Consider the following 288,358-nt stretch of genomic DNA (forward strand, 5'->3'; position numbering starts at 1 on the left):
AACATAGTAAAAGCCATATACAGCAAACCAGTGGCTAACATTAAACTAAATGGAGAGAAACTTGAAACAATCCCACTAAAATCAGGGACTAGACAAGGCTGCCCCTCTCTCCCTACTTATTCAATATAGTTCTTGAAGTTCTAGCCAGAGCAATCAGACAACAAAAAGGAGGTCAAGGGGATACAGATCGGAAAAGAAGAAGTCAAAATATCACTATTTGCAGATGATATGATAGTATATTTAAGTGATCCCAAAAGTTCCACCAGAGAACTACTAAAGCTGATAAACAACTTCAGCAAAGTGGCTGGGTATAAAATTAACTCAAATAAATTCAGTAGCCTTCCTCTACACAAAAGAGAAACAAGCCGAGAAAGAAATTAGGGAAACAACACCCTTCATAATAGACCCAAATAATATAAAAGTACCTCGTGTGACTTTAACCAAGCAAGTAAAAGATTTGTACAACAAGAACTTCAAGACTCTGAAGAAAGAAATTGAAGAAGACCTCAGAAGATGGAAAGATCTCCCATGCTCATGGATTGGCAGGATTAATATAGTAAAAATGGCCATTTTACCAAAAGCGATCTACAGATTCAATGCAATCCCCATCAAAATACCAATCCAATTCTTCAAAGAGTTAGACAGAACAATTTGCAAATTCATCTGGAATAACAAAAAACCCAGGATAGCTAAAACTATCCTCAACAGTAAAAAAGGACTTCAGGGGAATCACTATCCCTGAACTCAAGCAGTATTACAGAGCAATAGTGATAAAACTGCATGGTATTGGTACAGAGACAGACAGATAGACCAATGGAATAGAATTGAAGACCCAGAAATGAACCCACACACCTATGGTCACTTGATTTTTGACAAAGGAGCCAAAACCATCCAATGGAAAAAAGATAGCATTTTCAGCAAATGGTGCTGGTTCAACTGGAGGTCAACATGTAGAAGAATGCAGATCGATCCATGCTTATCACCCTGTACAAAGCTTAAGTCCAAGTGGATCAAGGACCTCCACATCAAACCAGACACACTCAAACTAATAGAAGAAAAACTAGGGAAGCATCTGGAACACATGGGCACTGGAAAAAATTTCCTGAACAAAACACCAATGGCTTATGCTCTAAGATCAAGAATCGACAAATGGGATCTCATAAAACTGCAAAGCTTCTGTAAGGCAAAGGACACTGTGGTTAGGACAAAACGGCAACCAACCGATTGGGAAAAGATCTTTACCAATCCTACAACAGATAGAGGCCTTATATCCAAAATATACAAAGAACTCAAAAAGTTAAACTTGAGGGAGACAAATAACCCTATTAAAAAAATGGGGTTCAGAGCTAAACAAAGAATTCACAGCTGAGGAATGCCGAATGGCTGAGAAACACCTAAAGAAATGTTCAACATCTTTAGTCATCAGGGAAATGCAAATCAAAACAACCCTGAGATTTCACCTCACACCAGTGAGAATGGCTAAGATCAAAAACTCAGGTGACAGCAAATGCTGGCGAGGATGTGGAGAAAGAGGAACACTCCTCCATTGTTGGTGGGATTGCAGACTGGTACAACCATTCTGGAAATCAGTCTGGAGGTTCCTCAGAAAATTGGACATTGAACTGCCTGAGGATCCAGCTATACCTCTCTTGGGCATATACCCAAAAAGATGCCCCAACATATAAAAAAGACACGTGCTCCACTATGTTCATCGCAGCCTTATTTATAATAGCCAGAAGCTGGAAAGAACCCAGATGCCCTTCAACAGAGGAATGGATACAGAAAATGTGGTACATCTACACAATGGAATATTACTCAGCTATAAAAAACAACGAATTTATGAAATTCGTAGGCAAATGGTTGGAACTGGAAAATATCATCCTGAGTGAGCTAACCCAATCACAGAAAGACATACATGGTATGCACTCACTGATAAGTGGCTATTAGCCCAAATGCTTGAATTACCCTAGATGCATAGAACAAATGAAACTCAAGATGGATGATCAAAATGTGAAGGCTTCACTCCTTCTTTAAAAGGGGAACAAGAATACCCTTGGCAGGGAAGAGAGAGGCAAAGATTAAAACAGAGACTGAAGGAACACCCATTCAGAGCCTGCCCCACATGTGGCCCATACATATAGAGCCACCCAATTAGACAAGATGGATGAAGCAAAGAAGTGCAGACCGACAGGAGCCGGATGTAGATTGATCCTGAGAGACACAGCCAGAATACAGCAAATACAGAGGCGAATGCCAGCAGCAAACCACTGAACTGAGAACGGGACCCCCGTTGAAGGAATCAGAGAAAGAACTGGAAGAGCTTGAAGGGGCTTGAGACCCCATATGTACAACAATGCCAAGCAACCAGAGCTTCCAGGGACTAAGCCACTACCTAAAGACTATACATGGACTGACCCTGGACTCTGACCTCATAGGTAGCAATGAATATCCTAGTAAGAGCACCAGTGGAAGGAAGCCCTGGGTCCCTAAGACTGAACCCCCAGTGAACTAGACTGTCAGGGGGGGGGCGGCAAGGGGGGGAGGAGTGGGAGGGAAACATCAATAAGGAAGGGGAGGGGAGAAGGGGATGTTTGCCCAGAAACCGGGAAAGGGAATAACACTCGAAATGTACATAAGAAATACTCAAGTTAATAAAAAAAAAAAAAAAGAATTCACAGCTGAGGAATGCCGAATGGCTGAGAAACAACTAAAGAAATGTTCAACATCTTTAGTCATAAGGGAAATGCAAAACAAAACAACCCTGAGATTTCACCTCACACCTGTGAGAATGGCTAACATCAAAAACTCAGGTGACAGCAAATGCTGGCGAAGATGTGGAGAAAGAGGAACACTCCTCCATTGTTGGTGGGATTGCAGACTGGTACAAGCATTCTGGAAATCAGTCTGGAGGTTCCTCAGAAAATTGGACATTGAACTACCTGAGGACCCAGCTATACCTCTCTTAGGCATATACCCAAAAGATGCTCCAACATAGAACAAAGACACGTGCTCCACTATATTCATAGCAGCCTTATTTATAATAGCCAGAAGCTGGAAAGAACCCAGATGCCCTTCAATAGAGGAATGGATTCAAAGAATGTGGTACATCTACACAACTGAGTACCACTCAGCTATCAAAAACAATGACCTCATGAAATTCATAGGCAAATGTATTGAACTTGAAAATATCATCCTGAGTGAGGTAACCCAATCACAGAACAAAGCACATGGTATGCACTCACTGATAAGTGGATATTAGCCCAAAGGCTCAAATTACCCAAGATACAATCCACAGACCACAGGAAGCTCAAGAAGAAGGATGACCAAAGTGCAGATACTTCACTCCTTTTTAAAGGGGGAACAAAAATATTCATAGGAAGGTATATGGAGGCAAAGTTTAGAGCAGAGACTGAAGGAACGGCCATTCAGAGCCTGCCTGACATGTGGCCCATACATATACAGTCACCAAAACTAGATAAGATTGATGAAGCTAAGAAGTGCATGCTGATAGGAACAGGGTATAGATGTCTCCTAGGATACACAGCCATAGCATGACAAGTACAAAGGTGAATGCTAGCCGCAAACCATTGAACCCCATTGGAGTAATTAGAGAAAGGATTGAAAGAGCTGAAGGGGCTTGCAACCCCATAAGAACAATAATACCAACCAACCAAAGTTCCCAGGGACTAAACCACTACCGAAAGACTATACATGGACTGACCCATGGCTCCAATTGCATATGTAGTAGAGAATGGCCTTGTTGGGCACCAAAGGAAGGAGAAGCCCTTGGTCCTGCCAATGTTGGACCCCTAGGGCAACAGATCATCAGCCTGCATGCCCCTCTGAAGACCCCACTGTCTGAGGGTCTCCCAGGAGATCTGTTGCAGCCAGGGCCACAGGTCTCCTAGGAGATCCGCAGCAACTTAGGGACATGGGAGCCAGGCTCCAGGCAGAGACACCCAAGCCAGTTAACAGCAAGATAACCAGATGATGAGATTGCAATTGCAAGACCATAAGCAACAGAAGCCAAAATACTTTGCCACCATCAGAACCCAACTCTCCTACCACAGCAAGCCCAATACCCAAACACACCTGAAAACCATTATGCTGACCTCAAATCCTATCTCATGGAAAATAGAGTTCTTTAAGAGGTATATAAATAATTCAGTGAAAGAAATAAAAGGAAACACAGCTAACCAGGGAGAAATCCCTAAAGAGGAAACAAATAAATCCCTTAAAGAAATACAGGAAAACACAATAAAACAGGTGAAGGAATTGAAAAAGACTGTCCAAGACCTAAAAAATTGAAGTAGAAACAATAAAGAAATTACAAATGGAGGCAACCCTGGACATGGAAAACCTAGGGAAGAGATCAGGAGTAACACATGTAAGCATCACCAACAGAACACAAGAGATAGAAGAGAGAATCTCCGGTGTAGAAGATGCCACAGAAGGTTTTGAAATAACAGTCAAAGAAAATACAAAGTGCAAAAAGCTCCTAACCCAAAACATCCAGGAAATCCAGGACACAGTGAGAAGACCCCACAGGAAGACCAGAAGTCTCAACTAACCTGGACCCCTAGGGTCTCTCAGACACTGAGCCACCAACCAGGCAGCATACGCAAGTTGGTCCCTTGCCCCCGATGTATACAGCAAAATACCGCCTGATCTGGCCACAGTGAGAAAAGACACACCTAACCCTAGAGAAACCTGAGGCCACAGGGAATGGGGAGACCTCCAGGGTGCAGGGTGGGAACATTCTCTTGGAGACAGGGGACAGGGGAGATCATTCCATCTTCTGATATCTTCCTCAATTTTTCTCTTCATAGATTGAAGTTATTGTTACACAGGTCTTTCACTTGCTTGGTTAATGTTACACAACATATTTTATATTATTTATGGTTATCGTAAAGGGTCTTGTTTCCCTGAATTCTTTCTTAGCCTATATATTGTTTGTGTAAAGGAGGGCTCCTGGTTTTTGTTGTAGTTGTTGTTTTGTTTTGTTTTTGGTTCGAGATGATTTGGTATCTGGAAACTTTGCTGAAGGTGTTTTTCAGCTGTAAGAGTTCTCTGGTAAAATTTATGAATACTATAATATCGTTTGTGAATAGCAATACTTTGACTTCTTCCTTCCTAATTTGTATTCCCTTGGTCTCCTTTACTTGTCTTACTGCTTTAACTAGAACTTCAAATATTATATTGAACAGATATGAAGAGAGGAGCAGCCTTGGTATGACTCTAATTTTAGTGGAATTGCTTTGAGTTTCTCTCCAGTTAATTTAATGTTGATTGTTGACTTGCTGTATGTTGTGTGTTTAGATATACACCTTGTATCCCTGATCACTAAAACATGAAGGAGTGTTACATTCTGTCAAAGGTTTTGTAGCATCTAATATATGATCATGTGTAGTTTTTTCATTCAATTTGTTTATATGGTAGGTTACATCAATGGATTTTCATATATTGAACTCTCCCTGGGATAAAACCTACTTGATCAAGGTGAATATATTTTTGAAATGCTCCTAGATTCAGTTACTGAGTATTTTTGGATCAATGTTCATAAGAAGAAATGGTCTGAGATTTACCTTCTTTATTGAATGTGTGTGTGGTTTAGGTTTAATACTATTCAGCTATTAAAAAACAAGACATCATGAATTTTGCAGGCAAATGGATAGAACTTGAGAGTATCATCCTGAGTGTGCTAACCCAGTCTCAAAAGGACACGGATGGAATATACTCGTGAGTGAATATTAGCTGTAAAACACAGGTACCATGTTACACTCCACAGACCCAAAAAAGCTAAACAAGAATGAAGGCTCAAGGGTTGGGGATTTAGCTCAGTGGTAGAGCGCTTGCCTAGCAAGCGCAAGGCCCTGGGTTCGGTCCCAGCTCCGAAAAAAAAAAAAGAATGAAGGCTCAAGCACGAAAGCTTGACTCTCATTTAGAAGACAGAATACAATAGTTCTAAAAGGCAAATGGAAGAAGGAAACTGGAAGGGAGAAAGGGGGGATGGGGATGGGAGTGGGGGATTCAGGATCAGGTGTGGGGAAAGACAGGAGAGATGGATAGATGGCCATGAAATGAATGGAAATCAACTGACTGGGGTGAGGAGGTGGGAGCATCTCCATAATGAGGCAGAAACCTAGGATAAGGGAAGTGCCCAAAAATCAAGGGGATGACCTTATCTGTGGCTCACTACATCAGGGATATGGAACCTGAAGAGGCTACCTCCTGTAGCCAGACAGGAACCCCAGTGGAGCAATAGAAACACCCACCTACCCACAAAATTTTCAACCCCAAATTTATCCTGTCAACAAGAAATGCAGGCATGGGATGGAGCAGAGACTGAGGGAATGGCCAACTAATAACAGGTCCAACCCATCCCATGGGCAAGCACCAATCCCTAACACTATTATGATACTCTGCTATGCTTGCAGACAAGAGCATGTTGTCCTCCAAGAAGCTCCACACAGTAACTGACTCAGACAGATACAGACACCAACAGCCAAACAGCTAGTTTAGCTAAGGGTTTGTCTATTTTTTTATTTTCTCAAAAGTCCAGCTCTGGATTTCATTGATTCTTTGGATCGTTCTCTTTGTTTCTAATTTACTGATTTCAGCCTTGAGTTTGCCTTTTTCCTGTCTTCTACTCCTCTTGGGTGTGTTTGCTTTTTCTTTCTTTTTTTGTTCTTGAGGTTTCAGGTATGATATCTCTCCAATTTCTTTATGAGGTTTATGGACTTTCCTCTTAGCACTGCTTTCATTGTGTCCCATGAGTTTGGTTGTGTGGTACCTCCATTTTCATTGAATTCTAGAAAGTTTTTAACTTCTTTATTTCTTCCCTGATCTGGTGCTCACTGAGTAGAGGATTGTTCAATGTCCATTAATGTGTAGGCTTTCTGTTGTTTCTGTTGTTGTTGAAGTACAGATATAATCCATGATGGTCTGATGAGATAAAAGGAGTTATTTCAATTTTCTTGTATCTGTTGAGACTTGCTTTGTGACTAACTATATGATCAATTTTGAAGAAATATCTGTGAGGTGCTGGGAAGGTATATTCTCTTTTGTTTGGTGAAATGTTATAAAGATATCTGTTAGATCCTCTTGATGCACTACCTAAGTTTTATTATTTCTCTATTTAGCTTCTCATTGGTGAGAGTGGGGTATTGAAGTCTCCCATTATTGATGTGTCTGGTTCAATGTGCAATTTAAGCTTTAGTAAAGTTTTTTTACAAATATGGTTACCCTTGCATATTGGGCATATATTTTCAGAATTGAGATGTCATCTTGATGGATATTTCCTTTGATGAGCATAAAGAACATTTCCCTATCTCTTTTGATTAATTTTGGTTAAAAGTCTATTTTATTAGATATTAGATTGTCTACTTCCGCTTGCTTCTTGTGTCCATGTGCTTGGCAAAGCTTTTTTCCAGCCCTTTACTCTGAGGTAATGTTTATCTTTGTGGCTGTGGTGTGTTTCTTGTATGCTGTCGAATAATGGGAGGTCCTGTTTTCATGTCTATTGTTAGCCTGTGTCATTTTATTGAGAATTGTCTATTGTTATTGAGATATTAATGACCAGTGATTGTTATTTCCTGCCATTTGGTGGTGGTGGTGGTGGTGGTGGTGGTGCTGGTGGTGGTGGTGCTGGTGGTGCTGGTGGTGGTTGGGTGTGTGTGTGTGTGTGTGTGTCCCTTCTTTTGATGTTGGGGGGGGGTAAATTCTAAGGATGGAAATTTCCATTGTAGATGTACAAGACAAACCATTCTTAAGGGCAGACCCCATGCCCAAGAGTTGATGGCCTACATAAAATTGTTATCTTTGGAAGTTCTTTGTCTCATAATGTTTTGAGTTATGTTTTATTTTTAACCTTACGTGTCCTTTGCATATATACTATGGTTTTGTGTTTTATGGGATTCCTATGTATATGAATATATGTGATCCTGCATCTATATGTGTTTCTTCTGTTTTTTATTTGGCTCTTATTTGATTGTTTTGTGCGTTTGTGTTCATTTTATACTAATTTTATTATTATTATTTTTAGATGCCTGTTTGTCTTCTAAGGACAGAAATGATATGTATTCAGATGAAAGAGAGGTTGGAAGGATCTCAGAGGAAACAGGAGAGAGAAAACCATAATCAGAATATACCATGAAAAAAATCCATTTTCAATAAGGAGAAAAAAGAGATTTCTGAGCCTGAAGACATTGGGTGGATCCACTCATCAACCCATCTGTCTGTCACTACTGTAGTGATTGAGAACTAAAGTTGCAGTGTGCTTTTGGTATCCTCTAGCAGGGTACTCAACACTCAAGATCTTGAGGGTACAAAGATAAGTCATCCTCCTGTGCAGGTCTCAGGGCTTGGCTACTTCCCATATTCCAAACAAGCATAAAGATACATCCAACCAGAACATCAGTCATGCAAGGGGGTACAATCTGAGAGCCTTGGGAAAAAGAACATGCCCAGCCCACACCCTGCAGAGACAAGGGTGGTACACAAAGATGAAAATGAACTAACGTACAAACAGCTGTAGTGAATACCAGACACTTGCCCAGTACTCCACTACACCATAAAGAGAGGAAAGACAGTTTAACTGATCAGGAGTTTAACTGACAGCCCCATGCATATAATGAGAAATTCACCTCAAAGCTTCATCCTTTTTGATAAATTTCTTTTTCTTTTGTTTTTTTAAATTTTTATTAGTTATGTTTCTTTACTTACATTTCAAATGTTATTTCTCTTCCAGGTTTCCTATCCATAAGCTCCCATCCCCTCCCCCTCCCCCATACAGGTATTCCCCCCATACATCCCCCTTACTGCCCCACCCATATTCCCCTGCACTGGGTTTTGTTTTGTTTTTTGTTTGTAACAGTGATGCATTTATTTTGTGTGTGTATGTGTCAGTATGTATGTGTAGGGACACAAGTAATGAGGTCAAGGACAACTTGCCATGAAAAAAAAATACTCTAATCATAAAAACATGTCCAACAGAACAAACCACTGGGTGATCTCTAGAAAAAGGCAGTATACGTAAATTACTAGTTAGCCACCTCTGACTTAGAGGCTATTGTGGTCAACTTGTCTCAAATCAGAACAGCTGATAGGGAGCCTCACCTAAAGTGTTCTGATTGCCAGGCTGATTCAGGGCCACCCCTGCTGATGGTGTGTGGCACCTTCTGGTAGCAGCCCAGATGAAACAAGTGTCGCAGAAGACAGATAATCTCATCTTTGTGTTGCTTTGGCCTCCCGTCATGCCACTGAGCTAATATGTCCTGGTCGCTGATGGTGATAAATGGTGATAATTCCTTCACTGCCATCAGACCAGCACTTCCACATTTTCGTTGTTGACAAAGAACCACCACTGATCTTTAGAAACCTGTCAGGGTTTGGGCACAGATTGGAATCCTGAAGCAACCAGCCTAGTGGACTGAATGACTTCCAGGTACTCAGCTGCCCTGTTGAGTGACAGCTTCTATGGGAACTCTCCCAACTGCTGAGGCACTGGCCTCAAAACCAAGCAGCTACCAGGTTCTCAGGCTCTCAGGTGTGACAATGTCGCTATTTTACTGTGAATGACAATAAATTCTTACATATCCTCTTTCCTTTCCATTGGTTCTGTTCCTCCAGTGAATCCTTACTAATACAGCTAGCTGTAGGGAGTGACTGGTTTAAAGAATAAGCGTACACTGATGAGTTTCGTATTGCTGTGGCATCTGAGTTCCCTCCACGATGGACTGAATATAGCTCTCTGCCCTGTGTACAGAAGGGGTATGGAGGAGCGAGGTTACAGGTGGAATACGAGCTGAACTCCAGATGACTCGAAGGAAACATTTCCTACTCCAAACACACTTCTTAATTAGCTCTTCCAATAGCATCGTACTAATTGGCTAATTTGGGAATGCTATGAGACCCTGTGTGCTTTAAAGAAAATCTGTTTGTTGATGTATTTATTTCCAACTGAGACTGTCTTATTGCTGGCAGGACAGATATTATTAAAACAGAATCACCTGCTTATTTTAGCCAGTTTTTTTTTTTTAATGAACATACATGAGATGGCTTATCCCCAGGGCTTCAGGGCAAAGTATTAGCATTTTGAGTGATGGGAAATTGCCACTTAGCTAGGAAATAAATGAGCTTTAAATAGATCCCATTATTTTTTACAGGTTTATTACTGTAAATGTTTCATCAGAGAAAAAAATGCCCTTCTAGTTTATGATTGGAGCGTTAACCTCTCGCTAGCCCGGCTCTTCATGCCTGCCACTGTGGATTTTCATGACTGATTATTACATAAAATGAAAGTACCCTTAACTGTCCCACATAACATTTCTAGCAAGTTTCCCATATTGTTAGTATGTTATAAAAAGAATTCATTGTTAGCCAGTGGTTTCTTGGAGGTTCTGTCAGTTTGATGAATTTTACTATTAACAAGGCTGTCCCAAGTGCTATAAAACATTACTTCAAAGCATTCAGGAAAATTGATGCAGAAGGATTGTGAGTTCAAGGCCAGCCTGGTCTGCATAATGAATTCCAGGCCAGCCCCAGCTACATGGGACTCTGTGCAAAAGAAAGAAAGGAAGGAAGGAAGGAAGGAAGGAAGGAAGGAAGGAAGGAAGGAAGGAAGGAAGGAAGTTCCCCTGTACATAGGGGGACTCTGTGCATAGTAAATAAAGTTCCCCTGTACTTTATTTTAAATGTTCATTCTCACATTAATTACTACCAATAAATAATTAACTTTCATGGATCACTCTGAATTTTTTTGTGTGTGACGTGAAGGGGTCTCCTTCCTCTGGGTTAAGCATTCTCTTTTTGACAGAAAGTAAATTGAGCTGACTGCATCCATTCGGTACAGTCAACTAAGGTTCATAGATAAGTTAGGAAATGCTAGGGTGCCCTCTACTGTTAGAAATAGAGAAACACTTCTCTCCTCTTTAGCCTTCCATTCAGAGAATTCTTCCAAAAAAGAATTGTAGATAATTAATAAGTAATCACATAGACATGCATAAGAAGGGGAAGAGGGAGAGACAGGGACCGGCAGGGAAGGAAGGAGGAAACGAGGAACAATAGGGATCTACAGTAAATCTACCTATGGACCAAATGTTTAGGGTTAGAGTTAATTTTCATATTCAGCTAGTCTAGAAACGTATTTGTGGGTGAGGGATTGTATATTACATGACAAAATATGTATATGTACTTTTTCTAAAGTCACATTTTCTCATAATTTCAATACAATATGAATTATTGGTCTAGATATGTTTCTCCCTATCCTCCATCCTCCTCTGACCCTTTTTCTCCTGGCATCCCTCTCCCCCTCTGCATCTCTCTCCCTCTTTCCACTCTCTCCTCTCCCCCCTCCCTGCACCGCTTTCTACCACTTCTCCCCCCACATTTTCTCTACCTCTCTCCATCTCTCTGCTTTCCCTGTCTTTTCTTCTCTCCCTTTCATTCCCTCCCTCTCTCTTCCTTCCCTGTCCTCTTTGTCTCTGTCTTCTCTTCTCTTTCTTTCTCTCTCTCTCTCTCTCTCTCTCTCTCTCTCTCTCTCTCTCTCTCTCTCTCTCAATATGAGCATCCATTAGACTCCATAAATTTATCTTCAATAATCCTTATCTCCATGTTCTTCTGTCATGCACACTTGTCATGCCCAAAATGCTGTGATAACCAGCCACTATTCGAACTCCAGAAACTCATGTGCAAATGCCATGGGCTTTTGTCAAATGACTTTCTTTTTAGTGTCACTGGAACTGTCCAAACCACTGGCCTACCATTTCACTTGATATCACTGGTGTCACTTTACTTACAAAGTTCTTCCTTACACACCTTTGTTCCCTGGAAGATCACTCCAGCAGTGCCCTTTGTGTGAACTCGACTCGTTTGTCCCCTCTTTTTCACCATCTGCATACAAAATGTCCCTAACAAGATCACTTCTCCAAATCTAACATGTGCATGGTGGCTTGGGTCTGTAACGCCAGCACTTGAAAGGCAGATGCTGGCATAATGGGAATTTACGTTATTTATGGCTATACAGCAGTTCAAGGTCAGACTGGGCTGCTCTGTCTCAAAAAAAAAAAAAAGAAAGAAGAAATAAACAATAAAAAATCCAAAATTGAGTGACCATCCACATGATCACATACAGGAGAGGTCTAGCATTCTGGTTTGTTTTCTTGAGCAAAATGCTACCTACTGAGACACGCACTTCTTCCTCATGCCCCCTTACTCTCATTTTTACCTTCTCTCAGATGGTAAGTGTGTTGGTTCTGATGCCATCTGCCTTCTCCATCTCTTTCCATTCAACCCAGTGTCTTTTCCCATCCTCAGACTCTTTCTGTGACTCCTGTATTACGACTTCTTTCTCTCTGGCCTTCAGAGTCCTTCCCACACCAAGCCGACTCTAACACTTCTAGATAACACATGGAAGTCATTGTCTTCCTTCTTTAAAGCCTGTTGAAGAGTTTATTCTGTGCTTACTTTCACTAAGAGGCAAAATTATCTTTCATTAGCCCATTTGCTTGAAACAGTGGCTACCTCTGCAGGTGTTAGAGCCCTTGTCAAGGTTGCCAGAGACAACTATCTATACTGTCAGATTTCATCTTTGCTTGTCCACATGACATTTCCCTGCTTCTCAACTCTTCGCTTGGCTAAGGACTCACTAAATGTCTCCTGGCACTACTATAAATTCCTAAATGAAAAAGTTTCCCAGTGTACACACAGAAGAACAGAGGTGGGTTAACTTTTCCACCTACATGAATGGCATTCTTTACTTTTCCAGTCCTCTAAAGGTATTACTGTTTAATCAGAATGTTTCCCCCAATTTCCTCACACTTTTTGAGAAGGCTCAATGTTACAGATAATGGGCTAAGTCTAATTTATATTATGTCCTCCGGAAAATTCTACTATCGAGAGCAGAGGATCACTTACAGCTAGTTATAGAAAATGTAGAATGATTACTATCTTATAAAGGTACATGAGGATCTGAATTCACAGAAAAAGCATGTGATTTTCCTCTAGAAATACAATGGCAAAATTAGATTTTGAACTACTACGTAAGAAAGGAATAGAGGGACTTGAGAGATGAGTCACAACTCACTGTAACTCCAGTTCCAGGGGATCCAATGTCCTCTTCTGGCCTAAGTGGGTATTGAATGAGTGTACTACACAGGCATGCATCTAAGCAAAACACTAATGCACATAAAATAAATAATAAATGCCTTTAAAACAGGTGGAGGCAGAGAGCTCATAAGTTCAGGCCAGCCCTGGCTGCATGATGAATTCAGGGTCAGCCTGAGCTGCCTGACACTCTATCTCAAAAAGTTAGTTTTTAAAGATAAATATGTAAACTCAATCAACCAAGCTCCAACTCTAGCCCTGTTTGTCTTTTGTTTAAATCTTTTAAAATATTATTAATTAGGGGTAGTGAGAGGTCTCAGAGAGTAAAGACATTACATGCAAAGACTGGTGACTTGAGTTCAATCTTTAAGACCAACAATGATGGAAAGAGAGAAATGACTCCAACAAGTTCAACAAGTTGTCCCCTGACCTCTACAGACAAGTACATGTACACACACACACACACACTAAATTGAATAAAAAGTTTAAGTACCTCCTTAAGAAATAAATAAAATGACACCCGAGGATCCCGGCCCACAGCAGCTCTCTGCTCCCAAAACCCGTGGGAGAGAGACCTCACCGCCTGGTCAGGTGGGCACTCCTGAGGCTGCAGAGCGGAAGAGACCACCAACACTGCCCACCCCTGCCCACATCCCTGGCCCAAGAGGAAACTGTATAAGGCCTCTGGGCTCCCGTGGGAGAGGGCCCAGGAGAGGCAGGAGCCCTGCCTGAGACACCGCCGGAACCTGAAGGAAACAGACCGGATAAGCAGTTCTCTGCACCCAAATCCCGTGGGAGGGAGAGCTAAACCTTCAGAGAGGCAGACACGCCTGCGAAACCAGAAGAGACTGCTCTCTGCACACATTACTGATTCCAGAGGAAAACACCGGAGGCCATCTGGAACCCTGGTGCACGGAGGCTCCCGGAAGAGGCGGCGCAGATCTTCCCGGTTGCTGCCACCACAGAGAACCTGTGGGCAGCACCCCCCAAGCGAACTTGAGCCTCGGGACCACAGGTAAGACCAACTTTTGTGCTGCGAGTGACCTGCCTGGTGAACTCAAGACACAGGCCCACAGGAACAGCTGAAGACCTGTAGAGGGCAAAACTACACACGAAAGCAGAACACTCTGTCCCCATAACTGGCTGAAAGAAAACAGGAAAAACAGGTCTACAGCACTCCTGACACACAGGCTTATAGGACAGTCTAGCCACTGTCAGAAATAGCAGAACAAAGTAACAATAGAGATAATCTGATGGCGAGAGGCAAGCGAGGAACACAAGCAACAGAAACCAAGACTACATGGCATCATCGGAGCCCAATTCTCCCACCAAAACAAGCATGGAATATCCAAACACACCAGAAAAGCAAGATCTAGATTCAAAATCATATTTGATCATGATGCTGAGGACTTCAAGAAAGACATGAAGAACTCCCTTAGAGAACAAGTAGAAGCCTACAGAGAGGAATGTAAAAATCCCTGAAAGAATTCCAGGAAACACAATCAAACAGTTGAAGGAATTAAAAATGGAAATAGAAGCAATCAAGAAAGAACACATGGAAATAACCCTGGATATAGAAAACCAAAAGAAGAGACAAGGAGCTGTAGATACAAGCTTTACCAACAGAATACAAGAGATGGAAGAGAGAATCTCAGGAGCAGAAGATTCCATAGAAATCATTGACTCAACTGTCAAAGATAATGCAAAGCGGAAAAAGCTACTGGTCCAAAAAAACATACAGGGAAATCCAGGACTCAATGAGAAGATCAAACCTAAGGATAATAGGTATAGAAGAGAGTGAAGACTCCCAGCTCAAAGGACCAGTAAATATCTTCAACAAAAATCATAGAAGAAAACTTCCTAACCTAAAAAGAGATACCCATAGGCATACAAGAAGCCTACAGAACTCCAAATAGATTGGACCAGAAAAGAAACACCTCCCGTCACATAATAGTCAAAACACTAAACGCACAAAATAAAGAAAGAATATTAAAAGCAGTAAGGGAAAAGGTCAAGTAACATATAAAGGCAGACCTATCAGAATCACCAGACTTCTCGCCCAGAAACTATGAAGGCCAGAAGATCCTGGACTGATGTCATACAGACCCTAAGAGAACACAAATGCCAGCCCAGGCTACTGTATCCTGCAAACTCTCAATTAACATAGATGGAGAAACCAAGATATTCCATGACAAAACCAAATTTACACAATATCTTTCTACAAATCCAGCACTACAAAGGATAATAAATGGTAAAGCCCAACATAAGGAGGCAAGCTATACCCTAGAAGAGGCAAGAAACTAATCGTCTTGGCAACAAAACAAAGAGAAGAAAAGCACACAAACACAACCTCACATCCAAATATGAATATAACAGGGAAGCAATAATCACTATTCTTAATATCTCTCAACATCAATGGCCTCAACTCCCCAATAAAAAGACATAGATTAACAAACTGGATACATAGAACGAGGACCCTGCATTCTGCTGCCTACAGGAAACACACCTCAGAGACAAAGACAGACACTACCTCAGAGTGAAAGGCTGGGAAACAACTTTCCAAGCAAATGGTCGGAAGAAGCAAGCTGGAGTAGCCATTCTAATATCAAAAAAATCAATTTTCAACTAAAAGTCATCAAAAAAGATAAGGAAGGACACTTTATATTCATCAAAGGAAAAATCCACCAAGATGAACTCTCAATCCTAAATATCTATGCCCCAAATACAAGGGCACCTACATACGTAAAAGAAACCTTACTAAAGCTCAAAACACACATTGCACCTCACACAATAATAGTAGGAGATTTCAACACCCCACTCTCATCAATGGACAGATCATGGAAACAGAAATTAAACAGAGACGTAGACAGACTAAAAGAAGTCATGAGCCAAATGGACTTAACGGATATTTATAGAACGTTCTACCCTAAAGCAAAAGGATATACCTTCTTCTCAGCTCCTCATGGTACTTTCTCCAAAACTGACCATATAATTGGTCAAAAAACGGGCCTCAACAGGTACAGAAAGATAGAAATAATCCCATGTGTGCTATCGGGCCACCACGGCCTAAAGCTGGTCTTCAATAACAATAAGGGAAGAATGCCCACATATACGTGGAAATTGAACAATGCTCTACTCAATGATAACCTGGTCAAGGAAGAAATAAAGAAAGAAATTAAAAACTTTTTAGAATTTAATGAAAATGAAGGTACAACATACCCAAACTTATGGGACACGATGAAAGCTGTGCTAAGAGGAAAACTCATAGCGCTGAGTGCCTGCAGAAAGAAACAGGAAAGAGCATATGTCAGCAGCTTGACAGCACACCTAAAAGCTCTAGAACAAAAAGAAGCATATACACCCAGGAGGAGTAGAAGGCAGGAAATAATCAAACTCAGAGCTGAAATCAACCAAGTAGAAACAAAAAGGACCATAGAAGAATCAACAGAACCAAAAAGTTGGTTCTTTGAGAAAATCAACAAGATAGATAAACCCTAGCCAGACTAACGAGAGGACACAGAGAGTGTGTCCAAATTAACAAAAATCAGAAATGAAAAGGGAGACATAACTACAGATTCAGAGGAAATTCAAAAAATCATCAGATCTTACTATAAAAGCCTAGATTCAACAAAACTTGAAAATCTGCAGGAAATGGATAACTTCCTAGACAGATACCAGGTACTGAAGTTAAATCAGGAACAGATAAACCAGTTAAACAACCCCATAACTCCTAAGGAAATAGAAGCAGTCATTAAAGGTCTCCCAACCAAAAAGAGCCCAGGTCCAGACGGGTTTAGTGCAGAATTCTATCAGACTTTCATAGAAGACCTCATACCAATATTATCCAAACTATTCCACAAAATTGAAACAGATGGAGCACTACCGAATTCCTTCTATGAAGCCACAATTACTCTTATACCTAAAAACCACACAAAGACCCAACAAAGAAAGAGAACTTCAGACCAATTTCCTTATGAACATCGACGCATAAAAATACTCAACAAAATTCTGGCAAACCGAATCAAGAGCACATCAAAACAATCATCCACCATGATCAAGTAGGCTTCATCCCAGGCATGCAGGGATGGTTTAATATAATGGAAAACCATCAACGTGATCCATTATATAAACAAACTGAAAGAACAAAACCACATGATCATTTCATTAGATGCTGAGAAAGCATTTGACAAAATTCAACACCCCTTCATGATAAAAGTCCTGGAAAGAATAGGAATTCAAGGCCCATACCTAAACATAGTAAAAGCTATATACAGCAAACCAGTTGCTAACATTAAACTAAATGGAGAGAAACTTGAAGCAATCCCACTAAAATCAGGGACTAGACAACGCTGCCCACTCTCTCCCTACTTATTCAATATAGTTCTGGAAGTTCTAGCCAGAGCAATCAGACAACAAAAGGAGGTCAAGGGGATACAGATCGGAAAAGAAGAAGTCAAAATATCACTATTTGCAGATGATATGATAGTATATTTAAGTGATCCCAAAAGTTCCACCAGAGAACTACTAAAGCTGATAAACGACTTCAGCAAAGTGGCTGGGTATAAAATTAACTCAAATAAATCAGTAGCCTTCCTCTACACAAAAGAGAAACAAGCTGAGAAAGAAATTGGGGAAGCGACACCCTTCATAATAGACCCAAATAATATAAAGTACCTCGGTGTGACTTTAACCAAGCAAGTAAAAGATCTGTACAATAAGAACTTCAAGACACTGAAGAAAGAAATTGAAGAAGACCTCAGAAGGTGGAAAGATCTCCCATGCTCATGGATTGGCAGGATTAATATAGTAAAAATGGCCATTTTACCAAAAGCGATCTACAGATTCAATGCAATCCCCATCAAAATACCAATCCAATTCTTCAAAGAGTTAGACAGAACAATTTGCAAATTCATCTGGAATAACAAAAAACCCAGGATAGCTAAAACTATCCTCAACAATAAAAGGACTTCAGGGGGAATCACTATCCCTGAACTCAAGCAGTATTACAGAGCAATAGTGATAAAAACTGCATGGTATTGGTACAGAGACAGACAGATAGACCAATGGAACAGAACTGAAGACCCAGAAATGAACCCACACACCTATGTTCACTTGATTTTTGACAAAGGAGCCAAATCCATCCAATGGAAAAAAAAGATAGCATTTTCAGCAAATGGTGCTGGTTCAACTGGAGGTCAACATGTAGAAGAATGCAGATCGATCCATGCTTATCACCCTGTACAAAGCTTAAGTCCAAGTGGATCAAGGACCTCCACATCAAACCAGACACACTCAAACTAATAGAAGAAAACTAGGAAGCATCTGGAACACATGGGCACTGGAAAAATTTCCTGAACAAAATACCAATGGCTTATGCTCTAAGATCAAGAATCGACAAATGGGATCTCATAAAACTGCAAAGCTTCTGTAAGGCAAAGGACACTGTTGTTAGGACAAAACGGCAACCAACAGATTGGGAAAGATCTTTACCAATCCTACAACAGATAGAGGCCTTATATCCAAAATATACAAAGAACTCAAAAAGTTAGACCAAGAGGGGAGACAAATAACCCTATTAAAAAATGGGGTTCAGAGCTAAACAAAGAATTCACAGCTGAGGAATGCCGAATGGCTGAGAAACACCTAAAGAAATGTTCAACATCTTTAGTCATCAGGGAAATGCAAATCAAAACAACCCTGAGATTTCACCTCACACCAGTGAGAATGGCTAAGATCAAAAACTCAGGTGACAGCAAATGCTGGCGAGGATGTGGAGAAAGAGGAACACTCCTCCATTGTTGGTGGGATTGCAGACTGGTACAACCATTCTGGAAATCAGTCTGGAGGTTCCTCAGAAATTGGACATTGAACTGCCTGAGGATCCAGCTATACCTCTCTTGGGCATATACCCAAAAGATGCCCCAACATATAAAAAAAAGACACGTGCTCCACTATGTTCATCGCAGCCTTATTTATATAGCCAGAAGCTGGAAAGAACCCAGATGCCCTTCAACAGAGGAATGGATACAGAAAATGTGGTACATCTACACAATGGAATATTACTCAGCTATCAAAAACAACGACTTTATGAAATTAAGTGAGGCAAATGGTTGGAACTGGAAAATATCATCCTGAGTGAGCTAACCCAATCACAGAAAGACATACATGGTATGCACTCATTGATAAGTGGCTATTAGCCCAAATGCCTGAATTACCCTAGATGCCTAGAACAAATGAAACTCAAGACGGATGATCAAAATGTGAATGCTTCACTCCTTCTTTAAAAGGGGAACAAGAATACCCTTGGCAGGGAAGAGAGAGGCAAAGATTAAAACAGAGACTGAAGGGACACCCATTCAGAGCCTGCCCCACATGTGGCCCATATATATACAGCCACCCAATTAGATAAGATGGATGAAGCAAAGAAGTGCAGAAGTGTAGATCGCTCCTGAGAGACACAGCCAGAATACAGCAAATACAGAGGCGAATGTCAGCAGCAAACCACTGAACTGAGAATAGGACCCCGTTGAAGGAATCAGAGAAAGAACTGGAAGAGCTTGAAGGGGCTCGAGACCCCATATGTACAACAATGCCAAGCAACCAGAGCTTCCAGGGACTAAGCCACTACCTAAAAGACTATACATGGACTGACCCTGGACTCTGACCTCATAGGTAGCAATGAATATCCTAGTAAGAGCACCAGTGGAAGAGGAAGCCCTGGGTCCTGCTAAGACTGAACCCCCAGTGAACTAGACAGTTGGGGGAGGGCGGCAATAGGGGGAGGGTGGGGAGGGGAACACCCATAAGGAAGGGGAGGGAGGAGGGGGATGTTTGCCCGGAAACCGGGAAAGGGAATAACACTCGAAATGTATATAAGAAATATTCAAGTTAATAATAATAAAAAAAATAAAATAAAATAAATAAAAAAAATAAAAAATAAAAAAAAGAAATAAATAAAATAAAAAGTTGATTTTAAGACCTAAAACAAGTTGAGCAGAAAAGCAGTGAGAATTGTCAAATTTATCTAAGTCCACAATAAATGCCTGCTAATAAAATAAGACTGGTAGGGATGAAGACAAGCCAAAGAGTAGGGGCTAGTTAGCATGGAGGACAAAATGTTATCTACAAGTCGATGATCCCTTTATAGAGCTAAAACAATGCTGGGTACTTAACACACCTCTCCACACTCATCTAAACAAACTCACAAATTGACTAAATCCTCAGTTCTCCCCATTTTGAAAGGTCACAGCTTTTAAGGTTAAATGTCTTTACGAGGTCATAAACCCAGGGAATAGCAGAGTCATTACTCATACCCAGTGCTCCCAGTTTGCTCCCAGGAGGGGTCTGATTGGTGAACCAAAATCATTAATGTTCTGCTGTTAAAATAAGTGAAGACTAAGCAACAGCCTACAGAATGAGAAAAGTTATTTATTAACTAAAACTCTGATAAATATATAAAGCATCTAAATAACTCAAAAAACTTAACACCAAAATAACAACAACAACAAAAAACCAAAAAGCCGATCCAATGAAAATAGGCTATGAACTTTTAAACAGAGTATTCTCAAAGGGGGAAATGCTTCTGTATACTTAGCCAGCAAGGAAAGGCAAATCAAAACTACTTTGATATTACATGCTATTAAGTCAGGCTGACCAAGATAAATAAAACAAGTGATAGCTCATGCCGATGAGGATGTGAATAAGGAAAAGACTCTTCCATTGCTGGTGGGAGTGCAAACTTATACAGCCACTATGGAAGTCAGTGGTGCAGTTCCTCAGAAAGTTGAGAATAAATGCACCCTAAAATCCAGCTGTACCCTCTTGGGTCTATATCCAAAGGATGATCCATCCGCTACAGAGTGACTTGATCAACGATTTCTATTGTTACTCTATTTACAGTAAATAACATGAATTTGGAAGCAACCTAGATGTCTATCAATGGATGAAGGGATAAAGAAACATGGTTCTTCATGCACTGGAATACTACTTAGCAGTTAATAAAAGAAATCCTGAATATTGTGGGTAAAAAAAAAAAAAAATAAGTGAAGCATGGAGTTGGCAGAATTGCCATGCTGGAGACTATGATTGGCTGCAATTAAAATCAAGAAATCAGCACCATGTATCAGAATAAATACAGTTTGGAAAGGGTGTGCCATTGCAGCAAATAGCAGGGAAATAACTAAATGATGAGTTAGAAACCATGGGAGGCATGAAACTTGATTGAAATTGTAGTTTTCTCTTCTTTATTAATTCAAAGGCAAAAGGCATGAGTGGCAAGGTGTTCATATTCTGTTTGAAAAAAAAAAATCCAAGTTCCCATCACTCTGTACCTTGTCACAGCCTAAGTACGTGTGCAGTCAGAACAGGGTCTCATCAGTACTCCAAGAGTACACTCATTTCCATCAGGCCATTGACTCTTTGCCAAGCCCTGGTCAAAGGTGACCACAGCCCATGTTAGCTGGAGTCACAAGTCAAAGACTGCTTCTTCAAGCTTGCATCTGCAAACATAAGACATCAGCAAAGAGCAAAGATATTGATCTTAACTAAAGATAAATTAGAAATTCTCAATGTATAGGACATAAATAAAGACAACCCAGGGAGGCATGGAGAGATTTCTGGTCAGACTTCTACCAGGCACCAACAACAAACAGGTCTTAGACAGAAAGAAGGGGCTGCCGATGTGATGGCTGAGGAAAATTCCATTTTGTTCTAGGCACCCATTCTGAATTCCTAAAAGACAAGCTCCTAGCAACTTTGACTCCTCGCCTGCTCCCCAAAATTGTAAAACAGTTATGAAATGATTAACCGCTCGCTCTAGTTTCTGTGAACTCTATTTATGGCTATGTGTAGGGGAAGTGAAGCAACTCCACACATAGCTGTAAATTCTACAGGAATAGTAATTGTTAACCTGCGTTTTAAAGTCTGTCCCCTTGCAGCTGGGTCCTCGTTCCAAATCCAGCCATGGGAACTAAGGACAGCTGTAGCTTAAATCTAAAAAAAAACAAAACAGCTAATTATAATCACAGTGAGTCTTTGTCTTCCCCAGTGAATTTGAACTCTGTAGTACCAGGTACAACTTAACCATAAATTCTAGTTAAAACACTAGGTACACCCTAGTCTGGCAGTTTAACACCAGCTCATTATAGGTTGTCAAGACTTAGTCAGACTCATGGGAGCCTGGCAAGGAAGCATCCTCGTGAGACTGAGGCAGGAGGATCATGAGTTTGAGGCCAGTCCAAGCTACATAAAAAGACAGTCAAGAAATCAGGAAGATGTATGGCACACACGTGCAATTTCAAGAGGACTAAAGCAGGAGAATTAGGAGTTCAAGGTCAACCTCACTACTCAACAAGTTCAAGGCCAGCCTGGACTATATAAAATCAGTTCTCCATAAAGGAAAGGACAGGAGGAAAGAAGAAGAGGGTGAAGGAGGAAGAAAGGGAAGAAGAAAAGAGAAAGGAAATGAGGGAAGGGAATCGGGAAAGGGGATGTGAAGGATTTGCTTCACTTCACACTGTTTTGTTGAGACAGCATGTCTATTCAGCCCAAGTTGACCTTGAACTCAGTCTTCCTGTTTCAGTCTCTCTCTCTCTCTCTCTCTCTCTCTCTCTCTCTCTCTCTCTCTCTCTCTCTCTCTCAAAAAATATTTATTTATTTATTTATTTTATATATTTGAGTGCTTTATCTGTATATACAACTGCATAGTAGAAGAGGGCATCAGATTCCATTACAAATGGTTATGAGCCATCACGTGGTTGCTGGGAATTTAACTCAGGACCTCTGGATGAGTAGCCAGTGTTCTTAACCACTAAGTTATCTCTCTAGTCCACCTGTTTCAGTCTCTTAATGCTGAAACCAGAGGTCCAAGCAAGCGCATTCAGAAATAATAATTTAAAATGTATTATTGTGTGTGCGCATAGTAGGATGCCACATATGTCATGGCCCACATATGTAGATCAGAGGACAAGCTTGTGGAGTGAGTTCTCTTCTTTCAACTTTACATGGGTTCCAGAAATCAAACTCAAGTCTCTAGCTCTGTATGTCTAAAAGCTTTAACCACTGAGGTATTATGCCAGCCCTGATAACATTTTAATGAAAAGAATAAAGGAAGTTGAATATGGTAGTTCATGCTGGTAATCTCAGCACCCCAGAGGCTAAGAAAGAGAATTCCTCTCAGGTCAAGGCCAACCCTGGGGTACATGGTGAGTTCCAAGTTAGCCTAGGCTACAGAATAAGACCTTGCCTTGAAGCAGGTAGGACAGGAAGGAAGGAAGGGAGGAAGGGAGAGGAGGAGGGGGAGAGAGAAAGAGAGATGGGGAAAGGGAAAGATCACACATACATGTAAATGCATGTAGAAGCCAGGAGTCAACTCGGCTGCTGCTCCCCAGGTGCTGTCTACTCTATGTTGAGGCAGAGCCACTTTCCGGACCACAGCTTACTGATCAGGTTGGCCCCAGGGTCCTCCCGTCCCCCACTCTCTGGTACTAGGTTTTCAAACTCACACCACAATATTGGCTGCGCTGTCTTTTCAGCCACAAGATTTTGTCTTTATGGTTTTTAACCATAATCTAGTAGATATACATGACAAAAAGTACACTTTTTTATCACCTGGGACGAATTATAATTCAAAATAACTGAGTAAGAAATTGCTAAATAATTGTTATTAGTCAATAACAAACTTAATGAAAAATAACAAATTGTTTTGTACAGCTAAAATATACAGAGGTAGAGCTAGCTACTAAAAGTGAGATAGGGGATTTAAAATGGCTTTGCCATCCAGAGGACAATTTTTGTGGTCCTCAGAATACATAAATTCTGCTTCCTCTCTGTCCAGCTTCTACTCTCCTTATGATGGGAAGATCTACTTGCAGCCATAGGCTAGCGATTCAATTATTTTCTCAACAACCTGACAGAATTTCCGGTATTAAAATCTATGCTCATTTTGAGCTGAAGAAGGACAGCAATGCACATGCTAAGAAACACCACAAGTCTAGAATGCACACAAAAATCTATGGGCCACTAAAATGCTCAGAGCAGGAGAAAAGTCCTCCCAGGGAAGAGCACACCAATTGTTTATCCAACACCAGTTAATAATCCCTGAAAACACACATTATTCAGACTGAACAGGTTATATTTAAAAATATTCAGGGGCTGGGGATTTAGCTCAGTGGTAGAGCGCTTACCTAGGAAGCGCAAGGCCCTGGGTTCGGTCCCCAGCTCCAAAAAAAAGAACCAAAAAATATATATATATATTCATATGTTCATGTAATAAGTAATGGGAAAGAGGTCATAAATTTGAAAGGCAGCAGGGAAGAAAGGGAAGAATGAAATAATGTAATTATATTATAATCTGACAAATAATTTGAAATATGTAGATACACTTCTAAGTTGTATCTTTTAAGGTAGGATGACACATGCCCGTTATCTAACTCTTGAGGCCACACCTTCGGATAAAAGCCTGTATAAGATCAAGGAAGAAGGAAGCCTTTGCTCTTTGCCTGCTCACCTTGCTAGCAAGTCCTTTCCTTTCCTGGCACTACAACCTAATTCCTCAGGATTCTTGGACTTTCTGCTCATAGCCAGTCGCTGTCGGGTTAGCTGGAGTGCAGTCATTCCAGTAAATCCTCCTTCTGTATATAGGGATAGATTTACTCTGTAAGTTGTTGCTCTAGAGAACTCTGACGAATATATCAGGGTCTTCCCAATTTTGGAACTTCCACGGTGAGAGTTAGGGTTGTGGTCTTGTGGCCATTGGCAATCTAGGTGTACAAAAGGTCCTGGCTTAGCACCTTAAGAGGAAGGGAGGAAATGAGGGAGGGAGGGAGGGAGGGAGGGAGGGAGGGAGGGAGGGGAAAGTGGGGAAGAGATCCTGTACCATTCTCCTGTTTTTCTTTGTATTGAGAGGCAAAGCACAATACAGGCAACTTGCTCTGACACGCGTGTGGCCTGGTGAATGGACAGCTGAGGAACAGACGCACAAGCAGCTGTATAAGTGGTCTGATAAATTTTTAACACCTGGTGCAGGGCTGAAGGCGATAGATCTTGGTGTTTTACTTAATAGAATGATCTTACCACAGCTCAAAACAAGCTACCAATGAATGCAATCCTGGAGAGAGACTCACTCTTGACCTCTGTGGACTGTGAAGGGCAGATTCCAGCACACCACTGTGTACTGCTGGGTACTACAACTTATATGTGTTTTCTGTGGTTCTTAAATTTCTCCAAAATATTTTTTTTTCTGTTTTACTTTTTGAAACAGGATCTCACTTGGTAGCCTAGATTTGGCCAGGAAGTTACTTATGTAGCCCAGGGTGGTCTTGAATTAACAGCATTCAGAATCCATCTACAGGCAGGAAGCAGAGAGAGGTGAAAAAATTTTAAGAAGATAACATGCTAGTGGCCATTGTGCAATTGTGGATGTACTTAAATGTGTGGAATTCTTAGGCCTGCCAAACATTGTTAACGTTCATCATCACTCTAAGCTGTGACCACTGAGAGGCAGAAGGCTCTTACAGCACTTTTTAAGTCCTTAGAGGTTTTCAAATTCACAAGGAGATGAAGTCGTATACACGGGCACAGGAGTTATGCCAAAGTGACAGCCAAGTTCCAACATAACAGAAAACCAGGATATTTTACATGAATATAAATTTAATCTCTTTTGCTTAAATGTGTAAGTTCCCAAAAATATCACATGGCCGTTTTACACTTAAAGAGGTCTGCATGCAGTTCATCTAGGACATTCCTGATGGTTTCAACACAAACTTCTCCTCGATGATGTTTTTGTGAAGCAAGATTCCATACGTTTTCGAATTCTTCTTCAGTAAGCTTGACTCCAATGTTAGTTAATATATCTGAAATCTAGAAACAATGAATTTAAGTCCAGACCAAGATTTAGGTTTTAAATTTTGTATTTTAAATTTTAAGTTCATAAAGTAAAATATGTATTTTAAAAAACTTTTTAACATTTACTATGACAGTCACTGGTCCTCCCCAAAAGTACATGTGTTCACGTAGCATATGTTTCTACACGATATAGAATGAACAGATATCAAAATTGTACTCTTCAGGCATCGTGGGAGTGCATTCCTGTGGCTTCCACACTGGGGAGGCTGGCGTTTAAAGCCAGCCTGGGCTCCATAGTAAATCTGAGATAATCCTGTGCTCACTCTTACTTTTTATTTTTATTTTTAAAAACAAAACGAAGGAGTGAAGGTGATCGCTGCCAAGACCTTAATTTGATTCCCTAATCCCAGATAATGGAAGGAAAGAACCAACTCCCACAAGTTTTCTTCTGACATCCACACATACTCAGCCATTCAAGCATACAAAATACATAGGCACATATATACATACATACATACATACATACATACATACATACATACATATTTTTAAAATCTAACTCCCAAAATGAAAATTAAGTAAATTTAAGTGAAGAGAAGCAGGTGGACATGGTCACTGTGCTTCTCATCACAGCACTGGGGAGGCAGAGGCAGGAAGATGCTCTTGAGTTGAAAGTCTACCTGACGTACATAGTGAAGGGGGCAGAGAAGTAGATAATATACACTGGAAAGAAAAGAATAAGAAACCTTCACAACACGTTACAACCAAACAATATCGTGCATCCAGAATCCTATATTCCAGGACTCCTATACAAGCTATAACTCTGAGAAGTCAAAAATGATAGTCATGGGCTGGGGCTAAGGCTAGGGCTGGGGCTCAGCTCTTGCCTCCCATGCGCAAACCCTGGATCTGAGCCCCAGCACCACAAGTACCAGGCACATACCTGTGCTCAGGAGGCGGAGGCAGGAGGATCAGAAGTTCAAAAGCAGCCTCAGCTATGCAGCTGATTTGGAGGCTGGCCTGAACCACACAAGATGATGATAAAATTAACGATGATGATTAATGATGATGGCTGATAACATGGATCAGTCTAGAAGCAATATTTAATTTCCGAACTCAGGAAGAGGAATCAGGAGGATCATGATTTCAAGTCCAGCCTGGGCTACCTAGCAAAGCTCAGTCTCAAAACAAAACAAACCAATAAAACACTAGTTAAGTGTGTTTGTTCAGGCCTGCAATCCCAGTGCTTTGGGAAGCTGAGACAGGAAAAACACCGAACGCTGGGCCATCTGGGCTACACAGTGAGTGCCAGGCCAGAGCAGGGCAACCTGTGAAATGCCATCTTGGGAAACAAAGCACAGTAGCAAAAGTGGTCAGGATAATAATGATGATCTTTGGCAAGTCCAAAGTTTGAGGCAATCTCTGTACCTCTTCCTTGGACCTGGTTTTGAAGAAGTCTCTCTCGAATACACCTTTCTGCGAGAAGATGGAGGGGTGCAGCAAGGCGTAGGCATTGCCTTCTTCACCGTAGTTATTCATGTCACTGACTCGACGAATACGGGGAGCGGGGATGTCAGAGCGAATGGTTGGAACACCGTAGATGGGGTAACCTAGGTCATCGATGAGGGAAAAAAAGACACTCTGAAACCCAGCTGTAGCACAGTAGCCACCAGTCACAGATGACCACTGACCTCTTGAAATATAGCTAGCCTGAACACCAATGTGCTTAAGCTAAGATCCAAAGACTGTATAAAAAGGAGTGGAGACAGCACTGCAGGGTGCACCTTGGGTCTAAGGACACGGGCGGCTGGGGCAAGAGAATAATAATTGAACACAGAAGTCCAAGTAGAGCTTGGGAAAGCATTCAACATTCTCATCCATGAGAGTCTCGGTTCTATTAATATAGGATTACATTTTTACGTGGGCCATCATCAAGAGGTCAAACTTACCTTTGAGACCTCAGAGTGCTTACAATACACAGTTAAACTTAAAAGTCCAAGACCTTGAGAAACTTAGAGTCTAATGCAGAGAGTGGCTAGGAACCTGCAAGGACACACAATGAACAGTGCACTTCTGGGTGTGCAGATCGTTTAACTGGACAAGGAGTGAGGCATGCTTACATATAGAAGGAACAGCTCCAACAACAGCGTTGATCTCAGAAGAAGTTGTCTTATACTGGTCAGAAACTTTGTCGCTTGGTCTCAGGATTGTCCGGACAATCTCTTCTGAACTTCCTGGTTCTTTGGGGACAATGTCTTCAGGATTTACCAGAAGACTCGGATCAGTTTCTCCCAGGATACTAGTCTCAGTAACATTTTCACAGTCTATTTTTTTACCTTTAAGAAAAACCCGAAAGAGGAGACAAGAAGATACAGCAAGATGTCAGTTCTCGGTGTCTGATGTCCTGTAACAAGCTGGCTTATTTGGCTCAGCAGGGAAAGGCACTTGCCACTTTGCCACCAAGCCTGACAAACCTAGATTAGAGCCCTGGGTCCTACATGGTAGAAGGAATGAACTGACCCCCTCAAGATGTCCACTGCCCTTCACATGTGCACTATGATATGTGCAGCCCCATATATGTATACATACACACACTAATAACAACAATAGTAGTAATAATAACAACGAACTTCCTTTGTAGCCTTTTCCTAACAGTGGAACTGAGCATTCATGAAGCAGATCCCCAACGCCAATACTCCCTCCGCTGTGGAACAGTGAGTTCAGGACAATGTCAGGTGTAATCCCAATATGGCCTTGCATCACTTTTCTGCTACTCTGTTTTCTTTACAGCATAAAAACCTTTCCAGTCTGAGAACCAAGAACAGAGAACCTTTTTTTTTTCTTTCAGTGCCACAGTAGAACCCAGAACCTCATGGAAGCTACGTAAGTGCTCCACCACTGAACTTTTTCCTCCATTCTCCCTTTCCCTCGAGCTTAGCCCCCTGTTTGGCTTGAACTATACCAATTTCCCTAAGATGAGCCCTAGGTGGCAATGAAAGACATACTTGGAAGAGAAATTCCACACACTAGCTGGGGAGGTGGCTCAGTGGGTAACGGTACTTGCCACCAAGCCTGACAGCATGCTGGGAAGATAAACTGTTGTATGTTGTCCTCTATCTCCTTGTATGTACTGTGACACACATTGGGAGCATATGCATGTGTGCATGCACACACACACACACGTGCACACAGGCACACACACATTCACACATGCACAGACACACATTCACACATGCACACACATACATACACATATTCACACACGTACATGCACATTCACACATGTACACATATACACATGCACACACACACACAATAAATGTTATAAGAAATTATTTTTTAGATTTATGTATTTTGTTTGTATGGGGTTTTTGAGGTTTGGGGGTTGGTGTTTTGGGGGCTTGTCATTGTTTTTTGTTTGTTTAGTTGTTTTGTTTAGTTTTGGGGTTTTTGCCTGTGTATGTGTGTGGACATCAGGTGTGTGACTGTTGCTGTCAGAAACCAGAAGAAGCATCAGATCCCCCAGAACTGTAGTTACTGATGGTTGTGAGCCACCATGTGGATACTGGGAATCCTGGGTCCTCTGCATGAGCAACAATTGCTCTATACCACCAAACAATCTTTCCAACTGCCATGTAAAAAAAAAAGGTAAAAAGATACCCCGGACATTTATTTGGACTGGGAAGGCAGAGCGTACCCCATCCAGAGAAGAGATTAAAAACATATTGTGAGCTGCTCCACCCCGACCCCACCTCACCACTTCTCTAAGTAACTTCCTACAAGTTAGTGTGCAAAGAAAAGCCCAGGGCTATGGGGGGCTCAGCGGAAGTATGTGTGGTTAGCATCTGGGACCAAGCCCTTCGCCAAAGGATGAGAAAAACATGCGGTAGAACTGAATCTGCAGAGTGATTTTATGAGCACTTAAGGAAGCTAAAACTTCCCTTCAACGCACTAGCTATCCACAGACACCACTAGAGGGCACTGTGATTTTCCACAGCCGTGGAAGAAGCATCAGATTCCCCGGAACTGTAGTTACTGATGGTTGTGAGCCACCATGTGGATACTGGGAATCCTTCTTTCCCAAAGAAGAACTTTAGGAAATGCATGCAGGGGTTGTAAAGGAACTGTTGTTCCCCCTGAATCTACAGTTATGTGCGGCTCCCTTGCCTTGGAAGGTACAGAGCCGCTACCCAGACACCCTGATGTGTGTGTGAGAGAGCGAGAGAGCGAGAGAGCGAGAGAGCAAGAGAGCGAGAGAGCGAGAGAGGAGAGCGAGAGAGGCGAGAGCGAGAGGGAGGGAGGAGCGGGAGGGAGGGAGGGAGGGAGGGAGGAGGGAAGGAGGAGGGAGAGAGACAGAGACAGAGACAAAGAGGGAGGGAGGGGAGAGACAGAGACAGAGAGACAGAGAGACATATACACAAACCTAATCGCAGAAAACTGGTTTGAAAAGTTGTTGGCCATAAAACTGAAAGGTGATCTTACAGTACTTTCCCCTGTCCCCCAGAAGCCAACTGTGAGACAAAATGTGGTATATAAAAATGAGGGCATGGTGATACAGACCTATAATCCCAGCACTAGGGCAGCTGAGGCAAGGGGTGGTAAACTCTAAAACAGCCTGGAATAAATTACCTAGGAAGCGCAAGGCCCTGGGTTCGGTCCCCAGCTCCGAAAAAAAGAACCAAAAAAAAAAAAAAAATGAGGGCATGGTGATACAGACCTATAATCCCAGCACTAGGGCAGCTGAGGCAAGGGGTGGTAAACTCTAAAACAGCCTGGAATAAATTACAACAGACTTTGACTCAAAAACAAAACCAGAAAACCAGAAAAAAAAAAAAAAAGGAGGGAGGGAGGGAGGGAAATAAGGAAGAACACCCCTCCGGTTACCACCTTAAATTTGTGCACTAAAATCTAGAAAATAAAATCCTCAAGAATTCTACTGACAGCCGAGGAAGGGCAGACGGGAGGTTCCTGATGTTCAGTGCCAACCTTGGCTACATGGGTAGTTTATATCTCAATTGTCTCCTACCACCCTCCCATGCCCACCCCAGGAAACTCTACTGATAACATGACACTCCAGGTGACACTGGCTGTAAGCCCACTGCACTGTGAGGCTGACACAGGAGTGCTGTGAGTCCAGGGTTAAGTCTGCACAACAAAGACAGACCCTGTCTCAAACAAAAGGGGGGAGGGGGAGGGGAAGGAAGGGGGGAAGGAAGGGAGGGAGGGAGGGAGGGAGGGGGGAGGGGGGAGGGGAGGGAGGGGGGGGGGGAGGAGGGGAGGGGGGGAGGGGGGGGGGGAGGAAGGGAGGGAGGGAGGGGGGGAGGGAGGGGGAGGGGGGGGGGGGGGGAGGGAGGGAGGAAGGAAGGGAGGAAGGGAGGAAGGATAGACGGATCAAATACCAGGGATACGTTGGACATTGTGGAGCCTTCATGTAATCCACACTGAGGAGCCCAACAGGAGGATCCAGCCTGGACCACTGAGTGCACGCATCCCTGACTCCAAAATCAAGAGACTAGACCTAAGAGTACATGTGTATAATCCAAAATGAAGCAAGGAATTGCAATGTTAATAATGGTTGTTATGGTAATAATGAGAAGATAAAAAATAAAAAAATAAAGGAACTGTTTTTAGAACTGCTTGGTTTGAAAGCAATCCTTTCCATTCTGTTAAATACCATCACTCGTACCAAGAAAGTTGGCTCCTACTTATAATCCTAGCACTGGAGGACCAGAGTTAAGAGGGTTGCCACATGTAGGACCAGCCTGGGCTACACAGTGGGACTTTGTCTAAAATTTAAATTAAATTAAAAAGTAAAGGGCCAGGGAGATGCATAAGCCATCAGGTAAAGGTCTTGCCTCCAGGCCTGACAACCATATTCTCTCCCTAGGACCCGCATGAGAAAAAGAGGCAACTCCCACAAGTTAGCCACTGACACACACACACACACACACACACACACACACACACACAAATACAACACAAATATAACGGAAAACATCAAGAAGGAAACAAAAAAGAAAAGAAAAAATGTTGCCCCTCTGTTTCTGAGAGGGTGGAAACAACTTTGTTTGGTGAGGTGTTGGCAGTGAGAAAGTGTCCCATAGCATTCTCCATGGCTAAAAAGAATGGTGCCCCATATAGAAAGGGTCCACTCTCCATAAAAGGCAAAGTGGGGAGGGGGGTCGCTTTGACCTTACAGAATGACAGGCCAACCCAGGAATAAAAGTGAAAATAGTTACTTCTAGAGGAGAGACACTCTTTAAAGTTAATTCTGGTAATCAGGTGCTGAAATGGAAGCCAAGGCAGTACTGTTATTTACCAGACAAATCATAACCTTCAAAGTAACTCTCGAGCACCTCCTAGCCTCGGCTGATAAAACCGTACATTGGAAAAATAAATCTGCAATCATCTAGAAAAGCAAGGGAAAGCAAACTTGTTCCCGAGACAACAACATTCATAAGAAAGGAAATAGAGTTAGAAAGCTTTTGAGGGATGGTATTGAGAAAATTACCTCTACTGCTTTTAAAATACCTGAAAGAACCTAAATTTCAGAGTGAAGGAAGGTTTAGGGGATCAGAACACGTATGGGAGTTAGGCAGAACTGAAGATAGAGTTGTAGAAAACCACAAAAGAATCTGTTCATTCCAGAGAAATCTGAAGACTAAATTGTTGTTTGGTTTTGTTTATTTTAAGCTAGGATCTTAGGTAGCCCAGGCTAACCTGTAGCAGAGGCTGACAAGCTTCTAATCCTCTTGTGTCTTATATCCCAAATGGTGGGGATATAGGTGTATAACCAGGCTAGGCAATTCTTTGCTTTTTTGTTTGTTGTGACAGGTTTCCAGTGTATACCTGACTGGCTAGGAATTCACCATCCTATCAGACAGGTCTCAAACTCACAGCTACCTTCCTTCCTTCCTTCCGCTTCCCAAGTGCTAAGGTCACAGGCACCCAGCAACACAATAGTTCTAAAAGCTACATTAAACAATAAAAATGGTGCACTGATGGTTATTTTGGACACAGGTTGGGCAGAACTATGCCCTTGGGCCTCTTCTACTCCTCTGATAGCTCGATGCTTAATATAAACTGATGTGACAATATTAAAAGTCGGAACAAAGAAGCAGAAAGAAACTCCCTCCCTTGGGCCTTGTGGCAGCTGATCACAAAGGCTGTGGATCACTAGTGCTGTCTGTCCAGGCCAAACCTGACTCTCGGTAAAATGCTATAGATCTGAGCACTGACTGCAACGTAGCCATTACAGAATCTCTAAGGGACAGAGAGGCTTTACAGCGCTCTGTCCATGTCATAGATCAAAGCAAGGGATGTGGTTCTGATTACCAATGATAAATCTCTGAATAGATGGTGACGCTCTTGACCTCTACAAGACCATCTCAGAAAAATGTAAAAATAAGTCAGAGCTAATATAATAGAAACAAGAAATAAGATGCTGGAGAGATGTTCAGCAGTTAATGGTACTTTTGCACATTCAGAGGATCCAGGTTCAAAACCAAGCACCTACATGGAAGCTTACCACCATCTGTAACTCCAGTCCCAGGGGAGTCTCCAAGGTCACCAGGCAAGTAAATGACGCACATACATACATGCAGGCAAAACACTTATACATAAAACAAGTATGAAAAGAATGTGTAAGCCAAAAACAAAAATTAGCTGGGTTTGCCTATATTCCCAAAACTTGAGAGGCTGAGGCAGAAAGATTGCTGTTTGTTCAAGACCAGCAAGCTAAACTGTCCTTTAAGAAAAAACAAAAAACACAACCACCAAAAACACAAGGGCCTGGAGAGACGGCTCAGTGGTTAAGAGTTTGTTCACTCTTACAGAGGACTTCCCTTTCTTCCCATCACCACATCAGAAGACTCATCTGCCTGTAACTCCAGATCCAGAGGACTCGACGCCCTCTTAGGAGCTCCTCAAGCACTTTGAACACATACCTACATGAAGAAACACACATATATACATAATTTTAAATAAAAGTGAATTTTAAAAATCTCAAATTTATACAAGAAGAAGAAAGGACGAGGGGAGGGAGGTGAGACAGATAAGCATAGTCACATGTGTACAATTCCAGCACTCAGGAGGAAGCAGCAGAAAAATCAGGAGTTTTGAGTTGCCTGAGCTACATAGAATGTTTGGGACACAAATGGGCTACCAGAGACCTTGCCTCAAAAGACATAGACAGGGCAGAAGAAAAAGAAAAATGCAGAAAATAGAAAATATAAAAGAAATACTTCTGACCCAGGTCTCCAACTGCATATGTAGCAGAGAACAGCCTTGTTGGGGCAGCAGTGGAAGGGGAAACCCTTGGTCCTGACAAGGTTGGACCCTCAGTGCAGGGGAATATGAGGCAGGGCAATAAGGGGGATGTATAGGAGGAACACCCATACGGGGAGGGGGAAGGGAGGGAAGGGGGGCTTATGGACAGGAAACCAGGAAGGGGAATAACCTTTGAAATATAAGCAAAGAAATATATAATAAAAAATTAAAAAAAGAAAAAAGGAAAAAAAAAAAGAACACTGACTGCTCTTCAAGTGGACCTGGGTTTGAGTCCCAGGATCCACATGGTGGTTTATAAACATCTGCATCTACACTTCCAAGAGATCCAAAACCCTCTTCTGATATCCATGGGCACTGCACAAAGTGGTACCAAACATACATGCAGAAATAAAACCCCACATACATAAAACTAAATAAAAATCTCAAAAAAAATTAAAAAATAATAAATAAAAGAAATACTTTCAAATATTTGGTGGAAAAAAAAAAGATCGATTCTATTCATAAGCCAAGCACACCAGAACATACCTATAACTTCCTATACCCAGAAGGCTGAATTCTAGGCCAACAGGAACAATAGGGGGAGACCCTGTTACAAAACATAAATCAATAATCAAGAAATGGGGGAGACTGAGGCTCTGCCAGAGCTCTACTGATACAGATGAGGATGCTTGCAGCCAACCATTGGACTGAACAAGGAAATCCCAATGGAGGAGTTAGAGAAAAGACTGGAGGAGCTGAAGGGGTTTGCAACACCATAGGAAGAACAATATCAACCAAACAGACCCGGCAAGGGCTCCCAGGGACTAAACCACCAAGCACTGAGTACACACGGAGGGACCCATGGCTCCATCCACATATGTAGCAGGGATGGCATTGTCCAGCATCAATAGGAGGAAAGGCCCTTGGTCCTGTGAAGCCTGGTTTCCCCAGTGTAGGTTAATGCCAGGGTGTTGAGGTTGGAGTGGGTGGGTGGGGATGGGAGCATCCTCATAGACGCAGGTGGAGGAGGGAGGAGGTATGGGGGAGGGGGAAAGAAGATAACATTGAAAAGTAAATACATAAAATATCCAAGAAAAATAAAATTAAAAAAGAGAAGTGGGAGAGAAGAGATATACACCTCTAATCCATGCACTTGGGAGCCAAAGACAGATCATTGAGAATTCATGAACTGGCCGGTTTTAAATTTGAGTTGCAAACCAACCAGGGCTACATTTAAAAAACCTTATCTCTTATTTTTAGTGATACAGGAAGATAACATATAAATATGGAGAAAATAAAACTTTAATCAAAGGTAGGGATCACCAGGCCTGAGAGCATAGATAGACCTGTAATTCCAGGTACTCAGGCTGAATCAGGAAGATTGCAAATTCAAGATCTGCCTGAGTTACTTAGCAAATCTAGGCAAGTTAGTGAGACTCTCTCAAAACAAAACGTAAAAAGGACTTTTTGCTTTCTGGCCAGGTGCTTGCGGCTGCACTGTGGGGTGGCCCGCAGCTTGGGCTGAAGCGAAGCGGGCCTCCTACCGCCTGCAGCAGGAGTGGACATGAGCCGGGTGAGGGAGATGAAGACTCTCTTCCTGAATACTGAGTACCTGATGCCCTTTCTCCTCAATCAGAGTGGTTCCCTTCTCTACTACTTGCCGTTGGCATCAACAGATCTGACTTTAGCTGTGCCTATCTGTAACTCTGGCCATCGTCTTCACACTGATTGTTGGGAAAGTCCTTGGAGAAGATATTGGTGGAAAAGAAGCCGTGGCTGGCATGGTGCTCACCGTCACAGGGAGCACAAGCTCGGTGATCAAGACCCAGGGCCAACCCCGAACCTTCAGCTCCGCTGAGCTCAGCCGACGCTAGGCACTGAGGTTGCTGGCACAGTTTGCTTCTCTCATCTCAGATCACTTCTACCTCAGGGGTCACAGTAAGAAGTACACCGTCCAAAGTGCCTTCCCATGATAGCCAAGGCTCCACAGAAACCCCGCCTCAAAAAGCCAGACAAAGGACAGCGCTGGGGAGGTTCTGTAACCTTCAGTGGGTTCCACTGTTGAGATTTAGCACTGGAGCCAGGCATGGCGGACCACGCCTGTAATCCCAGCACTCAGGAGGCAGAGGCAGGTGAATCTCTGTGAGTTTGAGGCTAGCCTGGTCTATAGAGCGAGTTCCAGGACAGCTAGGGCTACACAGTGAAACCCTGTCTTGAAAAATCAAAAAGAAAAACAAAACATTAGATGGATTTCACACTGGAGCCTTTACAGCCACCCTCAGCTGCCTCTGCCCCCGAAGCCATCTGGCTTCCTGCTGCCACCTCAGGCAGCTGTTACCCGGCCTCCATTACCTGACCTGCTCTAGACTGTCAGCATCCACACAGCGCCTCCTACATGGAAAGCGCTGGCAGCAGTCTCAACCAGGAATGTCTGGGAGCCTCCACAGCTCTGATTGGGAAGAGGGGCTACATCAGAATGTCAGGTGGAAGAAAACCAAGCTGGCGCTGGGTTAAATGCTCAACCGCCAGTCCCTCAAGTAAGTAGACAGCCGTGGCTGAGCAGCGCCTAGCTGTAGCAAAAACCTGGCCAGTAGCAGCTTTCAATAAATCTACAGCAAACAACAACAATAAAAGAAAAAAAAAGTTAAAAGGAGAAAGTTAAGACTGTAATGTTGGCCACACAGTGGTGGCACCCATCTTTAATCCCAGCACTCAAGAGACAGAGGCAGACAGATCTCTGTGAGTTTGAGAACAGCCTGGTCTTCAGAGCTCTAGGGTAACAAGGCTACACAAAGAAACCCTATCTTTAAAAACCAAACAAACAGGGGGTTGAGGACTTAGCTCAGTGGTAGAGTGCTTGCCTAGCAAGCACAAGGCCCTGGGTTCGGTCCCCAGCTCTGGAAAAATAAATAAGTAAATACATACATACATACATACATACATACAAACAAACAAACAAAAGACTATAACATTTTATTTTTGTGGGAATTTCGGTGTTGTAGTGACCTGGTTTGGGGACATTTTTTGAGACATGGTCTCTATATAGCTCAGACCAGCCTCAAACTCATAATCCCCCTGCTTCTGCTTCCTCAGTGTTGGAAAAACAGTTGTGTTCCACCACACTTAATTTTTTGTGCAAAAAAATATTTATTTTTACTTTATTGTATATTTCTACATGTATATCTGTGTGTCACGTGCATGCCTGACCCCTGTGTATACCGGGAAAGGGTGTCTGTCAGATGCCCTAGAACTGGTGTTACAAACAGCTGTAAGCCTGTAAGTGCTGGAAATTGAACTCAGCTCTTCTAAAAGAGCATCCAGTGTTCTTAACCGCTGAACCGTCTCTCCAGCTCCTACATAAAAACTTACAAATCAAATATTCTTAATTTCTTGAACATGGAGACGTGACTACGGTGAGGTTTTCAAACCCCTTTATGAGGAGCTATTGTGTTTTGAGATTCTAGGTAATACTTTTAATTTTTAAACACATAGTCCCAATATCAAATGACACAAGACCATACATTGAAAAGTAAACCTCTGGTTGGGAAAGGAGGGGTTAGTGGGAATAAGAGGGTGAATGAAAGGGTAATAGGCATACACCATTAATACATTATTATCATGTATGATGTCACAATGAAACCCATTACTGTGCATAATTAATACATGCTAATTTTAAAACTTTTTTTATAAAGTAAGTTTCCTCTGCAGCCAGAAGGAAGCCAATCAGGTTCCCCTCCTCATACCTCCAATGTAGAATGGCTGCAAACAGCAACATTTTGGGGAATACATACAGCCTATTGTTTATGTGAACCCTAGGGTGCCTTCAAGACAGTTTTCTGGAGGATAGTCATCCCTGGTACCCTACTGTCTCCAATCTAGGCTCAAGAAAGGAATGTGGGGAAGCTTTAGGAAGCCCCAGGGCACAGTGGCCCTGGTTCTGACTACCCAGGCACCATTTCTCTCTTTCTAAGTTAAGAATAAGAAGCGTGTGACTGAAGCCCTGTTCAGGGTCATGTCAACATTCTCTGGTCACCAGAACATCCCCATTGAAAGAAGTGGGCTTTTGCCAAGTTTAATGCAGGTGAATTTGCAGACACACCAGCTGAGGAGGGATCTCCAAGGCGGAGGCATCAAATCTTTCCCGTCGCTGTCTCTGGACACGTGGCTAGCCTACACTCAGGACGGCTGCTTAATGATGCACCCCAACAATCGTGTTCACTAACAAAGCTTACACATAACTAAAGGGGGAACTCTCACCCTAAGTGCGATCGAATTCGTTCCTTCCATTCCACACACATCCTCTGCATAAGCAAAACTGTATACAGTCTGTCCAGTTCCCTTTACGTTGCTGTGATAAATATCATGACCAGAAGCAACTTGAAGGGGAAAAGTGTTCATTTGGCTTACTCCGGGTCTCAGGTCACCACTGAGGGAAGTTGGGCCTGAACTGAACTGAAGCCGAAATGAAACCGATACTATGGAGGAACATTGTTTCCCATTTTCTCTCCCTCAGGCTGTCTTTTCAACAAAAGACTTACTTTTATTTTTACTGTGTGTATGTGTGTGGGGCTGCATGGGTTTAGTGCATCGCATTCATGCAGGACCTGTGCAGGCAGGAGGCAGTGAATTCCCTGGAACTAGAGTTCCACGGAGCTGTTAGCCACTGATGTGAACGCTGGGACTTGAACCCAGCTCCTCTGTGAGAGCAGTAAACATGCTTCATCACTGAACCATCTCTCCAGCCCCTCATACAGGCCAGACCCACCTATCTAGGGATGGTGCTGCCCACAGTGGACTGGGTCCTCTTCCAGGAATCCTCATTCAAGGCAATCTCTCACAGAATCTGATCTGGACAATCCCCCAGGTAAGATTCCCTCAGATGACCCTGGGCTATGTTGAATTGACTGTCGAAACTAACCAGGACACATGATATTAAAGTTGGTTGAGAGCCTAAAAACTATGAAATATAAAAATCTACTTAAGAATGCAGCGAGCTGTCAAGAATTAAATACCTTTAATGACGACCCTCTTCTCATACTCGGTGAGAGGTATTCTGTCTTTCCAGGTAAGGAAATTGGCAAATTCCAGGTAGTTAATCAGGCCATCATGATCCACATCACAGTAGTCAAAGAGATGGTCCAGGAGCATCTTGTCCAGATGCAGGTTGGCCTGGACACAAGCTTCATGCAGTTCTGCTCTGTCAATTACCCCATCTCCCTTCTGTCAACCAGGAAGCAAAGGTAAGATGAGTGTAGACTCTGATAAAAATGGAAATAAACAGCTCTAGCGAATGCACTCAGCAAATTCCCCCATCCACCGAGAGGAATCAAATACCATGTACGTAAAGCAAGAGTCAATATCATAGACGCGCTTGATAGTTTGTGACCCTGGTATAAGCAGAATACAATACATTCAGTTCCTTTTCCTTGTTGGTCCTGGAGACTGAATCCAGGCACTTGCACATACTAAACATGTGTGAGCTGTGCTCCCAACCCCCACTTATTTTAGTCCCCTTTTTTTTCCCTCTATTTTATTCATTCATTCATGCATGCATTCATGCGTTCATTCATTTTGGTATTTGATTGTTGTTTTGAGGCAATGTCTCATGTAGTCCAAGTCAGCTCGAGATCAGCTACCTAACTGAGAATGGCCCTGAATTGTGGTCCTTATACCTCTACCTCCCAAGTGCTGGGATGGAGGCTTGTTCTCAAACACCCTGCTTTAAATCATACCTGTGAAACCACACCGTTTACACTGAGACCTAGCCAGCATAGTCACAAAACATGCTTGGCATTTCAGTTGAGCAATGTTGTGCGTGTCTGACAAGCTCATTACCATGTTTCATGCTGACAGAGTTTTTAACACCTTCTGTGTGTGTCTCACCGGGGCAATGAATGATCCTCTACATCATTGCTCAATAATGAAGAAAAATAGAGTAAGATTACAAAGCAAAGTGTAGGGAGGCGTGGTTTTGTTGGCTACCACTCCCACTCACAAGAGCGAGAAACCACCGACCCCTCAAGTCTAGTCCCATTGCGACAGTGTTAAGATTCATTCTTCCAAAGAAGGAAGTCCCCCACCGTGCCCCCACCCCCCGTCTCCTTTCACATAATAGTTAAAGGCAGATGTTCCTAGACTAAGTGTTATTGAAGGGAAATTGATGAGAGAGTAAAGAGAAATTTGGCTGGAGTGGGGGGGGAAGGGCAGAGAATTTGTGCCTTTTAAGGAAGATAGTTATTAGCTAGGACATCTTAACCACTCAGCCCCTGGTGCTTCCCTTTAAGCCAGCCTTAGACGCATTCAGAGATGATGCTTAGGACTTGCAGATTTTATTTTGTTCCTCTGCTCCTGATGGTGGGTTGGTGCTTTGGGCAGTGAATTCTAGATACTCTAGGTAAGCACTGGACTTGGGATATAGATCCAGAGGAGAGTGCTTGCCTGAGTGTGGGAGGCCCTGACTTCTATCTCACAAACTAAAAAAATAAAAAAGAAAAGAAAAGGAGAAAAATGAATATACAATTATGTTGTCCCCTTAGGGGGATTTAGGGGAGAGAATCTGTCAGGAGAAACTACTTATGAATGAATCATTGAGTATTACTGGGGCTATAGCTGGCCAGAATTGACTTTGCAATGCCACTGAAGGTAAACCCCTGCAGGAATGGCCCAATGAGACAGACCCGGTGAACTGCAAATAAATTAGCATGGCCCTGGGGAAGTTCCCTATGCCTGCTAATGTTAACATATATTGCCTTGACAATGGAGTTATAAATTGCATGGATTAATATGAACTCCTTTATAAAACGACTCTACAGCAAGCCCAAGTTGACCAAAAATCATGAACCTGATACCAAGCCAGAAAAACAGTATGGAAGCTATGACAGAATCACAAAGTCCAGAAAGCTGAATGGATGCTGTCAATAACGACAACCTTTCTGCCTAATACCAGGCTTGTCTCCACTGAAATCACAGGCCCTTTGTCTTCTTTAAACTCCAAATAATCATCATGCCACTCAAAGCTCAAGGAAAGCTGACCATGGGGTCGGGGGCTGTCGGAGAACATGACTTAGAATTGGCTTCATGAATTACAGGGACAATAGTAGCTAACAGCCAAAATCACCAGCTGCAACTGTGAGTCCCTCTGAGCTCTTATCTTTCCTACCCCAGTGCTGTGCTATGTGTATTTAATGGCTGGCTCTCCGGCAGGTGTAGTATAAAGAAGTCCTGATTTCATTTTTTAAGGAGAATGGCTGTTTTGTCCATTTGCTATTGTTTACGTCTTGGTTTTCTAGACAGGGTCTCACCCAAGCTAGCCTCTAACATGAATCTTCCTGTCTCTCTCTGGCTCCCAAATGTTGGGGCTTAGGCACCAGGGTTGCAAACTTGCTAGTTTGCTCTCTCAAGCCAGCTGGAACATAATGCTGCCATTCAAATTAACTGTTAACATCTTCAGATTCTAAGTTCCCTAAAGAGAAAGTCTGCACATTATCCAAAAGGATGCTTAATGGCAATAGGCAATCAATGAATAATAGAATCAATCTTATAAGCCAAGAATATCCACAGTTTGCCTCGCTCAGCCTGCTTTCTTATAGAACCCAGGACCACCAGCCCAGACATGGTACCACCCACAATGGGATGGGCCCTCCCAGATCAATTGCTAACTAAGAAAATGTCCTTTATCTTATGGAGGTATTTTCTCAATTGAGGTTCCCATCTTTGAGACAATTCTAGCTTGTGTCGAGTTGAAATAAGACTAGCCAGTACAGTAGATCCTGCTACTCATGTTCATGAGCTTTTTAGAATTGACTGAAACAGAGCTGGAGTGTAGTTTTTTGGCTAAACACTTGTCTAGGAGGTATGATATCTGAGTTTCATCCCAATACTACCATAAAAACATTAATTACAACACATTTGAGTCAAGTGTAGTAGTACATGCTTGTAATTTCAACTTGGGAAGCAGAAGTAGAAGGCTCATAATCCAAGGGCAAGCTGCGTTACATGTAACCCCATGTAAAGAAGTCTGTACATGGTTGGGGTGCAGAGGCTGTCCGTCTACCTCCATTTTTATCTCTGTCTCTGTCTCTATCTTTCTCTGTGTGTGTGTATGTAAGTTGTTTAATGTGTTTATTCCAGCTTCCGTATTTTCATATTGAAAATCATCTTGAAATTAACTACGGTTACCCAGTAGTTTCATTAAAAACAAAACCATCGAGTATATTTCCTCCTTTTTAATTTAATTTTAATTTTGTGTGTGTGTCCATGTGGGGGAAGCTTCGTGTCGGTGCAGGTGCTCAGTGAGCCAAGAAGACAGCATCAATTGACTCCCTGGGGCTGGAGGGACAAGTAATTGTGAGCCACCTATTGCAGGTCCTGGAAAGTGAAGTCAGGTCTTCTATAAGACCACAGAGCCACCTTTCCAGTCCCACTTACATTTTCTTTTCTTCCCCTCCCCCTGCCTTTTTTGTTTGTTCTTCGGTTTGTTTGAGACACAGTCTAAGTTGCCCTAGCTATCCTAGAACTTACTGTATAGACCAGTCTGACCTCACACTCACCTGAGATCTGCCTGTGCCTGCCTACTCAGTGCTGGGATTAAAGGTGTGCGCTGCTACATTAACTCACTTAGACCAACATTTTTTAATGCTTTTTGAGGGAAAGTGCAACTGAGTAGAGGCTTATTGATATCTGTTGTTGTATATGTGGTTGTCCCAACTTCCTTATGGAGGATCAAGGACAAAGACAAAACAGAGGTTTGCTAGACAACCCTAAACATCCCTCAAAACCTTTATTCTCCTGCCTCAGCCGTGGAATACTACAATTAAAGTCTAATACGTATGCCTGGAATTAACACAAACTTAAGTGATATGCTTTTTTGATAATGAGAAGAGTTTTACTCATTAGCACACACGTACACAATTCCCAGGCCTAAAACTAAAGCAGCTGTTCCTAAATAACTTAGTGAGTAATGGATATTTTAAATTAATTTTTAAAATGAAAAAGGTGAGGTGTAACTTTTCAAACATCATGCCCAGCACAGGATTGAAGGTGGGAATATTCCTTTATTCTCATTTTAAAATTACTCTGCTCATTTTTTTCTCTCTGCCTCTCACATAAAGACTGTGATTTCTGGGATAAAGGTGGATGGAGCTCAGTAGTAGAGCCTAGTACTGAGACGGGTGGGAAGAAGGGGGAGAGAGAAGGAGGGGTAGAAGGAGAGAGAGGAATAGGGGCAGATGCAAGGCAGATATGTTGCCACCTGCTTAGGAGGTAAGAAGACTCAGGATTCAAGGTCAATATGAGAGATGCAATGAAGCTCTCTCTCTCTCTCTCTCTCTCTCTCTCTCTCTCTCTCTCATATACATACACACACACAATTTGTATCTTATAGCTTGACAAGATCTATGTACTTAGGAAATTACTTATTATATTAAGTATCTGGAGAAGAGAAGATTAATGCACAACTAAGATTTTTCAAGGTTTTCCAAAAGCCTTTAAGGTTTGCTTTGGTTTTTTTTTTTTCCCTTGATACAAATCTTAGTTTGACCTTATTCATATCTCAGAATACTATGCTGTGCCATGGTTTGTATTCATGCTGTCCTAGATTCTAGATTCTGTAATTAACTTCTTTTTATGTCAATAATGTATACAAATACTCTTTAAATTTTTGCTTATTGCGGTTGGGGATTTAGCTCAGTGGTTAGAGCGCTTGCCTAGGAAGCGCAAGGCCCTGGGTTCGGTCCCCAGTTCCGAAAAAAAAAAGAACCAAAAAAATTTTTGCTTATTTAATTTTGAATAAAAGCTAAATTCATAATTTAAAATGATGGTGATTCTCTGTATCAGCACACATCCTGAGCTTGTATTGATATTAAACTCATTCTGAAATGGTTGGTAGGTCCATCAAAGGAGCTCTGTGGCAAAAGTACTTTCATGTCAGACCTAATACCTAAGTTCGATCCCTGGATCCTACAAGAGCACATCAAAACAATCATCCATCATGATCAAGTAGGCTTCATCCCAGGCATGCAGGGATGGTTTAATATACGGAAAACCATCAACGTAATCCACTATATAAACAAACTGAAAGATAAAAACCACATGATCATTTCACTAGATGCTGAGAAAGCATTTGACAAAATTCAACACCCCTTCATGATAAAAGTCCTGGAAGGAACAGGAATTCAAGGCCCATACCTAAACATAGTAAAAGCAATATACAGCAAACCAGTAGCTAACATTAAACTAAATGGAGAGAAACTTGAAGCAATCCCACTAAAATCAGGGACTAGACAAGGCCTCTCTCCCTACTTATTCAATATAGTTCTTGAAGTTCTAGCCAGAGCAATCAGACAACAAAAGGAGATCAAAGGGATAAAGATTGGAAAAGAAGAAGTCAAAATATCACTATTTGCAAATGATATGATAGTATATTTAAGTGATCCCAAAAGTTCCACCAGAGAACTAGTAAAGCTGATAAACACCTTCAGCAAAGTGGCTGGGCATAAAATTAACTCAAATAAATCAGTAGCCTTCCTCTACACAAAAGAGAAACAAGCTGAAAAAGAAATTAGGGAAACAACACCCTTCATAATAGACCCAAATAATATAAAATTCGGTGTGACTTTAACCAAGCAAGTGAAAGATCTGTATGATAAGAACTTCAAGACTCTGAAGGAAGAAATTAAAGAAGACCTCAGAAGATGGAAAGATCTCCCATGCTCATGGATTGGCAGGATTAATATAGTAAAAATGGCCATTTTACCAAAAGCGTCTACAGATTCAATGCAATCCCCATCAAAATACCAATCCAATTATTCAGAGAGTTAGACAGAACAATTTCCAAATTCATCTGGGTTAACAAAAAACCCAGGATAGCTAAAACTATCCTCAACAATAAAAGGACTTCTGGGGGAATCATTATCCCTGAACTCAAGCAGTATTACAGAGCAAAAGTGATAAAAACTGCATGGTATTGGTACAGAGACAGACAGATAGACAGACAGTGATAGAATTGAAGACCCAGAAATGAACCCACACACCTATGATCACTTGATTTTTGACAAAGGAGCCAAAACCATCCAATGGAAAAAAAGATAGCATTTTCAGCAAATGTGCTAGTTCAACTGGAGGTCAGCATGTAGAAGAATGCAAATCGATCCATGCTTATCACCCTGTACAAAGCTTAAGTCCAAGTGGATCAAGGACCTCCACATCAAACCAGATACACTCAAACTAATAGAAGAAAAAGTGGGGAAGCATTTCCAACACATGGGCACTGGAGAAAATTTCCTGAACAAAACACCAATGGCTTATGCTCTAAGATCAAGAATCAACAAATGGGATCTCATAAAACTGCAAAGCTTCTGTAAGGCAAAGGACACTGTGGTTAGGACAAAATGGCAACCAACAGATTGGGAAAAGATCTTTACCAATCCTACAACTGATAGAGGGCTTATATCCAAAATACACAAAGAACTCAAAAAGTTAGACTGCAAGGAGACAAATAACCCTATTAAAAAATGGGGTTCAGAGCTAAACAAAGAATTCACAGCTGAGGAATGCCGAATGGCTGAGAAACACCTAAAGAAATGTTCAACATCGTTAGTCATAAGGGAAATGCAAATCAAAACAACCCTGAGATTTCACCTCACACCAGTGAGAATGGCTAAGATCAAAAACTCAGGTGACAGCAAATGCTGGCGAAGATGTGGAGAAAGAGGAACACTCCTCCATTGTTGGTGGAATTGCAGACTGGTACAAGCATTCTGGAAATCAGTCTGGAGGTTCCTCAGAAAATTGGACATTGAACTACCTGAGGACCCAGCCATACCTCTCTTAGGCATATACCTAAAAGATTCCCCAACATATAACAACAACACGTGCTCCACTATGTTCATAGCAGCCTTATTTATAATAGCCAGAAGCTGGAAAGAACCCAGATGCCCTTCAACAGAGATGGATACAGAAAATGTGGTACATCTACACAATGGAATATTACTCAGCTATCAAAAACAATGACTTTATGAAATTCATAGGCAAATGGATGGAACTGGAAAATATCATCCTGAGTGAGGTAACCCAATCACAGAAAAATACACATGGTATGCACTCATTGATAAGTGGCTATTAGCCCAAATTCTCGAATTACCCTAGATGCACAGAACACATGAAACTCAAGAAGGATGACCAAAATGCGAATGCTTCACTCCTTCTTTAAAAGGGGAACAAGAATACCCTTGGGAGGGAATAGGGAGGCAAAGTTTAAAACAGAGGCAGAAGGAACACCCATTCAGAGCCTGCCCCACATGTGGCCCATACATATACAGCCACCAAACTAGATAAGATGGATGAAGCAAAGAAGTGCAGGCTGATGGGAACTGGATGTAGATCTCTCCTGAGAGACACAGCCAGAATACAGCAAATACATAGGTGAATGCCATCATTAAACCACTGAACTGAGAATGGGACCCCCATTGAAGGAATCAGAGAAAGGACTCGAAGAGCTTGAAGGGGCTTGAGACCCCATGTGAACAACAATGCCAACCAACCAGAGCATCCAGGGACCAAGCCACTACCCAAAGACTATACATGGACTGACCCTGGACTCCAACCTCATAGGTAGCAATGAATAGCCTAGTAAGAGCACCAGTGGAAGGGGAAGCCCTTGGTCCTGCCAAGACTGAAGCCCCAGTGAACATGATTGTTGGGGGGAGGGCGGTAATGGGGGAAGGATGGGGAGGGGAACACCCATAGGGAAGGGGAGGGGGAGGGGCTAGGGGGGTGTTGGCCGGGAAACCGGGAAAGGGAATAACAATCGAAATGTAAATAAGAAATACTCAAGTTAATAAAGATGGGAAAAAAAAGAGAAACACCCAAGTTAATAAAGATGGAAAAAAAAAGAGAAATATCCAAGTTAATAAAGATGAAATATATATATATGTATATATATATATATGACAAAGAAAAAAAGAATAATCATCTTTTTAAATCTACTTTAGATGGTTTCTAAACTGCCTAGAAAACCATGTACAATGAGATACAAATGGGAGTAGAGGAAAATCAAAGCAAAGTAACAATGGGAAAAATTCAAGTGCTCACAAAATCGACTGTGAAATTACTCAATGGGTTCTGAGCTTCCTGAAAAGGAGGGCAGAAAAATGCACATTCGAGGAACTGGGGGTGCAGCTCAAAGGACATCATATACTTAGCATGTATAAACCCTTGGGTTCAATCCCCAGCACCAAAACTAAATGAATAAATTACATTTACAGTAGTTTAAAAATTAATTGATCTTGGCCTATAGATACAACTCATTGGCATAGTGTTTAAATGGTACGTACAAACCAGTGGCTAAATTCCAAGAACCAAGATATGGTGGCCAGGTCTTTAATCCTGACATTTTGGAGGAAGAAGCAAAGGATAGAAAGTTCATTCCTATTATGTGCTACACCAGGGCCTGAGGGCCTGCCTAGACTACAAAAGACCCTATCTCAAAATAAATAGATAAATAAATAAATACATACATACATACATACATACATACATACATACATACATACATACCAACTGATCCTGCATCTTTTGGATGGATACTAGCCCCTGCTCTCCAAGGCAATAGCATTCTATGAGTGAGTTGGACGCACACTGAAGGTACAATGTGAAAACACCAAAACTTGGTTTTGAGAATGTCCACCGTTCCCCAGAGATCCACAGAGATCCACAAAGATCCACAGAGATCCACGTATCCTTGCTCTCAGAACAGAGATTTACTCCGTTCTGCTTATGTGTAGTCATTGACCATGCTTTAAACCTGGAAGTCATGGCTGTGTTTCAAGTGAACATCTCTTTAAAGGACAAGTAAAGAGTTGCATGGAACCCGCAGTTTGCTGACCCACCACCCCCATCTGCGCCAGTCTGCTGAGGTTTGTCTGTGCATCAGAACCCCTCATTCTGTGAGACTACTGGCCTTGTCATAGTGCCTGAAAGCCATCAGCAAAGTGTCAAAGTGCTGGTGATTAAATTTCTTCAAGTGGTGGCGAGCAGCCGCAACCAGGGCTCTCTGGCGGTCCTTCCCACGGAGATATTCATCTGGCCCTCTGTAATGGATGAGATCACCAACTCCTATTGAAGAAAAGGAGGAATCTTGTATGTGAATGTAAACTATGGCCATGGAGTTTTAAGAGAGAAACAGAGGCAGAGAGGGACCAAGGCAGAGAGACCTAGCAGCCTCTAGGAATGAACAAACAAGACAGTTATGTCTAGTGCTGGCACTTCTCCCATGTAGCCCATGAGGTCTCATGTAGCCCAGGCTGGCCTCGTTGAACTCATAGCAATCCTTTCAGTCTCCTAAATGCTGGGATTACCATTGTGCACAACATGCTCACTCGCTGTGATATTATACAAAGTATGTCTTCGTGTAAAAAGGAGCATAAAGCAATGGACTCTTGGAAGTTACTGTAGCTGCTTGAATTCTAATGCTTGTGACCCCCACATTAGTATGCACAAAGTTTCCACCTCCACTTAATTCTGATTGGTAAATAAGGATGTGGCAGACAATACCAAGGGAGAAGAGAGAGGAGGGGTTTTAGGTTTCCCAGGCTTGGGACCTCTAGGAAGGATGAGGGGGAGGTCAGCCATGCCTTAGGAGAGTGTGGAGAGAGGAAAGAGGGATGCCATGCCTGAGGTATGCACAGGGGAGAGAAGCAGAGCCACCATGTAAGGGGGCCAAGAGGACGAGGCCCAGAGTGCTGCTCGACTGGGTCTAGAGCAGCCAAGATGGAACACAGAATTAGTAAGTAGTAAATTGGAATTGTCTGTGGGAGTTAGATTCTAACAACATGGAGGATAGGCAGCTGCCCAGCTGCCTAAGACGTGCTAAAATATAAAGGCTGTGTGTCTTTCATACACATGAGGAAGCAACCTCATGTCAGGATTCATTAAAAAGTAATACAACACGCTACTGTTTCTGATTTGTTTGTTTGTTTGTTTGTTTGTTCATTTGTTTATATGAGGGTAGAATTACATACACAGGTGTGCACACATGTGCACATCCATGTAACTGCGTGCGAGTGGCTGGAGAACTTCGGGTGTCTTCCTCTATTATTTTCCATCTCTTGCCTCAAGCCAAGGTCTTTCAGGGTGCAGGCAGCTCACATTATCAAGACAGCTGTCAGTAAACTACGACCTACTGATCCCTGAGCCCTAATGCTGGAGTTACAAACATGGACATGGCTGTCTATACAGGGGCTAGGGATTCAAACTCAGATCCTCAGGCTTACACAGCAAGTATTCGTACTACGGAGCCATCGTCCCACCACCATGGCTCTGGTCATGAAAAAAAAATCTACTTGGCATTATGAACCATGCATGTAATCCCAGTACTCACAAGGCTGAGTGAGGAAGATCACTAGGCTACATACTGAGTTTCAAGCTAGCCTGAATTCTATAAGACCCTATCTCAAGAGGAAAGAAAGAAAATCGATCCAGTGCAATCCGGTAAACTAATTAATATATTTGTTCCCTTTCGAAGTATGTCACTTGCTTTATGTTTACGTTGCTGAGGACTCCACCCAGTCACAAGCTTGCTGAGCGTGCTCTACACTCAGCTCTGCTCCAACCCTTTCTATTCTATATTATTTATAAAACAAAGACGGTCTTAGCCAAGTGCGAAGCCCACACCTACCTTGTCCTGGGTAATGTTTTGTTAATTTGACACAAGCTAAAGGTATTTGTAAGAGGAAAAATCCTGAGAACTTGTCTCCCTAGACTGACCTGAAGGCAAGTCTGTGGGACATTCTGTGAGAGGGCCCAGCCCACTGCAGGTGGTGCCATCTCTGGGTGGGTGGCTTTGTGCTGTGTAAGAAAGCAGGCTGAGCAAACCTTGGGGAGTGAGGCAGTAAGAAATATTCCTCTGTGGGCTCTGCTTCCAGGTTCTTGACCTGAGTTCCTGCCCTGGCTTTCCTCAGCAGTTGAGCTTTCCACAGCAAAAATTGGTTGTTTTTGGTCCTCGTGTTTATCATAGCAATAGAAAGCAAACTAATATCAAACTAATATATATCCAAGGCTAGCCTGGGCTAAGCAATGAAGCTGAACCAAAAAAAAAAAAAAAGCTCAGCATGTTGGCACAGTCTGTAATCCCAGTATGTGGATGGTGGTGGCAGGAGAGTTATAAGTTCAAGACCTGTCTTAGGGATATAGCAAGTTGTAGGTCATCCATGAGAAACTTTTTGTTTGTTTGTAATTAAAACATGAGCTAGAACAGTTATACAAGTCCTCTGCTACCTATGGCTGGATTGATGACTTGCTAGCTGGCTGATGAGAGCAGCTCTTAATTATGTGGTTATATCTCTCTCTCTCTCTCTCTCTCTCTCTCTCTCTCTCTCTCTGTGTGTGTGTGTGTGTGTGTGTGTGGTGTGTGTGTGTGTGTGTGTCTGTGTATCTCATTTTTGAAACAAGATGTCTCTGGTATAAGAATGTAGGTCCTTTGTTTACATTGTGCAAAGCCCTGGATTCAATTCCCAGCACTGTAAAAAACAAATGATAATCAAAAACATTTTTTTTAAACATGGTCTTTCACTCGAACGAACACTGAGATGGGTCAGGCTTGAAGCAATCATCCTGTCTCAGTCTCTCAAATGCTGGGATCACAGAATGAACCACCACGTCTAAGTAGGATACATTAGAGTTTAAATGTTTAAATCTGCGTCCCATAGGTAAACAAATATGTTGCTGTGCATGGTGCTCCCTCCCTGTAATCCTGGATTGGGAGGTCTAGATAAGACACAGCAAATCAGAAACCAGCCTGATATACTGCCTCAAAAGCAAACAATAAAATATTTTCTGATTCTGTACACTTGTTATGTGGCCTTAAAAAAATCTGTATTTTTCTTATTTATGTTTAACTAATATTTAATTTAATATTAAAACATTTAACTATTTTCTTATTTTAATATTTTACATACAAAATATAATTAATATTTTATATAACATCATATATTAGCATAATTATATAAATATATAGTTTAATGTATAGTGTTGCTGTATTAATAATATTATTATATAAATATGTAATATTTATATGTATATTTATATCTATTCCCAGTACCTACATCAGATGGCTCACAACCCTCTGTAACTCATTTCTCTGACCTCCAGGAACACATGTGTATAGGCGCCTTGTGCACAAAGCATAAGGACTCACACAGGCTCTCAAGTGTACCATAGCACTCATGGGAAGGCCAAAGAACAACTCTTGGGAGTTGACTCGCTCCTTCCTCTATATGGGTCCCAGGTACCAAACTCAGGTTTTCAAGTTTGACACTGAGCCATCTTGCTAGCCCAGATTTTGCATCTTTAGAAAGCACCAAGAATCTGTCATATCATGACATAAGTATTGTATTCAAATTAAATTAAAAGCTGCCTTAGCTCACTGAGATAATAAGTTTATATTTATTTTCTAAGTAAAAGTCAACTTAACGTATTAATTATAAAGCCTTCAAACTGTATTAGTTCAAACATAATATGAAAAGAATTCTTATATACCATTAATGCTATAAAGCTTTAATCTTTAACATCTGAAGCTTCAAGGGGCTGGACACGTAGCTTGGTGATACAGTGCTGTGCCTAGAATACACAAGGCCCAAGGTTCATCTTCAGCACGACAGAAAAAAATGCATATATAGATGTGTACACGTGTATCTATATCCATGGTGAAGGTAAGAGCACAACCTTCTAGAGATGTTTTTCAACAGAAATGAGACTATGTTTCCAGGGGCAGCAAGCTGGACAGTAACAAGAGCCCAGCACCTGCCTCTCTTTAGGGGGGATGGGGAGTTGGGGGTTAATTCATATGTTCCAATACAGGCTAAAGCATTGTGGGTAACAGAAAAAGAGATTCTGGTCTAAGAAAGTCACTCCTTTAATGGGGTTGGGTTTATTTGTCAAGAAAGAAATTCACATATTTACCATATTCTTCAGGCTGGAGGCAAGCTCCAAATGTGTGCCCTGGGGGAACATTCATAGTTTCAGCAATGCTATAGGAGAAAGCAAACTCTAGTTAAAGTCCTGACCACCCAAAGCTCAAAGTTGTTTGCCTTAGGTGCTTAGCAACCCACAGACTTTCCTATAGACACACTGGGAAAACCAAAGGTAAGGCATTACAAGAGCCTGGTGTCCATTTGTATTAACAGCAGCTGAAGGTTTTCCTTGCAGACCACAAGAGAGAGAGGTGGGGGGGAGAATTCAAAGCAAAAAGAGGCAAAATAATTTTTCTGATATCCCAGAAATAAAGCTTTGTGAGGGTGCTCCCCCAGGAAGCAAGGTGGGAGGGAGATGGGATGGGGGTGGGAGGGAAATGGGATAGGGGTTTTCAGAGGGGAAACCAGGAAGGGGGATAACATTTGAAATATAAATAAATAAAATAACCAAGAAAAAGAAAAAAAATATACAGAATTCTCTCCTGCCCCTTCTCCAGATGCATATAAGTCACTGATTTCCTGGAAGTCTGAATGCTATAGGCCATGAGAGTACTCCGCTGATGAACTATATAATTATTATTTTCATGTTCAATAAAAACAATTTGGTAAGACACAAACCAACATTTGGTTTTTTCAGTGTAACCCTCAATTCAATAACATAGCTAAGGGTGTGACCTTGAGCTCCTGACCGTCCTACTTCTACTTCCCAGGACTAAGATCACAGGTGCCTGCCACCAAGCCTACCCTGATGGCCCAGATGGAAGCGAGAGACGGCAAGGCCTCAAGCTCAAACTCACGGGTCTAAAACTCTTCCAAGTCTGTGTTGAAATTTTTCTTCAAAATCATCAGCTCTTTTGGATACAATTTTTGCTCCTCTTTCCCTAAAAAAAATGAGAAATAAACAGGTATTACTGTCATTATTTATTATTTAAATGCCATTGGCTGCAAAATATAAACACAATGAAAAGGATCGTGGTATCTCGGCACCCTCAGTAAACAAGTCTCAAAAGATATTCCATATTTAATACTTCACATATTGATGTTTCTATCACATGCTTTGTAATAAAAATTCTTTTGGTTGTTAATATAGCATGGTCTGTGTATAAAGTGGGGTGTGACCAATTCGAGGTATGGTTGAGCAGAACAGTTTTATTGTAAATATGAGGAAGAGTAGAGCCAGAGGCAACTGGAAGAGCCCACAGCAGGGAGAGAAGGTAGAGGACTAAGTGTGAACCACAGACTAAACCAGTCTATGGGAGGAGAAAGGGAAAGAAGAGAGTTCAGGCTAAGGAGACCAAGAGAGAGGAGGCCAAGAGAGCACATGGTCGAAATGGCAAGGTTGTACAGTAATCGAAAGTTGGGTTAAGGGAAGCCCATGGGCTGCAGAGGTTTACAGTGGGGTCTTCGTGAGAAGATCTAAAAGGAGCAAAAGGTGTTGAGTGTGCCTAGAGGCCTGAAGACTCTGCTATGATAACAGGCACCTCAGTCAGACACTCGTCCAGTCTGGAGACACAGCTCAGGGGACAAACACTTGCCTGGAATGCATTAGACTCATTTCAGTTCTCAGCCTAAGAAAAGAGGAAGGGAGCGCAAGCAAAAGAAAACACTTTGCCAATATGAATAAAAAAAACATAAAAATATTTTCAGACAGGACAGAAAGATGAGGAATGTGGAACATATGTTGTGGGGAAGGGTACTCGCCACTCCACAGTCTGGTTGTGAAGTCTTTCCCTGGCTAAGAATGGAGTATTCCAGCACAATTTAGCAGCATGTGCTGTGAATCTTGACTACATAGCATCCAAGTTCCTTTTATATAGAGATGTCTCAAATAAGAATGTTAAAGTAATAGGAAACCACACTCAAGGTCTAACAGTATGCAGTCTTACTCCTCTCTCACTTAGACTGTTGAAAAGAGATAAGCCAATCTTAAGGCCTTTCTCCTATACCAGTTTAAACGGCTTATTTCAAAGAATGTCACTAAGAAAACTATAAATGTTTACATGAAAATATGTCTAGGGAGCAAGCTCACCACAAGATTTCTGCACATATCACACACACACTATGTACATGAGTAAATGTTTAAACAAAACCACAGTTTTCTTCCTTGAACACTCTTTGTAACCTTGCTTTTACTTTATCCGCTGTTGTCCTACTCATTGTTCCCCCACGATCCCATGATCTCTCTTACTGGAGGAAAAGGGAGAGAGATAAACAGTCCCTTAGTTAGCAACCCTTCCAGGTAGAACTTCAGAATCTACCAAAGTCACATATACAAATATTAAGACACATAGTCAAGATTCTTTCCTGAGAAGGCCATGCCCTCACCTGGATGTACTGACCTTCCTTTTTTTCCTGTGAGCCTCTTTTTCTACTAACTCATGTTTATATTTATGATAAAGTATCTTCTTAGGGGCTACAGAGTTAGCCCAAAGGTTAAAAACATGAGGATCTGGCTTCAAATTCTCAACTCCCAAACAAGAAAAAGCTTGGTCTGATCATGAGTGCCTTTCATGAACATTGGGCAAGGGGTGGAGAGATAGGTCCTATGAGCTCCCTCTGGACAGCTAGTCCGCCAAAAATAATGGTGACTTTCTATTTCAGTGAAAGATGCTGTCTCCAAGGACTAAGGTGGAGACTGAGAGAGGACAATACCTGAAAATGTCCTCCTCTGACCTCCACATGTACCTGGATAGCCTTACACACCTACACTACTTCTGAGCAGGCACACACACACACACACACACACACCCCACATTCCACAGACAACACACATAAATACCACAATTTTTTTTAAATGTTTTAATCTCTTGTAATAAACTCAAAATCTGCTTCTCACACCTAGTTATACTGAAATTCTTTTCTATGCCAAGGTCAAGAACACCAGCTCCACTCAGAAAAGAACCCATTAGGCTGTGTCTGCAAATATCCCTCCCGTTCTCAACATGCGTATGCCCTTGTATCTCAATTAAAGAATCACTATTAAGGAGCCAACCCACACAATGTTTACAATTATGGAAAGCAGGGCTGGAGAGATGGTACTGTCGGTAAGAGCACTTGTTGCTTTTACAGAAGACCCAAATTCAGTTCTCAGATAGAGATTTTTAAGAGAGTCCCCAGGCCTATGCAGGAGTAGGAATAGCTGCTGCAGTCAATCTGCCAGGTTCTAGCCTACATGACGTTAGGCAAATAACTGGCTTCAAAGTCTTCATCTGTGAACTTAACTACTCCTACCCCATGATGTCCAAGATAGGATTGAATTAATAATATAGAGAATTTTTTTGAGACTTTTCCTTTGTGGCTAAGACTGTTGTTATTTTCGAAACAACACTAGCAGAAGAGTAGGTGTGGGGCAAGTGGACTATGCCACTAGACAGAACAGAAGAACTGGTAAGGTTACACAGGCTCACATCCGAGAGATCACAGGATTGAGAATAGCAGGCATGGGGCCAAATCCCTGCCAAACTACCTAACCATGACCCCACACTGAGAGGACATAACAATTGGTCATATACCAATAAAAAAGCTAGACTTGCCAGCGCGTCTGGATTTTTTTTTTTTTTTTTTTTTTTACGGAGCTGGGAACAGAACCCAGGGCCTTGCGCCTGTAGGCAAGCGCTCTACCCTGAGCTAAATCCCCAACCCAGCGTCTGGATTTTATCTGCTCCAGGAGCTAACCCTGTACCATACCTCTCAGTAACCAGATCCACAAGGAGAGAGCTGGTCTCCTAAGAGTGTTGACACACCTGAGAGCACAGATGAGACCACAACCTCTGCTAAAATACCTAGTCTAAGAGGTAGCCCAGATGACCACCCAGATCCCGCAGTACACAGGAGCAAGGAGCAGTCTGGGTCAGGAAACCTCCAGTTTCCTCCTGCACTCAGAGATGGCCCTGTGCCACAAGTCTCTATACCAAGATACCACCAAGAGAGAGCTGGCCTCCCAAGAGTGCTGAAACACCTGAGGGCACAGATGAGACCACCATTTCTACTCCAAGGAACCCACCCAGAGACCTTAGGACACAAGAACTGACAAGCAATCTGGGACAGGATCCATCCAGTTTACTTCTGTGCCACAGTGCTCAGTACCCAAATCCTCCCAGGAGAGAGCTGGTCTCCCAGGAGTGTTGACACACCAAACATCATAGTTCACAGGGTCATAGGAGGGATCAGCTACAACCAGAAACAGCAAGACCAGCTAACACCAGAGATAACCAGATGGCAAGAGGCAAGTGCAAGAACCTAAGCAACAGAAACCAAGGCCACTTAGCACCATCGGAACCCAGTTCTCCCACCAGAGCAAGTACTGTATACCCCAACACACTGGAAAAGCAAGATTCCCAATTAAAATCACACCTTATGATGATGTTAGAGGACTTTAAGAAGGACATAAATAACTCCCTTAAAGAAATATAGAACACAGGTAGAAGCCCTTAAAACAGAAAACACAAAAATCTCTTAAAGAATTATAAGAAACGCAAACAAACAAGTGAAGGAATTGAACAAAATCATCCAGGATCTAAAAATGGAAATAGAAACAATAAAGAATTCACAAAGAAAGACAACTGGGAGATAGAAAACCTAGGAAAGAGATCAGGACTTACAGAAACAAGCATTATCAAAAGAATACAAGAGATAGAAGAGAGAATCTCAGGGGCAGAAGATACCATAGAACGAATTGACACAACAATCACAGAAAGTGCAAAATGCAAAAAGATCCTAAACCAAAGCATCCAGGAAATCCAGGACACACTGAGAAGATCAAACCTGAGGATGATAAGAACAGAAGAGAGTGAAGATTCCCAACTTAAAGGGACAACGACTATCTTCAACATAATTATAGAAGAAAACTTCCCTAACCTAAAGAAAGAAGAAGCCTACAGAACTCCAAACATATTGGATCAGAAAAGAAATTCTCCTGTCACATAATAGTCATAACTCCAAATGCACAAAATGAAGAAAGAATATTAAAAATAATAAGGGGAAAAGGTCAAGTAACAGATAAAGGCAGACCTATAAGAATTACACCAGACTTCTGTGAAAGCCAAAAGATCCTTAGCAGATGTCATACAGGCCCTGAAAGAAGCAAATGCCACCCAGGTACTATATACAGCAAAACACTTAATTACCGCAGATGGAGAAACCAAGTTACTTCATCCCAAAACCAAATTTACACAATATCTTTCCACAAACACAACCCTACAAAGGATAATAGAAAACTCCAACATAAGGAGGGAAACTACATCCTAGAAAAAGCAAGAAAGTAATGTTTTTTCAACTAACCCAAAAGAAGATAGTCACACAAACATAATTTCACTTGTAACAGCAAAAATAATAGAAAACAACAATCATTGGTCCCTAATATCTCTCAATATCAATGTACTCAATTCCCCAATAAAAAGACCTAGACTAATAGATTGGATACATAAACAGGATCCAACATTTTGCAGCATACAGGAAACACACCTCAAGAACAAATTCAGACACTTATGCAGAGTAAAAGTCTGGGAAAAAAATTTGCAAGCAAAGGGTTCCAAGAAATGAGCTGGAGTAGCCATTCTAATACTGAATAAAATCAACTTTCAACCAAAAATTATCAGAAAAGATGAGGAAGGACACTTCATACTCATCACAGGAAAAATCCACCAAGATGAATTCTCAAATCTGAATATCTATATTCCAAATGCAATGGCACTCACATTCAAAAAAGAAACTTTACTAAATCTCAAAGCACACATTACACCTCACAAAATAATAGTGGGAAACATCAAAACCCACTTTTATCAATGGACAGATGGTGGGCAGAAACTAAAAAGAGACACAGTGAAACTAAGAGAAATTGGGAACCAAATGTATTTAACAGATATCTATAGAACATTTAATCCTAAAACTAAAGAATTTACCTTCTTTTCAGCACCTCATGGTACTTTCTCCAAAATGGACCACATAACCAGTCACAAAACAGACCATAACAGATACAAGAAGATTGAAATAATCCCATACATCCTATCAGATCACCACAGACTAAGGCTGGTCTTCAATAACAACAAAAATAACAGAAAGCCCACATACACATGGAAGCTGAACAATGCTCTACTCAATGATAACCTGGTCAAGGAAGAAATAAAGAAAGAAATTAAAGACTTCTTAGAATTTAATGAAAATGAAAGCACAGCATACCCAAACTTATGGGACACAATGAAAGCAGTGCTAAGAGGAAAACTCATAGCTCTGAGTGCCTCCAAACAGAAATTGAAAAAGCATACATTAGCAGTTTGACAACACACCTAAAAGCTCTAGAACAAAAAGAAGCAAATACACCTAAAAGGGGTAAACAGCAGGAAATACTCAAGCTCAGGGCTGAAATCAAGCAGGTAGAAACAAAACAACTGGGGTTGGGGATTTAGCTCAGTGGTAGAGCACTTGCCTAGAAAGCGCAAGGCCCTGGGTTCGGTCCCCAGCTCCAAAATAAAGAAAAAAGAAAAAAAAAAGAAAAAAGAAAAAGAAACAAAACAACTATACAAAGAACCAACAAACCAGGAGCTGTTTGTCTATCAACAAGACAGATAAATCCTTAGGCAAACAAAATGACACAGAGACAGAATCTAAATTAACAAAATCAGAAGTGAAAATGGAGATATAACAACAGAAACTGAGGAAATTCAAAAAATCATCAGATGCTACTAACAAAAGCCTATATTCAACATAACTGGAAAATCTAGATGAAATAGACAATTTTCTAGACAGGTACCAAAGTTAAATCAGGATCAGATAAACCATCCAAACAGTCCCATAATTCCTAAAGAAATAGAAGCAGTCATTAAAAGTTTGCCAACCAACAAAAGCCCAGGAAGAGACGGGTTTGGTGCAGAATTTTATCAGACCTTCAGAGAAGACCTCATACCAATACTGTCCAAACTATTCCACAAACTAGAAACAGAAGGAAGTCCTTCTGTGAAGCCACAATTACGCTTATACCTACACCACACAAAGACCCAACGAAGGAGAACTTCAGACTAATTTTCTTTATGAATATCGATGCAAAACTACTCAAAAAATTCTCAAAACCCAAATCTAAGAACACCTCAAAACAATCATCCATCATGATCAAATAGGCTTCATCCCTGGGATGCAGGGATGGTTCAATCTGTGAATATCCATCAATGTAATCTACTATATAAACAAACTCAAAGAAAAAAAAAACACGTGATCATCTCATTAGATGCCGAGTAAGCATTTGACAAAATTCAACACCCCCTCATAGTAAAAGTCTTGGAAAGATCTGGAATTCAAGACCCATACCTAACCACAGTAAAAGCAGCATACAACAAACCAGTAGCCAACATCAAACTAAATGGAGAGAAACTTGAAGCAATCCCACTAAAATCAGGGACTAAACAAGACTGCACACTCTCTTCCTACTTATTCAATATAGTACTTTAAGTCCTAGCCAGAGCAGTCAGAAAACAAAAGGTCAAAGGGATACAAATTCGAAAAGAAGAAGACAAAACATCACTATTTGCAGATGATATGATAGTATACTTAAGTAACCCCAAAAATTCCACCACAGAACTCCTAAACCTGATGAACAATTTCAGCAAAGTGGCTGGATATAAAATTAACTCAAACAAATCAGTAGCATTCCTCTACTCAAAAGATAAACAGGCTGAGGAAGAAATTCGGAAAATGACACCCTTCACAATAGTCACAAATAATATAAAATACACCATTATACTCGATGTAACTCTAACCAAGTAAGTGAAATATCTGAATGACAAGAACTTCAAGTCTCTGAAGAAAGAAATTGAAGATCTCAGAAGATGGAAAGATCTCCCATGCTCATGGATTGGCAGGATTAATATAGTAAAAATGGCCATATTGCCAAAATCAATCTATAGATTCAATGCAATCCAGATCAAAATTCCAACTCAATTCTTCATAGAGTTAGAAAGAGCAATTTGCAAATTCATTTGGAATAACAAAAAATCCAGGTTAGTGAAAACTATCCTCAACAATAAAAGAACTTCTGGGGGAATCACTATCCCTGACCTCGAGCTGTATTACAAAACAATAGTGATAAAAAACTGTATGGTATTGGTAAAGAGACAGTCAGGTAGATCAATAGAATAGAATTGAAGACCCAGAAATGAACCCTCACACCTATGCTCACTTGTTTTGACAAAGGAGTTAAAACCATTCAATGGAAAAAAGACAGCATTTTCAACAAATGATGCTGGTTATGGAGGGTCAGCTTAGAAGAATGCAGATCTATCCATTCTTTCACCATGTACAAAAAGGAGATTAAAACCAGATTCAATGGAAAAAAGAACAGCAGTTTTTCTAAACAAAATTGAAATGGTAAAACAAATGGTTAAGACAAAGGACTTCTGGAAAAATAGCAACCAACAGATTTGGAAAAGATCTTTACCAATACTAAACACTAGAGGGCTAATATCCATGTATATTTGAATGGAATAAAATAACCCTATTAAAAAAATTGCTGAAACTGTCACCAACCATTCTGAAAATTAGTCATCAGAAATGCAAATCAAAACAATTGAGTTTCTCACACCAGTCAGAATTAGACATAGGTACTACCTGAGGATCCACATTGACTGGATTGCAAATGGCACGACCACCTCTATTGGTTTCTGAGTAAATTAGACATAGTACTACCTGAGGATCCAGCTATACCACCTCTAGGCATATACCCATAAGATGTTCCAACATACAACAAGGACACATGCTCCATTATATTCATAGCAGCCTTATTTACAATAGCCAGAAGCTGGAAAGAACCCAGATGCCCTTCAACAGAGGAATGGATACAGAAAATGTGGTATATCTACACAATGGAGTACTACTCAGCTATCAAAAATAATCACTTCATGAAATTCATAGGCAAATGGATTGAAGTAGAAAATATCATCCTATGTGAAGTAACCCAATCACAGAAAAGCACACATGGTATGCACTCACTGATAAGTGGATATTAGCCCAAAAGCTGGGAATAATCAAGATACAATTCATAGAGCACATGAAGCTCAAGAAGAAGGAAGACCAAAGTGTGGATGCTTCACTTCTTCTTAAAAAGGGGAACAAAAATATTCACAGGAGGAGATATGGAGACAAAGTTTAGAGCAGAGACTGAAGGAACGGCCATTCAGAGCCTGTCCCACCTGGTGATCCAGCCCATATACAAACAGCCACCAAACCCAGACAATATTGCTGAAGCCAAGAATTTCATGCTGGCAGGAGCCTGATATAGTTGTCTCCTGAAAGGCTCTGCCAGAGCCTGACAAATATAGAGGCAAATGCTCACAGACAACCATTCAACTGAGAACACAGTCCTCAATGGAGGAGTTAGAGAAAGGACTGAAGTAGCTAAAGGGGTTTGCAATCCCATAAGAAAACCAACAATATCAACCAACCAGACCCCTAGAGCTCCCAGGGACTAAACCACCATCCCAAGAGTACACAGGGTTGGACCTATGGCTCCAGCTGCATATGTAGCAGAGGACAGCCTCGTCAGGGATCAAATGGAGGAGAGGCCCTTGGTCCTGTCAACCTCAATGCCCCAATGTAAGGGAATGTCAGGGCAGGGAGGTGGGAAGGAATAAGTGGGTGAGTGGGGAACACCCTCATAGAGGGAGAAGAGGAGATGGGATAGTGAGTTGCTGGAGGGGAAACTGGGAAAGGGGATAACATTTGAAATGTAAATTTTAAAAATACCCAATAAAAGAAAAAAGTTAAAAACAAACAAACAAACAAAAAACCTGGAGTTCTCCATACCTATGAGTTATCTAGATAGGCGACAATGAGCTTTCTTTCTTGTGTATTCTTTCCGGCAAAAAGGTATTTAATCCCAGTTTCACCCTGAGTGCGGTGTATGCATTCACATTTGCCATCAAGTAAAACAGTTTGGACATCATCTCCTTTATCAAGGATGGCTATGGGGCTGTGGGGTCGGGGAAGGACTTTCTTGTAATGAGCTGAGCCTAAGGGAAGCCTGGAGAAGGTCTTCCCTCTTTCAGCCCCTCCTTACTCTCCAGTCTCTTGGAAACAGACTGGACTCTGCGCCTGTCCTGTTCTCAGCCTTCCCCTTCTTCCTGGCAAGTAGACACCCTGAGCACCCTCCACCAATTTTCACTCCCAGCGGCAGGCTAGCGGCACCTGGATACACAGGAGACTGGGAACCACAGCTTCTGTCTCAGACCCTGCTGTTTCTCACTTGGGGAAACACAGACTCGGACCTCTGTTACCGACTGTGTTTTGCCTCCCCAGAGCAGCTTGCCGGCAGTGATTGGGCACCCCAGCAATGAAGCAGACAAGTAGGCGGTTGGATGCCAATGGAAGTGCAAGTGGTTTAGGGCTACGGAAACCGAGAAAGTCTCGTGCTCAGTGTAAAGCCAGGTCTTCCGTGACACACAGGAAAGCCATACTGCCACTGTGTGGATGCTACAAGTTACCACAACTTCAGACAATGGCAATGTGTTCTCTCACAGCTCTCTAGGCAGCTGTGGAACTAGGGAGCAGAGGATGGCACCCTCACATTTTCTCCAAAGGAGAAACCATTTCTTGCTCCCCCACCCCCACCCCCGTGCCTGTTGGTGGCTGCTGGCATTGCTGGGTATCCGTGGTTAGAGCAGCCTCTCTCCATCCTCTGCCTACATCCATCTTTGGAACATCTTCTCTTCTGCATGCCTTTCTGCGTCAGCGGCCAGCCTCCCTCTGAACATCTTCTTCATCTTCTTCTTTTCTTTCCTCCTCCTCCTCCTCCTCCTCCTCCTCCTCCTCCTCTCCTCCTCCTCCCCCTCATGATCATCGCAAATCATCACGATCATCATGATCATCAGATCATCATCATGATTATCCAGTCTCTTTCCTTCAACTCATCTTCCTTTTCCTTCTTCTTCCTTCCTCTTCCCCTTTCCTCCTTTTTTTCTTATTCATCATGATCATCATCTACTACAATGGAAATGATTATCCTTACTTGGCAGCCCTCTGGTCTCTTTCCTTCCATCTCATCTTCCTGTATTTTCTGGTATTTTCTATGGGATTCCAACAGAGACTTCTTCTTGGACCTCTGGTTCTGCTTGCCCCAGACTACAACCTTCCTCCTCCTTTTTTGCTTATTCTTTATTTTTTTGGATGGGAAAGCCTCATGATTAACTAACCTTTTGTTTGTCAACTTAGCTCGGTGAATGCAGAATCTACTACAATGGAAACTGCTGCTGCGCGGGACACCCCCTGCTCTGAAGAACCCCTCGCGCCCTAGACCGACGCCATTTTTTTATCCATGGTTTATTTGGAGGAACGCTAGAAAGAACCTATTGATATACCTTAAATCTGGACCAACCTTCTAATGGTGGCAGCCCATATAAAAGGACATGGATGAAGGAAACTGCCTTTTTATCCAAATGGGAGAGATAAAAATTTCTCCCTTACAAACGGTGCTTGCTTGCAAGTTTAGCAAGATCATCTGAAACCTCCACCTGCACAAACTGGATGAACTTGCTGCTTGTAAAGGGCCTTCACTGGTATGGGCAAAAACCAATTTTTGCTAATGCCTCAGAATGGATTCCAACAGAGACTGAAGGTCCATTCAAAGACAACTATAAAAGAGTGACTCTCCAGGATTGGCTGTGAGAGCTTTGAAGAGAGGCTCTGGAGATGGCATCCAGGACACCCAAGGACAGGACTATGAGAGATTTGGTTGGGGTTGCATCTAGTTTTGGTAATATGATTTATGGACAACTGTCTGATAAAGAGGATCTCAGCTACTTTTTTCACCAATAAAGCACAATACAGGCATTGTTTGCCCACCCAGACTATAACCTATAAGCGTTGTTTCTAGAACAATCTATTAACTTGGACCCAAATATCAGAATTTCTATAGAGAACCTCCAACATTCAAAGGTTATGTTTTGTTTATTTTGTGTCAACTTTGACATAAGACCTAGAGTTATTGATGTCCCCTTGTATGTGGGGTAGGAGTGTTCCATCTTAAAAAAAATGTTTTCCATAAGATCAGGTTGTAGACAAGCCTGTAGAGCACGTTCTTAATTAGTGATTTATTGCGGCAGGCCAAACCCATTGTAAGTGGTACAATCCTAGGCTGGTGGCTCTATAAAGCAGGCTGAGGGCTGGAGGTGGCTAGTTAAGAAAGCAGGCTCTTGGCAAACCAGATGGTGGCTCAAAATCAGCATCTCAAAGCAGCTACACTTACTCATATAAGTAAAAATTAATAAAAAAAATATTTAAAAAAAAAAGAAAAGAAAAGAAAGCAGGCTGAGCAAGCCAGAGGGAGAAAACAGGAAGCAGCACTTCTCTACGGAGTCTCCACAAGCTCCTGCCTCCAGGTTTCTATCCAGTTTGAATTCCTGGGCCTTCCTCAATGGACTGTGGCTCTGGGTTTGTAAACCAAATAAACCTTTCCTCCTCAATTAGCTTTTAGTCATGGTATTGCATAGCAACAATAATACCACTAGATAGGACAAAAAAATTTGATACCAGAAGTGGAGTATTGTTGTGAAATACCTGACCATGTAGGGTATTTGGAGGTTGGGAGACGGGGAGTTGGTACTTTGGGCTAGAAAGATCACTGAGTGTTCAAACATTGATTTGTTCTGCTGGCAGTTTGGAATATAAAAATGTTAAGAGCAATGCAGATGATGCTTGTGATGTTTTTAGAGGGAAAATTAAGAGTCCTTAAATAGCTCTATCAGGATCATTTGCCATTTTAAGTTAAGAATCTGTGGTTCTCATTAGCTGAGACTGAAGAATAAGCTATGATTAACAAGGTACCAGAACCACTGAAGTAAAACCTTTACTTTGCCAGGACTATTGATGCTGGTCAGCTGAAGCTGAAAAGTTTGTGGGAACTAGGAAACGACCATCGCTGTGGCGAAATCTTCTGGGAAATGCTTCCTAGAGTCAACACATAGAATCTGGGCTCCAGAGGCAGCCAAGGTTGGACCTTACGATGGCAGCCAAACTTTGTTATGTATAAGAGTCTCCCAGGTATTATTTATAGGGATGTCATTAGATTGGTTTGCAGGATGTAGTCTGGGTGGGCAAACAATGCCTGTATTGTGCTTGGAAAACTGAGAATCAGACAGTTGTCCAGCAATCCCAATCCGGTCCTGGAGTCCTGGAGGAATCCTGGAGAGATGCTGTCCTTCAGTCTCTGTTGGAATCCATAGAGATTGGTTTTAATACCAGTGAAGGAATGCAGCAGCAAGAGTAGATGATCTTGCTAGCAAGAGTGAGGGCAAGCAGGCAAAAATCAGTTTCCTTCATCCATGTCCTTTAAGATGGGCTGCCACCAGGAGTGGTACTGGTTTTGAAGGCATGACAGGGTCATGGGGAGCAACTGAGGCTTTGCTTTGTGAGAGGATGGGAGAGGCCATTGTGAAGGTTATGGGGAAGTTTAAGGCCCTGTACCATGAAGAGAGCCCAAGAAAAGCTACTGGTGTATGTGAAGCCCAGTCACCACAGAAAACCCCAGCATGCTGAGATGCCAGTGCCAAGGGACAACCACCAAGCAGCTATGGACAGGAGTCAGCCAGAGCTGAGGAGACGAACCGTATATGATGCAGAGGGTGGATCTGGAGCAGGAGCCTGAGGCCCTTGAAGAAGCCCAGAAGAGCATATATGAATCCCAAATGCTGGACACATACATGGTTTATATGGTTGAGTTTGGTTTTATTTTGACCCAATTGTGATTGTGCCCTGCTTCTTCCCTCTTGAAATAAGAAAGTATGCATTTATTTATGTTTGTTTGTTTGTTTGTTTGTTTATTTAGATATGAACCCAAAGTTGATGGGAGACTTTTGATTTTAGAATAGACATTTTAGAGCAGGACAGTGTTGGGGTAGAGATGCTGAAAGCTTTTTAAGACTGTAGCAATTCCCTAAGCCTTGTTTGAGTAAAACCAGCATTTTTTTGTTTTTTAAGTCTATTTCTTCTTTTTCACACAGCACAGGTTTGTAAATTGTTTTATATTATTGATATTTATATTAATATGAGATCTTGAGAGATGAAGGAAAGGGAAAGGTTGTGACCAATACTGATGGGTGAGTCAGGCAGTGATGCATTTGGTTTGTGATCTCAGTGCTTCTTCCTAAACCCTTTTTTTCAAGCCTTCCCTTTACCCAATCCAAACCTTTCTTAATCCAACAAGAGATTTCAAGTTTTTCTGAGGATAAGAAAGGGCCCTCTCCCATTCAGGACTCTTCTTGGTCTCTGGCTCCAGGAGGCCTCTCTTCCCCTGCTTTGGCACTATAACCCAGACTGGCATGCCTTGCCTGACCTCCCAAAAGGGCCCCTCACAAATCGACTTTGGATTTTTTTAAGTGTTTGAGTTTTTAAGACTTTTTCAGGTTTGTAAATTGTTTTATATTGTGATGTTTATATTAATATGAGATCTTGGAGATGAACAAGGGAAAGGTTGTGGCTTCACAGTGATGTGTTTGTGTCTCAAGTTAACAAGAGATCAAGGAGGATAAGAAACTCTCCATTTAGGAGGAGGAGGCTCACACTATAACCCAGACTGGCATGCCAACTCACTACCATCTTTCCGCCTCAGGCTTGAGTACCTGGTTGACAGATAAAAGCCATCACACACAGACCACCTCTGAACTTCTAAGGATACGTATTAGCAGGGCCTATGTGTGTGTGTGTGTGTGTGTGTGTGTGTGTGTGTGTGTGTGTGTGTGTGTTACTCTCAATCAAACTCAGGGCCTTTGGCATTAATTCATGTGTTGGCTTAGAATAAAAAATAACATAGTAAGTGAAAAACTAAGGACCCCATTGGGGTCCCCATTGGAGAGTTAGAGAAAAAGGATTGAAGGAACTGAAGGGGTTTACAACCCCACAAGAACAACAATACCAACCAACCAGAGCTCCCAGGGATTAAACTACCATCCAAAGAGCACACATAGACAGACCCATGGCTCCAGCTGCATATGTAGCAGAGGATGGCTTTGTTGGGCACCAATGGGAGGAGAAGCCCTTGGTCCTGCTAAGGCTGGACCCCCCAGTGCAGGGGAATGTCAGGGCGGGGAGATGGGAAGGAGTAGGTGGTTGGGGAGGGGGAACACCCTCCTAGAAGAAGGAGGGGTAGGATAGGGAGTGTATGGATGGGAAACCAGGAAAGATGATCATTTGAAATGTAAATAAATTTTAAAATATATCCAATAAAAAATGAAAATTCTAAGGAAGAAGCTATATACAGAATGAAGAAATAAGAAAGTCCAATTTTCCCCAGAACTCAGGCTTCTAAGAGAAGCATGAGTTAAGAGCCCAGCCTAAGCTACTCAGCAAGTTTGAGGCCAGTTAGACAGTATATAAACACATCTCATATACACCCACACAACATACACCCTCACACACACACTCTCTCTCTCACACACATACACACTCAAAAGAAAAGGTCAAAATCTGCAAACATTAAGGGCAAAGGCTCAAGATGCCCAAGTAAATTATTAGATCTCAATGCCAATCCTGGCACGGTGGCTCAGACCTATAACCCCAGCACTTGAGAGACAGCCAGGAGGTTGGCCGCAGGTTGTGGCTAGCCTGGGATATATAGTGTCTTCTGGGCCAGCGAGGTTAACATGCAAAGAGCCATGTCTATAAAGTCACAGAAGCTGGAGAGACAGCCATTGCAAAGGACCTGACTTGAATTCCTCATGCCCACGGGTGGCTCACTTGTAACTCTTGCTCTAGGAGAAGATGATGTTTCAGCCTGTTAGGTGTACCTACGTTCACATGTGCACACACACACTTAAGAATGAAAATAAAATCTAAAGCAACGACAAAAAGTAAATAAAGTCCAACACTGGGAGGCTGAGGCAAGAAGATGGACACAAATTCTTGGCTACTATAGGCTTCAGAGTAAAACCCTGTCACCTAAATAAATAAATAATAAATAATTTTAAAAAACACCAAGTCATGAAGTAACTTCAGAACAGCATAAACCTTTGGGGTAAACAGAGAGAATGTGTGCTGGAAATGAAGACATTGCATGATCTATTTTTTCTATTATCGTTATGTTATATATCGTGCCGACATATTTAGTATCTCTTAAAAATAAACTTTAAATAGGTAGCTCCTTAAGTTCAAATGCTAAATCTCTAAGACTTACTTCTGAACCAGGTACAATCACACTTACATTTGTAGTTCATGGAGCCAATGTAAAGTTTTAGCCATGGTGCGCCCATCATTACAGTGAGGTGTTGGGACTCCATACAAGTTAAACCTATGGAAACTTGCTGGGTTATACTTTCGGTTCTTTGCTTCTCCTGTGGGTAGTAGGAGCAGGGAATAAGACTTCTGAGTTAAGCCATACACAGAAAAAAAAATCTTTATTTTAAAGAGAGCACACTGTTTTCTCGTTGGCACAGGATTTGTGGGACAAGACTGGAATGTACCCATACAGGCAGCTGTGCAGACTCGGCTGCAGGTAACAAAGGTCTCACCCGCACATGCTGGGACACCACGGAATGTTACATACAGAGCTCTTTGTGTTCGTGTTTGTAAGATGTGGCAGCTTATGTCTTTAATCTCAGTACAGAGGAAGCCGAGAAGAGGATGGTGAATTCCAGGCCTACCTGAACCACATAGTGAGATCAAGTCTCAGAAAGAAAAAAAACAAACAAACCTGGAAAACTCAAGCAAACAAACAAACAAAAAAACCATAGACACCACCCAAAACTGGTAAGATTAATAAATGAATTCAGGGAAGCTGAAGGATATGAAAATCAATATACAAAAATAACCAGGGAGGGGGCAATCTGTGACTACCAGAGCCGACAGAATGACTGCCACATGAGGCAAGGAGATCTGGTTCAAAACGCCTCGTTAGTCAGGGTTGGTAAAAAACATCTACAGTCTGATGCTGGGCAGTTTATTGTAGGCATATTTAAGTATAGTATAATTTAGGAAAAAGTTTCTCGGTTTTCTTCAGAAACTTATATTCCAAATGCTAGAAAACTTAGAAGAAATGGGGAAGTAGCATTATTTGCAGATAATATGATTTTATAAATAAGATACCCTAAAATCTCTACCAGGAACCTTTTTCAGATGATAAAAACTTTTGACAAAGTAGTAAAATACAAAAGTAACATAAAAAACCAGTACCCTTCCTATTTACCAAGGACAGACTGAGAAAGAAATATAGAAAACAACACTTTACACACATACACACACACGCACACCTTGCTCTAAGTAAAAAAGTAAAAGACATATAATAAAAACTTTAAGATATTAAGGAAAGAAATTGAAGACATTAAAGGATGGAAAGATCTCATGCTCAGATCAGTAGAGTTTATATAGTGATACAGCAATCTTACCAAAAGCAATGTACAGATTCAATGCAACGCCCGTCAAAACTTTAACACAATTCTCCATGGATCTTGAAAGAACAATTTTCAGCTTCATATGGAAACACACACACACACACACACACACATGGAAACACACACACACACACACATGAAAGAAAAGGATATCTAAAACAACCCTTAATAATAAAAGAACTACACAGGGTATACCACCAATCTCAAGTTGTACTATAAAGCTATAGTAATGAAAATTAGCATGGTACTTGTATGAAAACAGACATGTTGGTCAATGGAATGGAATTGAAGACCCAAATACAATCCCATATACATGTGGATACCTGATATTTGATAAAGAAGCCAGAATACGCACAAGAAAAATGACAGCATCTTCAACAAATAATGCTGGGCAAACAATAGAAAAGACGTTCTGAAACAGAACACCAATAGCACAGGCACTAAAAACAACAATTAATAAACAGGACCTCGTGAAATTGGGAACCTTCTCTATGGCAAAGGGCAGTAGCATTCAAACAAAGGAACAGGGGGCTGGAGAGATGGCTCAGTGGTTAAGAGCACTGACTGCTCTTCCAGAGGTCCTGAGTTCAATTCCCAGCAACCACATGGTGGCTCACAACCATCTGTAATGGGATCCGATGCCCTCTTCTGGGGTGTCTGAAGACAGTGACAGTGACATATATAAAAAATAAATAAATTTTAAAAAAAAAAAAGAAGCAGGCTATACAATAGAAAAAGATAAGTGCAACATCAGATAATGGGTCAATAGCTAAAATACATAAAGAACTAAAAAAAAAAACTGGACATCAAGGAAGCAACCCAATTAAAAAATTGAACTACAGAAGCACAACATCCATCAAAGATGAAACATGTCAATAAACAAAGAGACGTCCAATAACCTTAGCCATCAGGGAAATACAAATCAAAACAACTTTGAAATTCCATCTTATACCAGTCAAATGTCCAAGATCAATAAAACAAATGATAACTTATGCAGGGTTGTCATTTGTGAGGTAAAGGGTGGGGGAAGGGGAACATTCAGCTGTTGTTGATGGGAGTGCAAACTTGTACAGCCATTATGGAAATCAATGTGGTAATTCCTTAGGAGGCAGGAAATAGATTCACCCGTAGATCCAGTGATGCAACTCTTGGGCATTATACCCAAGGGACTCTATATCCTACTACAAAGACATTTGCTTGTCTACGTTCAGTGCTGCTCAATTCATAATGCCCAGAAACTGGAAACAATCTAGATGTCCATCAGTGGATGAATGGATACATGTGATTCATGTATACAATGGAATATTACCAAGCAGTTAAAAATATGAAATCATGACATTCTTCAATACGTTGGTGGAGTTAGAGAAAAGACCCAAAAAGACAAATATGGCATGTAGTCACTTTTTATAGATTTAGATGTTAAGTCTTCAGTAATCAAGTTACTGTCCACATAATCACTGAGGTATAGTATAAACTAAGAAATTGAGGGAGAAAAGGATTTTCCAAGGACATGGAAATAGAATATATACTTATAGGTAGATAAGAAGAGATCTAAATGGGTGAATTAAATGGAGGCACTGAGAAAAGGGGTAAGAAAAGAACAACTGACATTAAAGAGATATTTGAGGGGTCATATAAAAATCTAACACAGTAGAAGCTTCTTAAAATACATACAATATATGAAAGAAATATAAATGATATCACCAGTTAGAGTCCCAATTAGACATCCCTTGTCACCAAATGAAACCCTCAATTCCAGTGATGGGTTACATCTATTGTGTTGTTGCCCAAAGGGACCCTCAAAGAAACCCCCAAACAACCCATGCTATTGCCAAGGTTATTGGTTGCTTTCCACAAACTGACAGTAATGCCCAGTTTCTGAAGTCAACATATACACAACTCAGAACACGGAGAAATGGAGCTGGTGGTTACCAAGAGCCTTTAGCCCTTCTAGCCAGTATTCACGGTACTAGAAGGCACTCTGCACGCTGCCAAAAAACAAAGGCAAACAGGTGTTGTGGTAAATATTTTAAAAATCTGAACTTTTTAACCCACGCTAGCGCCAGCTAAGGCCACATGGCACTGTGGGGTATCCGTATCTCATCGGCAGCCAGTTCCAGCTTGTCACTGCTCCACACTGGCCCCCTGGTACTCTCTAACCCGGGTGGTCGCTCCCTGGTGTTAGTTCTGGCACCGTGGGGCCATAAAGAACTAACAATAATTCATCCCAGAGACTCCACATTGCCCCCAAGTATTCTCTGACCTAGGCGGTCCACGAGCCGTTCCAGCATGGCACCGTGCTACGCTGCTCCCTAGAGTTAGATCTGGCACCAGAGGGCCATATAACCTAAAATCGGGGCTCTAAAAGTCCAGCAGCAGCTGGCCTATCAGAGCTCCTGGTCACAGACTCTGCCCACATTCCCAGCAACCGCTCCCTGGTAAAGTATAAATTCCCAACTATCCGGTAAAATCAAGACTCAGTAATCTGTAACTTAGCGATCAGATTTATATGTTAAATCCTCAGTCCCCAATACATTCACACAATAAACTCCCAGGCAATTGATAAAGATATTAACCGCCCACCTAGATAAGACAAATTTACCTATAGAAGTCCATCCCCTAAGAAATACGTATAACTACCCATGGCCATTTAAGACCACCCGGATCTGGGTCGTCCTTCTCCATCTCCATCTTGATTCTCTCACTTTCCCTTCTCTCTCGCCTTACCAAAATTTCGCCCACACCTTACTGTTTTACTGTCCAATCATGGCCTTGACCTAATTTGTGCCAGCCCTCACCTAAATATAGACATCAACCTACAAACAGAAACTGAGCTACAAACCCTGAGAGTGACAGTGCTGCCTTGCACGCACAATACCCTGTGCAACAGTAGCAGAATACTTGTGGTAGGAACCCACCAGCACCTGAGCGGATGAAAGGCCACTCTGTGAGGTAGAACCCAGGCCTGACACTGAACGAGTGGCCGAGAACATGAGGCTGGGTAGGTCATTGGCCTAAGAGGAAACCAAGCAATAAAACAGCTCCTGGTGACATTGTGCCATAACCATAGACGGGTATCTCACTCAGCCATTATCAGGCTTCCTCTTCAGGAAATGGGCACTCATATATGGAGACCCACAAATGGGCGATATTCAGAGAGTGAGACTTTGGAACACAGGCCTAAATGGGATGTGTTCCGCAAACCCTTCTCCTCAGGGCTTGGTGATCTACATGGAAGAGGAGGCTGAAAGATCATAAGAGTCTGCAGGGATGGATGACACCAAGGCACAACAGGACTGACGGACATGTGAACTCATAGAGACTGGGATAGCATGCACAAAGCCTGCACAGGTTCAAGCCAGATCCGTCCCAGGACAAAGAGGTGGAGGTGGACATGAGTTCTCATCCCTAACCAAGAAATTACCTCCAATTGACAACCATTTGCAAAGGGAAAAAATGGCCTTCTCCAGTGGAGTCTTACTGGATATATAGACCACACTCAAAAGCAGGCCCAGTTGAAGATTGGCCAAATGAAACGAAATGAACTCATTGTGTTTTTGTAGACCCTTTATCTATCTTACATTAGCTTGCTTGAGTATTTTTTATCTTAGTGTCTTTTGCTTGAATATTATGTTTTACAATTTTCTGTTTTTATGGGGTGTGTGTGTGTGTGTATGTGTGTGTATGCATTTCTTTTGCTTATTTTTTATTATTTTCTTTTATTCTGGATTTTGGTTTTTGTATTTGCCTGTTTTCTAAATATGTAGATAAAGAAGGCATCGTGTTTGATGGATGAGGTAGTAAGGATGATCTGAGGGAAGGGAAATTGTGATCAGAATACACTGTATGAAAAAAATTACTTTCAACAAAAATTAATGAAAAACCTGATATAGATACTAATATGGAAAATATTACAAAATATCAAGAGACAAAACAAATCAAGTGGGAGTATATAGAAATATTTATACATCTCTATTGTACACTAAAGTACATACATGAACCAGGCATGGTGGTATACACCATACATCTCAGTATTTGGGAGGCCGAGGCAAGAGAATTCGATGCCAACTATAAAGTGAGTTTGGAGCTGACCTGAACCAGATGGTAGCCTCTGTCTCAAAACAGAAAAAGAAAAAAAGGAAGAAAAGGGAATTTTTTCCTTACTAGAATACTGTGAGAAATCCTTCTCAATACTATTTATTTCTATATAGTTTGTATTTATTCAAGAAGTATCTGTCATTTCAGCAGTGGTTAAGTAAGTGCATTTTAAAGACTTTACAGATCCTGTTGCCACTGAACATTGTCCCTGGCATACTATTTAAAGCAATGCATTTTGAGCTTCATCTGCTTCCTTGCTTGCCTGCCTGTTTATTATTGAGACATGGTCTTACCATGTAGCTCTGACTGCCCTGGAACTCACTATGTTTTGAACTCTAAGTTCCTCCTGCTTCTGCCACCCAATTGCTAATTGCTAGGATTAATATGCTTCTCCTGTTATTATTAAACATATATAACAATCACTAAGTAATAGCACACCTCTTTGGAGCAGATCTCTGCAGATCTACAAAGATGTACTGTCTTGTATTGATGCTATATAGACAAATAGTCATCTATTTAAGTCTTCTTCTTCTTCTTAAGTCTTAATGATGATCCTACAAAAATTCCTAAAATTACATCAGTGATCATTGAGCACTTTTATAGTGGGACTGCTATCAAGTCTTTTTCTGATAGTCAAATCTGCAGTGAGAACTCTGCCAGTCTCCCAAGTGTCACCAGTTAATTGCTCTTAGATAGGTAACCAGACTTTCTCCTACTCAGAGCACATTCCAAGAGATTGTAAAACAAATAACCAAAGGTCATAAAAAGGGGACTAACGATTTATTATAGGAGCTAGGACAGAAGATAAAATATTGATTGGGTTCATCTATACAAAACTTCACTAATAACAGTTATGGTTTTAAACCTTCAGTGAACCTGTGGAGCTGAGACAAGTCCCTGGATGAGCTCTCAGGACAAGTGAGATGAATGTTTAGCCAGATTACTTCTAGTGGATATGCATGTAAACATTCTCTATTGTAAACTTCTATTTCAATTTATGGTTTGATTTTTGTGTGTGAACTTAGAACTTTTTAACATGATCATGTATTCTGAAAAGAGGTATGAGTACCACTGAGCTAGAATTTTTTTCCTTTTCTCCCAGGACCCTATAAACACTATTTTCTAGGGTCCCTCTTTCTTCCTGCGACTTCTGACTAGCAGGCTGAAAGTTAGAGCCCAGCAGTTCCTGCTGAGATAGTACAAAAGCTGTTTACCTAATCCTTTGCTGTTTTAGGAAGAGGTGCTAAGTGCCAGAGACTGCAGTTTCTGGCCTCAGAAGAACACAGAAGACAGGTCAGCTACAGTAGCAAGGTAACTTAGACTTAGATAAGTAAACTTTTTATCATACAGCAACCCTAAATATCTTGTAATACAAAGTCTTACCCCCGTATCTCATAAGACCAAGTCTGCGGATGCTCTCGCCGCTCTGCTGCCTCAAGAAGAAATGACAAAAAAGACCCCTCATGGGACTGGCCCCTGGCCATCACGGGAAGCTTATTTTTATTAAGTTTAATTATGTATCTATGTGGGAGTAAGGGCACGTGAAGGCAGGTGGCCCTGGATGTCAGATAAGGGAAGGATCCCCTTGGGACTAGAGTTACAAGTGGTTGTGAACTAACGATGTGGGTGATGGGAACCAAACTCTGGCCTTCAAGAGCAGTGCACACTTTCAACCCCTGAGCCATTGCCCTAGTAGCTTAACTAACGAGTCTTAAATGTTAACCATAAAGGGTCAGATTCTATTTCTCTAAACCTAGATGCTTCAGTGAAATTCAATGGATGAAAGCTAGAAAAATGTTCAGCTTACCAACTGTGATTATCTTGAGCTAATGATGTTACACGGTAACATTTGCTTTTTCTTCATTTTTAATATCCAAATTCTCTACAATGAGTTTATGCCTCAGCACCAAGAAAGAAACAAAGAAACAAAGAAAAAAGAAAGAAAGGAAGAAAGAAAGAAAGAGAGAGAGAGAGAGAAAGAAAATGTAGATAGTGTAATGTTCAAAAGGCTATGAACCTTCCATAAAAATCAGCAAGTAAAGACAATTTTAGCCTCATCATTGTCCATTAGAGCTGTTCTTTCCCACCTCCGACAGGAGAGGTTAATTGTGGGAGAAAGGACAAAGGGGCGATGAAGAAGAAGGAGGAAAGTGAGCCATTAGAGTTGTGTAGGGCGCATGTGATGCATGTGTATGATGTGTGTGCATGTATATGTGCATGTATTCCTGCATGTGGGTGTGCTGTGTCAGCATGCATGTGAAGGTCACAGGATACCCTTGGGTGGCATGTTGGTCTTCTCCTTCTACCTTGTTAAAACAGGGTTTTTTTGATATTTTCTGCCAACGCATAGCTAGGCTCTCTGGCCAGTTCTTTCAGGAACTCTCCGAACTGGAATTACAGACACATAATACGCTACCCAGCTTTATGTGGGTTCTGAAGATGTAAACAATTCCTCATTCTTGTGCAACAAGCACTTTACCCACTAAACATTGTGTTCAGCCCTATTCTAAATAGTTTTTAAGCATTCACCAATTCACATGGGCGCTCGCACGCACACACAAACACAGACACATCTAGTGATGGTCGTCTTTTGTTGTTGCTGTTTTGCTATAGGTTCTTGCTATTCTGAAACATGGTCTTCTGTAGCCAAGAGTAGCCTGGAACTCCTAGTATCCTCCTGCATAAGTCATCATGCCCAGCTCCAAAGTAAACATTCTGACAAAACCAGGTATAGTGGCACATTCCTATAATCACCTCACTTGAGAGCTGGGGACAGGAATGTCAGGTCAAGGTAGCCTTCAGCTACACACTAAATTTTAGACAGAATGTTATTTTCATAAAAACTGTGGGAGTGCAGAAAGTATAAAGGAAGGCAGGTCAGGGAAGCAGAGGGAGAAAGATAAGGAAGGAGTTATAAGGAGAAGAAGTCACGGGCATGAGAAGGTTACTCTGTTCAAGTGACCAAGGACAGCAGCAGTTGGAGACAGAGGTAGAGACTATCCATCCTTGGAAACACATTAAGGAGTGTAGAAACCAGCAGAGATTAGATGAGAAAGAAGAGAATGGCAGATTCCAGACAAGGCTTTCTTAAGACCCAAATCAGAATCTAATCATTTCGTTAGTCTATCAAGACTACATTCACATATTTTTCATTCAGATGTATTTTACAGCACTATAAAATTTAAGTTGATCCTTAAAATCATTCTAGTCCTGCAGTGCCATTAGACAAGACCTCTTAGTAGCTGATAGTAGTTGTTATAAGCACCAAACTAAGCATATTTGCATGTACTCGACTCTCACAAGGTCACCGTGCTACTCAAGAACTAAGACGGGTTAATGATCAGACATGTAAACTACTCAAGGTCTAAGACAGGAAATAAGTGAACTAAAATTTGATCCTAACCTGTGTAATATATAATTCTACACACTTGGCTAGGATTGGTGTTGCGTACTTCCAGTCCTAGCTAGGTGGGGGTTTGAGAAGGAAGAATTACTTAAGTCTAAGAGTTCAAGAGCATCCTAGGCAATGAAGATTCTTACACGTGGTAAGGGGTAGTGCTGACATTCTAGTAAGTATAGTAATCTCTAAAGCTAAAAGCCACTAAATAAAATAAGGCCACATAACATTTCCTCTTTCTCAGCTGACATACTTTATTATTGTTGTGCCTGTTGAGTTGGGAAGTGTACCACAGTGCACATGCAGAGGGCAGAAAACAACTTTCCATCTTCTGCTCTCTCAACAGTGTCATGTGGGTTCTGGCGATTAAACTCTGGTCATCGGTATTTTGTTTGTTTTGCTTCATTTTGTTTTATGTAGGTTTGGGGGATTAAATGCTGGTAGTCAGGTTTGCGTGGTAAACTAACTCCCTTACCCAATGAATCATCTCACTATGATTTTTCATTTTAATAATACATATATGTCTGCATTTATTTTATTGTTGTTCTTGTGGTCTTGAGGCAAGATCTCACTCTGGCTAAGAAGGAACTAGAATTTGTTCTGTAGGAGAGAGTGGCCTCAAACTTCTGGCACACTCCTCCTACCTCAGCCTCCCACCTCAGCTCCTGAATGCTGAGACTATAGCAATGAGTCGATATACTCAACTATTTCTTTTCATTCATTTATTTATGTATTTATGTATTTGTTCATTTACATATTTTTGAGGCAGGGTCTCACTACATAGCTCAGGGTGGCCTAGAACTCACAGAGATTCGTTTTCCTTGGCCTCCAGAGTGCTGGGATTAGAGGCCTGTGCACTTGCTTGCTTGCTTGTTAGCTCGCCTCCATTCTTCTTTTTAAATATACAGCTTCGGTGTGTACACCATGCTAACCTCAAACCCACAATCTTCCTTCCACCTCCTGAGAGCTGGGACTACAATCACCTACTATCATGCCTAACTAGTTCTCTATTTTAAGAATTCGATGCATCTGTCTATGTGTTCTCCTACAATACTGGCAAATTGCCATGTATGGATCAACTGCATCATCCATGAGGTGTCCAACTTCATGAACATTATGCTCTGTGCTTTTCTTGACAAATTTGAGGATCTCATATCCTCAGCCCCACTTTATACTGAGCAAGACTTACCTGCAAAATAATCATTGTGAGAGATAGTGTACAAATCATGTCCTTCCTGTCCTTCTTTAAACACATCTTCGAAGGATTTTGATGGATTCACAACGTCACGAACAGACAGCTCTGAAGAAGAATCAACAAGATCAATATTAAGGGCTCCTGGCTATTTATTGTTTATATAAACTACAGCCAATGAAAAGTTTGGTATGATGGGTTCATAAGCTACACAGAATGCCTAGAAGATCACATAGCCAATATAAACAAATATCTATCAGCAAAAACAAGACAAGCTAGACATGGTGAAGGGAGAAAGACCAGGACTTCAAAGCCGGCCTGGGTGACCATAATGAATTTGAGGCCAGCCTAGGCTACATGTGAACCTACCCTAAAAGAGGGGCAGGGAGGGAGAGGAGAGAAGAGGAGAAGAGAAGGGAGAGGGGAAGAGAGAAGAGGAAGAGGAGGAGGGGAAGGAGAGAGAGAGAGAAGGGAGATAAATAAATAGCAGAGGGGGTTGGGGATTTAGCTCATTGGTAGAGCGCTGGCCTAGCAAGCGCAAGGCCCTGGGTTCAGTCCCCAGCTCCTAAAAAAATAAAATTAAATAAATAAATAAATAAATAAATAAATAAATAAATAAATAGCAAAATAAACCCACAGTAAATCCCAGGAAGTTTTCTCTCAGACGGTTCCAATGGAGGTAATAATGGCCTGTTTTGCTTTCTGGATTCAATGAAACAAACAGAAACAATATTTCTTTTGATATGTGAATCATTATGTCCATTGATATAGAGAGTAAGTATCAGAAAGTAACCTAAAAAGAAAGAAAAAATGACAATGATGGAAGGAAGGAAGGAAGGAAGGAAGGAAGGAAGGAAGGAAGGGAGAGAGGGAGGGAGGAACATAAGAAGAAAGGAAGAGAGATTCCACTATGATACCATCCTTTTACTTTTACATGGAGAACTTCAGCCCCCTCATCCCCCCCCACCGTGTGTGTGTGTGTGTGTGTGTGTGTGTGTGTGTGTGTGTTTGTGTTTGTATCACTCTCCAAGTACCATATCAAGATACAGACTAAGTAGAAAAAAATTAGAGGCTCAAATAAAAGGGGAAAACTGAAAGCAAAAATAAATGCAAGTTAGGAGGCAGAGAGGACCAGCTAGAAGGAGAGCATGGCCCAAGCAGACAACAGACCACGTGTGAAGACTATGTTCATCTTTCATAGTTAACAATCCTTCACACCACCAACAGAAAATCTACCAATGACAGATTTAATCCAAGTTCATAAGACATATTTCCCCACACCTTCCTGCCCTTTATTTTTATTACCTCTGATAGTCGGTGTCCCTAATGTTGTGTTGATCACATCCATTCCTTTAGGCAATCCTGGTGTTTGATCATGAGATTTTCCCAATGGTGCTCGTTGATGGCTAAAGTATATAGATTCTTTTTTGTCTTTAACTTTCTGTTGAAACGTGGTAATGGGCTGTGGGTTTATCAATGAGCTCATCTAAAGAAATTATACAATGTCCATGTATCAAAACAAGTATATGTAAAGAAACTAAAATTCTAATGAGAGGAAAATACAAAGTTATATTTTCCCATCATCATCAACTTTGCTCATCTTCTAATGTGCGGTCAAAATCAGTAAGGAAAAATTTAACAAAGCGGACGCAGAGCTTTCAGCTAGAACTGTATCCCAGCTCCTGGGGGACTGAAGCCGCAGCCAGGCATAGACCACAGAGAGCGTGCAAGACCGGATGGAGAGTGGAATGCTCATAAGGCTGTAAGTGCAAGCCACAAAGCCAGGGGGAAAGGCCTAGAGATACAGTTCAGCAATAGAGCATTTGCCTAACAGATACAGGACCACGGGTTCTATCCCCAGCATCAAGTAAGTAGATAAATAGGTAGGTAGGTCGACATACATACCCTACCTACCTACATAAATACATACATATATACATACACATACATACATACACACACAGATACATAGATACATAGGTAGATACACACACACTCACACACATATACACACAGACACAGAGATAAACGAAACTTTCCTACAGTGGTGCCGAAAGGCTTATGGAAGCAGTTTCCAGGTTATTGATGCACATACTCAAGAGCAGCAAGGACGGCAAGCACAGAACACAAATCACTTCCACCAACTCTCTCAAACGTACGCGATCCAGACTGGACTTAAGGACACCGTACTGTAATCCCAGCACCTTTTAGGAATCAGAGGCAGGTGGGTTGAGGCCAACCTGGACTACAGAATAAAAATTTTGAATAACAAAAGATTAAAATGATAGAAAGCAATGGGCATGGTGCCACATGCCTTTAATCCCAGAACTTTGGAGGCAGGGGCAGGTGGATCTGAGTTCAAGGCAAATTCCTGGTCTATAAAGCAAGTTCCAGGATAGCCATGGCCTCAAACAAAAAACAACAAAAACAAAAATAACAAAAAAGGGGGGGAGCAGGGGAGAGATAGACAGGAAGAAAAAAAAATAGATAGATACTGGGCATGGAACATTGTCTCAAAAACAAAAAAAAAGACCTGAGACATGAATCAGCTAGTAAAGGTACTGAGACATGAGCCTGCCAGTGTAACTTTAATCCCAGAACCCACGTAAAAAGGAGAGAATCAGCTCTACAAAGTTGTCCTGAGTCCCTACATGCACGCCTACACGTATATCACACACACACACACACACACACACACACACACACACACCCTCTCTGTAGGGCCTTAGGGCAAGAGGAGCAGCCCTGTTCTCTTAATGGCTGATACGGTATGACATTTGTCTGTACTGGGAAAGTGGGATGGCACAGTCTCATTCCATCGAAGAGCAGTGAAATCTGGGGCTTGAACGGCTGCTTCCTTCCCACTCTTAGTTACTTCCTTCACACACTCGAGCCATTGCTTAAGGCTACTGTTTTTAGAAGCCAGAGTGAGGAAAGACACCCAGGGGAATTACGAATTTCACTTACACCTTCATTTGTGCGACTTTCTAACTTGGTATACTAAAGGCTACTAGAGGAAGAAAAAGAAAGGTTTACCGTTACTAAACCTTTAGGTCTCATCCCATGTGTCAAATAAGGTGCGATTTGGGGATCATTTGCTCTGCCATAAAATATTCTTTCTGCTCCAGCAGGTGGATATCTGAAGTTGAAATACTTCTTTGCCTCTGGGGGAGTCATAAGCTGGGAAAAGTGAGACATGAAAAGAGAAACATGAAGCTCGAGTTTCAACATATCAGTTCGGCTTCCCTAGGCAGCGGAGGCTTCCTGCATCCGAAAACTAGGACACACCCTCTAAAATGTGTTTACTAACAGATATAAAATGCTTTAAATATTATAGTTTGAGAGGCTGACGAGATGGCTCAGGACCTAAGAGCACTTGTTGCTCTTGCAAGAGGACCCAGGTTCAGTTCCAGCACCCACACGTTGGCTCATAACTCTGTAACTCAAGTTGGGGGGGGGTGATGATTCGTTCTGACCTCTGTGGGTATCAGGTATGCACCTGGTACACAGTCATAATTACAAGCAAAGCACTCATACACGTAAAATAACAATTAATTTTAAAAACACTTTTAAGACTATAATTTAAGGGCTAGAGAAATGAGATGTGTCAGTGCCTAAGAGCACTGAACTGACTGCTCTTCCAGGGGTCCTGAGTTCAAATCCCAGCAACCACATGGTGGCTCACAGCCATCTGTAATGGGATCCGATGCCCTCTTCTGGTGCGTCTGAAGACAGCTACAGTGTACTCATATGGACTAAATAAATAAATCTTTAAAAAGAAAAAAGACTATAATTTAGGAGACTGGCAAAAGCTAGGTGGTTACAGGAGCACTTGCTTCTTTTCCAGGGGCCCTGAGTTAGGTTCTCTGCCCCCGCACCGGTGGCTCACATTTAACCACCTATCACTCTAGCTCCAAAGTCCCATGCCCTTTCCTGACCTCCATGGATACCCACAGTCGTGTGGCATATAGTCAAACAGACATCCCCACCCCACCACCAGAAAACATACAGGTTGTACAAACCTCCCATAATTCCTACTGAAATACATTGAATCCTAGAATTTTTGGTAAACTAAAAGATATGTATATTTTAATTTTCATTTTCTTGGACAAAATCAATAGACATCACAAAAAATATAGTAAAGGTTCAAAACTGACATTACATGTATGCACTCTTTTATGGGGAAAGCTGCGAGTCCAGTCTCCTACCACTCATATTTAACGGACAAACAGAAAGGCTGGGAAGTGCTCACCCTGGGAAGCTTTTCAGTCAAACAATTTGCAACTCTGTATCCAACCGGCTTAACTTTTCCGGCCTTGAAGGGAAAAGACATTGATCATTTCAGAGCGAAGAAAGCATTGTTAAAGAATGGAATGTGGTTCAAATGCTACAAATGCTACTAAAATAAAATAAAGGAACAATTGAATATATAGTAAACAAATAGCAGAAAGACACCCAGTAGTTCTGTGACATTACGAAATGCTTACTTGTTGGAAACACTGTTTCTTTTTCTGGTTTGCTTGGGTCTGGAACTGGCTTTGTAGGACAGGATAGCCTTGAACTCCTAATCCTTCCTGCCACCTACCTAGTGCTGAGATTACAGGGGTGTGCAATGTCAACAGGCCTTTTTTTTTCTGTTTTCTGACAGGATTTCACTCAAATTTATGGCAATCCTCCTGCCTCTGCCACTTTAGTGCTGGGATTACAAGCATTAACAAGACTGGCCACAAACAATCCTAACGTTTTTCACTGTTTTACTATTTCATTTCCAAATATATGAAATACATCTCTGTGTTTCAAACAAATTTGGTTTTTTTTTAAGATACAGACATTCTTATGGAGCCCAAGTTGGTCCCTAAATCACACTACCAGCGTCAGCCTCTATAATGAACAAACTCTCACAGAAACCCAGAAAATATGCTTATCCTTACTAGCATATCACTTGGAGCCCAGCTCCTAGAGAGAATGATTCCAATAGTACTCGGCTTTGCCCACTTACTTGTACCTTGGGTTTTACCTGTCCTTCCCTTGCTCATAGCAAAGCTAGAAAGAATGTACTCCCAGAAACACAACACATATCTATCCCCTTTATCTATTTCAAAGTGGCTGATATTTCTATGATGTGCACATTTAAAAATTTCTATAATGCGCACTTTTAAAAATTGAAAGAATTGGGAACTAAGTATGATGGATCATTCCTATAGTCCCAGACTCCAGAGTCTGAGACAGGGGAATTCCCAAGAGTTCAAGGCCAGCAGGAGTTACAACAGCAAAATCTTGTTCAAAACAAATAAAGAGATCAGGGACTTAGAGACATAGCTCAGTTGGTAGAGAGTTAGTCAGACATGTGCGAAGTCCTGGGTTTGAGTACCAGCGCTGCACAAGCCAGGCAAGGTGGTACACACCGGCAATGTCAGCAGGGAAAGGTAGGAGAACTAGATAAAATCATCTTCAGCTACACAGAAAGTCCAAGACTAGCCCGAGAGTCATAAGACCCTGTCTAAAAAAAAAAAAAAAACCTTGTTGTTGTTGTAAAAATGCAAAACATAAAAAAAGTAATGTTGTCTTTTACCTCACTAGGTCTGGCACCGCGGTGCACCAAGATATCTGTTGGATATCTTAATTCTCAGTCAGCAAAGCGTCTCACCGCCTCTGCTCCATCCCATACCACACTGCCAAAGGCCTCTCTCTGAGCCTAGCAGCAATCTCTCTACCTATCCAGTTCCTGAGGCAGGTTTCCATGCCAGAAACACACATCCCAACTCCGTGGTGGCCCAGACTCCACACTCCATTACATTTGCATTTGTAGTAAAATGTTTGATTACTAAATGAACGAAAAAAATTTTAATGTTGAAATAACCGTGTATAGCATGAAATTTTGTAGAAAACTCACAGAAGGATGGAGAACTCTGCTCTCTATTGGCTTTATCAGCCATGTTTTAAACACTGCTAACTGTTTATTGCTTCACTTCACTTTCTTTCGTTTTTGAGACACTTTCTCATTCTATATCCAGGCTAGCTCAAATTTGTGGCAACAATCCTCCTGCCTCAGCCTCCTGAAAGCAGGGATCACAGGCAAGAGCCACCCTATCTGAAGAGGTTCGAATAGGTTTGGCCCCCAGAGATTCATGTATTTTAATGTTTGTCCCACAGTGAATGACATTACCAGGAAGCATGGCCTGTTTGGAGTAGGTACAACCTTGTTGGAGTAGGTGTGACCTTGTTGGAGGAAATATGTCACTGTAGGGATGAGCCTTGGGGTTTCTTATGCTCAAGCTCTTCTGGCTGCCTTATGATCAACGTGCAGAACTCTCAGCTCCTCCAGTGCCATGTCTGCTTGCACACTGCCAAGCTTTCTTCCATGACGACAATGGACTGAACCTCTGACACTGCAAGCCCCAATTAACATTTTTATAAGATTTGCCTTTGTCACGGTGTCTCTTTACAGCAATGAAACCCTAAGACATCACCCAACCAGTCACGGTCTCCTTGACACTCTCTTCGCTCCACTCCAAGAAGCTAAGGCAGAAAGCTCACCAATTTGAAGTTATCGTGAGCTACAGAGAGAGGAAGAGAGGGATAGAAGGGCAAGGGAGAGAGAGAGAGAGAGAGAGAGAGAGAGAGAGAGAGAGAGAGAGAGAGAGAGAGAGAGAGAAAGATGCTTACATGGTACCTCATAACTATAATCTTGACAACTGGGAAGGCTGAAGCAGGAGCATCACTGTGAGTTCCAGGCAAGTCCCAGGCTAGCCTTCACTTCAGTGTAAGATGAGACTCTGCTTCAAAAAAACATTAAAAAGTAAAAGTAACATAGAAAAAGAAAGGAAGGAAGGATAAATTGTGTCGGAAGAGTGGGAGGTGGCAGAAGTAGACATTTTAGAACCATGCTCTTTGGAGGCTGTCTTTGCTATGGTTTTGTTGCTTCGGTGAAACAGCATGACCAAAAAACAAGTTGCAGAGTTTATTTCCATTTATACTTCCTTATTGCTGATCATTATCCAAGAAATCAGGACAGGAACTCAAACAGGTCAGGAACATGGAGGCAGGAGCTGAAGGAGAGGCCATGGGTTGGGCCCTCTGCCATCAATCACTATCTAAGAAAACGCCTTACAGCTGCATCTTTAAATTGAGGTTCCCCCCTGTCAGATAATTGTAGCTTGTGTCAATTGGGCATAGTCAGCACAGAAGCCAACGGCCAGAATACATGTGTTTGAGACCAGATCAGAAGCCGTAAACCACAGAACTAATCCAGAAATAAGAACAGGCACACCCAAGAGGAGAAGCAGTGGCTGGGGTAATCTGCTGGCAAACCAGAAAGCAGAGTGGTTCAAGGCAGTTCAAAAGGACAAACGCAGAACCAAGGGGAACAAAAGTCCATTGCACCCAGACAAAACTCTGCAGGATTCATATATGCTCCTTGGTAGAGTTTTATCTTTGAACTTAAGCACAGAATGCCTCAGGGTCCCTGAAGCAAAAGAGATTTAAGGCTGAAACAGGAGGATTGGAGTTCAAGATCATCCTGGACTATATAGAAGCCTGTCTCAAACATAAACAATAAAAATCCTCTTAATTGGGTGGTTGTAGCACATACCTTTAGTCCCAGAACTCAGGAGGTAGAGGCAAGCAAATCTTTGAATTCAAGGCTACCCTGGTCCAGGACAGGCAAAGCTACACGGAAAAACTTCGTCTTGAAAATAAAAAAAAAAAATCTCTTCACTGAACAATCCTAGTCCCATCTAGCTCTGAGTTCTGACGACCCTAGTTCAAGAGGATGGAGAGTTCAAGGCCAGCCTGAGATACATAAACAGATCTTGTCTCAAAAGAAACAAAGTTGTTGAGGTCGGACCCCCCTGGTATAATAGTAGCCATTTTGCTCCATAGGTGCCCTATTTCCTATTGTTGCTGTAATATGGCCACCAGTCATTGGTGCAGAGAAATAACTTGACTGAGTTCGGGGTCATGCTGACCACACACCTGTTGTGCTCTGTATGTTAGGAGGAGATTTGTTAATCTTAAGGAATTCCACAACTATAAGCTTCATGCAGAAGCCGTCAAATTGGACGTTAATATGAACTATTATGTCTAAAGTGGCGTGAGTCAGGGCTGACCACTGGGCAGCACTCTCAGTGCTTGCATATGAGCTCATTGTGGGCTTTGTGGTTTTAGCCTTTATAAGAAAAATGTTCGGGGTTGTAGCCTTAGCCCCCCAAATTCTGAGCAACAGCTTAGATCGATCGGTCTTAGGTGTGTGTTCACATAAACCATCCCTGTCTAACTGAGATCAGTGTTTGGGTAGTTTGTGGGGGGTGACTCCTGGACCCCAACAAAGCAATTTCTTCTTTGGGGTGCAGCATGTGTGAGGGCAGTCTGGGTTCTATAGCACAATACCTCGTCTCAAAAACACAAATGAAGCAGGAACAGTTTTGGTTATCCTGTGGTTTATTTACTGTACCCAAAAATCACTGAGGAGTGGAAGCAGCAGGACTATGGTGGTTTCAATACACTCGGCCCAGGAAGACGCACTATCTGGAGGTGTGGCCTTACTGGAGTAGATGTGGCCCTGTTTGAGGAAGTGTGTCACTGAGGGTGTGGGCTTTAAGACCTCGACCTAGCTGCCTGGAAGTCAGTCTTCTCCTGACTGCCTTTGGATAGAGACAGGAGAAGCTCAGCTCCTGCTGTACCACACTTGCCATGCATCCACCTTGATGATAATAGACTGAGTTTCTGAACCTGTAAGCCACCCCCAATTAAATGTTGTCCTTATAAGAGTTGCCTTGGTCATGATCTCTGTGCACAGCAGTAAAACCCTAACTAAGGCAGATGGCTAGAATGCAAACCTTCATTGCATGCCAAGCAGTCAGTCTTCCACTGATTTGTAGACTGACACCTTCCTTTTATTTTTGGTTTGGTTGTTTTGGTTTTGGTTTCTGAGCAGGGTCTCACCTGATAGCCCAAGTTAGCATGGGATTCATGACAATCTCTCTGTCTTGCCCACCCAAGTGCTTGACCCCAACCCCAACCCCAACCCCAACCCCAACCCCAACCCCAACCCCAACCCTAACCCTAACCCTAACCCTAACCAAGTGATGACTACAGGAGTTCGATGAAAGGCAGGCAATACCGAGTGAATAATGAACATGAGAGAAAGGCCTCTCCCCACTGACCATATGAACGTTAGAAATCTTTATAATGTCACTGTGCGAGAGGGTTCAGGAAATGGGGAGTGGAGAGAAAACAAAACTCAAAGATGGAGAGAAGATGTAAACAGCAGCAAACTAACACCTAGGAAGGAATGCAGGGGATCAGAAGGCATCTAAGGAATTTCTGCAGAGTCCAGTAGCAAAGGGGTTAGAATTTGCACTGCTGCTGGGCAGTGGTGGCTCATGCCTTTAATCCCAGTGCTCTGGAGGCACAAGTATGTGGGTCTCTGAGTTGTCCAGGAGAACCAGGGCTACCCAGAGAAACCCTGTTTCACACAAAACAGCAGCAATATAATTACCTCATTATTAATAATAATTACACTTTTTTAAGAAGAATAATATGGGTTGGAGAGATGGCTTAGTGGTTAAGAGCTCCGACTGCTCTTCCAGAGGTCCTGAGTTCAATTCCCAGCAACCACATGGTGGCTCACAACCATCTGTAATGGGATCCAAAACCTTCTTCTGGTGTGTGTGAAGACAGCTACAGTGTACTCACTCTACAGTGTACTCACATACATAAAATAAATAAAAATCTTCAAAAAAGATAACAAACAAACAAAAGAATAATATGTGCTGACTAGTTTTATGTCAATTTGACACAAGCCAGAGTCATTAAAGGAGAGGGAACCTCCACTGTGGGCAAGCCTGTAGGGCATTTTTCTTAATTAGTGATTTTTCAGGGGAGATCCCAGATTATGGGTGGTGCCATCCCTGTGCTGATGGTCCTGGGTTCTATAAGAAAGCAGGCTGAGCAAGCCATGAAGAGCAAGTCAATAAGCAACCAACACTGTCGATGGCCTACGTCAGCTCCTGCCTCTAGGTCTCTGTCCTGCCTGAGTTCCTATCCTGACTTCCTCTGATGAGGGACTGTGCTGTGAAAGTATACGCTGAATAAATCCTTTTCTCTCCAACTTGCCTTTGCTCATGGTGTTTTAGCATAACAATAGCAACCCTAACTAAGACAGAATCCCAACAAAACTGCTGTTTGTGTCTACAAACAAACCAGTCTCACATCATCTCTGTAAAGACATGACTATCCATGAATTCAAGAGGAAACCCTAAAACACACACACACATACACACACACACACAAATAACATGGACTTACAGTTGGCCAACTAGGCGCTCGATCAAAGAATTTCCCTGAATATATGGGTCTGATGTTCCCTGGAGGCTCCACTCCGGGTTCAGTGCTGATAGGCTCCTTTTTCTCTTCTGCTTGTTGAGCAATTGGACACTCATAAGGTTCTCTTACTAAACCTATCAGAGGCTCTGTATTCTTGGCTTCATCTGAATCCTGGGTTTGTGGCAACCCAATGTCTACCTCCTTCGGGGGTATCTCTGTGTAGGGTTTCATCATAACACAGGTGGGCTCTTTTTCCAGTTCTTTTCTCAGTTCCAAACCCACAGGCTGCTTTTCCACTACAGCATCCGTCCAGGCAGAACCACAGGGAAGAGGCCTCCTTGTGCTCCCTGCGGCCTGTGGACTTGCATGGACTGTGCCCAAAGGAGGGTGTAGTGTTCCTCCATAGCGAAGACAAGGTGGGAGGCCCTTGTTTTCTGACCCCACTCTTCCTGGTAACATACCCAGAGGTTTTGATCCTTGGAAAGCAGAGCCCTTGTGAAGTCCTAAATTACCCATCTCTGTCGCAGAACTAGTCTGTCTTTCTAATGTTATTCCAAGTGAATGGTAAGGTGGTGGTTTTGGTTCTGATGATGCCATCTTCTCCCTCCATCTTCGATCTTGTTCTAGTCTCAGTTCGAACCCCAGCTCTGTGGGAGATTTTGATTCCCTACCTACTCTGTCTCTTATATCGTCCTTTTGTTCTTGGGTGAGTCCAAGTTCCGAGATCTCAGGCGCTCTCGTCCTTCTCAGGGAACTCATCTCTAATGGAGAATCTGAAGTTTGCAAAGGTTTGGGGGATCCCAATCTCACAAATGAACACATGCTCCCGGTACTCCCTGCAGATTGCTTCCTGCCGGAGAGTAGATGAAGTCTGTTTACCCCGTTACCTGGGAAACAGACTGGGGCGGGGCTTGGCGAGCAATTCTTTCCTTAACCCGCCCCACCCATCTCTCATTGGCAGTCGCTCTGTAGGTTTCACTCCTTCCCCAGATTCCCAGTTTTGTTTCGCGTTCCCTTTCTGTCTCAGTCTCTCTGTCTCTTTCTCTCCTCTGCCCCCTCGCTCGTTCTATCGCTCTCTCTCTCTCTCTCAATATTATTTTCATTTGTGTGTGTGTGTGTGTGTGTGTGTGTGTGTGTGAGAGAGAGAGAGAGAGAGAGAGAGAGAGAGAGAGAGAGAGAAGAAAGAGAGAGAGGGTGCAGAAGTCACAAAAGTCAGATAGTTGTGGGCCCTGGAGAAAGCTTTCGACATCTCCTCAGTATCTGTGCTCACCCCAATCCCTAAATTCTCCCTCACACATTCAGATGGATACTAAACCTGATGTTTGCCAAGTTCTCTTCCGTTTCCCAGTTGTGTACTCATATTTAAAGTTTTAGTAGACTAAGTGAGGCAAAGTGTAGTTGCAGAACTCAGGAGGTTGAAGCAGGAGGATAGCCACGCGTTCAATGCCAGCCTGAGGTAAAAGAAACAGGGAAAGAGGAAGGGAAGGAGATACGGACACCCAGAGAGTGATTCAGTTCTGATGGCCATCAGCATCTTCTCTGGTGGTCTGAAAGAAAATCATCTTGAGGAGACCATTCCTTCTAGGTCTTTTCTTGCCCACAGCGCTTGGAGTTATTTTAATGCTAAAGAATCTGGAGTGGGCAGAGCTATTATCTCATTACTATAATTTCAGCATTCAGAGGCAGAAAGACAAGAGGATCTCTGTGAGTTCCAGGCTAACCTGGTCTACAAAGGAGCTCCAGGTCAGCAAAGGCCACTTAGTTAAACCCTGTCTCAGAATGGGCTATCCTATGGAAACTTTGTTACTCAAGAGTGATTTGAATCATATAGGTTTCAGTAGAGAATTCCAATATGCGGCCTAGAGACTATTTTTGTGGTGTTTTGGGGAAGAATGTGGCTACTTTTTGTCCTTGTTTGAAGAGTCTGCCTAAGGCTAAGGTGAAGAGACTCAGATTAATTATATTAACGAAGGAAGTCTCAGAAATGCCTGTCATAGACTTTCTTCTCTGGTTAAGTCTCATGAAGAGCATTTTAAACAAGCATAGCAAGCTGAGAAGTGGAAAAATACAAAATATATCTTTGCAGATCGAAGGGGCACCAGGAAGTGAAATGGAGCTGAATCCTGTGTTCAAGGAAATCACAAATTAAGGCAGTGGGACTTTGGGGCAAGATCCTACCCAGCTAAATTTAGATCCAGGCACGGGTGGTACATACCTTTAATCCCACATGGCAAAGACAGGAAGACCTCTGAGTTCCAAGACAGCCTAGAACATGTTCTAGGTGAAGAAAAATTTAAATTGATGCTTGTTGGTCTACACCTTTAACCCCAGTGTTTAGGAGACACACATGCTGGTCTCTCGAGTTCAAGGTCAATCTATAGAGCAAAGTTTCAGGAAAGCCAAGCTTAGGCAGGGAGGGAGTTGGAAAACAGAAAGCTGGTAACGGAATGAAGGGAGCCATGTTCCAGCCCCAGAAAGCAGCAGAACTCGGCAGCTCTGGCTTTGGAGTGAAAAATAGAGGGGACTGCTGGGAAAATTGATGCTGGTCAGATGGAGCTAAGGAATTAGAGGTGATTAAGAAGAGACCAGCATGACTGAGGTGAAATCTTCTGGGAGGTATTCTCTGAGAGCACAAAGCAACTGTGTTCCAGCGATAGCCAACGTTGTACCTTGTGCTACAGCTGTACTTGTTAATATGTCACCCAGGCAGTACTGATTTTAAAGACATAAAGGAGTCATGAATGCAGCTGAGGCTTGGCATTGTGAGAGGCCACTCACTGGTGAAGGTGTAGCCTTAGTTGTTGTTCACATCCCAGAACTGAAGGGGTCATGCAAAGGATTTGAGTCTTGGCACCATGAAGACAGCTATCAGAGACTATTGATGAGGTCTAGGTGCAGAGGAAGACCCCCACCATATGGGAGATGCCAGTACCATGGGCTGATCACCAAGAACAGCAAGGGGGGTGGAGTGGATCAACCTAAGGTTAGAGGGCTACAGAGGGCAGAGCTTGAGAAGTGACACCAACCCTTTGGAGGAGCCATCTCAAACATTGAAACAAGAAGCTGTAACACTGAAACTAACTTGGAGACCCCAAGATTTTCAAGATGCCAGAGCCATAGGCTATCTGCTGAGGAAAGCTGCTAACAGGGAGTGGAAACAGCCCAGGAAGAGAAGTTTGTTGCAGTCAACAAAGATGAAAAAGGAGTTGGAGATCTAAAAACTGCTTTGACATCAGACATGGAGATGCCGAGTTTAAAGTTTGCCCAGGTGGTTTCTTGTCTTGCTTTGGGGATTACAGTAAAGTGATTGGATGGATCTCAGAAGAGACTTTGAAGTTTAGACTTTTACCATTGCTGAGGCTGCTACAGAATAGAAAATGAGGACTTTGGAAATTGGACTAAATGTACTTTTTATTATGCTATGGCTAGATATAGCCCCATAGGCTCCTGTGTTTGAACAAGCCTATGGGGGTTAGGGAGTGGAATGTGATGGTTTGTATGTGCTTGGCTCAGGGAGTGGCACTATTTGGAAGTATGGCCCTGTTGAAGTAGGCGTGTCACTGGGGGTGTGGGCTAGCTGCCTTCAGATGAAGATGTAGAACTCTCAGCTCTTCCTGCACCATGCCTGCCTGGATACGGCCAAGCTCCTGCCTTGATGATAAAGGACAGAACCTCTGAGCCTGTAAGTCAGCCCCAAATAAATGTCCTTTATAAGAGTTGCCTTGGTCATGGTGTCTGTTCACAGCAGTAAAACCCTAACTAAAATACACACACACACACACACACACACACACACACACACACATCACATCACATCACATCACATATAAACACCCGTTCTCCCTACCATTGACATTGTGCATCAATCCTGAACCTCAGGCATGACAGGTAACCTCTCTTCTACTGAGGTAAATCTCCAGCTCTAAAGAATGACTTGAAGGGCCAGATTGCTCACTGGAAAGCACCTTCGCCAAACCTGACAATCTCAGTTCAGTCACCAAGGCTCATATACTGACTCCCTTGTTAGAGTTCTCTGATCTCCACCCTCACCACCAAGCAAATGGAAATATAATTTAAAAAAAATTAAAATACCTAAATTCTATACCTAAAAATTTTAAAAATTAAAATTTAAAATTTAAAAATTTAAAAAAATTTAAAAAAATGTAAAATACCTAAACAATATAGAAATATCTTTTTCTTATAGAAACAGCTCAAAGACCTTACAGACTAGGTCTCAGGTTGTATTCAAAAGTGTATGTTAAAGTTTGAAGTTTAGGCATAGTGACGCAAGCCTGTAGCACTCGGAAGAGAGACGGGACAATTGCAAGTTCAAAGGCAGCTTTATCTGTAGTTGTAAAAATATAAAACTAAATCACTGTCTTTTAATCCCCCACTAGGTCTACACCACAGTGCCCCATGATACCTGGTAGATATCTTGCCAGAAGCACACATCTCAATTCCACAGCAGCCCAATGTCTCTAGAAGCCCCACTCTTTCTTTTTCTTTTTTTTTTTTTTTTTTTTTTTTTTTTTCGGAGCTGGGGACCAACCAGGGCCTTATGCTTCCTAGGCAAGCTCTACCACTGAGCTAAATCCCCAACCCCTTGCCCCCACTCTTTCTTACACTTAAATCGCTACATGAAAGAACACACAACACAGCAACCTCTGACCCAATTGATAAGATATAATTGTCCACCTACACATACAAAGCCCTGTACACATTCATCCCTTAAGAACATTCATAACAACCTATAAAGGTACAGCAGGGAATCTTAACGTCAGCCTCCTTTGTTGTCCCGAGGATACTCTCTCGTCTCTTCCTCCTCTTCCTTCAAACTTCTCTCCCACCCATCCTTCCTTCTCTTCCAATGACAGGCCTCCTTCTATCCTGTACCTGCCCCTCACCTGTATTTTACAAATTCATTGGGGAGAAGGTTCTGATGAAGTCACCCAAGTCCTTGCGGCAGTGGAATTAGCATCAAAATACAGATAACTCCAGGGCAAACCACAACATTTATCTGCAGAGCAAGATCCTACCTCCAGCAAAAAGGTGGAGATGTAACACAGTAACACACTTTGTAAACAGGCAGCTTTACTGCCTTTTAATGTGTGGTATTCCATAAATTGGGGCTGCATTTTTTTCTTTTTCTTAGAGATGAAATATACATAGCCCACGCTGGCCTCTACCTTAGATTTTATATCAGCGTCTCAAAACTAAGATTAGACTTATTTGCTATTGTAGCTTCAATCAGTTCTCTCTCTCTCTCTCTCTCGGTATTAGGGATGGGTGGCACTGAAGCCAGGGCCTCACACAGCTAGGAAAGTGCTCTAATCCTGCTTCTTTAGCCTTTCAAGTAACTAAGATTATATATAGGACGCAAGATTTTCTTTTTTTGTTGAGAGAGAGAGAGAGAGAGAGAGAACGAACTTATGAGTGTAGGTGCTGACAAAGTCCAGAAAAGAAAGCTTCCTCCAGAGCTAGAGTTCTAGGTAGTTGTGAGGTGCCTGACATGGGAACTTGAGGCCTCTGAAACAGTTATTTGAAGTTTTAACCACTGAGTCATCTCTCTAATCCTCCATACGCACATCCTGTGTTTTTATTTTGTTTGGTGTTTTTGTTTTTTGTTTTTTGTTTTTCAAAACAGAGTTCCTCTGTATAACCCTAGCTGTCCTAGAATTTGCTTAGTAGATCATGGTCTCAAACTCAGAGATCCCTTTGCAGAGTGCAGAGCACATGTTAAAGACGTGTGCTAGGATAATGACTTACATGGCAGAAATTGTCAGAGTGAATCTTATTTCTCTGCATGCTAAACCCCACATGTAAAGTGAATTAGATTTCAAAAGAATGTTATCTGAATAAACAAAGAAGAAAGATAATAGAACACCACCTAAAGCCCCCCTTGCTCATATCTCCTGTGGATCCCACAGACCTCCCCTCCTAACCTTCCCTTCACAACTTGTTGCTTTATTCCAGGCCCCAACTCCAGCATGCTCTTTCCTATTGATCCATAGGCTATCCAGTCAGGAAAGCAGGTAGGTTGTCTGTAGATCTTAACCTCTCTTTCTATCCAACCAACCAGACTCATCCCCATTCCTAAATGTCAGCTACCAAATTTACCTGGAATTCCCAGTGGCCACGACTATCAGGTCCAAAGGATATTTCCTAGCAGGCAACACACAACCATCATACTCCCCAAAAATCAAGAGGGGAAACAAAAAACAAGGACCAAAACACATACCCAACCAAAACAAATCAAGAAATTAGCACCTCATCCTGTAATTATCCCACTTCCAGATGCCTAGAAGCCATTGTAAAAATACAATGTCAGCCGGGACAGTATGTTCCCACCAGAGCCAGCCATCCTACCACAGCAGAGCCTGGAGATGTCAATGCAGCTAAAGCAAAAGAAGAAAAATCTAAAACTGTGTATATGAATATGGTAGAGGTCCTTACAGAGTAAATTAATAAATCTCTTAGGGAACTCCAGGAAAACACAAACAGTAGAAGAAAATAAATAAAGCTATTCAACCCCTGAAAAAGGAAATAGAATCAATAAAGAACACTGAAACTCAGAGAACTCAGGAGACTAAAACTTTAGGAATTTGGGCAGAAACTATATACACAGGTGAGCTTTACCAACAGAATACAGAGATAGAATAGAGAATCCCAGACATCGAAGATACAATAGAAGAAATACACTGATCAAATAAAACCATTTAAATCTAAAAATCTCCTGACACAAAACATCCAGGAAATCTGGGCTACTATGAAAAGGCAAAACAAACCTATAGGAATAGTAGAAAGAGAAGAATCCCAGCTTAAAAACCCAGAAAATATTTTCAAAAAAATCATAGAAGAAAAACTCCCTAACTGGAAGAAAAGGATACCTATAAAGATACAAGAAGCTTAAAGAACACCGAATAAATTGAACCGGAAAAGAAAGTCTTCTTAGAACATAATAATAAAAACACTAAATGTATAGAACAAAGAAAGAGTATTGAAAGCTGAAAGGGATAAAGACAAAGTAATATACTCGACCTATTAGAATTATACCTGACTGTTCAATGGAGACTCTGAAGGTTTAATAGGGATGGCCCTCATAGACTCATGTATTTGTGTAATGAGAGTTTTGGTTTCTTTAAAAACTCAGATATGTTATGTCAATGTGTTTTTGTTTCAATTCCAGGTGTAAAATAAGAGGCTGATTCGCAGCAGGTGATTATGATTTGCCTTGAGCCCTAGCAGGGGCATAATCTTTGCCAGCTGCAGATAGTTAAATTCTGGAGACTCTGGAGAGAGTACAAATGCTAGAACCCTGAAGGCAGCTGCTGCTCCCCACTGCTGCTTCTGGTTGCTATTGTGGTTTGCCAAGTGTTTGAGAGCAAAGAGATGAGGAGGAATTGGAGCTATCCTGATGACGAAGATTGAACTTGCCTCGAGGACCGAACACTCCTAATAAATAGGAAGTAGCCTATAGAGATATACCCTTTCTAACCTTCTTTCTCTCCTATAGTATTGAGAGGTTGGGAGGAATTAGGGTGGAATAAGGATAAAAGGGAGATAGAAGTATTAAGAACTCAATAAAATAGACCAAAAATAGCCCCTACATGTTTGAATGCTTGACCCACAGGGAGTAGCACTATAAGGAGATAATGACCTTGTTAGAGTAAGTATGTCACTGTGGGGGGTAGGGAGGCCTTCGAGGTCTCATATGTTCAGGCTATGCTCAATATGGTACACAGTCTCCCTCTGCTACCTTCACATCAAGATGTAGAACTCTCTCAGATCCTTCTCCAGCACCATGTTCTGCCTGCATGCTGCCATGTTTCCTGCTATGCTGATAATGATGCTATGATGAACCTGTGATCTGTAGGCCAGCTCAATTAAATATTTTCCTTTAGAAGAGTTGCCATGGTCATGATTTCTCTTCACAGCAATAGAACCACAAACACACACTCTAAAAGCCAGAAGGGCCTGGACAGATGTGCTACAGACTCAGATGAGAGACCACAGATGATAGCTAAGATACTGACCCAAACTTTCATTAACCATAGATGGATAAAATAATATTCCATGGTAGCTGAGTGGTGCCAATGCATGCCTTTAAATCCAGTGCTCAGGAGACAGAGACAAACAGATCTGTATGAGGCCAGCGTGGACTACAGAATGAGTTCCCAGATAGCCAGAGCCCTGGGTTCAGTCCCCAGCTCTGAAAAAAAGGAAAAAAAAAAAATAGCCAGAGCCCTAGAGACTCTGTCTTGAAAACCAGTAAGAAAAAAAATATTCCATGATAAAGCCAAATTTAAACAATATTTATATACAAATTTAACCCTACAGAAGGTGCTAAAAGGAAAACTCCAACATAAGGAGTATAACTATAGCCATGAAAATACAATAAAGAAACAATCCTAGATTAACAAAATCAAAAGAGGGGGCTGGAGAGATGGCTCAGCAGTTAAGAGCACTGACTGCTCTTCCAGAGGTCCTGAGTTCAATTCCCAGCAACCACATGGTGGCTCACAACCATCTGTAATGAGATCTGATGCCCTCTTCTGGTGTTTCTGAAGACAGCTACAGTATACTCAAATACATAAAATAAACCTTAAAAAAAAATTCTTTAACAAAATCAAAAGAAGAGAAATACACACACACACACACCAAAATAAAAGAAATTATCAGTCATTGGTCATTGATATCTCTCAATATCAATGGTCTCAATTCTCCAATAAAAAAACAGGGAGTAACAGAATGTGAAAGCAGAAACTTTCAAGAAGCTTACCTCAACATGAAGGATAAACATTACCTCAGGGTAAAGGGTTGGAAAAAAAATATTCCAAGCAAATATTCCAGAAAGCAAGCTGGTGTTATATTTTAATATTTGTTAATTAGTTAGATTGTAATATCTAACAAAATAGACTTCAAATCAAAACTTGTCAGAAGAGAAAGGAATGAACACTACATACTTAAAGGAAATGAAACTGCTGGACATCATGATGCATGCCTTTAGTCTCAGCACTTGGGAAGCAGAGGCAGGAGGATTTTTAATGAGTTTGAGTCTAGTGTGGTTTACATAGAAGATTCTAGGAGATGTTTTTAAAGAAGGAAGGGAGGAGGAAGAAGCGACAACAACAATGACAAAGGAGAAGAAGAAAGGGAGGGAGGGAGGAAGAAGGAAGAAATGGAGATAGAAAGAAAGGGAGATAGAAAGGAAGATAGAGGGGAGGAGGGAGGGAGAGAGGGAGGATGGGAAGCAAAAAAGGAACACTACTGTTGCTTAAGTTACATATTGACCCTCACACACTGACAGTGGAAGACTTTAATATTCTGTTCTCACCAATGGGCAAGTCATCCAGGTAGAAACTAAACACAGAAATGCTGCAGTTAACTGACTTATATAAACCAATAACATATTTTTCGGTGTTTTGGAGACACTGCAGGATGAAGTTAGGCTTCTTAGTAGCAGGTATCAGACTCTGAAGGACCAAATTCCAAACCTGCTTTACAGAGACTATTGTTATACAAAAGGCACTTTTAGTATGTCTATTTTCCACATACCAAAATCTCTAATCTGATCTAGGAGTTGTTAAGGGAAACATTACCTAAGCAATTCCCAGCCATACAAGACTTCCTGATTTGCCAAGTATGTCTGAGGACTACATTATGCAAAGGCTCTATGAATATTTCAGAAGAGTAATTCCATAAACTTCAGATAACAACCACTGACTATTTTTAAAAGGCTACTTCAAAGCCTAGGTGCCATCACTCTGGAATTCATCCTGAAGAAAATTTTAAGTCTGTTAAAATTCTGCTATAGATGTTTGACGACTATTTCACTAAAACATAATAATACACTTTCTTCTGCACCTCATGGAATGTTCTCCAAAATTGACCACATACTCAGACACAAAATAACCCTCAACAAATACAAAAGAATGGAGATAACTCCCTGCTTTCTATCAGATTACTGGGACTAAAGCTGGATTTCAACAATAACAGAAAGCTTGTAAACTCATGGGAACTGACCAACTCTCTACTGAGTGAAAAACAGGCCAAAAGGTAAAGGAAAAAAAGAATTAAAGTTTTTCTAAAAAGGCCAGGGCAGATTTGCGTGTCTACCCCTCTTCCAACCCCACAGCTACAGATCTACCAAGACAGGCTCCAGACAGAGAAACACGGACCAGTTAACACAAGATAACCAGACAGCAAGAGGCAAGCACAAGAACATAAGCGATGGAAACCAATACTACTTGGCACCATCAGAACCCAGTTCTCCCACCACAGCAAGCCCTGGATACCTCAACACAGCAGAAAACCATGCTGCTGATCTAAAAACCCATCTCATGATGATAACAGAGACTTTTACTATAAATAACTCACTGGAAGAAATACAGGAAAACACAGACAAACACGTAGAAGCCCTTAAAGAGGAAACACATAAACCCCTTAAATAAGTACATGAAAACAAAATAAAACAGGTGAAGGAATTGAACAAAGTGGTTCAAGACCTAAAAATGGAACTAGAAACAAAAGAAATCCCAAATGGAAGCAACCCTGGAAATGGAAAACCTAGGTAAAAGATCAGAAGCAACAGATGCAAGGATGGCCAACAAAATACAAAAGATAGAAGAAAGAATCTCAGGCATAGAAGATGCCACAGAAGATTTTGACATAACAGTCAAAAAAAAAATACAAAGTGTAAAAAACTCCTAACCCAAAATATCAGAAAATCCAGGACACATTGAAAAGACCAAACCTAAGAATTATAGGAATCCAACAATGTAAAGTGTTCCAACTCCAAGGAACAGAGAATATTTTCAACAAAATCATAGAAGAAAATCAAAACTGCCTGGAGTCATGTTATAATGTTATCTAATCATCTTTTCTCTTTTTAATCCTCACTCCTGCCCTGGAGAACCTGTTGACTGACTGAGCCAGCTTGGTCAAATGGTACCTCGATATTGGAGCTCCAGTAAGTGACAGTGAAGGACACCACAGGAATTGAAAGCATGTGCGAAGGAAGACGTGGGCCAGCAGTAAATAAACCTTGTAAAAAGGGACAGGGTACTGGTAAAATGCTTTCTGTATATGAGTTTAGAGATATGCTAAAAATCTAGAGGAGCGAGGATAATTCTCATAGATGCTTCATGTGGAAAGCCTCAATAACATTCGCCATTACAAGATGGCGCTGGCTTCCGCTGCGCCAGCCAGACTTCCTTTCAGGAAGCTAGCTGTGTGCGCATGTGCTAGAGTGTGTTCGCGCCAAGTCTTTGCCCACCCCGGGGCATGCCAATGAGATCATGGGTAAGCGACCAATCAGGTGTGGATGCGCCGCGCTAGGGTGTATATAAGCAACGCCATTCTGGGGCTCGGGGTCCTCCTCTTCAAGATGCAATAAACGCTTTGCTGCAGAAGGATCCTGGTGTCCTCGCGTGTTCTTGCTGGTGAGACGATAGCGTGGGACAGCTTCAAGTCTCTGTATCTCAATTAGAGATAGTTTAGTCTCTCAACTTGAGAGAGAGAATGGGTTTGAGAAAAGCAGTCCTCCCCGCCTATCTGGAGATGCTTTGGCCAAGGAGAAGGAAAACGCATGTAATCTATTTCAGAGCCCTTCTGGGGACAGGAGGAGGTCGACAGACATCCTGCTTCCTCTGGCTCCTACTAGAGGAATGCTTACATTCTGGTTTGCGGTCCCTTTGGTGGGATATCTAGTATATATATGGGCCACATGTGGGGCAGGCTCTGAATGGGTGTTCCTTCAGTCTCTATTCTAAACTTTGCCTCCCTATCCCCTTCTGTGGGTATTGTTGTTCCCCTTTTAAAGAAAGAGAGAAGCATCTGCATTTTGGTCATCATTCTTGAGTTGCATGTGGTCTGTGCATCTTGGGTAATTCCTGCATTTCGGCTAATATCCATTTGTCAATGAGTGCATACCATATGTGTTTTTCTGTGATTGGGTTACCTCACTCAGGATGATATTTTCTAGTTCCATCGATTTGCCTATGAATTTCATGAAGTCATTATTTTTGACAGCTGAGTAGTATTCCATTATGTAGATGTACCACATTTTCTGTATCCATTCCTCTGTTGAAGGGCGTCTGGGTTCTTTCCAGCTTCTGGCTATTATAAATAAGGCTGCGATGAACATAGTGGAGCATGTGTCTTTGTTGTATGTTGGAGCATCTTTTGGGTATACCTGCATGCGTTCTTGTGCTGAGCCATTTCCTTTGCCCCAACTTCCAGTATTAATAGCCCTTCTTATCATTGCTTTGTTTTCTGGCTTACAAAATTAAATGTCTAAATTATTTCCTTCAGTGCTGTGATAAAATATCTGACACAAGCAACTTAGAGAAGAAAGTATTTATTTTAGCTCACAAGTCCAGGGTACGATTATTGCAGAAAAATCAAGGCACACGGGTTGGGGATTTGGCTCAGTGGTAGAGCGCTTGCCTAGGAAGCGCAAGGTCCTGGGTTCGGTCCCCAGCCCCGAAAAAAAAAAAAAAAGAAAAAAATCAAGGCACAGAAGACTGTAATAGCTGACTGCATTACATCCACAGTCAAGAGGAAGAGAATGTGGTGTAGACAACTGTGCGTGGTGGAACCCTTTGGGAAGAATTAGGAGGCGTGGCCGAGTTACAGGAGGTGTGTCCTTCAGGGTGGGCTGTGAGGCTTCAAACACTCATGTTATTCTCAGTTACCTCCCTCTTTGCCACCTACTTTTGGGTTAGATTTAAGCTCTCGGCTACTGCTCCAGCACCATGTATTCCTGTCTGCTACCATGCTCCTCACCATAATGGCCCTGGTGGTCATCGAGCCATGGACTACAATCCTCTGGAATTGTGAGCCCTAAATTAAATGCTTTCTTTTATAAGCTGCCTTAGTCATGGTGTTTTGTCACAGCCATAGAAAAGCAACAGAGACAGAGAGTGATACATGCTGGTGTTCAACACGCTTTCTCCTTTTTATGTAGCCCAAGACACTAGCCAGAGAATGCTGCCAAAATATATAGGGTAGTTCGATTAAGATAATTCCTTACAGATTGGTATATACCCTTGTTACCTAGATGATTCTAGATCCTAGATCCTTTCCTGTTGACAATCTACATTAACCTCTGTGATGGTTTGTATATGCTTAGCCCAGGGAGTGGCACTATTAGGAGGCATGGTCTTGTTGGAGTAGGTGTGTCACTGTGGGCATGGGCTTTGAGACCCTCACCCTAGATGCCTGGAAGTCGGTTTTCCATTAGCAGCCTCAGGTGAAGATGTTGAACTCTTAGCTATGCCTGCACCATGCCTGCCTGGATGCTGCCATGCTCTTGCCTTGACGATAATGGACCAAACCTCTGAACCTGTAAGCCAGCCCCAATTAAATGTTGTCTGTATAAGACTTGCCTTGATTATGGTGTCCGTTCACAGCAGTAAAACCCTAACTAAGACAACCTCCATGCCATTTGTTGTGTGTTACACAAATGAGTTGCCTCGAAATAAAAATACAGAAAAGCTTAGCTCAGTTGTAGGGTGACTAGCATGTGAAGGACCCTAGGCTCAAATATTGTCACAAAAAAAATTTTAAAAAATGAAAGTGAGTCAATTGGGCATGGTGGCTCATACCTTTAATCTCAGCTCTACGAAAGTAAAAGTGGAAGGATTGGTGTGGGGGCGGTTACAGGTAAGTTTAAATCATACACTTGAGGCTGTCTCAATAGACAAATGGTAAACTGGCGTGATAGCACATCTCTGATAATCCCAATGCTGTTTGAAGTAAGAAACAGGAGAATCTTGAGTGTTCAGGCCAGCTTTGGCTACCTAGTAAAAACAGTTTCAAAACAATAAAAATAAATGCAACACTCATTTCCATATATACAAAGATTAGTTCTTCCGATAAACAGGGACTGAAGAAAAATAAAAAAGCTGGGCAGAGGGGTGCAGCACTTGGGAGGAAGAGGCAGGAGTATCTCTGTGAGTTCAAGGCTAGCCTGGTCTACATAGAGAGTTCTGGGACAGCCAGAGCTACATAGTAAGACCTTGTTCCAAAACAATAAAACGAAATAAAGAAGATACCTTGAAGAGAACTATGGAGATGATATGGAAGCTATGAGTGGTTGATAGACAGACACCGGGGAACTTGTGATCCTGGGTCTGGAGAGTGGAAGGCAATACGGATACTGTGCACATTATTTTTAGTCATTACAACTGTAATGAGGCCCATCCATTTTGTATCTTGCTTTAACAATTTCTATTAATTAGTAGAATTCCACATTAGACACTAAACTATGAGTGATTATCAGTTTTCTCCAGTTATCTATGCTCAGGAGAGGAAAAACAGGTAGGGATGGTAGCATGGGATCAGTAGTAACCTAACAGCAAAGTCTGAGGACCCCGGAGCTGAGGACCGAACCCAGGGCCTTGTGCTTGCTAGGCAAGCGCTCTACCACTGAGCTAAATCCCCAACACCCCACAACAAAGTCTTACTATGGCATTCCATTTTCTTTAAAATCACCACTAGACAGAACCCATGAAAAACACGTGAAAGCCACAGGTCTAATTCCTGATATCACCAATACACTAAATAAATACTAGATCTTTGAAAGTGCTAGCCAATAGGTCAGCACACTTCCAGGTAGATAGTCGTACTGTTAAATATAGAGTGTATTCTTAAAGAATTAAAAGACAAAATCATCAGATAGAACTGTGGTTCTCAACTTATGGGTCATATCCTTTTGGGGGTCAAACGATCCTTTCATAGGGGTCACCTAAGACCATCAGAAAACACAAATATTTACATTACTTATCATAACAGTAGTAAAATTAGTTATGAAGTAGCAATAAAAATAATATTACAATTGGGGATCACCAGGTGGATCCTGAGAGGTGAAGCAGAGCAATGCAAGAACAATGTGCTTAGACAAGAGACAGACTCTTGGGAGGCAGGCTTCTGGAAACAACTGGTTTATTGGGGTGGGGACAAAGACTTTGAACCTTTGTGGTGTGTGGGAGTTATTGGGTGATGGTTGAGGCTGAGGATGCCTCATTTGCATAAGGAAGAATTCCAGGTGCTTGCTGAACTTGACCTTATAAGGAGAGAGGAAGTTTAACTTGTCAGCAACCAACTACCTGACTTCCTCTGGTGTAGGCAGAGGTGGGGAGCACGGAGCTGTGTGATCTGAAACATGCAGGCTGAGGCAGGAGAAAGAGTGGTTCCACTTTCCATTGGCGTTGGAGATATATATATATATTATGATAAAGAGTCTGATCCTTAAAAACCTTATAGTCATAAGGAAATGAAGGACTAAGGAAAAACTAATTACAAAATGTGGCAGATGCAGAATCATTACAGAGAGTAAATCTCTGTAGCGAGTTTCTCTTTCTGTAGATTACACTAAGTAAGTCCAATAGAAGTTTCCTCGAATACTGTCTAAGAAACTGGTATATTGCCTGAGGTAGACAGAAGTGATGGGCAGCACCAGTGTTGCAGGTAGAAAGCAAAGAGAGCGAAGATGTCGACACGAGAACACAGGTATATATCCAAAGAGCGGAAATGAACTGGAAGAGCACAAAGCAAATCTGGGGAGATGGAAGCTATAGGGATAGAAAACAGAGGACCCGTATGTGATTCGGGAATAGATCAGTCAGAGTTCTCTAGAGTCACAGAACGTATGGAATGTCTCTATAGATTAAGAGAATTTATTGTAATGGCTTACAGTCTGCAGTCCAACTAACCCAACAATAGACAGCTGTGAATGAGAAGTCCAAGAAACTAGTAGTTTCTCAGTCCCATGAGGCTGTTCTCAGCTGCCCTTCTGTACAAGCTGGAATCCTGAAGTAGGTTCCAACAGATGTGCTGGCAAGCGGGTGCAAGCAGATGAAGCAGAAAGAGCCTTCCTTCTTCCAATGTCCTTATGTAGGCCTCCAGCAGAAGGTATGGCCAAGATTAAAGGTGTGTACCACCAGGCCTGGTGTAGTGGCTATTCCTGGTTGTCAACTTGCCTATATCTGGAGTGAACTACAATCCAGAACTGGAAGGCTCACCCGTGATCCTGATCTTGAGGCTGGGAGATACAAGTTTCTGGCCTGGATCTTGGCATGGAGATCTTGAAGTACAGTAGCTATGAATCCCAGGAAACTAAGGCAGGAGCTCTCTGAGTTCAAGGTCATCTGGGACAAAGCAAGTCCCAGATCCAGGCATGGTGGTACACACCTTTAATCTGGGACACACCTTCTGCTGGTGACCTACATAAGGACATTGGAAGGAGGAAGATTCTTCTTCACCTGCCTGCCTTGTGGGACTGAGCCACTGCTAGATCCTTGGATGTCCATTCGCAGCTGCTGGTGGCCATTGTTGGGGAGTTGGACTACAGACTGTAAGTCATCAACCAATTCCCTTACTGTATAGAGACTACCCATAAGTTTTAAGACTCTAGAGAATCCTGACTAATACATCTGGATTTGGGACTTGCTCTGTCCCAGGCTGGCCTTGAACTCAGAGATCTGCTTCCCTCGGTCTCCTGGGATTAAAGATGTACGTGTATTACCTTGCCTGGGTCTAAGCTTTTCAAGGTCGCTATGCCTCAAGATCTTCATGTCAAGATCTGAGTCAGAAGCCTGTGTGTCTCAAGATCTGGATCATAGGTTCTATTTCTGGATTGTGGTTCATTTCAGAGGTAGTCAAAATGACAACCAGGAATAGCCAATGCAAGGGGGTAAAGCCATCAATCCTGATGGCCTAAATTTGATGTCCAAGGCCCACAAGGCAGAAGGAGAGAATCAACTCCTACAGGCTGCCATCTGATCTCCACACACGCAGCACGGCGTGCGTGTTCTCACACAGACACTAAAGTAACTTACAACTTTTTAAAGAACTAGAATGAAGAAAATGCAAATAAAATCAGAGTTTAGGGATTGGCTCCATTAGCAATTAATAAGATAGTGACAAACATTTTTGTGTCAGAGCGTGCCTGGCAAACGTGTAAGGAATGTGCTTAAAAGGCATGAGTACATGTTAATTCCAGTTCATCTGAACACCAACATGGACCACACATTGGGATTAAAGGAAGTCTGGGAATTACATTTTAGTAATAAAAATGGATGATGGTTTATGAGGGAAAGAAAAGAGGGTTGGAAAAGATGCTGGAGTAAGTGCTGAGACTAGATGACTGTTAATGTGTCACCAAGTAGAAGCAAGTTTCAAGAAGCAAGTAGAAACACAAATAGATTTGTGTTTGCCACATGCTGTTGACATGGCAAAGCTGATGTGATACGTCTATCCTGTTTCCTGATTCCTCCTGTAGTTGTTACAAGCTATTAACATGACTAGTATATTAGAACAAGCCCTTAGGATAAACTGCCACACAGATTTATATATGACACATTCTGCCCTTTAATACACGGGGAGTTGATCTGAAAGACTGGCTGTTCAAGGGTTCAAATCATCTCCATTGCACAACATGGAATGAGCAATCACAGGATAGCTCTCCCCAGGTCCGTGTCAAAGAAACAGGGTTTTCCAGACATGACAGAGATGTCTCACAAATGAACTCATAGCTGGTATGACTGCATGCACAACACCTGCTACAAGATCCATTCGGCCAAAAGTCCAGCATGATTGGAGGACAGACTCATGAAGGTCTAGTCATAGCTAAGGAGCTATGTAAAATTCACAGCCGCTCATGTTCTAGGATGAGGTCATAAGCCCTTACACATATTTGCAGCATTAAGTAGATTCAGGGGGCTAAAGACATGGTTCAATGTTTCAGAGTATTTGTTTTACAGAGAGCTGGGGTACAACCTACATATTGGCTCACATTTGTCCATAATTCCTGAATAAAAAGAGGACATGGCTGCTCCAAGGGATGGTTGAGAAGAAGGGTTTTATTGTAGATATGAGAAAGGGCACAGCTAGAGGCATCTGAAAGAGTCCAGAGCAGAGAGAATTGTGGACGAAACATGAGTAGTAGACTGAACTGGACCATAAGAGGAGAGATGGGGAGAGGGAGAGTATTGTGTTTTATAAAACAGTGGCAATGGTGCAGTTGAAGAGAGCACCTGGGCAGACCCATGTCGAGGCATTTCCTCTGACAAATAAGGCCAGATTTAATATAAAAGTTTGTTGGTGAGAAGGGAAGGGAGAGAGGGAAGAGGAAGAGGGAGGGAAGATGAGAGGCTGGCTGGGGACATATGGGGGAGAAAAAGAGAGAAACAGAGAGAGACAGAGAAGTAAAGATGGGGGGGAAGAAGGGGGAGAAGAAGGAGAAGGGTGAGGAGGAGAGAGGGGAAGCAGACCAAGAGCCAAGAGCACAGAAGCAAGAGAACCAAGAATGGCAGGGTTATATAGGAATCAGAAGCTAGGGGCAGTTGGGCATTAGTGGCACAGGCCTTTAATTCAGCCCTTGGGAGGCAGAGGAAGGTGTATCTGTGAGTTCGAGGCTACCCTGGTTTACAGAGCAGGTTTCAGGGCAGTGAGGACTATACAGAGAAACCTGTCTTGGGGAGCTGGGGAGAAGCAAAGCGGGCTAGGTGGGTTTAGGGTGGGGCCGGGAGTGAGAAGAACTGAAAGGAGCTACTGGTACTGAGGGCGTCTGTGGACACTTCGGGATGCTCATAGGCACCACAGTTAGCCATTTGTCCTACGTTTTTCAGGACCTGACATTTGTTGATAAGGTGAACTCTCTTCTGCTTTTTAGCTGAAATTTGGGCAATATTGTCAGGGACTCAGGAAGACAGGAGTGTTGGTCAAAGGCATGGAAGGGAGAGAGGAGGCTGGGGGATATCTGTTTCACTAGATGCACATCTAGTTTGCATCTGTTTCCAGCGAGTTCATGCCTCACTGGTTCTGATTTGGAGCAGTTTACCATCTTCAGTTGATTGGAAACCTGTTGGGAGAGATATAGACTAGGGACAGAAAGTAAAGTTAAGGAGGATAATCTTTATCTTTGGTGTACACCTGAAACTTCCAGACCTGTACTACTGGTAATTAAGGTACAGAAATAGTCCCAAGACTAGATGAAGCAGACAGAGGGACAGAGGGAGAAAGCAGAGTGTGTATGTGGTGGGTGGCGCAGGACACATGACATCCACCCTCAGGAATAGACAGTAGATTGAAAGCTGTTGATTAACGAGAATATTTATCTGGAGTGTGTTTGACCTAGATCCAATTCTTGACTACCTGAAGCATATGAGACTTTTTAAGTTTACAAAAAGATAAAATTTTAGATATACCATTATCACCACTGTTTACAATTTGTACTGAAATCCTCATTGTAGAAAAATCAGTAGCCTCACACGTTTAGTAATAGCAAAAGCTATGTTTTTGGATTAAAAGCATGAATATTCTTTTCTCTGTCTAGATGGCTCTATATATACATCTGACAGAGATCTGTTCAGCATGATAAGAAGACAAAGAAATTTAAATTTTTAGCTTGGGACTAGGATAACAGTAGTCTGTGCTTCACAAAGGCTTGACTGATAGTTTATCAGAAGTCCACTGATTAACCTTTTGGAATTTTAGTATAACAATACCATAAGAGGGAAAGAACTGAAATATTTCAATTTTTTGCATACTTTAAATCACTTTCTTGGACCCTCACAACTTACTGAAGCTTTCACATCTAGACCTTTACGGCTTATATTTACATCCCTAAATTTACTTTCTTAGTAAATTTAGTATTTCATCCTTTTTTTTTTCTGTCCCAACAATTATCATGAGACATAAGTGGTTGATTACTGAAAGCAGTCATTTCAGAGGAAGTGCTTTTAAACAAATGACTAGTAATAAAAAGTTACATTGAAATCCATTTTGTGAATTTATCTTCCAGTCTCCCTAGGAGACCTGACACCTATAGAGAAAAGCAAGTCTTAATTGTTGAACATGAAATTAACTGCCAGGCAGCTGCAGCCTTACAGAGAGGAACTGGTTTGCTTGCTCTTACTAAAACAAGAATACTGCAGTAGCCATCAACCCCATCAGAGGTGCTGGCCTCTGTATCAGCTAAAATGGCAGAGACATACCCACCACCTAAACAGTTTCCCTAGGCTTCCAGATAGTTTCGTTGGGGTTAGTCAGTCTTCAGCTGTCACAGTGCCAGCTACCACAAAGCAGGACAGCATTGGCCTTCAGCTGCCAGACCCAGAATCTCTGGGAGATTTTCCTGTGGAGGAAGAACTTGAGAAACCTGCCTACCTTGGTGGAGCAGAGTAGGTCGGTCAACCCAACAGTGTCCACAGTCTAGGCAGGGTCCTGGTGCCAGGTGAGTCATGGGGTAGTTATTTGCCCAGTGATTCACATTACCAGAATCCAGGTGGAGTGTGTCAGGTCCAAAATAAACCTAGGACAAGTGGCTAACTGAGATGCCTACTAGCGTGTGCTAGCTCCACTCAGCTATGGCCCCTCTCAGCTCCTTACCTGGCTCTCACATAAACCTCTCCAACCCATTGGCTTTCCTTTCCTTCCTCCAGCTTTTGATTCCTGTATAGCCCTGCCATTTTGACCATGTGCTCTCTTGTATCTGTTTGGCCTCTCCTCTCTTCCTCCCACTCCCTTCCCCATTGTGGATCAGTCCAGTCTGCTGGCCATGTTCAGTCTACTTCTTTCTCTTCATGCTCTTTCGCAGACGCCTCTGACTGTACCTTCACTCATACTAACAATGAAAACCTCCTCAACCATACGCTGGAGCAGTCGTGTCTTCATTTTGTTGAGAGTCATTTATGCCTCATTGTCTTCTTTAAAAACCTTAGTTTCAGATCTTGGGACAAAGGACTGATGGTCCTCCTTGGTGGAGCAGAGTAGGTGTCTACCAAAGCAGACCTGACTTCCAGATTTTCCAGCATCCTTTAGTCCTTACCTGGCAAACCCTGCCCCCAACCCTGAACTTTCCAGATCAGCAGCTGGGCTGCCTTTTCCCCAGAGGCTCTTCCAGACATTTTAGCCTCTCCTTCTCTCTGCATGCCCGCGCGCACGCACACACACACACACACACACACACACACACACACACACACACACACACACTCTAGTCTGCCTTGAATTGGCTCATTTCACCAGCATCAGAGAAATAGCCCGTAACTTAGCATTGTCCCCTAGGAGCTGCATTCTGTCATAGGACCTTTTTTTTTTTTTTTTAAGATTTATTCATTTATTATATATAAGTACACTGTTTCTGTCTTCAGACACACCAGAAGAGGGCATCAGATCCCATTACAGATGGTTGTGAGCCACCATGTGGTTGCTGGGCATTGAACTCAGGACCTCTGGAAGAGCAGTGGGTGCTTTTTTTTTTTTAATTTTTTTTAGATTTATTTACATGAGTACACTGTAGCTATCTTCAGACACACCAGAAGAGGGCATCAGATCCCATTATAGATGGTTGTGAGCCACCATGTGGTTGCTGGGACTTGAACTCAGGACCTCTGGAAGAGCACTCAGTGCTCTTAACCGCTGAGCCATCTCTCCAGCCCGGACCTTTTTTTTTTTTTTTTTAATTAAACAATTTAAATCTAATATTCAGCAGATCTCTGAGGAATTTGAGGAAGGACCATCTATTAAATATATATGATTTTTTAAAAAAAACTTTACTGTTTTAGTTAATGGCTTTAGGCTTAACCTTGAAAATATAACAGAAGGCTGAATAAATCTTGTCCCTTTAAAATATATTACATTTGTATATAGCGTAACTACAAACATAGTTCTGATCACATTAAAGAATTTGATCAAACATTTATAAGGTGATTATTAACTTGCATGTCTTAATTATCTTTAACGGTTTACAGGAAGTTAGTAAGTTTTATAAGATTAGGATTTTACAGCTTTATCCCTGTGAACCTTAAAAATCTTGAGTTTAAGGTTTAACTGAAGATCCTTTGGCATACAATAAAACTATAAACATAGGCCACAGAGAGACTGGGAACTTCACCTTTCTGACCCTTTCATAGTGTACTTTTATAAACTATCAAGTTCTTAGATAACTCAGTTTATCCAAATAGCTAAAGCTTAATGAAGTGAGCGAAGACAAAGAAGCTAGATATACATCTTCAAGTCAATTACTGTTTACCTGAGTAAAGGTAAGGGATTTATAAACTATATTTCTTAAACATACTTTTTAGAGTTTTTTTTTAAGTTTTTTTTAGAATCCTGGGGTTGAACGGTTGGCAAAGACATAAGTAGTTATCTCTAAGTCACTTTTTGTTATCCTGAGTATACTTGCACAATCTTAGGAATTTATCACTGTGCAAAAATCCATTCTAATCCAAAATACTTTGCAGACATGCTCCTTTTCAGTCTAAAATGGAGATCAAGGATAAGAGGGCTCAGTAGAAATCAGAGGTTCTGTGATCGTTGCTTTAGTTGGGTTTGTACCATGTGGTCATCTCTATTACGATGGTGGTAACGTGTCATGACATGGGCTGTCTTTTAACCTGAGTAAGGATGGCTGCAAGCCCCATGGTTGCTTCATCCGGATGAGATCATCAGTCCAGATGAAGGCGAACCACATAGTTATTTAAGAACATTTATTTCCCTAAACAAGAGTTGAATCCAAGTTACATAAATAGTGAGTAGGTCCTTTTTTTCTAAAAATAATAATAATAATAATAATAATAATAATAATAATTCTAAATAAAGAATTGAATCACATACATTGTAACAAATTCAGGTTACCTATGTTTAACTTTTTTTATATATCAACTTTTTGCTACAAGTTTTAAACTAACTTTACAGACTTTTTTAAAAAAAACTATATTCAATGGGCTTACAAACACTAGGATAAAGAGTTTACGCAGTAGTTATAAGAGATTCCTTAGGAACAGAAAATGAAGAAATGGTAGAGATAAAATTGTCACGAGTAGAAAGTAGAAGAGATTAGAGATAAGAGCTTTTCGGAAGTGTAAAGTATAGCTGTAAGAGACCTGGTGTCATCTGTGCCGAGGCAGAAGTTATTACTGTAGGACAGAATTTGGGACTCAAGTGTGAATTTTTGGCCATTGAGCAAGTGTGCTAAGGCCAAACTGTTTTTATAATACAGCAAGTGTTGTGTTTATAAAAAGAGAGAGAGAAGGAATATGTTTGGCGGGTGTGGAGTCGGGTGGGGGAAGGTGGTGCCTCCGTGGGCCTATACTGAGGCATCCCTTCCCCCTGAGGGACCAGTCACACGATGGTATTGTATAGAATAGAGTTTATTTAGAGTATGGGGAGGGGAGTTGAGAGGGTAGTAGAGACAGAGAAAGAAGCACACACACATTCACAGAGAGAGAGAGAGAGAGAGAGAGAGAGAGAGAGAGAGAGAGAGAGAGAGAGAGAGAATATGAGTAGAGGCTGGCCATGAGCATGTGGAGAGAGGGGGAAGGGAATGGGGAGGGGGGGAAGGGACAAGAGGACAAAGCAGGAACAGGAAGGCAAGAGTGCAAGAGAAAGCAGAGCAGCCCCTTTTATAGTGAGCCAGGCACACCTGGAGGAGCTTAGACAAAATACTAACATCAAGGCTTTAATGAAATCTGTCAGACTAAGGAGGAAACTGAGTCTATAAAGGAAAAGAAAGGGTCACAACTGATCTCTGCCCAAAAGAAGGTTCCGGTAAGCTGCAAGAGGGAACTGATAGACAAGGTCACCATGAGGGACAAGGGCTGCAAGCAGGAACTCCTCTAGAGGGCAGATTTCAGTATCATACAGCCCCAGGAGAGAACTTCTGGGAGGGGGATACTAAGAGACATAAAGGACAGGGTCACAGACAGAAACTCTTCCAGAGGGAGGGTTCTAATATTTTAGAAGCCCAGAAGGATATAGGGAAGATGTGGGATTTCCCAGATAGTTCCTAGGGGGAAAGGAGGAAGAGAACAGGGTGACAATATGTAGGCCCAGGAATGTATATAAGGAAAGAGAGAGCAGGTACCTCTGAGGGGGAGGAGGTAAGAAAGAAGTCGAAATCAGGACTGGTACTAAAGGTAGGCTCTGGAGAACATAGAGAAGCTACAGGCTTCAACTCCTGAGGGAAGGCAAGAGAGCTTCAGGAAGGAACTGAGAACAAAGGGAGCAGAGGAGGGTATATGTCATGGTGAGGAGAATGTCAACCTGGCACATCTACAAGAGAACCGAGAGGGCTGTCGGAGAGAAACCTTTCAAGTCACAGAGGAGAGGTGTCACTTTCCACATGATGGAGGCCCCATCAGGCAAGAGGAGCTTTCTAGGACACTGGCGTTGTCTTTTGTAGTAGTCCAATAGAAGCAAAGCAGGCAACTCCAGAGTGACACCAGTAGGGGAGGAGAGTCCAGTGGTTAGAACAGAAGAGAAAACAGCTAAAGAGGTGGACTGGGAGAGGCTTTTGGGGGAAAGGGGCGTTCCAACTGAGGCAGAGAAGTGTCTTATTAAAGAGATGCCCAGGCGACAGGTGCCCAAGAAAGCATAGCAGGCTCTAGGAGCCAGAGACACCAAGTAGAACCTTACCAAGAAAGTGAGGAGAGGAGAGACAAATGGTTAGAGCAGGGGGAGTGAAGAAGTAGCTGAGGAAGTGGACTCTAGAGTCAAATATGGTGAGTAGCAGCAGCCAGAAGAAACAAACAATCTATACATACCTTAGGAGAATCAAATCAGCAGTTTGCTTTGGTTAGGAGAGCCCCTTGGGTTGGGGGAGCAGCATGTCATACAGTCCCTCCCGGGTTTAGGTACCAGATGACTGAAATGAAGACATAACATTTCCAAAGTGTGGTTGAGAAGAATACAGACAGGGACATCTGGAAAAGCCCAGAGCAGGGAGAGAATGAGGTGGACTAAACATGGCCAGTAGACTGAACTGAACCATGGGGTCGGGGGGAGAGAAGAGGAGAGAGAGCAAGCAGACCAAGACTCAAGAGCAGAAGACCAGGAGAGAGTTATGGCTGCAATGGCAGGAATCAAAAGCTAAGGGAAGAAAAGCAAAGCCCATGGGCTGGAGAGGGTTAGGGTAGCAGACAGAGTAAGGAGAGGTGAGAGGAACCACAGGTACTGAGTGAGCCTGGAGGCACGTCTGACACTCTGGGATGTTAATAAGCGCCACAGTTAGCCATTTCTTTGGTACTTAATAACTGCAGTTCTAGGTATTCTGCACCTGCTACAGGATATTTGATCACACTGTGAACCCCAAGATTGTCTTGTTTAATGGAAAAACCTGTCTCTAGTTGTGGTATGGCTCACCCTTAGGACACACAACTTTAATCCCTCTGGCTGGAAAAGGTGTGCCCTTAGTACACACCTTTAATCCCAAACAGTGAAGACAAAGTTAATTTGTAGAAGGAAGCACCCATGTTTGAAAGTGATGTTTAATTGAGTGGCAGACAAAGTGACGAATCAGAGAAAGATTTAACAGAAAAGATTTGCCCAATTCTCTTGAGAAGAAAGCTACTTGAGAGGGCAGGGTGGGGGGGAGGAAGAGGGAGAGGGAAAGAGAGAGGGAGGGAAAGAGGGAAAGGAAGAGGGGGGGCAGTTTTACTGGGAGAGTTTTAGAGAGAAAGATTGAAGAGAGAGCAAGCTAGACACAGAGAACCCCCCAGAGAATGAGAAAGCTGAAGATCTGAGTTAGTGTGAAACCAAACAGAGGAAAAAATCAGAGACCAAGAGAGAAGCCAGATTGAATTAGTCAGCTTGGAGAGGATTTTGAGCCAGAAGAGCTGAGTTGAACCAGCCAGTGAGAATCCAGAAAGAACTAGACAGGATGAGCTTACTCAGCAGTAAGTCTCAGAGCCTGAAAACATTCTAGGTCTAGATTAGCTGCTTCCAGGCTAGAAGCTTCCAGGACTAGGCCTAGATTAGCAGAATATGGCAGTGTTCGGAGACGACGATTACTTAAGGTGAATAAAAGATACTTTAACACAAGAGGGTGGAACACCCTCTTCTGAGATCCACATGTTATAGAAACATATATTCAAGGAAATATTCATAAACATAAAGTCAAATTTTAAAATGATAGGAGTACTTTGAGTTGAGGAAAAGTCATAATTGAATATGGGAGTATTTGGGGGGAAGTGAATTGGAGGAGTGGATTTGATCAAAACATTCATGTACATACATGTGGAGTGTGTGTAATGAACGTTTTTGGTGCCAGATATGTAAAATGAAGACATGACTGCTCAAAGGTATGTTTGAAGGGAAGGTTTTTGTTGTATTAGCAAAAGTATAGCCAGAAAAATCCACAACAGGGAGAGAAAATGGTAGACTGGACCTGATCTACCGACTGAACTGGGCCATGGTGTGGGGTGGGGTCAGACAACAAGTATGGGCAAAGGAGACCGTGAGAGAGGAGGCTAAAGGAGGGAGTGGGAAGGAGAAAGAGAGAGAATGAGACAAATAGTAGGGTTTGGTGGGAATGAAAAACTCATGAGAAGCTCGTGAGCTGGAGAAGTTTAGGGTAGGAGGTGGGGCAAGAAGAGCCACAGGTACCAAGTCAGAAGTCCAGTCCTATGTTTTCATAGGCTAGTAGGCACCACGGATCCTGACAGTGATGACAGGAAATGACTCTTTTGGTAGAGAGACTGGTGCCAGAATTTGGGGGAGTGGAGTATTTGGACCTGACTGAGAATCAAGGGAACATCTTAAATAGGTGTGCTGTGGGCAGCCACGAGCATCTTGGGCTGCTGTTCATTGGAATCTTGAGAACCAGTGTTCTGGAGCCAGCTGCAGGCTAGAATATATCTAGCTTGTGATCTTGGCCAAATTATTTTTCTCCCTCATTCATTCCACAAGCATGACAGGACTCCTGGCTGATCAACTGTGCTTATCAGTGTGTGGGTGTGTGATCCTAATAACAGCTGTATGTTTCAGGAAACTCCAAAGTGTTTAGTACTTAATTCAAAGGGAAATTCCCAATAAACGTTAATTATTAGGGTTTGCCCCTTTTCACTCAAAAAAAAAAAGCAGGTAAATTCTCAATAAAAGCAAGTTATTCTTTTGAGGTTTGCTTCTAAAGGCAGCTTTTGAATTTAAGGGTCTTAATTCCTTCGCGCTCACAGACACGCCCATTCCCGGAAGGGCAGGGCATTTCCAGGGCTACACAAGCCCTCGCCTAAACCCCTTTACTGAGCTGCTTTTAGTCCCACACCTGCTACGACTGAGGTGGTGTGAGAGGCCTGTGAGTGAATCCTTAGATAGAAAATCGCCGCAATGGAAGACAGGCCAGGCTGACAATGGCACTGGGGGAGCTTGTCAGCTCCGAAGAGACCCATAGGACGCAGGTCTGGCGGGCTTAGGGCGATGCGGCCCAGATAACAATGGTGGTAGTGAGGGTGGAGCCCAGCGGCCCGCAGAGGAAGTCAGAGCGAGGATGTGAGTAGGTCTGGCCCGGGGGGCTGTGGGGGGGGAAACTGGCGAAGACACGTGACGCAACCCCACGCCCCCTCTTCATTTCCGATGCTCCGGCCTCTCCTTGCAGCCAGAACCCAAAGAAGTCCGTTCAGATAAAGGGGGCGTTAGCGAGGGCGGAGGCGAGATCCTGCGGGGCGAGATCATGCGGGGCGAGGTCACGTGCCCCCTAGGACCGCCCCTTAGGAAGCCACTGCCCGGCCCCCTGGAAGGGGCGGCAGCGGAAATGACCTCACGACGTTCTTTGCTGCGTGCGGCTACGTGGCGGAGCCGGCGGAAGCAGTTCCTTCGCTGGACCCAGAGTGTTTGTGTTTTGGTTCGTGAGGAGCCGGGGCGGTCTGAGGGGAGGAGACGGAGGGAGGAGGAAGAGGACGACGACGAGGAAGAAGAAGTCCTCGGAACTGGAGCGCGGCGACTCTGGAGGAGGAGAGAGGAAGGCGGAGCAGAGAGGCGGAGACGCAGCCCGGCAGGGGCGGCACGGGGCTCGGAGTCCCGCGTCGGCCAGTGTGAGAAGCAGGGAGTAGGCGACGCCGCTGCAACTGCGGCGCGTCCGATCTCCGGGCCGTGCGTGGCCTCGCTGCCGGGAACCGCGCCCCAGGTAAGCTGCGGTCGGGGCGTGTCTCCGTGGTCCCGGGCTGTGCCTGGGCCTCCAAGCCTCCGTGGGCCCTCAGCTCTAGTGACTCATCCTTCCAGCAGCTTCCGAGCCTGGGACGCCGGGATCCGCTGAGGGAGCGGCGGGTGTCATCCTCTTCCCTTCACAAGATGGCGCCGTGGGAAGAGCCTGGGACCGTGGCGGTCTCCAGCCCGGTCCTTGGGTCTCTGTCCCGGCCGTCGAGCCGAATCGCATCCGGGGTGAGGGGTGGCTCGGGAGCGCGCCCACAGGGGCCAGCAGAGCTCCTGGCCTTCGCACCCCGTCTTGATGTCTCGGCTTCTTCCAGACAGGAACCCAGGCCTACAGCAGGTGGGGAGTGAGGAGCTCCGCCTACCTCTGACTGGTGTGGTCTGGCTTTGCTAATGGTGGGATCCTCAGGTCTTTTCTGTGGGAGGTGGTGAACCCAGACTGTGGGGCTTAGTGGGAGCAGGTTAACATCCTGACATCTCCAGAAGTTTAAAGCTTTGACTGTCACATTTGGCATATTAGTTTTTGCCTCGCCGAAATGGATTCAAAGTTCTGAATCCGTTGCCTTGCACGTAACTAATATAAAAACAAAAGCCAACCTATGTTACATCATTCAGAATATTGAAGGCTGCCCAGAGTGGTTCTTAACGTAAAATTTGAACCCGTAGGGTTGTGAACAAAGTATGCAGTACAACAGTGCCTGGCACAGTTTAAGGACTCGGTGCATTTTTAATCAAAAACTACCTAATCGTATAAAATAAATAATATTTTAACGATTCAAGATGTATATTATGCAGAAGTTTTCCTTTGCAGAATAAAGGTACAAGTAAGAAATACAGAGCCTCTGTGCGATGAGCAGTAGCTTCACTGAAGTAACCCCAGCCCTTGCACTCAACATTAATATTATAGTCAGTCTGTGTATGTTTATAATTTGGTTTGTTTCCGGTTTGAGGTCTTTGGAAGTACAGATTTAGCTTTTGCACTTTAAGAAGCATTGGCTATGAAGGCATCTACCTGTCATCCCAGCACTCTGGAAGCTGAGGTAGGATCAGGAGTCCAGGCCATCCCTAACCTATCCTGTGCTTGCCTAGGCTACAAGTCCCTGTCTCTCAAAAAATGCCATGGGGATGTGGGGCAGGGAACAATTTTTAAAAAAACAAAACTAAGTACTAATTTTTGTTTGTATTTTCAATGAGAATTGATGTTTCCCTGAGATTTTGGAAGTACCGTAGTCACACAGAACAAGTTTTGTCCTGGATAAAATCATTTACTGTGGGTTGGGGATTTAGCTCAGTGGTAGAGCGCTTGCCTAGGAAGCACAAGGCCCTGGGTTCAGTCCCCAGCTCCGGAAAAAAAAAAATCATTTACTGTTTTTTAGGTAAGGGACAGTTGAGAAACATTTAAGCTGAAGATATGTTGTGCCCTTTCAGTCTGTATGAGTCTATTGATCTACAAGAATGCATTAATTAATTAATTCACCAAGAGGCCATTTTAATTGCCAATTTCAAAGACTGTGTACTTAGAAAGCACTTTATTAGAGACTACATATGTTGTCTTAATTCTCACAGTTGTGCAGTGTTAGAGTATAATAGACATAGAAATTTGAAAATTAAAACTTTGCTGAGGCAGAAATTGGCATAGCTGGGACTAGACTTCAAAATCTGGCTTATTTTATGAATTAGGGAGAAATGGGAGTTTTACTTACTTTTGACAAGCTCTCACTGTATAATTCTGGATGACTTGAAACATACTTTGCAGACCAGGGTAGTCTGGAACCCTCAGAGATTCATCCACCTTTTTCTGGCCCTGAAGTTCTAGAATTAAAATCTTGGACCGCTATGTCTGTTTCGAAATGAGCCTTGCTAAATATTTCTGACTGGCACGCTTCTGCCTCAGTTTCTCAAGTTCTAGGACCACAGGCAAGCTCCATCATGCTAGGCTGAAATGATAGTTTTATTTATGTGCTGTTGGTTAGAAGCAGTTCAAACATTTCATCTATAAATGTGTTAGTATTTATTGGTAAAGGTAGGAACTCTTCAAAACTAGTAACTATAAGGCTAAGAGGTGGTATCTTAAAAACTGAGCTGGGCTTGGTGGGGCATACCTCAGGAGGCAAAGACAGATGTACTGATTGATCTCTTTGAGTTCAGGGACAGCCAGGGCTACACAGGAGACCTTGTCCTTAAAGGGGAGAGAACTGTCACTCCGACCAGCTTTTTCCAAATACATTGCTAAAAAGAAAATTGTGTGTGTGTGTGTGTGTGTGTGTGTGTGTGTGTGTATTAACCCCAAAGCAACCCTCCAAAATTACTGTAAGTAAATACGCCACTCCTGATCGTACAGAGAAATCGTTATCAGCTATGCACACAATCATGGGAGTTAAAATTATTTGTTGTTTGGGAATTACAATTAAATGAAAAATGAGTCATTTAATGGAAGCCTTCAGGTAGTATACTCTAGACTTATTCTAGAAGCTTTCCATTTACTAGCATAATTTCCTTCAAAATAACTTTAACCCAAGTATTATGACATTAGAACCTAATTTTCTTTTTCTGTCTGTCTTTCTGTTCTTTCAAGATTTTGGTTTTAATTTGTTTTAGTTTATATGTCTATGGGTTTGTGCTTATGAGGCCCAAGGAGGATGTCTGATCACCTGAAGCTCATGTTGTGAGTGGTTGCAAATCGCCCTATAAATTGAATTCCAGTCACCTAGAATTGCAGTACTCATACTAATACTAAGCAGCCATCTCTCCAGCACCTAGAATCTGAATTCTTGACTTCTCAGATTGCTGTCATAGTTAATGTGTGATCTCAGTGAAGGTACTTAACCTTTCAGTGCCTGTTTCCTCGTTGATAAAACTTGTAATAGTGCTTGATACTGTTGAGTGACTTTATTAAGTATATAGAATACTAACTGGCACCAAGTCAAGTCTTCTTTCTGTTTGTTTGTTTTGGACCTAGAGCTCACTGCCTGCCCCAGCTCCAAAGTCAAATTGTTGAAGGTTAGTTGCTGTTTAGTTTTACCGTCAGGACTTAACATGTGATCTGTGACTTTGAGTCCTGCCTCTGCCTTCCCAAGTTTGGCATTGCTGTTGCCACCACACCATACTGAAAACTTACCTCTTTCCTTTTTTCATTTTTCTTGGTTAATATACAGAGGTGGGTTATGGGCGACATTTTCATTTGTGTCATATGTTCTTCATAGATTATCTACCTTCTGCTTTTTCTTTTTAAGATTTACATTGTAATTCTCTTCAGTCACACCAGAAGAGCGTATCAGATCTCATTATAGATGGATGTAAGTCACCATGTGGTTGCTGGGATTTGAACTCGAGACCGCTGGAAGAGCAGTTAGTGCTCTTAACCACTGAGCCATCTCTCCAGCCCTTACCACCACTGAGCCGTCTCTCCAGCCCATACCTTTTGTTTTCATGATACACATATTGTATTACTTTTTCTTCCAAGCATTTTTTTCTCTTTAGATTTCTCACAGTCTTTTTGAAGGTTAACTTAAGGTGATTTTAGGCTCAAATCTTGTGCCATTATTTCTCCTTAAAGGTAGAAAAATAAACTAAATGATACTGGCTGTCTAGTTAGTTGGTCTTTACAATATAGTGAGTAAACTTACTAATGTGACGATACTGACTTAGTTTTTTTATTTATTTATTATTTGTGTCTCCATAGGTATTTTCTCCAGAAAGAAGAAAACATTGATACCTTGCATCCTGGAAGTTCATTTAGGAATCTGAAATCAGGGACTTCTTTATAATTTGGACATGGCTAATCGAGGAGCAACAAGACCCAACGGGCCAAATACTGGAAATAAAATATGCCAGTTCAAACTGGTACTTCTAGGAGAGTCTGCTGTTGGCAAATCAAGTCTGGTGCTTCGCTTTGTGAAAGGCCAATTTCATGAGTTTCAAGAGAGTACCATTGGGGGTGAGATTCATATTTTCCTTTTAATATTTGTTCTAAATGTGATTTTGAATAGCTAAATTGATTGTGCAAGAGAGAAAAAAAGTTTTAGGAGACCTCAAACTTTAAAATATACTTTATTTTGGTGTTTGTTTAAACAGGGTGTTGTACTCTAAACTGTTCTGAAATTCCTGTGAATTTCCGAGTGGCGTGCCTCCGCCTTCTAGTTATGGGATTACAGGTAGAATCTAGCCCAGCATTGTGTTTTAGCTCAAACAGTACTTAATGGTGGGGGAGGGGCACAAAATTGAAACCACTTGTTTATTTATGTAGGAAAGTCTTCCTTTTAAGACAAAGTCTTGCCCTATACCCCATGCTTCCTGTGAACTCTTGGCATCCCTACTTGCCTTGGCCTACCAAGTATAGGGCTACAGGTTTAGTTACCATACGGCTTTTTTTTTTTTCTTTTTTTTTTTTTGGAGTCAGGGTGTCAAACCTAGCACAGCTTGTTTTTTGGGAGAGTGACATAAGAGGAGTGGGACATTCATAAGACTCATATAGCCAAGGTTGGTCTGGAACAGAAGCTAGGTAATTATGGATGACCTTGAATATCTGGTCTTCTGCCTCCTGAGTGTTTACAGGTGGGTCACCACAACCCATGTTTGTGGTGCTAGGAATGAAACCCAGGGTTTTGTGCGTGGTAGGAAAGCACGAGTAAGGTATATCTCTAGGCAGCGATTTTTTTTTTTTTTTATTAACTTGAGTATTTCTTATTTACATTATATTACATTACCAAGGGCTTCCCCTTCCACTGGTGATCTTACTAGAATATTCATTGCTACCTATGAGGTCAGAGTCCAGGGTCAGTCCATGTATAGTCTTTAGGTAGTGGCTTAGTCCCTGGAAGCTCTGGTTGCTTGGCATTGTTCATAAGGGGTCTCGAGCTCCTTCAAGCTCTTCCAGTTCTTTCTCTGATTCCTTCAACGGGGGTCCCGTTCTCAGTTCAGTGATTTGTTGCTGGCATTCGCCTCTGTATTTGCTGTATTCTGGCTGTGTCTCTTAGGAGCGAGCTACATCCGGCTCCTGTCGGCCTGCACTTCTTTGCTTCATCCATCTTGTCTAATTGGGTGGCTGTATATGTATGGGCCACATGTGGGGCAGGCTCTGAATGGGTGTTCCTTCTGCCTCTGTTTTAAACTTTGCCTCCCTATTCCCTCCCAAGGGTATTCTTGTTCCCCTTTTAAAGAAGGAGTGAAGCATTCACATTTTGATCATCCGTCTTGAGTTTCATTTGTTCTAGGCATCTAGGGTAATTCAAGCATTTGGGCTAATAGCCACTTACCAATGAGTGCATACCATGTGTGTTTTTCTGTGATTGGGTTACCTCACTCAGGATGATATTTTCCAGTTCCAACCATTTGCCTATGAATTTCATAAAGTCATTGTTTTTGATAGCTGAGTAATATTCCATTGTGTAGATGTACCACATTTTCTGTATCCATTCCTCTGTTGAAGGGCATCTGGGTTCTTTCCAGCTTCTGGTTATTATAAATACGGCTGCGATGAACATAGTGGAGCACGTGTCTTTTTTATATGTTGGGGCATCTTTTGGGTATATGCCCAAGAGAGGTATAGCTGGATCCTCAGGCAGTTCAATGTCCAATTTTCTGAGGAACCTCCAGACTGATTTCCAGAATGGTTGTACCAGTCTACAATCCCACCAACAATGGAGGAGTGTTCCTCTTTCTCCTCATCCTCGCCAGCATTTGCTGTCACCTAAGTTTTTGATCTTAGCCATTCTCACTGGTGTGAGGTGGAATCTCAGGGTTGTTTTGATTTGCATTTCCCTGATGACTAAAGATGTTGAACATTTCTTTAGGTGTTTCTCAGCCATTCGGCATTCCTCAGCTGTGAATTCTTTGTTTAGCTCTGAACCCCATTTTTTAATAGGGTTATTTGTCTCCCTGCGGTCTAACTTTTTGAGTTCTTTGTATATTTTGGATATAAGGCCTCTATCTGTTGTAGGATTGGTAAAGATCTTTTCCCAATCTGTTGGTTGCCGTTTTGTCCTAACCACAGTGTCCTTTGCTTTACAGAAGCTTTGCAGTTTTATGAGATCCCATTTGTCGATTCTTGATCTTAGAGCATAAGCCATTGGTGTTTTGTTCAGGAAATTTTTTCCAGTGCCCATGTGTTCCAGATGCTTCCCTAGTTTTTCTTCTATTAATTAGTTTGAGTGTATCTGGTTTGATGTGGAGGTCCTTGATCCACTTAAGCTTTGTACAGGGTGATAAGCATGGATCGATCTTAGGCAGCGATTTTTAACATATTTTCATCTTTAATCCTCCAGTGCATACTACTTTTGTTAGGTTAGGGAAGTCACATGTTAATTTTCCTCTTACATGAAATGGAAATAACAGCTTTACCTGAAATAAAAACAGATGTTCTTATCTCTAAGCAAAGGATAAATTGTCAGCTAAACAAATACCAGAATAATTGTTGCTGAGTAATTTTTAGCATGTTAATATGTTATATAATAATTTTTTTGGATGATACCTGATTAGTATTTGATTTAACGTTTTTGTTAAAAATTTTAATTAAGTAGGAGCTGGAGAGATGGCTAAGCAGTTAGCTCTGGTTGCTCTTCCAGAGGTAAGAACTTTAGGCCAAGACTATATAGACCAGTGGTTCTCAACCTGTGGGTCCAGACCTCTTTGGGAGGTTGAATGACCCTTTTGCAGGGGTTGCACATATCAAATTCCTGTATATCAGATATGTACATGATGATTCATAACAGTAGCAAAATTATAGCTATAAAGTTGCAGCAAGATAATTTCATGGTTTAGGGTTACCACAGCATGAGGAAGTGTATTAAATGGTCGCAGCATTAGGAAGATTCTGAGCTACTAACTTAGACAATAAGATTTATTACTGAAAGTTACAGTTGCTAGGCATGGTGGTACATCCCTTCAATCCTAGCACTCAGGAGGCAGAGGTGTGTGCATTCCTCTGAATTGGGAGGTAGAAACAGGAGAATTAGGAGTTCACCTTATCTTTGGCTATGAGTTTGAGGTAACCTGCTCTACATGAAATCCTCCCTCAAAACACAGAGATCAGAGTATGGTCACACACATCTTTAAATTCTAGCTCCCAGGAGACTCAGGCCAGCCAAGGCTCCAAGGTGAGACCCTGTCTCAAAAAACCCAGTAAAATAAAATATACACTACACATGGTGGTTTATGTCTGTTGTAGTCCTAATACTTGGTAATGTGAGATGTTAGGATTGCTGTGAATATGAAGGCAGCCTAGGTTATGTGAGAACTGTCTCAATAAAAGGAAGAACCAAGTAAACCAGTAACAAATGAAGTACAGAAATGTAAGAAGCAAATGTTTTCTAAACCTGAGACTCCCTAAAGAAATTAGTTATGTAATTCATTCACACAGATAATATGAACATTTTACAGCCAAGTTTATGGAATTGGGCATGGTAAATTCTTAGTAATTTTAAGTTCATTTCTTGGTTTTCACAAATGTGACCAGACATGTAAACAATGGATTTCACTCAACATCAAATGAATTACTTGCTAGATGATTACCTTGGGGAGTACAGGTAAATAGATTACTACTTGTATGTATGTTAAAGTTTCTGGTTATTACAATTAGTGATAATGTAATTTAAAGGGGTGGGTTGCAGAGATGGCTCAGTGGTAAAGAGCACTGGCTACTCTTCAGGGGTAGGGTTCAAATCCTAGCAATCACATGATGGCTCACAACCATCTGTAATGAAATCTGACAATGTACTCATACATAAAATACATAAATAAAATGAATAGTTTTTTTTATTTTTTTTAAAGATTTATTTATTTATTATATATAAGTACACTGTAGCTGTCTTCAGACACACCAGAAGAGGGCATCAGATCTCATTACAGATGGTTGTGAGCCACCATGTGGTTGCTGGGATTTGAACTCAGGACCTCTGGAAGAGCAGTCAGTGCTCTTAACCACTGAGCCATCTCTCCAGCCCGTTTTCTTTTTCTTTTAAATGTGAATAGAAACTAGTAGGTGTTTCATTTATTTGTTTGATTTAGAGACAAGAGTTTTCTTTGGACTGACCCAAACTCACTGTGTTAAGGCTATCCTGGCCTTAAACTCATAGCCTTATTACCTCCTGCTGGAATTACAGGCTTGGGCCACCAAACCAGGATGTTTGTTTATATTGTTTGTTTCTTAAGACAGTGTTTATGTATATGATCTCTGTTGACGTTATGTATTATATGAGTATTGACAGAAGTGTATGTGCCACAGTGCATATTTGGAGGGCAGAGGACAACTTTCTGGAGCTGGTTCTCCTTCTACAATACATTTTCAGAGCTTAAACTCAGGTCATCAAGTACCTGGTTTACCCACTGAGCCATTTGCCTGCCCTAAAATTATTTTTCATTGCTAGACAACATTTGATAGTTTGATTCAATTGTCAACAGTATATGCGTGTATCAAAACTGTGTGTTGAAGTATATTTGACTTTTGTTCCTCAGTTATATCTGCGCTGTCTTTGCTGGCTAGGCCAGTGAGGAAATGAAAAGACAACTGTAGACACGCATATAAATAGCTGGGATTGGTTGGACTAGGATCTCTAGAAGAGAAATCACAACAATCCCAGAAGCACCTGTTAATTTATTATAAAGTTGAGCAAGGAAGCATGATTATTACATATAGCAGAACAAGGAGTAGAGGTTGTTACATAAGAATAAACAAAGAGGTAAGGTTTCTGGTATACAACTGGATCAAGGAGACAGGTTTGGCCAATCTTCATGACAGAATTGTCTGTATGGGAACAGTTCTCAGGCTATAAAAATCTCAAAGAGAACAAACTGTGATGGAATTTTCTACACACACTGTCAAAGCTTACACTCACTCAGTCCCCTAAGGAAGGCTTTGCTGTTGTTCCTCTGAGCCTAAGGCTATGGGGATCTTGACATGGCATTGCCCATGACATACCCATGTCAACAACATGCTTTCACCTAGGACCTCACTACAACACCTTAATAAAATTAGCAGGAAAATATGTTTATTTCCAAAAAATAAAAAATAAAGCTAACTGAAAATTTTACATTCAAGTGTATTTTTATTTATCTTTGTTTTGGTTTTAGATACAAGTTCTCTGTTGCACAAGCAGGCCTAGAACTTACAGCAGTTTGGCCTTAACCTCCTGAGGGTGCCACCACACCTCAGCTTTCACGGTGTTGATGGTACTGGTTAGTTGGTTGGGTTTGTTTAGATAGGATCTTATGTAGATCAGGTTGGCCTCGAACTCACTGTGTAGCTAAAGCTAACCTCAACTGATTATCTGCCTCCACTACCCAAGTTCTGGGGAGTACACATGTGTGCTACTGTCTACCATGCCCTGCTTTTGTTAAAGCTACTTTTTAATAAAATGGTAGAAGAGCCCCATGTGGGAAAGGGGATTATTATTTCAAGCAAGGATAATTCAGACTGGGCCTGAACTCCGGGTCTTATTAAGAGCTAGACCTTTTTAATATATAGCATTGATTCATAAAAACAAGGGATACTTTAAAATACTTAAACTGTTTGTAGGTTTGTTGTTGCTGTTTGGCTTTGAGTTTTTTGTTTGGGTTTTGAGATCTTCATCTGTAGCCCAGGCAACTTATAGTTATCTTCCTGCCTAAGCTTTCCTGAGTGCTGAGGCTAAAGGAATGAGCCACCACATCTAATTTATTGTGTTTCTTAATAAAAAAATAATAATAATAAAAGTACTGTGTGGTGTCTTTGGTTCTAGGTAAAAGACTGTTATCTTAATGGGTAAAATATTATTTCCTCATAGAACTTATGTCCATGGGCTCGTAGTTGTAGAAGATGTTGGTAGAAATTTGATTTTTCATATTAGTTTGTGACACTCAAGACCTAAACAGATAATGATGCAGTAGTTATACTATCAGTCCTCTTGAGTTATGCATTTAAAATGTTTCTGTGTAATTGAAATATTACTGTTGAATAGGATTGATGACAATTCTATGCCCTTTATAAACACTTTTTGCATATTTTGCAAATGAGGTATTGAACTGGATAAAGATTTCCAAGGGACCCCTTTTGTTGATGTTTCATTTTGTTTGTAATAGTGGACGTTGAACCTACAGCTTCATGTAGACTAGGCTAGTGCTCTACCACTGTGTGACTGCATTCCCAGCCCCAGGTGTTCTTTTAAATTGCATGTCATGGTGCACACTTAACCCCAACGCTTGGGAAGCAGAGGCAGGCTTGAATCTAGTTTGGAGCCAGCTTCTTCATCAAAGTGAATTCCAGGAAAGCCAGGACTCATAGACTCTGTCTTAAAAACAAAACAAAAAAAATATTGAAGCTATTATATTCAGTGGTAAAGTGTTTGCTTAGTATTCATAAGGTCTTGGTTTCAATTCCCATGCCCCCAATATCACAAAAGATGTAGTCACACATAGACATAGGTATTATGGTCAATTGTGTATTTTTTTATCTTAAAATTTGTTGAGAAGAATCATTATGAATTGTGAGTATTAGTATTTTTACCCTGTCTCAATGTTGGGGTTAGGGAGCTGGCACCAATCAAGTATTTGAAAATGTTCAGCAGACTAAGTTGACTAAGAACCTCTAACCTAGTGAACTGCCTCTGTTGGTTCACTTAACCATTCTGTTGGATACTGGGGCACAGTAGATTGTCTGAAGTCCATTTCCTATTACCAAACACTGTACTACCTGAAATTACATACCTGTGTATAATATATGGTACACTGCCAATAGTCCCAGCTTCTGAAGGTGGCAAAAGTGTAAGTTTAACATCAGTCTCAAATATGTAGTAAGTCTGAAGTCATAATCTCCCTCCCAAAAGGGGAAACAGTAATTCAAGACATTTTTGTGGTTGATTTTTTTTTTTTTTTTGGAAACAGGGTTTCTTATTGCCCAAACTGACCTTGAATTCACTGTGTAGTGCTGAGCTATTCTACTTCCCCAATGATAGCATTAGAGGCTACTGAGGCAGTGCTGGGGATTGAACCCATGAGTTAGTATATGATAATGCAACCACCACCTAAACTACATTCTCAGCTCTATTTGGAAGGTTTTGGGGTTTGTTTGTTTTGTTTAATTAGTATTTTGTGTGATTGTGGGTACTTGGGTGCTGTGGCATATGTATGTGGCAGTCAGAACTAATTTTACCATACTCCTTCCTTCCTTTTGCCATATACTCCAAGAATATACCTCAGGTTATCAGGTTTGTGTGCCAGGCACCCAAGGCCATTTTGCTGGCCCAGGTTTTTATTTTTATCAACTTTTTTTTTTTTCTTTTTTTCGGAGCTGGGGACTGAACCCAGGGCCTTGCGCTTGCTCTACCACTGAGCTAAATCCCCAACCCCTTTATCAACTATTTTGATGTAAGTAAACTCTAGCTATTTAATTGCTAACCCATGAAAATGAGATTTTTGTTGGTATCATGTCTTAGACTTTTTTCTTTATGTATTGTTAACATTAGGGATTAAACCTAGCACTTTACCCATGCTAACTAAACAAGTGCTCCACCTCTGAATTAATAGCCCAGCCCACCGTATTTTCCTCTTTGTTTTTAAGACGGGGTCTTTGAACACACTCTGGCTCAGAGTACGATGTGGACTCTTTTTTTTTTTCTTTTTTTCCGGAGCTGGGGACTGAACCCAGGGCCTTGCGGTTGCTAGGCAAGCGCTCTACCACTGAGCTAAATCCCCAACCCCAAGATGTGAACTCTTTTTTTTTTTTTATAAATATGTTTTTTTTTAAATATTTTATTTATTTATTATATATTATGATTACACTGTCACTATCTTCAGACACACCAGAAGAGGTCATCAGATCTCATTTCAGATGGTTGTGAGCCACCATGTGGTTGCTGGGATTTGAACTCAGGACCTCGGGAAGAGCAGTCGGTGCTCTTAACCACTGAGCCATCTCTCCAGCCCAAGATGTGAACTCTTAAGAGCAGAATCTTCCTCCCTCAGCTACCAGAGTAACTGAGATTTTTTTTTTTTTTATGTCCAATCGTCATTGGACTTTGAAGATAATCCCAGTAATTTACAAATCTCCACCGCTCCCTTCTTGATTTCTTTCTCTTCCTTCTTTCCCCTCCTTCCCTTTATTTTAAGATAGTCTTGTGGTATAGTCCAGACTGGCCTTGAAATCATGCTTATCTTTAGTTGGAACTACTGAAATGACAGGGATGGGGGAATGGCACTCTTTATCTTTGTTTAAAAGAAAAACATAAAATAACAGTACATTTTGGGCCTATATTGCATTTGTATCTAATTGGTAAGTTTCAAAAAGATGTTACTTTATAGAAACAATTTGACCTATTAAGACACATGTCCACTCATGAACTTAGATTACACATTTCCAAGTCTCATCAGTGCATTAGTATGGCTGTATAAAAACAGTAAATTTTATAGATGAAGAAACCAAAGCAGTAGCTTCTATAATTTGCCTGGGTTTTTGAAGTTAATTCAAAGCAGGTCCTTCAGTGCAACAGTTGTGGTTGCCCATGTAGGGGTTTTGGGGTTTGGGTTTTTGTTTGTTTGTTGTTTGGGTGTTTTGCAAGAAGTCGAGACTAGAAAATCAGAGTGCCCATGACAAGCATTGTGCTGTGTAATCAAAATACTCCTTATTTTGTATCATTTAAAATAATGGGAAAACAGGCTGGAGAGATCGCTCACTGGTTAAGAGCACTGACTGCTCTTCCAAAGGTCCTGAGTTCAAAATCCCAGCAACCACATGGTGGCTCACAGCCTTCTGTAATGAGATCTGATGCCCTCTTCTGGTGTGTCTGAAGACAACTACAGTGTACTTACAATAAATAAGTCTTAAAAGAAATAATAATGTGAAAATATTTTCAAAAAACTTTGTCTTAGAAAAAGGAGGTAAAAGGGCTTGGTGATGGAGTATGCCTTTTCCAGTGCAGCCAAGAACACATAGTGACATCCTGTCTAAAAGAGGAAAAGGAGGTAGGAGGAGAAGAGACAGGGAGTTAAGGTTTCCAGTGGGTGTCCAAGATACCTAACTTTGTTGTTTGCCCTTTAGGCTCCGATTTTCAGCCCCCCCCTCCAGTTTATAACTTTTACAGCTGTACATTATGTTAAAATTATGTTTTCATTTTTGGTTGCATGTATGGAGACTTATTCTCTTCCTGCCACCATGTTGGTCCTAGAAATTGAATTCAGTTGTAGCAAGCTGGCTTTTTTACACTTACTTCAGCCTAGGTTTTCCTTGACAACTTAATAGCCGAGTTTAAGCATGAGTTTTATGAAAAATGACCAAGCTCAAGTCTTGTAAGAAAATTGTAGTGTGACACCATACAATGTAGGTAGGTCTCTTGGAACATACAATCTACTGTAAGATCTTAACAGAAGAGCTTCTTCAATGTTCTTTATAATGGTCATATGTCTATTCTATGTTATTTGTTAATGGTAAAGTTTCTCAGTGTTCTTTATGGTCGTATTTTCTTTCATACCTTGCAATCTCTCATTTTTTGTTTTCTTATTTTCTTAATGCACGCACGCTCCCTGGTGCTGGGGACCACCAGGGTCTTTGTAAGTTATGCAAAACAACCTACTCCTGAGCTGTGTCCCTAGCTCCAAGGATAGACATTTAACACTCACTTTTCTGTTTGCAGTTTCAGGTTACAATCCTGTAGTGGATGTCATCTTCAAATGTTTGCTCCTGAACTTATTTCTGTAATGTGATTATTACATATGGTTATAAAACCAAAAGAAGCTTTAATGACTGAGATTTAAAGGGTTCCTGTCTTTTTATAAGTTTTCTCCCTCACTTCTAGTTTCTATGGGAATCTTGGCTTAATTCCTGTAAGTACCTGTAACTGTTAATCTGATGGATTTGGGAGGTTCATTTAATTTGTTGTTATTTTGGCCTGTAACTCAAAAGGTCCTCACACTTCAGCTTCCCAAGTACCGATATTACATGGGTATGTGATACCCATACCCCCCACATCATTTATCTGTGTTATGTTCCCTATCTTTACTGGTCGAAGTAATGTGGTCCCAGCATTCAGGAGCCAGAGGTAGGTAAATATCAAATTTAGGGCCAGACTGGTCATTGTAAGGAGTTATAGGCCAGCCATAGTTAATTATGTAGGAAAGCCCTGGTTTTAGCTATTTTTTAAGATTTTAAAATATGTATGAGTATTTTGTTTGCCTGCATGTGTCTAAGTACATCACCTTGTGCCTAAGGAAGTCAGAAGAAGGCAGCATTGAATACCTTCCAACAACCATTATACGTGGTTCTGAACTGCACATAGGCATTGAAACTAGGGCCTCAACCAGAGTAACAGGACACTCTTAAACAGTGATCTGTCACCCCAGCTCCAAAGCCTCATAACTTTTTTTTTTTTTTTGCCACTTATATGTTCCATAAAAATCTCAACTTGTAACAAAAACTATTATCGAAAAACTAAGGTATTTGTAAACTTTTCCCACATGTTCATATAGCCATAACGCCTTAAAGCAAGTTAATTGTATTTACTTTTTCTGTGAGTTCATATGATAGTACTAAGGCTTGGCTTTTTTTTCCCCCCCTCGAGCTGGGGACTGAACCCAGGGCCTTGCGCACTAGGCAAGCGCTCTACCACTGAGCTAAATCCAGAACCCCTTTTTTTTTTTTTTTTTTTAACCATAAGGAAGACTTTATTACCAGATCAAAAAAAGAAACAAAATATTATAAATGTGCTGTTAAGGGCAGCAGATAAGTAATTAGGTGACGAGCAAAATCAGCATTAATTCAGCATTTCAAAATATCTACTTTATTAAGACACTATTTTCCCTTTCCTGGTTCCGTTAGGAATTAACATCAGGATATTTACAAGTATTCCTTTGCACTCTCAACATCCTTCTATTTTTCCTTGATTCTCTTCTTTTTCCATTCCCCTTTCTCATTTTTTTATCCCCACTCTTCTTTCATTTTCATTTCTCCTTTACCTTCTTGTAAGAAGAAAATACATATAAAGCAGTCAAGATAAACAAATTGTGATTAATTCTGTGATTGTTGTTAGCACCCTTCTGTGACCCCCAAATGGATGATAGTGATCTTAAACTTTTGATTCTTTTGCCCTCCCCAGCTCTCACTGCTTGAATTATAAGTATGTACCACTATGCTCTGGTTTTGGGTGTGTGTGTGTGTGTGTGTTGTTAGCTGAGCACTCTAAAAATAGACCAAAATCTCAGCCCCCTTTTTGATAAGTTTTAACAACATCTGTGTGTGTGTGCATGCGTGTGCATGTGCATATACATGCTTTGCTTATGTGTATGTCTGCACCCAGTGCCTTTAGGAGCCATAGAAGGATGGATCCTGGAATTGGAGTTACAAACATTGTGAGCTGTCATGTGGGTGGAGGAATTGAACTCAGGTCCTCTGGAAGAACTGCTAGTGCTCTTAGTCACTGAGCCATCTTTCCAGCTCTGTTATTTCTTTGTTATGTGAACCTTTATTCTGCTTCTCATAAAGGAAGTGAATTCTAGTCCTGTGAACAAAGTTTTTATTAGGAATATACCCCTTTTTAAAGATATGGCTGACATTTTAGTTCTGAAGTTGAAATGCTGACTTGTTGTGGTTTTATATTTTAGAAAGACAAGATTCACAGTATAATCCTGACTGGTTTTGAACTTGAGACAATCCTCCTGTCTCTCCAGTGCCAGGATTTCAGGAGTACAATAGCAAATAATACCATGCCACGTACTAATTTGTTTTAGTATACGCTTTGGTAATCGAGTGTAAGGTACTAAATGTTAAACTTAAAAGACTCACTTTAAAATCATATCCATGCACTAGCAGATTCCCCCATACTGTAATTAATGTTTAGATGATAACATATGACTAACTTGTGTCCTGGCTAGTTGACTGCCTTAAAGGACTTAATTCTAGTACCCTGGAAGCTGAGCTAAGAGATCATCCTGCCTATGCCTCTCAACTACAGAAGACCATAAACATTTGGGATTATACCTCTCCCTCCTTTTTTCTCTTTCTCTGGAAAATTGGACCTAGGCCTCTACTACTGAGCCACTCTTCAGCCTATCCAATCAATCTTTATATATTGAAATAGGGTCTCTCTATGTAGCCTTAACTAGTCTGGAGTTCACTGTGTATACCAGACCAGTCTCAAACTCAACAGAGATCCATTTGCTTCTGTCTCTTCGGTGCTAGAATTAATGACGTGCATGGGACTTCCATTTTTTGATAACTTCAGTTGCTTCCATATTAACTATCATGGGGGTTGGGGATTTAGCTCAGCAGTAGAGCGCTTGCCTAGGAAGCACAAGGCCCTGGGTTCGGTCCCCAGCTCCAAAAAAAAGAAAAAGAAAAAGAAAAAAAAGAAAAAAAACCTATTATGTGCATTGCTGCTTTGAACATTTGATATACAAATAGCTTTTTATTAATACTGGCTTTATGGGACCTACAGAGGTCAGAATAGGGTATCATATTCCCTGGAATTATGAATAATAGTGAGCTGCTATGTAAGTGCTGGGAAGTAAATTGACTCTTCCTTCTGTAAGAGCAATGAATGCTATATGCTGGACCATGTCTCCTGCCCCAGCTTTGTGTTATTTGAGGCTTTTGGTGTTCACAGGGTTTCATTGTATAGTTGAGATAGGCCTTCAACTCCTTTCCCCCTTGTCTCATTCTCAATGCTTGGATTATAGGCACCTTGCTTTGCTTATAGGAACTTTCTGCACACTAAAAATCACTTAGCATTCACCGTAGGAATTTTTTTTTTTTTAAGATTTATTTATTTATTATATATAAGTACACTGTAGCTGTCTTCAGAAACACCAGAAGAGGGCATCGGATCTCTTTACAGATGGTTGTGAGCCACCATGTGGTTGCTGGGAATTGAACTCAGGACCTCTGGAAGAGCAGTCGGTGCTCTTAACCGCTGAGCCATCTCTCCAGCCCCAGGAATTTTTTTGAGTGTATTCATCTGTGCATTTTGGATGCCTCAAAAACATGGGGTCTCAGATTTGTTTGTATAGTTAAATCCACTAGTCTTACAGATTTTAGTTGTTGTTAAGTCTAGTAAAGTAATTTTTAGTTGAATTTGATACCTAACTTGGCAGCCTGGGGATGTAGTTTAGTAGTGTAGAGTGTGTGAAGCCGTGAGCATTACAAATAAACCATCTGGGGGTAGAGTCACTTCAGTTCCCATAGTTTTTCTGTCCTCTCTGTGTTTTATTGGGCAGTTTTAGGAGAGATTAACTGGTTTTTGTTTCTTTTGATGCCATCAGTTTGGATAATTTTTCCCCTCCTGGAACCAGTACAGTGGGAACTTGGGTATTTGTAGGCTCAATAGTTGTAGGTTATAGTCCAGCCATTATTTACTTAGCTCCTTCCTATAATTCCTAACATTTAGGAGGCTGAGTCAAGTCCGTGATACAATAGAATGTGATGCTATCTCTAAACAAAACAAGTAAAATAAGTAAGTCACTAAGTCTGGTCAGATAAATAGAGCATTTGCCTAGCCTTGTTTGAGTGCCTGTGTTTAATCCCCAGCACCAGAAGAGTCAAGTCTAAAGCATCCATGTAAAGAGCTTTGGGAGCACATAAGCAGCAGATCCTCACTAGGGTGATAAAAGATGTTGTAAGCACACAGTGTGGACAATGATCTGGTCTTACTGGGGTTCCTTGAATCCTGTTACTTTCCAGGAAGTTTCACCTTCTTACTCCATTGTATAACTGCTAGCTCATCACAAGTCAAGAACTCATGCGTTAGTTAGATCTAAACCTGTTAGATTTAAAATAATTCCCAGTAACAGTTTTATTATAGAGAAATAGTAATTTTAGCGAAGTGGGCATTATTGTTCACAGAAGCAGAATTCCTCAGAGCCTTGCTACTAGGTGGTCTGCCAGTTTCATGCTTACAGATGGGATAGTTGCTCTGTTTTAAACTAATGGTTTAGTTCTCTAAAAGGAACCCTAACTTGCTGGTGACTTACTGTTCTTTTGATGTATTTAATATTTTCTTGTATGTACTTGGAATTTTTAACATTATATATGAAGAAGGTTGGCTGCTTTTTAACTTTTTTTTCTTTATTCATGTGAGCATGGGTATGCCTGTGCCATAGCAGCAGAGAACAGCTTTTTTCCTTGGTTGTTGTTTTTGCTGTTAAGTGGTTTTTGTTATAACTTAACTGATTTGAGACTGGACTTTTTTAAGGTAGTGTAATTAATTGGCAGTTATCTCCATGGTCTAAGAATTGTTTCTAGTTATGCACACTATGTTTGCTTTGTTTTTTGGAGTTTTTAGGGGTAGGGGTATTAAACGGGGTATTATTCTGTAGCCCAAGCTGACCTAAAACTCCCCCAAGTTTGTAACAATCCTATTCGTGAGTGCTGAAATAGCAGGTGCTATTCCAGCTTAGCTTTTGGCTTTTTGAGATAGGATTTCATTCTGTGTCCCAAGAGCAATTCCCTGTTTTTTAAGAAACAGGTCACAAGACTCTCGCTTTCTTGGCGTTTTCTCAAAAACATGGAATGAACCATGTTCTTACAAACCCTTATGTTTATGTTTATCTATGGATCTAAGCCCAGGCTAGGCTCAAATTCATGATTCTTCTGCTTCCAGTGAATAAATGCTGGAATTACAGGCTTGCATCTCCATACTGAATATAAAGTATTCTTTTATATAGGTAGGTACTGTTTGGTGAAATTAAAATCAGAAATAAAAACAAAGATTCTTGCCACACAGTCTGACCTGAGATCAATCAGTATAGCCCACACAGTGGAAAGAAAGAACCAATTCCTGAAAGTTGTCCTCTGACCTGTACACATATGTGGCACACAGAATGCTTTTAAAGATTTATTAATTTTACTTTATGAGTGTTAGCCCGCATGTATGTCTGAGTATACTGGATGCTATAAGTTGCCAGATCTCCTGAAACTGGAGCTGCAGATAATTGTAAGCCTCCATGTGAGTGCTAGGAACTGAAACCAGGTCTACTGTAAGAGCAAGAAATAGACTTAACTGCTGAGCCCCACTTTTTGTTTGTTTTACTTTTTTGTTTGGTCTACATAACGAGTTCCGTATGATACTCTATCTCAGGATAAGTAAAAATAAATAAAAAAGATAGGAAAAGGTAAAATTCTTAGGAGGAAGGTGGGTGTTGAAGAACTGATAGCTCAGTGAAGAAAAGTGTATACTGCTTTTGCAAAGAACTAAGTGTTTCGCATAGACCAACACACAAAATAAACATAAAAATGACCCTTGAGCATAATGGTACACCTTTAATTCTGGCACTCCTATGGCAGAAGCAGACAGATCTTTGTCTGAGGGCTACATAGTGAAGTCCCAAAAGGAAAAAAAATTATTTTTATTTCTTTAGAATAAGAGTTAGTCTGGTGATTTTAAACTTTGATATTCACAGTGGTCTTCTGAGCTATGCTGTACACAAACAAAAAATAATGAGTTGGTTTTTAGGGTTAGAGAGATGGCGGTTAAAAACACCAGGTGCTCTTCCAGAGGTCTTAAGTTAAATTCCCAGCAACCACAGGGTAGTTTACAGTCTATCATCAGTTCTGATGTCCTTTTCTGGCATGTGGGTGTACGCACTCATACATTAAATAAATAAATAAATAAATAAATAAATAAATAAATAAATAAATAAATAAATAAATAAATAATGTTTTTAAAAAGAACATAAGAACTCAGAGACTAACAGTATATACAAGTGGGATTTGGTGGGGGCGGGGGAGATGCCTTATGTAGACCAGGGTGGCCTTGAACTTGATATTGCTAATGTCTTTGAACTACTAGTTCTTTGGCCCTCTATCTCTTTTGGACTAGAAGTACCAGTATGCACTACTGTACTTAATTTATATGACACTGGGGTTCTAACCTAATTTTGTTTATGCTAGGCAAGCTATGTTGTCAGCTCCTCCCACTTACTTTCAATAATCTCTAGATTGTTTCTAATACCTGAAATGTGCAGTTGGTAGGCTGGGATGTGGTTTTATTGGTAGAGCAGTTGTCTAGCATTCATGAAGCCCTGTGTTCAATTCCCAGCACCACATAAACTGATTATGATGTAGCATCAATAGGGAGGTAGAGACAAAAGAATCTAAAGTTCAGTGTCATCTTTGGTTATGCACTGAATTTCAGGCTAGCCTGACTCTTGTGTCTTTTTTTTTTTTTTTTAAAGCTGAGAAAAAGGATAAACTTACAGATATTTTCTTTTTCAGCTGCCTTTCTAACCCAAACTGTGTGTCTTGATGACACAACAGTAAAATTTGAAATATGGGATACAGCTGGCCAAGAACGGTATCATAGCCTAGCACCAATGTACTACCGAGGAGCACAAGCCGCCATAGTTGTGTATGATATTACAAATGAGGTGGGTATAAAATCTTATTACCCTAAAGCCGGTTGGAATAATCATTTTTAGTACTTATAATTTGGTTAAAGATTCTTGGGAAGTCATAGCATTTCTGCCAAAGCTTTTGTGAGTGGAATATATGATGAAAGTGCCTTAAATGATATAGTACTGAAAAATTTTCTTCCCACGGGGTCATGCTAGAGCAGTGGTTTTTTCAACCTGTGGGTTGCAACCGCTTTGGGGATCTAACCACCCTTTCACGGAGGTCGCCTAAGATCATTTTTACAGCACAATTTATAACAGTAACAAAATTACAGTTATAAAGTAGCAGCAAAGTAATTTTATGGTTGGGGTCACCACAATGTGAGGAACATTAGGAAGGTTGAAAAACACTGCACTAGAGTCTTAAGCCTTCTCTCATAGAGAATACTTTCTAACTCTTGTTTTGAGCTTATGCCAAATTATTTTTTCCAACTCTTAACAGGAGTCCTTTTCGAGAGCAAAAAACTGGGTTAAAGAACTTCAAAGGCAAGCAAGTCCTAATATTGTGATAGCTTTGTCAGGAAACAAGGCTGACTTAGCAAATAAAAGAGCTGTTGACTTCCAGGTATGTGGAATTTTACTTTTAACTTAAAATCATATGTTTTACAAAAGTAGTTTTAAACCTTAAAAATACAGACTTTGAAAAAACATGCAAAGGGGCTAGAGAGATGGCTCAGCTGTTAAGAGTACTGACTGCTCTTACAGAGGTCCTGAGTTCAATTCCCAGCAACCACAAGGTGCCTCACAGCCATCTGTAATGGTATCCGATGCCCTCTTCTGGTGTGTCTGAAGATATTGACAATGTTACCTAAAACAAAAAGAAAGGAAGGAAAAAAGAAAGAACATACAAAACAGTAATATATAGTTGTTTACTTTTTCTGATGCAGTCAGGGATATAGCTCAGATGATGGATGGATGGATGGATGGATGGATGGATGGATGGATGGATGATAGCACTTGCCCCTGTATGGGTGTCTTGGATTCTATTCTGAGCCACTGAGCCACTGCCTAAACCAGGCATGCAGGGTAGCACACATAATACCAGGGGAAATAGATGGAAGAGGATGGGGTAGGAAGTGAGTAAGGACAGACAGTCTTGGCTACATAAGACCCTGTCTCTTCCCAAAAAGAATCACATGAAAGATTACAGAAATCCTGCTCTGTACTTTTCATCCTTCCACTCCCAAATATATAACTGAGAAAAAAAGTAATGTTCTTCCTACCTTCTGTACATATACTCTATATATATTGCTACACACACATTCAAGTGTGTGTGCGTGCAGGTTTACAAAGCTGTCCTTAAAAGGCAATTAAAAAGTAGAGACTTAGCTACTCTTCATTTGAGACCCAGCAGTGTTACTCAGCACGAAGAAATGCTGAGTTCTGTGCCTTAAACCCAGGTGCTGGAGGGAGAGAAATGCAAATTGTCCTCTGACCTCCCCATGCATACTGACTGGCACATACCTACCCCAAACATACATACACGCATGCATACATACATATATACATACATACATAGCATACATACAAATAAATATGTACTATGTATATACGTAAAAATAATAATGCTTGGGTCAAGCGTGGCAGTGCACCCCTGTAATCCCATTACTTGGGAGACAGAGGTAGGAGTATTGCCACAAGTTTTAGGCTAGCCTGATCTTAAAAAACCTCATTTGTATATATTTAAGATAATTGAGAATGTTTTCCAGTACAAAACATAGTAAATGCTATTTATATTTACAAAATTATTTATATTTATTAGAACTATTTCTCTTGTTCAGAAATCTCTGGCTATGGCCTAATATGTAGATGGGACTCTTTCTTCATGACATTGTTAGAATGTAGATAGAGGGAGATCATGGTGTATTAAGCAAAGCACTTTGCACTTGTAACTTTAATTCTTAAGATGGCCACGTGAAGTCTGTTATCTGCTATGCAAGACTATTACACTCCCCAGCAAAACATCTTAGAGGGCTTCAGTTTTGTTCAAAAGTGGCCCTGTGCTATAACAGCTCAAAGGGATCTCAGTTTTTCTGAGGGGATCAAAGACAACAATAGAGGTAAACTGGAAAGCATGACAGAAATGTAGGTTAGTTTGTAATTTTGAAGGAAATAGTTCATAATGTAATTTGAATTTTAATGCTGTATGTCATTGAATGTGAGGATGTGATTCAGTAGTACCTGTCTAAGACATTGGTTTTCCATATTTATTACAGATTTTGTCTTTACCTTTAAAAGTAGAAGTTGCCATTGTGATTGAAGAGAATTTAGAGTAAAATGATACATTGTCCTCCAATTATTATTGTGACTAGGTTTAATCTTAGATCTGTTGAGTAGGGGTAGAATATATAAAACGTTAAGGTAAAAAAATATTCATGGTGGATTATCCTACCCATTGTGTCTTCCGTTGCCGCAGCACATTCTCCCATTGTTAGTAATAGAAATCAAATAAGAAGACCCATAAAGTAAACTGTACACGGTGCGTGCTTAAGGGTTTTTTGTTTTTTGTTTTTTTTTTTTTTAAACAGGAAGCACAGTCCTATGCAGATGACAACAGCTTATTATTTATGGAGACATCAGCTAAGACATCAATGAATGTAAATGAAATATTTATGGCAATAGGTAAGATTAATATTTAATGAAAAGCAAAATATACTGAATGTTCCTCACCCTTCTTAAAACATTTTTTTAGCTGATTACACAATTTTTCTAGATCCTTTTCAATAAGCAATATTTTCTTAGGAATACCATAAAGGCTGGTTGGGAAGCAGGATGTTGTGGCCTTTCTAAGCAAAAGACCCTTCCTCAGAATGGGGGAAGGTTAAAAAAAAGATTGATTGGAAGTTAGGAATTCCCACCCTGTTTTTTTAATTCTTTCTTCCTTCTGCTCCTCATCCTTCTCCTTTTCTTCCTTTCTCTTTTCTCCTCCTTTCTCCTCTTTCCTTCTTCCTCCTCCTTTCTTTTCCCTTCTTTCTTCCTCTTTCTCCTCCTTCAACTTTTTTTTCCCTTCCAAGAGTGTGAATTAGACCCGGCCTCCTACTTGCTAAGCAACCTATGCCTACCATGGAGGCAGTGGCCCCATTAATGTCAGTTTTATATTCATTTATGAATTCAGTGAGTGTTGGGTTATATAAAGAGGTGAATTAAAAGTTGATCTTATAGATAAGAGGTAGATTTTTTCCAAAGATGAATTGACTGAAAAGTCGTGCCTCTTGTTTGTAAGGAATGTATTCCAAGAAACTCTGTGAATGCCTGAAACAGTGGATAGTGTTAAGCCTTCTAATTTGATGCCTTTTCTGTTCTGTATACATCTTACACATTCGCCATAATTCACACAGAGATGGAAAATCAAAACTAGCACAGAGTTCCCTCTCCCTTTTCCACAAAGATTATTTTCCATCTGCGAAAAGGATCAGACCCCTGACCTTAAAAATGATAGGCAAGTGTGTTGTTCGGTGTTGATTGTTTTCCTGAGTTTTTTTTTTTGTTGAAGCTGAGTTCAAGTTTGGGCTTGGTATATATCAAGGCTGGATTAGAACATGGGATTGTTGGGCCTCAGATTTCAGAGTGCTGGGTATATAGGGATACCACCAGATCTGTCTTTTTTAAAGTTGCTTTGAGATAAGTATCTCCCATACCTGAGGAAGACACTGTATTGGTGCTTGTCTTAGTTAGGGTTTTACTTCTGTGAACAGACACCATGACCAAGGCAACTCTTATAAGGACAACATTTAAATAGGGCTGGCTTAAGGTTCAGAGGTTCAGTCCATTATCATCAAGGCAGGAACATGGCATCCAGGTAGGCATGGTGCAGGATGAGCTAAGAGTTGTCTATCTTCATCTGAACTGCTAACAAAATGCTGGCTTCCAGGCAGCTAAGATGAGGGTCTTAAAGCCCACACTAATAATGAGATACCTACTCCAACAGGGCCAGATCTAATAATGCCACTCCCTGGCCCCAATATGCTTGTCCAAACATATGAATCTATCGAGGCCATGCCTAAACATAGCATAATGCAAAATACATTTAGTCCAACTTCAAAAGTCCCATAGTTTATAGCAGTCTCAACAATGTTAAAAATTCAAAGTCTCTTCTGAGATTCATCTAGTCACTTGCAAGACAGGAAATCAGCTGGGCAAACTCCAAATTCTTCATCTCCATGTCTGATTTCAAGGCAGTCTTCAGATTTCCGAGTTGTTTTTCATCTTTGTTGACTGCAACGAACTTCTTTCTCCTGGACTGGTTCTACTCTGTTAGCGTCCTTCCTCAGCAGATAGCCCATGACTCTGGCATCTCGAACATCTTGGGGTCTCCGTGGCAACTTCAATGTTACAACTTCTTGTTTCAATGTCTGGGATCCTCACATGATCTTCTGGGCTCCTCCAAAGGGTCAGTGTCACTTCTCAAGCTCTGCCCTCTGTAGCACTCTAAGCTCGGGCTGATCCCCTCCACTGCTGCTGCTGTTCTTGGTGCTCATCCCATGGCACTGGCATCTCCAATAGACAGGGAACTTCTGCTGTTACTAGGCTTCACCAATAGCCTCTCATAGGCTGTCTTCATGGTGCCAGGCCTCAACTCCTTTGCATGACCCCTTCAGTCCTAGGCCATCAACTGCACGTGAGGCTGCACCTTCACCAATGACCTTCTATGGCCTCTCACAGTGCCAAGCCTCAGTTGTTCTTCATGACCCCTTCATGCCTTCAAAACCAGTACCACCTGGGTAACTCTTACACATTACCAAGTAGCTGCAGCACAAGATACAACCTGGAACACAGCTTCTTTGTGCTCTCAGAAAACACTTCCCTGATTTCACCTTAGTGATGCTGGTCTCTTCTTAATCGCCCCTAAATTTTTGTCTCCAGCTAAGCAGCATCAGTAGTCCCAGTAATGCTTTCTATTCAGGACTCTAAAGCCAAAGCCATATGGCTAAAGCGGCTGAGTCCTGCTGCTTGCTGGGTCTGGAACATTCTATTAAATTATCACCAGGTTTCTATTCTCCAACTTCTTCACTGCCTAAGCTTGGTTGTCCTGAAACTTACTCTGTAGACAGACTTTGAACTCAAGAGATCTGCATGCCTGGGATTAAAGAAGTGGTCCACCAAGCCTGGGTTTAAGTATTTCTTCTAGGCTGCCCTTGAACTCAGAGATCTGCTTGTCTTTGCCTCCCAGGATTAAAGGCTCGTACTAACATGCCTGAACCTAAATTTAGCTGGGTGGGATCTTGCCCCAAGGTCACTATTCTCTTGATTCAATTTAATATCCTTGAACACAGGATTCAGCTCCATTTCACTTCGTGGTGCCCCATATGTCTTATATTTTCCCTTTTTAAGCTTGCTATGCTTGTTTAAAATGCTCTTCATGAGACTTAACCAGAGTACAAAGACTCTGCTGGGCTTTTTTGAGACTTCCTTCATTAATGCATTAATCTGAGTCTCTTCACCTCAGCTTCAGACTCTTCAGACAAATGCAAAAAGTAGCCACATTCTTCACCAAAAGACCACAAAAACAGTGTGTAGGCCACATAATGAAATTCTCCACTGAACTTTCTTGGGCCAGGACCTCACAATTACTTTCAGTAACAAACTTCCATATTCCTATCCTACTAGGATAGGCCATTAAGTTCCATTTAATGTATTCACTGCTTTCCAAAGTCCACATTCTTCCGAACAAAAGCATGGTCAGGCCTATCACAACAATACCCCACTCCTGGTGCCACCTGTAAACAGACACCATGACGAAGGCAACTCTTCTAAGGACAACATTCTAGTTTCAGAGGCAGCATCCAGGCAGGCATGGGTGGTGAGAGCGCAAATTGAGAACTTATGGTTGAACAATAAAGATTTCACTAACCAAATCTGTTTTATTATTTTTTTAGACAGGGTCTCACATATAGCCAAGGCTGGCCTGGAACTCGAGATCCTCCTGCCTCAGTTTCCCAATTACTAGAATTATAGGATGGAGCCACCATTCTAAGCTGGGCTACACTTTATACTTAAGTTTAAAACTTGTGGGCTGCAGAAGTAGCTCTGTGGTATAGTGTGTATTATGGTCCTGAGTCCTGGATTCCATTCCCAGCTTCTAGATTTTGTTTCAAAATTAAGCTTTCTATAAAGAAATACCAAGCTAACCTGTACTTGACAGGCAAAGGCAGGTAGATCCCCAAGTGAGGCCAGCCTAGTCTACAGAGTGAATTCCTGGATAGCTAGGGTTACACACAGAAAAACAAATGCATGTGTTTGGGATTGGAGTCTTTCTTTGAAATTAGCATATTAATAAATATGGTACAGTCCAGTTAAAAGAGAGTCCTTACTGTGTTCACTTCCACCTCCTCATCCGAGTCAGATGTGATTATAGTCTTAGAAAGTCCTTAGAGGAGTAGGCTGGAGGAAGACATTTATACTCATTCCAAAACCCAACTTGGTGCTTATTATCATACGGTATACAGTGCTAGTTTATTCTGTGTCCCTAGTTGTAGAGTTGGGGGTCCCATGTCCAGGCTCCGCAGCATGGGGAGGCAGAATGTGGAGAGTTTGTACTTGTCCCATGCCACAGGGACACGTGCTGTGTAGGGGAGCGCCAAAGCACCACTTGTGATGGGAAAGCACAGTCTGAGGTGCTGAACAGCCGGGCCTGTGAAGAAGAGGCTGGAGCCCATGGGCTAGGTTTAACCAGGGGGGGTGGTCCAGGAGCTCTGGCAGGTCTCATGGGGAGAGTCCTAGTCTTGACTGCAGCCTATGGCAGTTGTGGCTGGGAGTAAAGAGACCTTCTATGGGATATTAGACAGAAGTTCTATAGGCAAAGGCTTTCTCCGTGGCTTCCCACAGTGGATCCAGATGAAGAGAGACATTTCCAAATCATTTATTGCCATGGTGGAAAGTGGATGTGTAAAACCATGCCCCACTTCTCAGGGTGAGCCTGAGATTAAATACCTTTTACAGGGAAGAATGTCTTGGAAGGGAAGCCTATTGGCTAAGCCTCCAGACCTCTATGTACCTATGTCTTGAGCCTATGTAGCCACAGGTCACATCCTTTTCCTCATCTGCATGTGGGGAAAATTGGGATGTTACCCTTACATGACTGATGGCCACAAATCTATGGATGGTGGCAGCTAGTGATGGGCCGGTGCCCAAGAGCAGGCCAAGTTCCAACCGTCCCTTTAGGGTCTCGGGCTTTTAGCCTTAGCTCAACCAAGGATCAGGCTCCTTTCACAGTCCACTTCTCCATACCTAGTAGTACCATTGTTAGTCTATTTACTGGGCACTATTGTAAATACACCTGACTGAACACTTAATCGATATTGTACTTTATGGAATCTTTAGAGCAGTTTCTAGAGTGGCTCAGTGGAGCTCAGTGGAGGCTCTCTTCCCAAACATCAGTGATCACTGGACCTGCTTCCTGCAGCTCATAAGATTCTAAAGATAATATTGATGAGGGAGAAGTCAGGAAAATAAAGGGTTAAAAATTTCAGATTAAGGGGTATATGGCTTAGTGATAGTTAACTTGGATAACGTGTATGTAGGCCCCAGATTTCCTAAAAAACAAATCAAGGTCCAGGATTCAGGTGGGCATTGGACATAAAGCATTACTCTTAGGTCCAGGATTCAGGTGGGCATTGGACATAAAGCATTACTCTTAGTAGTGTTGCTGCCTCATCCTCAGGAGTAAGCCATATATCCAGCAGGTGAGCTTTTAGTGGTAGCATATTCCACAGAACCAGTATTAGCAATGTAGAATTCACTAAGCTGTTCATGTATATTAATTATTGGTATTTATAGATCAAATCAGGGTTTGTCATAGCCAAAGAGGGAAGAAGTAGTTATCGGTCATGAAATTGTTTGATTAGGTTACGAAGTGAAGGACAAGTTTGGTTGGGTTGATGATTCTGTCAGTTGAATTTGTTCACATCCTGACTTGTTCTTAGAATTGTGATGAGAGCCCAGAGAATGTTGCTATAATATAAGCTACTTTATAAATTTTGTACCTCTCCATGGTCTATGGACTTTATGTCTGTCTTGCTTAACTTTCTTTTTCAAAACGGAGTCTTGGTATGCTACTCAAGCTAGTCTTAATCTCCTGGGCTCAAATGCTTGTTCCAACTCATTCTCCATAGTGAATCATGGTAATTACAGTCATGCTCCCCCATGTCCAGCAGATTGTGTATATAGAAATGTAATGATTATAAAACAGACTAAGTGTAGCTAAGTGGTAGTGGACTTGCCTAGTGTGCACAGGACCCAATACAACATAAAAGTACCAGTAACTAAGTAAACTGTGATTTCTACAGGAACTGATATAAAAATTATGTATGGTCCTAGTTAAATTTAAGTTTAAATGGTATGTCTACAATTGGCCTCTTCCTACTACTTCCAAAGTACTAAGAGATTAAACTCCCTAAGTACAACAACCAGCGGTGTAGGGGCTGGGAGGAAGGTATTGTTTGGGGCAGGGGTTGTTTGTTTGTTTTAATTTTGTGGCTTGTTTAGTGCTTCATTTTGCTCTTTGGCATTTAGTAAGCAATAAAGATTTGAAAAGAGCATACTGTCAGTTACATAAAACTTTGGAGATAATCCAACTGGGAGAGCATTACAAATAAGCAGGTCTAAGTGATTTTAATAGGAATGATATAATTTTATCTTGTTTATTTCTCAGCTAAAAAGCTGCCAAAGAACGAACCACAAAATCCAGGCGCAAACTCAGCCAGAGGACGAGGAGTAGACCTTACTGAGCCTGCACAGCCAGCCAGAAGCCAGTGTTGTAGTAACTGAACTCCAGTGTCAACTTCCTAAATGGCAAAAACCATGGAATTGGGAGCATTTAGCCAGCCCAGTGTGACTTCCAAAAAGAGACTATGGTAGAATCAAGTTTCTAATACTGAATTATTTTGAGTGTTTTGAACTTAATTTTTAATAACATGCATGTGTTCCTCCAGCAGTAGAAAGGAAAATGAGAACTGTGTATACACTTGTTCCATGGGAAAGTGCAGGGGAACAGTTCATCTCTAGTGGGTATGGACCCACTCTTAACCCACCCAGTCTCCAAACTGGGATGATAGTCAGGTATGGAAGATTCAAAATTACTAATGTATGCTTTAGAAGAACATTTTTAGAAGACTAAAAATATTTATGCTTAGCAACAAAAGCCAAGCAAATGGTAATTTTCTTTGATTGTCTTAAAAAGCCTACATTTCACATATTAATAAAGTAATCCCAAGAAAACAGTCCTATATCTCCAGAAAGAAGGAATATTGGTGGCATCTTAATTTTATTCAGTCATGTTACTTCTTAAAATTTAATTGAAGAAAAAAATTGTCACATGTAACCCCATCCTGTTTTAGGAATATAAAAACTGATAAGTGCATTTTAATGGATAGTGGTCCCTTCATAGGAGCTTCTTTTTAAGACAAAGTGGAAACAAACCAGGTATCTGCTTTCTATTTAATCACTGTTGGCTATTACATAGAGGTCTGTCTAGAACAGGGAGGGGGCTCTGCTTCCCTTTGGACATGATTAGTCAGTGCATTAACCATTATGTACATTCAAACTTGATTATTTTAAATATTCAGCTGTACTGTAAATAGAGTACTGCATTGTAGTCTCCATATGTTTATTATTTCCTGTAATATTTAAGAATTGCCTAAACATATACAAAATGTACAGTTACTAAAACAGCTAATTATTTCTTTCTCCCCCTATGAAAGAAAGGGGCTTTGCTGTTCTTACATGGCTAGAACCATAATAAACACCGTACTTGCAATTTGTAACATAAGTATTACAATGTTATTAGTAATCTTGAAGCCTTGTTTTTTGAAGTCCATTTTATTTTAATCAGTATATTGCACTAATTATTTTAGGTATTTTCATTATATGAATCTACCATGTGTCAGATGATTTAATCTATTTAAGTGTTGATCTGCTAGCAGAACGTGTACATTTTACAGTAACTCAAAATTAGTAAGGAGAACAGTTCACCAGTGTTTAGTTTTATATTGAGGTGCTCAGGTTGGAATAAAGTGGTGTAAAAAGCAACACCGAGTTTTCTCTGTCTTTGACATAAAGTGTACACCATAATACACATGATGTATAAGCTGCAACTTTTGCGTTTCCTTCCTTTTCTGAGGAATGGTTCTCACAGGCGTCTTTGTAGTACTGTTCTAGGTCATTGGAGTGTTTCATGTCCGCCTGTGATACTCACTTCCATTGAGAAACATTACCATAACAGTGATGCTGTCTCTGGAACCACCTTCTATTGCAGCACTTACAAGTTGACAGCCAATGTACTCAGCTGCACCTTTATAGAAATTCTTAATACATAGTTCTTTCTCACTTTCCTGCTTACTGTTCGTAGTGGGTAAGCCATTACTCTCTTTTGGTAGAAATGTTTCTGCAGATGTATCTTGATGAATGTTGGTGTCAGCAAATGGTGAGTCAGATACCCTTTTCATTACATCTGTAGTTGACGTAATGTCTTCATTTTCAGGCTGGTATTGGAACAGCACGCGGATTTTACTGTCTGGTGGGAAAAGCAGGCTTTTAGATGGCCAGGGTTTATTTCTAGGACCAGAAACACATGTTTCTTTATATACCTGAAACAAAGTGATTACCAGTGCAGTGACTTCCTTCTTGTCCAAAACTTGCCAAAGTCCATTGGTGGCTAAGATGAGAAACTGACATAAATCATCTATAGGGACAGAAATTGTTTGTGGTACTGGAATAATGGCCTTTTTTAGTCTGAGGTTTCCATGGAATCCAAGACCCCTGGTGGTTTTTATGTGCCCATCCAGGAGACCATATGGGTCATCTGAACTAATCCCTACTTCGCTGTAAAGTACTCTTCTTCTTTCTTTAGTGTTTCGTGTAGTGTGCTCCTTGGTCAGGCAAAATCCTTTTCCATTTCTGCATAAGACTGCTTGTACATTTCCTAAACAGGTATTTTGTTTTTTAAGAGAAAGGGATCAAAAGATTAATCATCAGTTTGTATCAAAGTATGCTACTTACTAATTGTTTCAGTGCTAATAAACAGAGTATGACATGTAAATATTTCTAGAATACATAAGCTGAACAGTGTACAAATATGATTTTGAACTGGGAAGCTACCTAATTCAAATCTCAGCGATAAGCAGTAGAATTTAAAACACTTAACTAAATCCACAAGTCACAAAAGATGATTTCTAAATTTTTTATGAGACTGTTTCAAAGTATGTTTTTTACTGTTTCTTAACATCTATTCAGCAGATTTTTAAAATATTAAAATAAAGGGGGTTTTTTGTTAATATTTAAATTATGCGTGTGGGTGTGTGCACATGAGGAGGGTGGGTGCCTGTAGAGTCCAGAAGAGAGTGTTGGATCCCCTAGAGTTTGCCATGATCCACCCAAATGGGTGCTGGGAGCTGAACTCTAACTCTTAGGGGAGCAGCAAGTATTCTTAAATACTGAAACATCTTTCTAGCACCAAGTAATTAACAAACAAACAACAACAACAAATTCTTCGGTGGGGCTTGGAGAGGTGACCCAGCAATAAAGAGCACATACTCCTCCAGCAGAGGACCTGAATTTGATTGCTAGCATCCATGTAGGTTAGCACACAATTGCTTGTAATTTCAGATCTAAGAAGACCTGATGCCCTTGGCCTCTGTACTTGTATGCACAGGACCACACATATACACATAAAAATAAAAGAACTCTTAAAGAACAAAAACTCTTGGGAATTGCTAAGAAAATTAGGTAAAGGCAGCTGCTACCAGGCCTGTTAATCTTGAGTTCCATTCTTGGATCCCACCTGGTGAAAAGAACTGTCTCCTACAAGTTGTCCTCTGACCTTCATATACAGCACGTGCGCACGCACACGTGCACACGCACTAGCATAATCAAATGGATGATTAAATGAGCAAAGTATGTGTGTACATATGGGATTGGTGAAAGTAAAGCCCAAATGTATTTAGGATATGGATAATAAAATGCCTCTGTTAAGTGTCCATCCTAGATTTCTGTAATATTTAATTAAACTGTAAGTTCTATAAAAATTCATATTAGGGAAATAGGCAGCCATATTAAACTCAACAGCTGATAACTGAAGTCTTCAGTAAGAGATGGCAGTATGAAATGATTACAGTTGAGATAAACCTGGAATGTTTACATTTTGCTTCATTAATGTCCTAAAGTCTAAATGTGGTCTGAACAGATTAAAAGATGCTATTAGAAGTGGTTTGGAATTTTTTGTTCTGTTTTTCCACAGATTTTATAATCATTGTATATTTAAGAAAAAGCAGTGGTTCTTGTTACAGTATTATTTGTGACTGACAGCGTATCTGAGGTGGCATTGGTATCTGAATACTCTATCCCTGAAAATTTTTTTTTAAAGATTATTTATTTTTAATGTATATGAGTACACCGTCACTGTCTTCAGACACCTCAGAAGAAGGCATCAAATCCCCTCACAGATGGTTGTAAGCTACCATGTGGTTGCTGGGAATTGAGAACTCCGGACCTCTGGAAGAGCAGTCGGTGCTCTTAATCACTGAGCCATCTCTCCAGCCCCCTATCCCTGAAAATAAAAATTCCTACTTTAATATACCAATTCTAAAAGCAAAATTTTGTGGGACCAGTGAGATGATTCAGTAAGTAAAGACACTTGATGACCTGTTTGACCTAGAACACATCCCCAAAGCTGCCCTTGACCTCTACATGCATGTTATGGCATACATGTACCACACATTTTTAAATGAGAATATTCTGCCAGGTGGTAGTGGTGGATGTCTTTAATCCCAACACTCAAGAAGCAGAGGCAGGTAGATCCCTGAGTTCCAGGATAGCCAGGCTACACACAATGAAACCCTGTCTCCAATCACAAAAGAATATTCAGGTTTTAAACAGTGCTATACTTGGAATCAGAATTTTGTTGTTACTGTGTTCAATTTTTTTCAATCTCTTTAACTTATTTTTGTTTGTTTTTCTTTTGATTAGTTTTGAAATCGAGTCTCAATGTGTAGCCCAGGCTAACCTGAACTTGAAATCTTCCTGTCTCTGCCTCATTGCTGGAAAGCCTTTTAATATATTTAGCAAAGAAGAATCTAGGTTTAGAAGGCTGAAGTCTGTCCAGCTGGTATGATTTGACAGAAAGCCTATCTTGATGAGAGAAACAGTAGTATTGCCTCATTAACATAATAGAATGAATGCTAGTTGAACTACTGGGTTGATTGCAAAATGTGACCCTGTGCTGTGCAGATTATGCTCCTGCGAACTGCACAAATTTGTACTCTCATTCTTTTATGCGAACTTGTGCGTCTTTACTTTGTCGCAGGTAAGTCGTAATTACTGAGTGGGGATTGCTTTGTTTGGTTTGGTTTTGGTTTTGAAACAAGCTCTTCATATAGCTTGAGCTGGCCTTGAACTGCCTGTGTAGCTGAGAATGCCTTGAAATTCCTAGTCCTCCTGCTAGCATGTGCCATCATGTCCTGTTTGCATAGGTCTTATGCACACCAGGTAGGCATTCTGCAAACTGAGCTATAATCCTTGGTTTTAAGTCAATAGTAGGATCTCGTCAGGTTCTAAGTAACTGTCACCAGCAAAGCAACTGGATAAACTATTAGGATGTAGTTCTGCGCCTTTCTTAAAAGAGAGGGGGGCAGGGAAGTGTGTGTATGTATAAATAATGCTATCATAGGTTTAAAACTGTGGGGACGTAGTTTAATTCACTTACCACCTTAAGGGGGATGATGGTAAGCAAGCACTTGGACCTTATACATCTGTAATTTGGCAGATAAATGTGAATATTCAGTTATTTAAAAGGAGTAGTAACTTGGAATTGCAAGAGTGAGGCCATCGCCATCCAGGATATAATATGAGACCACTGTGTCCAAAAAACAAAAAGAGGTCAATAGTAGTCACCATGGATCAGGGTCTAGACCATTTCACCAAACACAGTCCTGGTAATGTACTGTTAGGTCTCCACATGTTGATATGTTGATGCAGAACAAAGCTATTAAGTCAGAAAATAATAATGGGCTGGAGAGATGGATCAGTGGATAAGTTCTTAAAGTTCTTCCAGAGGATCCAGAGGGTTCAGTTTAATACCCTGTCAGCTGATTGACAACTTCAGCTCCAGGGAATCCAGTGCACTCTCTTCAGACTCCCCAGGTACCTGCATATATGTTACATTCACAAAAACACATAAGAATAAATTCCTTGTAACCTCAAGCCTCTTGACTTAGTAACTGACTAAATCTCAGAAAATGGAGAGGGGGAAAAACACTAAAAATAAGAGGGAAGAAAAGAAAGGTGAGGGAGGAGAAGGGAAGAGAAAGGAAGGAAATTTGACAGCGGTGGTTAACATCTGTAATTAACATCTGTAAGCTCAGAATGAGACAGAAGGATTGTTGGGAGGACAGCCTGGGTTAGAGTGAGATCTTATTTCCAAAAGGAAGGAAAGATGGCTTGCCAGTATGAAATTTATTAAAATCCAAAGTGTTGAGAAAGCTAATTCTTTTTCATGCCACTAAGTTTATGGGAATTTATTCTGGCAGCCCAGGTACACTACTCCAACAGCTTACAAATAAGCATCAAGACAAGAGGCCAGGAGAATTATAGCCCCATGGTAGAGTGCTTCCCTTGTTTGTGTGAGGCCATATGTTCAACTCGCAGTTCTGCCACACACACACACAAAACTTTGAAACCAAGCAGTGATACATACCTTGGGAGCACTAGCACTAGAAAGGGAGAAGCTGATCTCAAAGAAAAAACCATGGGGTTGGGGATTTAGCTCAGTGGCAGAGCGCTTGCCTGGCAAGCACAAGGCCCTGGGTTCGGTCCCCAGCTCCGAAAAAAAAAACCACTAGGCTTTCCTGAGAGGTCAGCCCCACAGCCCCAACTGAGTAGCACCAAACCCAAAATGTCACTGGAATTGAGATCAACAAGGAAGGTCTTTTTTTGTGAGACAGGGTCCACTGCTGTCTAGTTTCCTCCTTTTTCTCTTCTACCTTCTCCACCTTTCCTCCTTTTCTTCCCTACCCCTCCTTTTCTATAACTGCATTCAAAACATTCAAATAGTGAAGATATAGATATAGAAAGACAAAAGTTAAAACCACGATGCCTGAAATAAAGAAAAACAAGAATTAATGCCAGACTGGATTCCAAAACAAATGGTAGGTGGATTTGAAAACTGTTAAAGGAGCCCTGTATAGTGGTACACACCTTTAATCTCAACACTTGAGAAGCAGAAGCAGTAGAACTCTAATGAGTCCCCAGCTAGCTATGGCTATGTGTGTCAAAAAAGAAAGGCTCAAAGTTGTAGTCTCACCTTGGAGAGACTAAAGCAGAAGGGTTGCCACAAGTTCAAGGCCAGGCTGGGCTACACAGAGTGATGAGACACTATCTCACCAAAAACAAAAACAAAAAAACAAGAGTTCAAGAGATGCCTCCGTGGTTTGGAGCACTTGTTGCTCTTGCAGAGGATCTAGGTTCTATTTCCCACACCCCCATGGTGGCTCACAATCATCAATAACTCCAGTTCTAGGCCATCTACCACCCTCTTCTGAAGGCATCAGACACACACAAGGTGTACATATATACAGTCAAAACGTTCATACATAGATAAATCATAAAAGGTTTTCTCTTTTTTTATGATTAAAAAAGGAAAGGAGATGGATGGAGGGAGAGTAAGGCCAGTGAGGTGACTCAATGTTAAGGCGCAGGCCTGCTGCCAAGTGTGAGAACCTGAGATCAATACCCAGAACCTACATTGTAGAAAGAACTAACCCTGAAAGTTGACTGGCCTCCACACATGCACCATGATCTTTGTGAGTTCAGGTCCTCTGCATTTAGAAAACAACTTAATTGAAAGAGAAGTAGAAGAGTGAAACAAAGCATAGATTAAAGAAGCGTTAGGTTCCAGTGGACTGACTTAAATGATATAAGTGATCTAGAGAGGAGCCTTAAAGAGGAAAGAAGATGCATCACCATTCAAATGGCTTAAAATTCGAGGAAGAGGGGTTGGGGATTTAGCTCAGTGGTAGAGCGCTTGCCCCTGGGTTCGGTCCCCAGCTCCGAAAAAAAAAGAAAAAAATTCAAGAAAGAGAAAATCTTTAAAGCAACCACAAGAGGGAGGCACATTCTGAACAGAGGAGCAAAGAGAGGTGGAGACAGTGATGCCAGCCCTGCCAAACAAGGAAACAGATTCTAGCAACTGAGAAAAATCTGCCAGTCTGGAATTCCACACCAGTTGATTATTTCCTTCAAAAACAAGAGGCAAGCAAATAATGTCTTAAAAATTTATCACTAGCCTGTGTGGTATATTCCTTTTTCCCTATCCCTTAGGAGGTTGAAGCAAGTGGGTCTTAGTGAACTTGAAGCCAGCCTGGATTACATAGTTACAGGACAGTCGGAGACACAGAAGAGCCACATCATAGAAACCATGGAATTTTCCAGGCAGAAGACACACCAAGTGAATGGATCAGCACAAAGGAGTTAAGAACAAAAGGAGTAGGAGTTCCTGATATATCCCTCTTTCAAGTACAAAATATGAAGATATAGAAAGATAGATATATATATAAACATTTACATACAAACATGTAAACAAAATAATGACTGAGCCAGGTGTAGCCCTACACACCTGTAATTCTGGTGCTCTAGAATGAGAACAGTGAAAACAGAGTAGGGGTAGTAGGAGGCTAGCTATACTTGCTGGTTCTGACGTCAACTTGACTCTAGTAAGAGTCATCAGAGAGAAAGGAGCCTCAATTGAAAAAATGCCTCCATGAGATCCAGCTGTAAGGCGTGTTCTCAGTTAGTGATCAGTGTAGAAGGGCTCAGCCCGTGGTAAATAGTGCCATCCCTGGGTTAATGGTCCTGGGTTCTATAAGCAGGCTAAGCAAGCCAGTAAACATGACCCCTCCATGCCCTCTGCATCAGCTCCTGCCTTGGGGTTCCAGCTTTGTTTGAGTTCGTGTCCTGACTTCCAACTTCTGTGATCTGAAGCATATGCCAAATACACCTTGCTTTTTGGTCATGGCATTTCTCGCAGATACTAGCCTAAGTTACCTAGAAAGACCATCTCAAAAAAAGAAAAAGTAGGGCTAGAGAGCTGGGTCAGAGGTTAAGAGCAAATAACTGCTGTTGCAGAGAGCACCAAATGAGATGACAATATTGAAGAAATGTAGAAAAATAGAACTTTTTAGCCATTGCTAAATGCATAATGTCCTGTAATCACCATTCTGGAAAGCTGTGGCAATTCCACCCCCACGGACATGACCCTGTGTATGAATGTATGTGAGTATTTTAATCCTATAAGGATTTAATGAAATAAAGAAGTAGATCAAGAAAAGTTGTAAGACTGTAGATGAGAAATTGTAAGGACAAGAACTCAGCCAGGGCTAATTGCTGATACCCAATTTTGAGAGGCAGCAGAATTACAAAGTCAAGCCCACCCTTGAAATTTAGTGAAATTCTGTGTTAAAGTAAGAACGACCAAGTGGGCTAGAAATGTAGCTTGGTGAGAAGAGTTTGCACAGCACCTTAGCCAGTTTTAAAGCTCTGAAAACTGAAGGAAAAATGGTTACTCTGTTCTTAGGAAATGAATACAGCATGATCACTGAGCTTGAAAACAACAATCTGTTACACATGCATTGGTCTCTCCTTAGGAAATAGTTAATAGGGTGCTTGGCAACACATTCAGTCCAGTCTAGCAGCCCCAAGAGTTATGGTACATGTCTGTAAATCCAGCTCTCAAGAGAGAGGCAGGAGAGTCAGTGAGTCTGAGGCAAGCCTGGGGAACAAGAGTCCTGTCCCCAAAAGTAAACAAACTTATCTTAGCAGTTATTAATCAACTCTCCAGTCTAAAAAGGAGTGGGTTCCTTATATCTGTGTTGTTTGGATCCAGGCAGTTACTGTCTCCATATTGCAGTCACTTTTTTTTTTTTTTTTTTTTGTTCTTTTTTTTTCCGGAGCTGGGGACCAACCCAGGGCCTTGCGCTTCCCTAGGTAAGCGCCTACCGCTGAGCTAAATCCCCAGCCCCTGCAGTCACTTTTAAGCTTTATCAACATCCGTAAGAAAACAAATAAGTAGGCAGGCCCTGGCCACACCAGCTGCCTAGAAGCAGAAACTGGCTTATCTGCCTTGAAGACCAGAGCCACCTGGAAAGGACACTCTCCAATCTATTGAGTGGCCTGCAGGATATGCAGTGTGCTCCAGGTCCCCAGCTCTGTGCACTGTCATCCATGCTGGGGTGGACTTTAGTGATACAACTGTCTATGAGTCATTTCTGCTCCTGTAAGTTACCCCTCCTCCATATTCAGGTAAGTGGCTCCAGTAAAACTCGTCTGTTCCCTACATCTTACTTTCATGGTATCCATATTCTGTTCTATCTTGAGTTCCTTATCTGAGGTTCATAGAAGTGTGTATTTTGCCTCCCCAGAAAAAGTTTCATTACACAACTCATTACACAGCACAAAATAGTTGCTTGCTTTTATGTCTGCAATCTATTTAAACTGATTTTTTTTGTTTAATTATTTAGCAAATTGCTAAATAACAGTGATTTTAGCAGCATGAGCAAGCATTTATAAAATTTAGGTGTCATGGATGTAAGTGAATTACATACCAGCATTTGCAATGTGTAGTACTCCAGAGATGATCTGTGGAATCTTCTGGAAGGGAGAGCTGTTAACACCATGCTGATAGGTTTTTTCCCAGTCCTGTGGGTTCTTAATCCCACCCTCTAATATACACGTGAGTGCTGAACAGCCGCTCCACCGAACCCGGGAGACCTCGTTCCTTCCCAGCCGTAGAAGCCTATCCATTCTCCAGAATGCCTTGGCAAAGGCTTTGTGTGTATCCTCATACTCCCGTTCATTGGTTCTGAAGGTTTTGTATGTGGAAGAGAAGGCCTCTTCTCTGGCTCTGTATTCTTCCCTGAACACCGTGTGAAAGGAATTGATGAGTTCCTGTTGCTCGGCTGTCATCTGGTAGGAAGGATCCTGTACAGACAGTTGATGGAGAAGTAAAACCTGAAACTCCTTTGATGCCAGGTCTGCTGCTGCGTAACCATGATGACTATCAAATAAACCGAAAAAGCACACATTGGCTTTATCGCCAAAGTCGTTCACGACCGTGAATTTACAGTTGGGCTCAGCTTTCCAGGCTGAATTATTATTGCTACAGATGGCTATACCTTTAATCAGAAGGTGGTAGCTGGTTGGAGAATATATAGAAGTCTCTCCGACCTTGTCACAAAGTTTGAAGTACGACGGAATTTGTTTCTTCCTAAGAAGCTCAAATGCATAATTCATACTCTGAAGGACTTTTTCACTGTATGTAGAAGATCTCAAAAGGTTAGAAATTATATTCTCTCTGTGAAAACTGACCACTTTGGGCTTTGGTTTCCTCCCTCCCATCCACTCGAAACCCAGCGTACTCAGAGCATTGTGATGTTTCTTATGGAGAAAATTCCCAGCTGTGTTCAGTTCTTGGTGGCAGACAGAGCAGGGGAATGTGACCATGTCACCCATGGCAACCGAAGTCAGCTGGTCAGTGGACTCCTCCGGGTCATTCATGCGTGGCAGTCTACTACGCCTTCTGACGTTTGTTCTGATAGTTGGGAGAGCCTCATCCGAAGTAAATGTTGAAGTTTTCTCATCCCATTGTTTTGATTTCAAAAAAACTCTGGAAGAAAGGTGAAATACGTTTACTCATCAGGAACTAGAGAGGTGGTTCAGTAGTTAAGGGCACCTGCTGTTTTTGTATAGGACCTTCGTGAGGCCCATAACCACATGGTCTTTTCTAACCGATATGGGTACCACTGCATGCACATGCAGACAAAATACTTATACATATAAAATACATTTAAACAATTTAAGATGTTTACTGAAAGAAATGGTACACCCTCCACATAGTCTTACTCATAATTTCATAGAGACCTACAGTTGAGTTTTATAAAGCCCCTCCAGAAAAGGTCCTCAATAAGTCACTGATTACTCCATGTTTGCCTAAGAGAAATTAGGTGCCCAGTAAACAAATTCAGCGAGACATCTGAACAAATACTCAGAGAAATAGTATTTTACTCCAGCTATGGAGAGAAACGTTTTGTTTTATAAATTTCTATGTGTGTATGTGCAGATGCATGGAGATCAGAGGAGAACATTAGATGCCTTCCTCCACCACACTTCTATTCCTTTAAGACAGAATTTCTTTCTTAACCTGCAGAAAGAAAGACAGTTGGGGCTTCCTGGCTACCAAAAAGAAAAAAATAGGCTCCAGATCCACTGAATACCTGCCTCAAAGGAATAAGGCTTAAAACAACAGAGGACCCAGTTTTTTTAAACAAATCACTTTTACTCAGGTATAGCAGCAATCACCTTTTTAAAAAAAGATTTATTTATTTATTATATGTAAGTACACTGTAGCTGTCTTCAGAAACACCAAAATAGGGCATCAGATCCCATTACAGATGGCTGTGAGCCACCATGTAGCTGCTGGGAATTGAACACAGGACCTCTGGAAGAACAGCCAGTGCTCTTAACCACTGAGCCATCTCTCCAGCCCTCACATATACAGTTTTAACATAAAATCCACTTGTAATCTTTTAAATTTTTCCAGTATAATTTGTAGCCCAAGACAAGATAGCTGTGAAGTTGAGGTTGGCTTTGGCTACATAGTGATTTTGTGTCTGGGAAAAAGAGAACCATAGAGTGTTGTTGTTAACCTCAGTTAAAATGGTCAAGTCTCAGTCTCAATAACTGTCTTTTCCAATTTGGTCATTAATGATCCCAGGGTTAGGCAAGTGCAGTGTCTCTGAACTATAGCGCCTACCTGTAATTAACTATCAATATATCTTTCCAAATGAATGGGTGGCTAGAGAATAGAGGGAAGGAAATATTTACTATAAGCCAGGAGTGATAGGAACCTAACCCATTTATAATCCCAGTAACTCAGGAGCCTGAAACAAAAATTTAAAGCTTGAGGCCAGCCTGGGATATGTACTGAGACCTTGACTTCAATACACACATATCCACACATAAACTTTCTGAGAGTCCTGATGTAGCCTATCTACAGGAGTCCCTCCGATTGCCCTATAGCCATTACCTGGGCACACTTCCACCTAACATTTTTCCACTGAACATATTTCTTTGTATCATCTGCCAGGTCACAGACATGGTTTCTACTAGGGACCCTAAGTGGCCATACTGTGGCTGACACATGTAGGTGATTTTTCACTATTCTTCCTTGTCAGGAGCCATCCAGAAACGGCTAAAGGCAAATAAGTTTTCTGGAGATGGCCCACCATTTTTGCATGGCCTATGATGAGTGAACTCTGAGAGGCAAAGTCCCTAAAGACTTCATCCTAGGATCACTTCTCACTGCTGATAGACTTTTTCCTATCCCTATTACACAGCTTAATGATTCCTGGGCCTCAGCCTACCTTATTGACCAAATTTTCTGCAGGTCAACATGAAAATGAACTTTCGTGAGTTAATGATGTTTAGATAAATTAATGGCTTTATAGAATTGATGATTGGATCGGTTTAGAAAGAAGTTTTCAGGAGATGGTTTTAGCTCTTTTGCCAGAAAGTTGTAATAAAGTCAGAATCAAGAACAGAATGTGCCCACTCCTCTTAGAATAGTAAGGAAAGGCTGCATAATAGGGAATACAGTGAGCTTTCACAACACTAAAAAGAAAAATAGGCTTGGGACAAATTTGTGATCAAGGTAAAACATTCATTCTAGGTCAGATCCAAGGATAAAACCACAGGTATGCACTATGATAAAGCAAGGCTGTGTGAAACTGTGGCTTTGAACTTATAATGAGCTTAAAGAATGAAACACTGCTTTGAACTTAACTATCAACATCTTTCTGTAACTCCCCTTTTATGTAATATTTTATCTATGAGGTAATTTTCAAAAGAAAATTGTCTAAGAAGATATAAAAAGGCCAGAGAAAAGGTGATAACATCTGCCCCATCCACTAAGTGTATGTGTTGTGTGTGTGTGTGTGTGTGTGTGTGTGTGTGTGTGTGTGTGTGTGTATGTTCATCTATGCATATGTGTAGGTATATGTGTATGTTTGTAAGTATGCATGAACACTTGTGGAGGTGATGAGACAGATCATCTAGATGGGCAGTGGTTGGCACATACGTCTAACCCTTACACTCAGGAGGTAGAGGCAGATAGATTTCTGAGTTTGAGTAAAGTCTGGTCTATAGAGTGAGTTCCAGGACACTCAGGACTGCGTAATGAAACCCTGTCTCAAAGAAACAAAAAAGGAAAGAAGGGAGGGAGGAAGGAAAGAAGGAAGGAAGGAAAGGAGGAGTGTAAATGTAGTCATATAATGGGGATGATGATGAATCCACTGGACTTTTTTTTTTTTTTTTTAGAAATTTATTTATCTTATGTACAGCATTCTGCCTGCATATGTGACTGCAGGCCAGAAGAGGGCACCAGATCTCATTACAGATGGTTGTGAGCCACCATGTGATTGCTGGGAATTGAACTCATGACCTCTGGAAGAGCAGTCAGTGCTCTTAACCACTGAGCCATCTCTCCAGCCCTCCACTGGACACCTTATGCCCCCATGTAAAAATCCTTAGTGCTATGAATGGGTTATCTCTTTTTTTTTTTTTTTTTTTTTTTTTTTTTTTTTTTTGGTTCTTTTTTCGGAGCTGGGGACCGAACCCAGGGCCTTGCGCCTTCCTAGGCAGCGCTTACCACTGAGCCAAATCCCCAACCCCGAATGGGTTATCTCTTGAGTCAAAAGAGTTCCATGAGGGCTGGAGAGATGGCTCAGCAGTTAAGAGCACCCGACTAGTCTTCCAGAGGTCCTGAGTTCAATTCCCAGCAACCACATGGTGGCTCACAACCATCTGTAAAGAGATTTGATGCTCTCTTCTGGTGTATCTGAAGACAGCTACAGTGTACTTATATATAATAAATGAATAAATCTTAAAAAAAAAAAAAAAAGAGTTCCATGAAATGCCCTCCAAATCACAGTCAAAGCTGTTGATTGCTCTATACAACCTGGTAGTAAGACCCTATTGCAGAAGATAACAATTACTTGTGTTATCAGACAGCAAAGCTAAACTAGTACTGAACTAGAAGTGTCACTTCTACTAAGGGTCATAATGCTAAAAGGAATTATTCATCCCAACAGAGGAGAACTCCAAACCTGGTGACCTACAATAGCACAAATGTGGGAATAACCACCCACTCTCTGATTGGATTTAATGCCACCTCCATGAGATGGAACCCATGGCTGACATTACTAATGTGGCTAAGAACTTGAGACCAGATAGACCATGCTCCTAGGGGAAAACCTAATATTATTTTGCTAAAATAACATAGAAATAAAATAACTCCTAATGGTATATTGCTATACCCATAGACTCAAACCTCGTCAGTAAAATTACTTCTTCCAGTGGATGGGAATTAATACTTTGGGGATAAGACAGTCAAACTCCTTCCTTTAGTACTCAGGGAAAGAGAGGGAAGAGAAAGCAGAAAGATTACAGAAGCCAGAGGTGATGGATGATTCCAAGAAAACTGGCTTCCGAAATAACAGGACTGTTGGTATACATGTGAACTCATAGAAACTAGCAGTATTCACAAGACCTGCACAGATTCAAGCTAGACAGGTCCCAGCACTGAAAGGGGATTGAGAAACTATTTGCAATTGATTCCATGTGGCCAAACAAAAAATCAGTTTTCTCCAATGGAGTCACACTGGGTATTATTAACCATACTTCAGGATAGGTCCTATGCCCAGAAGTAGTTTGCCAAGAAAAAAGAAACTTCATGGGGATTTTTTGTTGTTGTTTTCTTTTGGCTTGTTGTCTTATTGACTGTTTTGATTTTTATTCTTGGATTTTGTTGATTTTTTTTCTTCTGTAAGAAAGAACATAGGGAGGTGGGGAGGACCAGAGTAGAGCTGGAGTAGAGGAAACATAGTCAAAATACTTTGTATGAGGAAAAGAAGCATTTGTCTACCTCTTTTTTCCTATTATTATTATTATTATTATTACTATTATTATTTTATTATTATTATTATTATTATTATATCTTTTTTTACAGTCCACTCATTATTCAGATTTGTCTATCTCTTTAAGGCAAAATATTTTCTTTTGTTTTTAAAATTTTGCGGGGCTGGAGAGATGGCTCAGCGGTTAAGAGCACTGACTGCTCTTCCAGAGGACCTGAGTTCAATTCCCAGCAACCACATGGTGGCTCACAACCATCTGTAATGGGATCTGATGCCCTCTTCTGGTGTGTCTGAAGACAGCGACAGTGTACTTATATACATTAAATAAATAAATAAATAAATAAATCTTTAAAATTTTGCAATTTTAGATTTCATATTGTGATCCACTTTTAGCTAACTGTGTGGTATAACAGCCCTTAGTTCCCCAGGCTTGTAGTGCACACTTGTCCCTGTTTCAAAACAATCTGTTGTAAAAGCTCCTCTGCCTACCAAGCCTTGCTTTTTCACACTTGTGCCAGTTCACTTCTGAGCACTCAATTCTGTTCCATTAAGCGATTTATCTCTATTTACAAAAATGTTACTGTGGGTTTACAGCAATTCCTGCAATAAACCAGTGCTGACTCCGGAGATTTCTGTACCTTTTCAAACCTATTTTGGATATGGATCACTTCCACTGGGATCTGAATGGCATAGTCCCTTTGTTGATTTTTAAAAATAAAGTAAATTCTGGGATGACAACAAAAGCTTTCCTGAAAGGAAAATATTTTAAAATCTTCTGGTTTCAGCCAATCCTATGTGATGTACAGAAAGTTTTAATATGAATGAATAAAAGCAATACACTGTAAAAATATAAAAACACAAAAATACACTTAGTCTCTGAGCTGGGCATATTGGCTACTCGTAGTCCAGGTAAGTTCAGAGGCTGAGGCGGGACTACCTCATTCTTGAGGCCAGCCAGGACACATGAGTAAGACCTATCTCAAAGGAAAATGTCTAAAGGTTTATGGTTGGCCTTGAAAGGCACTTGCTACCAAGCCTGCTAACATGAGTTTGATCCTGAGGACTCCTGTCATGGAAGGAAAAACTGACTCTGACCGCTATACATTTGATGGAGCATATCTTCACCCGTCAAACACAAAAGTAAAAGTAAGTTCAAAAAGGGGGTGGGGGTTCACTGGGAGAAGTTGGGCATGTAGGCTTTCTGTAAATTCAAAGCCACCCTGCTACACTACCCAGGGGTTCCACAGCATCTGGAGTTACATATTCAACCTTTAAAAACTGTTGGCCATAGGCTGGTGGTAGAGCTGCATGCTAGCAGCACAGGTTCAATCCCCAAATAAAGCAGAAGAAAACGGCTGAAATTGTAAGAGTTCATTTTTTTATGATGATGATGATTTAAAAAAAAGAGGAAGAGAAAAAAAACTATAAAATGCGTGGGTGTCGGTATACACCTGTAAGCACGGTACGGAGTATGCAGAGGAGTGGGAGCGCAAGTTTGAGGCCCACCTGGGTTACAAAGCAAGACCCTGTGTCATAAAAACAAAAACAAGGAGCTGAAGCCTGCTCTGAGCTCCTGGCCCATCTGCACCCCCTCTGGAGTGCTATGTTGATAACATCTCTGTTCTGTGTTTTTCTGAGATGGGCACGAGACAGGCACTCCCACTGTAGCTCCAACTGGCCAGGAAGCCATTCTGTGACTGGCTCAATTCACAAAGTGCTGGAATGGCAAGCTACCTGCTTAGCTAGGGGTAACAGTACTTGAAAGGGTAAGACAGGAGGGTACTAAGTTTCAAGTAAACCTGGGCTACTACATAGCAAGACCCTATCTCAAAAAGAAATAAATAAATAAACAAACAACCTCTAGGGCTGGAGAGATGGCTCAGTGGTTAAGAGCTGGTCTTCCGGGTTGGGGATTTAGCTCAGTGGTAAACCTCTTGCCTAGCAAGCGCAAGGCCCTGGGTTCAGTCCCCAGCCCTGAAGAAAAAAAAAAAAAAAAGAACTGGTCTTCCAGAGGTCCTGAGTTCGAATCCCAGCAACCACGTGGTGACTCAGAACCATCTATAATGAGATCGGATGCCCTCTTCTGGTGTGTCTAGGACAGCTACAGTGTACTTATATACATTAAATAAATAAATCTTAAAAAAAAAAAAAAAGGGGGCTGGGGATTTAGTCAGCGGTAGAGCTTACCTAGGAAGGCAAGGCCCTGGGTTCGGTCCCCAGCTTCAAAAAAAAGAAAAAAAAAAAAAACAAACTATAGAGACATAGAGGGTGCATATAAGTCTCTCTTCTGCCCTGTGTTTAGGCTTAATTTACAACAAACCAGGTGTAGTGATGTACTTCTGGGATCCCAGCACTCAGGTGGTGGAAGCAGGAGGATCAGGAGATCAAGAGTGAACTCTCAACCAAAGATCTAGAGCAAAAGGGAGTGGACAATTTAATAGGCAGAAGGAGAGAGACTGGGTGAGATGGTAGACGTCTGACCCAGACATTTTTAAGAAGCTAAGGAAGGAAAATATGCAGGAGTTTCAGGCTAGCACAGACTGCATAGACTACATAGTAAATTTCAGGTCTTCTTTTCCCTCCACCCCTCTTGACTACAAATGCTTTTTTTTTTTTTTTTAAAGAGATCTCCTGAAACGAAGGTTGGCGTTGAACTTGCTTTGTATTCAAGGATGACCTTGCACTTCTGATCTTCTTGCCTCCACTGCCAGAGTGTAAGGATGACAGGCACCGGCCACCACTTGCATCTCCTGTTGAGGATCAAACCCAGACTTTCACGTATGCTAGGCAAGCACTCTACCAACTGAACTGTCTCCCCGGCCGGAAATGTTTTAAGCTATTTTAATTAAACTGCGCATTAAATTTTAAAAAGATAATATGCAGGTAAAGGATATAGTTTTACCAGCTGTGATGGCCTTTGGGAACATAATATAAAATAATAAAATTTCACCAGCAGTCATTTCCTAAATAAGAACTTCAATTTTCATGTTTATGGGGTAGCCGTGACACTGCTTGTCAAGCGTGGAGCCATACTTAAAATGAAAACATCAGCCATAGCTGGGTATGGAGATGCATGCCTATAATTTCAGCACTAGGGAAGCTTAAACAAGATGATGGCTGCAAGTTTGAGGCCAGCTTGGGATACATAATAAATTTAAGGACAGCTGGGATCCGGAATGATACCTAAGCTCAAAAGAAAACAAACCAAGTAAGAATAGCTAATTAAGAGTACAGAGAAGGGGCTGGAGAGATGGCTCAGCGGTTAAGAGCACTAACTGCTCTTCCAAAGGTCCTGAGTTCAAATCCCAGCAACCACATGGTGGCTCACTATGGTGGATCTGTAATGAGATCTGAGGCCCTCTACTGGTGTGTCTGAAGACAGCTAAAGTGTACTACATATGATAAATAAATAAATTAAAAAAAAAAAAAGAGTACAGAGAAGGGAGTTAAGCATGAGAGTAAGTACCTGTCACCCAGTGTTGGGAAAGAGAAAGCAGGAGGATCTGAATTTCAAGGCCAAACTGGGCTACATCAAATCCTGCATGTGAACAGCAAGCCAGCCAGCAAGCAAGAGAGGAAAGAAAGGAGTGGGGGAGGGAGGGAGGCACGGAGGGAAGGGAAGGGAGAAGGAAGGAGGAGGAAATAGATGGTGGTGGGGGCTATGCCAGAATCTCTCTTTTGTAGCAGGTAAAGGATAGCCATTCTTCAGTCTGCATAGTCTAACAGAAAGACAAAGATTCATCTTTTGCTAAGAAAGTAGAGGGGGAAAAATAACACTCTAAAGAATACTGTAGACATACATGTATGAGAGAAATCTAAATTGATCCACCAAATAATGGGCGAGCCAATGCCTCCACTAGACATCATTCACTACAAAGTGGACCCTCCAATGCCAGGGATGGGTTACATCTAATTGAATCACTGTCCAAAGGGGCCCCAGGGAAGCCCCCAAACAATCCAGGCTATTGCCAAGGCCATCATTTACTCTCTGATGATGGCTCCCCACAAAAGTCCTATTGCTGAAGACAATATATACACAACTCACTGAACACAGAGCAGTGAAGCTGGTGGCTACCAAGAGCCTTTATCTATACTGACTAGTGTTCACAGTAGTAAAGTCTGTATACTACCAAAGGACAAAGGTAAACCAACGAAGCCACAACCACTGAGATCTGCAGTAGTGACCTACCCGCATGGTACACTGATACAATAGTGGCACAGATGTGCTAGTAACCACCAGAATGGATTTTAGTCACCCTCCATGAGATTGAACATATGATAAAGTAAGATCTGAGAATAGATAAGCGGTGGGCATAGGAGTGAGTAAAATGCTACTATTCTGCTAAAGGAACATAGCAATAAAATGACTCCTAAGGACATTCCGCTAGACCCATAGATCACATACCCATGTCTCATTTGGCCATCATCAAAGAAGCTTTTCCTGCAATAGATGGGAACTAATATGGAGACCTACAAATGGACACTGTACAGAGAGTGAGAATACTCTAAAATAGGATGCCTTCATTAAAGTGCTTCCTTTGTTGCTTGGGGATATATGTGAAAGAGGTATAAAGAATGTAAGAGTTGGAAGTAATGGATAACCCCAAAGAAACAGTGTCTTACACATACAACAGGACTGACATGCATATAAATTCACAGAGACTGGGTCAGCATGCTCAGATCCAAACCCGACAGGGTTCCACTGCTAAGAAGGGGAAGCAGACAGGAGCTCATATACCTAACCCAGACTCTATATCTAATAGACAACCACTTGCAAAGGGAAAATTAACTTTCTCCAGTGAGTTGCATTGGGTCTATAAACCACACTTAAGGGCAGGGTTCATGCCCAACAGTAGATGGCCAAGACAAAATGTCTTAGATATCATGGTTTCTGATTTTGTGGGTTTTTTTGGGGTGTGTGTGTGTGTTTCATGAGCGCCCCTCCCCCCATTTTCTAAAGAGAGAAAGAAGGTATGGAATTGGGTGGGTAGGGAAGGTAGAAAAATATAGAAGGTAGAGGAGGGGAAACCATAATCAGAATACCCTGTATAAAACTTATTTTCTCCTAAAATCATTACAGTTGACCTTCAACTTTTCATCACATTTTTTCCTCCCTCCCTCCCTCCCTCCCTCCCTCCCTCCTTTCTTTCTTTTTCTTTCTTCTTTTCTTGTAAGATTGCCAGACATCCCCAATGACTAACAACTGTAATCCTAGCACTGAGTGTGGTAAATTACCGTAATAACCCAGGCCAACCTGGCCAATAGAGTGGGGAATGTTGGAAAGATACCTGAATGATTACAAGTACCCAGTGTTCTTGCAGAGGACCTGAATTATTTTCCAGCACCCTCACTATAATGCCACTTCTAAGAAAATTTCACATGTCTGGTCTTTATGGGTACCTGTATTTATGTGCAAACACACACACACACACACACACACACACACACACACACACACACACACACACTTTAGAATGTGGGCTGTGCCAGGTGGTGATGCATGCCTTTAGTTACATTACTTGGGAGGCAGAGGCAGTTGGATCTCTGAGTTCAAGGACAGCCAGGGCTATAGAGAGAAACCTTGTCTCAGGGGGAAAAAACAACAACAACAACAACAACAAAGAAACAGACAAGTGTCAAGATGATACTTATCTTTAATCCCAGCAGGCAGGAGGTATAGGCAAATAGATCTCTGTGAGTCTGAGGCCAACCTGGTCTATAAAATGAGTACAAGGTCAGCCAAGGTACATAGTGAGACCCTGTTTCAAAAACCAGCAAGCAAGCAAGCAAGCAAGCAAAACCAAAATAAAATAAAACAAGGGCCGGAGAGTTAGCTCAGAGATTACACTTGATACTCTTCAGAGAGCTTGGGTTCAACTCCCAGGACCATTCCAGGGAATCCGGCACCCTCTTTTAACTCCTGAGATCACAGAGCATGCACACATCTGCTGGAAGTATACACACACAAACACACACACACACACACACACACACACACACACACACACGTATATAATAAAATAAATACTTTTAAAAATAAATCAAAATAGATGACTCAGAGGTGAAGTGCACTTGCTGAGTGATCACGAGGACCACAGTTCAGATCCCACCACCTACCATCCAACTGGGTATCGCATGCCCACCTGTAACCCCAGCTCCAAGGAAGGTGAAAACAAGGTCACTAGGGCGCCAAGAAAGCCCAATCCTCAGCCAGGGTCAGGGAGTGCTGCCTCAAAAGCAATAGACGTAGTGATAGAGTAGGACACTTAATGTTCTCTTTTTTGGCCCATAGGTCCACAATCAATCAATCAATCTTTTTAAGATTAAATAAATACCTTACAGGGCTATATATTTCAAAATCCATGTTTCTTTGGACGTAATACCTTTCTTTGTCCTTCCTTTACTTTATTTGCAGAACCTCTGTCTATCTTGAGCACAGGTGAGAGGGTATAGGGAAGAAAAAGGAAGAGGAAGGGAGGAAAGGAGGAGGGATGAAACAGATGTGGTTATGGCAAGCAGTGAAGGGAATGGTGATGGTGGAGGTGGGGTCTTCTCTGATTGATGGAGACTCCCTATTACAATGTTGACCATCTCATCTGGAACTGTAGCCATAGCAACCTTTGTGATCCGGGACTTGAAACAGTAGGTCATAAGAGTATTAGACGGGACTGGAGGGATGGCTCAGTGGTGAAGAGCACTGGCTGCTCTTCCAGAGGTCCTGAGTTCAATTCCCAGCAACCACATGATGACTCACAACCATCTGTAATGGGATCCGATGCCCTCTTCTGGTGTGTCTGAAGACAGTGGCAGTGTACTTATATAAATAAAATAAATCTTTAAAAAAAAAAAAAAAAGAGTATTAGCCAACTTCCCAGTGAGAGGACAAAGCTTATAGGTTCCACCTTATACCTATGATACATTATAAAGTATCAGAAATGGCCTGCTTGCATCCTTCCTTCCTTCCTTCCTTCCTTCCTTCCTTCCTTCCTTCCTTCCTTCCTTTTCTGGCTAATTGTGAGGCTTTGAAACAATGATTATAAGGGGGCTGGAGAGATGGCTCAAGGGTTGAGAGTACTGGACCCGAGTTTGATTTTCAGCTCCAAGTGGTAGCTCACAACCACATGGTACATAGGCATATGTGTAGACACAGAGACAGAATACCCATATGCATAAAAAATACCTCAGGAAAAGCAAAGGAAAGAAAGGGGGTTTATTCGCATCATTATTCCAGCTGGAGCAGCCCATTACTACTGAGAAATCTATGCAGTAGGAACTTGAACCAGATGGTCACATCACATCAGACCCATAGTCAGAAGCAGAGAGCCTGCCAGTTAGATGACCAAGATAAACAACTCTCCTCCCCTCATCCTCCTCCTCCCTCCTCCTCCCTTCCTCCTCCCCCCTCCTCCTCCTCCTCCCCTCCTCCCCCTCCTCCTCCCCTCCCCCCCCTCCTCCCCCGTCCCTACTCCTCCTCTTCTTTTCCTCCTCCTCCTTCTTTCTCCTCTTTCTTTTTCTCTTCTGCTTCTTCCTTTTTCTTCTCCTCCCTTTTCTTTCTTTTTTTTTTTTTTTTTTTGGCTTTTTTTTTTGGAGTTGGGGACCGAACCCAGGGCCTTGCGCTTCCTAGGCAAGTGCTCTACCACTGAGCTAAATCCCCAACCCCTCCTCCTCTTTTTCTTAAAACAAGTTCTCACTATAGTCTCATACTCAATTTATAGCACAGGTTGTCATCTGATTTGTGATCATCTTCCTCCCAGTTGCTGAGATTGCAGAAATGCTGGTACATTGTGATCTTTTCCAAACTGCTAATTTGTGTTTTATCTTTGGGTCTGAAAGATGGAAATTAGAGATACAATACTTAATACCATATGAGAATCTCTCAATGCTATTCTAAGCACCATATTTTAAAAAGATTTATTTATATATTTTACATACATGGCTGTTTTGTTTGCATGTACAGCTGCATACCAGAAGAGGAAATTGGATTCCATACAGTTATAAACAATTGTAAACAGTTGTGAACTATCATGTGGGTTCTGGGAATTGAACTCAGAACCTCGGAAAGAGTACTTAGTGTTCTTAACCACTGAGCCATCTCTCTAGCCCCCACCACATTCTAAAAAATGTAATATGTATCTCTAATCCTATAACCCCAGACTGAAGGTAGGAAGAGAAGCAAGGGTTCACACCCAGTAGACTGCATACCTACATAGAGCCATCTCAGCGAGTTCCCTCCTCAAAAACAAACAAACAAACAAAAAACCCAACAATGACTGTAACCCCTGCCCTTGGGAGCTATAGTAGGAGGGTCAGGCCATCCTTGGGAGAAAACAATAGTTTAAAAATTAAAATAAAAGAAAAGAAAAGAGAAAATAGTCTAGAGAGATGGCTCAGTAGTACTTTTTCTGCGGAGGACTAGAGTTTGGTTGCCAACGCCCATGCAGGCCTCACAACCACCTGTAATTACAGCTCTAGAGGGTCTAACGACTTCTTTTGGCCTCCATAGTCAGCTGTACACATATGTACATACACACACACACATACACACACATATACATACATACATACATATATATATATTTATATATATACACACATACACACACATATATATATATATATATATATATATATATCACATTTTTTTTATCCCTGAGTTTCATCTCTAATTATTAGTTTTTTTGAGACAGAATCTTGCAATGCAACTAGCCTGGCCTTGAATTCCCATTCTATTGTTTGGCCTCCACTTGAATATAATTCATCAATATTGGATCCTCACCAGGACTCCTCCTGGTTATCCTGTTAACCTGTGCCATGGAGATCCTGCAGCTTTGGATCAGCAAGGTTTGCCCTTTCATGAATTCTAACCAATCACAGATGATATAAATTTGGGGGTGGGCCAACTCAGAGCCCTGGAATTGGGCCTGGGTGGGCAGTGAGGTGGTCATCACTCCAGTTTTACGTTATCCGAACCACAAGGATGAGCTCTCTCCAGCACTACTCAAGCTAGGGCACCCAATGCCACCATTAGCATGAGGCAGGGTCAGTTCTCCTGCTCTCATGCCTTGTGGGTCAGCTCACTGGCAAGCACTAGCCCTGCGGGTCTCCAGAGACAGCCCACTATGCTGTCCAGTCAATGCACTGGGCCCACTCTCCCAAGTGTCCCAGCCTGTAAGGAGCTGGTTCACAGTGCCTTTGCCATCAGGGCCAGCTCCACTGTGTTGCCATGAGGGGGCGCAGGGCCCACTCTCATGAATGCTACAGCCACTGAGGCAGCAGGGCTAGCTTTCCTGCTCTCATGTCCTCCTGGCCAGCTCTCCTAACTACCACATGTGGAAAGCCAGGATAGCATTCGCCATTACAAGATGGCGCTGGCTTCCGCTGCGCCAGCCCGACTTCCTTTCAGGAAGCTAGCTGTGTGCGCATGTGCAAGAGTGTGTTCGCCAAGTCTTTGCCCACCCCGGGGCGTGCTTATGAGATCATGGGTAAGCGACCAATCAGGTGTGGACGCGCCAAGCTAGGGTGTATATAAGCAGCGCTTTTCTGGGCCCCGGGTTTCTCCTCTTCAAGATGTAATAAACGCTTTGCTGCAGAAGGATCCTGGTGTCTGAGCGTCGTTCCTGCTGGAGAGACGTTGGGTGCGCGACAGCCACAGGTGGTACACACACACAGAAGAAACATGCAATGGTATAAGAACTCTGCATGTGCTGAAGCTGTCTGAAAAAGCATTCATCCACGCTGTCTCAAACACACACACACACACACACACACACACACACACACACACACACTCTGCAAAAAGCACTAACAGGTCAGATTCTGCTTGACACCAACGCTTTGGGAAGCTGAGGTAACACACTTAGTCAAAGGCGGGAGTCAACCCCAGTGGTGTTGACCAACAAAACAGGCAGCTTTTCAAGTGTGCAAGGAGCAAAAGTCAAGTGAATTTATTTTGGATGAAGAGGTCAGTTAGTCATACATTTTTGCTTAAAAGTCAGTTTCATGTATTTTGAAACCTATTTACTTCAAATATGTTTTCTCTCTCTCTCTCTCTCTCTCTCTCTCTCTCTCTGTCTCTCTCTCTGTTTCTCTGTCTGTCTCTCTGTTTCTCTGTCTGTCTCTCTGTCTCTCTCTCTGTCTGTCTGTCTCTCTCTCTCTCTCTGTAAATACACATGTGTTCTGACATGGTATTTCAATAACCCAAGATGGCCTCAAACTTAGTATGTGGTCAAGATTGGTTGTGGACTTCTGGTCTTCCTAGGTCTACCTCCCAACTACTTGGATTACTGGCGTGTACCACCATGTCCAGCCAAATTCACCAATCTTGACATTTTCATTACTTTTTACTGTTTTTTTTTTTTTTTTTAGTTCCACATTTTCCAAAATATGATCTCGGTATATAGCCAAGAATGACCTTGAGCTTGATATATAGCCAGGTATGACCTTGAAGTATGATCCTCCTTCCTCTACCTCCCAAGCCATGGGACAGCAGAAAGTCCCATATTGCCAACCTTAATCTCCCATTTTCTCTCTTTTCTTGTCTTTCTCCATGCCGAATATTACATTATTTTGGCTTGTCATCCTCCCAATTATAGGACAGTCATATATATATATATATGCAAACTTTGGTCAGAGGGGACTATGCCAACTGCTAGGCCTAACAATCTCAGTAGGCTGTACTGGGGGAATCAGAGAACCAACATCTGCAAGTTGCTCTCTGACTCCCATACCCCATGGTCACACACACACACACACACACACACACACACACACACACACACACAGAGTGTAGGAAAGATGGTCAGACCAGAGAGTCAGCCTCTTGAGTTAGGCTGCTGTTGTTTTGTTTGCTAAAGCTGTCAGCCAGTGCTATAGACCTGTAGCTGATGGCTACAACCTTTGGTCTCCAGCAGGCCCCGAACTCAATCCTCAGCATCACAAAGATTGACTAAACCTACTCCAAACCAAAGCAAAAGGCGCTCACTTCCTGTTGTAAGAGAAAAGTGTGGTGCGAGCTGCACGGCAGAGGTTGTGGCACCGCTGTGGTGCGAGCTTGCGATCTGCACCTCAGAGGATGCTTAGGATGCTCTGCCTGTGGCAGATGTTCTGCCTGGGACTTTGCTGTTTGAGGGCTTCGGAGCATGTGGTTGAGGACAGGGTGCGGGCACCTTGCCAACAGTTCTTATAAACATCTGGGTATTTATTTAAGGGCAGAAACACAAAGCATTAGCACAAAGAGCCAGCTTAGTTTGCTTGGCCCATGGTCCCAGATCCAGCCTTCCAGTATATTCTGAGGAGCTAGTGCCAGAGTCGATCCTGAGTTGTCAGTCTGCAGAGGGTGGAGCAAGGGAGCAGAGAACAATGGCGCCCTTGTACAGAGCCACATTTGTATGCTTGTTTTCTTTTTCAGTTTTTTTTCCTAAGGATGTCATCTTGCCGAAAACTTTTCAGCAACTCTGCTTAGAGGATAAAGGTCAGTGGTCTCACTGGGAGTCACAAACATCTGTAGAATCTAGCGAAAGTCTGACCTTCAGCTTCGCCACTCCACTTTCCCATCCTCTAAGGATCTTCAAACAGGAACACTGCGCTCCTTAGACACACGTTCCGGTCGTACCAGCGTTTGACAAGCCCCCTCCTCGGCACCCCGCACCCCCAAGAAACCAGGCCAGGCGACATACCGGGTATAAAGGAAGTTTAATCGGGGGAAAGGAAAGGGAGTTAGGGCCTGGAGAAGGGGTAGAGGCAGACAGGCAGTAGCAGAGCTATGAGGCAGAGAAAGGGTGTGGAGGGGGTGGTAGAGAAGGACAGGAAGGAAGAGAGAGGTCTTCAGGGAACATGGGGAGGAGGAAGAGGAAGGAGAGGGAGAGAGTCTTTTATATGCCAGCACCTGGTGGCAGATAAAGCTGTTGCTAGGTCCCTGGGAGGTTCCTAATAGAATTGCCCGTAAGCCAACAAGCAGCTCACAATCCCAACATCCAGGAGGCAGGGCCAGGGGCAGAATCGCCAAAAATTGAAGGCCAGCCTGGGCTATATATGGAATCCTGTTAAAAAATAAATAAATCACAAAAGAAATAGCGAGAACAGTGAGAGAAATACAATGGAGCGCCCACATTCAGAAAACCCTTGGTCTATGCTGTTTGTTTGCTTAAGGTAAGACCTCCTATGTAACCCCGGCTGGCCTGCAACTCAGAGATCTGCTTGCTTCTGCCTCCCAAGTGCTTCCATTCAAGGCCTACAGTGTGCCACACCCAGCACTATAGGATAGTACCATAGTTTCTTACTGGCTCCTGGTATTTCTCTCTGTGTTTAATCTGTAAAGTAACTTTTGCCACAGACATCCCGTGTGTAACACACAGAGAATATAGACTTCGGTATCCACTGGCATGTGTTCTCCGGTGGCTTTGGGATGATTAAGGGGAGACGCACAAGCAGAATCCACAAAGGAGAAATCTGCCGAGAACTTGGCCACCAGGGAGTGTTACTCTTCAAAACTGTCTTGTTGGGGTTCGGATTTAGCTCAGTGGTAGAGCGCTTGCCTAGCAAGCGCAAGGCCCTGGGTTCGGTCCCCAACTCCGGGGAAAAAAAAAAGAAATAAAAAAAAAAGAACTGTCTTGTTTTACTTGGATTTCATCTACTGGGAAGTCTGAGCTAGATGGGAGGATCCCAAGTTCAAGGCCTGCCTAAGATGCAGAATGAGTTCAAGGACAGAACCGGTAATTTACTGAGACCCAGGCTCAAGATAAGATTTAAAAAAAAAAAAAACCAACAACTACTTGATACTTAAGGCCTGGGGTGTTTCTCTGTGGTAGGCATTTGCCCCATATGTGCCAGGAGGCCCACATAGGTTCAACCCTGGCACCACAATAAAGCAAAACACTGCAAACAAAGAGTGTGGGTGGTGTCTTGGCGGAGGGCAGGGCTTAGTGCGTCCTGGGTCTGATGAGAAAACAAAACAACAGCTATACCTGACAGTGAACGACTTACGCTACTTAGGTCAGGGTTAGAGAGATTGTCTACCATGTGTGGGACACGGGGTTTATCGCTAGCCCTGCAAAATAAAAACCATCACAAGAAAATGAAGATTTGGTGATGGTGAGATGGCTTGGCAGAAACAGGTGTACACACCGTGGCACAAGCCAGTTCACAGTCACACACTGGCATTAACTTAGAAAACAAAAGACAAAGTTCCAGGGGGCCTTCCATGGCCTCTTTAGGCACTGCACTCTATTATACATACACATATATTCTGGTGTGTACACACACACACACACACACACACACACACACACATCAACACAAATCTTTTTAAAGATAGATTTATTTATTTATTTATTTATTTATTCATTTATTATATATAAGTACACTGTAGCTGTCTTCAGACACACCAGAAGGGGGCATCAGATCTCATTACAGATGGTTGTGAGCCACCATGTAGTTGCTGGGATTTGAACTCAAGACCTTTGGAAGAGCAGTCAGTGCTCTTAACCACTGAGCCATCTCTCCAGCCCCCCCCCAAAAAAAAAAAAAAAAAGTCTTTTTAAAAGGCACTTGTTAAATTATGTTTGGTTTCAGTTTCAGACCCCTGGGGACAAGGGACTGAGGTGCATATTTTACATATCGAAGCAGAGCTGGCCTCCAGGGTCTCCCAGCATTCCTCAGTCCCTACCTGGCATACCCTGCCCCCATCCTGAAATTTCTAGCCCAGGGACTAGGCTGCCCCCTTCTCCCAGGCTCCACACTATATAATCCAGACATTCTGCCTCCCTCCCGTCCTCCTCTCTTGGTTTCTATGCCTCCCTCTCCCCTCCTTTCTTTCTTTTCTTCCTCTCTTCTCTCTCCCTTCCTATGGCAACTTCCCCTGTCCTCCTTCCCTGGGACCAGTGAACTCACCAGAGAGCAGTTTCCCAACAAACTTGCATTTCATATAATCTGACTTGGTTGGTTCATTTCACCAGCAGAGAAATAATTTATCAAGTTCATCCCATAAAGATCCCCTCTACTTCAATGTGTCTACTCATCTTATCATCTATCTATCTATCTATCTATCTATCTATCTATCTATCTATCTATCTATCTATCTACCTATCTATCATCTATCATCTACCTATCTACCTATCTATTTATCTATCTATCCTCTATCTATCTATCTATCTATCTATCTATCTATCTATCTATCTATCATCTACTTATCTATCTACCCTATATCTATCTATCATCTATCTATCATCTATTATCTATCTACTTACCTGTCTACCTTCCTATTGCTCCAGTTTTCCACAGACAGGCCTGAAACTCACCCAATAATGCAAGTTAGCTCTGACCTGCCTGGCGGTCCTCTTTTTCTCTGGGTGCTGGGTTCACAGTGAGATACATCAGCTAGTTCCTTTTCAGTTCTTATTTTGCTATTGCTTTGTTTTCTCATGAATTTCTTTAGAAATTCAGTTTCTGATTTGAAGGTATTCCAGGTGTGCATCCAGGATGTGTGGAGGGGGCCAACTCTGCAAGCTTTTGGCACTTCTTTCATTTCTGCCACAGACTGTCAAATCAACAAACAGAGCACACTGTCAGAAAAGAGTTAACTTCTCCTTTGCCACCCACAAACCTGAGAGCTGGAAGGTCTCATGAGACCTTGAGGTTCCTGGTCTGTACTGGACCCCAACGTTCTGTTAACAAGTGTCAGTCTGCCTGTTTAGCCAGCTGTGTTGTCTTCTCCTCTTAGATCTGTTTTGATAAAGAAAACTTAGTTCCAAACAGGGTAAGTGTATTTGTATGGAGGAAGGAAGAAGAAAAGAATGGAAGCTACATTGTAGCTGATTTCAAATTAGAGTACCCCCAGTATGAATATCCACCATTTCTAGGTCTGAGCCTTCTTTGATGGTTTATTCACTTCAGAGGAAATTTTTAGAAAATTAAGATAAGGGGTTGGGGATTTGCTCAGTGGTAGAGCGCTTGCCTAGCAAGCACAAGGCCCTGGGTTCGGCCCTCAGCTCTGGAAAAAAAAAAAAAAAAGCACTTTTAGAAAATTAAGATAGTGTTTCATGTAGCACTGGCTGACTCAAACTCACTGTGGAACTGAAGGTGTCCTTGAAGAAAGTTTTAAATCCTGCTGTCTTCACCTCTGCTTGCTGGGATCACAGCCGTGTGTAGCCATACCCAGGGCTTCATTTTTTTTTTTTTTTTCCGGAGCTGGGGACCGAACCCAGGGCCTTGCGGTTCCTAGGCAAGCGCTCTACCACTGAGCTAAATCCCCAACCCCCATACCCAGGGCTTCATGTGTGTGCTCCACCAACAATGTACAATGCATGTACATTTCGTGTGTGTGTGTGTGTGTGTGTGTGTGTGTGTGTGTGTGTGTGTGGTTATCCTTGTCACTGAGATAGCTGGGTTTTGAATTCATGGACTTAAGAAATCCTTCACTCTCAGAGAAGATGCACGGAACCCTCAAGAGACAGGAGGCCCCAGGGAGTTTAGAGGTTTGGTGGGGTGGGGGAAGGGGTGTAGGGAGGGATGGGGACGTCCTGGGGGGAACAGGGGGGGGGGAGGAGGTACGGGGTGGGGAACAGTCAAAGGGTGGAATGGGGGGTTGGGGATTTAGCTCAGTGGTAGGCGCTTGCCTAGGAAGCGCAAGGCCCTGGGTTCATCCCCAGCTCAAAAAAAAGAAAAAAAAAAAAAAAAAAAAAAAAAAGGGTGGAATGGGGAGGTGGATAAAAATCTGGAGTGTAAAAAATAGATTAAATAAAATTAAAAAAAGAAAAGAAATCCATCACTCTCAGCAGCCTGAGCACGCCAGTAGTTAGACTTTAAAACCGATAGGGTTTTGTTTGTTTGTTTAAATTTTAATTCAAATGTTCATGGTTAATGTTACTATGGTTATATGGCATAAAACTTAGCTGTGGGCTGGGTGAGGCTGAAAACACCTGTAGTTTGAGCATCTGGGAGCCTGAGGCAGTGAGGTCCCGGGTCCCACACCTGGGAGCCTGAGTCAGTGAGGTCCTGGGTTCCACACCTGGGAGCCTGAGGCAGTGAGGTCCCGGGTCCCACACCTGGGAGCCTGAGGCAGTGAGGTCCCGGGTTCCACACCTGGGCTGAGAATGTAGCTTCTAGAATGGGCACTAGCTTAGAGTATACAGGGTTTGATTTGATCTCCAGCAGCACAAATACAAGTAAAAGTGAAACAGATTTTGTGGTGGTTTGAACACGAATTACTCCCGCTGCTCATATTTTAACTGCTTAGTCGTCACCCTTTGAGAGGGATTAGAGGAAGTGTAGCCTTGTTGGAGTAGGTGTAGCCTTGTTGGAGAAAGTGCCTCATTGAGGGAGTGGACTTGGAGGTTTCAAAGACCCAAGCAGGGCTCAGGCCTTTTTTAATCCTTGCTGCCTGCAAGTCAGGATGTAGAACTCTAAGCAACTTCTCCTGTACCAGGTCTGCCTGTGCACCCTCTGTGGTCCCTGGCATGATGATAATGGATTAAGCCTTTGAAACCATAATCAACCCCCAACCCTCACTTAAATTCTCTCTTTTATAAGAGCTGCCCTTGGTCATCGTGTCTCTTCACAGCAATAATGACTAAGACGGAATTCAAGGTCAGGTTGAAGGACCCTAGTTCTTACTGAAGCGTAAGAGCTATTAAGAGGCCTGGCCTGGTAGAAACAGGGAGGTTACGGAGATCCTAAGGGCTCTCACCAGCTTTACACCCACCGCCTCAGGTCATGATTAGGCCAAGTACCAGCTTCCCACCTCAGGTCAAGTGTAGGCCAAGTTCCATTCTCCACCCACAGTTTTCTGGAGGAGCAGGGACATTCTTGAAAATCCACAGAATGTACTGACTGATAGTCACCTGACCCTCTGGTCCCAGATAGAGTTTGGATGCTTGTCATATGCCAGCCAATACATTCAAAGGTCAATATGCTTAGCCAATAAGTTTAAACTGTAACCTTGCTGATGCAACCTGTACCCCTAAAAAGTATAAAAACTGCTTGTTACAGCCATTCAGGGTCGCCTTCCAGTCACTCGCCACGAGGGGACAGAAAATAAACCTTTTTCGTTTGCATCGAACTCGGCCCTTGTGCCTCACTTGGGGGACCTCCTGGTAGTTAGCACTCACTTCGAGCCTTACAAGGTTGAACTACAAAATAGGTTTAAAGCCAGCACAGCTTACTTGTGTGGGTCATAGTGTGACCTTGTCTCAAAAAAGCAACAAAAAAGAAGGTGTTCTGACGTATTCAAAATCAGGGATCGACAGCAGAGCTCTGGCCCACCTTGGAATCTATTCCTAGCAAGTGGGTGTGGGCATGAGTCTCAAAATCAGAGACCAAACAAAACTATAAAGAACAAGCCAGGTGAACTCAAATATTCAAAACCATCTATCAAAGCTTTAAAAACAAAATAGCGAGCTGAAGTGATAGTCACTATCACATTTTTTGTTCAATTACAGCATAAAGAAAAACACTGAGGGGTTGGGGACTTAGCTCAGTGGTAGAGCGCTTGCCTAGGAAGCGCAAGGCCCTGGGTTCGGTCCCCAGCTCCAAAAAAAAAAAAAAAAAAAAAAAAAAAAAAACACTGGATAGAAAATACAAAAATTTTGAGTCGTCAAGAGATGTTTAAGTACACCTGAACACAACACCGGCATGTAAACAGTGCCAGCATCAGGGCGTGGTAGCTCTCATTCAGCATCTCCTTTGCCAGGGAGGACTGCTACGTTGCTTCCGAGGTCTGGGTATCTCTGCATATGAAGCTGAAGGCAAAAGGAATCCATTTTACCAAAAGTTTCCCAACCACTCTGAATAATAAAGAGCCTTCAGTGCTGGAAGAGGAGCTAATTCATGAGATTTGCAAAAGCATGAATCCAGTACAAAGAAAAGAAAAGGGCTGCTGAGCATGCTGGGAACAATGCTTTGTTATGCAAGAATCCTTCACGTTCACGCAAGGAAGCAGGGTTTGACAAGTTAATTAATTTGTCTTTTTACTTACTTAAGTGGCTCTGCCACTCAAACCCTTTCCGTGCAAGGCTCTTGCCAGATAACTGAACACACCAATGCAGATGTCTTTTGTCTTGGGGACTTAGCACAAAGAGATGTAAGGAGGGCCCCCGCCTCCTGGGGTGGGGAGGGGATGGGGCTGAAAGTGACTCTTGGGCAAGAGAGTGAGCCTCTAGATTTATGAGGCTGCTCTGTCTGAAACGAATACCAAGTGACATACTGATTGTTTTGTTCGTGCGGCATGGGTACTCAGTACTACACGTCTCAGAGGAGGGTGCCATTGTCTAAGTTCCAGCTCCACGACATAGCCGTCTAAGTATCAATTTTGTGCAGAACCCGGGAAGGCACGCTGTAAAGATTGGGAAATGGAGGACGGAAGACAGGAGGAACATTTGAGAGTTCCAGTATAGCTTTGGTTACAGTGTGAGGCCGGGTCGACGGAAGCCGAAGGGAAACAAAACAAGCCGATCTGTGGAAGGGATGGTCAGAGTGACGATTTACTATTCTCTGTCTCTGTGCTCCACCCCAGGACTCTAAAACAAAGTAAACACCAACAGTCTAAGGGCTGTTTCTGTGGATCGAACCCAAGAGTTCCTGCATTTAAGACAACGCCCAACCTCCAACGTCTACCTCCGGATACCTCTCACATTTTTTCGTTTTGAGACAGTGGCTTTGGACGTACTCTGTAGCTCAAGAAACACCTTGAGCTTTGAAGTATTACACTTTACCTGAATGATTGGATGACAGGTCTGAGACCCTGGATTCGCTGGACTATTTAATTTTCTTTGGTTTGTTTCACTAACTGGGAGCACAGCCACCCATGATAAAACATAGCCTTAATCCCATCACTCAGTGGGAAGACCTAAGGGCCAGTCTGCCTACCTAAAAAGTCATTTTATTTTCTTTTGGGGACTGGGTTTCTCTGTGCAGCCCTTGCTGTCCTGGAGCTTACTTTGTAGACCAAGCTGCCCTTGAACTCAGAGACCTACCTGCCTCTATCTCCCAAATTAAAGGCTTATGATGCCACACAACCAGCTAAATTCCTTTCTCAAGAAGAAAGAAAGAAAGAAAGAAAGGAAGGAAGGAAGGAAGGAAGGAAGGAAGGAAGGAAGGAAGGAAGGAGAAAGAAAAAGAGGAAAAAGAAAAGAGCATGGGTTAGATGGCACAGTGGGTAAGGATGTTTGTTGCCAAGAAATACGACCAGAGTTTGAGGTGAGGGACCCACCTGGTGGAAGAAGAGAACCAAGACAGTGAACAGAATTAAACCGTTTCTCAAAAACATATAGAGCAGTTGATACCATTCAAGAGACAGAGGCAAAGACAAGCAGATCGGAGCTCACTCTGTTTTATAGAACAAGTTCTAGACCAGGTAGAGTTCACTGGCAAAATCTCAAAACACAAAACTGGGGCCAATGATACCTGCTACAGGCCTAATGACCTAAGTTTGACCCGCGGACCTCACATATGTCCATACCCATACCCCAAATAAATAAATGCAAGTAATCAAACAAAATAAAAGATGCATAATTTGGCAGTAGAAGAGAACTGAGTCCCTTAAACTGTCTTCTGAGCACTACATGTGTCATTGCGCGCATAACACCCTCATAAAATGAATAAATTATAATAATTTTAAAAGATAAAGACAAAAAGGTCTAGGACCAGAGATTTATCTAAACCAAGAGCATGAACTTACCATGGGCAAACCCCTGCCATTCCCAGTAACATGAGTTAATTAATTAAAAATTACAGACACTAATATGAACAAACAAGAGGGCTGGGTAGTACATATCTTTTTTTTTTTTTTCCGGAGCTGGGGACCGAACCCAGGGCCTATACACATACCTATAATCCTAATTTTTGAAGTTAGATATATTACATCTCTTATCCCAGAACTCAAGATGTAGCAGAAGGATCAGGAATTCAAGGTCAGGGTTGGGGATTTAGCTCAGTGGTAGAGCGCTTGCCTAGCAAGCGCAAGGCCCTGGGTTTGGTCCCCGGCTCAGAAAAAAAAAAAAAAAAAGGAATTCAAGGTCAGCCTGGGCTACACACTTGAGACCCTGTTTCAAAGACAGGAAAAGGATGAGGAAGGGAAGATTTCATTTGTGTAGGTGAAATTGGTGGTGCAGATTTATAATGCCAGTTTTTCTGTTGCGGCAACAGAATTTCAAGTTCAAGGCTAGCCTACTCAACTTTGTGAAACACTGTCTTAGGTTTTCCATTGCTCTGAAGAGACACCATGACCAAGACAACTCTTATAAAGAACATTTAATTGGGACTGGTTTACAGGTTCAGAAGTTCAGTCCATTATAGTCATGACAGGAAGCATGAAAGTGTCCAGGCAAGCATGTCACTGGAGGAGCTGAGATCTATGTCTTCATCTTGCCAGGAGCAAGACCACTCTCTCCCGGGCAGCTAGGAGGAGGGTCTTAAGGCCCAGCCCCAAACTGACACACTTTCTCCAACAAGGCAACACCCATTCCAACAAGGCTACACCTCCTAGTAGCGCCATTCCCCCCCGCACCAAGCATATTCAAACAACCACATGCTGTCTTAACATTTTTGTGAGAAGTGATGACAACTGAGGTACGGTGCTTGCCTACCATGAACCAGAACTGTACTTTTTTTTTTTTTTTTTTTTGAGCTGGGGACCGTACCCAGGGCCTTGCCCTTCCTAGGCAAGCGCTCTTCCCCGGGGCTAAATCCCCAACCCAGAACTGTACATTTTTAAATAAAACTTTTACATATGTAAGTATAAACCTTTTTATATGCAAAGGAATCAGAATCATCCTTAAGTTTATTTAAACAATTACCTGACACTAACATTAATAGCATTCATGATATTAAGATTGTTCCAGAAAATCTAGGTCATTCAAAGTTTGGTTTGTCGATGTTTGTTTCAATAATTTTCAGGTTGCTTAAGAGATACTCATGTTTGGGTTTCCAAAGGCAGCAAGCCGTTCAGCAAAAATCAGAAGGTGTGTGCTTCATTTCTTCCACTTGAAAAACGCTTTCTCCCCAGATAGGAGATACACTGGTAAATGCATCCATGTGCTTGTATTATACATAGCAAGACCCTGTCTCAAATAGCATTAAGTAGACCTAACTTACAGAACATCACAGAGAAACTCCGCCTACCTTAGGCATGCTTACGATAGTTCACACTAGCCAACCTGGTGGCGTAGGCCTGTAATTGCAGCTTCTTGGAAGGCTGGGGCATGAAGACTGCCACATTCAGATCAGCCTGGGTTAGAGAACAAATTCAAGTCCAACTTGGGATAACTAGCGAGACTGTGTCAAGATATAAAGTACACGGGCTGAGGCTACAAGCGGTTGCTGTGCCTAGGAAAGAGAAAACTCTAGGCTCAATCCCTAGTCCCTGTCCTTGTCCTGAAACCCAAGAAAAATCTAACACTTTCCTCGGTTTACTATGACACAAACCATCTGACATAAAGGCTGTTTTACGTTCAGTCATTGAGTAGCTTGTGTAGAGCTATTCGGTGAGATGGTTCCATTTTGGCACCCACTAGCTGTTTGTCTCTGACTCCAGTCCCTGGAAGGTAAGTTCCCAGTGAGAGACTCAATGACCTCCACTCAAAGATATGCACAGCTGTGACTATCTACTTGTTATGATGTGACTGGTTTTTTTTGCCTTCTGTAACTTGTGTATGCAGATACCCAAAGATTATTTTGAGTTGCTTTTTCCACTTAACTTGGTAAAACAAACCAGTTTTTGTTTGCTTCTGTAGATATTGAAGGCCTTCCCATGGCTTTTGCTTTTACACAATCTCTTCCCCCTACCCCTCCCTCCTGGCATGCATTGAGATTTGGCTGTAAGGTTGGTATCCTGCCTGGAGCTAATCAATAAATCTTTCAATAATTGGATTGAGTCTAAGGTCTTTTCCCAGGCATCAGAAATCCCATAACACAATGGAGAAATCAAAAAGGCACCTTTTTTTTTTTTAAAGATTTATTTATTGGGGGAGGGAAAAATTTATTTATTTATTTATTTATTTATTTATTTATTTATTTATTTATTATAAGTGCACTGTAGCTGTCTTCAGACACCAGAAGAGGGCATCGGATCCCATTACAGATGGTTGTGAGCCACCATGTGGTTGCTGGAATTTGAACTCAGGACCTCTGAAAGAGCAGTCAGTGCTCTTAACCACTGAACCATCTCTCCAGCCCAGCACCTTTTTTTTTTAAAAGGTAAAATGAACCTCTGAGTTCTGAGATTATATATATGCACTTTCTTCCATTCTTTCTTTCCTGTCCTTTCTTTCTTTCTTTCCTTATTTATTTATGTAGCTCTGGCTATCCTGGAACTCACTATGTAGACCAGAATGACCTTGGACCCACAAAGATCTGCCTGCCTCTGTCTCCCGAGTGCTGGGATTAAATGTGTGCCACCATGCCCGGCTAAATATTTTTATATACCTGGTTTCTGCGGTTTAAAAATATATTGTTATAAGTATTTCATTTATGAACCTGGATATTTTGCACACATGTGTATATATGTGCACTATCTATGAGTGTCAGAAACAGAACTCGGGTCTTTTACGAAATCAGTACCTGCTCTTAACAACTGTCTCTGGCTCCGTAATTATTTCTTTTACTCATTGCTCTCCTCAGGAGTGGATACCACAGCTTTGTACGTAATAGTTAACAGCCACATCACTGGGCACTGAATGCTCCTCCAGAGCTCCTGAGTTCAAATCCCAGCAACCGCATGGTGGCTCACAACCATCTGTAATGAGATCTGAGGCCCCCTTCAGGTATATCTAAAGACAGATCCAGTGAACTTATATATAATAAATAAATAAATCTTAAAAAAAAAAAAAGGAGCCACATCACCAATCCCCTCTCAGTTTTTCTGAGACCAAATCTCATGTAGCCTAGCATGACTTTGAACTTGAGATCCTTCTGCCTCTACCTCCTAAGTGCCAGGATTACTAGGATTCACCATTACAGTCAGTTTTCTACATGCTGAGATGGACCTAGTGCCTTACCGCCCGTTTGCTAATACTCCACTGACGGAGCTACATCTAGCTCCCTGTCTTTCGTCTTTTCAGATAGATCTTACACTATAGCTTTGGCTGGATCTTGTTAAGTCCAAAGCAGGCCCCAAAATGGCAGTGCTGGTATCATCTTAAACCAAAGAACATTGACTGGTTAAACAGAAACCTAAATTCTACATTTCTCCTAAGACCACTTCCTGTTTATCAGACATCTCCTTTTATTTGCCCTCCAAGGTCAACTACCTAGAACTTATCAGACATCTCCTTTTATTTGCCCTCCAAGGTCAACTACCTAGAACTTATCAGACATCTCCTTTTATTTGCCCTCCAAGGTCAACTACCTAGAACAAGATCTCCTAGTACTTGATTAATCCTAAAAGCCTCGATCAGCTCAAAGAATCCTACTCGATGACTGTTAAGTGAAACCTGCTTGTTTCCTACTACTTTACTTCCTTTGGTCACCCCACTCCCCTGAGATTATTGCCTTGTCAGTGTGTTTGCCCCCAAAACGGTTCTACCAATGGAGTGGTCTAGTTTGGTGGTTTCACTGTTCCTTCACTTATAGCCCTGAATTTGCTATGTGGACCCTGGAAACAACTTATGGCAAAATTTCTGCTTCTGTCTCCAAAGTGCTGGGTAACAGGTATGAGATGACAGGGACTGCACTGAATGTTTCGAGAGGGACAAAGAGAAGAGGGCTTCGTGCCATATATTCTTGCTGGAGAGCTGCAAGCAGGAACGTAAAGATGTTTCATTTATCCCTCTAAAACTTGATCCTGTGAAGCATAGAAGTTGGAAGAACAAAGTGTTTGAGTAGATTATTGACTTTTTTTTAACCCCAAACTGGGTTCTTTTTCCCTTTTGCAATTGTGGGACTTCTAACGAGGTAAGGGAGACTTATTCTCCCTCAGTTACAGAAATGGGAGACAGCTCATTGTGGTACTTCCTGGAATTCCGAAACAAAAGAGGGAGGCCTCTACAAGGTGAGTTCAGGACCCATGGGTGTAACTTAGCAAGAACCATTTAAAACAATAATTTTAGGACCGGTGAGATGGTTTATCTTGGTCTTGCTGCCAAGACGGAAGGCACAAGTTAGATCTCTAGCAACTTTAAAAATGAGGAAGACTAGACTAGAAATCTCACCTGTTACTAGCTGGGTGGTTTTAGTCATTAGACAAAAGAAGTTAAAGAAAGGCTGCCATGGTACGGGGATGCGTCAGCAATTCATAATGGGAGACTGCTGGTCTCTCCCTGGCTGGCATATTCAGTCTCACAGAGACTTCTGCCTATACAGACAGACAAGCTGGCCAAGGCAGTGGGGATTCTGCCATGTTTAGTAGGTAAGTCAGGGTTATGGCAGGATAGCCAGGTCACTCAGGAAGCTGTTATCAACAGACTTGGTGTTAGCAGCAAACAAAGAAATATTAGTGGGCTGGAGAGACCGCTCAGTGGTTAGGAGCTCTAGCTCTTCTTCCAGAGGTCCTGACTTCAAATCCCAGCAACCAAATGGTGACTTATAACCATTTGTAATGAGATCTGATGCCCTCTTCTGGTGTGTCTGAGGATAGTTACAGTGTACTCACATATATAAAATAAATAAAACTTTAAAAAAAGCATCTCATTGTTTTAAAAAAAAATATTGGGGGTTGGGGATTTAGCTCAGTGGTAGAGCACTTGCCTAGCAAGCGCAAGGCCCTGGGTTCGGTCCCCAGCTCCGAAAAAAAGAAAAGAAAAAAAAAATATTGGTGTTACCCAAAGGAAAACAAACAATTTAGAAATAGTAGTAATCCCACAGGGCTAGAGAGATGGCTCAGAGTACTGACTGCTTTTCCAGAGGTCCTGGGTTCAGTGCCCCTGCCCCCTCCAAAACCATCTATAATGGGATCTGATGCCCTCCTCTTATGTGTCTGAAGAGAGCAACAGCATACTCACACATATAAAATAAATACATCTTTAAAAAAAGTAACCCGCAAGGAAATATTTCTTCTTTCTGCAAGAAGTTTGTGCATCCAAATGTGGCTAATAAGCACCCAGACAGGAAATGAACTTGGTTCGTGTTCTAACACAGGTGATGACTTTTCCCCATTGCCTGGGGACTGATTTCACATTCTTTCTAGATGGGCTAGTTTTAAAAGAATTGGTATGAAGGAAACAAAGGAAAACAGGAAGTCAGCCCGGCTGTGGTGGCCCAAACATTTAATCTCAGCACTCAGGAGGCAGAAGCAGGTGAGTCTCTAGAGTTCCAGGCCAGCCTGGCCTACAGATTGACTTCCAGTACAGCCAGGGGAACGCAGAGAAACACGGTCTCAAAAAAAAAAAAAAAAAAAAAAAAAAAAAAAAGCAAATGCTTTGAAAATTGAAACATTGTCTTTTATCTGGTACTCCCTGCAAATGTTCCCTGCACAAGAAGAGCTCTTAAAAGCTTACCACTGCTGGTTATGAAGAGCCTTCTAAGTTCTTTTGACCTTGAGGTTTCTCTCCCTGGTGCCCATCATGTGCTAGGCAGAGGCCTTGAAATGTTGAACCTCCAGCCTAAGGCACGATGTCGTATGGTCTGAACAGGAAAATGATGGAAAATGTTCAGTGTCAGGAGCCATTCCACATTCATTCCACAGTTTCACAGAGTCAAGTGAAGCTGGCAATTTTCAGAGCTTGGGGAAGCAGCCTGTCTCCCCATGTAAGATGGGGGGTAGGAGGTGCATTAGCAAACTGGACCACCCCCATATATTATTAAAAGACATTTCAAACACACAGGGGAACTGAAGTTGTCATGACTCCATAATTAGTGTCCTGCTTCCTTCTCACGTATCCGAAGGACATGGCTGTAGGGCATTCCCTATGAAGACCTTGTGTAAGTAGACTATGTACAGCAAACACCCAAGCTCCAGCAGCCCTGGCCAGCTAATCGGAGATCCACACATTAATTGCAAAGATAAAGACTACTGAAAAACAGGAAAGTTTTACTTTGTTTCGGTTTTTCTGTTTTTGTTTGGTCGGTTTGCTACAGGTTTTCCTGCAACCCCGGGCTGGCCTCAAACTCTCCGAGTAGCAGAGGATGACCTTGAAGGTCCACTCCTCCTGCTTCTACCCCAGTAGAATTGTGAGCGTGGCCCAGCACATGCAGTTTATGCAGTGCTGAAGTTAGAACACAGGACTTGGTGCACGTGGGCAACTGCTCTACTAAACTAAACCACACCCAAACCTGGGAGATTAAGTTAAGACATTATCTACTCCTCCCTCCTTCCTACCTCCCCGCTCCTTTCCTTTATTCCCCCAACTCATCCTTTTGGTATGCCTTTCTCATATGTACATACAGGTTTTCCACCTCAAATGTGTGGAGGTCGGAGGACAGCCTGTGTTCTCTGTTTTCACTAGGTAGGTTCCAGGGATTTAAATCAGATCAGGCTTGGTGACACGTACCTTACTTGTTGAGCCCCTCATTCAACACGGAGGGAAAAAACAGATAAAATGATCCAGTGACACCGCCCCCCACCCCAAGTCTATTAAGCAGTCTAGAAGGCATGGTTCTGCCTCCCCCTCTCAGATCAGGTTATGCAGTGACCACTCCCCACCCCCGCCCCAAGTCTGTTAAGCAGTCTAGAAGGTCTGGTTCTACTCTCCTCCTCCAAGGTCAGGTTATTCAAGATGGTCAGAAGTCCCCATTGCTTGAGGAGGTGAGGAGGTTCTCAGAACTGAGTTCTGCTTCAGAATAAGACTTTGACTTTGTAGATAATTGCAGGGTCAACAACTTATCTGGGTGCCTTCATCTAAAGTGAAAGACAGGCACCAAATGAAGGCACTATCTTTCATCTTGGTTTTAGTGGCCTGGTGGACCCAAGTGACTGGCCAGTGCTTTTTAGCAAAAGCCCCCGAGTGAGTGTTTATTTCAACTGCAGCCAGCCTGATTTCAGCCCAAACATCATCAATGTATGTATATATAATATACCATGCATTTATTTTGTGTATAATGTATGTATAATAATTGTTACTGGAGCCTGGAGAGATGGCTCAGTAGGAAAGAACATTTACGGGGCTGGAAAGATGGCTCAGTGGTTAAGAGCTGGGATTAAAGGCATACATGGTGCCCAAGGATGTCAGAAGAATGTGTCAGGTTTTCTGAAACAAAGTTGTAGATAGTTGTAACTGAATCAGGTTCTCTGCAAGAAGAGTGAATGTTCTTTCCTTTTTAAAAAATATTTATTTATTATATATGAGTACACCATAGCTGCCTTCAGACACACCAGAAGAGGGTATCAGATCTCATTACAGTTGGTTGTGAGCCACCATGGAATGAAACTCAGGGATTTGGGATTTGAACTCAGGACCTCTAGGAAGAGCAGTCAGTGCTTTTAAGCACTGAGCCATCTCTCCAGCCCCTAGTTAAGAGTTTCTCTTGCTGTGATGAAATACCATGACCAAAGCAACTTGGGGAGAAAAGAGTTATTTGACTTACACTTTGCAAATCACTGTTTCATCATTGAAGGAAGTCAAGACAGGAACTCAAACAGGGTGGGGACCTGGAGGCAGGAGCTGATGCAGAGGTCAAGGAGTGGTGTTGCTTACTGACTTGCTCCTAATGGCTTGTTCAACCTGCACCCAGGACCACCAGCCCAGGAATGCACAACCCACAATGGGTTGGGTCCTCCTCTATCACTAAGATAATGACTTATAGGCTTGCCTGATACTGGATCTGATATGGAGGCATTCCCTTAATTGAGGATCCTTCCTCTCAAATGAAGTTAGCTTGTGTTAACTATCCAGCACAATAGCACTTCACAGTATGTCTCACCATCCATTAGTTCTTACATTCCTTCTATACCATTCTTTTCAGCAAGGCTCCCTGAGTTGTGAGATGGAGAGCAATTGGTATAGATGCCCCATTTAGAGCTGAGCACTCAACAGTCACTAATGTGAGCATTTTGACCAGTTGAGCATCTGCCTTAACTACTGCCTGGTGTCAGAAGCTCCCCTGGCTTGACTACTGAGAGCATAAACATTTAGAATGTAAAGTTGACAGGATACCCAATTACTACAGAAACAGTGTGGATTAGTCAGGGTTCTCTAGAGTCACGGAATGTATGGGGTGTCTTTTTATATTGAGGGAATTTATTATGATGGCTTACAGTCTGTAGTCTGACTCCCCAATAACGGTCAGCTGTGAATTGGAAGTCCAAGGATCTAGTAGTTGTTCAGTCCCATGAGGCTAGTTGTTTCAGTTGGTCTTTTGTAGAAGTAGATTCCAACAGATGTGCTGGCAAATCAATGCAAGCAGATGAAGAAAAGCGAATCTTCCTTCTTCCAATGTCCTTATGTAGGTCTCCAGCAGAAGTGTGGCCCAGATTAAAGGTGTGTACCACCACGCCTGGATCTGGGACTTGTTTTGTCCCAGGCTGACCTTGAACTCAGAGATCTCCTTGCCTTTGTCTTCTGGGATTAAAGGTGTGTACCACCTCTACTGGACCTAAGCTTTTCATAACCATGCCTATGCCATGATCTAGGTCAGAAACTTACGTCTTACAGCCTCAAGATCACAGGTGAGCCTGTAAGGCTCCAAGTGAGTTTTAATTACTGGGAGACCCCACAAGTGAGACACAAGAACTGAATTTGATGCAAATGCAAGAGGTTTATTTTCCCTGCGTGTCGGGGTTGACCTCAATTAGCCCCCCATGGTGAGTAACTAGAAGGGGACCATGAATGGCTATAACAAGCAGTACAGTTTACAATAGCAAGGTTACAGTTTAAACGTATTGGCTAAGCATATTGACCTTTGAATGTATTGGCTAGCAAGCAAATGACATACATGTATTCGAACTCTATCTGGGACCAGAAGGTCAGGTGACTATCAGTCAGTACATTCTATGGATTTTCAAGAATGTCCCTGCTCCTCCTGAGAACTATGGGTGGAGAATGGAACTTGGCCTAGCCTTGACCTGAGGTGGGAAGCTGGTACTTGGCCTAATCATGACCTGAGGTGGTGGGTGTAAAGCTGGCAAAAGTCCCTAGGGTCCTTCACAGGAACTCCATAACCTACCTACTTTCTACCAGTCCAAGCCTCTTAATAACTCTTACACTTTAGTAAGAACTAGGGTTCTTCAAGCCCTCCAGTTCTAGATTGTAGTTCATTCCAGGTATAGTCAAGTTGACAACCAGGAATAGCCATTACACATTGCTAAGGACTTGGGGCCTATGACCTTCAAGCCTTGGGCTTTATCCCAGGTTTATAATACCAGGCATGGATTCCCTCCAGTGGAACTGGATCAAACTGAAGGAGAAAGTGGTTGATAATGCCTATAACCTTCCTACTACTCTTGCACCAATGGACACCAGGCAAGAGCCTGGCAAGCCTGTATTTAGTATTCAGGATTCACCCCGAATAATACCACTGATCTCTCTTCTCCCCCAGCAGGCTGTATAGCATCTGTAAGGCTCTATGAAAACTATTCAGCATGTAGTAAATCAGATTAGTTCTAGCTCAGTTTCTCTATGTTCTGCAACCAGAGTATGCTGTATCTTCAGTAATAGTACCTTCTAGTTATGGTGGTTAGTCATGAGCTATGATAATAGCCTATGTTATTTTTGGGGCCTCTGGAGTCTCACTGACCAACAATCCACAGGGAAATATACCATGACTGCTGGCACTGAGGTTTTCATTTAATAATTCATGTCTACTTGAGGAAGCATTGTCTTCCACAGCAGGATATATTTTTTTTTTCCCAAGAAGGGTTTCTCTGTGTAGACCTGGGCATCCTGGAATTCATTCTATAGAATGAGCTGGCCTTGAACTCAGAGATTCCAAGTGCTGGGATTAAAGGCACGTCCCACCACTGGCTGCTAGCCTCAAACTTCTAACCAGCTTGATTCAGCTTCCAGTGTCCTAGTTTTTTTTTTAATTATTTATTTCCATCTTATGTGCATTGGTGTTTTGCCTGCTTGTCTGTGTGGAGTTGTCAGATCTTGGAGTAACAGAAACAGACAATTTCCTTTTCTTTTTTTTTTTTTTTTTTTTTTTTTTGGTGTTGGGGATTGAACCCAGGGCCTACCACTGAGCTAAATCCCCAACCCAGTGTCCTAGTTTTAAGATTAAAAAAACTTCTAGCCAAAAGAATAAGATCTTAGGCTTGGGTTAAGACCTAACATTTCAGCAGTTGGGCTGTCTCACCACCTGGCCTAGAGACCATCCTAAGAAGGCAGGCACACCTTAAGTCACACTAGAGATAAAGAAGTATTGTACTTTTCCTTCCTAGACTCCCTACTCCAGATGCAATGGCTCATGGGCTATTAGGCTGCACCACGGAAGTAATATAGTTTGTAAGTCTATCAGGTTTTCTGAATTATTCAGTGAAGTGTAACTTATCTTCCTTCTTTCTTTGAGACAGAATGTCTAGTCTGGTTTGTCCTGAAAAGCCCTATGATGATCAGGCTAGCCTTAAGTGGGGAGATCTGCCTGCCTCTGCCTCCTAGTGCTGGGATTAAAGGCGCATCCAAACTCCTCCAGCCTTTGTGTCTTATGTGAGCTTCGCTCTTTAATCCTTTAGGCTTCCTTAACTCTTTCAAGCCGGTAGAATACCAATGTACATAAAGTCTTGGTAGTACAACCAATTTAAGCTTATTCCCGACTAGCTTATAAATAAGTGAGACTCAGACTATATTATTTTATTTGACTTTCACAATTACTACGGGGTAACCCCTAAACTACTTTTCTAACTGCTGGCCTGGCAACCTTCCCAGCACTGTACCCCAGATACTTGTTTCTCCTGGCCATGTGCTCATTGCCCACCTCCCCTCATGGCGGCTTCCTCTCTCCTTCTTCCTCCTCCACCAGGTCTCTCCTCTCCCTTCTCCACCCCCAACCAGGTGACTCAAAACGCACCTACCCCTAATCCCTCCAGTAATTGGCTGTAGCCAATTCTATTTAACCAGTAGTTTTAAAACAAGGAACGAGGTTTGCACAACAAAAGCTTGTAAATGTAAGAGTTCACTTATAGGCTTAGACCTTCTCTTTGGGTACAGAATTTAGCATTTCAATACATAGCAAAGGATCAAAGCTCAACAATCTGTCTTCCTGTCACAGGGTCCTTTGTCCACTTGTGTCTGAATTATATGTCTGCTTCCATGGCTAGCCCTCTTCTTTCCCTTCTGTATTCTCCAATCGGGGACAATAAGTCCCTTCCTATAACCAGGGTTGCAGTTATGTGTCACTATAGTCAGAAAGTCTTCCTTCTTTTAAAAATGGAAGAGGACTAGCTGCTCTCCCAAAGGACCTGGGTTCAATTCCCAGCACCCACGTGGCAGCTCACAACTGTTACTCCAGTTCCAGGGGATCCGACACCCTCACACAGACATACAAGCCAGCAGAATGCCAATGTACATAAAATAAAAATAAATAATCTTAAAATTTAATCTATTAAATTTATTTTGGTTCTTCACCAGTGTGTTGCTATGTGGAACAACCCATCCTGGAATTCTCTATGTATAATAGACTGGCCTCAGGCTCAAACCTTTCCATTCTCAAGAAGGATAATTGTGGTTGTTTTCAGGTGAGGTTTCTGTAGTTCAGACTGGCCTGGAACTTATCACCTAGACTAGGCTAGCCTTGAACTCAAAGAAACCCATCCCCCACCTTCGCTTTTCTCTCCCCTCGAGGATGCACTGCCACATCCACCCCTTGATCCCGTCACCCGTTTTTCGAGATATTTACATCCAGTGGCACAGACAAATCTCAAGTGGACAAATAATCCGGGTAACCATGGGCAGATGTGGAACCTAATACCCTCTTGGCCTTTGTCAATGTCATGATGTGAGAAACCTGATTAAAGTAAAAGAAAAAAATGTCAAAAAGAACTTGATCTGAGAACAGCAGTCATTTAGTTGTGTCCGAAAGATGAATAGGCCTTAGTAGGCCAGTCCTTGAGGGTAGACCCCCTTCACTATGAGCACTGTTCTCTCCTATTTACATGGCAACAGGACTTTTAATCTAATTAAGTAACTTCAAGGTAGAGTTTCATTGTGTAGCCTTGCTGGCTTCCGGATCATTAGGTACCCAAGACTGGCTTTGAACTTGCTTCCAACATCTGGGATTACAATCGGGAATCATTACCCCAGGCTACCACACCATTTTGTAGAAAGGGAAGTACGGCAATTGCCCATCCTTAGAATTTAAAATACCTTAGGAAAGAGAGGAGGGAGGGAGTAGCAGGCTTTCTTGAGGTCCATTCCGGAAAGCGCGGTGTCCCCCCCTCCCCCCCCTCCAAAGCTTGGCTATTTATCCTTTTTTTTTTTTTTTTTTTTTTTTTTTCCCCGGAGCTGGGGACCCGAACCCAGGGCCTTTGCGTTTGCTAGGCAAGCGCTCTACCACTGAGCTAAACCCCAACCCCAAGCTTGGCTATTTAAAAAGAATCGTTTTGGGTTTATTGGTTTTAAGTGTGTGCGTGTTTTGCCTGCATGTAATGTATGAATGTGTCCCATGTGCTTGCCTGGTACCCATGGAGGTCAGAGGAGTGGATCTCTTGAACTGGAGTTAATATGGCTGTGAGTGGCCATGTGGATGATAGGAATTGAACCCGGGTTCTCTGCAAAAGCAACAGTGCTCTGAACTGCTGCCCACCTCACCAGCACCAAGCCTGGCTATTTTACGTGCTTGTTTTTACTTTTTGAGACAGGATCTCACTATGTAGCCTACCAGCCTCTGCCTTCTAAGTGCTGGGATTACAGGCATGAGCAACCAGTGCCTACATGGGTTTCTTTTCTAAAAGATTACCTTTAATCTACTCTGCGACACTTTTTTTTTCTTTTTAGACAAAGATAAGGAACTCAGATCTATTTCTGACTGGGTGGAGATAAGACATTTTAAGCTGCCTGAAACAAAACACACGGGTCTCAAAGACTATTCCCTCCCATCTGGGCCTGTCAAATCACCAGCTCTCAGAAGGCAGAGGCAGGAGGACGTATGTGAGTTCATGGGTGGCCAGCCTGGTTTACAAATTGAATTCCCGGACAGCTAGGCCATCTGTCTCAAAACCCTGTCTCGAAAAGCGACAAAATATCATCTGCCCAGGTGACCAGTTTTTAGGAAAACTGATATACCCACAAACACATTAAGGAGATGGGAAAAGTTTTCAACCTCTTAAATGAGATGATGTTCTTATACTTACCCATAAGCCCCTCTGTGCAGTCACTTACAGGCTGCTAGACTGACTGCTAAGCTTGCTGACCTCTTAACTCAAAAGGTTTATTTTTGACTTTCCCACCAGTTCTTCTTTGGTTTCTGGCCAAAAGCATAAGAATACTGTCCCCGACCCTCTGGGCATTCTCTGCTTTTCTCTGAAGGATATACACACCCCAACCCACCTTCTGTACAGCTGCTTACACCCCATCCAGCTCCAAGAGCAGAGCAGACTTTCTTTTCTGGACTCTAAAAATGAGTCAGTTTCTCTCTTCCTTCTCTGTTTTCTTCTGGGCAGCCGCCAGGATTTACAGCTCACTGCAATACAATGGGCCTCAAGCTTCCTTCAGAATCCATTTAAAAAGTGTTAGAAGAAGGACGAGAGAACCTACATTCCCCAATAATGGTTTAATGACAGACATTATTGTAGGAGCGGCTGTAGAAAGGACAGGACAGTGATGTAAAACCTGATGAGTTTTTCTGTTTGTTTTTTTGTTTGTTTTCTTTTTCTTGCTTGTTTAATATACAAGATTTCACTGCCTAGTCCTGGCTGACCTGGAACTTAGACTAGAATGCCTAAAACTCAGAGCCTGGCCTGTCTCTGATTCTGTAATTCTGAGGTCAAAGGTGAGGACCAACACACCTGGCCTTATCGGTTTATTAATTAATTAATTAATTAATTGTTGAGGAAAGAGTCTCACTCTATTGAGCTTCCGCAGTGGGCTAAGGTCAAGCCTAGGTAGGGGGCGTTGGTCAGATATAGGCCAGGAAGACTGCAATTTCCCAGCCGTAGGCTTCATTCCTTTGAGAAGAAACTCCCACCCACCCCCCCCCCCGCATAGCATTGCTCTGCGTTAAAAGGACACAGAATCTGGAAAAACGCATCTTGAAACATAAAGTGCAATTTTTAGCAGGACTGACTGGTAAACGAGTATTTGCAAGGGAAAGCACATCCCATATGGCTGGAGTTCAGCAGGAGCTGCCAAGCTTGTGAGACAACCAATCACAAACTCATTACGATCATTGTCCCACATCATGACTATGCTTGCTCCGCAGAATTAGGGCACTTGAAACGGTGCTGACAGGCAATGCAGGGGTTTTCAAGTCGCTTTAGAAAGGCTGACCCACGGTGAACAACAGTGTCGGCGCCAGCACCGACCTGGTACCGAGAATCGGGCGAAAGCCTACGGGATGAAAGAAACACACACACACACGTTATCATGTCAAGCCAGGAGAGGAGGAGAGGGAGAGAGAGAGAGAGAGAAGAGAGAGAGAGAGAGAAAGAGCAGAAGAGACTCCTGTAGCTTTATTCACCACTTATATACCCAAGTCTCCAGGTAGAAAATAACTGGGAAGCACAGTGGGAGACCCTGGCTCGTGACTACCTGGCTTTCGTGACTTTGTAACAAAAGACCAAAACTAGAGATCTGAATAAATTAGGGAGAAATCAAGGAGAAGGCCAGCCCTAAATCTCAAGGATAAAGGCTGAGAAGTAAAAGGCAGAAGTAAATTGACCACCACCCAGGTGTGGTCCAGGTGTGTCAGTTCATGCATCAGCCGGGCTCAGCAGAGGTCATTGGAGACACGGGTGTTACTACTTGGTCTTTTTCTTCCTGTGCCAGAATACATGGGAGAGGCCTCTGTCCAACAATCCCATGACTTTGTGGCTATCAGATTACAAAGTGGCCAGGCCCAAATCCAATATGGCACTACATCTCCCCGTTATTCTTTTATTAAAAAACCATTAGGTGGAAGTAGTGGTCTGAGAGGACATGCCTCACAGAGTGCCCAGCTCGGCCATGGCGAGCCACTCTTGCAGTTAGGACTGCACCCCAATGGCTAGAAATGAACTTATGCTGTAACACACCGTTCTGGGCTATCGTGTGTTTATTGGGGGAGAAACTGGGCAGAGGAGCATTTGACCCGCCCGTGCGTTTTAAGAACGGGGTGTAGCTTTACCTCTGTCTTAGGATCGACCTCTCAGACCCCACCTCTCTGTCATGGGACCACCTTGTCGCCCTCAAGGCTCCATGTCTAGATTAGTCAAGGGTCAGAGGAAGTTGCCCGTCACTGAGAATAGCTACATCAGATCATCTTCTCATTCCTCTTACTTGAGCCCAGGGCGAAAGAGCAGGGGCCAGATGGCATTAATTTAAGAGATTGTGGAAGTTGAGCCTCTCCCGATAAGTAGTGGGCACCTCATCTGGTTCTCCTCGGCTTTACTACTAAGGGCAGTCAAGCCGCTCCTAATATAAAATTTAGAATTCCCAATTGTTGCAACTACTCCAGAAAGTTCACCCACTGTGCTTGCCTAACAATAGATTGGGGAGGGTAACTACAGACACTGCAGACACAATGGAGCATAACTAATAGCTTAAAATGCCAAGGTCTTTCCCAGGACAGTTCAGGATCAGTCATTCTTCTCTGGAACAACCAGCAGGCAATGGAACCATTTCTGAGATCTGCATAACCAGGACAGAGTTCTCCAGTCCACAGCAGCTTCACGCAGGCAGCAGTGCACAGAGAGGGTCGGAGCGCAGGCGGTGGGGCGGGACACTGACTGTAGCAACGCCCAAATTTCTGTGATGACAAAAGATGAGAGGGAATCCTCCATCTTCCTCTAAGACACAGGAATGACTCCAGGGACCGAACTAGGAGAGCTGAATCTTCATGCTTCCAGGATCAGCATGTCTCACCAACCACTCAGGCAGCTGGCACACTCCTGTAGCATCCTGTAGAAAAACACAAACATTCCCTCTTCCCCATATAAAATACCTGGACAGGATCATGCCAATATGTGGATCTTTTCTATTTCACCTAGGCGGGAAGTATGCCTAGTTGGTAGGAGCCATAACCTTGGCATCCAAATTTTAAAATTGAAATAAAGGGACATTATTAGCATTCAGGGATAGCTCCTTTTATTTATTAAAATTTGTTAAAATATTATTTATTAAGATAAGTCCTCAAGGATTAAATTGAGGACACTGAGCACTTGTATTTATAAATTGACTTGTATACCAAATTATTGTTTCCAGCATTATTATTTTGATGATATAAAGAATGAGACTTTTTGACTAATTGTTCCTATGTAAGGCCTATAATCTGCCTGGTATCATTGTCCTCCCTTGCTAAGGGGTCCAGGCAATCCAGTTTGAGTTCTTAAATGGCCTATTAAGGAACAGTACTTAGTGCTCTTAGCCACTAAGCCATCTCTCCAGCCCCCACCAACTTTATTTACCTAAAAATAAGCATTAATTAGAAATGCCAAATCCTGTAAACAAGGTCCAGATTTGTTTATCTAGAAATCCCTGAGTTGGCAGGGGTGGAATGTAAGCAACTGGAGTCTTCCTCTTTCGTGAGGGTGTGTTATCAACTCCATTACCATTTTCAAAGAGCTGGGTCTATGGTATTGTTTTAGTTCTCTGAGCCAGAGCACTGAAAAGGACAGTGAGTTGTCAGACATTCACACTGAAATCATCACTCACTGATTTCAAGTAGAAAACCTGCCTCTAATAAAGCATTAAGTAATTGTAAAATTTGAGGGCTAGTAGTATCTAAAAAAGGAAAACTTTTAATCAATTAAAACCACAAGCCACACCTTTGGCTATCAGTATATGAATTGAAAGCTTGATTTTTTAACATTTAAAAACAGTGGCTACAGCAACGTAATTTAATAGTCTATATTTTAGCCTTTTCATTAGATGAACCATCTATAAATACAGTGTTTTTCTATGGGTTGCATGCACAAATTTACAGTAAATACAAAAAGCATGCAAGGAGTAAAATTATCAATTTTGCCTGAAATTTGTATATGTAATAGGCCAAATATCAATATTTTGTAATAACCAATTAACTCTTGTTTGGAATAAGATATGTTTCACCAGGTTTCTTTTTAAAATACTTCCATGACTCTAGCCTACAATTTTGTATTAACACAACTGAAGCTTTATCTCCAATGTGGATAACAAAGACCTAAGTCCTCTGGTAAGGTGAGGTACTTAGCCAATTAACATATCCTTAGAAGCTTAAATTAGTTTTAAATATTAAAATGAATATTGAATCTTTTTGGAGCAATAGCTTCTCCCCAAATATTAAAGCTCATTTTGAGACATAAAGGTTTTGTAGTAAAATTTCCATATACACTGAAAGATTCAAAGTTCTAACTTCTTTACATTGAAGAAGCAACAAAAATTACATAAGGCTATTAGCCATTTTTTGTAAAATTTTTAATGATACCACTTCATGGGCTCTTCTAAAATTATAAGCTCACAAAATAAAAACTCACAATGCAGGATGTAAACAAACTGCATAAAAACAATCCTCTAAATCTATCTTGAAATGGCAGTTGGGAGTAAGCAAACAAGCTGTAATGCTCTCAAGTTCTAAAACCTCATCAATCCAGTAAATCTTGTAACAATATTTACCTGTTTGATTTTTTCTCAATTATAAATAAGTTTGAGTTAGTCAATGTAACACTGGCAATCCTTAATCACAATCCTTAAATTCTCCTTGTAACACCAGAGCACAACCACAAGGTCACCTGATTCCTGAGTAAGTGACTAGGCGCTGTCCTTGGGGCAGTGGAATTAGTCAGGGCAAACTACAACTTTGGAAAGCAAAACCTAGTCTCCAAAATCCGGTCTCCAAAAACACCGAGTCTATCCTTCATGCTACTAAGTTTGACTGCCAATTCCTACATATGAGCACGATGGTGCGGTCTCCAATACCTCAAGAAAGAGACATTGCCCTAAATTCTTTTTAGAAGCCTGGTTTCTACAATAAGAGTTCCATAAAAATATTATCTCAATTTAGACCTATTTCCTAGGTTGGCTCATGACATGTTGTCTAGAATGACTCCATCCAAATTACCAGCTTTTCTGTTACCAATATTATAAGTTTTTTAACCATATCCAATAACTTAAAAGCCAATAGTCCAATAACCAAGGCATGTAGAGCATATTTATACATTTAAAACCAATGAGAAACAAAATTGAAGTGGCTACACCTATCTTTAATATTTAGACCAAGCACCATTTTACTTTTCTAGCTATGATTTTAAGAGAAGCATCTTGTCACCTGCTAAGTCTAATAATAAGCCCCTGGGGAGCTTGCCCAACCGACTTAGGCTTCTAGCTACAGATGTAGGCTCCAAAAGCCAATTGAAACTTTTATTTATTTGTACCTTTTTTGAAAGGAGTTAAAACTACATCAATGCATGAATCAACCAGCATTTAAAATTTTAACCTTTTCTTTTAAACATGAAACACAAAACATTTAAACAACGAGAAACAAAAACCACAGACATAAACTGACAGACATGGACAGCTTGGTGCACCAAGGACAGACAATAGACATAGAGGGAAAAACTAGATGGTGTCCCACCGAAGGGACCCACATATCCTACCTATGGAACCCAGAACCAGAAATAAACATTTCTCCAACAGGAGCCAGCAGAGAGGCAGGACGTCTCCTGCTTTCCCTCTGTTCCTAGGAGAGCTCTGAAAGGTTTTCTCTTTCTCCAAAGCATCTCGGAGAGTCCGGGAGGACTGTTTTTCCCAAACCGTTCTCTCTCATGTCTAGGGTGTAAACTATCTCTAGCCAGGGTCCAAAGACCAAAAAATATAACTCTAACAGAACACATTTTTTTTATGACAAGTTTTACTCAGGCCAAATCATCCAGGCCTTTTCTGCTCCATCTTACGCCCAATCCGTCCCTTCTCCTACGCCGGCCGGGCTCCAGGGACGTCCCGTAGGTGGTACCCCCTTTCTTCTCCGATCTCGGTGGGACCTCCATTTGTCGGCGCCAGCACCGACCTGGTACCGAGAATCGGGCGAAAGCCTACGGGATGAAAGAAACACGCACACACACGTTATTCGTGTCAAGCCAGGAGAGGGAGAGGGAGGAGAGGGAGAGAGAGAGAGAGAGAGAGAGAGAGAGAGAGAGAGAGAGAGAGAGAGAGAGAAAGTGGAAGAGCGGAAGGAAGAGTGAGAGGTGAGGAAGAATGAGAGAGAGGCTCCTGTAGCTTTATTCACCACTTATATACCCAAGTCTCCAGGTAGAAAATAACTGGGGAAGCACAGTGGGAGACCCTGGCTCGTGACTACCTGGCTCGTGACTTCAACAAAAGACCGACTAGGAGATCTGAATAAATTGGGGGAGAAACTGAGAAGGCCAGAAAAGGATAAAGGCTGAGGAAGTAAAAGGCAGAAGTAAATTGACCACCACCCAGGTGTGGTCCAGGTGTGTCAGTTCCACATGCATCAGCCGGGCTCAGCAGAGGTCATGCAGTGGAGACACCGGTGTTTACTACTTGGTCTTTTCTTCCTGTGCCGTAAATACATGGGAGAGGCCTCTGTCCAACAATCCCATGACTTTGTGGCCATACAGTTACAAAGTGGCCAGGCCCAAACCAATATGGCACTACACAACAGAAACAACCTCTTTCTGCCATCAGAGACAGGGACAATAATTTTGCTTTTGAAGTTTAAGTCAAAATTGGTATCACTTTCCTGGACGCTGTCTTTCTGGTTAACTTGCACGCCCGGATTTCGTCTTTGAAAATATAATAGACAATAAACTAGCAGCAGACTTTAGCCAGCCCGGAGTGAACCCTGCAGGCAGACTCATTTCAAACTTTTTCCACGCGTTTAGTTTTCATTTTGCCGACATGTAATGTACTCTAACCAACAAATATTATATACGTGTGAATACAGAGAGACAGAGAGAGAGAGAGAGAGAGAGAGAGAGAGAGAGAGAGAGAGAGAGAGAGAGTCTTCTCTCTTTGGTCATATTCGGTTCAGAAACTACCAGGGAAAGAGGATGGGGAAGAATTCTTAAAAGAAAAAGTTTAGCCCAAAGTAAAAAAAAAAAAAAACACAAAAAAACAAAACACCCCTTCACGCCATGATTTTGGTGAATTAGCAACAAAGAGGAGGATTGGCCGCTGACGGGTACTTCTGGAAAACATTTTTTCCTCCGGCTCCCGCTAGGGTGGAGGAAGTTGGGTCTCGGCGCGAGAGGGTGTCAGGCCCAGGGACGCCAGCAGCGCAGGGCGGCAGGTGCCTGGGCTGCAGCGGCCCGGCCTCGCGGGTCGCCGGTCACCTACGGGCCCTGGCGCTCCGGGCGGGCGGCTACGCTTGCAGCAGCATGCGGGAGGCCCAGGGGAGCAGAGCGCGGTCAGGGCGCTCGGGCCCGCTAGCGTCCTAGCCTCCCGGGGAGGCGCGGGGGCCTGCGATCGCTGGCGGCCGAGCGCGGCGGGGGCGGGGAGGGCGCAGGGCGGCGGCCGAGGGGGGAGGGTCTCCGCTCCGCCACCGGCGCCCGCGGGGACCCTGGCGGCTGCGGGTGACAGTCGGGGCGGCATGGCTGAGGCTGGTGGGGTCGGGCCCCCAGCACTGCCGCCCGCGCCCCCGCACGGTTCTCCCCGGACCCTGGCCACCGCCGCCGGGAGCTCTGCTTCCTGCGGGCCAGCGACCGCGGTGGCCGCGGCGGGCACGGCCGAAGGACCGGGAGGAGGCGGCTCGGCCCGGATCGCCGTGAAGAAGGCGCAGCTGCGCTCTGCTCCGCGGGCGAAGAAACTGGAGAAACTCGGCGTGTACTCCGCCTGCAAGGTACCCGCTGGGAAGAACACAATCGCGGGGTCACGGGCGGGCCGGGACCCCCACCCCTCCCCCACCGCACTCCCAGCTTCCCGCCGGCACCGCGGAAGTGCTACATTCTCTACGCGCGCTCTGCCGCTGCGGCTCGCACAGCGTCTCACTGGGGCAGGGGTAGGGGGTCATCTAGAACTGGCTGTGTTCTTCTTCTGGGAAGGATGAGTCTTGGCTTCCGAGCGCTCGGGCTACTCTGGGGCTTTTCCTCTCTGTAGGAACTCGCCGGAGCCCTTTCACAGGGAGCGTAACTGTGCTTGGTGTGGCGGATCAGTCGGGGCTGGGAAGCAGCTTTTTGGGGTTGAGGGCATCTTAATGTGTCTCCCTGCGTTCTCTCTCCCCATTGAGCCCCGCTAGGAGGAGCTGGGCTGTGGAGTGAGCGTCCAGAAGTGTCCTGGAATCCTGGCGCTCTGCGGGAGTGAAGGGGCGGAGCACGGGGTGGGAGGTGGGCACTGCCCCAAGCTCGGGTCCTTTGGCGCCTGGCGGCCTCGTCCGTGCGGCGACGGCCCTGTCATTATTGTTATTACTTATTTAAGCGAAAGCGCGATCCTGGCGGCTTAGAGTGTAAACAGGGTCTGGCAAGGTGACAACCCGGGCGGCGAGCGCGTCTGCTCAGTTTGAGGACAGCTTTCTTGTCATTTTCCCTCCCAGAGGGTTTTAGGCACCTCGGGGCATTCAGCTATAGAGCACGTGTAGGGGGGCTCTGCTCCCCAGGCCGCATTGGAGAGCTACTCCGCGCTGTAGACCGCGGCTTTGTTTTGACAGGGTGACAGCAGAAGTGGGGCGGGGACTTGGCCTTGTTAGCTCGTGCGGCCTGTGGTTGGGACCGGGGAGAGGCGCACTCACACCTCCCTCCAGAGTTGCTTGCTGTCAAAGGAGTCACGTCCCCAGCATTCAGATTCTCATCCCCACTCCCGACTGTACAGCGAGGATGGATAAACCTGGTAGATGACATTCCTCCCGGGGGATTCTTGTTGTAGTGTTTACTGGAGCTTCAAGGACCTTGGATGGTCTCAAGCATGGCCTTCCTTTGTGACCAACTCCTGTTTATCCATGCTGTCACCCTCTATTTAGGTCGTGCACCCGCTGTGCCTTCCTGAGAGGGCACCAGTGCAGTGCTTTATACACACTGATAAGCTTTGGGATCGCTCTCTTGGAAATGCTGTTGCTAAATTAGGAGGTTGGGGTGAGGTCTGAGGAGTTACATTTCTAATAAAGCCCCAGGAGATGCGGAGTTGAGAATACTTTCTGCGAGAAGCAAGTATATTACTACTTTTGAATTCTTCAAAGGAGCCGAGAAATACGCCACGTGGTGTATCCTAAGGTTTGCAAAAATAAAATTGAAGTACGTGTGGAAGAAATGGGAAAAGCAAGGGGTTCTACTCCAATAGCTAAAGACTTCCTAAGTCTAACAGTCCAACAATCTGTCCATCCTAAAACCTTCCTTAGACAGGACCTCTGGTGTTGCATGCAGGGAAGAGAGTGGCTGACAGAACTCAGAGCAAGTTCAGGGACTTAATAAATAGGCTTGGCTTTTGCAGCTGCTCTAGACTCATTCGTAAACTCAGTCAGCTATGTAGTCCTGCTTTGGTTTTCAGTATTAGCCTGAGTTCCATCACCAGTACCCCCCCTCCATGCTGCCTGCCGTCCTGTAGTACCAGAAAACATTCCTGTAGTTGTACACATGCATTCTTTCTAAATTCCCCCAGGTCTTCCTATGAAGTCCAGGACCGCCTTGAACTCCTGTCTGCCTGTGATTACAGCTCTACCACCATGCTCCTCCCCTGACCCACCCCAATACTTTGTATCATTCATTAGTGAAACTTCAAGTGTATAACTTGAGTATATCTTGGTCATATTTTCTGACAAACTCAGAGGAAAGATAAACCTGTTATTCAAGCTCTTTCTTCCTGCTTTTGAGAAACTTTGAAAGTAATAGAGTTTAGTATGTGTGGTGTTTGTCTGCATGTGTGTCAGAATGTGTTCAGCTCTTCCAAGTACACCGCGAGCCATCTCACCAGCCTGAAGCCCTGTGGTCTTACTTGGTGATTTATTCAGCTAATGTTATGAGAAATTCTAACTGGGGCCCCGTTTTGAGCCAGGTGCTGGGTTTATGGCGCCAGGATCTGTCTTGAGGAGTTGTTGGAGTGTGTATTCAGATTCCAGGGTAAAGGCAGTCACCCAGCTGCAGTGGACCCCAGTGAAGCCTTCTTGGGGTGTAGGGTTCAGAGCTGGAGAACCCGGGAGCTGCAGATCCAGGAGGTGGAGGTGTCATCCTGATTTAGAACTTCTGGCCTGTCAGGGTTGGGTGGGGTAGGCTTTCTTGCTGTAAAGAGAAACTGAAAGCATTTTTGAAAACTTGGAGCTGGGCCAACCCGAGCCTGCCCTCCTTTGCTTGGGGCCTGCTGGACTGGGGGAGGAGTGAGTGTAGCCCAGTGGGTACTTGGGAATTCAGGACTCTAAACCTGGGAGGGATGTTATCTTAGATTTAAAACCAAATCAATGTTTATTTTATTATGTGCACGTGTGTTTGGGTGCACACTAGTGTTCAGATTATTTTAAGCTGGGCTGATTGGGCCTGATGAAGTTTTTCACATAATCTGTGGCTTTTTTTTTTTTTTTTCCTTCTCAGCTTGTCTTTGCTTTGTACTTAAGATTAAGCAAGTCCCAAAAGACAAAAGACAGATGACACTACCCTTGCCAATGTCTCTTGCCAGTGACTCTTGGGCCAGTGGGATGGAAAAAGTCAGGTCTGGGAAGACTTAAGTTTCCCGGGGGCCAAAAAGCAAGAGATCTGGTGGTTAGACTTTATGCAGCAGAGAAAGAGGGAAGAGTGTGGCAAACTTGTCTTACAGGATCCAGCCTAGAGTTCTTTGAGTTGTGCGTGGTAAAGGTTGCATCAGAGACACTTGGCTTGTGTGACACTGCCAGAGTGATAAGGGAAGCGTAGTCTTGACCTTGGTGACTTCCGTCCTTTTGTTTCCCCTTTCCTGTGTCCACATTCTGTGTCTCCCCTGGCTGATTTTCAGGGCTTTGTGGAACAGTTCTCTTTCCACCTCAGGTCTTTGCACATTGAAAACTAGTTCCCGGGGTTGGGGATTTAGCTCAGGGGTAGAGCGCTTGCCTAGGAAGCGCAAGGCCCTGGGTTCGATCCCCAGCTCCGAAAAAAAAAGAACCAAAAAAAAAAAAAAAGAAAACTAGTTCCCTCTTGAAAATTAGTTCCCTATCCTGGGGAGGTAGCTTATCACAAGGCCCTCTCAGAATTCAGTATTGATCTCACATGCAATACACACACACCAAACCAAATAAATGCAAAATTTTGATCTCGGATATCTTGTCTTATTTTCCTACCCTACATTTTCATTAGCAATTACCTAAATGCCTCCTTCCTGCAAATTTAATTGTTATCACAACGATCAAATTTGATTGTTAATTCTATCGGTAGAGAGTAAGACCACTACTACAATCATTTTTTAAAATTAATTTATTTTATGAATATAAGTACACTGTAGCTGTCTTCAGACACACCAGAAGAGGCCATCAGATCCCATTACAGATGGTTGTGAGCCACCATGTGGTTGCTGGGATTTGAACTCAGGACCTCTGGAAGCGCAGTCAGTGCTCGTAACCGCTGAGCCATCTCTCAGCCCCCACTACAATCAATTTTTAAAAACTGTTTTAAAAACTCCTTCCTGCTTTGCCTCTGAGAGGGTGCCTCCCCAAGTTCTCCCCTCCCTCCACATTCCTCTTCCTGGGGCATCAAGTTTCTGCTGCATATGTGATAGGAGGCATGGCCCAGCCCACGTATGCTCTTTGGTTGGTGGCTCAGTCTCTGGGAGCTCCCATGGGTCCGAGCTAGTTGACACTGATGGTCTTCCTATGTGGTTGCCATCCCCTTCAGCTTCTTCAGTCCTTCCCCTAACTCTTCCACAGGGGTCCCTGATCTCAGTCCAAAGGTTGGCTGTGAGTAACTGCATCTGTCTCAGTCAGCTGCTGGTAGAGCCTCTTAGAGGACAACCATGCTAGGCTCTTTTCATGCATGTCTTTTGGGTCCGAGTTACCTCACTCCGAATAATTTCTAGTTCCATCCATTTGATGTCCTTTTTTTTTTTTTTTTTTTGGTTTTTTTTTTCTTTTTTTTTTTTTTTTTTTTTTTTTTTCGGAGCTGGGGACCGAACCCAGGACCTTGTGCTTGCTAGGCAAGCGCTCTACCACTGAGCTAAATCCCCAACCCCTGATGTCCTCATTTTTAATAGCTGAGTAGTATTCCACTGTGTAAACGACCACCTTTTCTGTATCCATTCTTTGGTTGAAGGATGTCTGGGTTGTTTATAGCTTCTGGTTATTATGAATAAAGCTGCTATGACCATCGTAGAGCAAGTGCCCTTGTCACTACTACAATCTTAAACCAAATTTAAAGCAAGCTTTACTTAAATACTGGCCAGGTCCGTACCCAAAATATGGCCACGAGTCATATTTTGCAGAGACTTTAAAAGGCGAAACTCAGAATTTGATGAATTTCCTAGGGGCAAGTGTGCAAGCATACATCCTGATGTTTTATGTGTTGTATGTATTACCCCCAGCTTATGTCTAGTCAGGAGCAAACATACATCCTGCCCACATGTGATCCAGCACGGCTGGTGCAGATGGGTCAAACAAACATAGACAAATAGGAACCTATTAAGAAACCTGCAAGGTGTATTTTCCCTGTTTTGGTCTCACATTCTCTCCGTGACTTATAACCTGAGTCAAATCTTTGTCTCCGTGATGACCTGTTTATACTGGGATTTAATAACCATCAGTTTAATGGGACCCAGACAAGAATTAGTTAGGCATTTAGTTAAGGCATCAATGATGCAAGAGCCAATAGTAATTAGCAGAAGCAGAAGGGCCAAAGGCCCTGTGATGGCTGACATCAGAGTTACTGCCTTGGTGGAGGCTGGAAGTGGGCGGGGCCCCAGTCAGTTATGTCATCACCCCCCCCCCTTTATTTTTGAGTAAAGTCAGATAATCTCTAATTATCCTGAGTGGTTTATGTAGAAACAATAATTTTCTTTTAAAGCCATGCAATAGCATCTTTGTTTTCCATAGGGCAGGTTGAGTGTCCTATTATACTGTAGAACTGTTTCGGCAAACGAATCTACTTATTGATAGATTTGGGGCTATTTGTTTTTTTAACAGATACCTTTCCTGGTGATGCCAATGAGCACTATAGGTAGTCATTTTGTCCCCTATGGCAGAGAGTTTCTGTTTGATCTAACATTCCAGCCTGTAGGGGGACAAGGAGCAACATACTCTTTTGTGTAAGTACTTCCTGCTGAAATTAGGAAGTCATTATCCGGGCCTAGGAAGGCTGGAATGCTAGTCTAGGTCACAAGGGAATTCTGGCAACAGGGCATTCTTCAGAAGCATCTGGTTTGCTGACCCCTGGAGAGACAGAGAACAATCCCACCAACTGGACCAGTTCACATCAGCAAGTCCAGGGCTCACGCGCAGTTGTAGTTAGCAGCTGATTCATGGGTGGTGTCTGTCAGCCAAACTGGAATCTGCTGGGACAGATACAGACTGGGGACAGAAGCTGAAGTTAGCAACTTAAATTACATCTGGAACTTTCAGGCCCAAAGACCTAGTAATTGGGGGAGGAGAAGGAGCCTCCTGACCAGGAGAGAGATCCCATTCTCAGTAATAGGCAGGTGAGGAAACCTAGGCTATACTTATCTGGGAGTCCTTTTGACCTGTGGGAGGTGGATCCAAGTCCTAGGACTCCCTGAAGCTTACGTGTTTTTGTTTTGATTTTTAGCTTACAAAGATGACATTTTTAGATATTTGCACTAATCTGTACATATATCCACACTGTAGAAAAAGTACCTTTACCAGCTTATCAGAACTCCATTAATCGATGTGAAAACCCTGGACTTTTGAAACTTAGAATAACAAGAGCATAGAATGGGAAAGAAGTCTTCCACTTTTCATAGTCCTTAAATCACTTGCTGTGCCTTTACAACTTACATTTACACACCTCAAATCAGTTTTTAGACCTTCATATCCTCAGACCGTCGTATACCTTAGAACCTTTTCTTAGACCCTCAGAATTGCATAGACTTTAAACCTTTTTCTTCCCATCTACCCATTTACCCGGGAAAGGAGTAGTTATTACTGAGAACAGTTATTGCAAGCAAGTTCTTTAAAGAAATTAACAGTACAAAGTTTCATCTGAAACCTGCTTTTCCTTTAATATGACGCCTGTTAGCAAGGCAAACCTATCTGCCTTTTCTTAACAAGAGAACAAGAGATCTCTAGAAAAAGGCTACGTTTGGTTTTTATATAAGAAATGGACTAAGGTAGAACCTTCTTGGGTTCTTGGGGAAGAACCTGGTTGCCTGCTGCTGTTAAGTTGACAGGTCTGCAGCTAACCTGGCTATCAATGCCATCAGAGATCTGAGAAGTATAAATTATAGCAGGAAATATAATCCAAATGACCTATGTATCAATTAAAATGAAGAGACTTACCCATTACCTAGATAACCCAGGCTCCTGTGGGGACAGAGGTCTGTGGCGTCAGTCTTTGGTCGACAGATCCAGGAGACTTGGGAAACTTTTCTTCAAGTCTGACCATACTTTGTCTAGGCAAAGTGGGGCAATTATCTCTCCATTGTCCTGCCTGTTCACAAGTTAGGCAAGGTCCCAGTGGCAGGCGGGGCATTTGGGACAGTGTTGTTTAGTGGTTAGCATTACCATAATCCAGGGGAGTAGTGGTTGCTGCCGTGCTTTGGGGTCACTCTATGGGCTGGGGTCCCATTAAATATTTTAAATGTCATATTCAGCAGATTTCTGACAAGTTAATTACTTGCTTTAGGCTTAACCTTGAAAACATAGAGTAGGCTAAATATGCTTATTTCTGTAATTAATTATGTTGGTATTTAGCATGATTACAAGCATAGTTCTGAGCACATTAAAGAATTTGATCCTTTATGAGGTGGCTGACCTTTAACTTGCATGTCTTAATTACCTTTCACAGTTTACGATGAGTTAGTAGCTTTTATAAGATTAAAATTTTATAGCGTTATCTGTTAAGTTTGATCCTTAAAAATGTGAATATTTTAAAAGCTGTTCCTTAAAAATATCCAGTTTTTTAATTTAAAATTTCTGTAAAAACTCCAACATTTTCTCTTTAAAAAGTTTTTAAAATCCCTCTACTGTGTGCTCCAGCAATGTAAGAAAAAAAAAGAAGCACCTTTTTCTTTCAAGAGGAAAGATATAGTCCATGATCATAAATCTGCACAAGACAAAGTCAGTTCTGCGTGTCCGGGATTCACTTATAATCATTTGGGGCTTGGCTTACCTCTTTGCCCCTCGGAGGCCAAACCCAACCTGGTTTCCAGACCCCAGCCAGCTCCATGTCCCCTTCATATCTCTAAATCCCAACACCACCTGGGTGACTCTTCCGTTACAAGGTTTGGCAGCCAGCACCAGGCCCATTCTTGCATATGAATGAAGGTACAGCTTTAATACCTTATTAAACAAACATTGGTTTTAAATCCTTTCATAAACCCTGTTTTCAGGACAGACATTAGCATATCATACATCCTAATCCAAAATATCTCGGGTACCCGTTGTTGCCTCCTTGCCATGCCACCTTTAATCAAGATGTTGGTGAAGTCACAGGACAACAGCTTTCTTCAACCCTAGCAAACAGGCTGTGTGACTGCCTAGAGATAATGGCAAGCTATGTATTTTTATACCAGATGGTTCCTTTAAGATTACCCAGGCATAGGTTTTTAACTCTTAGTCCTGTGTTGAGTTTTAAATTAACTTATTTTCACAGATTTTTCACCATATCCAATACACTTATAAATCTTGAGGTACAAAGTGTTCATATAAACCAGATCTAATATTTTTTTGGGGGGGGGTTGCCTGTTTAGTTTTGCTTTCTTTCCCTGGTCAGGTGGCTCAGCTGACAAAGGACATAGAGGAAACTTTAAAATTTTTGGGTCTAGACAAGGGAAAGTCGAGTGTCAACTCAAGAGTCAGCTTTCCAATAAAGAAGGACAGCATAAAACAACTTGAATGTTATCCATACCCAAAAGACTTCTGAATTCCTGCTAACCTGAACTCACCAATCAGAGAGCTCAGAGATAAATTCTGAGCCATTAAAGCAGTTATGGTAGCGGTGGTGGCCGGCAGCTGAGATGGTAAAAATATTCATTTGTGTCTCAGCTCCATGATTGCAACAAAACTTACAGATCTGCCAGAAAACACAGACGCAACTTTCCAGTAAGACAGATAAAACCTTCCATCAACAGACAGACACAACTTTCCAGAACCAGGTAGGCAGATGGCCTTGCTATTTGCCCTACATGGGAAATATTGGGGTCCCGTTGAACAAAAAAAAAAACAAAACCCTTACACACCTTGCAGAACAGAACAGACCATGACTTACCAGGAGCCCTCCATAGATGGCTAATTCTTTTCTTAGCATGGCAGTTTATCCCCATAGTCCATGAGCTAACTGAAGGCAGCCTCAGAGCCTTAAAACATCTCATGGCACATGCTCCTGAAGTGGCCCTTTAGCCTCAGAGTTCTGAAGCGAAGGTCTGGCTTTGGAATTTGGGTAGGTGGTCTGAATCTTGCCGGGAGCCTCTGGAAAGTGTTAACCCCACTGGCCCAGAATAAGACCACTACTATACTCTTAAGCCAGGCTTGAAGTAGCATGAATTAAATACTGGCCATGTGGATGAACTCTGGCCAGGTCCATACCCCAGTTCTCAGGAAAATGGTGCCATGAGGTCCCCCCCCCCCAGGGTCTTAAAAAGGCAAATCCCATAATTCACATTTCCCACCAGGTCCAATCAGGCATACATCCTGACATAGTTCCTACCTTCATACTTCTCTCCTACATCCAATCAGGGGCAAGGAGTACATCCTGATGTATTTAGCATGTCTAGTGTAGACAGGCCAAACATAGGACAAATAGGAACTTACTTTTAACTGCAAACAGAACTCTTAAACTGCAAGGTGTTTTTTTTCTGTTCTGGTCCCACACTGTGTGATTTGATTATTTACTGTGGTAGGGGCTGTCTCTGTAGCCCCGACGATCCTGGAGCTCCATATGAAGACCAGGTTGGCTTTAACCTCACAGAGATCGTCCCCTCTTTGCCTCTCGAGCACTGGGATTAAGGGTGTGTATCGTCTTGCCCAGCCTTATTTACTTGTTTATTTTAATCCAGGTTGATTAGGAGCTAAAGATACCGGTCTCGGCTTGAGAAGGGCTGAAATTATAGTCCTACCTCACAGTATCATTTTCTACTATTTTTAGAATAGCTGACTGGATTCCGTGATGAAGTTGTTGACTGACTGACTGAACTGGAGACAGAAGATGAAGCCAATGACCCATTTCAGCCACTCTGCGTCCCAATGACTTTATGAAGGAGCCTTTTTTTATTTTAAGTTTTTATAGGACATTTATGGGTACAGGCATTGATGAGATTTTTTTTTCTTTTATACAGTGAAAGAATGGTTTGTGTGTGCCTCTTTGGCTTACAGCACTCTAGAGGTTAGACATAGGAAGAGTATCTATCGTTAAGTTTGAGGTCCGCCTGATTTCATAGTGATTTCAAGGCAAGCCTGAGCCACATGGGACCTACCTCAGGCAAATCAAATGAACAAATTAAAGAAGAACGCTCCACCACTGTGTGTGTGAGTGCGTGTGTGTGTGTGTGTGTCTTTGTGTGTGTGTGAGTGTGTATGTGTGTGTTTTTTGTGTGTGTGTGTGTGTGTGTGTCTGTGTGTGTGTGTGTGATGTGTGTGTGTGTGTGTGTGTGTGTGTATGTGTGTGTGTGTGTGTGTGTGTGTGTCTGTGTGTGAGTGTGTGTGTGTGTGTGAGTGTATGTGTGTGCGCGTGCATGGTCACGGGTATTGGTCAGTCTTTTGGCCTTTTGAGATTGGTTCCATGTATTTCAATAGCTCTGTACTCCTGACCTACTTCTACCTCCCTGCACCAGGACTCAGGTCTCCTCCCCCACACCAGGCTGCAACTTTCTATTTAAAGTATCAATCCCCCCTCTTCTGGGGGCCATTTGGTGCCTCTTCCTGGAGCTTGTGGCTGTGTCCTGAAGCAGAAGAATTTTCTGTCGTGGCCTCTAGGAGGAGGGGATGCTTGAACCCTTACCAGATGGAGAGCAGGGACAGCACGGTGAAATAAAGACTTATGTGGTCAGGAGGCAAGCGCTGAAAATTCTCCTTTGGGGAATCATCACATTCAAAAGTCTCATAAACACTTAGCAGGTGCAAGAATAGTTCCTCTAGTATTGATTTTAATACGACTACGAATCTGAAAACTTTCCTTTGTAAATCATAGGATATTTATGTACAGACAGCTCACTGTTCTCTGTTTCTGCCTCTCTGTCTGTCTCTGTCTCTGCCTCTCTCTGCCCCCCCTCTGTTTTCTAGACAAGGTTTCTTTGTGTAGCCCTATCATGGAACACATGCTGTAGACCAGGTTGGCCGAGAACTCAGAGATCCTCTGTCTCTGGCCCTCTTCCCCGCTGAGAGCTGGAATTAAAGGTGTGCACTGCCACTGCCCAGCTACCCACTATTCTTTCTTTATCTCTCTCTCTCTCTCTCTCTCTCTCTCTCTCTCTCTCTCTCTCTCTCTCTCTCTCTCTCTCTGTGTGTGTGTGTGTGTGTGTGTGTGTGATCCTTCTGCCTCCTTCTGGAATTAAAGGTGTGTACCACCACACTGCCATCTATGTCAAAGGTGGCAACACTTCCTAAGGCTGGGAAGTATCAGAACCTGCAGACCTAAGCTTAATTGGCAGGTTCAGGGAAAAAAAGGTGGAAAGAAAAAAAACAAAACAAAACTATTTTTGTGTTTTCTCAGACATTTTCAAGCTTATAAAAACATCAGATTGTAATTTGTAGTTATACTCCTGAGAAAGGTTATAGGTTTACAGAGCAAAACAGAACAAGATCTCCTGTGGCCTGTTTGGATTTAGGATGGATGTAGTTTCGAGCAATGATTTGTGCTGGTTAAGGTGGTTTTGTTGTTGTTATTGTTGTTTTGTTTTTGTTTGTTTGTTTCTTTTTTTCTGAGACAAGGTTTCACTGTGTAACCCTGGCTGTCCTGGAACTCACTCTGTAGACCAGGTTGGATTCCTGAAACTCACTCTGTAGACCGGGCTGGCCTACTGTCACAGAGATCTGTCTGCCTCTGCTTCTCAAGTGCTGGGATGCCAGCACTGCCCATGGTTTCTGATTCTGAGAGAAATGTTAAATAACCCTGGTTGGCCTGTAACTCATAGGGACTTGGCCTACCTGTCCTTTTCCAGGGTTGGGATTACAGACAGAAGACACCATTTTCTTTTGATCTTATTTCGAGGTAGAGTCTCATGCAGTGGCTTCAAAATTAGTAAGCAGTTCTTGATTTTCTTGAAGCTACTTCAGAATCGTTTGGACCACCACACCTGGTTTTAGATAGTGCTGTTGATTGAACCCAGAATTCATGCATCCTACGTAAGCACTCCACCAACTGCAGCACAGCCAGCTCACCCCGTGTCCCAGCGAGCTGTGCTGTATCATGTGTGAGATAGATAATAGTTGGAACGTCTGTCTTAAATGAAGGACCCCAGGGCTAACTGTAACTCTTATTTACTATTCATCTTATTTACTCATCTCCCATGGATGAGGCAGCTTTTTTTTTTCTTTTCTTTTCTTTCTTTTTCTTTTTTTTTTCCGGAGCTGGGGACCGAACCCAGGGCCTTGGGCTTGCTAGGCGCTCTACCACTGAGCTAAATCCCCAACCCCAGAGACAGCTTTTGTCTTATGTTTTTTGTTTGTCTTTGTTTTGAGACAGGATCTCTCAATGCATAGCGCTGTCTTGTCCTGGAATTTACTATGTAGCGCGTGGTGGTCTTGAACTCACAGAGTCCTGCCTCTGCATCTTCGGTGCTGGAATTGAAGGTGTGAGCCACCCGAGTCCAGCCTGTTTTACGTTTTCCAGGACTGGTTTTTGCTACTTAGTCCAAACTGAACTCAAACATGCCTCACCACAGTTATTTTCTTTAAATCTATTTTTTACATTTATATGTAAATTTATTAAATCTACATTTATTATTTTTATCATTATTATTACTATATTGTATGTGTTTTATGGCCTGTACATGTGTGCATGCATGCATGTGTGTGTGTGTGTGTGTGTGTGTGTGTGTGTGTGTGTGTGTGTGTGTGTGTGTGTGTGTGTGTGTGTGTGTGTGTACATTCTGAGCAACTGTGGAGTCAGTTCTCTCTCACCTTTATGTGGGTTCTGGGATAGAACTCATCCATATTTTATCTGCTGAGTCTTGTGGGGAAAGAATAATCTTGGTGTTTTACAAAGGAACAAAGTAAAAATAATTTTTTTTTTTTCGTCAGTCGTGCACTTTATTGTCACTGTCGCCGTCTCAGGCCTTGACTGCGTACTTGCGCAGTGGGTATAGCCGCTCCTTCCGCTGCTGCTTCTTGGTCTTCAGCTTCTCTTCATGCTTGGTGAGCCGGCGGCGCATGGCTCTCGTCTTCTTGGGTCGCAGGTCCAGGGGCTTGTACTTCTTTCCCTTGTAGAATTTCCTGAGGTTTTCCTTTTGAGTCTGATTAATGACAGTGAGGACACGGGCGATGGATTTGCGTACGACTCGTATCTTGGAGAGCTTGGACGCGGCGCCGCCTGTCACTTTGGCCACGCGAAGCTGGGACAGTTCCACCTTCAGATCATCCAGTTGTTTCAACAGCTCCTCCTTCTTCTTGCCGCGCAGGTCCCGAGCCTTAATCTTGGCCATTGCTGCGCTGTTCGCGGATGAGGCTGCCCGGTTCGAGAGAGTAAAAATAATTTTACAAGGCAATTTCTTTTTATAAAATGGGTGTGCCAGAATCCAGATTGGGCTAGTGAGTAGAGTCTGACAAGACAGTGTCTGTCTTTAGTCCTCGTTGTGGGGGTGACTGCATCGCATCCATGTGGTGGGATCTTGACTTAACAATCTGCCTCTTAGCTAACTGGCAAAAAGGGGAAGAGGGAGATTCAGAAAATGGGGGGAACTTACAGTTAATTACTTGGGATAGAAAAGAAAAGTTTCTTACAGTCCCTTATTTTATTTTTAAAGGTGTTGGGCAGCCACGTGTAATGGTTTTATTTTTATTTTTTACCTGTAATCTAAGAACTCAGGGAGTTGAGGCAGAGGGAACTCTTTCTTCAGAGACATCTTGAGGCACAGTGACACAGTCACAGGCCAGCCAGAGTCCTCACCTCAAACAAACAAATGAACAAACAAGGAAGAACCTACAGAAACGAAACAAAACAGTGTTCCCTGATGGCAGCGTTTGACCGGAGGTGATTTGATTTCTCAGTTGATCGCCCTGGGTGAGAAGATGGCCAGGAAAGCCACTTGCTGGTGGATAATGGATACGCAGAGAGTTGAGACTCCTCCAGCTGCTTGGCGGCTCTGGAAAGTCTGTGCTTATATGGAGTCTCTTTCCTGGGCGTCAGTTTACCTCTTCTTATAGACTCCTTTCAAGGTGAAGAGGGTCCCTGCTCCTCTAAACGTTCTGGGGAAGATTTCATCCTTCTAGGTATTCTGCTCTCACCTGACCTACCTGAAGAGGTGTGGCTAAAGGCTTTTCCAAGCTGTGGGTCCCGCACAGGTGATGAACAATCAGTGTTCTTTATTACTGGGATAGGGTGAACATGTGTACAGTCCTGAGAGCCTTAAAGCTGACAAGAGGACAAGACTGTTGGCAGAAGGCTGCAAAGGCTGCCAAGTTGCCAGGAGGGTAAGGAATTGAATGTTTAATTTGGAGGCCCCAGGGCCCTAAACAGTTTCTAGGGCTGCAGAACACACCGTGGTGCGTTTCAGAACAAACAAAACCCAAAGCCCCTCCCCCTTCTGCTCCTCTCATGTTGCCCAGGTTGGCCTTAATATATAGCTGAAGGTGACTTGAACTCCTAATCTCTCTCTCTCTCTCTCTCTCTCTCTCTCTCTCTCTCTCTCTTTATTTATTTGTTATATATAAGTACACTGTAGCTGTCTTCAGACACACCAGAAGAGGGCATCAGATCTCATTATAGATGGTTGTGTGTGAACTCAGGACCTCTGGAAGAGCAGTCGGTGTTCCTAATCTCTCTTATTTTGCCCCCAAAGAGCTGGTATTATAAGATTATTGAAAAGAGAAAAAGGCCAGACATGGTAGCACACACCTTTAATTCCAGCATTTAAGAGGCAGAGACTAGAGACCAGGACTTTTCTGTGAGGTTAAGGCCAGCCTGGTCTATACAAAGAATTCCAGGCCAGTCAGAATTACATAGTGAGACATAGTCTCTAAACAAACAAACAATCAAAATTTTTAAAATTTATTATGCAATACAGTATTGGTGGCACGTGCCTTTAGTCTTAGCACTCAGGAGGCAGAGGCAGGTGAATTTCTTGTGTTTGAGGACAGCCTGGTCTACAGAGCGAGTTCCAGGAATGCCAGTGCTACCCAGAGAATAAAGAAAACAAACAAAACAAAACAAACATAATATTATATTCAAATTACAGGTTAGTTGTCCAAAGATTCTTTTGTGTGTGCTGTTGTGACCCAAACCCAGGGCCTCGTTAATCGTAGGCAAGCACTCTACTACTGAGGTAGTACTTCCTTCCTTTTAAAATATTTTCTCTTTGAGGGCTCAGTGGTTAAGAGCACTGACTGCTCTTCCAGAGATCCTGAGTTCAATTCCCAGCAACCACATGGTGGCTCACAACCATCTGTAGTGGGATCTGATGCCCTCTTCTGGTGTGTCTGAAGACAGCTACAGTGTAATCACATAAATAAAGTAATTACAAATTTTTTCTCTTTTAAAGATTTACTTATTGTATGTATACCACAAGTATGTGATGCTCTCGGAGGCCAGGAGAGAGCATTGAATTCCCTGGAACTGGACTTACAGATGGCTGTGATCTGCCTGACTTGGGTGCTAAGAGCCACTCTCCTTCAATTGATGCCTTGAAACAAGAAGCACTCTTAACTGCTGAGCTAGTCCTACTTTCTCCTTTGCAAAAGGACAGGGTCTCACTGTGAAGTCCATGTGACCTATTGCCTTTTATTATAGTCACACACTATATGACTGAAGGCATAACATTGACACGAGAGTACAACTGCATCTGTCCTCAGAGAAAGCTGGATGATCTTTCCAAGCCCTCAGCAGACGTTGCCTGCTCTGGTCATCCTTGCTATGACTCTATTACCATTACCTGAGATTATCCTCGCTGTTCCTAAATTACCATAAAATGCAATCATTTCAGGGCTGGGATGGGCCTCAATTGTTGGGTTGCTTGCCTACCATGTGCACAAGGCCCAGCACCTCAAGATCATGTAGGCTTTTGCTCATAATCCTAGGACTCAGCAGGAGGAGGAAGTATCAGGAGTTCAAGGTCACCTTTCAGTAGTTTGAGATGGGCCTAGGATACACAAGACCCTATCTCTCTTACACACACAAAGGAACCGTTGGTTTGAACACACTGTGCTTGTGAATGCAGCCAGGTTGTCTCGTGCAGCAGTGTTTTATTGTTTAAGATTTGTTTTATTTTGTGTGTGTTTTTGCTTACACGTATGTGCATAAAGTATGTATGTATTTAGCCTGAACAGGCGATCAGGTCCCCCGGAACTGGAGTTATAGGGATTGTGGACTCCATGTGGATGCTAGGAACCAAATCTGGGTCCTATTCAAGAGCACTGAGTGTTCTGACTGCCGAGCCATGTGTAGCCATCTTTATAACTGCACGTGCTTTGTTTGTTTGCTTGGAGACACGGTTTCTCCTATGTTGCCCTGACTGTCCTAGAACTTGCGATTAGACCAACCTGGCCTCAAACTCATAGACATCCTCCTTCCTCTGCCTCCTGAGGGCTGGGATTAAAGGGCTGAGACACCATCACCCAGCTATAACAACACTTGCTTTTAAGTTAAGAAAACAAAGTTAAATTTGCTATCTGTTTTCCTTTTTTTTTTTTTTTCTGTTTCCTTTTAAAGACTTTTTTATTATATGCACTATAACTGTCCTCAGACACACCAGAAGAGGGCATCAGATCTCATTACAGATGGCTGTGAGCCACCATGTGGTTGCTGGAATTTGAACTCAGGGCCTCTGGAAGAACAGTCAGTGCTCTTAACGACTGAACCAGAATCTCTCCAGCCCCTGTAGCCATTTTCAAAATGAAAATCAATGGATATGGAAAATGTTAGAGAGATGATTTCATTTAGTAAAAACTTAATTTTCATTAGTTGGTCTTTTGAGGTGCGGTTTTCTTACGAAGTCCAAAACTCACTGGGATTCATTATCCTTCTGGCTCAGCCCAATAGATACTGGGATGATAGGTCTGAGTTTAGGCTTCCAGATTGGAATTTGATTTGGGTTTTGAAGAGCAGATGGGAATTTGACACGCGGATGTACTGAGAAGACCTCGTGAGGCAGGGATATGGACGTGAAATCAGTATGTCCAACCACAGCAATGGGGCAGAAAGAGAACGCTGGGAGATAGCTGATAGGTTGGTGGGTAAGAGAGGTGACGTCACAGTCGATGGAACGCCAACTGTAGGTTTCCACCTGTTTGGTGCCGTAGTTCCTTGTTCTTGGTGTTGGTCGTGGTGAGTCCTGAAATGGTAACTGTCATGTGCGGTCCTGCTGCCCCCAACCTGTGGTTCTGGAAGATGACTTGACTAGAGTTGTTACCAGTCGTCCTCCAGAGGCTGTGTAGAACTGGAAGGGTTGAGAAGATGGCAGCTTTCTTGTAGGACATAGAAAACTAGGGGGATGACAGCGCCTCTGTGATGTTGGCCTACTGGCTGCAGAGTCTGGAAAGAGAGCACTCATTTGTACATTCTCCTCAGCTGATGCCAAGCTCCCGGGTGCCACTGTTTCCTCAGGAATGGCGGAGAAGTGGGGATTACTCAACAGTTCTCCCAGCTTTTCCATAACAGAGCGTTAAGCTTGAGCTTCCTGAGTGGAGCCATCTATCTTCTGTAGCCCGCACTGTTTACCAAGGGTGACGGTCAGTTCTGGGCTGACTTACAGCTCTGGCTTTTACTGCTATTACTGGAATTCATTTAACTTTGTGGACCTTTCTTTTTTTTCTTTTCAGTTTAGAGTCTAATTTCACTGGCTTCTACTTTCTTTAATTATATATTTTTAATTTACTTTGTGTGTGCACGTATATTATGTGCCCATGCCACAGCTTGCATGTGGAGGTCAGAGGAAAACCCAGAGCACCACTTTTCCTCTACCATGTGGGGCCCATGGATGGAACTCAGGCACATCAGCAGACACCTTTGCCCACTGAGCCGTGCGGTGCGTGCGATCATGAATCCCCTATGCTTTGAGTTTGGCTCATCTCCGACATCAGTTTTACCTGAGTGACTTTTGTCTTGGCACACAAAGAGGCATCCTCACATCCCCCTTCCCTTCTTGTTTCCTGGACTGGACTGGGATGGGGTGGGAATGGGGTCTTGCACATACTAGGCAAGTGTTTGCCACCGAGCTCTATACTTCAGTTCTTTCCTGTGTTTATTCCTGCATCGTATTCTCAAACTTCCTTCTCAAATCCCAACATCTCAGAAGCTTTTAACCCCTCTCCCCTGCTGATCTAGAATAAGAGGAGGGCATAGTATTATCCTTTTCGTTCATTTGCTATACTCACCAATAGATGGAAATCGTGTATGTATACATGTATGTATTCTGTATGTTTGTTATATATAATCTAAATAAATATATATATATATATATATTTTGCTGTGTGGAGGGTGGAACGCAAGGCATCTAGAAGGGTAAGGAACTGCTCTCCTCCTGAACTACACCCCTAGATATCAAAAGTTGAAAAACCATTTCATACCCATGTTCTAAGTCCCACAAAGCAGGGGCTTGGCCCTATTCCTCATAGCATAAAGACATACATCCTAGGCACTCAAAAAACAGCTCTTGCGTAAAACGATAATTTTATATTCAGAGGCTTTGTGAGACTGGAAGAAAGAAAGCACCTTTTGGGTTGTGTGTGTTCAAGATAGGGTTTTTCTGTATAATAGCTCTGGCTCTCCTAGGACATCGACAGAGATCACGAGGTGTACATGAGGTGGCTTACACCTGTAATCCTGACAACCCAGAACTGAGTCAGGGGATTGCACCAAGTTTGAGGCCAATCTGGGCTACATAGTGAGGTCCAGGCCATTCTAGATTGCAGAGTGAGATTCTTATCTCGAGACAAAAGAAAGAGAAATTGAGGCTCTACAAGGCTTTGTAGCTCTGGGTCCAAAGCAAAAGACCTGGCAGCTGGGGCTGAGGCACCTCCTAGTGTGCTCTCTTTGCTCCCGGCTGGCTTTTCTTTCTGTTCAAATAGGGTTCCATGGTTTAGTGGAAGCGGCTTCTTCAATGCTGGCATCACAGACCAATGCCATCCAACCAGCTTTTTGCTGTTGGTTGTTACTGAGAACAGGGTCTTTGGCCTCAAATTCACTTTTTCTGCTCTGACATCTGGCCACAGGGCAAGGTCAATAACAAACAATGCTTTACTTACTTATTCCCTGGATTTCTGCTACAGGATCCGGCAAAAAGAGGACGGACTTCGTTTTCATTCTTCTCGGCACAAGTGTTTTATGTTTCTACTAGGCGAGGTGCCACAGCCCTGGAATCCAATCTAGGCTGAGGCAGAAGGATCTTAGGTTTGAGACAAGCCTAGGCTTCAAAAGAGAGTTTATGTCAAAAAACCAAAACCAACAGCAACCAAAAAGTTAAATTTCTTCAAATACTGTGTCCTTGTCGGTATATTAGAACCATATTTTATTAAAGACATCATAACTGTTTTGAAAGGCATGATGGTACATTCCTTTAATCCCAGCACTCAGAGACAGTGGCAGAATCTCCCAGGATCTCTGAGGGTTCCAGGTCAGCCAGAAGTACATAGACAAAGCCAATTTCAAAAAGTCAACCAAACAACCAACCGAAATAAACCTAAAAGCAATACAAAAATCGGCTTTCCCGAAAGTTTAAAAGTCTATCGTGTTAACAATAGGAACGACATCCGTTATGTAGAGAGCTGCATTGCATAGCTCTTGTTTGTATGTTTTTTGTGTACACTGCTCTTTGAAAGTGGCAATGGGTTATCTTTTCTGCCTTTCTCCTCCCCCTTCATTTTTTGAGGCAAGATCACATGTGACTCTAGGGATGCCTCAGACTTTCTATGAAGGCAGTGTTGAGTTAGAACTTCTGATCCTCCTGCCTCCACATCTGTGAGTTCTGGCATTGGAGACATAGACACAGCTTTATCCTCTCTAAATCATGAAGATATTGATGGTGGGGAAAAGTGAACCATGCCCTTGGAATGACTATCACCCAATCTCTGTAGGAGGCATAGACTTATCTCTTTGGTTGCCTCAGGGTTGGGTCAGGGTACTAAATTCCATGTTGACCATGGTCCCAATCCCCCTTAGTTAGTTATGTGCCTTTCTGTAGCCATTTGGGACGCCCTCACCCCCTTGCAAGACATGTCTCAGATCAAGGAAAGTCAGTGACTGTTTTCGTGATGGATGGTGGCAGTGCTAATTTGCATCTGCTGTAACAAGCTGGTGTCGAAATGGGCTGGCAGAATGCCAAGGAAGCCAAGGTCAGCACACTTCGAAATAACAAATGAGTCATGCAACCCCGGATTGCACGTCCCTGCAGGAATGACTACCTGACTCTTCTTGCATCAGAACAGTGCCCTGGCCCAGCATTGCTGCATGTGCAAGAGGAGGGGAAAGCCACAGGGGCCCCTTGCTAGAGACACAATAAGGAAGGAAGAGAAAAATTAATGTGGAAAATCAAACTTAAAGTCACTTCAGAAAGAACCATCGTGAGTTGTAGAAGACAAGGTTGTGACAAGTGAACAAAGTGAGGAGACCCAAAGCCTCCGGGCGGTTAGACCGCAGACATGGGTTCAAATTCCCACACAGCACTTTCCCTCTGTGCCCTCAGGAGGCTTCTCACCGTCCCCAGACTTGCGCTTCATAGCTGTGCATTGTAGATAGTGACAGCGTTTTCATTCAGTCAACGTTGTTACTCAGCCTGCCAGGCATTGATGTAGACACCGTGGGGGCGTAGTGACAGATGGGCCCTTATTCTTGTAGAGCTTGCTTTCTGGTAGCAGAAGCAGATGGTAAAAGAGAAAAGAACAGAACGTGGTAAGTGCCACACAGAAGGAAAACAGAGAAGTTAATGATTTTGCCTGGGGAATCCCTTCCTGTCGTACCCAGCAGGGATTGTGCAGAGAAACTTTTTTGTGTTCAGTGAGGCGTGAGTACGTTGGGGATTGAACCTAGGGCCTTTAACATTCTAAACAAACCCTAATCCAAGCCTGAGACAGGATGCTACTTGGGTAGCTCATCCTTGAACTTGTGGCAATCCTCCTGCCTCAGCCTTGCAAGTGCCTGGCTTACAAGTGTGCTTCATCCAGGCAAGAACATTCTGGAGTCGCCTTTCCTCCTGCTCTTTTCCTTCCAGCTCACCCCAGCCCTAGAAGCTGCTTCCAAACTGACTCTGAGTTTTGTCCTTTGGTGCTGTAGGCCTCATCACTCCAGCTGCTCCGCTGAGAGGAGAATGGGGTCACAGAATGAATTTAAGGCCAGCCTGGGCACAATTTAGATCTGGTTTCAAAGAAAAACAGTAAACAGAGAGCCGGAGATGTACCTTAAGAGGTGAAATGACCCTGGGTTCCATATTTAGTCCTGCCACCATCACCAGAAAATGGTATTACACAGTACACTTTCACTTTAATCCAGCAGTGTTTTTGAGATTCAAACATGCAGTTGCGTTCCTCAGTAGTCACTTTCTTTTTGGGGGGAGGGGGCAAATTGAGACAGGGTCTCTTGTAACCTAGAACTCCTGGCCCTGCTGCCTTCACCCGTTGAATGATGCTCTAAGGGTCATATGCCACCCCACCGATTTCTGTGTCCCTGAACTTTAAGGAGGAGGTGCCATAAGATACTTTCACGTGCCAGAGCTGAGTTCTGGTATTGGTTTTGGCCCCTTGCTCTTTGCCAGCTACATAAACTCAGGCCAGCCACACCCTTCTCTATCATTGAATTATTCATTTGACCTTCCTATGAGTTATTTAGAAAAGAAGATGATTTAGACCATAGTTATCTCAAAAAGAATTAAATGTTCTCCCTGGTGGTTAAGCAAGATTAGAAAAACAACTATTTTATTTATATGGGTGTTTTGCTTGCGTGTATGTGTACATCGTATGCATGCCTAGTGATCATGGAGGGTGAAAGAGAGTATCAGACCTTTTAAAGATTTATTTATTAATCTTAATAATTAACAATTAAATTAATTGATTAATTAATTAGTGTAAGTACACTGTAGCTGTCTTCAGACACACCAGAAGAGAACATCAGATCTCATTACAGAAGGTTATGAGCCACCATGTGGTTGCTGGGAATTGAACTCATGACCTCTGGAAGAGCAGTCAGTGCTCTTAACCACTGAGCCATCTCTCCAGCTGATTTACTTTTTTAAATCCTCTCACTGTGCTGGGCATGGTAGTTTATGCCTTTAATCCCCCAAATTGGAAGGTGTCAGACTGATCTCTGTGAGATCAAGGACAGCCTGGTTTATATAGCCAATTCTAGGCCAGCCAGGGTTATATAGTGAGACCCTGTCTCAGAAGAAAATCACTTTTACTAATGAACTCAACAAAAACATCACACATCTGGATCATGGTAGCTACTGCTACACCTGCCGAGTCTCAAACTCGGTGAATCTTGGTGACCTTCTACATAGGCTTAAGCTTTTACTATCAATTATATCATCATAGATTTTACCACAAGGGAAAAAGGTAAAAAGAAGGAAGGAAGAGAGGGGGAGGAGGGAGGGAGGGAGGGAGGAGGGAGAGAGAGAGAGAGAGAGAGAGAGAGAGAGAAGGAAAGAAGGAAGGAAGGAAGGAAGGAAGGAAGGAAGGAAGGAAGAAACTCCCGACAGAGTCGAAATTAGAAAACCTTTGCTTTTTCCCTTCTTCCACCACTCGTCCTTCTGTTTATGTCCCATCCATTCTCACTGTCTGATGGTGGCTTCTATTAGTTTTTCTTCTTTTCTTAAATTAATCCAAGATTTTTGAATAGAGCAAGATTTTTATCATTCTTTTTTAGTGAAATTTTACTTTTTGTGTTTGTCAGAGGAAAGGGTTGAGGGTAGGGGGTATGTGGGGAGAAGGGAGGAAGCATCCTTTCAACCATGATGGCGTGAAGGAGTCCTCAGCAACAAAACTGCAGAAGGTGTAAGACTCAGAGGGTGGTGGGCGAGGCACTGAGTCAAAATGTCACCGAGCCTTAGAGGTTGGAAAAGGGTCACAGGACTCAGGGCTAGGGCGGTTGAAAAGGGGCTGTTGATGCTGAAGACACTCTGCCACGGAGCTCTAGGTGGAAAGCCAGTGTAGGCTGTCGGGAATGTGGGCTGCATGATCTGTTTCACAGGTTGGGCTGGTTATGTGGCTTTCAAGAGACTGTCAGCTTCTAAGTAACCACAGGGGCGGCTCGAATGCTCATCCCATTGCCCTGGTGCCTAAACAGCAGGTGGAGGAGGGAGATAGCCTGTCAGTCTGTCTGCATAGACTCTGTCTATATAGCTTATAAAGAGCTTTTATATAATACGGCTTAGCTATACAGTGACTGGTAGTGATCGGGTGCTAGCCTGCCAGTTAGGTGAGTTGTTCACAGACTTGAAAACTCTTCAGCTTCAGCATCTCCACAGATAAAGGCCAAGTATGTGCATGAACTGAAAAATCCTATTGAAAACTGGCACGTTTGGAATTAGTTTCCGTTCAGGTCCCCAAGGCAGGAGGATCGCTGGGTTATACGGTGAGTTCTAGGCCAGACTGGGATATAATGTGTGACTCTGTGTCCCCCCAAAAAAAAAAAAAAAAAAAAAGGAATTGAGAGGCTGAGACTGGAGAAATCACAGGTCTGAGGCTAGGTCTGGGCTACATAGTGAGAAGCTGTGTGTGTGTGTGTGTGTGTGTGTGTGTGTGTGTGTGTGTGTGTGTGCTGGAGGGGGGGCATTGTCTCTAATTCTGTCTCCAGCATACTAGCCACAGCTACAAGAACACATGTTCCTGATTATGACAGCCATGTCATATCCAGTGTTTCACACCCCCTTCTCCATCTTCTGACTCGACACCATCATCCCACCATCTCTGCCATGTTCTCTGAGCCTTGGAGAAGGGAGATGCCTGATTTTGGACTGAACACCCAACGGTTATATACCCAGACTGCTTTTGACCAGTTATCAGATTCTGCATTAACCGACATCTTCTGCAAAAAGAAGTTTCTCTGACCCTGGCTGAGAACAGCACTAATTCGTGGGTACAAACGTAATATTCGGGATGCAATTTGGCTTCATAGCCACTTAGGGAAGCATCAGTAGCATCGATCTCTCCTAGGTTCTGCCACTGTTACAGCAAGGAAGGGACTGGGCTTGTAGCTCATTCCTGCAGTTGAGTAGCTGGGAGGCTTGGCCAAGAGGAGCAGCACAAATGTGAAGCCAGCTTGAGCTACAGCGACACCCTGTCTCACTATCAAAAGGAAAAGAAACGGTGGGAGAAGAGAAGGAAGAGATGGCTTTCTGGGCTTAACTGGCTGGCAAGCTTGAGGCCCGGGCCTAGTACCCAGGGAGGACAGAGTTGGATGAGTGAGATCACCGTGCTCCATGTATGGATACAATTGTCAGCAGATTTTTTTTTTTTAAAGATTTATTTATTTATTATATATAAGTACACTGTAGCTGTCTTCATACGCACCAGAACAAGGCATTAAATCCCGTTATAGGTGGTTGTGAGCCACCATGTGGTTGCTGGGATTTGAACTCAGGACCTCTGGGAGAGCAGTCAGTGCTCTAACCACTGAGCCATCCCTCCAGCCCCCATGTCAACAGATTTTTTTAAAAAATCTGTGGCTTGAAATTTTCTACATGGGAGTCAGTGACACAGTGAAAAGGCTTGACTCGAAAAGAGAGGACCTCAAAGTTGTCCACCTACTTCCACATTGTGGCATGTCTTATTTTATCCCCGCCCCCCAATTCCCCCCTCTCCCTTCCCTCCCCTCTGTAGTTGTTTCTGTTGCCCTTGCTGTCTTGAAATTTGCTAGGTCCACCAGACTGGCTTTGAACTCACAGAGATCCTCCCATTTCTGCCTCTTGTGTGCTAGGAGTAAAGGCATGTGCTTACAAGCTGGGCACTACACAAAGTTAAAAAGCCTTCACATGGCAAAAAAAGAGAAGTGATTCTTCCTAGGAAATTGTGTTGGTGGTACTTTGGGTTAAACTCAAGATTCCATCTAAGTTAGACACGCTTTCTACCTCTGGGCCATAACCACAGAATAGAGATTTTTTTTTTTTAAAGTTTTTAAATATTTTTGAGTGTTTGAGTGTTTTGCCTTCATGAGTATATATGTACCACATGTGTACTTAATGTCTGTGGAGGTCAGAGAGGACTTCACCTGAAGTTACAGACGGCTGTGAGAGCTACCGTGTGAGCGCTGGGAACCATCTTTGGATCTGCTGGAAGACCAGCAAGTGCTTAGAGCCTCTGAACCATCTCTTCGGAACCAGAGAACTTTTAAAAATGTAGAATCTTAGCATGGTATGATAGCTTATTCCTGGAATCCCAACACTTGGGAGATTGAGACTTGAAGAGGAAAGGATTTATTTAATCTTACAGTTTGCAATTCATCATCTAGGAAAGTCAGGGCAGGAACCCAGAGGCACGAACTGGTGCAGCCAGAGGTCATGGAAGAATGTTGCTTATTAGAGGCTGCCCATGATTTGCTCAGTCTACCTTCTTATAACCACAGGACCACCTGACCAGAGTTGGCCCTACCCAAAGGGCTCTCCCCATCAATCATTAACTAAGAAACTGCGCTACAAACTTGCCTACAGGCTAGTTTTTTTTTTCTTTTCTTTTTTTTTTTCTTTTTTTTCCGGAGCTGGGGACCGAACCCAGGGCCTTGCGCTTGCTAGGCAAGTGCTCTACCGCTGAGCTAAATCCCCAACCCCTACAGGTTAGTTTTATGCAGACATTTTTTCCAATTGAAATTCTGGAACTGTAGCCAGTGTCATGATGACAAAGAGACTAACCAGGACAAGGGCTGTGACTTCTAATGTAGCCTGGACTACAGAATGTTACTTCCAGAAAGCTACCATCATGGCCACTTTAAGTTTCAGTAACATCAAGAAACTTATATTCGGAGCTGGAGCGATGGCTCAATAAGAGAACTGGCTGCTTGTAGAGGACCTAAGTTCAGTTCCCAGCACATGTGAGGCCACTCATAACTACCTGTAACTCTAGTTCTGGAGGATCCGATTTCTTCTTTTGGGTTCTGTGGTACCTGCATGTCCATTGTACACATAATACACTTAGGCACACACATATACATTAAATAAGTAGATATATAGATAGATTAAAAAGAAACCTTCCAGAAACTTACAACATTAGGAAGCTGGCACTGTCATCCACCAAACAAAACTGAGTGAACAGATTGACTGAGAATTAAACACCAGTTCTTTTTTTTCTAACATCTGACAACTGCTGTCTACTTTTAAAGTTTTATCTTTATTTATGTAGTTTTGATATTTCAAAGCAAGGTTTCTCAGTGTGCCCCTGGCCACCCTGGAACTTATTTTGTAGAGTAGGCTGGCCTAGAACTCAGAGGTCCATCTGCCTCTGCCTCCCAAGTGCTGGATTAAAGTGGTGTGCCTTCCCCCTTATTTCTTATATTATTAGGGTGTGTGTGTTTGACGTGGATAGATAGGCAGATGGATGGATGGATGGATGAGTGGATGAATGGATGGATGGATGGATGAGTAGATGGATGGATGGATGGATGGATGGATGGATGGATGGATGGATGAGTGGATGGATAGGTAGGTGAGTTTGGCCATATTATGCAGATCAGAGGCCAAATTTGTGCCATTAACTCTCTCCCTCCATGAGAGATTCTGGGATTGATTCAGGCCATCCCTGTTTGTACAAAAATGGCTTTACCTGCTTAGCCATCTTTCTTCTTTTTGAATACTTTTCATTGTTCTTTAAATTTCATACATGTATATAACGTGTCTTGGTCATATTCTCTCACTACTGCATTTTTATCTTTATAAACTTGGCTCTTCATAGAAGGGAAGTCACACAGTGTTTGCCCCTCATGAGTGGCTTATTTTACTTAGCAGAATATCCTCAGGTTTCACATTACAGCAAAATCATGTTTTCTTTTCCTTTCGAGGTCAAATCACGTAAGCACTCATGTACACACAAACATACACATGCACACATGCATGCTCATGCACATACATAGGCACATAGGCATGCACACATACATAGAGGCATATGTATTTCATATATATATATGTGTACATACATATTTCAGATGAATTCATTTGCCTGCATATGCCAGGTTATATTTACCTAGTCACTTATTGCTTCTGACCTTTGGCTACTGTGCTAAATGAAGAAGGCAGCTAGAATGTGGGCGAACAAATAGCTGTTTTGATTTCCTGTAATGGTTTTCTGGATTGCTGAGGCTTGAATGGAAGGTCTTGTGCATCTTGGAAAGGACATTACTGCTTCAGTTCCTTAAAATATATGCTCATAAGTGGACTTGTTGGATCACACGGCAATGCCTTCTTAATTCCTGAGGTCCTGTCCTACTCTCCTTCTCCACCTCAGCTGCTCCTGACAGCTTCTACCTCAAGTGTTTTCTACATCACATCCAGCTATGCTCTTGTTTCTCCCTTCTAGCTTGCCACTGGGGGCGAGGGGGACCTCAGCAGGGCTTGGGTTTCCTAGTTATTAATGATTCCGAGCATGTTTTCAGGTTTTTTTTTTTTAAGATTTAATTTTTAGTTTTATGTGTCTATGTGAAGATGTGTGTTGGTCCTCAGAAAGGTCAGAAGAGAACATCGGATCTCTTGGAGCTAGAGTTAGACAGTCGGTGAGAAGCCTTCTGTGAGATACTGAATCTAGGTCCTCTGCTTGAGGAACAAGTGCTCTTAACTGTTGAACCATTTCTCTAGTCTGGTCTGGCTTGAGTCACCTCCCCTGAGGTGGCTGGCCCTCCCTCCCTCCTTCCCTCCCTCCCTCCCTCCCTCCCTCCCTCCCTCCCTCCCTCCTTCTGTCCCTCCCTCCCCCCACCTCCTCCTCCTCCCTCCTTCTTCCCCCTCCCTCCTCCCCCTCTTCCCCCTCCTCCTCCTCCTCCTCCTCTTTGGCAGCTCTGGGCTGCTGCTTAGGGCCTCTCATGATCGGCAATCACTCTGTCATTTAGGTGTATCTCCCTTTTAATGTTTTAAAAAACTTAAATTTTTTTTTATCTGTATGGGTGTTTGCTGGCATGTCTGTGCACCATGTGAGTTCAGTGCTCATGGAGTCCAGAAGAGAGCATTTCATTCCCATGAACTGAAGTGACGGACATTTATGAGCATGGACTGGGAATAGAACCTGGGTCCTCTGAAAGAGTAGCCAGTGCTCTTAACTTGGAGTTGTCTCTCCAACTTCCAACTTTTGATTTTTTAGTGGTTGTTTATTTCCTCATTGTGTGTATGTGTAGGTGAGAGTGTACCTCAGTGTGCTTATGGAGGTCTGAGAACAAGTTTGTGGAGTCAATTCTCTCCTTCTGTCATGTGGGTTCCAGGGATCGATCTAAGATCATGAGGCCTGGTGCCAAGCGCCTTCACACTCTGAGCCGTGAGCCATCTCACTGGCCTCTTTTGACTTTTTTTTTAAAAATGTATCTGAGTACACTGTTGCTGTTAGAAGAGGGCATCAGATCCCATTACAGATGGTTGTGAGCCACCATGTGGTTGCTGGGAATTGAACTCAGGACCTCTGTAAGAGCGGTCAGTGCTCTTAACAGCTGAGCCATCTCTTTTGACTTTTAAATAGTTTGCGCCTTTGTCAAATTTCAGAGCTAGAATGTAGAAAATACAATTCCCATTCTTTCCCCACTCCCTAATCTCATGCTCAATACCTGCCAGGACAGGATCTGTGCTTCTGCATGGTCGGAAGATCTCCCAGGCTCAGCTTGGTTCTAAGCATTGTGGTAACTCATCCCTTCCTCATACAAGGTGAGGGGAGGATAGAGAGTCAGGTGTTTCTCCCAGCATGGGGACATGGCACAGAAATGCTGCCATGAATGAATCTAGATTCATTGTTTCCCACCATTGTTTTCCTACACTTGGTCTGAGCCTGAAGGCTAAGAAGTCAGTTATTTATCAGTGTGCTCTTCCTGAGTTTTCTACCTACTTGAATTAGTCTAGTATTTTTAGCATGACGGAATTCTGTTAGACAGCATGGCTGTCTTTTCTTTTCTTGTATGGCCTCCAAATATCACAAATGCTTACATGTTAACACTGTGCAAACTGCAATCCCCTGCCCCTCTTGTTTGTCTGTCATCTGAATGTGACCACATGTCTATCTAGCTCAGATCCTTAGAGTCTCTCCAATGTCTTCTCTTCACAGTAAGAAAGTCACTGCATGTCTAGGAGCCTCCCAGGTGGATAAGCCACTTTTTGTCTCAGGCTTGTAAAGAGCATTTTCTTCTACCTTGCATAGAAGTCTTGTCTGCATAGACTTGCTGTGGGGGAGATGACGTCACGGACAGCTGGCTCTTTCTTGGTGTCAAGGTTGCTGGCTGCTGTGGTAATTGGTGTGGTGGAGGGTTCCCTCAAAGGTTGTCCTCCAGCTGTTATTGAGTTAAGGCTGCCAGGCTAACCCTGCTAGAAGTTCTGTAAGACAGCAGCTGTCACACCCAATTACCAAGAGCTATAGAAGAGGTGTTTCCAAGGGGACACCTTATCTCAGAGAGCAGTGGCTAGGCTGTAACATTTGGAAGGAGAGATGAAGGCCAAGGAGGGCTTGATAGCTGGAGATCAAAGCAAAAGACAGAAATTCTGTTTTTTTTAGCTGCTAATAACGGTGGAACTTTTTTTTGTTTTGTTTTTTTGTTTTTAATTTTTTAGTCTTATTTCTGGTACTGGGCTTACAACTCAGGGCCTTGTACATTCTAGGCAACCACTATCACAGAGATACACCCCAGCTTTCACTGACTCTTTCTTTCTTTTTTTTTTTTTTTGTAGTTCTTAGTCTTGTTAATAAATTTATTTAAGAATAGAAGGTCAATGACAATTTTATTAGAGTATAAAAGAAAAACCCCAGTGTGGAGAAATTACAAATCTGAGCACCTTCCTAGAGGGGAATGGAGGGTAGAAGGAACCAAAGCCATGGTGTTGAAATGATCACAGAATTTAGACACATTGCAGATAAGAAGCACATTGTGAACAAAGTGGATGTTAATGCACCATTCTGCCATCGACTCTAAATAGAACTGCACTAGTGTTTTCTTGGCTATGCATGCATTTCATCTGCATGGGATGTTCTTTTCTCATCCACCTGACTCATACACACCCATCCTTCAGATTTCTACTCAAGTAGGACTCCTTGCAGGTCTTTCCCACCTACCCTCTCTGAAACATCATTGTCATGTTAGGCTCCCCTTAAGCTGCCTGCATAATATTTGATAGTAATGCCTGTATTTATTTTAGTAAATTTCCTTCCGGAACACTTTCATTTGACCTCAAGTTTTTACAAAATACAGAATTATCATCGCCTTTGTTCTGCCATGTACACACACACACACACACACACACACACACACACACACACACACACACACACACACACACACACATGAATTATAACCTGATTGTCATCTCCCACCAAAATTGCATTGTTGTTAAAAATCAATGCACATAAATTGCCAGGTCTCCACTGTGATCCAACGTCTACACTTTACACGAGGATTTGCTGTCAGTGGAGTACTGAACAAATCCATATTCGTATTAATCTGCCATTGTGTCACTGACTCTTTCTTAAAAGACTGTTTCCCCCTTTTCAGGGTAGATAATTTGTCACACATTATCAATACTGTGTACTCTGATTGACATTTCCCTGGGCATGCACAGGTGCCAGAAGTGATCTTCATACCTGAAACTCCAACCCCTCACATATGCTCCACAAGCTAACCCGAGGGAAACTGTGCATCATGGGGCGTCCTTTCACCAGAGAGGAATAGTAATACTTTCTACCCTAAACTACAATGTCCACAGTGAAGAGTCAGTGGTTTCCCATTCTACTACACTGCAGTAATTACTTAAATTATAATGTGAGCCATGTGTGTAGTTTAATTAGTTTTTTTTAAGATTTATTTAGATGTAAGTACACTGTAGCTATTCAGACACACCGGAAGAGGGAATCAGTTCTTGTTACAGATGGCTGTGAGCCACCATGTGGTTGCTGGGAATTGAACTCAGGACCTCTGGAAGAGCAGTCAGTGCTCTTAACCACTGAGCCATCTCTCCAGCCCCTCTTTAATTAGTTTTGAAGCTTAGTGTGGTCTAGAGCTCACTATGTAGTCCAGACTGGCCTCAAAGTCATGATGGTCCTCCGGCTTCATTCAGATTTCTAAGTTTTGAGATCATAAGCATGAATGACAGTGCCTTAACCTACAGGTTTCTAGTTACCTCACATATCTTAGAGCTTTCTCACACATGATCACAAAATTGCTTGCTTAAAATAACAGCTTCTGTGTTGGCTCTGGGAGGCCGAAATCGTGAGCAGTATTAGCAAGGCTGACTCCTTCTAAAAGCCCTCTCGCCACTCCTTCTAAAGGCCCTCCCCCTCTTTCTAAGGGCCTTCTCTTCTTCTAAAGCCCCATTCCCATTCCTAAAGACCCACTTTCTTCCCTCTCTTCCTCCTCAACCTTTCTTCCTCTTCCTTTCTTTTCTCAGCAGGTGACTTCTCCTGGTGATCCTTGAGATAACTTTTGTGTGGTTCACCACACCAATCTTTTCCTCTGTCTTCAGTTGCCTCTCTTCCCAGCCTGTGTCTTTGTGTCCAAATCTTTGAACTCTAGAAGGCACTGTTCAATCCACACTATCACATTAAGAAAATTAAAGGATTGGCGTATGGCCCAGTTGTACAGGGCTTGTCTATCGTATTAATAACTTTGGTCCATCCTCATCAAGAGGACAGGGAGATGTGTGTGCACATATGTATGTATAATATGATATATATCTATATTTATGTCTCTATATAGAGAGACATATATAAGTTTAAGTAAGGAAGAGAGAGAGACAGAGAGAGAGAGAACTAGAACTTAAATTTTATTAAGTGATTTTTTTTCCAGTCTGGTACTCTAAAAGTTATTATCACAATATGTAGTCAGTATAAAATAGTTAAAATAATTTTTAAAGACATTTTTTTTTATCTATGTAGTGTGAGAGTGTGTGTAAGCCACAGTGGATTTGTATATATGACCTTTGAGAAGCTCTCTCTCCACCATGTGGGTTCTACAGATTGGATTCATGTTGTCAGGCTTGATGGCCGACACCTTTACCAGTGAGCCATCTTGCTGGCCCAATGACTTTTTTGGTGTGTTTAGCTGTGTAGTCTAAGTCTAGACTGTCTTTGAACTCACATTTTTCCTCAGTCTCCTGAGTGCCGCCAGGATTATATGTATGAAGTACCATTTTCAATTTAGTAAGAATAAGGCATTAGAAATTATATTTGTTTTTCAATTAGCATGTGTGTCTGCATGTGTACTGCAGCCTGTCTGTGGAGTCTAGACATCAGTCTGTTCGAGTTACTTTCTCTTCTACAGTGTGGGCCTTGGGTTCAGGCTTAGCTCATAAGCCTTGATGGCAAGCACTTTTAACCAGTGAGCCATCTTATTGGCCCTATGTATTTTAATATTGTTTATAGTAACATATCTCAACTTGGATTGCTGTTTTCCCCCCTCTCTCTCTTTCCTTCCCTCTTTGCCTCCTTTTCTTCCCTCTTTCTCCTTTTCTCCTTCTCTCTATTAAACTTGTTTGGTTTTGCACTGCTGGGCAATTAAACCCAGAATGTACCTGGTGCTGTGACACCCACACTGAGCTGTTATTACCTTTCTCCCCTTTTCCCTTTTCTTTGAGACAGGGTCCCTTTATGTAGCACTGGCCGTCCCGAGTCTCGCTGTGTAGACAAGGCTGTCTTTGAACTCACAGAGACCCATCTGTTTACGCCTCCATAGTTCTAGGATTAAAGGTGACCACTACCATACTCAGCCTTGTTTGTTTGCTTGTTTTCTTGAGACAGGGCACAATCAATATGTAGCCCAAGTTGGCTCTGAACTCATGTCTTTCTTCTCAAGTGCTCAGATCATAGTTGAGCATTGCTATGCATGTCTGTCTGTCTCTCTTTCTTTCTTCTTCTTCTTCTTCTTCTTCTTCTTCTTCTTCTTCTTCTTCTTCTTCTTCTTCTTCTTCTTCTTCTTCTTCTTCTTCTTTTCTCTTTCTTCTTCTTCTTCTTCTTCTTCTTCTTCTTCTTCTTCTTCTTCTCTTTCTTTCTTCTTCTTCTTCTTCTTCTTCTTCTTCTTTTCTTCTTCTTTTCTTCTTCTTCTTCTTTCTTCTTCTTCTTCTTCTTCTTCTTCTTCTTCTTCTTCTTCTTCTTCTTCTTCTTCTCTCTTTCTTCTCCTCCTCCTCCTCCTCCTCCTCCTCCTCCTCCTCCTCCTCCTCCTCCTCCTCCTCCTCCTCCTCCTCCTCCTCCAAAATAAACCTAGGGCTGCACACTTACAAGGTAAGACAGTACCACTGAGCCCCAGCCCTAGCAGGCTGTCACTTTATAGTCACCCTGTCACTGTGGTGCCTCTTACATCTTGCCTTACACTATGGAGTGCCACGAAAACCATTGACCTGTCATGTCTTCTTTTGCTTTGGGGGTTTTCTCCTTATTTGGGGAAAAAAAAAAAAACCTCATTCATTCTGAACAATAGAAACCAAAATTGACTTTGTAAAAACTACTAGAGTACTGAGATTAACCAGTTTTGCAAGGAAAGCCATATTAATATATGTATGAATGTGTATATATGTATATGAATATATGTATCTACACACACACACACACACACACACACACACACACACACATTCAGTGATGGGTTTGCATTCAAGAATCCCTGGACATGTTCAAGTGCCAGTATTGTATGGTAGAATGAATTCACTACTCTATCACAGTGGCTTAAATATGTGTGGCTGATATTTGGATTAAAAGAAGTATAAGAATTGGTTATTATAAATCCTCCTGCTATGAGATTTGTGACTTGAAGTTTATGAGCCCTGGTGAACAGGGCTATTGTCTTATGCATGTAGGGCAAGTAGAGGTGTCATTCTTGGCTGACTGCACGCTAAGCCCATTGCAATTTTTTTTAAAAAATTATTTATTTATTTTATGTATATGAGTACACTGTAGGTATCAGACACACCAGAGGAGGGCATCGGACCCCATTACAGATGGTTGTGAGCCACCATGTGGTTGCTGGGATTTGAACTCAGGACCTCTGGAAGAGCAGTCAGTGCTCTTAACCATTGAGCCATCTGCCCAGCCCTCCCCCTCTCCCCCCCCATTGCAATCTTGTAGTTACAGCCTCTGGCTCTGCAAGTCTGCAGGGCCTTATCCAAGATTAAAAAAATCATTGTTTGTTCACTTGAATTTTAACGAGGAAGGCAAAGATGGTTTTATTTTGATTTTTAATTTTGATTTATTTATTTTTATGTGTATGACTATTTTGCCTGCGTGAATACCTGGTGCCTGAGGAGGCCAAAATAGAATGCTGGATTTCCTGAGATTGGAGCTACAAAAGACTGTGAGCCACCATGTGGTTGCTGGGAATCGAACCCAGGTTCTCTGGAAGAGCAGCCAGTGCTCTTAACCGCTGAGCTATCTCTCCAGCCTTTTAAATTATTTTATTTATTTTTAATTTTATGCACAGAGGTGTTTTGTCTGCACCTATGGATGTAAGTCAGTCGTGTTTTTATAAGTCACCCCACATGGATAAAAGTTTTGGATTATCGAATTCTCTTTCCTCCTCTAGTACTGGGGATTGAATCTAGAGTCTCTCACATCGTAGGCAAGTGTTCTGCCACTGAGTCTTGTCTTTCCCTTTTAAAATGTTTTTGTTTTGAGAGAGCCTTACTACTGAACTACCCAGACTGGCCTCAAACACTGTCTGCAGCTCTGTTGAGCTTGAATTGACAATCCTCTTGCTCCGTCTGCTTCCAGAGAAGCTGATGATTCAGGGGTGTGCAACCAAGCCTTCAGTTCCTTTTTTGTGGTTGTCAAATAAATCTTGTGTGAGTAAGTGTATACATATGCACATTTATGCAAGAGAGCCAGAGGGCTCTATCACTTTTAGTTTTTATTCCCTTTAGACAGTCTACTGCTGACCCTGGAGTAGGCTGGTGACTCATCTATCTTTTATTTCCCACCTGACTTTGACATGGGTGCCGGGAATTTGGATTCAGGCCCTACGTTTGCACAACAAGGGGTCCTACTTGCTAAATCATTCTCCAGTTCCTGGAAACTTGAATTTTATTTGTGTGTGTGTGTGTGTGTGTGTGTGTGTGTGTGTGTGTGTGTGTGTGTGCACGTGTGCACATAAGTGTGCAGTGTGTTTGAGACAATATCTCTCTGTGTAGCCCTGGAACTTGCTATGTAGACCAGACTGGCTTCAAAGTCAGAGCTCTACCCACCTCTTCACCATGCCCAGCTTTGAATCATGAAATCTGATGCTTGACAGTGCTACAGCGTCTTGTTCTGCAACTTCCACAGGATGACAGCTGCTAGCAAAGGTTGGCTTTGTTCTCTTCCATCCAGTTTCTACCAGTTTGCTCTCTGCAGTCAGCAGCTTTCCAAGGAAGAGAGGATCTAGGCTATGGCTGCTCGTGTCTCTGAAGCAAAATTATCGAACTTGTAGACAGTTAGGTGATTGGGGACTCCACAGAGTGGGAAAGCACTGCCTAACATGGGCAAGATCTTGGGGTCTCCCTCCACACTTGGAGGAATTTTTAGAAAGTATGGTTTGTGGCTAGCATGGTAAGCGAAACTCCTCAATGACGTGATTCCTTAGAGTTCAGGCTTCTCCTTCCTACTCAGCTGAACTCTAACTCTAAAGTAAACCTCAGATTTACTGAGAAATGTTTCGACTTGAACACCTGCCGTCTTTGTGGTAACTTGAGGATTCCATGATCTCTGCTTGTTTGTTTGTTTGTTTGTTTACTTTTCTTTGCTTGGTTTTCCCATGTAGCCCTGTCTGTCTTGGGACTTGTTCTGTAGACCATGCTGTCATTGAACTCAGAGATCTGCTGGCTTCTACCTCTTGAGGGTTGATTAAAGGTGTGTGCCCCCACCCAGCTCCAGTGCTGTCACTCACGCTCTTTCTGAGCCTTGGTCTACGCACAGGTGCTTCTTCCGCCTGTCAATTAATTAATGGGCGTCTGCTGTCTTTGTCACAGATTGCCTGGTTGATTCTGTAATGGAAACTTAAAGGAAAAGAAAATAAGAGGATTCTTCACGGAAATTAGTAACAGAAAAGGTATAGATAGGTTTCTTACAAGCCTCCGTGACTGTTGTCAAAGGAGAGGATGTGTAGATTCTGGTTGGGTGACCACAGGAAAAAGCAGCAGAGAAAGAAGGGAGCTTGAGGGGCATCTTCCATTTCGCCCCTGGAGTTCCCTTGGAGAGAGGATTGCTTGTAACTAAGGTAGAGGCTGGAGTTGCTGTGTGGCCTCACGTGGTTCCTTCCTTTTGCCACCTTCCCTCAGCTCTGCTTTCCTCCTCCTTGGCAGCACTTCAGCCCCACCAGCCACCCTTCGTCTTTGTAGACCTCCTCACAGGGCGCTTTCTCTTCTTTCTGCTTCGGTCACTCAGATGTATTTGTCTTTTTCTCTCTTCCTGTACCACACTGGTGCTTTGAGCTGTGATTTGCTCATTTTGTGTTGCCTGGTAGTTTGCTGCACTAGAAAAGTCTCTTTGTTTCCTTTCACATCCAGTAAAAATGCTGCAATTTCCCATCTCAGTCTCTGTTTTCCTCCTCTTGGAATTGTGGCAGCCATGATACCTGATTGAGCAAAAGCAAGAAGCTTGTTCTTAGCCAAAGAGAGAAGTGTAAGATCAACTTGAGAGTCACCCTCTCCGTTCTTATAGTGACAGGGTAAGAGGCGGGGATACGGGCTTATGAAGGGGAAAACGTTCATATGGTCTTCTGGGAATGGGCAGGAGTTTTCTGGGGAGTTTAAACTCTGCCTCTGGCCAGGTGACTTTGGCACACGCTTTTAATCACAGAAACTGAGGGGCAGAGGCAAGTGAATCTCTGAAACAGAGGCCAGCTTGGTCTACAGAGCAAACCCCAGGATGGCCAGGGCTTCACAGAGAAACCCTGTCTCAAAAAACCCAAAGCAACCAGTCAACCGACCAACACCTAAGAAACAACAGAACCTCTGCTTCTTTTCTCTCCTTTTTGGGGCCTCTCTAGTTGTTGCCTGGCAACTGCCAACTGTCATGGTGCTAGGGCCTGTTGGTTTTCAGTAGTGTTATAGTGGAGTTAGAGATGTCTCGTAATCATCCCGGCCACCTTCTTAGATCCTGTAGTTTTGACTTGTCCAGAAGAGGGGATTCTGATTTTTAGGTATCCTGTCCTCAGAGACAAACAATATTAGCAATCAGTAGAAGTGCAGTGTGTGTGGGGTGTGTGGGTAGAGGCCAGTGTTCAAGGCTTGAGGGACTTTTCCTCAATCCTTCTCCACCTTATTATTATTTTAAAGAAGTGTGTGTGTGTGTGTGTGTGTGTGTGTGTGTGTGTGTGTGTGTGTGTGTGTACATACATAATGGTAGAGTAGGTTCTGGCAGAGTCCAGATGAAGGTGTCAGATCTTCTGGAGCTGTTCATCTTATTTTTTGAGAGAGTCTTTCACTTCAGCCAGAGCCCACTATTTTAGTAGACATATCCAGAGCACCAGCAAACGATATTGGGGAAGAAACGGGGCTTTCCAGAAGTACCAGGGATCCTTCAGTTAAGGACACTACTTGAAGGCCTCCCTGTCACACACAGTATGGAAAGCCTGGTCGAGTAAATGATGTGTCTTTCATGTTTGATCTCTATTTCGTAGCCGAGTCTCGGTACAGAAGCTAAATAAGTCAGTTTTATTCTTTCCTGCAGGGCTAAGGAAGTGTGAGTCTTCAGGGAAACTTGAGATTTTTATCAAGTACTGTAAACGGTTTCAAGTCCTCTCGCTGTTTCGGAGTGTTGCTTGTTTTCTGAAGCTAGTGTTGTGCACTGTCTTTGATCTGACCACTCCCTGAGCAATGTCCTGGGGAAGGCAGTAGCAAAATGTCTGAGCTGTAGGTACAACCAGCAGAAGCAAATCTGAAGACCCCCAAAAGCACTCCACCCCGTTTTATTACTCCATTACATATAATGGAAAATTAGTTAACACATGTGTGAATGCCTGTCAGATAACTAGTGTGCATTGGTATCTTGTAAAACTGTCCACGGGTGCCTGTTATGAGAGTTCTGTTTCTCTTTTTATTCCCATTTCTAGGCAGAGGAGTCCTGTAAATGCAATGGCTGGAAGAACCCCAACCCCTCTCCTACTCCACCAAGAGGAGACCTCCAGCAGATAATTGTCAGTTTGACGGAATCCTGTAGAAGCTGTAGCCATGCCCTTGGTAAGTTCCCAAATCAGCCTGACAGTCAAACTGCTGGACTCTGGGCAAACCAAATTTTCCACTTCATTGAGCAGGGTCCGGAGTCTGCTGGGAAGTGCTTCATGGGGAGGCAGACCCCATCTGCTTGCATTTCCTTCTCCTTTGTCTTTTAACCATGTTATAAGAGCTGGGATACAGAAGGATGAAATTGAAATAGGTGTGATGGTTCTGCTGTGTAAGAGGGATAGGCCTGAGTGACAGGCCTCATTTGTCCTGGTGGAGGGGGCACTGTAGGGCTTTGGTGTAAGGTCTGAAACCTCAACTAAGTGGATAGTTATGTATAATAATAAGTACAATGACAGTAGTTGTTAACAGAGATAGTGTTTCTCTGTATAGCACTGGCTGTCCTGGAACTCCATCTGTAGACCAGGCTGGACTCAAAGTCAAGAGATCTGCCTGTCTCTGCCTCCCCAGAGTTGGGAATAAGGGCATGTGCTACCATGCCTGGCAATATGTTTGTGCGGAAACTTGTGAGGGACAGAAGAGGCTATTAGATCCCTTGGGACTGGAGCTCCGGGTGGTTGTAAGCTTCCATGTGGGTGTTAGGAATTGAGCCCAGGTCTTCTGCAAGACAGTCAGTGCTCTTAGCTAGCTGAATCTCATCCCAGTTCCCCTAACACCTCTTGTAGGATACATTTCTTCTACCTCTTTTTGGTACTGAGGATAAAACCCATGGCTTTGCACATACAAAGCACATGCTTTGACACTGAACCATGACATCAACCGTAGATGATTTGTCTTCCTTTTTTCCTTACACACACACACACACACACACACACACACACACCTACCTTGCATCTCCGGTTTCACTGTATAGCGAGCCTAGTTGTGCCTTTCTTCCTAAGTGCTGGGATCACAGGTATGTGCAAACTCTGTTTCAGATCGAGTTCAGTGGGGAACTCGTTCTTAGATTTCGGCATTTCAGTTGAAAGGCTCCTCTTTTTCTACTTTTCTGCCCATGCCAAATAAGTCTGATTTACTGTCCAGAATGTCAAGGACTTGTCTTTGGGTAAAATGGGATCACCAAGTCCTCTTACTCCTTCTGCCCATGACCTGTAGAAGAGTGGCGTTTTGGCACTGTCTTTCTCTGAGTTTGCTGTTGGTTCAAATGATGTAACTCCACCTCTGAGGCCAGTCCACTGGTTGTTTGTTTGTTTGTTTGGTTTTGTTGTTGTTGTTGTTTTAAAGATTTATTTATTTATTTTATGTATGTGAGTACACTGTTGCTGTCTTCAGACACACCAGAAGAGGGCATCAGATCCCATTACAGACAGTTGTGAGCCACCATGTGGTTGCTGGGAATTGAACTCAGGACCTCTGGAAGAGCAGCCAGTGCTCTTAATGGCTGAACCATCTTTCCAGGCCACCTGCCCACTGTTAAGCTGAGTCTGACATCTTATTTGCTTCTCTGCTAGAGGGTGTTTCAGTGCATTTATTACACTGTCTTGCATTTAATGCAAGTATTAGCATTTTAATACCTGTAAGGCGGAAGAACACACAGTGGTGTGATCTTCCCGGGAGCGGCTGCTCTGGAAGGCTCTCATCAGGAAACAGAACCTAAATGATGCACACTAATAGGTGCATCATTGTGTTGACTGAACTGGGTGTCAAAAATAACCCAAGCTGTGATTAAAAGACAGATGATTTCAGTACAAAAACATGTTGTTTGAGGCTAAAGGCTGTGGTAGTTTAAGCAGTGGAAAGGAAAGATTCCAAAGATCCCAGAGCTGTCTTACTTAGCTTATAATATACCAGTATTATAGCCCATCTGTGAGCTAATAGACTAGGTAGGTGCCCTTCAGATTGAGTCACGTGGGAACTGTGATGCAGTTAATAGTAGGGTTCAAGGAATCTGTGACTGGGCTGAGCTGTGCCCAGATCGATTGGGAAATCCTATTATCCACAGTCAGTTGCCATTAAAAAACAAAGATCTTGTTTCTTCCCAAGCTGGTGATTGTCTGGTTCTCTGCGTGTAAGCATACGTGCTGGCCAGAAATGGTGCAAGTGACAAAAGCCAGCTAGCTGACTTGGCTTCCCTTCCTGTTTGTGAACAAGCGTTGGCAGAAACGCCCCTATTTCCTAATCCATAGTGAAGAATAGAAAAAGAAGTATGCGGTTGTTTTATTTTCCGGTTCTCAGTGCTGGTAATGTAGCTGGGGACATGGTTTAAATTAGGTAAGTGCTAGGCTACTGAGTTACAGTCCAGCAGAGCGTGTACGCATGTGTGCGCATGATGTGTATGTCTGTGTGTGTGTGTATAGCTTCATGTTCTTTACACTTGCAAATTCACACCTGAGATTAACCTGTTCATAAGTTAAGATGTACGCTGAGATTAAGTTGAAGGAGTTTTATACTCATTTAAGTATCTTTTATTTACTGTCTGACAATGCAATGCATATTCAACCTCAGCTCTCGAGCTTACTTCTCCCAACTCCCTGGATGCATGTCCTACTTCCATGTCCTCGCCTGTTTCCTGTAAGCTACTGGGTTCAATTAGTGCTGCCTGTTGGGATGTTGACCAAGTGGTCCTGTCCGAAGGTAGGGAAAGCTGTTCAATATTCAGGGCATGGTCTTCCTTGGGACATGCCCATTTGATGAGTTTAGAAAACAGAACACTATCAAGCCGTGGTTCTCACCCTTCCTAAAGCTGCAGCACTTTAATAATACAGTCCCTGAGGTATCTGATATGGACCACTGTGAAAGAGTCGCTTGACCCCAAAGGGTCATGACCCACAGGTTGAGAACCATTTCTGTAAAGGACAAACTAAATGTTTTTGATTTATTTCTTTTTGTCAGAGAGAGGATACCTCAGAGGCCAGAGACATGATCCTCCTGCCTCAGCTTTCTGAATGTCTTTGAACTGGGAATACACCATCACTCCCTTCATCACTTTCTTAAATGGAACTGTCTGCATGTTTTCATTCTCACTGGAATGCTAGTTTATTCATTTGCCAGGCTCCTAGAAAACCATTTTGTGAGATTACACTATTCTTCTCCTTCCCCTGCTTAAAAAAAAAAAAAAATCTTATAAATCTTCAGTTTGAAACACCCTTTCAACTTAATGAGTTTTTTTTCTTTCTTTTCTTTTTTTTTTTTTTTTTAACAAACAACCTAGGCAAGCACTCTACCACTGAGCTAAATCCCCAACCCCCCATTTAATGATCTTTTTTTTTTTTTTTTTTTTTTAACAGACTTAATTCATTTATTTTTCTTTTTTTTTTGAGCCTGGGTCCTCTGAACAGAACAAGATGGTCAGTGAATTCCTGATAAGGAGACTTAGTGAACACAGTCTCTTTCCAGACAGGGTCAGGTACCAGGTCTGGAGATGGCTAAATGGCCTTGGCAAAGTTGCCCCCATTTAATGATCATTAACTGCCATCAAACCTTACAGGAGCAGAGACAATGCCAGTTTATCTCTTCAGAGCCACAGCGTGCCTGTCACCTTTAGTGTGGGTATTTTTAAAAAATTGGCTAGGATGATTTCGGATGGCATTTAATCTTTGCCATTGTGTGTATGAACCTGTGTGTGATTTTATGACTTCATCCTTTGTGTGTGTGTGTGTGTCATGTTTAACCAGGGAAGTTGAATTTGTGTCCTCATTCATACTAGGCCCCTAAGCTGCCGAATCCCTTGGAAGCCGGGCCATGCCTCCTAATCCTGGGCCCCGGTCCTCCAGGCCACCAAGCCATTAGCCCCCTCCCTCCTACCTTTTAGGGTATTTTTAAAAAATCTATGCATTTAATCTTTGGTGTGTATGCTCTGTGTGTGTGTGTGTGTGTGGGTCTGGAACCTCATAGGCAAGCACTCAGCCTCACCAGGGAAACCCTCCCTCCATCTATGAAGGCAGGGTCTCCATGCCTCACCAGGGGAAATACATCAGCACGTGCTGTATTGTTACTAATCATGTTGTGAACTAGGGGATTCTGCTAAGAGCCAAGTTATCCTGTCTTTATGGAGACTCTTCTACATCTTTGGAAGCAGGATAATCTGCTCGGATGAGAAGAACATTCAGTCAAGACTTAGAAAATAATCCTTCAGAAGGCCGAGGATATGGCTCAGTGGATAAGTGCATTTCCTATGAAAGGAAGAGGGCCCGAGTGCAAACTCACAGGTCCTACATAAAAGCCGGGCATGACCACCTGGCACTGTTAGGAGGTGTGGCCTTGTTGGAGTAGGTGTGTCATTGTGGGCGTGGGCTTTAAGACCCTCATCCTGGCTCCCTGGAAGTCAGTTTTCCTAGCAGCCTTCAGATGAAGATGTAGAACCCGCAGCTTCACCTGTACCGTGCCTGTCTGGATGCTGCCATGCTCCCACCTTGATGATTATGGAGCGAACCTCTGAAGCTGTAAGCCAGCCCCAATTAAATGTTGTCTTTTACAATAGTTGCCTTAACTAAGACACTACGTATGCCTGTAACCCCAGTGTTAGTGGGCAGAGATAGGCAGCTCCCAGGAACTCACGGCCAGTCAGCCAGCCTGGCTGAAACAGTGCAACTGAGAGATATTATCTCTGGAAAAAGGAGGAGTGTATGCCTTTAAAACAACAACAACAACAAAGGAAGATGGTCTAAAAGAGGGGACACAATCTTGTTGCCAGCATCACATGGCAGAGGCAAGTGGATCTTTGTGAGTTTGAGACCAGCCTGGGCTATCAGAGCTGCATGCTGAGACTCTGTCCTGACTTAAACAAAACATTTATTGAAGGCTGTGCATTTACGCAGAAGCCAGTTTTTAAGACCAGAAAGCAAAAGATAACACCATGTGACCAAGTATAGCTGGAATTTTTGTTTTGGAGTTTATTGTTCTGTCCGCTGCAGAGGCTCAGACCTCACTAGTGATGAGCCATCAGTTTTGTTTTATTTAAAATAATTTATTTTTATTTTATGTGTATGAGTGTTTTACCTTCATGTATGTATTTGTGTGCATGGTGCCCTCAGAGGCCAGAGGAGGACATCAGATCTCCTGGAACTGGAGTTACAGTCAGTTATGAGCTGCTGTGTGGATGCTGGGAATGAATCTTAACTTCTGAGCCATCTTCCCAGCCTTCAGTTCTGTACAGAAGCTTTGTGTGTGTGAGTGTGGAGGTGTGCATGGATGTGGAGGTCTGATCAGCCTCGGTGTACTTCAGGAACCCCCTGGTTTACTTCCCTTCTTTTATTTGCTTGTTTTTGGAGACCCAGTCATGTTTTGTAGTCCTGGCCAGCCTGGAATCTTCAAAGCTCTGCCTGCCTCTGCCTCTAGAGTACTGGGATTGCAGGCGTGTGTCCCCACCCCAGAACTATCTTGCTTTCTTGAGACAGGGTCTCTGGGATACCCAGGAATTCGAGGTCTCCGCTCCCCATTCTGACATTGCAAGCATGTGCCAGTGATGCTGGGATTACGTTGATGATGACGCTTGCTTTTTGACTTGTTTTTAACTGTTTCAGGGATCAGTGTCATCAGCTTCAGTGGACATTTTCAGTGCAAATGACAATTCTTTGTTATTGTATATTCTGTTTATCTTTTTAGTCTATCTGCTTTCTAAGGAAAGTAGAGGTTGCTTCTAACATCTTGTTTTGTAATCACAATGCTCTTCAACTCCTACTACTAAAAAGACAGATACTACAGACCTGGGGGCTTTTGATTTTTGAAGAATAAGACATAATAAGTTGTTTTTTTTTTTTTTTTTTTTGGTTGAACTGGAGTCTCATGTAATGTTGGAAGGCCTTGAACTTCTTTCTGGTTTTCTTACGTCTTCCCCAATTCAGGGATTAAAAGTGTCCACTATCATAACCAGCCAGCTTTGAGTTTTAGCTATACTAGAAGTGAGCCCAGCCTGTGTGCAGGTTTCAGGATCTCAGGGTTACAGACTAGATCAGAAACTTGGTTTCTAGTTCTGCACAGTACTTTTTTCCTGAAGGTTGCCTCCCCAGCTTCAGATATGGTTGTCCATACCTCATGCCTTTCTTTTGTTTTTCGCCAGGGAGTTCTTGTCCTCCCAAGCCTAACAATGCCAGAGCTTGTAGAGGAAATAAAGGCGGTTTTGGAGATCTGTTGGATTTTCCCTGTGTGTGATCACAGATATCACCTCTTGCTTTTTTTTTTTTTTTTTTTTTTTTTTTTTTTTTTCAGAGCTGGGGACCTGAACCCAGCGCTTTTGCGCTTGTTAGGCAAGTGCTCTACCACTGAGCTAAATCCCAACCCCCACCTCTTGCTTTTTTTGAACTGTGATGAAAGGCTGACCGTTGCTTGCACTTTAGGATATATTTAATTTCTTGGGTAGAATTGGGTTTATTCCTTTACTGGTAAATAGATTTAAGTTCAATAATATTTGAGGGGGAGGGCAGAGGGAGTCTGAGAGAGAGTGGCAGAGAGGGAGAGGGAGGGAGGGAGGGAGGGAGAGAGAGAAAGAGAGTAGCTCCATTGAGCAGCATTGACTTACAGATGTGGTTTCATAGCGTAGGCTCTGTGGGTACAGTGTTTAAAACTGAACTGGACCCTGTATGACTAACAGCGCTTTAAATGTGGCTCACTGATAGGTTTTTAGGTATAAAATGAATACTTATTCTGAAGCAAATGTAAACTAGTTGTCTTCGTTACTTTCTATTGCTCAGATAAAACACTATGACCAAGGCAACGTGAAAGAAAGCTTACAGTTTGGGAGGGTTAGACACCATACTATCGGAGCAAAGGCACAGCTGCAGGAACAGCTGAGAGCTCATGTGGATTTGCAAGAAGATGGAGTGACATTCTTCCTCTAACAATGCCACATCACCTATTTCTTCCCAAGCCATTCTACCAACTATGGAAGCCTGTGAGCCTCTTGGCTCCATTCTTTTTCAGATATGGAGTATGTGACGGCAGTAACCGTTTGAGATAAATTGAGTTAAAGGTATGGGTAAAGTAGACTTTGTCTATTTCTTTTTACCTTTTTTATAGCTAGGGGACATGGCCTCAGAAGCCCTGGAGCAAGCCCTGTCCACTCCACACTGACTTATAGCCATAGTGGGTTTTCTTTCTTATTTCAAATATATATTTATTGTGTTTATGTTCCTGTGTGTGTTTGCGTATGTAAGAAGAGGAGAATCCTCACCTTCCCTTTACTGAGATGAGGGCTCTTTTGTTTTTGTTTTTGTTTTTGTTTTGTTTTTTTTTTCCCTATAGATGCCTAAAAGCCTTGGGTCCAGGCTGTTGTGAAACCTTTAACCATAGGAGCCACCTCCTCAGGGCTCCTTAGCTACCTCTTCCTGTACCTTGATGTGTACTGTTGGTTTGTTGTTTATTGTTTGTTGTTTTGTCTTAGTTTAAAACAGGTTTTATACAGTGTAGGTTGGTCTGGGCTGCTTGAACCTTCCCTGTCCCACAAGCACTGAAGCTCTGGGCCTACTCACTTCCCTTTACCACTTTCTGTGTGGTTGTGGAGACACTGACATCTAAAAGCTGGTTCCCCTGAGTTCCCATTAACTACCACCATTGACCGCCATCCTCTAATGGGCGCTGATTCTTAAGGTTTCCTTTTTCCCATTTCAAATTTGTGATTATGAAAGAGAAACAGTCTTTAAATGATCATCTTTTTGCCCATTAGTATGTTAACAGTTTTCTTTGCCGGTGCTGATTTTCTAACCTTTGTGGGCATTGATTTTACCTCTTCTAGCTAAAGAGAAAAATGGATTTCTAGGCTGTATGTTGGCACATGACTTTAATCGCAGTGCTCAGGAGGTATGAGCAAGTAGGTCTCCATGAGTTCAAGTCCATCTAGGCCTACTTATTAAGTTCTAGGCCAGCCAGAGTTACATGATGAGGCCCCTTTCAGAAGGCAAAACTAACAAACTGAAGACCCCAAACTGACTACGACAAACTGATTTGTGCTGCTTTCGAATTGGTTACTTTGCGCTTGCTTGTGGTAAAAAGGACCAGGGACACATTTGCTTCGATTTCTGCAGGCCTCAAAAGAATTGACAGACTAGCCTTGAGAGGTCCGCGTAAGTATTCTTTGTGGAACTTAGCAAGGGTCACAGCACACAGTGACCAGGAGCTATGGGTCCTCCGTAAGGTAACAGCTGTACAGTAATTCTCAGCAGCAGATACATGGCAGGTACCTCATGCCTCTCAGGTGTTTGTGACGTAGCATTGAAAGACATCAAGGAACACTCTCCCAGAGAGATATCATAAGATGTCCAGTCCCCCTGACCCCTGAGGTGGTGCTTCTCTCCATTTTACCCTACCTTCCACACACAGTGGAGATGGAGGCACATAACTGCCAGGGGTGACTGTTTCAGAGGAGTTAAGCTGTAGCCAGTCGCCCTCAGGTAATGGGCAAAGAGACACCTCATTGTTGCCCTTATATTGTTCTTGTTATATTGTTGTTGTTCTTATATTGGTGCACAACAAATGACAGTCCTTTGTTCATCGTAGCTTGACGCCTGGCTTGGCAGCCAAAGCTGTTTTATGCCTAGGACTCATAAAAATCAAATCAAATCAAATCAAATCAAATCCAGGCAACACAGTGTGGAAGGATGAAGCAGAGTCCGGAAGATTGCCACGCCACCCACAGACTGGCCCTCCAGTGCATGGCACAGGCAGACCATAGACAACCTGCTTACCAATGTGCCACTCAGAGTTGGTAGGGGAAGTCACTCAGGGATCTGACAGGTGTGAGCAGCCTGCAGTTGATGCCACCACAGTGAGAGGATATGGTGGATGGGAGAGAAAGAGAGCTGGAGCAGCTTGGGCATTATGAGGAGATGGAACTGGAGACCCAAGGGTAGAGAAGAGTGGCCCGTTGTGAGTGGTCAGCCCCGCTGCCTGGGGCCATGGTGAGGCCCCAGCCCAAGCTGCCACTGGGGGCCATGTCTGAGTCTATGGTTATGTAGTGGCAGGAGGCGGTGTCGATGTCCATGGCTCATGTTGTCACTAGAAAACATTAGGACGTCCCTTGTCAGCACAGCTGCCAGGTACTACCTAGATGTTGAGGGGCTGTGCAGATCTTGTCCACTGGATGTGGCACTCTGGAGAGCTGTCCCCATCTCTAACCACTGGCAGCACTCAGGAAAGCAGGCCCTACGCTAGTATGAAGGAAACCAAACCAAAATTGAAGTCAAAACCACCAAGCAAAAATAAAACTTATGGGGCTGGAGAGATGGCTCAGCAGTTAAGAGCACTGACTGTTCTTCCAGAGGTCCTGAGTTCAATTCCCAGCAACCACAAGGTGGCTCACAACCATCTGTAATGAGATCTGATGCCCTCCTCTGGTGCGTCTGAAGACAGCGACAGTGTACTTATATGTAATAAATCAATCTTTAGAAAATTATTTGGAAATAACTTTATTCTTTTTATTTTTGAGAAAGGATCTTCCTGTGTAGCTTAGGTTGACCATGAACTCACAGAGGTCTCCTGCCTCTACCTCTTTCATGATGGAATTAAAGGTTTGTGTTATCACATCCAACTGGAAATAACTTTAAAGTTTTATATAGGTTAATTGTGTGTGTACCATGTGTGTGTGGTACCTAAGGAGGTGTGAAGGCTGCATCAGATCCCCTGGAGCTAGGGTTTAGATGGATGTAGATGCTTGGAACTGAATCTTGGTCCTCTACCTGAGCATCAAGTGCTCTTTTTTTTTTTTTAAAGATTTATTCATCTATTATATATAAGTACACTGTAGCTGTCTTCAGATACATCAGAAGAGGGCATCGGATCTCTTTACAGATGGTTGTGAGCCACCATGTGGTTGCTGGGAATTGAACTCAGGACCTCTGGAAGAGCAGTCGGGTGCTCTTAACCGCTGAGCCATCTCTCCAGCCCAGCATCAAGTGCTCTTAACTGCTGAATCATCTCTTCATTGCTCTAAATATTTAAACTTTAAATTCTTAAAATCATATCCAGGAAGTGGTCGCACACACCTTTAATCCTTGTACTCCAGAGACAGATCCAGTTGAATATCTGAGTTGACAGCCAGACTGGATGACTGAGAGAGAGTTCTAGGTCAGCCAGGGCTACACAGAGAAACCCTGTCTTATAAAGAAAAAATTAAAATTAAAGTCATAAAATGTTAGAGTCCCAAGAACAGTGGTGAAGACTAATCCACATGTCCTTTTACTTGTTTGTAACATTTACACACACACACACACACACTCACACTCACACTCACACATTTAAATATAAAATATCTGTGCTGGATAGTTTTATGTCGACCAGAGACAAGCTACTTTGTCTTAAAGGAGGGAACTTGAATTGAGAAATGTCTCCATAAAATACAGCTGTAAGGTGTTTTCTTAATTAGTCACTGATGGGGAGGCCCAGCCCATTATGGATGGATCTGTAAGGAAGAAGGATTAGCAAACTATCAGGAGCCAGTAAGCAGCACCTTTCCATGGCCTTGCGGCTCCTGCCTCCGGGTTCCCACCATGCTTGAGTTTCTGTCCAGACTTCCTTTAATTGTGGACTTTACATGTGGAAGAATAAGCTAAAATCAACCCTTTCTTCCCCATCTTGCTTTTGGTCTGGTTTATCATGGCAATAGGAACCTTAATTAGGACAATATCCTTATGTAATTAATTTCTGTTTAGTTCACAATTGCAGTAAGGTTAATATTAGTATGTGTGCATGCCTAATTTTCTTAGGTAACCCAAAAAAATGTCCTTCATAGCCTATTTTCCTCTTCTTTAAACATTTGTACATATAAGTAGTTGTCCTGTATTCTTAGTTTTCTTTAGTTTGAAATAATTTCTTAGCCTTTTTAAAAAGCGATGCTGACATGTTACAGAGGCTTGTTTAAAATTTTGGAAACATCCTCACTAAAGTGCTAGGGCAGTCACACTTGCTTTTAGTCTAGCATTGGGGAGGCAGAGGCTGAAGGACCTATGTGAGTTTGTAGCCAGCCAGGTTTCTATAGCAAGCTCCACTATTTAGCTCTACAGAAAAACCTTTCTCCAAAGAGCAAAGTGCTCAGGGAGATTCCTTTCTATCACTTCTTTGTTCTTTTAGGACATACAGTTGGAAGAGCCAAAGAAATGCCAAACTACAGAGTTCATATTCTAAACAAGAATTTTTTTAAAATATTTATTTATTTATTTATTTATTATGTATACAGTATTCTGCCTGCATGTATGCCTGCAGGCCAGAAGACGGCACCAGATCTCATTACAGATGGTTGTGAGCCACCATGTGGTTGTTGGGAATTGAACTCAGGACCTCTGGAAGAGCAGTTAGTGCTCTTAACCACTGAGCCATCTCTTCAGCCCTAAACAAGAATTTTTAATTTAATCAATTAATTAATTAATTTTTTGGGAGTAGGTCACAAAAATCTGGAAATGAACCTCGGTAACTGGGAAGTGATTGTCATTGGGGTATATGGCATGAAATTCCCAAATAATCAAAATAAAAATATTAAGTAAAAAATTATTCACTTATTTAATCACATGATTTTTTTTTTTTTGACTTGAATGCATGTATGTGTATGCCTGGAGTGGCCATGGAGACCAGAAGAAGGTGTCAGAATACCACTCCACCCACCCAGACTATAATAACAAACAATTGTGAGCTGCCATGTTGGCTAGGAACTGAACTCAGATCCTCCGGAAGAGCAGCCAGGACTCAGCCACAGAGCCATCTCTCCAGCCTCCAAATTTAAAAATTCTATACTACCAAATCCATTCAGTCAAACACAGGTCCTCAAAAACTCTGTAAGGCTGTGCACAGCATATGACAGACCATTTTACCCGAATTCCTTTAAGGCAGTGGGCAAAGACTGGCAACGTCAGAATGAAGGCAGAGGAGTCGGCAGTACTAGAGAGTACAGGAACCGTGGAAAGTAATGGCCAACACCTAAGGCATTCCACTAGTGCAACAGAGCACCATCAGTCATTACTGTTCTAAGCATGGTCTGTTATGAGAACACGCCCATTAAGGGGAGTGGTGAGGGCCAGGAGACCCTCCCACATTATGACTACAGTACTGATGAGAACTCTCAGGGATAGGAAGCACTCACCACATCTTAAGTAACGCACCCTAGCCAGACTCAGCAGGGGCTGAGACGTGGCAGGATTATAGGGTTGAAACCAGCCAGGGCAATGAAGTGCATAGGGAGACATTGCCAAGGGGGAAAAAAAGGCAAAAACCAACCCCAAAACCTGGGCATTAAGGTGCATGCTTGTAATTCCTGCAGTTGGGAGACAGAGGCAGGAGAGTTGCCATAAGTTTGAGGCTGGTAGGCCAGCCCAGTCTACAAAGCAAGTTCTAGCACAGTCGGGGCTACATCGTAAGACTTGAAAATAAATTAAACAACACTCTGGAAAAGGAACTAATTATATCTCCATTATTTCTACGGCTGTACATAGTTTGCATCGATGTCAAATTACAAATGTTTATAGACAGAAAAATTACCGTTCCAAGGCTCTGTGGTGGTACACGCTTTTAATCCCAGCACTTGGGAGTCAGAGACAAGCAGATTTCTGTGAGTTTGATGCCAGCCTTGTCTTCATATCAAGCTCCAGGCCAGCCTGAATTACATAGTGAGACGGTGTCTTCCCAGAAAGATAAATAAGTAAATAAATTATTGGGGCATGGAATACAGACCTTCAATTCCAGCATTCAGGAGGCAGAGGCAGGTGGATCTCTGTCAGTTCAATTCCAGCCTGGTATAGAGAGCCAGTTCCAATACAGTCAGGGCTACACAGGTAAAGCCTGTCTCCAAGAAAAAAAAAATTAAAAAATGACATTCGTTCATTTTACTACAGTATGTAGTATACAGTATGTGATATACAGTATGTGGTATACAGTAGGTGGTATACATATGTAGTATACAGTATGTAATATACAATATGTAGTATACAGTATGTAGTATACATATGTAGTATACAGTGTGTAGTATACAGTATGTAGTATACATATGTAGTATACAGTATGTAGTATACAGTATGCAGTATACAGTATGTAGCATACAGTATATAGTATACAGTATGTGTTATACAGTATGTGATATACAGTGTGTGGTATACAGTAGGTAGTATACAGTGTGTAGTATGCAGTATGTAGTATACATATGTGGTGTACAGTATGTAGAATACAGTGTGTGATATACAGTATGTGGTATACAGTAGGTAGTATACATATGTAGTATACAGTATGTAGTATACAGTGTGTAGTATACAGTATGTAGTATACATATGTAATATACAGTATGTAGTATACAGTATGCAGTATACAGTATGTAGTATACAGTATATAGTATGTAGTATACATATGCAGTATACAGTATGTAGTATACAGTATGTACTATGTAGTATGTAGTATACATATGTAGTATACAGTATGTAGTATACATATGTAGTATACATATGTAGTATACAGTATGTAGTATATAGTATGTACTATACTGTATGTAGTATACATATGTAGTATACAGTTTTGACAACATGCTCAGAATTAGACTCCATGGAAGTAGAACAATGTTAGGTCACTTTTTCTTAGGTCTGTGTGGGATCTTCCTTGAGATCAGTTGGAAGCCTTTGGGGAACAAGGACAGACCTCATTTTGGAGATAAATAGCTAAGATATTTGTCAGTTAAATTGCAGAAATACGTTGTTGCTGTTGTTGTTGTTGTTGCCTTTTTGAGGCTGGCCTTGTGCTAATCATTCTCCTGCCTAAGCCTCTTGCATGCATGTTTGTGCGCCTCTCATTAATTCCCATCCCCAGCTTCTCCAAATGTCAGTCCATTGGGAGACTTTAGCCTCCCTATCTCCGAAACCTGAGGGTACCACCGGCAAGGCCAACTGGACTCCTAAGACAACGTGACAGTCATTCTGAAATGACAGCTGGCCTGTCTTTGTCCTCACCTTCCTCCCCATCAGCCACTCATTCTTTTTCACCTTCCAGAGCCTGCGTTTTCTTAAACTCCAGACTGCCCACTCTGTTCCCGGGGAAGTCTAGACATGGCCTTACTCTAACACCCCACGTCTCTCTGAGACTTAAGATCACTCGCCTACCTTACTCTCCTTGCTCCTTTTGTAAGTTGTTCAGACATATCAATGGCTCGGAGGGGGACGGGGTTCACATTTATGCCACACTTCTCGTTTTTAGGGGCTGACTACTAGAAGTGAACATGCTAAGCTTATCTTTGGACTCAGGCATTCAGGCATCCTCCCTGATGCCAGCACCCAGGGGTGCTCCCTCTAACTGCAAGGCAACACTTCGCTGATAAGCAGCTTGTGTGAAGTCCTAAAGAATGCTAATTACTTAAAAATAGTTTTATTCATTTTTATTTTATATGTATGACTATATGTGTGTGTGTGTGTGTGTATATATATATATATATATATGTGCCCCACATGTGTGTCTGGTGCTTGTGGAGGCCAGAAGACATCACATACCCTAGAATTGGAGTTACAGTTGGCAATGAACCTTCATGTGGGTGCTGGGAATCGAACCTGGGCCCTGGAAAAGCAATCAGTCCTTTTAACTGCTAAGCAGTCTATTCAGCCTCCCGAATCTTTTCTAAAGAAGTTTTTGATGTAAGCAGTCATGTTTCCTTTTTTGTTTTTTAAGACTATTTTTGTTTTTGTTTACATAGCTGCTGAGGATTGAACTCAGGTACTCATGCATGCTAGGCCGGTGTTTTGTGAAACCACACCAGTCCTAGAAGGCACGCGTTTGAAGACGTGGTTCTTGGGGCTGGAGAAATTGCTCAGCCATTCAGAGGACTGTCTGCTCTATTAGAGGACTCTGGTCCAATTCTCAGCTCGTAAATGTTTACTAGTGCCAGAGGTATCTGACCCTCTCTTCTGGACTCCTTGGGTAACAGGCAGATATATCACGTATATGCATATATTCAGGCAAACATACACACAAAAGAATAAATAAATAAATGAATGAATAAATAAATACTTTTCAAAGTCAAAGAAATGATTCTTTATGTATTGTATGTTTGAAAACTGCCAAGAGAGTGGATTTTAAATATTTTCTCACTACTAAAACTCTACAGCGCGCTCTCTCTCTCTCTCTCTCTCTCTCTCTCTCACACACACACAGACACACACACACACACACACACACACACACACACACACACACACACACACACACACACACCAGGCAGAAGCAGAAGCAGGTAGATCTCTCTGAATTTAGAGCCAACATGGTCTACATAGTAAATTCTAGGCTAGCCAGGGGTACTTAGTCAGACAGTGTCTCAAACTAATACCGCCCCCCCAGAAGATAAAATTTCAGCATGGAAATCTTTTAGTGATTGATCTGACAGGGGAGTTCAGCGTGGTGACACATGATGTGTGGTTACAGGTATGCTAACCCGGGCAACGTAGAGCTAGTTCATTCTTAGCAGCAGCTAACGTCAGACACGAGAGCACCAGTGAGGCTCTTCTTACTATAACTAGTTTTTACTTAGCATGCAGATGGTGGAATGCACGATGGCATTTTCATATGTATGTACCATTATCCTTTGTCCTAATCCAGGACCCTTTTGAGTCAGAGTCTTTTCAGTAATCCAGGCTCTTCCTAAACTCTCAGTTCTCCTGCCTCAGTATTCGGCATGCTGGGATAGCAGGCGTCCACTGTGCCCAGCTCAATTCCTTTTGAACTTGATAATGCAGAGATGTAGTATTGATGCTTGTGAATTCAAATGTGTCCCCTGGCTTTATTCAATTAAGATTACAAAGACTGCTTTGGCCTCTGTAATTTTTGTTTACTGTGAAGCATATGTATACGCGTGCGAGCCTGCCTGTGTGTGTGCGCTACAGTGTGTCTGTAGAGGCAGAGGACAGCTGTTTGGAGTTGGTTCTCTCATTCTATAATGTGAGACAAGGAGATCGAACTGAGGGTGTCAATCTTGGATATTTATACCATCACCCACTGAGCCAGCACACTGTCAGCCACCATGCTGGGCTACTTATCACTGTGTGTGTGTGTGTGTGTGTGTGTGTGTGTGTGTGTGTGTGTGTGTGTGTGTGTGTGTGAACATGCTATGGCACATGTGAGGAGGTCAGAGGACAGTGTTTAGGAATCTGTTCTTTCCTTGCACTGTGGGTTCTGGGTATCGAACTTGTGTTATCAGGCTGTGTGACAAGCGTGTTAACCTGCTGACCCATCTTGATGGCCCCACTCTTTTATGTTTTTGTATCTGGCACCTTGCTCTGTAGCTCATGCTTGCTTGGGCTCTGTATTCCACCTGTCTCAGCCTGCCAAGGGTTGGGATTTCGGGTTAGTGCCATCATGCCAGGCAATAGCCTTCTGTTCTACTGTGGATGATGTTTGTGACTGTCTCTTCACTTCTTGTACCTCTTCCCTCGGGCTCACCCTAAGCTGCTCATGTTTCCCACTTGGAGAATGTGTCAGAGGAAGAAATGAACAGACTCCTGGGAATTGTGTTGGATGTGGAGTACCTCTTTACCTGCGTCCACAAAGAAGAAGATGCAGATACCAAACAAGTTTATTTCTACCTGTTCAAGGTGAGATCTTAACATTTTAATTACTTAATTGATTGATTAATTTATTTATATTTAATTAGTTAGCTGTGTGCATGCACATGCACACATGTGTGCTCATATATATCATGACTCACATGCGGAGATTAGAAAACAGCTTGTGGGAGTCACTTTTGTTTTTCCCACATTGGGTTCTCAGGGATTAACTCAGGTTGTCATCTTTGGTGGTAAGCGTCTTTCCTTGCTAAACCATCATGTTGAGTTCTTATTACTGTTTAGGTGACTTACCTTATTTTTAATTATGTGAATATGTGTATGTCTGTGTAGGAATATGTGCACATGGATATGGGTGCCTACAAAGGCCAGAGAGGCTGTCGGATCCCTTGGAGCTGGAGTTAGAGGGGGTTGCGAGCTGTTGGATGTCCAACCTAGATGTTGGGAACTGAATTCAAGTTCTCTAGAAGTATAGCAAGTTGCTCTTAACCACTGAGCCATCTCTCCAGCCCCCTTGTTTTTTGAGACATTGTCTTATGTAGACCATGCTGGCCATACTGTGTCGCTGAGGCTTGCTTTAAACTGACTTTCCTGCCTCTACCTTCTAGGTCTTAGAATCTAGGTGCTAACATTTCAGTTGTGGGCCACTGTAGCTAGTGGGAGGTGAGATTTTTGCATTTCCAAAGCCTTTTCTTTCCCTGTCATCCCAGTGCCAGTCTGTGGGTAGAAGGCACTTAGCTCTGTTCCTGCAGCTCTGCTTCTTCAGGAGTCTCTAAAATGCCTTCATATGCGTCTGCAGAATTGGCCATCTTGATTCACACGTGCTCATAGATTTCTTTCTATCCACCACGCAGGTGTTTAGCACAGCCCGTATCAGAGATGCCACCGAGGTATCTTGAGGGACAGAGCTGTAACGAGACAAAGTTCTTCCAGCATGGAGTCACATGTCAGCCAAGGACATGTTAAGCGAATAATTAGGAATGGTTTGTCAATGTTAAAGTGTGCGGTGGGCAAAGAGCCATTCCTGACAGGGGGTTTTCCAGGCGGAGAGGCTGCGGCATGCAGCACAGCAGTGAGGCCATCAAGGTGGAGCCTAGGGAAGAACCCAAGCGTCTGGGGAAATCCGACTGTCCCCGGGCTGCCTTTTCTTCCTTCACACAGCTGTTCAACGTGAGAACAGGGGACACTTTGTCAAAACCTCAAAGGAGCCGTCAGAAGGACAAGTAAAACAAGAAACCCGAGGGCTGGAGAGATAGCTCAGTGGTTAAGAGCCTTTCTGAGGCCCTGAGTTCAGTTCCCAGCATCCACGTTCACAATTGCCTGCGACTCCAGCATGCAGGATGTACCTTCTAGCCTTTGTATGCACACGTGCGGGTATATACATGCAGCCAAAGCATTTATACACATAAAAAGTATCTTATAAGGTGGTTGGGGATTTAGCTCAGTGGTAGAGTGCTTAAGGCCCTGGGTTTGGTACTCAGCTTAGGAAAAAAAAAAAGACAAAGAAAAATAAGGGGAAAAAAATCTTATAAGGAAATACACACACACACACACACACACACACACACACACACACACACAAACCCAACCTGTTTTTGAGTTCTTTGCCAACCCTCTATTGCACAATCCTTGTCAAGATGTTAGGAAACACATCAAAACAGAAGGCACGGCCAGAAACATGTGCTAGTGTCTATATTTTCTTTTCCTTTTTTTTTTTTTTTTTTTTCCAAGACAGGGTTTCTCTGTATAACAGCCCTGACTATTCAGGAACTTACTCTGTAGACCAGGCTGGCCTCGAACTCACAGAGATCTGCTTGCCCTGCCTCCCAGGTTCTGGGAGCAAAGGCGTATGCCACCATCAGCAATACCCAGCTTCACTTTTGTTTTTTAGATTAGTCTTTGCAATTGTGTCTCTCAGTGTTTTCCAGAACTGACTGAACTCCCTTCTTCAGTCATTCTCCTGCTGCTCTGTGCCTGGCCGTTTATACAGATCTTTATGAAACCAACTAACCGCCCCTCCCTGGGCACTGTCTTCCTCTGTAGTGCTTTTTATATATGTGTGTGGATGTCTTGCTTGTAGGTATGTCCGTGTACCACATGAGCACAAGGTACATACCAGACATTTAGCTATGTCCCTAGCTCACAAAAGCTTTCTTCATTTAATGAGAACTACTGCACTTAAACTGTTTTTATTTTTTTACTTTTTGTGATAGTGGGGATTGAAACCAGGGCCTTATATTCCTTTGTATTCCAACATGGACACGTGCTATATTGAGCTGCATTCCGGCCTCTGGTTATTTTTCGTATGACAGAGAGCTACGTCATCCACTGAATTCCCTCTTTGCCATGGCTGCTGGGAATCTCACTGGCTTCTCTACAGCATTCTTGTCTTCTCTAAACATTTGCTCTGTAGTTTTCCCTTCTCTTCGTTTGTTCGTTTGTTTCTTCCATTTTCTAAGAACGGAGAAGGAGAATGCATTTTTTAAAGTTTTAGGTTACTGTTGGACTATTCCAGGCGGGATGCGGCGGGTGGGGGAGTGAGTCACGTGACATCGGAAGGATAGGCCCCTCAGGCGGTGACTCGGACCTGGCTATGGGGCCGGAGTCAGTCTGTTGCTGTCCGTGCTTTGTTGGAGACAGATCTTCGTTGAGGGAAAACAAGGACTGCAGAGCTACAGCGGGTGTTTGTCTTGGAGCAAGTGCCCCAGCAGCTTTTGCTGCTTTGCAGGTCAAGGTGCTGTCAGGCTTTCCGTCCCGTTGGCCATGTGGCTTGCAGCCAGTAGAACAAGCAAGCAAGCATTGGCCCAGGTCGGAGCGCTGTGGCCTTTGCTCTCCCTCATCTCCAGACAGCAGGACAGATATATTAGCTTCTCAAATCAGAATCCAAGATGACCCATGCTCTCTTCTCTTTCAACCATTCCCTTTTTCTTTCTTTTCCTTAGACCAGGTCTTTCTATGTAGTTCAGGCCCATCATTTTGTTGTTGTTTGAAACAGAATCTTTTTGTGTAGCTTTGGCTAGCCCGAAACTCACTACGTAGCGAGGGCTAGCTTTGAGTTTGTAGCAGTCCTCGCTGCCTCAGCCTCCTGAGTGCAGGGATGGTAGCATGAGCCGTTATGCCCGGTTTCTAGCTCTATCCCTTTGTATTTGAAAAAATAGGTTCATTGTCTCCTGGTTCATTGGATTTAACTAAAAACTGAACATTCAGTGAATCGAGTTCCCAAGGGGCTGAGCTAGGAAAGAAGATCTTATATAACTCTAAAAATAAACACAGGAACTGGGATTGCTTGTTTTTAAAAATCCATGATAAATCCTGTGTAGTTTTGTTTTAAGATGGAGTCTGATCCTTCTGCCTCCACCTCAGAGGTCTGGGATTCTAGGCAGAGCTGCAAGCCGACTCATGATCAGTCTTTAGCATCGCAAGCACACACGGCGCTTATCTTTACATAGCACATTGAAAGGATCAGTAACTTGTCCATTCCCATAACTTTTATGGGACCCCCTAGAAGGTATTGTGCTTAGTGGTGAAATATTCCCTTTTCTGGACCCTTTTCTTTCTTTGGAGCCTTCGATCCTCGGGCTGGAATTAGAAGCAGTGTATTTGGTTTGTGGGCACTGAGAACATGCACCCAGCATCTGCAGATGGAGTAGAAATGGGAAAGGACAGAGGTAGAGAATGTTCCTTCCAAGCTCCTGAGCCAGTGCTCTTGTCTTTGGCCTTATGTATGCAGAGTGGACTCTGCCTTTTCTAGTAGTTAACACTCGGAGAGCTTTACCTACCTGTGGTAGCATCAGTGAGTCTCACTGGACCTCTGGATCTCTAGCAAGCAAAAATGGGAGAGAAGGGGAAATTGGGGGAGGAGTAGAATATGGGGGGACAGGGCAGGGTAGTCCAGGCTGCTCAGAATTGAGATGTTGTCTAGCTCTGTTCAAAGGCGTGAAGGCAAGTTTGTGGTATCTAGGAGTTTGAGTGTTTGACTTAAGTATTAATTCTTTTATATATATATACACATATATGTGACTAAGTAGAATATAGTTGATGGCTTCTCTTCAAGCTTAGGCATATGTAGGGTGGGGCCTGGGAGGGAAGAAATAGATGTACTATGGGATATATTTGTATGTATGTGTGTGTGTGTGTGTGTGTGTGTGTGTGTGTGTGTGTGTGCACGTGGGCACACATGTACATTTTAAGTGCTGGATACAATGGTACATACTTGTAGTCCCAGTACTTGGGAACCCGAGGCTAAGAACTTGGGGCCATGAGTTTGAGGTCAGCCTGGACTACATAAGGAGACCCTGTCTCAAAAAATCCAAAACCTGAACCACATAACTACAAACACACTATAAAAAAAGCCTTTCAAACTAAAGTTTGTTTTAAAAAATGATTTTTTTGCAGCTCTTGAGAAAGTCAATTTTACAAAGAGGAAAGCCTATGGTTGAAGGCTCCTTGGAGAAGAAGCCACCATTTGAAAAGCCCAGTATTGAACAGGTAAGCATATTTTGAGGAACTCCTTTTCCATGAAATTAAGGCTGAGGGCCCTGCCAGCTTTTGTTTGCTGGGCTCCAACCTGGAACCAGTAGTCAACATACACCATTAAGCTACAATCTAGCTTGAGGAACTTTTATGCTTCTTTCCATATTTCTGTATAGTTCTTGCATCCATCCCCACCCAGCTCCAAGATGTTCATACAAAGACTATAGAGATCACCTAGGACACTCTGTGTCCCATTTGCATGCCCAGGTTCATGAATAATCTGGCATTGTCTTCTAGGAGTGTTGTGCACTTAGACTCCAATCTGTATGTTGGGAGAAATGAGTAGAATGTGTAGTTAGTAAGAACTCATAAAACATGTCTTTTCATGCTTTTGATATCTGAAAATAAAGGCTTTGTTCTTTTATTTGGCACTGTCTGAAAAAGCCTATTGAGGAGAGGGAATCCATTAAAGACGTGGAAAACATTGTAACTTGGGACTGAGTGGGGGTGCAAGTTAATTCTTAATTCTAGCTTTGTTTCTGTAGCTGTGATAAAATACCTGATTTTAAAAAAAAGTTTCTGAGAAAGGTGTTTATTTAGTTTATAATCCAGATTACAGTCCTTCTTAGCAGGGAAGTTACAGTGGTAGGAACTCTAGGAAGCTTATCATATCACATTCAGTCAAGAGCAGAAGGAAGTGAATGCATTCAGGCTTGCTGTATTCAGTTTTGTTTATCTATACTTAAACAGGTCAGAACCTCAGTCATAGAGAACGTCGTTATAAAACATGATTTTTCTGTAAGAATAAATTCTTTTCTTTTTTCTTCCTTCTCCTCCTCCTCTTCATCTTTGGTTTTTTGAGACAGGGTTTCTCTGTGTAGCCCTGGCTGTACTGGAACTTACTTTGCAAATCAGGCTTGCCTCGAACTCAGAGATCCACCTGCCTCTGCCTCCCAAGTGCTGAGATTAAAGGCATGCGTCACCACCGCTTGGCTAAGAATATGTTTTCTGTTGATTCTAAACTAGACTTCTTGTTCTTTTATGTGATGAGATGGGAATGTTTTGTAGAAAATTTAGATCAATCTATAACTCTCTCGGAAAAGTAGACATTTCTAAATGCTTTTTCTTTCTCTGATATTCTTGCTAAAACTACAAGAGCATTATTAAAAGTGTACATTTTAGTGTTGAGTTCAAGATAAGGTGGTGTTTAGCGAAAGATAAGATAGCAAACCTTTAAAAATTTCACAGCCAGAAACATTTATCCAAGAGCCTCATTCTGCACATTAACTTGTTTAAGGGGTTTTTGACCCCTCCCATGTTTGTATGTGAATTTTCTCTTTGATGCTCCAGTTTGATGTGGGAACAGAATGATAATTCTGAGTTTTTCTTTTCGTCACTTCTTGTACTGTGACCAGAGGGGAGATTTCCCACAGGCAGTATTGATCCTGTTGAAGCAAAGGGAAGACGTTTTCTTTTTCTTTTTTTTTTTTAAAGATTTATTTATTTATTGTATATAAGTACACCGTAGCTGTCTTCAGACACACCAGAGGAGGGCATCAGATCTTATTATAGATGGTTGTGAGCCACCATGTGGTTGCTGGGAATTGAACTCAGGACCTCTGGAAGAGCAGTCAGCGCTCTTAACCGCCGAGCCATCTCTCCAGCCCTTCTTTTTCTTTTTTGCTAATTACCACTGAGGTAACTGGTTGTGTTCAGAGTTCGTGTGGTGACGCAGGTTCACGAACATGCTGCTTTTCCATCTTTTCAGGGTGTGAACAACTTTGTCCAGTACAAGTTTAGTCACTTGCCATCAAAGGAGAGGCAGACAACAATCGAGCTGGCCAAGATGTTTCTGAACCGCATCAACTACTGGCATCTGGAGGCTCCATCTCAGCGGAGACTACGGTCTCCCAATGATGACATCTCTGGATACAAGGAAAACTATACAAGGTAACTGAGTTCCAGTACTGCAGTCTGGCTCCAGAGAGAGCCTTCCAGGCGTGAACTTGCTCTTTGCCTCTGCAAGCGGGCATTGCTCAGTTATAATGGTGAGTCCGTTCACGCAGACCACGTGCCGTGCATATGGAGGTTGTAGGAATTGGCTCTCTCCTTCTACCGTGTGATACGGAGGGATGTAGCCCATGCTTCAGGTTTGGTGGCAAGTACCACTACCCACTGAACCTTCTTATAGCTCTGATAGTATTTCAGATATATAAAACTAAATGACGTTAATTTAACTTGTAGTTTCTGTTTTTTCAATGTGGCTACTATGTAATTTAAAATATCTACATGAGCCAGGGGCACATACCTTTAATCCCAACAGTTGAGAGGCAGAAGCAAGCAGATCTCTGACAGGACCACATTACATTAGCAAGTTCCATATTATACAGCTCAACCAAAGCTATATAATAATAAGGCCCTGTCTCAAAGGAAAAAAAAAAAAAAGAACATAGCTTATATTTTTTCATTTAACTTTTTGGTTTTAATTTTAATGGTTACAATGTCACATAATAAACTGACATGAAGGATAAATTAGAAAACAATTTGGTATGTTCAGTATACAAAATATAAAAGGTTACATTAATCTTCATTTAAGTAGAAGAACTATCCATTTTATCTCTTTTCATGATATCGATACTAGGTGTGGACTTCTTTGAGCCAGGGTGTGTGTAGCCCAGGTAGCCTTGAATTCACTGTATAGCCCAGATGAATTCTGAGATTACATGTATGGACCACCAATCCTGTGTTTGTAGCTCTTACTGGAGAAAATGATTGTTTCATCAAGAAAAAAATGGACAAAAAAGAAAAGTGAATAATTAAAAGAAGAGGTGTTGGGCTGGAGAGATAATTCAGCGGTTAAGAGCACTGACTGCTCTTTTAGAGGTTCTGAGTTCAATTCCCAGCAACCACATGGTGGCTCACAACCATCTGTAATGAGATCCAATGCCCTCTACTGGTGAGTCTGAAGACAGCAACAGTGTACTCACATACATGAAATACATACATCTTTAAAAATAAAATAAAATAAAAGAAGGTGTGTGTGTGTGTGCGTGCGTGCGTGCGTGCGTGCGTGTGTGTATGTGTGTGTGCGTGTGTGTGTGTGTGTGTGTGTGTGTGTGTGTACACCTGTGATCCCAAGACTCTGGAAGCAGAGACAGGAGGAGTGCGAGTTTCAGGCCACAGTCTTTAAGAGGGAGTTTGGGATAGAATGGAAGGAGAAGAAAGAGAATTAACGTAAGAGAAACATGAGACATTGCCATATTTTAGAAAACAAAATGAAGCTCGGTGTAGTGATGTATGCCTTTAATCACAGCCCTTGGGGGAGGCAGAGGCAGGCAGATCTCTGACTTTGGGGGACAGCCTGAATGAGTTTCAGGACAGCCAGAACTATAAACTATACAGAGAAATTCTGTCTTTAAAAAACCAAGCCAACCAATCAACAAACAAAATTAACCAACCGAACAAAAGCAAACCAAATTAATTAGTATAGGGCGACAATTGGGAACTGTCAAGAAATGGGTGGCACTAATAGGAACTTAGAGTAGCAAAAGCAGGAATTGGGCTTTCAGTGGGCTCAGGGCTTGTCTCTGGTCCCACTTTTCCCTGTCTCCGTGAGCTGTAGACCAGTGTTCTCTTCCCTGACTCTCAGTTTCTTCGTCTCTGGCATTGTATTCTGTGGGACATTTGCACTGCTGTCTGGCATAAACCAGTTTCAGGGAAGATTTTGGGTTTTGTTTTTACCCCCTCCCCCACCGGTGCTGTCTGGAATATGTGTAGCTGTATTATAGACAAGACTAATGGACAGTTGGACTAGAGTGTTGGTATTTGAGGGGCACTTTGAAGTCGGGATAGTATATGATAGAGACGGGGAAGAACGTTTGGTGCTCAGTGTACTCAACAGACAGACCACCAAAGGTGGAGCCAACCATGTGAAGAGAAACCCGCCCAGAGAGACGGTGCATAGGTGCCTGTATGCACTGGGACCTGTTCATTTCTGGACCAGGAGCCTCTATTAATAATAGGGGGAAGTGAAGGTAGGTGCACTCGGCTCTGCTTCCTCCTCATGCCCTTCGATGAAGGGAAGCAGGGAGAAGTACACAGCAAAGTTGGGAGCTATTTGAAAACAAAAACAGAACATATGCACGGACCACCATTACCATGAAAATGAGGCAAAGGGAATTCTCTGTGGGGAATACTGGACTCAGGGATGAATGAAGGTCTGAAGCTTTATTCATTAATGAAAACAGTAAAAAGCAACCCGAGGTGGCACATATCTATAATCTTAGTCCCAGGGATGTGATCCCGGGAGCGTCAGGAGTTCAAGACCGGACTGAGCTACAGGAGGCGCCACCTCAAAATACAAAATAAACAAAGCAGGTTCAGCAGAAGAGCTTGCTACTATTATGAGGAAAAGAAAAGGTGTTTTAGGTTTTAAATTACTATGTAGCCAGTTGTGGTGGCCCACTCTTTTAATCCCAATGCTGGTAGAGGTAGGTGAATCTTGAAGTTTGAGGCCAACCTGTTCTACATAGCTAGTTCCAGGCCGTCCAGGGCTACTCAAAGAGACCCTATCTCAAAACAGGCCAGCAAACCAACAAACCTATACTGCGCTTTACCCATAAGCGAGCACCGCTCAGATACAGATGTGCAGCCCAGACGGCAGCCACGTGTGTAATTAGTTATCTACACTGAAAACCAGAAATTAGCAAGCTGTTTATTGCATATGCTTTTAACTCCAGCGCTTGGGAGACTGAAGCAGGAGGAAAATTTAAACAATTTTTACTCATTATCAAAAGTATTGCCATTTATCTATATCAGAGTGGAAACTTCCCAGTGACTGTGATTAAAAGTGCCTTGGGATTATGAAGTGCACCATCGAGTGTGCTTTCCAGAATGTGGAGGAGTGTCCTAGGCCTACATGCCAGGCAAGCACTGTACCAACTATGATTTCATAAGAAGTTACTGTGCTGTCTCCTGTCATCTTCAGATACTCTTCCCGTTTTACTACGTGAACACGGCTAAGACACAACCAGATTGGCTTCAAAAGATGAATTTTTGAATTACAGATACTAAATAATGCTTCGTTTTTTTGTTAACAGGGTTACTATTTCAATAAATAAATAAAACTCAAAATTATTACAAAATATTACTTGAACATGACTTTTTTTTTAAGAGCAACATTTAATCGGTGCTAGGTTCAGAGGTTCAGTCCATTGTCAAGGTGGGAGCATGGCAGCTTCTAGGCAGGCATGCTCCACACAGAGCTTAGAGTTCAACATCTTCATCTGAAGGCTGCTAGTGGAAGACTGACTTCTAGGCAACTAGGAGGAGGGTCTTAAGTCCAATCCCACAATGACACACCTACTCTAACAAGGCTACACCTCTTTTTTTTAATTGGATTTTTTTTTCTTTTCTTTTTTTTCGGAGCTGGGGACCGAACCCAGGGCCTTGCGCTTGCTAGGCAAGCACTCTACTGCTGAGCTAAATCCCCAACCCCTAATTGGATTTTTTTAAATTTGCATTTCAAATGTTATTCCCTTTCCCGGTTTCCTGGACATAAGTTCCCTATCCCATTCCTCTCCCCTTCTTCTATAAGGGTGTTCCCCTCCCCATCCACTCCCCCTTCCCACTCCCCTGATATTCCCCTACACTGGGGGTCCAACCTTGGCAGGACCAAGGGCTTCTCCTTCCATTGGTGCCCAACAAGGCCATCTTCTGCTAGATATGCAGCTGGAGCCAGGGGTCAGTCCATGGGTAGTAGACTTTGGGTAGAGGTTTAGTTCCCTGGGAGCTTTGGTTGGTTGGCATTGTTGTTCTTATGGGGTTACAAGCCCCTTCAGCTCCTTCAATCCATTCTCTAATTCCTCTAACAGGGGTCCCGTTCTCAGTTCAATGGTTTGTTGCTAGCATTCGCCTCTGTATCTGACATGCTCTGGCTGTGTCTCTCAGGAGACATCTATATCTGGTTCCTGTCAGCATGCCCTTCTTAGCTTCATCAGTCTTGTGGCTGTATGTATGTGTGTGTGTATATGTGTATATATAGCCTATATACATATATCCTATTCCAGGATAGCCAGGGAGGTGTGTGTGTGTGTGTGTGTGTGTGTGTGTGTGTGTGTGTGTGTGTGTGTGTGTGTATGTGTATGCATATGTATGCATGTGTATATATACATTTACATATACATATATGTCTATCTTATCTATCTGTCTTTCTGTCTATCTATTGAGAGGAGTGAGCTGAGAGCAGGAAGCAGAAGTAGCACAGTGTTTCAGGAATGTAACTCTGGGGAGAAGGCTCAGTGGCTAACAGCACACACTACTCTTGCAGGGGGCTGGTGCTTGTTCCCCAGCACTCATTTTAGGTGGCTCATAAGAACCTGTAACTTCAGTTTCAAGGGATCCAACACTGTGCTCCTCCTCAGGCACTAGGCACCCGTGGTGCCTATACATAAATACAGACTAAACAGTCCTAACACACATAAAATAAAATTTAAAAAGAAGAAAAGACTGTGGATCGAGGCAGACGCACCAACACTGACACGCTTATTCTCAAGGAGTGACTCATGCTTCTATCCCCAGTGTTCAGGGGTCTGGGCTAACAGGATTGCTGTGAGTTCAAAGCCAGGCTACACTCACTACACAGTAAGACTGTGTCAGAATATGGGGGTGGGGTGGGAAGCAAACAAAAAGCCTTTCCTTCTTTCTTTACCTCCTTCCCTGTGTAGCTCAAATTGGTGTTGAACCTGACATTCTCATGCCTTCGCCTACCATGTAAGGGGAATTATAGGTGTCTGTGATCATGAAGGCCTTCCTGCAGAGAGACGCACTACAGCTCCATTGCCACCATACACAGGGCAGTATGGGGTTAGATACAGAATGAGGCCACAGCGGCGTGCAGCGGCATACCCCTTATTCCTGTCCTTGCTTTACCTTACCTGTTAGTGTCCTTACAGGATGGAGGAAGGCTTTGAGTTTTTTTGGACAGCAGCACTGGCCTGGAAGAGCGTGGTTTGCACAATGACACATTCCCATGGGGTTTCCCATGCTTAATGCTGCACTCTGGGAATCCCATGATCTCTGCTTGTTGCTATTTCTGGGAGTTGCAGAATCCACATCTGTCGACTGAAATCCAAGGCCGGTTTCTGAATCTTTTCATTCACTAGCATTAGCGTTGAAGAAAGTTTTCTGAATCAGATGGCCCCTGTTGTCAGCTCTCTGCAGACCTGTGGTCAGATCAAGGAAACTGGGTTTCTCTTCTGTCCCATAGTGCTGAAAGCAGTTTTGACTTTGAGCCTGCAGAGTGTGCCTAGGCGACAGATAGTCAAAGTTTATTACTTTTTGCACCTGACTGGGTTTGAACAGACGTAAAGCTCTTTATCTTCTCCCTATAGCTTTAGCGGTAAGAGGGTGTTGTCTTGGCAGTTCATTCATTCATTCATCCATTCATTCACTTATTCATTTATCATAAAAAAAGAAAAGTATGTGTGTGTGTCTGTTGCGCACATATGTATAAAGATGCTTGTGTATATTTGAGAGGAACACAGTATTAATATGTCGCTAGCCCAGGCTTGCTCCAAACTTCAATGATCCTTCTTCCTCAGCCACCTGAATAATGCAATCACAGGGGTATGCCATCATGACTAGCTGTATAAGTATTTTATTTATTTTTATTACGTGTGTGTGTGTGTGTGTGTGTGTGTGTGTGTGTGTGTGTTTGTGTTTGTGTTTGTAGGCCAATGGACAACTTGAGGGAATTGGTTCTTTCCTTTTACTGCCTAGGCCCCAGGGATGAACGTTGGTTGTTATGTTTAGCAGCAAGTGACTTCCCCTTGAGTGATGCCACATGAGGAAATGCCTCTGTTGCCTTTCCTTTTTGTTTCTCACTTATATAGCTTATTTATTTATTTCTTTTCAGTTCTGGGGATCAAGCCCAGGATCTTGCTCATGCTAAGCAAGCTTTCTGCCTCTGAGCTTCGTCTCAAACCCCACTTTATATACATACTTTAATTTTTTTAAGTACTTCATACTATTAAAATATCTACACCTATCAAATAATTTAAAGAAAGAAATCATTTCCCAACTCTATGATTAGACAAGGTCCTTTAGGCCAGTTAGATGTGATATATTCATTTTCCAGATGCTTACCAACTCCCTTTAAAGATAGGATGTTTCAGATGAATAGGTTTTCTAATTAGGTGATCTATTTGAATCTGACTTCACACGAACAGTAACAGGATTACACTTTACAACACATCTGATTATATCACATTTTGACTTCCTAAGATTCAGCAACCCAGCCAGGTAGCCTTATTTCCTTGGTGTTCAATGAGGTAGGTACCCATTCTACTTCTGTGCCGGCGTACCAGGAGTGTTGAATTCCCTCTTCAGTACTCATTGCTTTAGCATCCACAGTGCTGGGGTTCTTGGCCATCACTCCTGGCCTGTGATTTTGACATAAACAAAACTCGTACTCTGTACCTTACACATGCTATCTCATTCCATGGAGTCCAGTGAAGCAGCTATGACTTGTCTCTGTGATACAGGTAAGAAGGTGGGCACTCAACAGTGTAATATGTCCGTGTAGGTAGTCAAGAGGCAAAGCAGTATTGGATTCCAGGCTCTCTGCACAACAGAACGGGAAGAGGCCAGCATGTGGGCCAGCCACTCCTTTCCTGCACTCACTTCTTGCTAATACTCCTGTTGGCTGCTACTGCGGGCTGTCATCGAAGCCCTCGTCCCTTCGCCCGATCTTCATTGCAACTGGATGTTTCGGATGGCTGGGACGTGATGGCCTACTGATGGAACTTGTCTCCTTCTTGCAGGTGGTTGTGCTACTGCAACGTGCCGCAGTTCTGTGACAGCTTACCTCGGTACGAAACTACGAAGGTGTTCGGGAGAACACTGCTTCGCTCCGTCTTCACCATCATGAGACGACAGCTCTTAGAACAAGCCAGACAGGAGAAAGACAAACTGCCTCTTGAGAAACGCACACTAATCCTCACGCATTTCCCAAAGTAAGGGGGTGTGCTTTGGGGACTTCGCTCTATCCCAGGGCCAGAGGTTGTAGAGAATGTGCCAAAGCCTACTTAAGTACCAAAATCATGAACATCAGAGTATTGAAACGCTTTCATGGACCACTTGTGGTTTAAATAAGACACAGAGACTTGTAATAATTTGGCCTTTTGCTGGGACAGTGTCTAATTCCTCTGCCATCCCGTCTCTCCCCATGTTTCTCACTTCCTGCTTACAGTTCCTTCGATCCCTTCTGTTCCCTGCCCCTGCCTTCTCTTTGAGTGCCCTGCATCCCTTCCGCATCCACCTGAAGCCCCAGGCCATCAGATCTTTATTGTACAAAAAGCCATACTCCAATCAGACCCAATCAGCCTCAAGACAGTACCCATTCATCATGGTTGCCTTCAGGCAACGAGAGCTGCCTGACCTTCATCTTTTGGGCTGGTGAGGTAGGACAAACATAGAAAACCCAGTGATGTGCCATAAAAATGACAGTACCAAAATCCTGCCTGACTTAGCTCTCTGCTGGTACAGAATCAACAACTGAAAACACGGGAACCAGTCTGGAGGAATGGCTCTGCCGTTAAGAGTAAGAGTAAGCAGTTAAGACCTCTGATCTTCCAGAGGTCTTGGTTCAATTCCCAGCAACCACATGGCGGCTCACAACCAACTGTAGTGGGATCTGATGCCCTCTTCTGGTGTGTCTGAAGACAGCTACATAAAATAAATTTTTAAAAAAGAAGGAAAATGCAGGCACATACTTGATACAGTGTAAGGAAGGCCACCCTGACATCAAAGAAAGCCTCCTGACAGGAGGAAGGACCTTCAGTTCCCAGGATTTCTATGCACTTCCGATAGCAAACCAGTCTTTTGGTTTGTTTGTCTTAATTTGTGCTTTTTGAGACCCTGGTTGTCTTTGAACTCACTATGTAGAACAGGCTGGCCTCAGGCTCACAGGGATCTCCCTGCTTCTGCCTCCTGAGTGCTGGGGTTAGAGGTGTACCCTTCTCCTTCTGGCCAGTCCTTTTTAAGTTAATCAGATCTGCTCTTTGGCAATCTGTGTATGTAATGGATTCTGATGGCCCTCACCTCTGTGCGCTTTAAGGCGACATCTCCCTTCCACACTAATCTCTTCTCCATATTCTTGTTCAATTGTGTCCCTCTGTACCCTACCAGGGATGTCAGTGTGGCCATGGAATTGAAACTCTCGACTGCGTTCTATGGCTTAACCAGTGAGTACACAACCGAAGACAATGTCTCTTCACCCGAAGAGTCTCATCCTACCAGTAGCTTATCAATAAGGGAAAGCCCAATCCGACCTGTGGAGGCCCAGCCATGACTTTACTCTGTGTATTTCAGGTACTAGGATGTTACAGATGATGAGGGAGAGTATGTAGGTGCAGTGTCTGTCCATTCGTGGGGTGCAGAAGAACCGTATCCAGTCTTCCCTGCGCCCTGGCGAGGTGCCTGTCTCTTCACTCCTGTCTCTTACTGGTTCAGAAGCAGCCTGCCAGAACTGGGGTGGTGGCTCCCTTCAGTTCAGCTTTGTACCCCTGAACTGTTAAGTGTAGAATACATGCATTCTGTGACTCTCGGGTCTTGCTTTGCTGCATACAAGAATTATGTTAGCGCAACAGGAAGTTGGAGGGCTATATCCTGGACTTTGGGACCATGATGCTTTCACTTTCCCCTTCCGGTAGGGCCAAATCTACATCCTCACATGCTGGGCACGCATCCTGCCACTGAGGTACATTGCTAGGCTGCAACTGTGTATGAGCTTAAGCTAAGAGGATGACTGCTGGGTGTTAGCATTTTGTCTAAGCTCCACCCCACAGTTACCTGGCAACAGCCAGGTGTGCCTGACCCACTAAGAGGGGCTGTTTACCCCCTCCTCTCTCTCTTGCTCTCTGGCTCATGCTCTTGCCTTCTTCTCCTGCTCTGTCCCCTATTTCCTTTCTCCCTCTCTCTCCACATGCTTTCTACTTCTCTACTCTGTCCTTGTCTACCTTTTTCTGCCTCTACTACCCTCTTGACTCCCCTCCCCATGCCCTGAATGAACTCTGTTCTATACTATATTGTAGGAATGCCTTAGCATGGTCCCACTGAGGCACCTCCTTCCCCCCATACCTGACTACACTTCTGTAGAACAAACCCCTCCCTTCCTTCATCTTTTTATAAACACATCACCGGGGAGGGGCTGAGGGCAAGCGAAGGTACAGCCCATGGCTTGTTGAACAAAGATAGCAGCACATGAATGAGATGATTAGGATTGGGGGGTGGCGAGAATTTTTTTTTTTTTTTTTAAAGATTTATTTATTATGTATAGAGCGTTCCACATGCAGGCCAGAAGAGGGCACCAGATTTCATTACATATGGTTGTGAGCCACCATGTGGTTGCTGGGAATTGAACTCATGACCTCTGGAAGAGCAGAGACAGTGCTCTTAACCTCTGAGCCATCTCTCCAGCCCCGAGAATTTTTTTTTTCTTTTTTTTTTTTTTTTTTTTTTTTTTTTTGGTTGGATATAGTAGAGAAGGGCCTTAAAGGTTTAAAAACTAGGTAAGCGTCTACCGCTGAGCTTTTTCCCCAGTCCCAATTTTTTTCTTAAAATAATGCCTAGGTTGGTATATAGTAGAGAAGAGTAAAGGTTTAAAAACTGGGAGTGTCACGGCTTTTCTTCCCTGTCCCACTGAAAAGTGTTGATTTGGAACATAGTGGGAGGGGCATGTAAGTACTGTTTGAGTGTCAGTAAGTACTGTATGAGTATCAGTAAGTACTGTATGAGTATCAGTAAGTACTGTTTGAGTATCAGTAAGTACTGTTTGAGTATCAGTAAGTACTGTTTGAGTATCAGTAAGTACTGTTTGAGTATCAGTAAGTAATGTATGAGTATCAGTAAGTAATGTATGAGTATCAGTAAGTACTGTTTGAGTATCAGTAAGTACTGTATGAGTATCAGTAAGTAATGTATGAGTATCAGTAAGTACTGTTTGAGTATCAGTAAGTATTGTATGAGTATCAGTAAGTACTGTTTGAGTATCAGTAAGTATTGTTTGAGTATCAGTAAGTACTGTTTGAGTATCAGTAAGTACTGTTTGAGTATCAGTAAGTACTGTATGAGTATCAGTAAGTACTGTATGAGTATCAGAAGGCCAGAGGTGCTGGGTGCCTGGAGCTGGAGTTGTAGGCAGTTGTGAGCATTGATGTGGGTGATGGGAATTGAACTTGGTGCCGCTCTACACGAGCAATATATGCCCGTAAGTATTGAGCCATCTCTGCAGCCACAGAAAAACTGAATTTCTATTATTAAATTACCCAATTCGCATCTCATGAAAGAAGTTAAGAGCTCTTGTTTTCACCCTGTAGTCTAGGCTACTTTTGAGTTCACAGTTTTTCTTTACCTCAGCTTTTCTAGTGCTGGGATTACAAATGTGGATCACCAAGTCTGACTCTAAACATAGTTTTCATTTTTTTTTTTTCTTTTTTTCGGAGCTGGGGACCGAACCCAGGGCCTTGTGCATGCTAGGCAAGTGCTCTACCACTGAGCTAAATCCCCAACCCCCATAGTTTTCATTTTTAAAAAGAAGTTAGGTCCAGAGTTGCAAGGTAGGGATCAACTAAATTAAAATATATATCAAAACTCTATATAGAAACCTGTTACTTTGTAAGCCAATTCAAAAAATAAAGTAAATTCAAAGTAAAGTGGCAAACACACGTACACACACACACACACACACACACACACACACACACACACACACACACACGCATGCACGCATGCCAATAGTGACTGTTTTCTTATTGAGATTACTGAACTCTCCTTGACTGTTTAATCTAAATCCAGAGGCTGATTTAGAGAATCCTGTGGATGTTATTGAGAGGCTTGAGTCGAACATCCAGCATTCGCAGTATAAAGTGTTTCTAAGGAAACCTGCACATGAATGAGGCGGAGGCATGGGTACCAGGGAGAGAGACTCCGGCCACGCAGTGGCTAGGTTCCAGATGGATGTACAGGTTGCGTGCCTGCCTAGACAGAAGGGGTGTGACTCTGATGATGCCGCATCCCAGAGGCCACCTTTTAGTCATTTAAAGCTCGTTCCTTCCTATTAAGGCCATTTCACACCTAATGTTTCTAATTTGCCACTAAGGAGCATTTTGCCTTCAGACTATAGCAATCGGTTTCTGTCAAGGGATAAAGAGTGACCCTGAGCCTCACAGCAGCTACAGAGCTAATGGATACATTTTAATCACTTCATATAGTGACAGCTTTTTTTTTTTTTCCATAGCAAAATTGTTTTGCTCTTTGTAGATATTTGCTAATTATAGTGTGGAGCTCCGTCAGTTCCCAGCTCTGGCGTGCTTGTGCATTGAGCTGAGAAATCAAGGCTGCTTGCTTTCTTCTCTGTTACTAATGGTAGGTTAAGACTACCACCCACCTCTCCTTTGGAATCCTCTTTCATAGAATATGTCAACATTCGAGGCTGCTGGGGGTGTATGCCTACTGTTTTGATGTGGAACCGTACATGTGAAAGTCTGAAGTGCTCTTCGAGGCTCTGGCTATCTGTATCAGACTGAGAGCTAGGATTTATTTCTCTGAAACACCGTGAGGGCTCTCTGCTTCTCTCCTGAATTTCACACCATTCTTCTTATTGTTCTATGCTGCTCTTTCTTTCCCTGATTTATTATTTATTTCTTTATTATTCCTTTATTTATCTGTTTTTTTTTTTAAATTTATTCTTCTTTCATTTATTCTTCCTCCACTCTTCCCACTTTCCCTCTCCCCCATATTATTTATTTCTTGAGACAGTCTCAACATGCAGCCGTGATATCTTGCTGGTCTGAAGCTTGCAATGAAGACTAGGCTGCCTTGAAACTCACAGAAATTCAGCTGCCTCTGCCTCCTGAGAGCTTGTGATCAAAGGCTTGTACCCAGATATTATTATTATTTTTTGTGGTACTGATATTAGGATTGAATTTAGGGCATTTTTTGATCTTGTTGTTGTTTTCTAGACAGGGTCTCTCTATACAACAGCCCTGGCTGTCCTGGAACTCACTCGTTAGACCAGGCTGGTTTCAAACTCACAGAGATCTGCCTCCCAAGTGCTGGGATTAAAGGCTTGTGTATGGTTCTCTCTCTCTCTCTCTCTCTTTCTTTCTTTCTTTTCTTTTTTCTTTTTTTTAAAGAATACCTTGGTGAATTTTCCAGGCTGGTCTTGAAATGGTGATCTTTCTGCCTCAGCCTCCTAATTAACTGGGATTCCAGTAGGTCTGTTGCTTGTACTGGTTTTAACTTGTGCCTTTCCCCTACTCTATGAATTGTTACAAGATTCCTTCCTTGTTTTTGTTTTTCCCTTTTTCTACCCTCATTGGTTAATTTCTCACCCACCTTCTTTTCTCTCTTTCCCTCCTTTTCTATATTTGTATTTCTTCTTTCTGAATTGAAGTGGGGAAAAAGGTGATCTGTGGTGACATTGGGATGTTTATTGCTGTTGGGACGCAGTTGATTTAGTGTGTTATGAAGTGAGCCCAGTAACTCACCACTGGTCTCAATTCAGACCCTGCCGTTCAGTAGTCATGGGAACATGGAATGCTTATTCAATTTCTCTGCACTTTATGTGTTTCCATGGTGCAGTGGATTCTGTTCCACAGTGGCTTTATGAGGCTCAACTAAGGGCATCAATCCCTTACTACACCACTGTCAAGTAATAAGAGTTGTGTAATAAGGAGATTCGTAATCACAGAGGTGGTGAGGTGATTCAGAGTGAAGTTTCAGAAGCTCCAGGAGCAGGGCAGGCATGGGGCAGGTGCCTTATCAGTACGTAACGACATTGGTGGTGATGACAACAGTGACCTCTACATAGGCAGCTGGAATCTGCTGTGCGCCTCACCAAGGATACATGATCTGATTAATACTCTGTAGCCAGTGTCCTACCAAGCTATGCTGGGGTAAAAGGAGATGTTTGTAGAAACACAATCTGTATTTGAATACACAGGGATGTCCATCTGAATCCATCAATTGCATCATAATTCTAATGTATTTTGTAGTTGAAGTAGGAACCCTGTTGCTTGTTGATGGTTGCTATAGGTGACTGATGCTCTGATAATTAATTAAATTAATGGTTTATTTTTTTATTTATTTAAAAAGTTTTTGTTTTATCTGCGTGGGTGTTTTGTCTAAGTGTGTATCTGTGCACCCTTGGTGTCCGTAGAAGTCTGGGTTTGTGAGCCACCATGTGGAATTGAATCTAGTTCCTGTGGAAATTCTGCCAATGTTATTGACCACTCAGCCACTTTTTCCTGCCCCTATTTTTAATTAAAAATATTGTTAAGTCTTTGACAATTTTATATATATACTTTTTTATCATTTTCATCTTTAACTCCTCCCAGGTCCAGCCCCAGATCTACCCTTTGTGTCCTCTTTTATTTTTACATGAACCATCAAGTCCAAATTGTACTGCCCCTATGCTTCTCATTGTGGGGCTATCCACCGGAGCATGGTTGACCTACCAGGATCCAGACTCTTAAAAATGGCTCTTCCCTGCCCAGAGGTTGGGGTGGGGGTTTTGAGCCTCCCCCACTCCAACCTGGATTGTTGACCTGCTTGATCTTGCACAGGTCTTGTACAGGCATCCACAGATGCTGTGAGTTACTGAGTGCAATGGTTCTTCACATCCAGAGGACACTGTATTGCAGTCCTTCCTGACATCTGACTCTTACAGGCTTTTTGTTCCCGCTTCCAAGATGGTCTCTGAGCCTTGAGGAATATTTATAATTTTTAAAAGCTCACTCTTGTTATTTTTTTCCCGTGCCTAGGTTTCTGTCCATGTTGGAAGAAGAAGTGTATAGTCAAAACTCGCCTATCTGGGATCAGGATTTTCTCTCAGCTTCTTCCAGAACCAGCCCACTAGGAATCCAAACAGGTACATTCCTTTGATAGAAATTCGAAAGCAACCAGGAAGCTCAAGCCAGGGTGTTAGTTGTAGTTTCGCATTTATTTGCGTTTCTCGTAAGGAAGTAGATGACTAGAGCCTGAAAGGCTGGTGTTAATGAAGAGCAAGTAAGCTCTAACTCAAATTCTGCAACTGTGCCTGTGTTGATGAGCAGTGCAAGCACGAACCAAACAGTTGAAGCCACATTAAACATAGTCCAATTAATGGAGGATCAAATTTCAGGCAGCTCAGCTCTGTCTGGAGACGTTGCCCTTTTGAAGATGCTTCTATTAGTATTTATTTACTTTTCTGTTGCTATAATAAAATACTCTGATAAAAAGCAATCTAGGTGATCAAGGGTTTTGGGGGTGTGTGTTTTGCCTTGTATTTCTAGAGGGATAGTCTATCATGACTGGGAAACCATGACAGCTGGCAGAGGAAGGTATGGCGGCAGGCACAGGAAGCTGTCTATCCCATTTCATCCTTACACAGGAAATTGAGAGAAAGAAAACAGGGCTTAGGGCACAGAACCTCAAAGCCATCCCTCAGTGAGTGTCCTGCCTCCAGCAAGAACCACCCAAAACCCAGCAACCACCCAAAACAGCACGAGCAGCAGGAACCGAGTGTTTAACTCTATGAGCCTATGGGGGACATATTATATATTCAGACCACAGTAACCGTTGTGCAGGAATCAAGCCTCAGTCTGGCTTCTCCAGCTGTGATGCCTATTGTATGAAAGATGGTGGGATGGTGGGTACAAGACGGCGATCCTGCTTTCAGAATGTAAAGTACTTCTCAGTGGAGCCGGGCTGTTTTTTGCTGTTATCTCTGCTATAATCTCAAAAGCAGTGCCACGTCCATCTTTAGAATGTACTAGGAGTTTTGACGCACATAGACTGTTTGGGGAGACATTGTTGCTTAGTTCTTTGATGAAAGATCTCTGGAAAATCTCTTTCTCTGCTTGAAAACTCCTTTTGCCTGATTAAACCCCTCCCTTTTTGCTTAGCTTCTGGCCAGGTTACTGCCGTGGCACAGGATGGATAAGGCATCTGTGGCTAAGATTGTACCCTTAAGTTAGACCATCCGTTCTGGCGTTACACGAAGCCTGTCAGAAGTGAGCTGTCGTCTCCCACTCTGCTGTGATTACAATGCGTGCTCTGCTGGGAAAGTAGAGTGAAATCTCCTAAATTGCCATGTCTGCACACCTATGCCATAGTGATAAAGGGCTGTCATAATAATGACTCTGAAGTTCTGTCAGCTATTCCAGTGTCTCCTGGATCCCCAGAGCTTCTTCCGTTCACATTGCTTCTGTACACTTGGAGATTCAGAGTCCTGACGCTGGAGCCTCTATGCCAGCTTTGCTTTTTACCATATTCTGAGCCTTCTTTTAGAGGTGCAGAGGGCAGAATCTCTCTGTTGCCCAGACTGGCCTTAAAGCAACTTTCTGTCAGGTGGCTGGAACTGCAGGTGCCGGGCTTCATGTTTCCTGTGATTCAGTTGCCTACAGTTAGAAGCATCAGGGGTTGGTGGCTCGTTGTCACCTGACTTGCTCATTCAATCCCCTGACTTGGCTGCTGGGAACATCTGCAGACTGAGCCACTACTGACAGAGACGTCAGCGAACGACCTCTGTGGCTACCCATATTGCAGTGTTCCCGAGAATGCTCACTACCTACCATCCCTCACCTCTTCAGCGACAAACCAGTGCCACGCCCAGCAAACGTAACATCCTATTGTGGAAAGCACCAACACAGTTTATTTGGAAACAAGACTCAGATGACTAGAGCAGTTCTAAGCTTAACACAAAGCATTCCAGTCTTAGGAAACGACACACTTAACAATAAAGGAAAGTGTCTAATCACATCTCATTTTCGTGGGGAGCAGAGAAGGCAGGAAGGGAGTGAGTGGGGTGAGGTTGTAAACCTTCAAAGCCACCCTCGGTGATATTCTTTCTGCAGCAAAGCTGCACCTCAGTGTTAAATAACCTCTCCAGACAACGCTTCCAGCCTTGGACCAACTAGAAAAGAGCCCACGGAGAACATTTCTCACTCAAAGTACTGTACCTACTATATTTTGTATTTTCTCAGAAATCAATTCACAATTACAAATATTCCCACTTATCGGCTCCTCTCAGAACAAAGGACATTCTCTTTCATGAGAATGGTGCTCCTGTTAAAGCCAGTTGTTGCATCCGCATGCGGTGTTACCTAGTGGATAGGCTGCCGATCATTCTTTGCCTCTTTTCTTAGTAAAACAGCGTATTAATAGTCTCTGGATTGTTAAACAGCTCTAGACGCTGTGGCTAACGCTAGTCTACTACAATTAGTATGGGGCCTGCTTACCTGTTAATGTTGAGTCCTCTGACTTTCTTCACTTCAGGGAAAATTCATCACAGGAACAACTTTTAGGCTTTGTCCATACCCCACCACCAGCGATTCTGCTCATGAAGTTCAGCCTCCACATGCAGCCTTCCGTTACCTAGTTTCATCACGATGGCTACCAAATGGTGACTTGTTTATTTATTGAATGATTGATTTGATTTTTAGAAGAGCAAACCTCCATCCTCATTTACTTCGTGGCATATGTCTTCGTGGAAAGATCTTTACCGTCTTGTTTGCTTACTGTTTTATCAGTATGAGCTTGGCTACACCATTACTCTGTTCAGTGAGTTACAGTCCATGACTGTGTAGCGTCTTAGTGCTCTGCAGTTTTATCTTAGCCAGACTTTTATGCTGTTAGGCAGTCATAGGATGGTCTCACATGTACTTGAGTCTTGTTGCCAAAGAAGGGAGTCACCTAACATTTTCTTTTTTTCTCTTGGGACAGTGATCAGTCCTCCTGTTACTGGGACAGCATTATTCAGTTCAAATTCCACTTCCCATGAGCAGATCAATGGAGGGAGAACAAGTCCTGGATGCAGAAGCTCTTCTGGGCTTGAAGCAAACCCAGGTAAGCTACCAAGGGAGTAAGAGAGCACTGCAGCTCACACTGGGAGTCAGTCATAGCTCAGTCAGTGGCAGAGGCCCTCAGCTACATTTAAACCCACTGTCAGTTGTGTTTCCTCACAACATTAGTGGGTGGATGTCCCTTTGCATTAGACTTTGGGGCGTATTGCTGTGTAACAAACAAGCCAGCAGTGTGGAACTGTAACTATAAAAACTTGCTTTTACGGCACCCGTGTGGTATGTCCTTTGGCAATTGTCAGAGTCCTGCTAGTCTCACTCAGTTTTGCCTGGGCTTACTCAAAACTCCATGGCTTGGCTAAAGCACTTAAAGGGGAAGCAGCTTTTCCTCATGTGTATCTCCTTGTCTGGGGACGTTGTCCTGCACACTGTATTCTTGGCACAGTAGCGTCGCCACAGGTCATTCTGAGATACCGCAGTGTTGCATGAGCAGCACTGTTTGTTGCTGCCCAGCCTGGATTCCTTGCAGTGCACTAAATAAACCTGTTTTCTTTCTGAAAACAAAAGAAATAGTCAGTGTCTTGAGGTGGAGACTGCCTCACTCTGGCATCCAAAAGTCACGTGGTTGCACTGGGAGTCGCAGTAGGGGAAAAATGAAGAAATGCTGTTGGCAACTCCTGTGGGAAAGATTTCAAAGTTGAATGGCAAATCAGAAATCTAAAGATAATCCTAACTTACTTGAAGGAAGTCAGCATCCGTAGAGTTGGTACAATTGGAACAAAAGCCATATATTGAGCCTTTTTAATGGACTATGTGCTTTGTGGTGCTCTGCATTTTAAAGTTTGTGAGTAGCGTGCTAAATGAACAAATTGCATTTGGACATTGAAAAGTTACTGTTTTCTTCTTTAAATGAACAAACAACCCCCACCCCAGGTATTTCTATGTAGTACTGCTGTCCTAGAACTAGCCATGCAGACCAGGCTGGCCTCAAGCTCACAGAGATCTGCCTATGTTTGCAGTGTTAGGATTAAAGGCATTTGCACCATGCCTGATTTCAAGTTACTACTCATTTCATTCAGTTATTGGACTGGGGATGTAGCTCAGTGGTGGAGAGCTTGCCTGAAACATATAAAGCTCTGCGTTCTAGCCTCAACAGTATATACACACACACACACACACACACACACACACACACACACACACACACACACACACCCCAGATATAGAAATAATACAGGTAATAATAGTAAAAGAATAAAAAGCCAGGAAAATCAAGTATGAGTATTGAAAGGAGAAAAGGTCATGACAACATGACAAGCTGGGTGTGGCAATCCTAACTGTAATCCCAGCATTTGGGAGGCTGAGATAGGATTTCAGGATTGACTTTAGTTTTGTAGGGAGTCAAAGGCCAAACATGGTTACTCTAGCCCTGCACTTATGGAGGCAAAGGCCCTATGTTCCACGTTTTTCAGGAGGAGCATGTGAGAATGTTCTGTGTGCCTTTGCATATTTTTCCCAGCCAGAGCCTTGCCCACCTTGTGTTGTATCATTTTTAAGGCAAAGGAATCCAAACCCCACCCTCCTAAACGATGACACGTGAGTGTTAAAGTGGACCATTTTGTAATGAGACAAAAAAATTCTCCATTTAAAATTTATTTAACTTTTTATTATTTTCTATTGAGTGTATATGGTATACACATGAATGTGTGTGGTACACATGTGTGTGGAGCTCCAAGATTGATGTTAGGAATCTTTCTCTCCAGGTGGTGGTGGTGGTGGTGGTGGTGGTGGTGGTGGTGGTGGTGCCTTTAGATCCAGCACTTGAGAGGCAGAGGAAGGCAAAACTCTGAGTACAAAGCTGGCCTGGTTTACAGAGCATGCTCCAGGACAGTCAAGGCTACACAGAGAAATCCTGAGTCAAACAACAAACAAACAACAAACAAACAAACATGAAACACAGACAAAACCAAAAGAATTTTCCTTGATCACTTTCCACTTTATTCCTTGAGACCAGATCTTTCAATTGAACCCAAAGCTCACAGAGAAAGGCTACTGTAGCTAGCAAGAGATATTGGGCTCCTCCTTCCAAGGGCTGGAATTACAAGTAGCTCCTCATGACCGCCTGGCTTTTGTGGGTTCTAAGGCATCTGAATTTTGACTCACACATTTGCAAGGCAAGTATTTTTACCATAGCTGTCTCCCCAGCACCATTTCGTTTATTAAAATAAAACATTTTACTAGTATTGTTCAGATGTATAAAGAGATACCTAACTATAATATACGAGAATGTACATGAACACGTGTTGTGTAATGTGTAGGTGGAGGTAAATAATCAGATCAACCAGCACTGAAGGTCTGAAAATCAAACCTTCATAATTCTTATATCAAGCAGACAAAGGTCCTCCAGGCTCGGGCTGCTGCATGCTTAGGGATTATTCTACTCCAGCCCTGGAAAACACAAATTCCTGCCACAAAGACATTGCAGATTTCTAACCCCCTATAAACAATAACAACAGCAGCAACAGCAGACTTCTCATTTGAGGCCACTAAAACAGTCTTTAACAATCTTTGATATCTATGGTCATGGGAATGTATTGCAGCTTTGAACTCACTGTGTAGTCAAGGATGACCTTGAGCTCCCAGTCCTCCAAACACAAGAGAAACCAAGCTCTAAGTCTACAAAAAGCATATGCTTAGGCCTGGGAAGATGCCCAGTGTGTGAGAGCCTCAGATGTTTTTACAGAGGACCCATGTTTGGTTCCTAGCACCTATGTCAGACAGCTCCCAATTGCCTGTAACTCCAGTTCCAGAGGATCTGACACCCTCATACATACACGCACGCAGGCAAAACACCAATGCCCATGACATAAAAGTCAATAACAAAATTAAGGTTAAGAAACATGCTTTAATACCTCATATGCCAAGTTGAAAGTCATCTTAGAAAATAGGCAGTCTTTAAGATAGGTCTGGAATGGGCAGTCTCCCTTCTCAACTTTCACTACCATCCTTTCTCCTCCTGGAACAGCCAGGGATACATGGCAAGACCTTGTCTCACTCCATGTCTCCTCCCAAATAAGTTAGATTCATCAGTATGTATTTTCCATTTCAAACCATCCCTTTTTTTTTTTTTTTTTTTTTGCCTTTTATTTTGAACATCACAGGAGAAAAGAGGAAAATGAACAACTCTCATGCTCCAGAGGAGGCCAAGAGATCTCGAGTGATGGGGGATATTCCTGTGGAACTGATCAATGAGGTCATGTCTACCATCACAGACCCTGCAGGGATGCTTGGACCAGAGGTCAGCAGCTGGGAGGGCCTTCTGGTCGCCCTGCCATATGAGCTGTCGGAGATGAGGGTGGGGTACTGAGAACACACTGCTGGTCACCTGTAAGCTGGAGATCACTGTAGGGAGGCAGGAATGGCTAAGTAAGATGTGGTTCCCTTCGATGAATATCAGTTACGGGGCCACAAACTACAGTTTCAAGTAGTTGGAAACTTTTCCACATTGGAGAATTTCAAGCCTCCCTCAGCAATGAAAAAAAAATGTAACCAAACAACAACTACAACAAAAACCCAAGAATCAAAACGAAAAACAAAAGCCCCCCCAAAATAAAAAAAAAAAAAAACTCCAAACCCCACAGAGTGTGTTGAGCCTGGAGATTCATCAGCGATCACCTCCCATTTCCCTTTCTTTACCTCCTTTTTCCTCTCCTGTGAACCTTTTAGAATCATTTCACAGTTCCAGACAGATGTAATAATACCTCATACCTCGTGCATTTGCTTGTGTCTTGTACTAAAGCAATTCTCTTAGATAATCACCTGAGCTAGCACTCAGGGAATTTAACTTCATTATAAGGTTCTCTGGCTTAGGGTTGGCAGACTGCAGCCGACCAGTCATAGCTGCTATTCAACTTACGGGCTCAAGTAATTCTGTGTCAGCTTCTAACTAGCTGGGAGGAAAGGTGTGTCCCAGCAGATTGGGCTTGTAATAGCTCTTATGGAATGTGTGTCTTGCAAAACAAAATGTTTATCTCTTGACTTCACTGGAAAGTTTGCTGACTTGTGGCCTAATTTTCAACCCCTGTGTCTAATGACCATCTTACCAATTCATGCTATTCATAACATGCATTATTGTTGGAGGCCCAGTTAAGAACCAAGTAGGGCATTCAGTTTTCATTTCTTCATCTTTTTATCTTCTTTCTTTGGTCCTTTCTTTGTTTCCTTCCTTCCTGCCTTCCTTCCTTCCTGCCTTCCTTCCTTCCCTCCCTTTCTTTTTTTTTTTTTTTTTCTTTTTCTTTTTTTTTTTTTTTGGCTGGTCTCATGTGGTCAGGCTGATCTTGGACTCCTGTATAGCCAGGATTAATGACCTTGAACCACACTGCTAGGTTCATGAGGTGCCGGGGATCACATCCAGGGATTGCCACATCCCAGCAAGCATCTGACCTGTGAGCCATATCCCAGGCTCCTTAGTCTCCTTTAACTCAAAGCCTTTCCTCTTCTCTTACAATGTTGCCTTTGTTGAGGGGCCTGGTTAGCAAGTTATTGATAATGTCTCTGTCTGGATCTGTGTGACAGTTTAGATCAATCCAGGTAAAACATCTTAGTTAAAAGTATTGCTCTTGTCTTATTGCAAGACATCCAGGAACAGGGAGGCTTAAGACATTTCCAGGAAATGAAGACATAGCTTGAGTACTAGTGTATACACAGCGTCTGTCTTTTGGGTGTGGCTCTGATAGATTAAATCAGTAAGTTTCATACTGCACTGTCTTCGTGGCTCTTTTATTAGTGCCAAGGATAATTTGGAGAATTGAGTGTTGCAACAGAACCATCTCATAAAGTTCTTTCCTTCCAGTCTGTAGGGGGCAAATGCTGACCTCCTCCTGTGTATAGGCTTTAGGGATTTCATAACTTCACACATGAGCAGAGCATGGCCTGTTCAGAGGAAAGTGGGGAGGCAGTCACCCATTTCACAATCCGTTGTTGGAGTTAGTAGCGTACTAGTATGCCCAAGAAAGCCACTAACGTTGTAGACATTTTTGTAAGCTAGTTGTTAAATGCCTTGGATGCTTGAAATGCCTACCACAGTGATTGATACCCAGGAACCTGGACAACCAGCCAAAGCCCTCAAAGATAGTGCTATAGTTAGGACTTTTCTGCCCAGCACAGTTTTTGCCAAAGACTTCCTCACCCAGCATAAGGTGAATTAAAGCATGAGGTACTGGCTCTAGGCCATGCAGCCTGCTGTGAGTTAAGTCTGGATCAATAGATACTTCTAGAAAGAAAAGTATCTACCAAAAAAGAGGTGCTAAGAATATAAAAATGACTGCTGTTTTATGGTGCATTTCAAGAATTTAGAACCTGTTATCTTAATGATCTTTAATTTATTATTATTATTTTTTATTTTCATTGCTTTTATGTTATTATTGTGTTGTGTGAGTGAGTCACTCTTGTATAGAGGCTAGGGGGCAACTTTCAGTAGTCAGTTCTCTCCTTTAGTTGTGGATTCTGGGCCTCAAGCTGAAGTCATCAGTTTTGTGCAGTGAACACCTCTGCCTGATAGCTCCATCTTATTGGTTCTCTCCTTAAAATGAACATTGACTTACTTAATGTGCCTGTGTGTATGTGTGTTCATGCACCTGTGGAGATACCATGCCATGGTGTGAATACGGAGGCTAGAGAGGCCAGTATGAAGGGATCATTTTTCTCCTTCCATCAGATGGTCTTTGTCCAGGCATTGAACTTAGGTTGTCAGGTTTCGTGTCATGCACCCTTACCTGCTAAGCCACTGATCTCCCAATTCAAAATTTTTACATGTAGTTTTGTTTACTTATGACATATGTCTGAGTATATGCCATGTATGTATGGCTGCCCACAGAAGTCAGAAAGGGGCATTGGCTGGCTGGAGCTGTAGGCACTTGTGAGCCTCCCAGTATGGGTGCTTGAAAACAAGCTTGGGCCCCCTGTAGGACAGCAGGCACTGTGAACTGCTGAGCCTTTTCTCCAGCTCCTCTACCCTCCTTAAAGTTGGAAAATCATGCCAAGTGTTCTATACTAGTGTGTCTATGTCTGCTTGTATGCTACAACAGCAGCTGAGTTGTTGAGAGAGACCATGTCATTAAAAATAGCTAAAATATTTTATTTTATTGTTTACATTATGTGCACATGTGTCTCTCTGTGTGGGATTATGTATATGTGCAAATGCAGGTGCCCAAAGAGGCCAGGAAAGGATGTCAGATACTCTGGCCTGGAGTTACAGGCAGTTGTGAGCTCCCAGTGTGTATTCTGTAGGACCCACACTCTGGTCCTCTTGAAGAGCCGTGCATACTCTTAACCACAGAGCCATCTTTCTAACACCCTACAATATTGTCTTAAAAATAACTTTTGTGTTGATACATGTGTTCACATGGGTGTAGCAGGATACCAGTGCCCATGTGTGGCAGATGCTCTCAAAACAAAAACAAACACAGAATTTGGTTTTTGACCAATCTCAGTAGTCACCTTGCTCTGACGCTGACCACCAGATCCACTTGAACTCCTAGGTGCTGGGGCTCTACACCCTGGTCCTCATATTGTGAGGCAAGCGCTTTAGTCACTGTGCTGTCTCCTCAGCCCTTCTAAAATGTTTTCTATAGGTTCTCTTACAGAACAGTTTTCCTAAGCAGAAGTGATGTGTATACTCCCTGTCACTGGAGAAGCTGAGGCAGGAGGATGTTAGTTCAAGGCCAGATTATACATACAAGCAAGACCCTGTCTCCACAACAACAACAACAACAACAACAACAACAACAACAACAACGTTTTCTGATGTCTAATCCATAGAAAATATAATGCAGATGCACACATTAACTTTTCGCAATGCTGACTTGTCTACTGACTTCATTCACTTACTTTTGTGTCTGTGGTTTCTCAGACCTATGTATGTGTAAAGTCTAGAACAGGGTATTCAGTATCTTCCCCTCCAACTTTCTTCAAGCCTTTCAAGATGGGGCCTTTTTCTTTTCTTTTCTTTTCTTTTCTTTTCTTTTCTTTTCTTTTCTTTTTTCGGAGCTGGGGACCGAACACAGGGCCTTGCGCTAGCTAGGCAAGCGCTCTACCACTGAGCTAAATCCCCAACCCCTCGAGATGGGGTCTTAACCTGGGGCTCTTGCTTATTTTCTTGGCTAGGCTGGAAGCCAGCAAGCCTCAGTAACCCTTCTTCCTATGCCTTCTGTGGAGCTGGGGTTACAAGTGTACAACAGGATGCTCCTGGCTTGTTCTGTGGATACTGGGATCCACACTCCAGTCTGCCTGATTATACAGTAGATCCTTTAACTGCTGAGTCATCTACCTAGCCTACTTAATCCACCTTTCCATTTTGTCTTCATAACTTGTGGGGCAAGGAGGCACAGGTACTCCTGTGCCCATGTAACTAAGACCCTGAAATTCACCTCAGAGCATTATTAGAACACGGAACGATGTCACATGATCCAGTCCACCCCTTTCAAAGAAAAGCCCATTGTAATCTATTCTTGTCTTTTGGATCTCAGACCAATTTTCTGTCAGCACATTCGGCCAGAGATGAGGCAGCAAGGCTGGAAGAACGCAGGGGTGTCATTGAATTCCACGTGGTGGGCAATTCCCTGAACCAGAAACCAAACAAGAAGATGCTGATGTGGCTGGTGGGCCTACAGAATGTGTTTTCCCACCAGCTTCCCCGAATGCCCAAAGAGTACATCACACGGCTTGTCTTTGACCCGTAAGTTCAACTCATTCTTCCTTATTCCTTCTCCAGTACAGGGGGAATAATTCAGATAGTGACACTCAGCCTTTGGAATGCAGCTGCCTCCTGGCCTGCTGTTGACAGACGCACTGATATAATTTTTCATGGCAAGATCACTAGGATTAACTTATCAACAATTTTTACACGTTCTTATTAATAGACTGAAATTTTATAGCTTAAGTTGCCGGGGTTGGTGAGATGACTCAGCGGGTAAAGTCTTTTGGCTTGCTGCCAAGCCTGACGATCTGCGTTCAATCCCCGGGACCTATGTGGTAGAAGGCGAGAAGCAACTCTCACAAACTGTTCTCTGACTTCAACACATGAGTGACATTCACTTATGTGACTATGTGTGCTCTCACACACTCAGTTCCACACACGAATGAATGAATGAAGTAACACAAAAAGCTGATGTACCACTTTCTTTTTTAGCCATGAGAACATAGCAACACTAGGGCAATACTAGGGTGTTTTAGTTCATAGTCAATACATTCTTGTCTTTGTTGCAGTAACTGTGTACCACTGTAGACCATGTACCCATAGGTAGGGTTGCTCCAAAGTGTCGTTGGATCTTCAGATTAAGTACAGAGGACAGCACAATCTGCTACGCCATGTGCTCTGTAAACCTTGGGAAAATTATTGGGATTTAGGATAGGTTAACCTAGAAAATCGAAAAACCGAAACAAAACAGCCAAGGATGAGGATGTAGCTCAGGGCTCCCCTAGCATGAACAAAGCCCTAGGTTTATTACACAGTTCTACAAACAAACAAACAAACAAACAAAAACAAAACAAAACAAAAACAAAAACAAACAAAAAAAACCCAACAACAAGTAAGCAGATGTCTCCGCTGGCTGTATTTTGACCTAGTTATTCAGACAGCCTGTGTGAAGTGCGCCCTGTGCATCTGGCAAGTCAGAGTGAGACAGTCTGGTGAGATTCCACACTGCGGGGCTCGACAGATCCTACGTGTGAATGTTGTGTTCTTTGGTGTAATGTCACTATCTGTGTGAGTGTGAACTCTTCAGAAATGCGTGCCATTCTGTGTACAGCTTTGAGCTCTCTCTCCACCTCCCATAGCCCGTGCCTAGGCATTGGGATGCCGGTTTCAGAGCCTCTCCAAGCACACACCTAAGGGCTCAGGCTCTTCTTAGGGAAGGCTTCCTTTGTTTTGGTGGGAGCTCTGATAAAGTAGGCTTGCCTCCTAGAGTCCAGGGAAATGGCTGCTTAGGATCTAGATGAAAGAATTTCCCCCATCCGCCTCCAAGCCTCTTTAGCCAACAAGGAACATCTCCAAACATGTTTTACATAACCCAAAAAGATAAAACTCTGATTCGACCTTATTTTATTTTTTAGGAAACACAAAACCCTTGCTTTAATTAAAGATGGCCGTGTCATTGGTGGTATCTGTTTCCGGATGTTTCCATCCCAGGGATTTACAGAGATTGTTTTCTGTGCAGTAACCTCAAATGAACAGGTCAAGGTAAGAGACACCCAGGACCTTAGCAGGAGGCAATGCTGTGCTGGGCTGTGCCACACGGGAGTTCCCTCTAGGCTCGGCTCAGAGGGGCAGGCCTTCCTTAGAAGTTCTCCACTGTGTGTGTGGGGGGACAGTGCACTGGCCTGAATGTTCTCAGTAGGGTTACACACAGGCT

General features: G+C 42.6%; 5 protein-coding genes and 1 pseudogene across 6 annotated transcripts in view; 3 read left to right on the top strand and 3 right to left on the bottom strand.

Moving 5' to 3' along the window:
• Window positions 1–25,737: 25,737 nt before the first annotated feature.
• Efhb (EF-hand domain family member B) lies at window positions 25,738–89,411 on the bottom strand. Its single transcript, XM_032899468.1, has 13 exons — window positions 88,537–89,411; window positions 82,481–82,543; window positions 81,265–81,408; window positions 79,534–79,714; window positions 78,226–78,336; window positions 68,356–68,485; window positions 52,979–53,062; window positions 52,171–52,238; window positions 48,173–48,327; window positions 39,228–39,435; window positions 28,068–28,283; window positions 27,376–27,557; window positions 25,738–25,962 (listed from the first exon to the last, which is right to left on the bottom strand). Exons 1-13 carry the CDS (start codon window positions 89,374–89,376, stop codon window positions 25,792–25,794), a joined length of 2,553 nt encoding a protein of 850 aa, XP_032755359.1. The 5' UTR covers window positions 89,377–89,411; the 3' UTR covers window positions 25,738–25,791.
• Window positions 35,780–36,089, top strand: LOC116897730 (annotated as a pseudogene).
• A 26,420-nt stretch (window positions 89,412–115,831) lies between the features above and the next one.
• Window positions 115,832–146,853, top strand: Rab5a (RAB5A, member RAS oncogene family). 2 transcript variants are annotated; one of them, XM_032900825.1, is made up of 7 exons: window positions 115,832–116,461; window positions 119,444–119,484; window positions 120,167–120,421; window positions 136,652–136,803; window positions 137,270–137,392; window positions 139,356–139,449; window positions 145,478–146,853. In XM_032900825.1, the coding sequence occupies exons 3-7, from the start codon at window positions 120,259–120,261 to the stop codon at window positions 145,591–145,593; spliced, it is 648 nt and encodes a 215-aa protein (XP_032756716.1). In that variant the 5' UTR covers window positions 115,832–116,461; window positions 119,444–119,484; window positions 120,167–120,258; the 3' UTR covers window positions 145,594–146,853. The 2 variants fall into 2 exon arrangements, with proteins under 2 accessions (XP_032756716.1, XP_032756715.1); XM_032900824.1 differs by lacking the exon at window positions 119,444–119,484.
• A 143-nt stretch (window positions 146,854–146,996) lies between these two features.
• On the bottom strand, window positions 146,997–157,965 carry Pp2d1 (protein phosphatase 2C like domain containing 1). Its single transcript, XM_032899703.1, has 3 exons — window positions 157,895–157,965; window positions 155,415–156,475; window positions 146,997–147,745 (listed from the first exon to the last, which is right to left on the bottom strand). The coding sequence occupies exons 1-3, from the start codon at window positions 157,963–157,965 to the stop codon at window positions 146,997–146,999; spliced, it is 1,881 nt and encodes a 626-aa protein (XP_032755594.1).
• Window positions 157,966–200,926: 42,961 nt separating this feature from the next.
• The window catches only part of Kat2b (lysine acetyltransferase 2B), a 105,459-nt gene continuing 18,027 nt past the window's right edge, over window positions 200,927–288,358 (top strand). Inside the window, exons 1-11 of the mRNA XM_032900827.1 lie at window positions 200,927–201,545; window positions 239,062–239,188; window positions 255,518–255,663; window positions 260,029–260,121; window positions 261,875–262,056; window positions 268,929–269,120; window positions 275,931–276,037; window positions 278,872–278,994; window positions 282,110–282,246; window positions 286,475–286,683; window positions 288,060–288,186. Coding sequence (XP_032756718.1) covers window positions 201,297–201,545; window positions 239,062–239,188; window positions 255,518–255,663; window positions 260,029–260,121; window positions 261,875–262,056; window positions 268,929–269,120; window positions 275,931–276,037; window positions 278,872–278,994; window positions 282,110–282,246; window positions 286,475–286,683; window positions 288,060–288,186 — 1,692 coding nt within the window. The 5' untranslated portion in view covers window positions 200,927–201,296. The remainder of the gene's footprint in view (window positions 201,546–239,061; window positions 239,189–255,517; window positions 255,664–260,028; window positions 260,122–261,874; window positions 262,057–268,928; window positions 269,121–275,930; window positions 276,038–278,871; window positions 278,995–282,109; window positions 282,247–286,474; window positions 286,684–288,059; window positions 288,187–288,358) is intronic.
• On the bottom strand, window positions 213,987–214,428 carry LOC116899227 (60S ribosomal protein L35). The gene has a single exon (XM_032900828.1). The coding sequence runs from the start codon at window positions 214,391–214,393 to the stop codon at window positions 214,022–214,024; it is 372 nt and encodes a 123-aa protein (XP_032756719.1). The 5' UTR covers window positions 214,394–214,428; the 3' UTR covers window positions 213,987–214,021.

This window comes from Rattus rattus, chromosome 4 (genome assembly GCF_011064425.1).
Source record: "Rattus rattus isolate New Zealand chromosome 4, Rrattus_CSIRO_v1, whole genome shotgun sequence".
In the NCBI taxonomy this organism is placed as follows: Eukaryota; Metazoa; Chordata; class Mammalia; order Rodentia; family Muridae; genus Rattus; species Rattus rattus.

What these genes read in the sequence shown, in the direction of transcription:
- Pp2d1 (XM_032899703.1), bottom strand. Translation starts at nt 157,965, where the DNA reads ATGTCTGTGACCTGGCAGATGATACAAAGAAATATGTTCAGTGGAAAA. An exon ending in TTAGGTGGAAGTGTGCCCAG is followed by an intron (nt 156,476 to 157,894) that starts GTAATGGCTATA and finishes CCTTTCTTCCAG; the next exon opens with AGTTTTTTTGAAATCAAAAC. An exon ending in ACTACACATTGCAAATGCTG is followed by an intron (nt 147,746 to 155,414) that starts GTATGTAATTCA and finishes ATACCTGTTTAG; the next exon opens with GAAATGTACAAGCAGTCTTA.
- Efhb (XM_032899468.1), bottom strand. Translation starts at nt 89,376, where the DNA reads ATGTGTTCATTTGTGAGATTGGGATCCCCCAAACCTTTGCAAACTTCA. An exon ending in TGGCTCCATGAACTACAAAT is followed by an intron (nt 53,063 to 68,355) that starts GTAAGTGTGATT and finishes CATTTTTTTTAG; the next exon opens with GGAAAGAGGAGCAAAAATTG. An exon ending in CTTTCAGGCACTATGACAAG is followed by an intron (nt 39,436 to 48,172) that starts GCCAGTAGTCTC and finishes CCTGGTTGACAG; the next exon opens with AAGGGAGATGGGGTAATTGA.
- LOC116899227 (XM_032900828.1), bottom strand. Translation starts at nt 214,393, where the DNA reads ATGGCCAAGATTAAGGCTCGGGACCTGCGCGGCAAGAAGAAGGAGGAG.
- Rab5a (XM_032900825.1), top strand. Translation starts at nt 120,259, where the DNA reads ATGGCTAATCGAGGAGCAACAAGACCCAACGGGCCAAATACTGGAAAT. An exon ending in TCAAGAGAGTACCATTGGGG is followed by an intron (nt 120,422 to 136,651) that starts GTGAGATTCATA and finishes TTTCTTTTTCAG; the next exon opens with CTGCCTTTCTAACCCAAACT. An exon ending in TGAAATATTTATGGCAATAG is followed by an intron (nt 139,450 to 145,477) that starts GTAAGATTAATA and finishes TTTATTTCTCAG; the next exon opens with CTAAAAAGCTGCCAAAGAAC.